The sequence below is a fragment of the Manis pentadactyla genome, chromosome 15 (assembly GCF_030020395.1).
Source record: "Manis pentadactyla isolate mManPen7 chromosome 15, mManPen7.hap1, whole genome shotgun sequence".
NCBI lineage: Eukaryota > Metazoa > Chordata > Mammalia > Pholidota > Manidae > Manis > Manis pentadactyla.
In genome coordinates this window covers 39,062,379-39,350,736 of record NC_080033.1, presented here as the reverse complement: position 1 = coordinate 39,350,736, position 288,358 = coordinate 39,062,379, and the positions used below count along the sequence as shown (strand labels likewise).

At 40.3% G+C, this 288,358-nt stretch overlaps 1 protein-coding gene across 2 annotated transcripts; it reads left to right on the top strand.

The window, feature by feature from the left end:
- The first annotated feature begins 177,829 nt into the window (after positions 1-177,829).
- On the top strand, positions 177,830-277,570 carry TOX3 (TOX high mobility group box family member 3). 2 transcript variants are annotated; one of them, XM_036881045.2, is made up of 7 exons: positions 177,830-178,371; positions 248,824-248,889; positions 252,878-253,126; positions 265,484-265,753; positions 269,751-269,978; positions 271,668-271,748; positions 275,624-277,570. In XM_036881045.2, the coding sequence occupies exons 1-7, from the start codon at positions 178,285-178,287 to the stop codon at positions 276,359-276,361; spliced, it is 1,719 nt and encodes a 572-aa protein (XP_036736940.1). In that variant the 5' UTR covers positions 177,830-178,284; the 3' UTR covers positions 276,362-277,570. The 2 variants fall into 2 exon arrangements, with proteins under 2 accessions (XP_036736940.1, XP_036736939.1); XM_036881044.2 differs by having other exon boundaries at positions 252,875-253,126.
- The last annotated feature ends 10,788 nt before the right edge of the window (positions 277,571-288,358 follow it).

Here is a 288,358-nt window from a genome sequence, read left to right as displayed (position 1 = left end):
GATGCTAACTGCAAGTGATGTCCTAGGCCACCCACCCTTCTGAATGACTGGTTTAAACCTGGGGGTTTCAACAACATTCCTTAGGTTCAATAATTCACCAAAATGACTCAAACTCAGAAAAGCAATACTTGCAATTACAGTTTTATTACGAGGGATGAACACAGGGTAAGGTGTGGAAGGGAGCATAAAGGCCTTCCATGCCCTCTCCTTGGAGACTCAAAGGTGCATCAGCCTCCTGAAACATCCATATTTCACCAACTAGGGTGCTTCATCAAACTTTGGTGGCCAGAGTTTTTATTGGTGTTTCATTATGTAGTCATGCTTCATAAATCACTCCCCACATGATTAAACTCAATCTCCAGCCCTTTTCTGCTCCCTGAAAGTCCAAAGTTCCAGGTTGGCACAAAGTTCCAAGCCTCTATTCATGTGATTGGTCTTTATGGTGACTATCTAGAGACCTACTATGAGTTACCTCATTAGCATAACAAGGCATTCCTCTCACTCGGGAAATCCCAAGGGTTTTAGGAGCTCAATGCTAGAAACCTGGCACAAAGACTGGACAGATTCTTTGTTATGCCAGAAAGTGATTTTCCTACCATTGCCTACCATACCTCTCCTTCATCCTCACCTCTTGAGCCCTTCAAAGTTCATCTCAGATGCTGTATTTCCCATCTTTAAACTGTTACAGGGATTGTTTCTTTGCATGTAACTGTACCTTCATTTACCACAAATTCCAATCATTGTTACAAGTTTTCTTTCTCTAACTGGGTTGCAAATTACTCATGAATGCAAACTGCTTATTTATTTAAAACATCTCATTGATATAAATATAGCAGGAGCTCCAGAAATATTTACCTAGTTGAAGTCAATATTAGAGATGAAATCACCTTGTAATAAACTTTCCTTAGAATTAGGAAACTAAATCATTTGTGATGTTACTTAAGACAATCCCTCCATGAAACCATCTTTTAAAGTGTCGGGGGAGGGGCATAGTAAAATGGCAGTAGACTATATTTTTTTCAGACTCGATTCATTACCCTGCCACTTAAGGTATCATTTCCAGGTCTTAGGGGAATTCTGGGGAACCTAGGGGAGATCTGTAACTCTTCCATCAAATTCTCAGGAGCTAAAGGAGTTTGTTGTGATTGCAAGACTCTCTGAAAAACTGTATCTGATGCCAAAGGAAGACTCCAGAATTGTGAATCCCTGCATAACACACCTATATCAAACTGCATGGGGACAGGAAGTGTTTCTATATCTTGTTGGGCTTGCAGACTCTTGTCACAACTCACAGGATCCCAGGAATGGCTGTGATCTCTTCAGAGCAGATAATCAGGATTATAGGTAAAAGTATTAGGAAGAGACATCACTGTGTATCTACGATCTCTGCAAGTCATTTAGATGTTTCCATTTTCTGTTTTCTGGGGAAAAGTAAAGCCCTCCTCCCTAGCATAGTAGATTCCTAATGATCATTGCCCTTAATTCTCTTCAACTTTCACAATCTCTTTCCCAGATTGTGTACTTTCTACCTACTTAAATATTCTGTTTTCAAAAACGACAAACCCTAGACTAATAGTGTTCCATTCAAATGAAAGATTAAAACTAAATTAATTTCCTCCTCCCCCCAACAGTTGGAAAGAACATCAGAACTTTACATGTGCCTCGTGGGAAACAAGGCTTTGCCACCAGATCTTCTTGGGCCCTGCAGTCCGTCACCATGTCTTCCAGCACACGGAAACTGTTGATTTTCTTTCCAAGTGAAAATGTCAGGAAATTCTGGTGCTGAAACTGCAGTCACCCGATCAGGACTGGCCATGATTTCTCAAGTTTTGAGCTCCTTCCCTCCTTTCTCCTTCTGGCAGTTCTTGAAAGTTCCTCTCAAGCCCTCTCCTTTGTTTCTTTCCAAGTCTATTTATCATTTTTACTGAAGGGTGTTTGCTCTATATGCTGTGATGGGGTCCAGAATGTCTAATTGACAAATTATGTTGCACCTCTGGTGGCTTTAAGTCATCATTTAAAATAAATAAGATCATAATTATCAGTTTTCATTTACCCATTTATTAAGTAACAATGTTCACACTGAGCAGTTTGATTTTGTGTTATAATAAGGCAATCTCTACATGATGACAGATGGTGTTTCATTTTGCCGACACTGTGCTAAAGTGCTTTGAGTTGTGATGTGTTTGATTTTATTAGAGATCAGATTTAACACATGCATGCTACATAACTGCAATCGCATTCCCATTTCTCATCTGTAGGAGAAAATGAAACTGTGATGAAATGTAATATACTCACCCTCAGGCAGAACTAGTGGGACTGGGAATTGCAACATAATAAATCTAATAGATATTACACTATAGGACCCTAGAAATTTACTGTTATTATGTTCAGGGAAAGAACTCGGTTTTGTAAAACTCGCTTTTATTTCACTGGCATCAGTGCAATTTCACATTATTTAACTGTTGTGTCCCAGTAGCAGAGATGGTATTTGTACTGTTGCCCCCCAAGGAACACAGAGTCCAGGAACCCAGAAGAGAAAGCTAGCAGAGAGCAAACAGCCAAAAAATTGCATTTACCAAATGCAAATTACGATGGCATGTCATTAACAATGGATTGTTGGGATTGTCAAATTAAGCCACATTTAGCCATGTTGTCAGTGTGGGCACCCACTGCAGGAAGACACATCCATGAGAGCTTTGACTATGATATTGAGCTCCTAGAATCTCAGCCTTCCCCACCGCCACCCCCCTGGGTGGCACTGAGTGGGGGGAAGATCTAAGTTAATTACACACCTAGTTATTGATGTGACTGTCAGGAGAGCTTTCCCCTAATAAGGACATTGGCAAGTAAAATTTCAAAGGTAGAGGCAGCTTTCAGTGCTCATGACAAGGTGAAACCCTGTGACTCTTCATGGCTTGCTGAAGGTTGGTGTCATGGAATCTTGACTCTGCTCCTCTTCCAACAGCCTCCCAGGCAGTCTCCCTGCCTCTAGCCTCTACATGCTGTTGCTCATCATAGGTGCCTCTTCCCACATTTCTCCACTTCAGTGACTGTTTTCCCCAGGGTGTTTCTGTGCTCAAAAGCCTCAGAGACTCTCCACGGTATGCCATTCACACCCCTCTTCAGTCAGGTCACATCTCATAATTCTTGAGAATAAATCTCTTATTCCAGTGAAGTTTGTGTCTTAATATTTCCTTAGACACGACAAGTTCATTTCCTTCCTTCATTCTGGTGTAAGGTTCTTTGGGTTGCAAATGACAGAAGCCCAACTTAAATTTGTTTAGGCAGAATGGGTAAGTTTCTCAGCTCACAAGTGGAGGAAGGCAGGGGTGGCTAAATACCTGGTACAGGTGGAACCAGAGCCAATTATTTCTCAGATGGTCTCAGTGTTGTCTCTACTACAGATGTGAATATTGACATGTTCTATTACTGCAGAACTATGTCCTTTTTGGGCTAGGGGATACCAGAGGGGAGGAATGGAAACTCAGTTAGTCTTCCTGGTTCCAGATTCAAAATTTTCAGGGAGGTGATCAATCTGGTTTGTGTCAGATTAAGTCTCTGGCATAGTAATGGTAGCCAAGACGTTCGGCCCTGTCATTGGCCCAATTTGGTTTAGGATAAGTCCTTCCCACAATAATTCTGGCCAAGAAGGTGGGATCTGTAATATGATTAGAACAGGGGCATGGAGCAGAGCCAGGAAAGGAGAGGTATTGCTTTTCTGGGCAGTCAAAATAATAAATGTCCTCCACAGCACCTGTTTATGAGGTTGCCACCCATGTTCTTCCTCCCCTCCTGCCCCAGTCTGAACCATCTGCCTTATAGAGTAAAAGGTCAGGGCTAGGGAGATAAAGCTAATACTTGAGTGCCTATAAAACATGGATGTTATCTAACTGAATCCCCATGATTGTCCTGTAAACACGGTATTCTGAACCGCATTTTACAGATGAGCTTAGGAAAACTGTTTACCCTGCTCAGGTCATTTAGCTAGGAAGTGGCTGAGTCAAATTTCAAAACCAGCTCTGTGGGACTCTGTTTATGGTTCTGAGGAAGGGATTCAGTTCTCTTGAGCTGTGTTAGAACAGAAAATTTAAAATATACCTGGATAACTTATTTATATGACCCCAAACACATGATTGACTGAAAGCATGCTACATTTCATTTCCCTCAATTTTGTATTTACACTGCTTAAGAGCAGCAGATAGGCTGTTAGGCTAATTCTCCAGTGATATTTCCTTGGGAAGGGACTATTTCTTACCATGTCTCATTCCTTCAACAAATATTTATTGATACCTGCCTAGTTGATCCGTTCATTACCTTCCACATCATTCTCTTTTTATGGTGGATTCTGTTTTCCCACCAGTCACATTCATGTACACAACCTCAGTGTGACTCAAACTGGCCATCTCACTATTTTCTCACTTTTCCTGCCTCCTCACTTTCCATAAGGGGGTGCCCTTCTGCATACAATGTCCCTCCCCCTTTCTGTTATTTAAATCTTGCTTATTCTTCAAGGCTTGATGCAAATTCCATTTCCCTTCTGACCTTAAATGCCCTCCCCCAGCCTGCTCTACCTCACAGAGATGTCTGCTGTGAGAATTACGTGAGAGGCAGTTGATGAAGCTAGGAAGTGTTCGGCAGAGCACCAGCTGAATCAGGGTGCACGTGGGGGTGTGTGAATGTGCCTACACTACTTACAGTGCACACCGATGCATCTTTCAGGTGCTCAGCCTGACTAGGTTTCCCTCTCCAAACTGACACATCCCCTTTCAGTAAATGGTACCACCACCCACCCAGCTGCCCAGGCCAAAAACAAATGAGTCATCCTGTATTGCACACACCCCATAGTCTCATCAGAGCACCCATCATCAAATCATATCGGCTTCTCCAACATCCCTGGGGAGAGCTGCCCTGGCTCAGGCCACCCCCAAGGCTCACCTGAATATCTACAAAGCCTTTTCAATGTGTTCCTTGTTTTCACTCTTTACTCTTCAAAGTTCTTTGCCCATCCGGCAGCCCAAGTGGGGGAGATCTAAGTCAGATCTAAATTCAACTAACCTTGAATTAGTTATCTATTGCTGCTGAACAAATTACTCCGAAATGTAGCAGTTTAAGATAAAAAACTAGCCCTCATGACTCACAGAGTCATTTCTGAGCATCAGGAATTCGAGAGAAGCTTAGCTAAGTGGTTCTGATCCAAAGTCTCTTGAGAGGTTGCAGTCAGGGTGTCCACTGGGGCTGCCCGGGCAGCTGGGTGGATGGTTGTCCCATTTACCAAAAGGAGATGTATCAGTTTGGAGAGAAAAATCTAGTCTCCACTAGACACAAAATAAAGATTGTGTTGAGTGAGAGAGTGAGACACCTTAACCAGAAGCAGTTTTTTTCTGTGACTTACAGGATACAAATAAAAACTGTCTCGGTTTCAATAAAAACACCTTCAGTCAGTACCTTGGAACTGGCTTCCTTCTCCTCAATTAAGTGGAAGACAATTAAATTAGAGTCCAGCTTCGAGGAGTTCATTATGCCTCATTGAAAATGATAAATGACTCTTGGTGACCTCGTCACCTCGCCGACTTGGTCCCACCTCGTTTTTCAAAAAGCTAATGAAACTGATGGATTTCTCACTCCGCAGAGGCGGGGCCAGCAGAAACAGTGCACAGCACTGAGAGCCGGGAAGGAGGCAGAGAGAAAAGAGGAGAGAAAACCCACACTTGACATTTTGACAATCGGCAAAAGTGACTTTGAAGTGCAGACTTGAAAAAAATAAAAAGCCATCTACATATTGATTTCCTATCTGTTTCATTGCTTTAGTCTACCCTTGATTAAATGGTGCATGGCACACCCCACCAAGGGCTGTGTGTGTGTGTGTGTGTGTGTGTGTGTGTGTGTGTGTGTGTGTGTGTGTGTGTGCTGGGGGACAGGCTTACCCTTTCTCTTTGGAAAGAAAGGCAGACTGGGAAAGGGAAGGCAAGTGATAACAAGGAGTGCTTGGGGCCTGGGCGTTGACAAAGACATACATTTGTACTTATGTGCTCCTCAAACTACCCTGAGCCAGGGTAAGGACTTGAATTACTCCCCCTGTTGGGCTACAGGGGACAAAGCGGGCTCTGGAACCTGGAGGCAGCGGGAGCAAAGGGCTGAGAGCGGGAGCTTTGGGGCGGGGCTTGAGTCCCGCTTCCCCGCTTTCTAGTTGTGTGGCTTTAAGCAAGTTACTTAGCCTTTCTGAGCCTCAGTTTTTTCATCTCTAAAATGGGAATGATCTATTACTCAGGCTAGTTATGACAAAAAAAGTGCAGTCATGGCCGTTAGACACTTGGTTCCTGTCAGTTACAGGCAAGCACACAGGAGGCAGGTGTTTTTGCTATAGTTTTATTCTGACCCCCAAGTTTATATTTTTTCCACTGCATCACTCCTCACACTATTGAGTAAACAAATTGGACTGTTGAAGAACTGTTTCTAACACATGATTTAGGACAGGGTTTGGCAAACTTTTATGGCAAAAGCATAGAGAGTATATATTTTAGCCTTTGTGGGCCATATGGTCTTTGTCAGAACTACTCACCTCTGCTATAGGCAATGTATAAATGAATATGCATGACTGTGTTTCAATAAAACTTTATTTACAAAAACAGATGGCACTGGATTTGGTCTCCCGATCCCCAATTAAGGAGATGGAGCTGGGTAACTGTAATTTCAGGCTTCCTTGGTATAATAATACCATTCGAATTGCTGACATCTGTTTAAATTGTATCTATAATTTCCCAAGTATTTTAAGGAACAGCTTTCATTTATCTTCGCAGAAACCCTGTACAATAGTAATAACACTTAATGTTTACTGAGTGCTTCCTATACACTGAACGCTGTGTTAAGCACTTTGCAGACATCATTGGAGGCAGCAGAAGTTAAAGTGCATAGATCCAGATGGTTGGGAGTGGAATCCTAGCTGGGTGATCTTGGGCAAGTCATTTAACCACCCTGTGTCTATGTTTTCTCATCTTGAATGCCTTTAAATTTATAAAGCTCTTAGAAGGACACCTGGAATATACTAAGTGCTCCGAAAATGTTAACTAACTCAGCCTTCACAACAACCTGGGAGAGAGTTACCATTATTTTGGTGAGGAAATCAAGGCACTGGATGGGGAAGTACATTTCTTAAGATCATCAAGGGGTTGTTTAGCCAGGGTTGGAACAAGGTCTGTGTGACTCCAAAGCCTTTGTTCTATTAAGACTGTACATCACTGCCTCCCAAGGGATGGTCATTACCCCCACTCTCCAGAAGAGGAGATGGATGGTCAGAGAGGAAGTGTTTACCTAAGTATGGGTGGCCAGTAAGCAAAAGTGCCAAGACTCAAATCCTAATCTTTGACTCCTAGTCTGGGACTGGCTCTGTGACCAAAACTCTGTGTCCTCTTTTAGGGATCACGGACTGTTCCAAGTCTAAAAATAACCAGCACAGTGATCTCTGCTAGAAAGCTCGAAAGCCAGAGTCTGGCAGTGAATTCAGGAGGAGGAGGAGAGGAGAGGAAGGCAGAGGCAGGCGGGGGAGACGTAAAGTGTCTGCAGTTGATGATGGACTTGCTGCACCCCTTCGGTGGCTGGCACTCCCTCCATTAACCTGAGCTTGAAGAAAGAAGGTGGCAATCCAAGGACAATAATTAACAATAATCAACAACATCCAGTGTCTATCAGATGTCTTAAGTTCCAGCCACTGTGCTTCATGATTTTCATGGTCATTTTATTTAATTCTCCCTGCAAGTCTACAAGCAAGGTCCTACATTTTCCCAGCCACAGGTGTGGGAAAGCTGAAGCTCTGAGGGAGGCTCTGTCCCTGAAGTGTCACACAGCGAGTACCCGGCAGAGCCAGGATTTGAGCCTGGATCAGTCTGAGTGCGAAGCTTGTGCTCTAAATCTTTCACTGTCAGTGCTGTGTCAAATCCCAATGCCATGGTCACACAGAGGCCTGGGGCACCCGAGTGCCTTTGCTCCTGTCCTCCCCTCTCTGTTAGCCTTCCCCCATCTTCTTATGGGGAGAGCCTCTTGTGAGTGTGAGCCATGTGTAATATTGGTGAATCCCTCTGTGGAGGACTTTCTAAGAAATATCTTCTTACCTAGAACCGTATCTTCTTGCCTTCCATCTGCCAAGCAAATGCAAAGAGCCTTCATTATCAAAATGTGATAGAAACTTCACCAGCCATCTTGAACTAGAGTATGAACTAAATTGCCTGGGCCTAGGGTAGGGCCTAATGCTATAAGGCAGCTCAATAGAACTGTTTAAATATAGAATGAAAATCTTAGGATAAGCACTAACATTTCTTGGGTTTTGGCAATATACCAGGTGCTGCTGGAGGCTTCATTCATTAAGCTTCCCAAAACCGCAGACAGGAGTTGTTTTTGAGGGTGTAGAACAGCCCAATGTCATTCAAGTGGTGAGGGGAAAAGCCAGGATTTGAGGAGAGCCATTCCCAAGACCACAGTTTCCACAATGCCACTTGGTGCGATGACCATTATCTTGACAATAAGAGGCAGCAGACAGTGGGATGTGTAGATGGCTGAATAGGAAGTCAAGAGGCTGGTCCTTAGCCTAGCTCAGTCTCCTTTTCTGAGACCTCAGACAAGTCCCTGTTCTGCTCTGGTCTTAGCTTCCCCATCTGAAAGGAAATGGTTGAATTGGACTGCTGTTCCCCAGGGTATGGGGTGTGGGCATCCAAGGGGGCTTTAAGAGGCCAGAGCATTAATTGACATCAACTAACTAACAGAAAAAGAGAATCCTCTTTTACATTTTATTTCAGTTCTCATTAACTTAAGAAAAACATCTCAGTTTGATTGACTGATTCATTCATTGAACAAATGCTTATTGAGAATGCCTAGTACATACCAAGCACATTCTAGGCACTGGGAGTGAGCAGTGATCCAGCCGGAGCAGGACCCTCTTGTCACAGGGCACATGTTCTGGAGGTGCAGGAAGGTCAGACAAGAAACAAATGAATCAATGATGGTGTAATGGCAGGAGTTACGATAATTTTAAAAAGGGAGGTGCAAATAAAGCTATTATTCTGTGTCCTCTCGGCACAGTGGCACATTTGATGGCCCTCATTCAAGGTTGGTGGGGTGAAGGAATTCACAACTGGAAGCAAGGAGATGGGTCAACTGAGAGACCCAGATGGTGGGTGCTGGCGTCAGACCCAGTGGGTGCTGAAGTCACCAAGCATGGAAGAGCCGCCTGCAACCGAGAAGGGTGCTGGGTGCAGGTGCAGGCGGGCTATGGATCTGCGAATGATGTAAGGAGGGTCAGCTGACAGTGCTGTCTGATAGCATGAACTTCATTTCACCATGACCCTTGGAGGAGGGAGAATTGGAATATAAGAGGCAGGAGAGAAGTGAGAGTGCTCCCTTCAGGTCTTGAGTGTGCATAGTGTTAGAAGGAAAACCCCACGTGACAGCCAGAGCTGGGGGGGAACTGGGGTTCTCTGGCATGGTGAGCACAGACACTACCACCCAGATGTGCTCCGTGGGCAACCTCCAGCCTGACTTCTCTAGGGCTGGGGGAGCCACTTCACCTAACCCAAAGGTGCCAAAGTGCCCTCAGCTCTGCCTGCCCTACTCCCGCCCATGTCTTTCACAGGAACTGATCCCGAATACACAGCCTGAGGGCCAAACCCCATTGAGAGAGAGAGAGAGAGAGAGAGAAGCTCTGAGCAGGAGTTGGCATTAAGCTACTCTTTGGTTTTATATTGTGTTTATTATTGTTATTGTTAATTTAGTTACCTCCTTTTGGCAAATGAGCCTAGGCTTCTATTTATGATTGATAAGAGTTTCTCTTTAAAAGTATGTTTATTTAAGTTTTAAAAAGTGTTAATAAAAACTGCAAAGATTTGGAAAGTTGTATTTAATCACTGAAATTCAGTTAATATTGGCCTGGTAATTTGTCAGGACCCTTCCAGCCCTGACATTCTGTTTAACAAATGTCAGAAGCCAGATGTTCAAAAGAACCAGTCATGGGGCTCTCTCCTCCAAACCACTGCCTCATCACCTCCCCTGGCTGCCCCCTCCACCTGCAGACAGATGGAGCGGGAGCATGTGTAAACACGCACACACACACACACACACACACACACACACACACACACACACACACTGCTTGGCATATGCTAGTTGTTTCTGCCATTGGAGGCATAGGGAAAGAGACAGTGTCAATGGATCACCTCAGTGCCCTGAATTAACCAGGAGCCCCACCAGCCCTCATTTTCTCCGTCAGCCACACTGTACACTTACGGCCCAGCACCCAGGTGAGGAGGTGCCCACGCACTGGCTGAGCCCTCTGGTTGTTTGGCTGGTGCCTGGCACCTTCCTTCACACCTCCTACTTCCCCCCTGCTCCAAACTGCTGGACGACTAGCAACTGCAACAGAATCATCTGCTGCCTTGGGAGAGGCACCGTCTACATTCCTCAAATGGCAGCCGTGCCGACAGCACCCTCCAGAGTCGCCTGCTCCTCTTCTGGGTGCGCATCGCTGGTCCAGGGCTGTTGATGCTGAACACTGTGAGCGTAACCAGAGATATCCAAAACTCTTCCGTTCTGGCCTTCTCAGTCAAACCTCTTGCTTGCCGTCAGAGGTATTGATGAGCCACAGGTAAAAACATTGGTTTTACAATTCCTTAGACTGCCCCACAGGGATGACTTGGCATCTACTTATTGTCCTTGACTTGAAGGATTTCCATGACCCAGAGAAAGCTGATATGCTCTTCAGTTTATCTCATGTAATTCTCACGACGACATTAGGGAGAAGGGAATAGGCCTGCTGTCATCATATGGATGAGGAAACTGAGGTTTGGTAAGAAGGTGGCTTGATCATAGCCACATAACTGGTGTATTTGCAATTCAAACCCAATATTAACTCCAGGACCAAGATATTATTCTGTGTCCTCTCGGCACAGTGGCACATTTGGTGGTCCTCGTTCAATATTTACCCCCATGAGCACTCTTATGCTTCTCAGACCACTTGCTCTGATTTTTGGCTCAGAAGTGTGGCACTGTCCTAATATCCAAAGTGAGTAATTCACAAGTGTTGTCTTGTGCCTCTTCCAGAGGTCCCTGGCCTGGCCTAGAGAACCTTCTTCCCCTGAGGAGAGCTTTCCTGTAACTGAGTTCATGATTAGGAATGGAGAGTAATTTTCTAGCTGTTTCATGTTCTATGTCTTACAGAAAAGTTCTGCTGTGGAATTTCTATTTTTATAGTTAGATTCTAGAAAGAGGTGGTTTCAGCTTGATCTAAAAACACATGCAGTCTGTTTTCTGTCTAAATGTCAAAACCTTAACCTCTGACATTGAGGTACCCCCCCCCCCACAAAATGTCTCTGATCCTTTGACCTGTAAAAGCTCACTGCTTTCAGATTACAGCATTCAGGCTGCCAGTGCTTGCCTGTGACTTCGTATGAAGTATTTATACCCACAGTCATCACTGGGGTTCCTCTGCCCAAGGCGATGCTATTGCCTGGCCATTTTGAATATACCTAGAACAACTTACCTTTTAACTCAAGTATGATCATATTTTTCCTGTGACGGGAAGGCAGAATTGAATGCTTAAATTAACCCACATCCCTGTCACCAACATCTATTTTTAGTTGTTGGGGGGCAAATGTACTGTTTGGGACTCATTTTCATCTAGAAAATGAAGAGTGGCTTATATCGCTTTAACACCATCTCTCAAAAATATTCCTGACGCATGTCTGGTGGAATAGGACAGCTAGTAGAAAGGATTGTCTTGGGGGAATGGGCCCCACAGAGAAGTTCATCCCATTCAGAGATGTCTCCGGCCATGGTGGAGAAGATTTGGAAGAGGGAGAAGAAAGCAGATTGGGAAAGGGGGTCAGAGACCAGTCTGCTCCCTTCAGGACTTCCGTTCCTGGGACATGGACTGGTGGCCCAGGAAACATCCCACAGGATGGACCCAGCCTCGGCAGAAGGGGGTTCACGCACACCAGGAGCAGATGAAAGCTGTGTTTGATTCTGGAGCATGCCTGTGCTGCTGGCCCAGGCGGCATTATTCATTTAGTGCTGTTCCATACTTCACAGCAAAAGCACAGCAGGCTTATAATGCTTGAGTTTTTAAACATTCAGAAGGCTGTGATGCTATAAATAAGCTTCCTGTGTCAGAGATTAAATCAACCAAGATGCCTGCCATGCCAACTTTATTTCTGAAACAACGTGTTTTCAACAGAAATCAAAATACATGTTAATCCTTTCCTTCTGACAGGCTAATACGAGACTTGAAAACCACAGTGGAGTGTTACTGAGAGGATGGTAAGTAGCAGAAGCTGTGTCTCTGTGGCTTGTCTGTTGGAGAAGACTGCAGCCGTTCCTCGTTTTGGAGGTCTTCTGCCTGAACTTGCGGCACGGCATTGCAGAATCAGGACGAGGCGAGGCTGTTGTGTTTTGGAGACAGCAGCACAGAGGCTCTGTCTCTGAGATGACTAATAATGGCTTGGCAAACAGCTGTCCAATCCAAATCCATTCCTCTTTCTTTTGGTAACAACACCCCAATTTTCTCTGGAAATCATCCTTTACCCACTTTTAATCTATGTGGTTCTGTGTGGGTGATTTCATCCCCAGCTCCAGAGAAGGGATCAGGGCTAACCTATCAGAGCTGTCCATCTCCTTGGCCGAAGAAATTGGTTCAGAGGTGGGCCAGTGACCAAGGTGGGCCAACTGGAGTAAATCTTGGCTGGATCTGTTGGGAAAGAGGAACTCATTTTTTGCTGGGGTTACTAGCTTGGGCCTGCTGAGCTTCACCGTTGTCACCTGATCACCTGAGATTGAAGCCAACCCAGAATAAAGCAGAGAAAAGAGATGGAGAAAGATTGCTGACAATAAGATTTGAGCACCTGGATACTGTCCTGCTTGAAATCAGATGCCTTCTGGACTGGCTTATGTGAACAAGTTCTATTCTTTTCCTTCAAGAGTGAGTTGGATTTCCATCACTTGAAATAGAAACAGTCCTGAGTAATTCAGTGCTCCAGCAGATAAGTTCAGCCAAACAGGTCAATTCAGGGATAAAATGTGTTTATGGATTTATCAACCTGTTAGACGAATCTTGTTAGACAGGATTTAGTCTACCTTAGTGAGACTGACTGCTTTGGCAGCCCAGGGCAATCTCAGCTCCAGTGGAAGGGAGTGGCCATAGGGCCCCCAGCAGGGATGAAGGGTGGTCCTGAGAAACGGAATATGGAGGGTGGTACTAAGGACTGTTGCCAGGGACTGCTCTCTGGTGACAGCTTGTTTAGAACCCCTGCCTCTAGGAATGGTAGGCTTCAGCCAGGGATCCTTAGCCTTCAGAGTATGACCGTCAAGATGGGATATGATAGTACACCTTCTCCTTAGAAAGATTCACCTGTGCTCTTTCTCACAAACTTTTCCAAGTAATTTTGGGTGGCTTACAGAATCACAGAAACCTGTTATGGGGCCCTGGGAATTCCAGATCACATTTTAAGAATCTGTCCAGTTGATTTATCTTTTACATTTTACAAGATCTCTTGTGAATGACACATATGTGCTGGTTGAGATATTGAGGACTTGTCTCAGGCATTGCACTTAACATAGAGTGTTTATTTATGACTTATGGAGTATTTACAATGACCTATGGAGTAGATGCTATTACTACTCTGATTTTACAAATGGACAATCTGAAATACAGGAAGTTCTGTAATTTGCTCAGTGTCATAAAGCTTATAAGTGAGCAAAATCCAAACTTCAATGTTGAAGACACAGAGGCCACATTCTGAATCATTTCATTGACTTTATGAATTACTCCAGTGGTCACAATACATACCAGCCCATAATCATTTGATTCCTAACATCTAACTGAAATGCATGACACAGTTTGAGTTCATTGCTTCATGGAGGCGATACGGGGTTACATCAGTTCTATCCCCAAACTGGACAAGTGACTTGTGGTAAATTACTTAGTGTCTGAGACAGGGCCTTTAGGTGGGGAGTGTTTTTGGTACATTGTAATATTTTGTTTCCATTTTGCTTATTTTAAAGCAATTTTGGAGAATTATGAAGGGGAGACATGCTTATAAAAACTCAGCACAGCACTAAACAACAGTGTGTAGGCACAGCATGAAAATTCTCCTCAGCAGCCCCTCTCCCACCATCACACTCCCCAGAGTTAATCGGGTTTCAAGTTGGGTGTGTATTTTCTCAACCCTTTTCTGTGGATTTACAGTCTTCCCACAACACATGTACAGAGTTGATTTTTAAACAAAAAATCGAATCATATCTTGGCACCTTTCCACATCAGTGATATGTATAGATCTACTTTAGTGTTTCTGATGTGCTATATTTAATCCATAGATACGGACATATTTTGCTTCATCATCCCCTGACTGATGGCCCTTCAGTTGCTTCCATTTTTAAAATTATTATTTTAAATCCTGCTGCAGTGAATATTCTTGTCCATATATCTTTGCTCACATGACTGGGTATTTATATAAAACAGATCCCTAGAAGTAGAATTGTAGGGTCAAACATGCTTCCATATTTTAAATTAAATACATGAGAGACTGTTTTGGGCATTTTTGAAGGGACTGTGGTGAAATATCCTAGAGCTTGCTGGGTTTAGTTCCTTTTTCCTGTGCTTAGGATCATCTGGGCGTGGGGACAACATGCCTTCCTGCCTGCTCTGGCTGCCATGCTCCCGCCGGAGCCTCCCTTATATTTGAGAGCTCATCTGGGTCCTGTCTTCCCTTGAGCAGCTGGGGCGTATGCGTATTGGGGCAGAGCTGGAGCCAGCTTCCCAAGCTGTGCACATCTTCCTTCTGAACACATGCTGCCCACCTGCAGACTCAGCTGGAGCTTGGGAGCGGCTGCCCAACCAGACAGTGACTGGTGGCACCCTCGGCAGTGCCCGTGGCCCAAATCTGAAACATCCTTCCGCCACTGTCTGCAGAGAGTGCAAGCGGGCCCACTAGAGTGGCTGCTTAAGACGCTGATGCTGGAGACTTACAGCCTGTGACAAAACCTCATTAATGGTTCATTCCTCTAACAAATGTTTTTTGAGGATGAGCCAAGCACTGTGATTGGACTAGGGATAAAATAGATCACCAAACATGCCTACGTTCCCTTCTCATGGTGACTCTAACAACATGACAGAGAAGTATACTTTCTTCTTGAAATTTTGGATGTATGTCTTGGAAACGCATTGAGTGAAAGGTGTGTTTGAAAAGGTGTTTTAGAAGCCAGAACTAATCAACCCAAGATGGAGTGGAGATATACTTTCCTTAAAAAGATCAAATAACACTCCACACTGCATAGTAAATCAACAGGGTATTGGGATAGGAAATTAAATCAAATGCTATTAATCACTTTGCCTCCATCTCCCCCTTCCTCCCTCCCAGTGAGCTGTTTCCTCTATCCCTGTTGAGGGACCCCTTGGACCACTTCTCCCGGCACAGCTGGTTGGACCAGGACTGAGCCCCTGACTCAGGCTCAGCCAATCAGATTCTCTTCTGGCAAGTTGGACTTGTAGCCACAGGACTCGGGTCAGGCTTTTTTGGAGCAGCTTAATCGGAAAACATTTAAAAGATGAAAGCTTGTCCCAACTCACGTGCTCATGGAACGGAGAAAGTGACACTGCAGAGAAAGAGAGAAGACAAGTTGAAGTAAAGAAACAGAGAACAATGAAGTCCCAGGAAGAGACAGAAAGCTGGAAGGGGAAGCTCCCGTATGTCAGAATTCCCTGCTGAGATCAAAAGCATTTCCTGTCCTCGGATGTCCTGAACTTTCTCTGAATCATTCCAACAAATTCTCGTTTTTTTCCTTCCCTTTTTACAGTTTTACTAAGAAATAAAATGTATTGTCTTACATCACCATGTACATTTACACAGCATGATGGTTTGTTTTACATATATAATGAAATTACCGCAATAGTTTCGGCTAACACCACCTTCTCACATGGATACAATAAAAAGAAAAGAAGGAAAAATGTTCTCCTTAGTAAATCTAAGGATTTACTCTCTTCACAACATTCCTCTGTATCATAAAGCAGTGCTAGCTATAGTCATGTTGTATATTACATCCCTAGTATTTATTTATCTTACAACTGGAAATTTGTACCTTTTGACCCCTTCCTCCAATTTTCCTCCCCTTACCCTCTGTCTCTGTTTGATCTCTTTTTCTTCGTTTGATATTTTTTTAAGATTATACATATGAGATTGGACAGTATTTTTCTTTGCCTGACTTATTTCACTAAGCATAATGTCTTCAGGATCCATCCATGTTGTCAGAAATGGTAGAGTTTCCTCATTTTTAATGGCTGAATAATATTCCAGTGTGTGTGTGTGTCTATACATACATATATACCAAAACTTCTTTATCCATTCATCCATCAATGGACACTAGGTTGTTTCAAGGTCTTGGCTATATAATGCTGCAATGAGCATAGGGGTATAGATGTCTTTTCGAGTTAATGTTTTCATTTCCTTTGGACCTATTCCCAGAAGTGGAATTTCTGGATCATACGGTGGTCCTATTTCTAATTTTTTGAGGAACCTCCATACTGTTTTCCAAAGTAGCTGCACCAATTTACAATCCTACTGACAGTGCTCAAGTGTCCCCTCTTCTCCACATCCATGCCAGCATTTATTATCTCTTGTCTTTTTGATGATGGCCATTCTAACAAAGCATGAGGTGATATTTCACTGTGATTTTAATTTACATTTCCCTAACCTGTTTTTTCTTGAGTTCACCTGATGGTTTCTCTTTCTGGTAATCATCACCACCACTTCCCTTTTGGCTAAAACAATATGTGTTCTCCTTTGTACTATTGAGAAAGAGGGTGGTAGGGAAGTTTCTTTTCATTCTGTTCCTGAAGGCTAAACAGATACATTCTTGAGAGGTATATTCCATTTGACTCTGCCATTTCTCGGATGGCCTGGTTATTTTGGAAATATGCTGAACTTCATCCTCAGGAACTCCCTAAGGAAGGCTCAGCTTGGAGGACTCATGAATCCATTTGTTCATCAATTAGGGAGCCCTGGAAGCAGACGCTCTGTGGGCAGGACACTGCACTTCTCTCTGCAGGGGGAAAAGGGGAGACGTGGCCCACTCCCTGGAGAAGCTTCCCCAGAAAAGTGGGCTCTCCTGCAGGCCAATGAACACACAACTTGGACATGGCAGTTGAAATCAGAATTATAATTTTAATCCAAGGTTAGAAACTCAAAGTCAGTGAGAAAGTAAGGAAATTCCCAGAGTTTCTGATCACTGGGTAGTCGAGGAGTGAGGGTCAATGGACTGTCTGTAAAAAATACCTCCTTTCAATGACTAGGAAAACCTAGAATGATGAAAGCCAATTCATATTTTTGCTTCAAGCACACACACATAAGCATATGCAAACCACATTGGAAAAAACTTATTATTGGATCACTGGTATGAAGCCTATGCCCATCCATTATGGGAAAACCAGAGGAACCTGTGTGAAGAAGAGAGGGTTCTGTGGCTGGGTGAGTTAACAGTCCGGCTCAGCATCCCCATGAGAATCTCTGCCACGATGAATCTTCCCTTTCCCCAGAAGCTTTGAACTTAATAATCTTGATAGAGGAATATTGTATGTGAAAGACACATTAAAGGATGGTAAGTCATCTTCTCTCTTCTCCGAGCCCCTGCTGCTTTGCTCCGAGTCACCTGTGCATTGCTATCCATGCCAGCTGACAAAAAGCTCTATCCACTCCCCATGAGGGCCCAACGTGGAGAACTATGCTCCCTCTGTTCCCACTGCTTCTGGATCTCCTTTGTGGATTTTCTCACTCAAACTGGCATTTTGCATACAGTGCCGAGCAGCGGGGAATGCAGACTGGCACTAGGAGCAAATCTGGTTTCTTTCTTTGTCTTCCCTCCCCCACCTCCCCACCCCCTTCCCTTCGACAGCCGCCTTCAGCTGTGTATAAATTAAGCACATTCTTGTGCTTTTGCAGGTCACATCTGGGATATTCTGGACATCTCTGGTATAAACTCTGAATTTATGAAACCAGTAATTGGCTGCTCCCAGCGTATAATGCCTGACATTGTCACTGTTTGCTTAGAGTTTTGGTATCTGATGTTCTTAATGTTAAGGTCAATTTTATTGATACTGAACTCAGTGCCCTCATTTCTTTCCCCATTGCATTTTTTTGAGGCACACACAGAGAGGGTAACTAATCTTAATATCTTGTGTTCACAATTCTATTTAGCATGAAATCAGTAACTGACATATTAATTATAATAATCTGTTAAATATACTTTACCTACATGTTAATTATGGGAGACCATTCTCATTTATTTCTCTGGGTAGCCTATTAATTCAACCCAGATGGTACAGCTTTGTGAGACGGTAACACTGAGCATTTGCAGAATAAATCATGTTGCCAAGATACAGCAGCAGAAATGTTATCACATCTGAATAAGCTTTAGTATGATATACCCAGGAAAGAAAACTTACCTATTACTCACAGACGGGAGGTTAGTTAAAAACAGGATCAGTATATCAAATGTTTAAAAAAAATTGGAGGGACATAGAATGTTTTCCTCCAAAAGAGTGGATTCTTTATTTAAGCCCAGTGCCACATAAATAATTCCAAAAGGGGGAAATGGAATCCTGACAGAGGGAGTTCCCCATAACTTGGGGGGAGGGAGGAAAGGCAGCTGGGCTTTCTGATGTCAAGGCTGGGGGTGTCTGGGGAAGTGCTGAAACTCCTCTTCCCTCTTCCTCCATTTCCTTGCCTCCCTTTAGTTTCTTCCTGGATTCTGACTTCTGACAGGTAGGACTCAGTCTCCGTCTCTCTTAAGGGCTCTCCAGTTTGGACCCGATTTACACTGGGGAGGCCGATCCATCTCTAATTGGGGATGATTTCAATGAGGAAGCTTGGAATCAGTCAATGGGATGCCAATGTCACCTTCTTTCTGGGGAACATCTAGCTCCTTCGGCCAGACGTCCTTTTGATTTAGCAGTGTGGCTCAATGATTTCATTGGTGCTCACTCATTATATGTTTCCAAGAACTATGTTAGTTCTTGGGAGCTAGTGAAGAACAAAAGTCATGTGGGCTCTGCCTTCACAGAACCTATGATGTGGGGGAAGGCAATTAAACAGTTACAGTGTTACTAGGGTCATGCTATGAGGACAGTGGCTATCAGAACATGGAGCGTTTTGTGCTCTGGGGGAGCACAGACCCAGGCAGGGGAGGCTCAGAAAGACTCCCCAGAAAAGTGATTTTTATCCCTGGCCTCTGAAGGGTGAGCAGGAGGTTGTCAGGTGGAGGACTGAAGAGTGATCCAGGTGGAAGGAATAGCATCTATAAATAGTGCATCACATAACTCACGGAATGGAATGAAGTTGGTGCAAGTGGAACGTCAATTTAGGGTGTCAAGGGGAGTAATGGGGACTTTCAAGAGATGTAACTGGGATAAGTGTGCAGGGACCAGAGGGTGAGGGTCCCTGTAAACCCCATGAAAAAGTTTAGCTTTCATCCTGAAGACAGCAGGGGCCATGGAAGGGTTTGTGCATGAGGTGACAGGGTCAGGCTTCCATTTTTTGGAATTTCATTCCGGCTTCACCAAGGAGGGCAGCTGGTAGGCTGCAACTGCTGTTGGAGCGAGAGATGGTTATGTCCTGGACCAGAGGAAGGACAGGGTTTTTTTCACCATTTTCTCCCTGTCAGCCCAGCTTATGATTATGTCCCTTCTCTTTCTCAAAGCCTTTCCTGACCTTGTGAGCTCTCACCAAGCTCTCCTTTCTTTAAGATTTAATAGCAATGTTTTACCAATTGTTTCATATTTGAAAACAAGCAGAGACTTTGTTTCTCTCTCCCATTAACGTGGGCACATTATCCATCTCTGCCGCCATGGAAGCAGGTGCCTTCTGACCTCCCCTTGCCCCTGGTTTCTCCTCCGCTGACATATGGCTTAGTAGTTCTCCTACATTTGTGGTAGTAATGCAGTAAGCAGCCTCCATGTGGCTCATAGTAACTTCTGCATTGGACAGACTTGGTGCTCATGATGCCTGTGGCTACTTTTGATCCTTATTAATCTAAAACCAGTTTTCCCATCATTCTCTCTGATGACCCCTGCTTCTCTCTCAGAACACCGACCACAATATGCAGTTGGAGACTAATTTGATTTGGTTGCTTATTTGTGCTTTTCTCTGTACCCCTTTCCCACCTCCCCACTAGACTTTAAGTCCCATCAGGGTGAAGACTATGCCTAGTTCTCCTCACTGTATTCTGAGCATGTAGCCCAGGGCCTGGTACATAGAAGTTGTGCAATAGATAAACTTTTCTTGAATGACTGTATTATTTTTCTAAATTAAAGACCCTTTGAGTCTTGGAGGAGTGCTTGGGTCTCAGAACATGTTTCAGGTACATGCTTTTAAACTTAGAGGAAGATATGAAAATGAAAAGAGGTGCAGAAGTGGGAACTGTGAGTCAAAAAATGTGGCAGTGCCCAGAGAAGAGCCTTCTGTAGCAATGATTAGAATGTATGTAAATGACTTGGGCAGAGAATGAATTGGTCAGGCCCACTGGAGAGAGATTTACCCCGGGGACTGGGGACTATAGGCCCAGAAATGTTGAGCATTCAAATAACTCTAATAAGCAGATGCGTTTCAGAAAGATGTGGTTATTTCAGAACTGGCTTTAAGTTTTACATCTTACTTCCTTTTGTTTTCTAAGAAAGAACCAACCTTCCCTCCGTTCTTCCTTTCCACCTACCAATTTTCACTGGTTTGTACATTCATCCAACAAATGTTCTGGAGTGACATAAACATCCTAAGCTCTGGATTGTACTGGAAAGCAACTATTAGAAAAGTGAGTGGCGTAGCCCTAAGATACCAAGAGTAAAGTCCACTTCTGCTTTGAAAGGGTGGGAGAGGCCTCAGCAGAAAGGTTTCCAGCTGAAAAACTCTGTTTATCCAGGTCTGACTCTCCCTGCCCTCCCCACCTCGCCCCCCCCAATCCTGCTTCTCTTTCAAAAGAGATATTGAGAAAGGATTGGGGGCTGACACATCTGCTAAACCCTCTGAAATCACAGCTGAGCCCCACTCGCTGGATTGAACATCAACCAGAATTCCACATCCACTACATGGTTAAGAGGAACTTCTAGCTGGGGAATATAAAATTGTAAATGGCACAGATAACGTCAGTCTGAGTTACTGTTTTCAGAATGACACAGATGTTAGGATAAGGGAGCATAAATGGAAATTAAAGAGAAACAAATTCAGAACAGATGTCAGGAAGCATTTTTTTCATGCGGAGAATCACAAACGTGTGGAATGGCCTACCAGGCTTGATTGTTAAGGCAAAGACACAGGGGACATTCGCAAACTGATCAGATGGCATCATGGGGGAATTAAGCAGTAAAAGAGGAAATGAGCGTGCATACGGCGACTGGCTTTCAGCTAATCCTCACCAGTGTCCGTGTTCTTATGTTCCTGGCACTTGCTTACTTACCTTGGATAAACACACATAATTTCTTTGCTTTTAGTTTTCACAGATTGCACCAGCCTCAAAATAGTTATTTTCACATCATAAAGATGACATTGGCAGAGCTGGAGAGGGAAAGAGAGAGACCTTCTTTCCTGCAGTTATGTTTTTGGAAGGAGGGTGTTGTCATTCCTGAATTGTGCATGGAAAATGAATGTTTAAGATGTATATATCTGTTTAACAGCAAAGAGCAGGATGTGATCATAAACCAGCCAGCCCTTTGTACTGTCTCGTGTTGTAATTCCCACTAAGTAAGTACATGACCACCAAGGGGTCCACTGGAGAAGTTTTCCAAGGCTTTCTCTGCTTTTGACCCCCCAGCTAACGGCCTCCTGGTGCCCAAGTCCTTTTATAAATATTATATGTGGGAGAAAAGGAAGTTACGCTGGTTAGCTTTCAACAACTACTTACTGCAAAGGATCTGAACCAAGGAGGGGCAACAGGAACTGCGCAGCTCAGCTCCTTGACCACTTGTCTTTCTTTCGTTGTGCCTTCAGAGCAGCCCGAGAGAGACTGTAACCAGGTGCCCCTTTAAAGGGCTATCACTTGGGGGATATAGCTTATGATAATAGGGAAGGAGAGAGAGGATAGCAATGACTTTATGCCCCAAGGGAAGGTAGTTGAGGATAAAAAGAGGAGGAAAACCTCATTAATCTGGACCTTGCTAATTTAGAATGTATGAATAATTCAGACCCTCTGGCTGGGCTGAAGTTTACCTTTGTACTAGATATGGAAAAAAGGGTTTGCTAAGCAAATTAATGGTGTAAACAAGATTCAGGGTAGGGAATATATAACCTATTTAAGAGAACAAATTGTTTTCACATACTTAGTAGAACCATCTGCATAGGAACAATGAACAGGTCAATTATAAGTAATCCTGGCCTATTCATTAATCTTGGTCTGCTGGGTATCCATACTTAGAAAATTTGGTCAGCATTAGAAGGGTGAAATGGAAAAATGGGGAGTTTTTAAATGTTCGTCTTTGAGGCATCTGGTTGATTTACATTATCTTTCTTTTCATAATGTACTTCCAATTTTGAGACTTTGAAGACCTCTTGACAAACCTTTCTTGGACCCTGTCTTCCCCTTTGACTCTAAGCCTTTGGAGTTGAGATGACAGAAAGAGCAACTTATAGAACAGAGTCCTGGGTTGTGCTGGCACCAGGGCAAGTAAGGAAAGCTTGGTTTCACCAATTCATGGTTACTTAGCAAGAATGAGATGCTGCAGGTTTGAAGTCTAGATTCTAGTCTTTTCTATGCTAATAATACCCAGTGAACTAGGGCAAACAGTTTATTCTCTTGGGCTTCAGTATCCACATGTATAAAATGGGATAAGACTAATGCTATCTAAAGACTCTTTCAACTCAACCATTCCATCATCATTCTTTATCTTCCCTGAGACCACTTCTCATCAGAAAACAACATACAGTAATCCTTATTTTTTTGATGATCAAATGATACAGCAAATAAAATGCAGAGTATAATGTGGGCAAAAATAAGTAATAAGGAGAAATTGTTATCATGTCACTGCTGCTGTCATATCTAAGAATGAACTCTATAACCTTCTGTTGGGATATCCTGACTATCTGTTCTCTTTCCTCATCCATGAGCGTAATAACATTTTCCCATCAGGTAATACTGCAGCTACCGTCAGCCGTGGCCCTCCCCCCAGCCTCTTTAGCCACTAAAGTGCAGCATCAAATGCCTGGTTCAGAGGCAGGAGCATCCCCATTGACTCTTCTTTGGCAAATCAATGAGCAGTGAATTGAAACAGTGGAGAAGGAAGTAGACAGCTTTCCCTCAACCAAAGATCGTGACGCCACTGTCCCAGCCATTCCCAAACATTCTCAGTCGTGCTGACTTTAATTCTAAAGCTGGAGGTGGACGTGGAGCAGCCAACCGGCCTAAGTTTCGCTTTAGACTTCAGTTGATACCAGTCACTGACTCATAAAGAAAATTAATCAATTAAATATTGATTTTATGTAACATTCCCATGTAAGCGATTCTCAAATAAAGTTTGATCATTGGACATTTGTAATTTTTGCCACCTAAACAAATCATTACCCAGCCCTTTTCATATATAGACTCGGAGACCCAAGCCATGCTGGGCTCCCTCGTTGGTGGGTGGCTGCAGACACTTACTTCCTTAAACATGCTTTGTCCCATAAATCTCAGGAGGAGAAGAGCTTCAGAGAATTGCTAAATCACATGTAGATCTCATTGGTACATCCTTTGTATAGATCGGAGGCTTTCTATAGTGAACGAGAGAAGGCTGGGGGAAAAATACGGTGGGTGCCATGAGTAGCTTTGGTGGGATGAGGGTTTTTAATCAGAGTCTGCAGTCCTACTGTGTGTTCTGGACAGCAGGACTCTGCCTTGTAGGGACTGCTTGGGTGACTTTTATTTAGATGAACTCGTCAGCCTTAGAAAGGGAGCTTCTACAGAATCACAAATTTTGGTTGAGAGAAAGTTTTGGTGAGATCATTTGACATCCTTGAAAACAAATCCAGATTGATGCAGAGCCCTGTGCAACGGGCTGTGCAGCACTGGCAGCTTCTGTCAAGTGTCAGCAAGCCTCACTTTATTTCTTTTTATTGACTGCTTGCCATGAACTCCATCCTGTGAAAAAGTGATGTAAGCTTTGCAAAAAAACCCTAAAAACAAAAAACTTAGCCCTCCTATCTTTCCAGGGGTGCACACACTCTTGGTGAGGGGCAAGGCCTAGGGACCAAAGATTGCAAAATGGTAGATGTGGCCTAAGAAGCCAAGTGTACAGTATACAGTGCCTGACCAGAAACAAGTAAATACATAAAGTAAAAACTGAATTTTGATTTTATTGCCAACATTTAGAAATTGGGATGCCTCACTTGAAAACTGGGCATTCAGACTTCTCTTGAAAAATATCAGGTGGCTTTGAAACATGGATCCCACGTGCCTTCATGGCAATAATCAGCTGGACCTGAGTAGTGGCTCCTGCCTTTTCTTGAGAAATGTACTCTCCAGCTCATCACAGTCCCCATCACTCATAACCCAGCCTTACCTGTCTTGCTCTAGTAGGCATTCATATTTACAACCCTTGGAATAGTCGCATAAGACAAGCACACAAACAAAAATGTGAGACAGAATGAGATGCCACAAATGAATGGTACAGATAAAGACTGTGAGTGCAATGGCAAGATGCCTGAGGACTATGTGACTTGGTTACCTGGAGATCCTGGTTTCTCATGATTGGTTTGGAAGATGTTTTGAACAATGACTAATAATTAAGAACTGAAATTTTCAAATGCCTGGAAAAAATAAGTGAGAGAAGAATTGATCCTATCCCTTTAATAATGTTGCTCTCTGTGGCTCACATTCCCATATACTTTTGTAAGAGGGAAGGAATGGCATTGTAGCTATGACTAATTCAGTCAAGATGCTCCTAGGAAATGTGTTACCACATGGATGACTTCCATGATTCAGTACAGAAGGAGAGGCTGAGGCCTTGGAGTAATTAGTATCAGTGTGGCCTGGAGGGCTGGCCCCTGTGTAGTTAGTGCACAGACACCTGTGTTGTTTTCTAATGGTTTGAGTAGGAAGTCAAGTAGAAGATGGTCAGCAGGGTGATATATCACCAGAAGGACAAGTCAGAGGAGGACTGAGAGAGAATTGTTACATTTGGCAATTAAGATGACCGTCAAGGTGAATGTCTGTTTTTGTTTGTTTTCTTGACTGTGCAACGGTCATTGTCTTTTTTGGAAACAATACAATGTCTTTCCCGCTTAATTCACGTGGCTCAGGTGGGCTAATGCCACACCGTGGTACCAGGGGTGGGCACGTAGCTCAGACTTGACATATGAGAATTTTCATGTCTGCTTCCCTGATTGTTTTAAGGATGGGCATGGGACCCAAGCTGGGACATCAATTATCAGCCTTGGGAATTTTGCTGGTACTACCAGGAAAGAAGTACTCCTTCCTGGGGTTATGCATCTGGTAGGATGGCAGCTGAAGGGTACAGGAAGCCATTCTTGCAGTCACTTTAGGAGGTTCTGCCCGAGACTAAAGCCAATAGATAAAAAAAGAGGGATGGAGTCCTGCTCATGCTGCCTGGCTCCAGCCATGCCTGAACTGTGTGATTCTGTCTAGTTCTAGATCCTGTTTCTGTACTTTGGCCCTACTCCTTTGCATTAGGATGGCTGGACATCACATTGCCCTGCTGGGAGAGGGCTTTGTCTCTGCTGAATCAGGAAAATGCTTACTCTTCTGTCTAGCTGTTGCACTTTGAAGCTCAATATATGTGCCTCAGTTTCCTCCTGCTACACTAACTCCTGGGCTGCTTCTTACGTTGCCTATGAACTTCAAACCCCTGAACCTGTAAGATCCCTTAGCTCACAAGATGTGTCTCCTCTTTCCTTCACTTACGGCTATAGGGGAAGGAACAATAGGGGGCAATAGGCAAACACTGCCCTTCCAGTGGAAATAGCAATTGCTGGTCCAGAAGCACTTTATAGCACTTTAGAAGCCCACTATCTTTTTTTGCTACAACAAACAAAAGGAGCAATGGGAAGAGAAATAAAGGGTTGTGGAGTCAGACAGGGCAGTATCAGAGTGCCCTTTTTGCCATTTAGAACTCTTTAAGACAAGTTACTGAACTCTGAACCTCAGTTTTCTAATCTGTAATGTGGGAGTAATGACAACTACTCCATAAGGTTGTTATGAGGATTAAAGCATTAAATGAGATGATGTGTGAAGCCCTCAGTACATAAGTGGAGCCCAGTAAAGGGTGGCTTGTGATGATCATTTATTGGATGAGGTATTGAGAGGCAGTACAGCACTGTGGTTAATAGTACAGCTTCTGGAGTCAGACCACCTGGGTTCTCCTTCCATCTTCACTTCTTACACAGCATCTTTATGACTCAGTTTACCCATCTACAAATGGGAATAATAGTAATAATAAAGTTTACTTTTAAGGTTATTATGTGAAGCACCTAGTGTCAGGTACCTAGCAAGCAGTCAGTAGTCTCCATTTATTATAAGTACAGGTCTCATTTAATGGTGTACTAATGTCTTTAAAAATATGAAGCAGATCATTTCTAAATATCTTTTTTTTCTATACAACAAAATTATCTTTAGTAATGATGTTACTACAATAATTTTTAAATTTGTCCTTCAGCTTTAAAATAAACAGTAAGCAATTTTCAAAGAATAAATTTCAATTTTAAAGATAGTCTAAATCAGGAAACTATTTCATATATGACCTAAACTTTGCTTTAACCAAACAAAAAAATTGCATCTAGTCATTTGTACTGTTTCACTATTTTGAACACAAACCAAAGCTATTTGTTACATAGAATGATAGAACTGAAGTAACTCAAATTCCTCATCTTTATATTCACTATTGCTGTTTATTTTAAATCTACCATATAAATATAGGAATATGTCACTCTCCAGGGGTTAGAGATGCATTATGCTGGAAGCAAGCTCGAGCAATTCGGAACCTTTACAGAAGTATACTCTTGAGATGTATCCTGTGGCTGAGTCCTAGTGCAAAGTGGGCCCACTGCATATCTGGAGTGGTCTGAATTACCTCATGTGTAGAATGCAATACTACTTATTAAGGCATAAGTAATAAAAATATGTGCTAATTTGAAGCTAGATATGTATTGTTAAAACATAACAGATAACACAGCATTTAGACAGACTAAGGAAATCTTTTTTACTATGAAACATTGATGAAAGAAGTTGAAGACAACACAAAGAAATGGATCCATGTTTATGGATTGTAAGAATTAATATAATTAACCTGTCAAGAATACCCAAACTGATCTACAGATTCAATGCAAATCCCTATCAGAATAACAAAGGCATTTTTCAAAGACAAAGAAAAAAACAGTCCTAAAATTCACACAGAATGATAAAAGTCCCTAAATAGCCAAAACAATCTTGAACAAAAAGAAGAAAACTGGAGGCATCACACTACCTGATTTCAAAATATGCCTTAAAACTAATAGTAATCAAGAGTATGGTACCAGCATGAAAATAGACATGTATACCAATGGACAGGAAGAGAGCCTGGAAATAAACCACTTATTTAGCCAAGGACGCACAATGGAGAAAGGACAATTTCTTCTTCAATAAATGGTGTTGGGAAATTTGGTTATTCACATGCAGAAGAATGAAACTGGACCCTTATCTCACTCTCCATACGAAAATGAACTCAAAATGGATTAAAGACTTAAATATAAGACCTGAAACTGTAAAGACTTAAATGTAATGCTTTAAAAATACTAGAAGAAAACAGGGAACATCTTCTTGACATTGTTTTGGGTAATGAACTTTTTTGGCTATGATCCTCAAAGCACAAGCAACAAAAGCCAAAATAGACAAATGGGATACCATCAACAGAGTGAAGAGACAACCTATGAAATGGACTTGAATAGACATTTCACAAAAGCAGACATAACAAATGCCCAACAGGTATATGAAAAGGAGCTCAATATCACTAATCATCAGGGAAATGCAAAGCACAATGAGCTATAACCTCATACTTGTTAGAATGGCTGTTATCAAAAAGATAAAAAAGTACTAGTGAGGATGTAAAGGAAAGAGAAACTAGGTGCACTCTTGTTGGGAATGTAAACAGATGCAGCCAATATGGAAAACAGAATGGAGGTTTCCTAAAAAGTAAAAAATAGAACTGCCATATAATCCAAGCTTCCCACTTCTGGGTATATATTCAAAGGAAATAAAAGCAAGATACCAAAGAGCTATCTATACTGCCATGAGCATTGCAGCATTATTCATAATAACCAAGAGGTAGAAACAACTTAAATGTCCATCAGTGAATGAAGATAAAGAAAATGTGGTATTACATACAATGGAATATTATGCAGCCTTAAAAAAGAAAGGAACTCTGCCACTTTTGATAACATGGATGGACCTGAAAGACATTATGCTAAGTAAATAAGCCAGGCACAAAAAAGTCAAATATTGCATGATTTCATTTATATGTGGAATCACAGAAGCAGAGAGTAGAATGGTGGCTACCAGGGGCTAGACTGTGGGGGAGGAGGATGGGGAGGTATTTGTCAAAGGGTACAAAGTTGTACCTATGTAGGATAGGTAAGTCTAGAAATCTAATGTACACCATGATGACTATAGTTGATAATACTGTACTGAATACTGGAAAAATGCTAAGAGCAGATTTCAGGTGCTCTCATCACCCGAAGGAAGTGGAAATTATGTGAGGATATGACATGTTAATTAACTTGATTGCAATAATCATTTCATTATGTAGATGTACATCAAATCATTACATCATCTAACTTAAGTAAAAAAAAATATATAAAAATTGGAAAGAAAGGAATGAAGTACTTATGCTATAATATGGATGAACCTCGAATATATTGTGTTAAGTAAAATAAGCCAGACACAAAGGGCTATGTATTTTATGACTCCATTTGTATGAAATGTCCAGAATTGGTAAATCTGTAGGGACGGAAAGCGGATTAGTAGTTGCCTTGCATTGGGCATACTGAGAGGGTAATAGCTTAAGAACGCAGGGTTTTTTTCTGGGAAAATGATGAAAATGTTCTAAAATTCATTGTAGTGATAGTTGCCCAACTCTACGAATATACTAAAAACCATTGAATTCACACACTTTCAGTGAGTGAATTGTGTGGTATGTGAATAAAGCTGTTATAAAAAAAAAGGAAAGAAAACAAAAGAATTTCAGGGAGGAGTATTTATTATTGACACTGTTCAAATTGCTGGCACATGGTGATACTGGAAAGAAAACCAAGTTTTAATCCATCTTATTACTGTTTTTAAAAATCTCTACAATGAATCTTGTATCTCTCTGGTGCCTAGAGTATAACAGACACCTGACAAATATTTACTGGATTAATTAATAAAAGATGGCAAGTGCCTTGATCAGGGGAACACCTGCCTCTAGGAGGGGCACCTAACCTAATCTGGGAGAAAGAGGACAAAGAAAGCACCCCAGGCAAGTGACATTTAAGATGAGCTTGAATGGTGTGTAAGAGTTTGTTAGGCAAAAAGAGTGAGGAAAAGTCCTTTGACAGAACGAACATATGTTCAAAGGCCTGGAGGCAGCAGAAGAAAGAGGATTCTAATTTGCTCACAAAGATCCGGCGCGGAGGGGGAAGGATGACGGGAGGGAGGGAGAGAGGGAGCGAGAGAGAAGGCAGGAGGAGGAGGCAGTGGCGAGGGCCAGATCAAAATGTGCTGTGTAGGTTTGTTTCAGAATTTTGACATTATCCTTAGGGAATTCAGAACAAGTATTAGGTATCATAGAGACTGTTGTGGGGTGGGAGGTCAGATTTCATTTTGAAAGGATCATTTCGACTGCAAGGTGGAAGATCATTAAAGAGAGACAAAGCAGGTAGTTTGGTCACCAGCTAAGGGTTTGTTGGGGTCAACCAACCAAGAGATAATGGTAACCTAGGAAAATATAATGGCAGTTATCTGACATTAGAAGGTGGCTTGAGAGATGTTTAGGAAATAGAATTGATGTGGCCTGAGGGACTTGTAGAAATCAAAGATGGCTCCCAGGTGTCTGGCTCCAGCCATGGATGGACCGGGGTGCCATGGACTGATAAGGAGCACAGGAGAGTTCATCTGTGTGGGTCTGAGATGTCTGTGACACATCCAGGTAGAGGTGTTTAGAAGAACTAGGTGTGGCATCTCAGGTGGCGAGTCAGATTTGGGAATTAGGCACACACATACATTGAACAGTACCTGATGCCAGGAGACTGGAAGGAACTGACCAGGGAGAGTAAGTAGACTGAGAAAATAGGCAAGACAGACCCTACAGAGCAAAGCCTTATTGGGATGGGTATATTGCATGGAGAGGAATGGGAACACCAAGGGCAAACTTTTCCCCACTTTTTTCTAAGGGTGCCCATCTCTAGTATGGACAAGCACTGGGGATTCTTTTTAGTAAGTGAAATTTTTAGTTGCTTCCTTGTTTAGAGGGATTCACAAGTCTCTTCTTGAAGGCTTGCTGTAGCTATGTAAGCATAAGGTAAATCCCTGGAGCAAATACTGCAGGATTTCTTTTCACCTGACAAAGACTGCCCATCCCAGAGAACTCACAGTAGGAAAGGAGGTAGGTGTTTGACATAGGGGACATTGAGCTTTCTGGGGGAAAGACGCATACTCTAGAAAACCTCATAGACACAATTCTCTTTCAGATGCAATGTTACTAGAACCTGCCTAATAGACTGGGATAATACAACATGAGGTCCATATGCCAGCACAAAGTCACCACGAAGCAAGGTCATCTATGGTCTTGGTGCTTTGCTCACACAAAACATCCTGCACAGTATGGCTCCAGGTAGGTATGGGATTGCACAGGACTGGTGCTCAAGAGCGACCCTGTTACCTGACTCTCCAGCACTTCCAAATAAATAGAAGCCTTTAGAGAACAACACTGAACTCCCTACTAATATAGATAGATGACTGATTAAGAAATTCTTAGCAAAGGAAAGAGATTACTGTATTCAAATCAGCCGATAAAAAGGTCATCAAACATGAAGACTTTGTTCAGGCTCACTACCCCAATACTCCACTTCCCCCTGCAACCCCAGTTTTCCCTGCTCTGAAACGGAAGTCTGGGAAAAATTTTACTGGCCAGTGCAAGGAACACTTGCATGTAGCTGGAAGTAAACGGCAAGTTGCCTTTACTTCCCAATGATTCTGACTGCATTTTAGAGTAGTTTTCTCTCTTAATATGTGATCCTTGAAAATTTTATAAGGATCATCAGGCTGCATAGATCTCTACACAGACTATGTTTCTGCATATTGTATAGAAGCATAAGATGGTGGTTGAAAAGAGCTGTCTTAGAGATGTGGATTGCACAGTGTCCATTACTGTGCCGTCTCCCTTTTTATAAGCCTCCTTAAGCAATTGAAAATAACTTTCTGGTCTGACATTTTCCCATTTCTCCATGTAATGAAACATGATCATATAATTCTGACTACATTATGGGACTATATGATGGCAAAAGGATATTTAATTAGGAACACAAGGAAGCAATATTAATTCATATTATTTGTTAATAAACTCACAGATAATTATTTACAATATTTTTTAAAAAGAAATGTTTTTCATGATTTAGGGAAGATAGGAGTAATACAACAGTTAAATTTAATGAATTTCCTTCTTTCCTTTGGATGTCTGTCATTTGAACATTCTCACTTATTTCTATTAAAAATTTTAAAAGTGTTCCTTAATTGCCTTTTTTCAGTAGTTATTATATTCAAGATTTCTATTACTTTTTAAATGTCCCATTTTATTTCCTTCATTTTTCTCATTAAAGAGACTGGCTCAGAAAAATGAATTCAATTCAGTAGCCAACAATTGCTCATCTATTGAAGATTCTACTAATAAATTGTAGGTTGGTTCTTGTCGCACCCTTGAGACTCCAGTGAGGATCTTGAAAAACCAAGATTGATTGGGAAAAAAAATTATTTTCTATTGTAGTTTCTTTGAGAAGATTGAAGACCTTAAAGAACACCTTTAGAAACTGTGACATGATGCAATTAGTGCAGTAACCTTAGATTAACTTTAATTATTTATATATTTAGACCCTGTCTGTCTTGGTTGACAGCCATTTGAAGCAACTCAAAAGAATGTAAGAAGTAAAATATAATAGAAAAGAAATCAGGGATTTGAAATACAAATGGACTAGGGGATAAGAACTGGGAGAAATTAAAATGCATAAACTATATTAACATAATATAGTTACCAAAAGTGGGGTAAGTCAAGGAGTTAGTTTTTTCTGTCCATTTGTTTTCCTCCACAGGACTTTTGTTGACTACTGGCACAAAACTCTGGTTGGGGACTTGACTGGGAAGAATAGTATGTAGAAAGTAAACATTCTGCTAAAGAAACAGACATCAGTGGCCACCAAACAGTTTCCTACCCTCAAGATAATTGAAATCAGAGGTGGACTAAAACGAACTTAGTTAACAACCCAGTCAACACTCATCTTAATTTCTGATTGAATCCAGGTGATTAGCCTTTCAAACAACTTCTCTGACAATGGGAAGTTAATACCAACTTACAATCTCACACTTCTTTTATATGAGGTCTAACATATAATAAAAATGTGACACATGAGAAGGAGCGGGAAAATGTGATCCATAATCAAGAGAAAAGATAGCCAATAGAAACACATGCAGCCATCTAACTCTCATACATTGTCGATGGGAATGTAAACTGGGGCAATTCTGGAAAACACTGTGGTACATTTTTATTTAGTTAAATACACATTTACTTACTGTAAGATATAGGAATTCCACTCTCAGGTATTTATCTAAGAGAAAAAATATGTCTTAAGAGAGATCCCAAATGTTCATAGCAGCAAAACTTATATATTTTAAATAATCCAAAATATTCTACAGTTGAAAGGATAAAAAATTCCTCAGCCTTCAGGAAAATATTTCCACTTTAAAGGACAAAACTACAAGAAGGAGGAAAGAACTCTTAAAAAGGCACATATATGAGTATATGTAAAAGATTATTGACAGCCTAAAACAACAATAACACTCTTATGGTGCCTATAATGTACAAGTAAAATAAAGAAACCACAATAACATAAGGGATAAGTGTGGTAAATCAATGATAAGAGTATAATTTTAAGGTTAAAAAAGTTGGTGTTGATATTCCTGGAAGCCAAAGCTAAAAGTGAAACATTACTATTTCCAAAATAATTTTTCCCACAGAAAATCCATTTTCATTCCTCAGAAGAAAAAACTTTCTTGTGAAGCCTTAAGTAAAATTTGAATTTGCTGTTTATAGAGTAGACACTGAATATAGTGGATGATTTACTCAAAAACCTCCCTATAATAAATGAAGGAGTGGGTTTGTTTAGAAGTTTCTTAAAGCATCTCACCATATAAGCCAAGGGTGTCATCTCAGAGCACGGCTGGGTGAAGGCTGTAATATCGGTGGGTGGTACAATGTGATTTATAAGTCAACCTGAAATTCTTATCTGACTGAGCAGATCGTTCCTCTCAACCCTTAATCTCACATTAATATCTTGAAATGGCATTCATGAACACACTTGAAAAATACTTAGGTCCTGACATATCAATAATTACCTTAAATGTAAATGAATCTAAATACAGCAATTAAAAGGCAGAGATTGACAGAATGGATTAAAAACCACCATCCAACAGATGCTGTCCATAAAACATTCATTTAAAATAGTTAGAACTAGTAAAAATATGAAACAACAAAAACCTGTGAAATGAATACTTTGCACAAGTCAAAAAACAACCCAATGTATTGGTTAACTAAGTTGCTTATTGAAAGCAAAGATTTGAAACAAAAATAAAAATGAAAAAAACGTAAGTACTGGCTAGTATTGAAATTACTGTTCCTTTCTTAGCCATAGTTTGGAAGAAATTCTCATCTTTTTTCCTACCCATATGACTCACAAACCTCAGTATATTCAACCCACATCAGCTCTGCAACTGGTCCAGTTAAGTTATTAAGACAGAGGTTTGACAATGTGTTTTGAACAGAAAACTAACTCCCTTCTTCTTACAAACATAATTATCATTGAAACAAGTCTTAAATAATCTAGAGAAAGAGAAATTATATTTTTGAACCAAGAGGAGAAAAACTAAAGTTAACTAGAGCGTAGGCCTACCAGTATACAGTGAAATCCTTTTATCATTGCTACAGAAAAAAATGTTTGCATCAACAACTTTTATTATTTTTACTTACCTTCTCTTTTGATGCTGAAGATAATTATTTCAGGCATTATATTTCTCTTCCCTCTTCCAGGAATTTTTGAGCCGTAGAAGGATTTGTATCACTAAGGATAAAGTCACTCACAGAATATTCAATCAATGTGTTACTTAGGAATATAAATAGAAGTTTGCGTAATCAAGAAGCTCCCATTATCTTAATCCTAAAAACTGATAAAATAGCACAAAGAAAATAAGTCTCAATTTGGAATATAGATACTATATCCTGAATAATATAATAGCAAATATAATATCTCAGGCTCAAATCAAAGGGAAAGAAAATCTCTTAGTGTGAATTGCTACATGTATATAATCACTTACTTTCCCATGCAAGTTGATGAAAGGAGTCCTACAAGTTAGAGTTGCCAGAACATTTTATTTCATTTTAAAAAATAAAACAAAACAAAATAAGGAACACTTTGGTGGTAATTAGATGTTCTGAATAATGGAATATAATCCAGCCTGTTACTGCTTTTCTGGTTTTATATTGCTGCAGTAAATTATGGGCAACTTTCTGATGAGATTCTTGATTTACATTAAAAAAAGACATTAGCTTTATTATTTATTAATTCTAACAGATTTCTTCTATAAACACTCCATAAATATTAACATATTTGATGGAGTGTAAAGATCTGATGAAAAAGCGCCATGTCTGATGTATGGTGGCGATTTGACAACATTCTCCTTTTATGCTGCTTGTACTTCATGGCAAAATGTACGAGTAATTAACAGCTCATGTCAGTGGAGGAAAAAGATACAGTATTAAATGCAGTGGGTTTTAGATTCTTCTACCAGGAGTAAATGTATCATAATGTCCAGAAGTTTATGGTCTTAATTTTTTGAAGTTCTAAACTCAAATGTACAAAAAAGGTTAACTTGCTGCTAGAAATTATTTTCAAGAGGATCAAAGTTTTTATTATTAAACTAGACAAATGACCAGCACCACATAGTCATGCTTTCCCTCTTACAAGGTATTTTGAAACTGAGATAGAGTTGGGGCTCCTGTCTTCAGGGGATTTCCACAATACACAAGCATTAATTAAATGCTCATTGTGGTGGTGGGCTGCATGAGAGAGAAAGGAGAAAAATGAGAGAATGAGAAAGAGAGAGAAAGGAGAGAGAGGCTGAAAAAATACAAGTCCGTCTCTCCCTCAAGCAGAGTAGTAGAGTAGAAAGATGGATGCAGAAACCCTTTAGGGTAGGGAATGCTAGTCTTAATGTCTTTTAGTAATGGACCTTATTTCTATATTTAGTTCAGAATTTTAAAAAGAAAGTCTAACAAGTTAAAATTCTAGACCATGGTGACTTCCTCTTCAAAGGAGTGTGCCTCCACCCCCAATTTCAATATGCAAATGAAAGGTAAGTAACCAGAAGCCCATTTGTGTTTTCTCCATGAACAAGAAGAATGTGGATGAGTGTGCATGTATTTAAAATTATAGTTTTAAATTATTTCTTGAGTGTCATCTATGTGCCTAGCACTGTGCTAAAGCCTTACATATTATTTTGCTTATCATTTACCCCAAACCTGTGAAGTAGGGGCCTTCATTATCTCCATTTTTTATATATGAGGGGTTAAAAGCCTAGGAACAGATCATGAATAAAACTGAATTGCATGTTGAGAAAGTTATTCCCTTTTAAATTGTTTCATTCCTTATGATTTCAACAAAGAGAGTCTCAGGAGTTAGTGTGTTGGCACCTCTGTAACATTTGTTAATCAAGTCCTTTCTCTTTCTCACTTTCCACAAAGGTGGAACAAGCCTCAGATCAGGGCCCCTGGAAAGCAATGGTTTGTAGCTAAATCGTAACAACACTTTTGTTTTAATTCTACTATTTATGTATATTTTCTATTTATGGTCAGTGATACTACTACTCCACAGATAGTAGTACCCCAAATAGCCTTTTGAAATTAGCTAGAAAAATAGTGAATGCATAACGGCAACAATTTTGAAGGTGGTGAGCAGAAGACCAAGTTTGGGAGCTAGTGCAGAATCCACTGCTGCTTGAGCCCTTGAGGAAGGCCCGTGAGCCTTTAGAATCAATTTGTGTCTGAGGCACATGCTTTTTAGAGATTTTTAAGCACAGTAGTAGGATTGGGATTTGCAATACTTGGAATGAGTGATGGCTCTGAAATTTAATGTCCCTGAACATGTACACCTAAAGTGATCAAACCAATATGAATACTAGGAGCTTTTGTGATTTTTAGTTTAGAAAAAAAGGGAAATGTAAAAGAATCGGAAAAGTCATTAAAACTTTAGACACCCTTGATTTAGGCAAGACAGTTCTGAACTTCTGGGTTTTTTTTAATAACAAATATTTATTGCTTATTTTTATATGTCAGTCATTTTGCTCAATGTCTTAAATGTACTATTTCACTTATTCCTGCAACAATCTCATAATATAGGACCATGGTTTTCTCAGTTTTAAGAAATTATAGTAGGTTATCATAGATTAAGTAACTTGATCAATGTAATGAACTTCAATTTTTGACTCTTATGTAATACCTAATATCAACAAAAGTGACAGCTCTTTTCACTGAATGCCCACTCTGCCCCAGACACTGTGCTAAGCATTCTATGAATATTCTCCCCAATTTTTTAACAACTAGACAAAGGTAAATATTATTAACTAGTAATGGATGAGGAAAATGGTTCAGAGAAGTTAAGTAACTTATATGGTTTATAAGTCGCAGCCTGGGATTTGATTCTAAGCTTCTCTGACTGTATATGGTTTTTACCTCATTACTCTTTGTTCCTTTTCTCTCTTCTAATTTCTAAGGAAAATAAGAGAAGGAAACAAATCTAAACTTTTATTTTTACCCTCATATTCACCATTTCTGGTGCTATTCCTTCCTTCCTATAGTTCTGAGTTTCTATGTGGGTCAATCCATTTAGTCTGAGGAAATTCCATTAGGATTTATTGTAATGCAGGTTGTTGCTGACAGAGTCTCGACTTTTGTTTATTGATGGTGTCTTTGTTACATCCTAATAGCTAAAAGATATATTTTGCTGGATATAAAATCCTGGTTTGCCAACATATCTTTCAGCACTGAAAAGATATTACCTTATTGTCTTCTGGTTTCCTCTGTTTTTCATAAGTTGGCTAACATTCATATCATTGTTTTTCTATATATAAAATGTGTCATTTTTCTCTACCTATTTTAGGATTTTCATTTTTCATGTTCAGGAGTTTGAATATAATGTGCCTGGTTATGGTTTTTCTGCATTTATCCTGTGTATTGTTTGTTGAACTTCAATCTGTTTTTCATTAAATTTAGGAAATTTTCATTCTGAGACTCCTCTATTTCTGGTATAGCAATCACACAAGTGTCACATCACAATGCTTACTATTGTCCCTTAGGTCACTGAGGCTCTGTTAATTTTTTCAATTTTTAAAATATGTGATCTTATTATTGGATGATTGTTATTGTCTTGTCTTAAAGGTCAGTAACTATTTTCTGCTCTTTCTATTGTACAGCTCATCAAGTTAATTTTCCATTTCAGATATTACACTTTTTAGTTACAGAATTTCCATTTAGTTCTTTCTGTAGCTTCTGTTTTCCCCTGAGATTTACTATCTGTTTACTCAGAAGAACATATTTTTATTTGTCTTTGAATACATTTATAATAGCTGCTTTAAAGTTCTTGACTGTTATTCCAACATCTGAGTCATCTCAGCGCCTATTTCTATGGATGGGTTTCTTCTTGATTATGAGTCATATTTTGCTGTTTCTTTTCATATCTAATAAACTTTTATTGTATACTGGGCATGGTAGGTGACATGTTTTAGTGGATCTGAGTTAGGTCTTCCTTGAAAGAATGGTGAGTTTTTTCCTGAGAATTAACTTGCTGTGTGACTTTGAATATACCCATTCCACCTTGAGTATGTCTCCATGGCTTAGTAATTCTTTTCTGTTCGGCCTTGTAGACTCTTTCCCTGTTTAGTAGAGTCCAGCTTTTAACCAAGCACACACAGGGTTTCTCTTACACACTTCTGGAGACTCCATTTGTGAAGCAGCTTCCACTTCAGGACTCTGCTCTGCAAATTCCAGCTCCTTCATCGGTGTCAAACGTTAGTCTCCGTCTCCTCACCTCAGCAGGTCCGTCCTGTTTTTCTGGGGCTTCACCTTCCTGTGTCATGGTCAGGAAACTTTCCCCCATGTAAAGAGTACAGTAAACACGGGCTCACCTCATATATAAGCTCTTATTTCCCACATTCCTGTACTGTCTTTTTGCCAATGTTTGAAAATAGTTGTCTTGCATGTTTTATTAATTTTACAGAAATTTATGGTGGTTGTTACTCCATCTTGGATAAAAACAGAAGTCACTTTCCTTTGTCTCTGCTATTTCTCCCCTGCCCCTCTTAGTTTCCCCTTCCATTGAAAAAGTGACCATAGATCTTATGTGTAATCTTTTCTACTTTATAAGACACATGGCACCATTTCCATCTTCTAATGCTCCTACTGATGGCATTCATATTAGTCTGATTTTTAAAAATCATTAATCAACAAAACAAATGAAGTTATCTTGTATGGGCCAATCATTGTAATGAATGGTGGAGATACCAAGATACGTAATAGTCTCTGCCTTCAAAGAGTGAGGTATAGAGTTAATTAAGATAGGGTAAGATAATTGCTATCACAAAAGCAGGAAAAATATGTGATCGGTGAAACTAACTGATGTGGGAACAGAATTAGAGACCTTCATACATAAGGGAGTGTTAGAAAACAGTCTTGAAGAAGTATCAGGGGGTTAACAGGGAATAGGGAAGGTATCGTATGCAAAGAATAGCATGTGCAAAAGCATGAAAGCATAAAAAAGCATGTTGTGCTTGAGGAGCCACAATTAGTCACCAAAACTAATATCTTGTGTGGAAGGTGGGAGGCCATTAGATTGAGGAGGAAGACTTAGCCTCGTCTTAGAAGACCGTTATGCAAAGCTTTCAGTCCAATCATATAAATGTGAAGACTCACTTCCTTCTCCTCTAATGGTATCTTTTGGATTAAACAGGTTTTATATATCTACATATCCCATGCTGGATTCTTTAAAATGTCTGCTGATCTTACCTCAGTATAAAAACTTACCCGGTGTAAATTGTATATCCACATGGAAAAAATGTATTTTGATCTTTACCTCACACCGTATAAGAAATTAACTCCATGTAGACTGTAGACCTAAGTATGAGATGCAACACAATAATGCTCTCAGAGGCAAACAGGAGAAAATATCTATGGCCTTGTAGTAGGCAAAGATTTTTTTTAAACAGGATGCAAAAATTGCTAGTCATAAAAGAAAAACAGTTGATAAATTGGAGAATATTAAGATTGAGAACTTTCACATGGAAAGACACAGTAAAGGGAAAAGGCAACCCTCAAAACATTTTGTATATCTATGAAAGACTCATACCAAACAGATACTTAAAACTCCTATGAATCAGTATGGAAGAAAAAGAGAACTGAGTAGAAAAACGAGCAAAACAATTGAACAGAAAATTCACAAAGGAAGGTATCCAAATGACCAATAACCATAGGAAAAAGCGATATGTTTCACTAGTCATCCAGAATGAAGATGAAAACTACAGTGCAATACCACATACACACTAGGCAGAGGGGCTAAAATGGAAAAGACAAAAAATACCAACAGTCTGTAAAGACTGTTAGAGTGTAAATTGATACAATGACTTTAGCAAACTTTTCAGCTAACTATAAAACCTGAACTTAAATATATCCTACAACACAGCAGTTCTGCTCCTGGGCATATACTCATGAGAAATTTATATATGTGATCACCAAAGTTAAGGTGATCTTTGATTGTAGAGGAGCCCAATGTGTAATACCCATAAAGTGGGAACTGCCCAAATGCCCACCAATAGCAGCATAGATAAACAGTGATATAGTCACACAATGAGGTACTGTGTATGAAATCTGAATAACACACAAGCATATGCAATAAATCTCACAAACATAATAATTAAAAGAGGCACACACAAAAGTACATATTGCATAATCCATTTCAATAGAATTTAAAATGGGCAAAATTTATCTATGCTATTGAAGTAAAGATAGTTGTTACCTTTAGGGAGTGACTAGGAAGAAGCATAGGAGCTTCTGTAATGTTGTTAATGGTCTTTTATTTATTTGTTTGTTTATTAAAGTATTATTGATACACACTCTTAGGAAGGTTTCACATGAAAAAACAATGTGGTTACTACATTCACCCATGTTATCATGTCCCCCCCATACACCATTGCAGTCACTGCCCAAGAGTATAGTAAGATGCCACACAGTCACTATTTGCCTTCTCTGTGCTACACTGTCCTCCCCATGATCCCCCCCACACCATGTGTGCCAATCATAATACCCCTCAATCCCCTTCTCCCTCCCTACCAACTTGCCCTCCCAAACCCTCCCCTTTGGTAACCGCTATTCCCTTCTTGGAGTCTGTGAGTCTGTTGCTGTTTTGTTACTTCAGTTTTGCTTCATTGTTAGACTCCACAAATGAGGGAAATCATTTGGTACTTGTCTTTCTCTGCCTGGCACCTTTCACTGAGCACAATATCCTCCATCCCCATCCATGTTGTTGCAAATGGTAGGATTTGTTTCTTTCTTATGGCTGAATAGTATTCCATTGTGTATATGTACCACCTCTTCTTTATCCATTCATCTACTGATGGACACTTAGGTTGCTTCCATATCTTGGCTATTGTAAATAGTGCTGCAATAAACATAAGGGCACATATGTCTTTTTGAATCTGAGAAATCATATTCTTTGGGTAAATTCCTAGGAGTGGAATTCCCAGGTCAAATGGTATTTCTATTTTTAGTTTTTTGAGGAACCTCCAAATTGCTTTTCACAATTGTTGAACTAGCTTACATTCCCACCAGCAGAGTAGGAGGGTTCCCCTTTCTCCACATCCTCACTAGCATTTGTTGCTCTTAGTCTTTTCAATACTGGCAATCCTTACTGGTGTGAGTTGATATCTCATTGTGGTTTTTATTTGCATTTCCCTGATCATTAGTGATGTGGAGCACCTTTTCATGTGCCTGTTGGCCATCTGAATTTTCTTCTTTGGAGAATTGTCTGTTTATATCCTCCACCCATTTTTTTTTTTTAAATAATTATTTTTTATTGAAGGGTAGTTGACACACAGTATTACATTACATGAGTTTCAAGTGTACAACACAGTGGTAGAACATTTATATACATAATTCTAGGTTCCAGCTATCACCCTACCAGGCTGTTACAATATCTTGACTATATTCCTTATGCTATACATTACATCCCGGTTTTTATTTTACCATTGGAAGTCTGTCCTTTTTTTTTTTTTTTTTTTTTTTGTGAGGGCATCTCTCATATTTATTGATCAAATGGTTGTTAACGACAATAAAATTCTGCATAGGGGAGTCAATGCTCAATGCACAATCATTAATCCACCCCAAGCCTAATTTTTGTCAGTCTCCAATCTTCTGAGGCATAACAAACAAGTTTTTACATGTAGAACAAATTCTTACATAATGAATAACTTACATAGTGAACAGTACAAGGGCAGTCATCACAGAAACTTTCGGTTTTGCTCATGCATTATGAACTCTAAACAGTCAGTTCAAATATGAATATTCATTTGGTTTTTATACTTGATTTATATGTGGATACCACATTTCTCTCTTTATTATTATTATTTTTAATAAAATGCTGAAGTGGTAGGTAGATACAAGATAAAGGTAGAAAACATAGTTTAGTGTTGTAAGAGAGCACATGTAGATGATCAGGTGTGTGCCTGTAGACTATGTGTTAATCCAAGCTAGACCAGGGCAATAAAACATCCACGTATGCAGAACATTTCTCTCAGAACAGGGGGCTGAGGTTCTAAGCCTCACCTCTGTTGATCCCCAATTTCTCACCTGATGGCCCCCCTGCGACTGTGCCTGTCTTAGGTTGTTCCTCCCTTGAGGAATCTTACCCGTCTCTGGCTAACCAGTCATCTTCCAGGGCCATACAGGGAAATGTGAAGTTGGTAAGTGAGAGAGAAGCCTTATTGTTTGAAAAATTTAGCTTTTTACTTCTTTGCATATTTATGCCCTGTGGCTTCTATGCCCAGCATTTGTCTTGAGGTATCTTTACCACTTGGAAGAATTATGATACTCGGTAAATTTGATATGAGGCACGAATTCTATTTAAGGGTTGTAATTAGGAAGGAAGAAGAAAAGCTATAGAAGTAGCAGGTGGAAGAAAACATGGGAAGATTGATTATTTCTTTGATATATCTTCTTGTAGAGTAACTTCAGCATGTACAGGTTTTAAGCTACTACTTAAATTGCACACACACATTAACATAATAGGAGTATAGTTACATAACCAAAGCATATCTGTAATTACCAGCCATCTGCAGTGAAACCAAGAAAACCAGTTAGGCACCTTAGGCATTTGTGAAAACTTATCTATGATATGGTGGATATTGTCCAACTGAACTTGAACAGTCTGAGAGAAATCAGACAAATTAAAACAACCCATTCCTGGGGACTGTTCACATGCCATATGTTCTTTTAACAGTAAATAGTTTGTAGTTGTAAGACTTTGGAGTGCTACAATTTGCACTTCTCCAAATTCTTGATTGAGTTCCAACAGTATAGATCCAGTCCAATTTTGTTGTTTTACTGTATGCACAGGCCAGCTTAGATATCTCCTTCCTCATTCCCATGGCAAGTCCAGGAACTGGTGGGATGAGTGCATCTACAGCTGTAGCAGCGCGTGGATCTTTGTTGGGGTTTTTTGATGATCATCTTCTGGCATGAGTCTTCCAGAGAGTGCAGATGTTGGAAGTTCTTTTTCATATCGTATCTTAGTTCATTTTCGGGGTAGCCCAATTAGGCTTTGATCCTCTGTATAAACACAAACAGACCCTTTGCCTACACTTTTATATGCCCTTTATACCCTTGTGTAGAACTCGTTGGAGGTTACCACACAAGAACTGCCCTTTTTTTTTTTCTATCACTAATCTACACTTACATGACGAATATTATGTTTACTAGGCTCTCCCCTATAAACCCCTTTACAGTCACTGTCCATCAGCATAGCAAAATGTTGTAGAATCACTACTTGCCTTCTCTGTGTTGTACAGCCCTCCCTTTTCTCCTACCCCCCCATGCATGCTGATCTTAATACCCCCCTACTTCTCCCCCCCTTATCCCTCCCTACCCACCCATCCTCCCCAGTCCCTTTCCCTTTGGTACCTGTTAGTCCATTCTTGAGTTCTGTGATTCTGCTGCTGTTTTGTTCCTTCAGTTTTTCCTTTGTTCTTATATTCCACAGATAAGTGAAATCATTTGGTATTTCTCTTTCTCCGCTTGGCTTGTTTCACTGAGCATAATACCCTCCAGCTCCATCCATGTTGCTGCAAATGATTGGATTTGCCCTTTTCTTATGGCTGAGTAGTATTCCATTGTGTATATGTACCACATCTTCTTTATCCATTCATCTATTGATGGACATTTAGGTTGCTTCCAATTCTTGGCTATTGTAAATAGTGCTGCAATAAACATAGGGGTGCATCTGTCTTTCTCAAACTTGATTGCTGTGTTCTTAGGGTAAATTCCTAGGAGTGGAATTCCTGGGTCAAATGGTAAGTCTGTTTTGAGCATTTTGATGTACCTCCATACTGCTTTCCACAATGGCTGAACTAACTTACATTCCCACCAGCAGTGTAGGAGGGTTCCCCTTTCTCCACAGCCTCGCCAACATTTGTTGTTGTTTGTCTTTTGGATGGCAGCCATCCTTACTGGTGTGAGGTGATACCTCATTGTAGTTTTAATTTGCATTTCTCTGATAATTAGCGATGTGGAGCATCTTTTCATGTGCCTGTTGGCCATCTGTATTTCTTTTTTGGAGAACTGTCTCTTCAGTTCCTCTGCCCATTTTTTAATTGGGTTATTTGTTTTTTGTTTGTTGAGGCGTGAGAGCTCCTTATATATTCTGGACGTCAAGCCTTTATCGGATGTGTCATTTTCAAATATATTCTCCCATACTGTAGTGATCCTTCTTGTTCTATTGATGGTGTCTTTTGCTGTACAGAAGCTTTTCAGCTTAATATAGTCCCACTTACTCATTTTTGCTGTTGTTTTCCTTGCCCGGGGAGATATGTTCAAGAAGAGGTCACTCATGTTTATGTCTAAGAGGTTTTCGCCTATGTTTTCTTCCAAGAGTTTAATGGTTTCATGGCTTACATTCAGGTCTTTGATCCATTTTGAGTTTACTTTTGTATATGGGGTTAGACAATGGTCCAGTTTCATTCTCCTACATGTAGCTGTCCAGTTTTGCCAGCACCACCTGTTGAAGAGACTGTCATTTTGCCATTGTATGTCCATGGCTCCTTTATCAAATATTAATTGACCATATATGTCTGGGTTAATGTCTGGATTCTCTAGTCTGTTCCATTGGTCTGTGGCTCTGCTCTTGTGCCAGTACCAAATTGTCTTGATTACTATGGCTTTATAGTAGAGCTTGAAGTTGGGGAGTGAGATCCCCCCTACTTTATTCTTCTTTCTCAGGATTGCTTTGGCTATTCGGGGTCTTTGGTGTTTCCATATGAATTTTTGAATTATTTGTTCCAGTTCATTGAAGAATGTTGCTGGTAGTTTCATAGGGATTGCATCAAATCTGTATATTGCTTTGGGCAGGATGGCCATTTTAACGATATTAATTCTTCTTAGCCACGAGCATGGGATGAGTTTCCATCTGTTAGTGTCCCCTTTAATTTCTCTTAAGAGTGACTTGTAGTTTTCAGAGTATAAGTCTTTCACTTCTTTGTTTAGGTTTATTCCTAGGTATTTTATTTTTTTTGATGCAATTGTGAATGGAGTTGTTTTCCTGATTTCTCTTTCTGTTGGTTCATTGTTAGTATATAGGAAAGCCACAGATTTCTGTGTGTTGATTTTGTATCCTGCAACTTTGCTGTATTCCGATATCAGTTCTAGTAGTTTTGGGGTGGAGTCTTTAGGGTTTTTTATGTACAGTATCATGTCATCTGCAAATAGTGACAGTTTAACTTCTTCTTTACCAATCTGGATTCCTTGTATTTCTTTATTTTGTCTGATTGCCGTAGCTAGGACCTCCAGTACTATGTTAAATAACAGTGGAGAGAGTGGGCATCCCTGTCTAGTTCCCGATCTCAGCGGAAATGCTTTCAGCTTCTCGCTGTTCAATATAATGTTGGCTGTGGGTTTATCATAGATGGCCTTTATTATGTTGAGGTACTTGCCCTCTATTCCCATTTTGCTGAGAGTTTTTAACATGAATGGATGTTGAACTTTGTCAAATGCTTTTTCAGCATCTATGGAGATGATCATGTGGTTTTTGTCTTTCTTTTTGTTGATGTGGTGGATGATGTTGATGGACTTTCGAATGTTGTACCATCCTTGCATCCCTGGGATGAATCCCACTTGTTCATGGTGTATGATCCTTTTGATGTATTTTTGAATTCGGTTTGCTAATATTTTGTTGAGTATTTTTGCATCTACGTTCATCAGGGATATTGGTCTGTAGTTTTCTTTTTTGGTGGGGTCTTTGCCTGGTTTTGGTATTAGGGTGATGTTAGCTTCATAGAATGAGTTTGGGAGTATCCCCTCCTCCTCTATTTTTTGGAAAACTTTAAGGAGAATGGGTATTATGTCTTCCCTGTATGTCTGATAAAATTCCGAGGTAAATCCATCTGGCCCGGGGGTTTTGTTCTTTGGTAGTTTTTTGATTACCTCTTCAATTTCGTTGCTGGTAATTGGTCTGTTTAGATTTTCTGTTTCTTCCTGGGTCAATCTTGGAAGGTTATATTTTTCTAGGAAGTTGTCCATTTCTCCTAGGTTTCCCAGCTTGTTAGCATATAGGTTTTCATAGTATTCTCCAATAATTCTTTGCATTTCCATGGGGTCCGTCGTGATTTTTCCTTTCTCGTTTCTGATACTGTTGATTTGTGTTGACTCTCTTTTCTTCTTAATAAGTCTGGCTAGAGGCTTATCTATTTTGTTTATTTTCTCGAAGAACCAGCTCTTGGTTTCATTGATTTTTGCTATTGTTTTATTCTTCTCAATTTTATTTATTTCTTCTCTGATCTTTATTATGTCCCTCCTTCTGCTGACCTTAGGCCTCATCTGTTCTTCTTTTTCCAATTTCGATAATTGTGACATTAGACCATTCATTTGGGATTGCTCTTCCTTTTTTAAATATGCTTGGATTGCTATATACTTTCCTCTTAAGACTGCTTTTGCTGTGTCCCACAGAAGTTGGGGCTTAGTGTTGTTGTTGTCATTTGTTTCCATATATTGCTGGATCTCCATTTTGATTTGGTCATTGATCCATTGATTATTTAGGAGCGTGTTGTTAAGCCTCCATGTGTTTGTGAGCCTCTTTGCTTTCTTTGTACAGTTTATTTCTAGTTTTATGCCTTTGTGGTCTGAAAAGTTGGTTGGTAGGATTTCAATCTTTTGGAATTTTCTGAGGCTCTTTTTGTGGCCTAGTATGTGGTCTATTCTGGAGAATGTTCCATGTGCACTTGAGAAGAATGTATATCCCGCTGCTTTTGGATGTAGAGTTCTATAGATGTCTATTAGGTCCATCTGCTCTACTGTGTTGTTCAGTGCTTCCGTGTCCTTACTTATTTTCTGCCCAGTGGATCTATCCTTTGGGGTGAGTGGTGTGTTGAAGTCTCCTAGAATGAATGCATTGCAGTCTATATCCCCCTTTAGTTCTGTTAGTATTTGTTTCACATATGCTGGTCCTCCTGTGTTGGGTGCATATATATTTAGAATTGTTATATCCTCTTGATGGACTGAGCCCTTTATCATTATGTAATGTCCTTCTTTATCTTTTGTTACTTTCTTTATTTTGAAGTCTACTTGTCTGATACTAGTATTGCAACACCTGCTTTTTTCTCTCTGTTGTTTGCTTGAAATATGTTTTTCCATCCCTTGACTTTATGTCTGTGCATGTCTTTGGGTTTGAGGTGAGTCTCTTGTAAGCAGCATATGGATGGGTCTTGCTTTTTTATCCATTTTATTACTCTATGTCTTTCGTTTGGTGCATTCAGTCCATTTACATTTAGGGTGATTATTGAAAGGTATGTACTTATTGCCATTGCAGGCTTTAAGTTTGTGGTTACCAAAGGTTCAAGGTTAGCTTCTTTACTATCTTACTGTATAACTTAACTCGCTTATTGAGCTGTTATAAACATGGTCTGATGATTCTTTATTTCTCTCCCTTCTTGTTCCTGCTCCTCCTTTCTTCATATGTTGGGTGTTTTGTTCTGTGCTCTTTTTAGGAGTGCTCCCATCTAGAGCAGCCCCTGTAAGATGTCCTGTAGAGGTTGTTTGTGGGAGGCAAATTCCCTCAGCTTTTGTTTGTCTGGGAATTGTTTAATCCCACCGTCATATTTGAATGATAGTCGTGCTGGATAGAGTATCCTTGGTTCAAGGCCCTTCTGTTTCATTGTATTCAATATATCATGCCATTCTCTTCTGGCCTGTAGGGTTTCTGTCGAGAAGTCTGATGTTAGCCTGATGGGTATTCCTTTATAGGTGACCTTTTTCTCTCTAGCTGCCTTTAACACTCTTTCCTTGTCCTTGATCTTTGCCATTTTAATTATTATGTGTCTTGGTGTTGCCCTTCTTGGATCCTTTCTGTTGGGGGTTCTGTGTATTTCCGTGGTCTGTTTGATTACTTCCTCCCCCAGTGTGGGGAAGTTTTCAGCAATTATTTCTTCTAAGATACTTTCCATCTCTTTGCCTCTCTCTTCTTCTTCTGGGACCCCTATAATACGGATATTGTTCCTTTTAGATTGGTCACACAGTTCTCTTAATATTGTTTCATTCCTGGAGATCCTTTTGTCTCTCTCTATGTCAGCTTCTATGCGTTCCTGTTCTCTGATTTCAATTCCATCAATGGCCTCTTGCATTCTATCCATTCTGCTTATAAACCCTTCCAGAGTTTGTTTCATTTCTGCGATCTCCTTTCTGGCATCTGTGATCTCTTTCCGGACTTCATCCCATTTTTCTTGCGTATTTCTCTGCATCTCTGTCAGCATGTTTATGATTCTTATTTTGAATTCTTTGTCAGGAAGACTGGTTAGGTCTGTCTCCTTCTCTGGTGTTGTCTCTGTGATCTTTGTCTGCCTGTAGCTTTGCCTTTTCATGGTGATAGGAATAGTCTGCAGAACTGGGACCAGTGACGGCTGGAAGGACTTCCTTTCTTGTTGGTTTGTGGCCCTCCTCTCCTGGGAGAACAGCGACCTCTAGTGGCTCGTGCTGGGCATCTGCGGGAGACAGGGTTTCTGCTTCCTGCCCGGCTGCTGTGGAGTTAATCTCCGCTGTTGCTGTGGGCGTGGCCTGGCTCGGGCAGCTACTCCAAAATGGTGGAGTCGCGTTGGAGCAGGAGCTGCTGGGAGGCTATTTTTCTCCGTAAGGGGCCTCCCTGCTCCCTGCAGCCCAGGGGTTAGGGTGCCCAGAGATCCCGGATTCCCTACCTCTGGATTAAGTGACCCGCCCTGCCCCTTTAAGACTTCCAAAAAGCACCCGCCAAAACAAAACACCGACCACAAAAAAAAACAAGAAAAAAAATTTTTTTAATTTAAAAAAAAAAAAAATTTTTTTAATTAAAAAAAAAAAGGTGGTCGTTCATTTTTCTTTATTCTCCGGTGCCAGCCTCAGGCCTCTGCTCACTGGTCTTTCTGCCCTGTTTCCCTAGTATTGGGGTCCCTGTCCCTTTAAGACTTCCAAAAAGCGCTCGCCAAAACAAAACAGCAAAAAAGCAAAAAAAAAATGGTCGCGCGCTTTTCTTATGCCCTCTGTCGCCCAGCCTCCAGTGCCTGCTCACTGTTCTTGCTGCCCTGTTTTCCTAGTATCGAGCACCCTGCACTCTGGCCTGGATGGCTGGGGCTGGGTGTTCGGCAGTCCGGGGCTCCGTCTCCCTCCCGCTCTGCCTGCTCTTCTCCCGCCAGGAGCTGGGGGGAGGGGCGCTCGGCTCCCGCGGGGCCGGGGCTTGTATCTCACCCCCTTTGCGAGGCGCTGGGTTCTCTCAGGTGCGGATGTGGTCTTGATAATGTCCTGTGTCCTCTGGTCTTTATTCTAGGAAGGGTTGTCTTTGTTATATTTTCATAGATATATGTTGTTTTGGGAGGAGATTTCCGCTGCTCTACTCACGCCGCCATCTTCCGCCCCTCTACTCCACCCATTTTTTAAATCAGGTTATTTGCTTTTTGGGTGTTGAGGTGTGTGAGTTCTTTATATATTTTGGATGTTAACCCCTTGTCAGATATGTCATTTACAAATATGTTCTCCCACACTGTAGGATGCCATTTTGTTGTGTTGATGGTGCCCTTTGCTGTACAGAAGCTTTTTAGTTTGATGTAGTCCCATGTGTTCATTTTTGCTTTTGTTTCCCTTGCTCAAGGAGATGAGTTCAGGAAGAAGTTACTAATGTTTATATTCAGGAGATTTTTGCCTATGTTGGCTTCTAAGAGTTTTATGGTTTCATGACATACATTCAGCCTTTGATCCATTTCGAGTTTACTTTTGTGTATGGGGATAGACAATAATCCAGTTTCATTGTCTTGCATGTAGCTGTCCAGTTTTGCCAACACCAGTTGTTGAGGAGGCTGTCATTTCCCCATTTTATGTCCATGGCTCCTTTATTGTATATTAATTGATCATATATTCTTGGGTTTATATCTGGGCTCTCTAGTCTGTTCCATTGGTCTATGGGTCTGTTCTTGTGCCAGTACCAAATTGTCTTGATTATTGAGGCTTTGCAGTAGAGCTTGAAGTTGGGGAGTGTAATCTTTATTTATATATTCTTTATTCTCCATTCTCAGGATTGCTTTGGCTATTCAGGGTTTATTGTGGTTCTATATGAATTTTAGAACTATTTGCTCTAGTTCATTGAAGAATGCTGTTGGTATTCTGATAAGGATTGCATTGAATTTGTAGATTGCTTTAGGCAGGATGGCCATTTTGGCAATATTAATTCTTCCTATCCATGAGCATGGGATGTGTTTGCATTGATTGGTATCTTCTTTAATTTCTCTCATGAGTGTCTTGTAGTTTTCAGAGTATAGGTCTTTTGCTTTCTTGGTTAGGTGTATTCCTAGGTATTTTATTCTTTTTAATGCAATTATGAATGGAATTGTTTTCCTCATTTCTCTTTCTGCTAGCTCATCATTAGTGTACAGAAATGCAACAGATTTCTGTGTATTAATTTTGTATCCTGCAACTTTGCTGAATTCAGATATTAGACCTAGTGTTTTGGAGTGGATTATTTAGGGTTCTTTATGTACAATGTCATGTCATCTGCAAACAGTGACAGTTTTCCTTCTTTACCAATCTGGTTGCCTTTTATTTCTTTGTTGTTTGATAACCAAGGCAAGGATCTCCAGAACTATGCTGAATAAAAGTGGGAGGAGTGGGCATCCTTGTCTTGTCTCCCATCTTAGGGGAAATGCTTTTAGCTTCTTGTTGTTAAGTATGATGTTTGCTGTGGGTTTGTCATATATGGCCTTTATTATGTTGAAGTACTTGCCCTCTATACCCATTTATTTGAGAGTTTTTATCATGAATGGATGGTGAATTTTGCCAAATGCTTTTTCAGCATCTGTGGAGATGATCATGTGGTTTTTGTCTTTGTTTTTGTTAATGTAGTGGATGATGTTGATGGATTTTTGAATGTTGTACTGTCCTTGCATCCCTGGAATGAATCCTACTTGATTGTGATGGCTGATCTTTTTGATGTATTTTTGAATTCGGTTTGTTAATATTTTGTTGAGTATTTGCATCTATGTTCATCAGGGATATTGGTCTGTAATTTTCTTTTTTTGTGGTGTCTTTGCTGGTTTTGGTACCAGGGTGATGCTGGCTTCCTAGAATGAGTTTGGAAGTATCCCCTCCTCTTCTACTTTTTGGAAAACTTTAAGGGGAATGGGTATTAGGTCTTCACTAAACAATAAAATTCAGCAGTGAAGACATCTGGTCCAGGGATTTTGTTCTTAGGTAGTTTTTTGATTACCAGTTCAATTTCATTGCTGGTAATTGGTCTGTTCAGATTTTCTGTTTCTTTCTGGGTCAGCCTTGGAAGGTTGTATTTTTCTAGAAAGTTGTCCCTTTCTTCTAGGTTATCCAGTTTGTTAGCATGTAATTTTTCATAGAGTTCTCTAATAATTCTTTGTATTTCTGTGGTGTCCATAGTGATTTTTCCTTTCTCATTTCTGATTCTGTTGATGTGAGTAGACTCTCTTTCTTTCTTGATAAGCCTGGTTAGGGTTTATCTATTTTGTTTATTTCCTCAAAGAACCATCTCCTGCTTTCATTGGTTCTTTCTATTCTTTTATTCTTCTCAATTTTATTTATTTCAGCTCTAATCTTTATTATGTCCCTCCCTCTACTGACTTTGGGCCTTATTTGTTGTTCTTTTTTTAGTTTCATTAATTGTGAGTTTAGACTGTTCATATGGGATTGTTCTTCTTTCCTGAGGCAAGCCTGTATTGCAATATACTTCCCTCTTAGCATTGCCTTTGCTGCGTCCCACAGATATTGCAGTGTTGAATTATTATTGTCATCTGTCTCCATATATTGCTTGATCTCTGTTTTTATTTGATCATTAATCCATTGGTTATTTAGGAGCATGTTGTTAAGCCTCCATGTGTTTGTGGGCTTTTTCATTTTCATTGCATAATTTATTTCTAGTTTCACACCTTTGTGGTCTGAGAAGCTGGTTGGTACAATTTCAATCTTTTTGAATTTACTGAGGCTCTTTTAGTGGCCTAGTATATGATCTATTCTTGAAAATGTTCCATGTGTACTTAAGAAGAATGTGTATCCTGCTGCTTTTGGGTGTAGAGTTCTGTAGATGTCTGATAGATCCATCTGTTCTAATGTATTATTCAATGCCTCTGTCTCCTTACTTATTTTCTGTCTGGTTGATCTGTCCTTTGGAGTGAGTGGTGTGTTGAAATCTCTGAGAATGAATGCATTGCATTCTATTTCCCATTTTAATTCTGTTAGTATTTGTTTCACATATGTAGGTGCTCCTGTGTTGGGTGCATAGATATTTATAATGGTTATATCCTCTTGTTGGATTGACCCATATATCATTATGTAATGTCCTTCTTTGTCACTTGTGACTTTCTTTGTTTTAAAATCTATTTTGTCTGAGAGGCAGAGCCAAGATGGCAGCGTGAGTAGGGGGGTGGGAATCTCCTCACAAAAACATATATATTTTAGAAAATACAACAAATACAACTATCCCTAAAAGAGAGACCAGAAGACACGGGACAACAGCCAGACTACATCCACACCTGCGAGAACCCAGTGCCTGGTGAAAGGGGTTAAGATACAAGCCACAGCCCGTCGGGACCCGAGAGCCCCTCACCCCAGCTCACGGCGGGAGGAGAGGAGTCGGAGCGGGGAGGGAGTGGGAGCCCAGGACTGCTAAACACCCAGCCCTAGCCATTTGCACCAGAGCACAGACACACAGTGCATGCGTGGGGTGCTGGAAACTAGGGAAGCAGGACAGTAAGACCTGTGAGTGGATCCTGCAGCTGGTGCCTCTGGGACAAAGAAAAGCGAGTGCTTTTTGAAAGTCTTAAAGGGACAGGGACCCCACTGCTGGATGGAAGCATTCCAGGTAACAGTCCAACAGCTGGAAATTCCAGGGAACTCCAGGTGCACTAACTCCCTGGGCAACAGCTCTGAGACCCCTCACGGAGATAAACAGCCAAACACCCCCCATCCATTACCCCTCCGGGGCCCCGCCATAGCAGAGCAGCAGCCTGAGGCTGGCCACGCCCACAGCAAGGGAGCTTCCTCCATACCGGCCGGGCAAGATAAAGATCCACTCTACATGCAATTGTCCAACACAAGCCACTAGGGGTCGCAGTTGTCCCAGTAAAGAAAGGCCAGGAACAAGTGGAAAAAGTCTAGGCTCTCCCAGCTGACAGATGAGTCAATAGCATACCACTGCACCTATCAACATGAAAAGGCAAAAAAATTTGATCCAGACAAGACTAACCCAGACATCTTCGACATCTTCTACATCTTCCCCTGAGAAGGAACCTGGGGAGATAGATTTAACCAGTCTTCCTGAAAAAGAATTCAAAACAAAAGTCATAACCATGCTGATGACTTGCAGAGAAATATGCAAGAACTAAGGAGGGAGAATACAGAAATAAAACAATCTCTGGAAGGACTTCAAAGCAGAATGGACGAGATGCAAGAGACCATTAATGGACTAGAAAACAGAGAAAGGGAACGCAGAGAAGTTGATGCAGAGAGAGATAAAAGGATCTCCAAGAATGAAAGAATATTAAGAGAACTGTGTGACCAATTTAAACGGAACAATATTTGCATTATAGGGGTACCAGAAGAAGAAGAGAGAGAAAAAGGGATAGAAAGTATCTTTGAAGAAATAATTGCTGAAAACTTCCCCAAACTAGGGGAGGAAATGGCCTCTCAGACCACAGAGGTACACAGAACTCCCATGACAAGGGATCCAAGGAGGGCAACACCAAGACACATAATAATTAAAATGGCAAAGATCAAAGACAAGGACAGAGTATTAAAGGCAGCCAGAGAGAAAAAAAAGGTCACCTACAAAGGAAACCCATCAGGCTATCATCAGACTTCTCAACAGAAACCTTACAGGCCAGAAGAGAATGGCATGATATACTTATTGCGATGAAACAGAAGGGCCTCGAACCAAGAATACTGTATCCAGCACGATTATCATTTAAATATGAAGGAGGGATTAAACAATTCCCAGACAAGCAAAAGTTGAGGGAATTTGCCTCCCACAAACCACCTCTACAGGACATCTTACAGGGGCTGCTCTAGATGGGAGCACTCCTAAAAAGAGCACAGAACAAAACACCCAACATATGAAGAAAGGAGGAGCAGGAATAAGAAGGGAGAGAAATAAAGAATCATCAGACCATGTTTATAACAGCTCAATAAGCGAGTTAAGTTATACAGTAAGATAGTAAAGAAGCTAACCTTGAACCTTTGGTAACCACAAACTTAAAGCCTGCAATGGCAATAAGTACATACCTTTCAATAATCACCCTAAATGTAAATGGACTGAATGCACCAAACGAAAGACATAGAGTAATAAAATGGATAAAAAAGCAAGACCCATCCATATGCTGCTTACAAGAGACTCACCTCAAACCCAAAGACATGCACAGACATAAAGTCAAGGGATGGAAAAAGATATTTCATGCAAACAACAGAGAGAAAAAAGCAGGTGTTGCAATACTAGTATCAGACAAATAGACTTCAAAATAAAGAAAGTAACAAAAGATAAAGAAGGACATTACATAATGATAAAGGGCTCAGTCCATCAAGAGGATATAACCATTATAAATATATATGCACCCAATACAGGAGCACCAACATATGTGAAACAAATACTAACAGAATTAAAGGAGGAAATAGAATGCAATGCATTCCTTTTGGGAGACTTCAACACACCATTCACTCCAAAGCACAGATCCAGCAGACAGAAAATAAGTAAGGACACAGAGGCACTGAACAACACACTAGAACAGATGGACCTAATAGACATCTATAGAACTCTACATCCAAAAGCAACAGGATACACATTCTTCTCAAGTGCACATGGAACATTCTGCAGAATAGACCACATACTAGACCACAAAAAGAGCCTCAGTAAATTCCAAAAGACTGAAATCCTACCAACCAACTTTTCAGACCACAAAGGCATAAAACTAGAAATAAATTGTACAAAGAAAGCAAAAAGGCTCACAAACACATGGAGGCTTAACAACAAGCTCCTAAATAATCAATGGATCAATGACCAAATTAAAATGGAGATACAGCTATATATGGAAACAAATGACAACAACAACACTAAGCCCCAACTTCTGTGGGACACAGCAAAAGCAGTCTTAAGAGGAAAGTATATAGCAATCCAGGCATATTTAAAGGAAGAACAATCCCAAACGAATGGTCTAATGTCACAATTATCGAAATTGGAAAAAGAAGAACAGATGAGGCCTAAGGTCAGCAGAAGGAGGGACATAATAAAGATCAGAGGAGAAATAAATAAAATTGAGAAGAATAAAACAATAACAATAGCAAAAATCAATGAAACCCAGCGCTGGTTCTTCGAGAAAATAAACAAAATAGATAAGCCTGTAGCCAGACTTACTAAGAGGAACAGAGAGTCAATACACATCAACAGAATCAGAACTGAGAAAGGAAAAATCACGACAGACCCCACAGAAATACAAAGAATTATTAGAGAATACTATAAAAACCTATATGCTAACAAGCTGGGAAACCTAGGAGAAATGGACAACTTCCTAGAAAAATACAACCTTCTAAGACTGACCCAGAAAGAAACAGAAAATCTAAACAGACCAATTACCAGCAGTGAAATTGAAGCGGTAATAAAAAAACTACCAAAGAACAAAACCCCTGGGCCAGATGGATTTACTTCAGAATTTTATCAGACATACAGAGAAGATATAATACCCATTCCCCTTAAAGTTTTCCAAAAAACAGAAGAGGAGGGAATACTCCCAAACTCATTCTATGAAGCCAACATCACCCTAATACCAAAACCAGGCAAAGACCCCACCAATAAAGAAAACTACAGACCAATATCCCTGATGAACGTAGATGCAAAAATACTCAACAAAATATTAGCAAACCGAATTAAAAAATACATCAAAAGGATTGTACACCATGACCAAGTGGGATTCATCCCAGGGATGCAAGGATGGTACAATATTCGAAAATCCATAAACATCATCCACCACATCAACAAAAAGAAGGACAAAAACCAACATCCATTCATGATAAAAACTCTCAACAAAATGGGTATAGAGGGCAATTACCTCAACATAGTAAAGGCCATATATGATAAACCCACAGCCAACATCTTACTGAACAGTGAGAAGCTGAAAGCTTTTCCTCTGCAATCGGGAACAAGACAGGGATGCCCACTCTCCCCACTGTTATTTAACATATTACTGGAGGTCCTAGCCACGGCAATTAGACAAAACAAAGAAATACAAGGAATGCAGATTGGTAAAGAAGAAGTTAAACTGTCACTATTTGCAGATGACATGATATTGTACATAAAAAACCCTGAAGACTCCACTCCAAAACTACTAGAGCTAATATTGGAATTCAGCAAAGTTGGAGGATACAAAATTAACACACAGAAATCTGTGGCTTTCCTATACACTAACAATAAACTAATAGAAATAGTAATCAGGAAGACAATTCCATTCACAATAGCATCAAAAAGAATAAAATACCTAGGAATAAACCTAACCAAGGAAGTGAAAGACCTATACTCTGAAAACTATAAGACACTCTTAAGAGAAATTAAAGAGGTCACTAACAAATGGAAACTCATCCCATGCTCCTGGCTAGGAAGAATTAATATCATCAAAATGGCCATCCTGCCCAAAGCAATATACAGAGTCGATGCAATCCCTATCAAATTACCAACAGCATTCTTCAATGAACTGGAAAAAATAGTTCTTAAATTCATATGGAAACACCAAAGACCCCGAATAGCTAAAGCAATCCTGAGAAGGAAGAATAAAGTGGGGGGGATCTCACTCCCCAACTTCAAGCTCTACTACAAAGCCACAGTAATCAAGACAATTTGGTACTGGCACAAGAACAGAGCCACAGACCAATGGAACAGAATAGAGACTCCAAGCATTAACCCAAACATATATGGTCAACTAATATTCGATAAAGGGGCCATGGACATACAATGGGGAAATGACAGTCTCTTCAACAGATGGTGCTGGCAAAACTGGACAGCTACATGTAAGAGAATGAAACTGGATCACTGTCTAACCCCATACACAAAAGTAAACTCAAAATGGATCAAAGACTTGAATGTAAGTCATGAAACCATAAAACTCTTAGAAAAAAACATAGGCAAAAATCTCTTAGACATAAACATGAGTGACCTCTTCTTGAACATATCTCCCCAGGCAAGGGAAACAAAAGCAAAAATGAACAAATGGGACTATATCAAGATGAAAAGCTTCTGTAAAGCAAAGGACACCATCAATAGAACAAAAAGGTATCCTACAGTATGGGAGAATATATTCATATATGACAGATCTGACAAAGGGTTGACATCCAAAATATATAAAGAGCTCACACACCTCAACAAACAAAAAGCAAATAATCCAATTTAAAAAATGGGCAGAGGAGCTGAATAGACAGTTCTCTAAAGAAGAAATTCAGATGGCCAACAGACACATGAAAAGATGCTCCACATCGCTTGTCATCAGAGAAATGCAAATTAAAACCACAATGAGATGTCATCTCACACCAGTAAGGATGGCTACCATCCAAAAGACAAACAACAACAAATGTTGATGAGGTTGTGGAGAAAGGGGAACCCTCCTACTCTGCTGGTGGGAATGTAAATTAGTTCAACCATTGTGGAAAGCAGTATGGAGGTCCTCAAAATGCTCAAAATAGAAATACCATTTGACCCAGGAATTCCACTTCTAGGAATTTACCCTAAGAATGCAGCACTCCAGTTTGAAAAAGACAGATGCACCCCTATATTTATCACTGCACTATTTACAATAGCCAAGATATGGAAGCAACCTAAATGTCCATCAGTAGATGAATGGATAAAGAAGATGTGGTACATAAACACAATGGAATATTACTCAGCTGTAAGAAAAAAACAGATCCTACCATTTGCAACAACATGGATGGAGCTAGAGGGTATTATGCTCAGTGAAATAAGCCAGGCAGAGAAAGACAAGTACCAAATGATTTCACTCATATGTGGAGTATAAGAACAAAAGAAAACTGAAGGAACAAAACAGCAGCAGAATCACAGAACCCAAGAATGGACTAACAGTTACCAAAGGGAAAGGGACTTGGGAGGACTGGTGGGAAGGGAGGGATAAGGGTGGTAAAAAAGAAAGGGGACATTATGATTAACGTGTATAGTGTGTGGGGGGCACGGGGAGGGCTGTGCAACACAGAGCAGAGAAGTAGTGATTTTGCAGCATCTTACTATGTTGGTGGACAGTGTCTGTGAACGGGTATGTGAGGGCAACTTGGTGAGGGGGGGGAGCCTAGTGAACATAATGTCCTTCATGTAATTGTAGATTAATGATACCAAAATAAAATTTAAAAAATATAATAATAAAAAAATCTATTTTATCTGATACAAGTACTGAAACACCTGCCTTTGTTCTCCCTATTAGTTACATGAAGTATCTTTTCCATCTCTTCACTTTTATTCTGTGTGTGTGTTTGGATTTGAAGTGAGTCTCTTGTAGGCAGCATATAGTTGGGTCTTGTTTTTTTTTTCCATTCTGTGACTCTCTGTCTTTTTATTGGTGCATTCAGACCATTTACATTTAGGGTGATTATAGATAGATATGTACTTAATTCCATTGCAGGCTTTAGAATCATGGTTATCAAAGGTTCAATGGTAACTTCCTTATTATCTAAGTGTCTAACTTAACTCACTTAATATGCTATTACAAATACAATCTTTATGTTCATTTTTCCCCCTCCTTTTCTTCCTCCTCCATTCTTAATATATTAGGTATCATATTCTGTACTCTTTGTCTATCCCTTTGTATTATATAACCTTAAGAATATTTCTACCTATAGTAGTCCCTCCAACATACACTTTAGAGATGGTTTGTGGGAGCTAAATTCTCGCAGCTTTTTCTTATCTAGAAATTTTTAAATCACTCCTTCAAATTTAAATGATAATCTTGCCAGATAAAATATTCTTGGTTTGAGGCCCTTCTGATTCATTGCTTTAAATATATCATGTCACTCCCTTCTAGCTTGTAAGGTTTCTGCTGAGAAGTTTGATGATAGCCTGATGGGCTTTCCTTTGTATGTGATTTTATTTCTCTCTCTGGCTGCTTTTAATAGTCTGTCCTTATCCTTGATCTTTGCCATTTTAATTAATATATGCCTTGGTGTTGTCCTCCTTAGGTCCCTTGTGTAGAGAGATCTGTGCATCTCCATGGCCTGAAAGACTATCTCCTTCCCCAGATTGGGGACGTTTTCAGCAATCACTCCCTCAAAGACACTTTCTATCTCTTTCTCTCTCTCTTCTTCTGGTGCCCCGATAATACAAATATTGTTCCATTTGGATTGGTCACACAGTTCTCTCAATATTGTTTCATTCCTAGAGCTCATTTTTTTCTACTTGTGCCTCAGCTTCTTTGTATTCCTCTTCTCTAAGTTCTATTTCATTTATCGTTTCCTCCTCTGTATCTATTCTGCTTTTAATACTCCCCATTGCATTCTTCAATGATTGGATCTCCATCCTAAATTCATTCCTGAATATTTTTCTGTACCTCCAGTAGCATGTTTATGATTTTTATTTTGAAATCTCTTTCAGGAAGATTTACTAGTTCAGGCTCACTCAACCCTTTTTCTGGTGTTGAGATTTTGCTTTGAACCAGGTTCTTTTGACATTTCATATTTGTATGTGGCGCTCTCTAGTGCCTGGAAGCTCTACTCTCTGGAGCTGCTCAGACCCTGGAGCAATGTCAGGGGTTGCAGAGGAGTGGTGCTACTGCCTGGGGGGAGGAAAGAGCTGTTTCCTACTTCCTAGCTTCTATGCCTGTTGCCACTGCCAGAACCAGTCAGTGGAACACACAGGTGTAAGCCTCTGTGCTTTGCATTTGTAGCTGCTGTAGGCAGGGCTTCCCTCTGGCAGGCCTGATGCCAGGGCAGGGACTGCTGGTTTGTGAGCCAGGTTAGCCAGGCTAGCCAGGAAAAAGGCACAGCAGGCTGAGTATCACAGTGTGGGTCCTTGTAGCTGTGTAGCTAGCCAGGTGGATGGAGCACCTGAAGATTGTGAAACTTCCCAACCTGCTGGGTAGAGTGCACCCAGACAATTTTGTTTACCTGTCCTTTCTCCTGAGCAGTAAGCTGTGTGCAATCCTTGCCCCTTTAGCAGCCTTCTTGCTGTTAGGAAGTCTCTCAGACTTCCCTACCATGTCAGCCGGATATGGATCACTGTTTTCCACAAGCAGCTAGAATCTCAGTTTCTCCAGGTATTTCACCTGTCTTAGCTTTCCAACCCCACTAATCACCAGAGCACCATGCAATGTAGGTTCATGCTTCCAGAGCAGATTTCCAGGGCTAGGTGTTCAGCAGTCCCAGGCCTCCATTCCCTCCCTGCTCTGTTTCTCTTCCTCCTGTCAGTGAGCTGAGGTGGGGGAAGGGCTTGGATCCCACCGGGTCATGGTTTTGGTACATTACCCTGTTCCACAAGGTCTGTTCTTTCCTCCAGGTGTATGCTGTCTGGCATAGCCTTCTTTCCTGTTGTTCTTTCAGAATTAGTTCTATTAATTATATTTTCATATTATATGTGGTTTTAGGAGGAGGTCTCTGTCTCACCTCTCACGCCGCCATCTTTAATCTATCTCTGATGCTTTTTGTTGTTACTGGTCTTTTAAAAAATGTAGGTGCTGGTTACACACTGTGTTCAGTTTGTGATAATTTATTGAGCCATATGTGATTTAGCTATATATGCACATAAATCATATCTATATATCTACATATCTTTATTACACATAAATTTTAAAATTAGTTGGTGGCAGAGCTGGAAAAGATTAGTTCCTTTCTTACTTTCAATTGAATTGAGCTGAATGAGGATTTTATGGTTATGATTGCTCTTCTATCTTGAGTGATTTATCCAGTTTATGTTTTCTATAGCCCCTGAAAGTGCCATTTTAAGGACCAGAGTGGCTTTCAGTGGGTTTGGCATCTGTCCCAGCTTCTCTCTTCAAGTAGAAGGTGTAATCTGAATTGCTAGCAAACATACCTCAGAAACCAAACTGTTCTTTGGCTGAGACTGATCAGCTTTAAAGACAATCAGCTCCTCACAGGGTTTACCAGTTACACACAGACTAGACGGCTGCCACATGGTGGGGATCTGGCTCACACTGACTTTCTCTTACTGTTTCCCACAATAAGGATCCAATGACTTTAGAGAAGCACCACAGAAAAGTCACCTCTAGCTACTGGCTCTCCCCATTTTCTATAAGCTCTGGAGTCCAAGTGTTCATCTTCCATACCTGCCACTATTAAGTCATGTGGCTCCTAGTCACTTCATCTCTTTGGGGTTGTGTTTCCTCATCTTTTAAGGCTCGGCTGTTATGCTTCCCCCTCCACAAAGTCTACCCTAAACAGCTACCCAAATGTAGCCTCTTTCTATGTGCTCCCATTTTACTTTGCACAAATATCCATTTCAGTCCTTATTAATACTGTATGCAAATTGATGTCTGTAGGTCCATGTTCTCCTAAGCTGTGAGCCTTTGGAGGGTTGGACTAGAATCTTTTTGGTTTATGTCCCTATAACCTTGGCCTTCACCTCAGTGTACACAAAATGCATGGGTTTTGTATGAATTGATTTGTATGATTATTTGGTCGATGTCTCTCTCTTTAACCAGACTATAAGCTTCATGAGGACAGGGACTTGCTTTTGCTCACCACTGTATCCTTATGTCTAAATACTGCCTAACACATAGTAGGTTCTTAGTAAATGTTTGCTGGCTAAATGAATGAGCCTGAAATGAAATTGATCAGATCAGATCATCTTTGGGTTCCGGACCAGTTCTAGAATTCTTTGATAACTCAATTTTACTAAATTTAGTTTCTTCAAGAAATACACAAGCATACTTAATACATAGCTATGCATCAGCTCAAAGCAATGCAAATTTAAGTAGGTTTATATGGACATCATATAGGATGTTATATATTATTTAGTTGTGCAATTATCTGTTTAATGCTTTTCCCTTCATAAGATTGAAGGCATCAGGGGCATGGAACTTGATTATGTTTTTCTTAACTGGTATTCTCCAGCACCCAGACAGTGCCTGATACTGAGAACGTGCTCTTTAATGATTTGTTAAATGAATGTAGGTCCATGTTCCCCTAAGTTGTGAGCCTTTGGAGGGTTGAACTAGTCTTTTTGGTTTATGTCCCTATAGCCTTGGCTTGCACCTCAGTGCACACAAAATGCATGGATTTCTATTTATTTGTATGATTATTTGATTTCTCTTCCTTTTGGTCTACAAATGTGTCACCCTGATGTTATTGGTAGGAGCAGTACTGTTACCTAAGGGAGTAACTAAGCCTTGAAAAGGAAAGATGCTTGCTTTTCATTCTGTACTGTCAGCTTTTCATTCTGTACTGTCAGCTTTTCTTAAAGTTTATTTTTTTGCCTGTAACTATCATCAAATATGTTTGGTTAATGTCTCATTCTACCCTTTCCTCTGGGAGATTTACTGCACATGTTAGCATTCTAAAGGCTCTGAGAAGTCCTGCACAAGGGCATTTCTCAAGCTCTTTAATTCAATGAACTTTTCATTATCCAATACCTATTAAAATCCTGAAGAATAGTATTCCACAGTCTGCGTGAGGGGTAAAGGGAGGAAGTGGGCTGGGAATGGTGGGAGAGACATAGAAACTATAGCAACTGGTGTCATTTTGCTCTTATGTGGAGCTGGAAGATGAAGCCAACACAACCAAAACTCAAGTCAGAAGAGAGAGAAACTGAGTTCCCATGACTCAGTTCTCTCTTCCCAGCTGCTCAGTCAGTCCAGTAGGAAAGTTTGAGAAGCATATCCTAAGACAGTGTTTTTCAAACTGTGAGTCGTAACCCAGTAGTGAGTGGTAAAAATAAATTTGATGGGTCACCACCAGCATTAAAAAAATAATAGAAAAGGATAATTGGGTTGCAATGAAATGTATTTGCTATTGGGAGGGTCAAAAAATGTTTTAAAGCCACCACTAGAAAGTGATACATTTTGCTAACTTTTTCCTGTATATAAAAGTTAATTTTAAAAATCCTGAAGTGATTAAAAAATAATTTATAATGACTGACATTGGTCACATCTGATGATTAACAGGAGAGATAATAAATAACATATTTTCCACTAAAAAAAGACAAAAGGAACCAGGATGCACCTGTGGCCAACCTGACCCTTCATCTTTTCATTGGGTTTGCTTATTAATTTCCTTTTTGCTTAAGCAGATAGGAGCTATGTTTTCTCAGTTGAAACCAAAAGAAATCTAACAAAAGCATTAGCAAAAGAGGTGCTCCAACTCATTTGGGATTTATGATTCCCTAACTACTTAGCTTAGCAATGCATTCAGTTCACTGCCATCAAAAGAAAAGTGGAAGAAATTAAAGAAATAATTTGGAAAGGTGCATCCCACTTCAGAACGCAAGCACTACCTCTGGTGGAGGTATACAGGCTGACTCTTCCTTTGGGTCTACAAATGATGTTATTCGGTCACTGCTGATGTTATTGGTAGGAACAGTACTGTCACCTAAGAACAACCAAACTGAAACCTAATCCACACTTGCGTACAAGCACATACCTGTTCCTGTATTTGGGCAACCTATCAGGAAAGGCTGAGAGATTGAAAGGATGCCTCTTACATGTGTGCACAAAGCCTGTGTGTGACTTGTGGCCAAGTGACTTTAGTCCCGAAGAAGTGCAATAGTTTGTCCTGGGATCTACTGCTGGAAGGCATGGCTGCTGTTATAGACTGAATCTGTCCACACAGACCAAGTGGCTGACCCTTGAACCACTCCTTGGAAATAGTCACATGTCAACCTGGTCACTGTGCTGAGAGTCTTCCAAGAGCTTCTGTAGGTCTCTGTATTTAATCCGCCCTCAAGCTCCACACACTGGGGTAGATTCTTGCAGAGAGGGTAGCGGACAGTCTTTTCTGCCCATGAGCAGCATGGGGCGATCTCTCAAAGAGGATGCTGGGTTCAGGAGTGCCCGCAGGTCTGAAAGAAGGGGATTCTGGAGGAAAGACAAATACAGAAAACTCTGGGTGACATTTCCCTCCCTCTTGTCTGTGTAAGAGAGTAGGGGATGAAGAAATCTATTTTCCCCAGATTTCCCATGGAAGACTTTAGATCACCAGAGGCTCAAGACAAAGATGCAACATAGGAAAAAGTAAAGGGCATGTTGAAATAATTGGCAGGGAGTCTACAAAATCAAATAATATTTCCATACGGTCCTTCTCCAAGTCTAAGTAATAACCTGGTTGGGCCTGAGTGCAGAGGCTCAACTTGTTCTATGGTTGTTTTATTATGTATTTTTACTGGGTATTTTTCTCTCTACCTTGTTGATAAGAGGGTACCTAACTGTTTATGAGTCCTGTTCAAGGGTGATGTTTTTTACTTCCTGCCTGGAATTCTAAGTGAATGGGGGTGAAGGCAAATAGGGCAGAGGAAGCAGGTCACAATATGGGCTGGGGGGCAGGGAAGGAGTTTCTCTGGCCCTTCGGAGCCAGTCCTGAGCATGTACATTGCTTCATGCCATCAGGCTGCCAAACCACTTCAGTGGCTGCTCACTGCCTCGGGCTCTCGGCTGAGGCCTCACCATGGCCTGCATGGTCCCATGGGTTCCTGGCCTGCCTCTCTGTCTCTGGCCACATGGTTCAGTTATGTGCTCTCCTCCGCACCCCCACCCCCTGCCTCCTCCTGGCACACCTGTTTTTTTTCCCAATTTTTCAGAGTAGTCATGATTCTATCTGGCTCAAGGCTGTACATGCACATGCTGCTCCCTTTACCTGGAGTATTCCCTTTGACCCCTTCAGACTGGATGAGTTTCCCACTACACAATCTTGTAAATCCCTACATTTTTCCTTCATATTCCTTAGCCTCAATTTGGGTTTCCCCAAAAGTAGAACCAAGACCAGGATTTGGGAGGGGATCCCAGCACACTTGGTGAGGACATGGCACAGGGAGGCAGGGAATGGAGGTGAGGCAAATCATGTGTTAAGGGGTGAGTTAAGGCTATGGATAATTGACCCAATTCCCTTAGTTACACTCTGAAAGTCTAGCATGAGGGCCAGTAAACTGTAGGCCCAGGGCCACCTGCTTATTTTTGTAAATAAAGTTATATTGGAACACGGCCATGCTCATTTGTTTATGTGTTTTCTAGAGCACAGTAGTTGTGACAGAAACCATATGGCCTGCAAAACCTAAAATATTTATTTGAGAAAAAGTTTGCTGAACTTTGCTCTAGAACACACCTCAGAATTGCCCTAATCAAGGGGCAAGGAAACTGGGACATTTATTTACAAACTCCCTTTTCTCATTGGCTTCAAGTTGTTCCTGGAGGTATCATATTCCCCAGAAGAAGCCCTCAGGGGCAGAGACATCATCATGGGGAGGAGGAAGCCGTCCGCTGGCCTGGGAACTGTGTAGGGCTTGCTGTCTGCCCAAGTTGCAGGCGTTCTCCAGGTGGGGACAGGGGATGTGGGCACGTCATGCATAGCATCTACTCTGGTTCTTACCAATCATAGTTGATTAATTAGTTAATTAACTGTGTCATTCTTTGTTTAGTGTCTGTCTCCCCTGCTTCACTCTAAGCACCATGACAGCAAGGACCATGGGATCTCATTTATGTCACATTTCCAGGGCCTGGTACCACGGCGGGCATATAACAGCTGGTCAAAAATGTCTGCTGACTGAATGATGAATGAATAAATGGTAATAGACATAGAAACTGAGACTCAGAGAGGTTATGTATCTTGTCTAAGGTGAAAGAGATTTGTGCCTAGGCCTTCTACAACCCAGAACGTTTCCTTTCCACAAGACAAAATATAGTGTATTGTCCAATGTCTATGGACAATGAGCAAGGGAGGAAGAGGATAATGAGGAATTAAGTCATTATGGAGGAAGTGGGTCAAGTAGAATAAATGAGCTTTTGCAGAAAGGAAAATGCTAAGAGATCCCTGGAGTAGAATTTCCAGACAGGCAGGACTGAAGATGGGAAATGGCAGAAGTAACCACACAGAGTGGGCTGGACAGAGCGCTACATCAGCAGGGTCCTGGGGTGAGTAATTTCGCACAAGCAGAAAATGGTGCACAAGGTTGGAATAGGGGAGGGAGAGCCTCGTCATGGTGGGCCTGGCCTTATCTGAAAAATAAAAGCTTTATTTTAGAAAGGTGACTCCCCTAGCTTATTTTTCCAGCAGATCTGGAATACTGTTACAATGTCCCACTCGCACAGGTGTGTACAGAGATACGGCAGGGAGGGACTCAGACCCCTCAGCAAACTCATGCATCTTGACAATGCTAATGACTAATTTACATGTGATTCTATAAATGGAAACATGAGTTCTATAAGGGGAATGTTAAGCAAACTTTGATAAATAATACCTTACATTTATTGAGTGCTCATCCCACTACCTCTTTCCCAGTGTGCCATAACGGTAATAGGTGATACTTAATCTAGCACTTACTATGTTCCAGGCACTGTCTAAATTGTTTATAGAAATTAAATTGTATTTGCAAGAACTTTATGAGGTAGATAATACTAGTACTGTGATTTTACTAATAATTAAGTCACAGAGAGACTGATATTTGCCCAAGGTCACACAGCTTGTAAACAGTGGAGCTAGAATTCAAATCTGGAGAGCATGAGGGTGGAATCCATGCATCTGACCACCATAGACTGCTGTAGCACACTGCCTTGGAGGACAGGGAGAAATCATACCCAGGGGCATTGGTTTGAGTTGTCTGTTTGTGTCTTTCAGTATCTCTGGGAGTCTTAAATCCAGAACTCTGGTTATGAATTTCCTTGGGGAAGATTTTACCTGGCACGGCATTTTCCTGCCAACAGAACAGTGGTTGAATGGTAACCCGAGTTCACTAGTATTCGGAGCAAAGTAACTGGGGATAGAATTTTTCAAAAGTCAATGTTATCTTCCTGGAAGCAATATGCGTTGGCCCAATTCCTGTCCTTTTTCAGTCTCCACTGTCACTGATGTCCCAGTTCCATGGATATTTTTAGGAAGTCCCTCTTTCAGTTCAGATTACTCCAAAATGACTTCAAAAGAGCCCAGGATTTAAGCGCAAGTAGTTCATTTGTAAGGTGCTGAGGACACCAGGAGGGTAGTAGAGAAGAGGTACAGGGAAGGGAAGGCAGCCAATAAAATGTGCATTATCAGATCAGCTACCGAAGTGGCAGCTGGAACTTAGCCGCAAGAGGAACACGTGGCCTCAGAATTATCTCATGCAAGGGGTGAGGGAGCCGGGATGTGTATACATCAACATTCAAGAACCAGAGGTTGAGGGCTTCTTCTAGGCGGGTAGTTCCCTAGCACTTTGGTACAGCCTTCTACGGACCTGGAGGACATTGTGTTAAGTGGAATACTCTAGGCTCAGAAGGACGAATGCTGCATGATCTCACCCATATATAGAATCTGGAAAAGTTGAACTCATAGAAGCAGAAACTAGAATGATGGTTATCAGTGACTGGGTAGAGAGGGAAAGGAGGAGATGCTGGCCAAAGTTATAAACTTTCAGTTATAAAGTGAGTAAGTCCCGAGTACCTAATGTACAGCATGGTGACTATAGTTAAAGAACTGTATGTAAACTTGAAAGTTGTGAAGAGGGTGAATCCTAAGCGTTCTCACAACAAACACAAACACAAAGGTACATATGTGAGGTGATGGATATGTTAATTAGCTTGATTGTGGTAATCATTTCATAGCGTCTATATATATTGAATCATCATGTTGTACACCTTAAATAAATACAATTTTTATTGTCAGTTTATACCTCAGTAGAGCTGGGGAAAGCCAGCCCTTAGGTGCAGAGACCCAGCACTGGCAGTTGGCAGTCAGCCAGGAAATAGCTGCTTGCAGGCAGGTATGGCCAGGGCTCGTGGTGTTCTGTAGCTGGGGCTGGAGAGCAGCAGTATTTGGGTGGTTTAGAGATGGAAAGACCTAGGTTTTATCTAGGTTCTTCCACTTACACCATGACCTTGGACAAGTTCTTTCATTCCTCTGACCCTCAGGCTCCTCTTCTATACACTGGAGATGCACAGAGTTCCCACTGGCCAGGGTCATTGTGAATGCTGAGCCATATGACACACATATGCCCACAGCACTGGGCCTGACTAAAAAAATGCAACGTCCTAGTACTTCATGATTTTTATTGTTATTACCTAAAGCGGCATGTCCAAGCAGAGGGAAAGAGACCTGGGAAGAAAACACCGGTCTCTGTGGTGCTTAGAGCAACTCAACATGCTGCAATTTAGAGCTGTCAAAAGAACTAAAACTGCATGAGGCTTCCATGAGCATTTTCTTCCTTTTCCTCCCCCAAAAGGTCAAACATATGCTTCGAGTGGGACATTTCCTTCAATCACTTTCAAAATAACAAATTTGCCAGAACATTTTTATTAACCTTGAAACTTGTCCAATCTGCCAAGGAATAATAGGCTACAGTGATATGTATGATAATAAAGTCCCAAACAAACCTGGCCAACAAGTGACACATGGACTCTCTCTTTGCACATAATTAAATGTTTCTTTAAATGCCAAGTGTGATGAGCACGCAGAGCTGGTCCTCCCGAGGGGGAGCATTCATGTGGCACACTGCCAAAGGAGGACACACTGCTTTACCTCAATAAAGAGTTAACAGCAGCATTTACATCTATAATCATGGCTCCTGGCTGTGAGGCCTTCAGGTGTGGACCAGCATGTGCTGGAAAGATGGGTCCAGGAGCTGAAGGTGCAGACTAGAAGGGCTCCTGCAGGGAGAAATTCCCCAGATGAAAGATTTTATGTCCCCAACTGATCAGGTGCGAGAGGGTGGTACTTGCATGCAGAAGGCTGCTAGGGAACGTTCTTAGGAGACTTCCCTACAAGGAAGTAGGAAGGCAGGATCGGTGGAGGAGCGGGCCTTCTGTATAGTTACAGCCGAAGCCTCTGCCGACCCCTTGGGGGAGCTGTGGAGCTGGGTGGCGCTCCAGACGTTTCCCTAATTGAGGGAAGGCAGCATAAACCAATCTTTTAAAAACCTTTTTTTTTTCTATTTTGTCATTGTGAATGTGTAATCGCCAAAGTAGGAGGATAGAACTTATTTTATTTAACAGCTTTTAGCTTGATTTATAACTTGTAAATATCCAGACATATGGTATGTGGGCTTCTATTTGTAGTCCTGCTCTGAGCCCTACAAATGTTGGAGGCAGCCTCATGGAAGGTATTCAGTCTCAGAAGCTTCCAATTCACATAGGTGGATACTGGCGTGGAGTTAGTCCAAGCAAAGAAAGAAGATTCTGCCATTTTCTGGCTACGTGGCTTTCCTGCCATCAGTAGACACTGTAATTATTACCTCTCTTTTCCAGATAGGGACATTGAGGAACAGGGAGCTTTATTCTCTTGTTCAAGGAGACATGGCTGGTTAGGGGTAGGGCCAGAATGGAAACTAACAACTGAACTTAAAGCCTGAACACTACATGGTTCTGTGTGCAAAGCCAAGCAGGAATTTGGTGAACCCAGTAGAGGTTTGCACTGGGCCCTCCTTTCTGCTTGCTGAAATTCTCTTCGGATGTTAAGGCCTGTGCAAATGTCACCTCCTCCATGAAGCTGTCTCTGATTATCCTCAAGTGCATTTCTTTCTTCACTTTGCATAAGTTTTTCTCATACATAAGCTTATAAGCACTGATTAATGTTAAATTGTCTCTATATGGATCTTATCTCCCGGACTAGAATATAAGTTCTCTGATGCCATGGGTGTCTATCATATTTATCTCTGTATTCATTTATATTAGTTCTCTCTTGTTATGTAACAAAGTCCCACAAGATTAGCAGCTTAAAACAATACAAAGTAATTATCTCACAGCTTCCATGGTTCAAAGTCTGGGCTCAGGTTTCCCTTGAAGGCCTACTGGTTGTTGGCTGACTTCATTTCCTTGCATATGTAGGTCTGAGGTCCCATTTTCCAGCAAGCTGTCAGCTGGGAACTGCTCTCAGCCTCAAGTCTGCCCATAGTTCCTTGCCACATGCCCTCCCAAGCAGTTCCTAACATGGCTGTTTGTTTCTTGCCAGCCAGCTGGATCCATCTCTCTTATTTCCTTTCCTGTCACCAGCTGAAGAAAACTCTGCTTTAAACCACTCACATGATGAGGTCAGGCACAAGGATAATCTCCCTTTTGCAATATAATGCAATAATCAGAGGTGTGATAGAATCATATCCACAGGTTCAACCCACACTCAAAGGGGAGCAGGTAATACAAAAGTGAGGATCATCGGGGATCACAGGATTCTCCTGCTATACCCTTCTACCAGCTACAATATATCCTGTGAATGTAGTGAATGATTCCTCATTTAGTTTCTCATTCATTTTCCTGTTTCACTGCATTTGGCAAGGGAACACAGAACTCAGGATCCCTGCATGCCTTCAGTCTGGGAGACCAAAGAAAGAGGGCAGAAGTGATTTTGGTCACTCTTATTCCTCTAATTCAATATTCCTAAAAATAACTTACTGCCGAGGGAATACAGATTATTTTAAATGGTACATGGGCATGATAATAAATAATACTGAAGCACATGGTGAGAAATGCATTCCCTTTTCAATTCTTTTTCAATACCTCTTATTAAATTAAGGAGAAAGTCTCCATTTAGTGCCAATATATCCCTAACACCTCCTACACTTGTGAATCTCCCTTTTTAACAAAGAGGCTCAGGCACAGAGACTTGAAGATGCAACAGTATCAAGCTACCACTTACCATTTTTGTTTGTATCACTGCCAATTTTTAGGTCCTTTTTAAATGGTTAAATTATACTAGCTTTCGCTTATAGTACTGTTCAAAGGTTTCTTTATTAAACTTTTATTTAAGAAAAAAGTCAATGGCAAATGAAATGAAATTACTATGTAAGTAAGAGTAGAGGTGGTTCATGGATCTGGCAAAAGTCGTCAGTGTAGGATGTTCTAATCCAGGTATAAGCTGGCTGCACTATCTGGGCTGGGGTTGAACCTGCATGTGGAAGTTAAAGACAGGCTCAGCTGCTGACACACTGACAAGAGTGTAAGAGAGGCCTTGTGAATGGTTTGGGCATCAGGAGCCTGGCTTTTTGTCCTGGTTTAGCCGTTTACCAACTGTGTGGCTTTGAGCATTCACGTCCCTTTCTGGACTTGCAGAAATTACTTGTAAAGTGAGGAGTTTGGGCTTGCACATCTCTAGTGTTCCTTTTAATCCTGACTTTCTATGATTCTGTGAATGAGGAAGGCATTTACAGACCTCCTCAAAAATTTTGAAACACATTTTAATATGTTGCCGTGAAGAAAAGATCTCCCTAGCTGATCACAACAGGGCTTCTCAACTGCTGCCCTGTTGCCTTTCAAGGCAGGATAACCCCCTGTTGCGGGGTCTGTCCTGTGACCCCCTGTTGTGGGGACTGTCCCATGATGCCCCAATGTGGGGACTGTCCTGTGACCCCTGTTGTGGGCCTCCTGTGTACGGCAAGTTGTTTGGCAGCACCCCTGAACTCTACCCACTAGAGGCTAGGAGCAGTCCCCATTTGTAACAACCAAAAGTGTCCCCAGACATTGCTGATTGTCCCCCCATTAGGTAAAGTTGCCCTGGTTGGGAATCACTGATTTAAGGAAAATTCCTCTGTTTTGGGGTGACACCTGTTTCTTAGTTCTAATAACAAAATATTCCTCAAACTACCCAGCAGTAATTTTAGGCTGCAAGTTGCCTTCCATGGAGCAATAGGAGACACTAGGTCACCAGATTAATTGATTGATTCATCAATTAATTCACTCATTAATCATTTACTGAGCATGTTCATCCTGAACCATAGGCATACAATGATGAACAAGAATTTTCAGTTGGCCACCACTGATTTATGCATCATTTCTTTAAAAACATATTAAATAAGCTATTATTTAAACATCTATTCTTCACTTAATGAATATTTCTTTCACATGTAGTTTTGCCAGCACTCTGCTAAAGCAGTCTGCTGGGCGTTATTCGGCACTCCAAGGTGACTGTGATGAATGAACTTGAATAGGATGGATGCAAGCTACCTCAGGAAGACTCCAATTTAGTGAGGACAGTGAGACATATACCTAACTGAGTCTATTGGAAGACATGAAGCGGGAGAGATTCCCTCTGGCTGGGGAGATTACACAAATCCTCATGAATGCATCTGAACTGGATGATTAAAAAGCAATTTTTATTGAGGAGAACTACATACCCATTTTAGAGATGGGAAAACTCCTTCAGAAGGCTGAGGAAGATGCCTCAGGTTACTTAGCTAGTGGAATGCAGTAGGTGGAGAGAAGGTGGGAGATGGGACTTGAATCTAGGCACAAATATCTGGCAACAAAGCCCCAGGGACTTGCCGACTTTCCCGGCCAGGTCCAAAAGGCACTGTGACATTTCTCAGAGGGAGACGGAAATTACGGAAGTGTGAGGGAATAGCAGGAGCTAAACCCCTGCAGATGCTGCAGCTGAGATGGAGACAGAGGAAAGGAAGGCAGTGACCATAGCAGGAAAGCTGAGCACGATGTGAAAGAAGAAAAATTTGGTGGCCACATTCAAACTGAGCCACGCGGATCATGGCATTCTCTCATTTCAGTTCTTTAGAACTCTGAATCTCTACAGAGCGAGTCATCAGAAAGGCTGTCTCTTAATGAAACCTCTTTCATTCTTATTTTCACTCCTGGTTTTTCTCCTAAAATTTTCTTGCAAAACAAATCCAAACCTCAAAGATTTCACTCATTACCAGAGACAGAAATCTCTGCAGGCTTTTTTTTTCATTTGAACTAGTTTCCCTATTGAGTGAGCTGTATTACTACAGAGATCATTTTACACATCCTACTAAGGAGCAGGGGAACATTTTCAGTATGTGCTGTACATAACATCAGCATATGTTCCTGCTATGTGCTTTAATCTCTATTTGTTGCCCCCTCCCCCTGTGATTTGCTCATAAATAATACAAAATCTGAGAGCAAATGGAGGAATTTTATCTTGTTCCATCAAAGAATTTCTGTTGGAGTAGGGAGGCAGGATATATATATATATATATATATATATATATATATATATATATTGCTAATGATCTTGAAATATCTTGAAAGACTACTTGTGTCTAGCCACAGATGCTTTAATGTTCAAAAATCATTACTCAAGAATTCTATTAGAATGTGGGTTTTGAAAATGTAATAAGGTAGAACATTTAGAGTAGGTGATACTATAGCTGCATTATTACAAATTGGCATCCTATCAGTCTTTGAGAATTAAGCCTTTGGGAAACTCATTGCATTTACCTCTATGAGCTCCAAATAACAGTAAGTACCAAAGCTGATGGAGATTTCTTTTAGAAAAAAAACAAAGCAATTGATCAAAGTGGGTGCGTTTGTATCTCTACTAGATTATAGGCTCACTGAGGTCAGGGAGAGGGGCTTTGTATCTTTAGTGGCATAAGCAAAGGCTTGCATAACGGAGTGCTTGAGTTGATTTGTATGGTTTGTGCAACCATACAATTGCAGGAAATTTACAAGCCAATTGAAAACCCTAGGTGGCTTGCAACTGGCCATATTGGAAATATTTGCTCCAAAGCACAACAAATCAGGTTTTGTTGTTGTTTGAGTGCTGGTTTTCTGCGTATAACACAGTATCCAGGAAATGCCTACTCATCTAGAACTTGGGAGCCTCTATTTTGGGAAAATAACAACAACAAAAAACCAATCCTATAAACTATGGCTTTATGACCAATTGAGTTGAAATATTTTCCTGTGTTGCCTGGAATTCATTCTGGACTCCATCTCCTCAATAAAGTTATTTCATAGTATGTGTGAAGATGCTAGGGTAGAACATGATCCTAATTTTCCAAGCATAAATAGACCCTTATCATGTGGACCATGGTTATACAAAGCAAATGTTTCCAACTTTATTGTGTGGTATACTACTTAAATTTATACTCTGACACTTAACACAGTAGAATTAATGCTCTCATATCCATTTTGGCACCCTACAGTATACAAGGCACTTTGCTAAGGGAACAAGGGGCACTCAAAGTGACTAAGAGCTAGTTCAGGCTGTCTAATATTCCTCTTCTGACAGGAGAAGGAGAGGATTATATGAGAGAGTGGCCACTGTGTCTTACTACTATAATGTGTGGAGCTAGTATCCATAGGAGGTGCTATGTCAGAGCCAGGGTTACCCACTCAACTAGAGCTAGAACAAAAGACATGAGACAAGGTATAAGGTCAAGGAAGGTATGGATCAAGGAAAGCCCACTCAAGAGGAGTACCAGGAGGGATGGTGGGAAACTGGGTATTTAGAGGTGAAGTCTGGGCAGTGAGAAAATTCTGGAACTGAACTGTAAGTACAGGAATTGTTTTCCCAGTTCTGATGACAGTGGGCATGGGTGTGCCAAGACCATGGAAAGAGACTTAACAGAGGTTGTAATCACAAGGAGTTTGCAGATGGCTTGAGGAGTCATGGAACATGCGGGAAAAGGGAGCTCATGATGAAGTCAGAAAAAGCAAGTGTTAAATGGCGAGGACTGAAGTTCAGCACGTCTCTGGGTGGAAGGGTGATCATGACTGTCTTCAAGGATGAGGTTGGATTTCAAATGATCCTCAAAAGATGGGTAGAAAGAGGGGGGCTTTTGGGGTGGGGGCAAATAGCTTGAGCAAGCGTGGGTGAGGGAATGCTCTACATGATGTTGTCAGGTGAAGATAGCCTGACTAGAGTACAAGACTTACTATGGCCCCATTTGAATAGTTAGAAGTTTTGGTTAGTAGGGTCACCAAAATGTTGGTTTTTATTAAGGATTAAAATGCAATAACATTTTTAATGTTAAAAGAATACAAAAACGTGTACTTGAAAACTGGATTGAATAATCCAGTTTTTTCTTAAGTTTTTATGTTAAGCACTTCACGGTGATTGTCATTCTTTTGTGCATTGAACACATTTCTAGGGCTAAGTTAAGAGATGGGAGGCTATCAAGAGAAACCATCCATGGTTTTTGGCTTCAAAGGGTAAGCCAGAAAGGACTAATGTATGTGTAATGATAACACAATGAAAATCATGAATGCTCTTAAGAGAGATATGGATAAAGAACTGTGGATATGATGAGAAGGAAGAGATTATCTGTGATTGGCAGTAATCAGGGAGACTTCATGGAGAATGGGGAGGATTTAGAGCATCCACTCAGCTTAAAATCATCCCCAAAGACAGACTTTCCTCTGAAACCTTAGAATATAAAATGGGTCTTTTTTTTGAAGCATTCTAGACTGGACCATGGAGAAAAAAACAGAAGATGAAACATTACGGGTTTTCTAGCAAAGAGTTGTGTATAGAGGTTACTACCCCCATCTTACCTCCCTACAGATAGCCTCATTTTGGTTGCATTCATTAATTAAATGTTTCCTGAATGCCTTCTTTCTTTGTGTCAGCTGCTATTCCAGTAAATGGGGATAAAGTAGTTAATAAGGTAGACCACTGCCTTAGCCCTCATGAAGCACATGTTCTGTGAGAAGACAGACATCAATCAAGTGCCCACATGAATACTTAGCACAGTGTCAAATTGTGCTAAGTGCTAAGAAAGAAAAGGAACTCTGAGAACATGGAGCTGTGACATCTGACCGGATCTGAGGGCTCAGGAAGCCTACACAGATGAGTAACTGCAAGAGGTAGATGACTCGGAATTTACTAAGTCAAAATGGAAGTGGGCAGAGCTTTCAGGCAGAGGGAAGAGCAAGCACCCAGGCAGTGAAATCAGGTCAGTGTAGCAGAACACAGAGAAGGAGAGAGAAAGAGGGATAAGAAAAGGAAGGTCCTGAATCATACAGTTTCTTATAGGAATTTAAGCTTTATCCTAATGACTCTTGGAAGTTTCTGACCACTTTTAAACAGAAGAGTAATGTGGTAAGTTATAATTTGAAAGATTCTTCTGGGTGCCCAGTAGAGAACGGACAGAGTAGGGGCGCAAATGGCAGCAGGCCTTTCATTACAGAAACATTCAACAAACTAGAAATAAGAGGGAGCTTCCTCAGTCTGATACAGGGCATCTAAAACCCCCACATCTAGCATAATACTTGGTGTAAGATTGAATGGTTTTGATCTAAGATCAGAAAAAAGACAGATGTTTGTTTTAACCACTTGTATTCAGCATTGTACTAGCTGTAGCCAGACAATTAGGCAAGAAAAAGAAATAAAAGGCATCCATATTGGAAAGAAAGAGGTAAAGCTATTTCTATTGGAAGATGACATGATCTTACATAAAGAAATTCTAAAAATCCACAATAAGCTGTTAGATTAATAAGCAAGTTCAGGAAGATTTTAGGGTACAAGTTCATGATTCAAAAATCAGTTGCATTTCTATAAACTAGCAATGAATAATCTGAAAATAAAATGAAGAAAACAATCCAATTTGCAATAGTACCAAAAGAATGAAACACTTAAGAATAAATTAAACACAATAAACAGAAAAGTTGTACACTAGAAACTATAAAACATTATTGAAAAAAGTTAAAGATGACCTAAATAAATGGAAAGACACGCCATATTCATGGGTCGGAAGACTTAATGTTTTTCAGTTGACAATATTCTCCAAAAAGATCTACTAATTCAATGAAATACCTATCGATTTTCCAGCTGCCTTTTTTGCAAAAATTGACAAGCTGATTCTAAAATTCAAATGGAAATGCCAGGGACCCAGAATAGCCAAACAATCCTGAAAAAGAAAAAGTCAGAGTACGTACACTTCCAGATTTCAAAATTTATTTCAAAACTACATTAATCAAGACAGTATAATACTAACACATGCACAAACACATAGATCATTGGAATAGAATTGAGAGTCCAAAAATAAACCTTTACATTATAGCTAATTAATTTTCTATAAGGGTGCCAAAATCAATCAATAGCCAAAGAATAGTCTTCATCAAATAGTCTTCAAACAAAGAATAGCCTTTGCTCAATTTAAGAAATTCGTAGAGGATCTGAACATACATTTCCCCAAAGGAGATACACAAATAGCTACTAAGCCTGTGAAAAGATGTTCAACGTCATTAATCATTAGGAAAGTGCAAAGCAAAATCACAAGATACCACTTCACACACACTAAGATGGCTAAAATTAAAAAGACAGACAATAACAAGTATTGGTAAGGATGTAGAGAAATTGGGACCCTTGTGCATTACTGGAGGGATTTTAAAATGGTGAGACACAATGGAAAACAGTTTGAGAGTTCTTCAGAGAGTTAAAAACAGAATTACCGTATGACCCAGCAATTCTACTCTTAGGTATCTAACCAAAAGAAATAAAAATGTGTCCATATAAAACCTGAACATAAGTATTCATAGCAGCTTTATTCAAAATAGCCAAAATGTTCATCAAACAGCATGACCCAAATGTTCACCAATTGAAGAATGGATAAACAGAATGTGGTGTATGCATACATTGCTTGTAATAGCCAGGCATGATGTACTGATACATTCTACATCATGAATGATCCTTGAAGACACTATGCAAGTGAAAGAAACCAGACACAAAAACACCACAAATTGTATGATTCCATTTATATGAATGTCCGGCATAGGCAAACCCATACAGACAGAAATTAGATAAATAGTTGCCAGTGGTTGGAAGGAGGTTAGAATAGGAGCGACTGATAATAGGTATGGGTTTCTTTTTGGGGTGCTGAAGATATTCTGGAATTATTTAGGATGATGGTTGCACAACTTCATGAATATGCTAAAAACTATGGAATTATACTTTAGAATGGTGAATCTTATGGCATATGAATTATATATTAATAAAACTGTTTTTACATTTTTACAAAACAGCAGCAGAAACCAGTCCAATGTAATAGCCCTGGTGAGAGATGATGGTGGCATAGAAAAGGGAGTGACTGTGGAGATGAAAAAAAGTGAACAGATTTGAGACACATGATGGAAGGCCACTTGTAGGAGCCCCCATTCATTGGGACTGTCACATCACCCTGTCCCAACCCAGCTCAAGCCCTAGCCAGTGGATCAGAAGTGATGAGGGAGGAGTGGGTTTCATTCTGGGGGTTATTTTTCTTCAACATTTTTCCCTGACACAGCCAGTCACTGAGTATATCCTGATATGAAGCTCATACAAAGCTGTTGTGGTAGCATCTAAACTTGATCCCTAGCAGTGTTGCTTTATTTAAGGCAATCTGGACATTGATTCAATAGCAGGAAGGTCAGGGCTTAATTAATACCCTTCTCCATCAACCAGCTGAAATGCCACCTCCCTCCTTTGGGTCCTTATTTCACTGAACCCAACAAAAGTTAACACAACTCATCAGTCAGCTTACATTAGCGGTGCCCACCGACTGAGGCTCTGCTCCTCCGCAAGCAGTGAGTAGCGAACATTGTGTCATTTAATCTTCAAAACAGCACATCACATCAATATTGTTATCATTCCCACTTTATAGGTGAGCACCCAGAAGTGTAGAGAGTTTACCTAACCTGCTAAAGATCTTCTAACCAGTTAAGAGGTAGAGCTGGAATTTTTATCCAGGTCTGCCTATTTGCTAAGTTTATTCTTCTACCCATTACAGTTATGCAAGACCATCTACATAATTCATAGCATCCAGTGCAAAATGAAAATCTGGGACCTCCTGCTAAAAAATTATTAAGAATTTCAAGAAGAAGATAGAGCATTAAACAAAAACCAAGGACCCCCTAGTGCAGGGCCTTGTTTAACTACATATGTCACACCCCTAGGAACCAGCCCTGCATCTAATTTCTCCAATTTGCTTGATGACAAGAATTACCTTGAGGAGTACAGAGATTTTACAGATTCCTATGTTCCTCCCCCAGAGAAACCAATACAGGCGGCTGGGATGGAGCTCTGGAATCTATATTTTTAACAGGTGCTTTAGTCGATTCTTACTGCTAAGTAAATTGGGGAAATCGCAATGTGCTGTGTCTCCTGGCTTTATTGGAGGACCTGTTCTGTGCTTGACACTGTGTGTGCGTGCTGGGGTAAGGGAAGAGGGCACAGAAGATGGTTGTAAGGGAAGTCAAATGTATGTATTGTGCAGGGTTCCCATCTTCCAAACTTGCCCCCTCCGACTCTTCTGAATTCAGGAATGGGGCTCCTTTATTTCCCTGAGTTGGAACTGCCTGAATTTTAAAGCACTGCACAATTTATTCAGAGGAAGTCTTTCAAGAAGGAGTGGGAGCTAGGCCGCGGGATTCTAATCTTGAATATTCAGGGAAAGCAGCATGTCCTATTCAACACGGCTGATCAATAATGAGTGCATTCACACTCTAAATGTGTGCATTATGTACAGATACAAAATATACAATGCCCCCAAAACAGGGAAAGACATTTCTGATTGAATTTTTTTGTTTGGGTTTATAAAAATAACTTGTGGTGCATCAATTACTCTCCATTTCCATGGATACAGGCAATACTTTATTATGTAACTCTACAGCTGTGCCGGTTTTTAATATAAAACCCAGATTTTTTCATCTATTTCTCTTTCATAGTTACTGAACTGAGATAATAACATCTTTTACCTATGAATGTATTCAATTCCTTTTTTTCCCACCATCATCCTGCAAACTATTTATTGATTAGAATTTCATTTTGTGGCTTTTGTAATAAAATGTCCAGTAAATGTTACCATTGCAGGCAGTGGAAGGATGGAGTGGGAGAAGGTCATTCTTTATGTATATTGTGTGTAAATACGTATATATGAAGAATGCAGTGTCTGTGTGTACTTCCAGATCTAACAAGTGGACGCCTGGGCATTTTACTTATTTCCAATTTGCTCTAGGGAAATTTTCAAATGACTATCAAATGTTGAGAAAACATTCCTCTACTTTTCTTTTTTTAAACAAAAGATCCCATATGCTTGTTTCTGGGAGCAAAACTTTATCTCTATACCTTTACAATTTATAATTTTGGGCCATTGTTTTAACTCCCTGGCGATGCTTGAAGTTGATTTATATCTAGTAGTTTTTTCCAGGTGTCCCTGAATAGAAATGGCCTCCCTTTGTTCTAATGGGGTGTATGGGGGGGTGTTGAAGCAAAGTGGTAGGAAAGGGAAAGGAAGAAAGCATGTGGTATGAAAATCTAGGACAGGCTGAAAAGGAACCAGTCTAAGGGAATGGACCCAGATTGGCTTTGAGGGGCTACTGGGAGGGTGTTGACTCCGGCAGATTTTTAGCCATTTGGAGTTCTTCAACTACCAATTTAAAATTTTTGGGTAACCAGGGTTAATTTAGGAATCTACAATGGGCCTAAACTAACCGTTCCCTAAAATTTTATGTGAAAAATTGCATGTATTTGAGTGGATGCATTTTTGGAGGAAATGATGTGTTAAGGGTAGATTTGGAGGTGGCTGCCTGGCTTACTGAACAATTCCTGGGAAGGTCACTTTCCTTTGGTCACAAAGCCAGCAAAGAGGGTGGAGCATAGTTAAGCCAATCATCACCACACTGCTCACAGGGATTGACCTAGGAGGCGAGTCCCTGACCCAAACTGGACCAATTAGAGTCCTTCCCTGGGAAGTGTCCAACTCAACTGGGAGAAAAGAGCTCACTTCCCTCTCTGGGTGGTGGTGTGAAGATTCAGCCATGCTCTCTGCCATGTGCCATGTGTCCATCTTCAATAGGGGGGAATAAAGCTATTAGTCAGTAAAAGTCAGAGGTGAAGGTAAGAACCAGAGAGAGCATAAAAGCATGCTGCTAGCACCCCACTGATGGGTTATCCCCTGGGCCAGGTTCATTCACGCCCCTTCTAAATTTGGATATTTGAGTTAATTAATAGCTCTTCTTGGCAATATGCTAACTCCACTGGGTACCTATCCCCTACAGCAGAAAAAAGTCTTGAAAGGACAGAATCCATAGTTTTCATCAGATTTGTAGGACCCCAAATGGGGTGAGAGCACCCTGTAAGGCCTCCTTTCCCTAGGAGCATCTGAAATCATCCATACCTCCGGGAGCAGGGTTTGGGAGGTGCTAAGCAAACCCTGGTGTGAATGGGAAGGAGTTGATTAGATGCTTTTCCTATTGAAAAGAAGATCCTGGGAATGAATGTAGGGGACCCCAGGGACTGGCCTATTTCAGAATTTTGCTTTGAACACACAGGGGTGGTGGCTGACTTTCTGTAAGCATTTATTAAACACCACTAAATGCCCAGCTATGAAAAATGGATATCCAAAATTTCCATGGCAGCCTCCACCCTAATCAGAGTTGGAATGTCAAAACGAAGCCCATTAGTGGTCTCTGGTCTAGGTTCTTGAATGGTTGGTGTTAGAGTTACAGTCTGGGGATCAATTTCCCAACTAACCATCAGGGAGGGATAAACATATAATGATATGTTTCCAAACTTTGAAAAGGACAAAATGGTGTAATGTCAGGCAAACATAAACAGGAGTTTAGGGGTTAGGAGAAAAAGATTGTCATTTTATCCACTGAAACATCTTTGATACCATAAGTAACAGAGTGTCAAGGTTAGCCACAAATAACTAATTATTTCTCTCCAAGCATCACAGGCTGTGAGTCTAGAACTGAGCAGTTTGACGAGTCAAAGCAGGACACAGTGTAAGTCATTATTATTTTTTGCTCCTGGGAATTTAAGGATGCGAGAATAAAGGACAACCTAATGTAGAGGGAAATAAAATAAGCAAACGAAAAATTCACTTATAAACCAAGTCTTGAGTAGTTGTTGGCAAGAGCATTTGCATTACTATTGGTTTGTCTCCCCAGAAGCAGTAACCATATGCAAAACCATAACTCGTAACTCCATCAAGTACTGATTACATAGTACAAGAGGCCTCAAGGCAGGGGCCTGACGATTTAGTGATCAAACTTCAGAGACCCACAAAGACTGCACTGCCTGAGGCTCTCCCTATCTTGCTAGAGGCTTTACAGAGTACCCTGGACAGAACCAATTTCCTGATTTCCTAAAGACTCCCTCCAAGGCTTGGGTTCAGTATTTTTGGGGTGCCTGTGCACAGGGGTCACACCCCTGCCTGGGTTATGGCTGGCTAAGTCAGAATTGGATTCCTCAATCAAGTTGGGCCAGAAGGATTTTCTTTCCCCATGTTTAGAATTAAATTACTGGGTCTCTAGTAGGTGTCGTTGGACCAGGCAGACCATTTAGATGTGAGGGATAAGCATTCAAGGTGGTTGGGAAGGGCCGCTTGCAGGCAGGGCTCTTCTGGAAAGAGGGGTGTTGGTGAGGGTTGGCTTTTCTTTCTTAATATTAAGTCCTTTCAGCTGAATTGGGCTTCTGTTCTCTGCAAGCAACTCTATCCAAACTGCTCCCCCAAATCTGGGATGTGTACCTCCAGGGTGCACAAGTTGATATTTAGGTGGCAGAAGAGAAGATTTTATGTGACACACTGTTACAGCCTTTTAAAACATAACCGTCATTTTCCACCATGAGAAAGAAATTCTGTCTGATTTTCTCAGATTGGTGCTTTTGTTTAATACCTAAGACTTGCTGACTTCCTATCTTAACAGAGAGGATAGGATTTAGGTTAAGAGCATTCAGTGACCAACGTTACCTTGCTTGAATTTAAGAATGTTAGTTTGCACTCAGTTTTTGGTTGCCTTCTTTTATGGTAGATGGTCTGAAGTTTTCCATTGCTCTCATGTCAACCCACAGAAGCCATGACAGATATTAAAAGAATTGTTGTTTGAAGCCACTAAATTTAGGGGTGATTGTTACATGGCCATGGATAATGAGAACAGAATCCATGCCAGATGACTCAGTAGAGGGCAGTTCATGTAGAGAGCTGGTTTGAAAAATTTTGGAAGCTCTTAAAGGGAAGGTAAGTGATGGTGAAGCCCCCCAGAGTTAACAGTGGCAGGAAGTCCCTTCTGCTCATAGAACTGGAGGGACAAAGAGAGCAGGAGGTGTCACATGTGTCCGGGAACCAGGGCCACCTGGCAGGAGCTGGAGCCATGGCAGACACTTTTGGTGGGAGATGGAAATTTAGTACTGCTAGACAGACTCCAAAGGAGAGAGGGGTATAAATACTTGGTATAAATTATAAATACTTTAGCTTCTCCTCTTCCCTCATTCCAATCTTCTATTGGGGCTTCTCATGAGACTCTATTAGAAGCCTATTGCTAAGGAAGTCTGGCACCGTAATTTGCAGGAGTCAGTCCCCTGGATACAGAAGAGGACAGAGAAAGGTCAGGCATCTAACGAAAAACGGATCCAAGAGCAAGTGACCGGCACACAAGGTCACATGACACAAATCAAGGCAAAGCACTTCCAAGGAACCACTGTGGACACTTGGCCCAGAACGGAATCGAATTCATGAAGGTGCACGGAGTTTCACAGATTGCCCTTCAGTCAGTTCATATGGCCCCTGCTCTATAGCCATCCCTGGTCCTGGAGGTCTGATGTCATCCTTTCCTCAGGATGTACTAGGAACAATCAGGACCCTTTCAGTTGCAAGTGGCTCACTTTTTTAAATGTCTAGGATGTAAAGGCTTCAGGCACAGATGGGTGCAGTTGTTCAACCACGTCATCAAGTAACTGTCTCTGTCCATCTCCCCACTCTGAACTTCTGACTTTATTCTGAAGCAGTCACTTTTCTTGTAGGGGCAACATGATTACCAGCAGCTCTAGGCTTCTGTCCATTGGCTGGTCAGTCACCAGTGAAAACTGAGGACTTCTTTCCAATAGTTCTAGCCCAATCATCTGAACTTGGCTCCCTGTCCATCCCTGGAGGCAGGGCATAAAATGAGGTGGTGCAGAGGTCAGCCACCCCTGAAAGAGGGCAATTTGCTTAAAGAAAATAAAGGTGCTTGTCCCAAGAGGAGGGGATGCTGGGCAGATACAAACAATGGGTGTCGCCTCTAACCTTTCTAGTGTATCTATTTACCTGTCTTGTTCCTATACCCCTGTGGTCCTGACTAATCAGGAAAATTCTATGCTTTATTCATCCCTCTATTCCAATAATGTCTGGCATAGTACCTGGGACCAAGTAAGCGTTCAGTAAATGTTTGTGGAATTGAATTGAGGTGTAAGTACTTGCATTATCCACTTATTTCTAGAGCACAATGGGAATTTTCCATTCCCTCATTGGAGGCTGACTGGATTTCTTGTACTTTATGGTGGATGATGGGCAGAGGGGCCCAAATGCAGTCCTACTCCCACTCCTGAATCTTTTCTCCACTGCTAGGTCTCTTGGGGATCCTGGCCAGCCCAGCTAAAGCTCATCTCCATTTGTTACAAATTAGAAAACCAGCATTTTCCCTTCAGTTGGCCTGAGGCACAATCTTTCTCTTCCAATTTGAATTGCATATAAGTACCTTTTCTTCCTGTTGGATGTTTAAGGACAATCTGACACTTCAGTTGTTTTTGCTTGTATTTCAGATTTAAAAGAGAAAACACATTTTAGAGTCCTGTTGGGTATTCTAGCCCCTTTTATAAAGGACTGTCAGCATCACACTGTAAAACCAAGTTCTTCAATTACTCCACACAAATTAACCTCAGATTCAGTCTTTGTGCAAGGCCACCATGTAAGCCTGGAGTCTTTAGTCACTGGCCTCCAAATCATCCTCCGTCTAAATAGAACCATTATGGAGCCTGTTTATAACAGTGCCATAAAAAATGAAGAGCTGTCAAGAATTCCTTATAACGATGTTGGAAACTGTATTCACAAAGATTTTTTAATGACTGGATGCTGTTTTTAAAGGCAATGGAATACTTTTAAGGAATATAATGTAATAAATCAATCACAGTCCCTCTGACTTGACTCAACTGTGTTCATATTTATTGCAGCTTATGGAAAACTACACTGTTAATTTTTTCCTACCACCTCCCCACCCATATACCTGCAAAACTCAAGGATACATCTATGTCAGGCATATTTATATTTTAAGAGACCTATGTTTGCTTTTAGTTTTGTTTACCAAAGCCAATCTTCCAAGTATCTTTTGGAACATCAGCTATTTTAAATTTTAGTTTCACTGTTTGTTCTTTTGTGGGCATAATATCAGCTAGGGTTCCTTGATTGTAGGCAACAGAAATTGACTCCAACTAACTGAAGAAGGGGAAATTTATTGGAAGGATGTCAGGAGATCACAGAATTGTTGAGAACCTTAAGTTCGAACAAGAATGGACAGGAACCAGGGCAACTCTGGAGAGCTGGGAAATAGGGCTTATAGGAAGTCTCTTGTAGCATAAGAGTATGTCCAGAATGATGCTATCATTTCCAACCATGAAAATACCTCTCCCTGTATCACTCTCTCCCAGGACAGAGTAGCTGATTAGTTGAGCTTGTTTTATCTCTACTCCCTGACTATACTGAGGAGGGGAGAGAAAAGATAGTCTCTTCAGCTTCATAGTGGGAAACAGGCACCTGATTTTTATGCCAGCCAGGTGACATACAGTGGGAGAAATGATTTCCCAAAAGGAAATAAATGAGCTGCTCAAAAATGATATTGATTAAGGTAATGCCAATTGCTATAACAGATAATATCCCTAATTCTATTTATTGGCTTAATACCATACAAGTTTATTTCTTCCTTACATAATAGTCCACTTTGGTTGTTCCTAATTTTTTTTTCTATTATAAGCTATATTATTGAGGTATGATTGGCATTTTAAAAACTGTGCGTATGTAATATAAACAGTGAGTTTGGGTGAAGTATATACCCATGAAAACATCACTACCATAAGCATCTAAACATATCTGTCATATCCCAAAGTTTCCTTCCACCTTTATTATTACTATTAGTAAGAACACAAAATACAATCTACTCTTTTAGTAACTTTCAAGTATACAGTGCAGTAAGTTAACTATAGGCACTATGCTGCATAGATCTCCAGAAGTTATCTTGCATAACTGAAACTTTTCAGCCTTTGACCATCACTTCTCCATTTCCCCTTCTCCCAGTCTATGGTAACTACCATTATCTCTCTGCTTCTATTAGTTCAACTGTTTTAGATTCCACATATAAGTGAGATCAAGCAATATTTTTCTCTTTCTGTTTCTGGCTTATTCACTACCATAATATCCTCCAGTTCTATACATATTGTTGCAAATGATAGGTTTTCCTTTTTGATGGCTGAATAGTATTCTGTTGTATGTCTATACCACCTTTTCTTTATCCAGTCATCACTGATGGACTTCTAGGTTTTTTCCAACTCTTAGTTATTATGAATAATGTTGCAGCGACCATGGGAGTTCATGTCAATATCTCTTTGACATTTTGATTTTAATTCCTTGGATAAATACCCAGAAGTGAGATTGTTTATTATATTGTAGTTCCATTTTAAACTTTTGAGGAACTACCACACTGTTTCCAAAATGGCTATACCAACTTATATATCCAACAGTGTACCCAGGTTCCCTTTTCTCACATACTTCCCAGTGATTCCTAACTCTGTTTTTTTTTTTTTAATAATAGTCATTCTAACATGTGAGGTAACATCTTATTGTGGTTTTGATTTGTGTTTCCTTGATGATCAGTGATGTAAATCACTTTTTCATATCTGTTGGCCATTTAAATGTCTTCTTTGGAGAAGTGTCTGTTCAGATCCTTCCTTTACCTATTTTTAAATCAGGTTATTTGCTTTTTTATGCTATTGACTTATATGAGTTCCCTATATATTGTGGATATTAGCCCTTTATTAGATTTTGGCAAATATTTTCTTCCTTTCTATAGTTTTACTTTTCATTTTGTTGATTGTTTCTTTGTTGTATAGAAGTTTTTTAGTTTGATGCAGTTCCACTTGTTTATTTTTGCTTTTGTTGTCTGTGCTTTTGGTGTTATATCAAAAAAAATAATTGTCAAGACCAATGCTAAGGAGCTTTCTCTCAAAGTTTTCTCCTAGAAGTTTTATGGTTTCAGGTCTAATAATTAAGCCTTCAATCCATTTTTAATTGATTTTTATGTATAATGTAAAATAAGGATCCACTTTCAATCTTTTGCATATGGACATCCAATTTTTTCAATACCATTTGTGGAAGAGATGATCTTTTCCCCATTTTGCATTCTCAGCACTCTCATTGAAGATTAGTTGACTAATGGGTATGTTTGTGGGCTATTTAGTGTTTCCATTGGTCTATATGTCTATTTTTATGCCAATGCCATACTGTTTTGATCACTACATCTTTGTAATATAATTTGAAATCAAGAGATGTGATGCTTCTAGCTTTGTTCATCTTGCTCAAGATCGCTGTGATTATTTGGGGTCTTTTGTGATTCTATATGAAGGTTAGCATTCTTTTTTTCTATTTCTGTGAAAAATGCCATTGGAATTTTGATTGGAATTGCAGTGAATCTATAGATTGCTTTGGAAATTATGGATATTTTAACAATATTAATTCCTACAACCCAAGAACCTGAAACATCTTTCCATTTATTTGTGTCTTCTTCAGTTTTATTCATCAGTGTTTTAGAAGTTTCAGTATAGAGGTCTTTTGTCTCCTTTTAAAAACTTATTCCTAAATATTTTGTTATTTCTTGTGATATTATAATGGGATTGTTTCCTTACTTTTTTGGATGGTTCACTATTATAGTATGGAAACGCAACTGATTTTTGTTTGTTGATTTTATATTCTGAAACTTTACTGAATTTTTTTATTAGTTCTAGCAGTTTTTTGGCAGAATTTTTAGGGTTTTCTATATATAGAATTATGTCATCTGTGAAGACAATTTTACCCACCATTTTCATTTGGATGCCTTTCATTTCTTTTTCATGATAATGGTGAGTGGGCATCCATGTCTTACTCCTGATCTGAGAGGAAAACTTTCAGCTTTTCTTCATTGAATATGGTGTTGGCTCTGGGCTTGTCACTGCCTTTATTATGTTGAAAACATTTTTTTCTATACCGAATATGTTGAAAGTCTTTATAATGAAAGGATGTTGAATTTTTCAAATACTTCTTCTGTCTCCTTTGAGATGATCAAATGACTTTTTTTGATCAAATGATTTTTATCCTTCATTTCATTCTTTCTTCCTCTCTTGCTATCTTCCTTTATAATTTGAGGACTTTTTGTTTGTAGTTGAATACTTAGATTTTTTCTTTCATGTATGTACAATACATTTTTTTGTATGTGATTAGCATAAGGTTTAAATAACATGTTTGGTTATAACTGTCTATTTAAATTGATAACAACCTAACTTCAATTATATACATACACTCTACACTTCTATTTGCACCAATTTTATGTTATTGATTGCATAATTTACATTTTTTATATTGTGTATCCATTAACAAACTACTGTAGCTATACTTATATTTAATAATTTTATCTTTTAACTTTTATATGTGAGTTAAACCTGATTTACACATTATCATTATATTATTAGGCTGTTTTGAACTTGACAATATATTTATACATATTTATTTTAAATAAGTTTCATGCTTTCAAATGTCTTCATGTTGTCAATTAGCACCCTTTCATTTCAACTTGAAGAACTCCCTTTAGCATTTCTTGTAAAGACTGTCTGGTGGTGATGAACTCCCTCGGTTTTTTTTTGCATGGAAAAATATTTATCTCTTCATTTCTGGAGGACAGCTTTTTCAGGTACTTTTCCAGGACAGCTTTTCCAGGTATAGTGTTCTTGGTTGGCAGTTTTTTTTCTTTCAACACTTGGAATATATTATCTCACTCCTTCCTTGTCTGCAAGGTTTCTGCTGAGAAATCCATTGATAGTCATATAGAATGAGAAGAAAAATTGTTTTCTTGATTTCATTTGTTACCTATCTGTTCTCTTGTAGCTCAGGGAGTCTTTAAGATGATTTTTGGAATTCTGTGTCAGGTAATTCATAAATCTCCATTTCTTTGAGGCTAAGAATAGAAGCTGTATTTTGTTCCTTTTGTGCTGACATATTCTTAATAGTCCTTGAAATCTTGCATTGCTGTCTCCACATTTGAAGAAGCAGCCACTTCCTCTAAATCTTCACTGACTGGCTTGAGGAGAGAAAGACCAGTCAACCTAGCTGGAGATTCTGGGGGTCTCTCAGACCATTTTTATGGGTGTGCCTGCTCTCTTCTTATTTTTGTGTCTTGAGGTATAGGGAAGTCTTAGTATACATGCTGTCTCTCATTTCCTCAAAGCCAGACTAAGTGCTGAAAGCCTCCTATTTATTTTTCTAGGGTAGTGCCCTGAATTTTTCAAGGTCATGTGTTTTCTCCCAATCCAGCAGGGGCAAACTGGCTGCTGATATCTGTGTTCTGTCAATAGGAGTTTGTATGTACACATTATTCAGGGGAGTGTGGCCACAGGAGAGTGGGTGGTGAGAAGGGCTGGGGGTATGCATGGACTACCTAGGGGAGTCCAAAACTCAGGAGTCCTGTAAGATTCATGGGTAGAGCTCTTGGTAAAGTCCATTATCTAGTTAGTAGGGTCTACAGCCAGTTGAGATCTACATGCTGGTTGCTGTGAATCCCCACATCTTTTCTCTGATCCTAGTTGCCCTCAGACTGTTCAGACAGGCCTAACCTCCTAGTGTTATGGGTGGGGAGAAACACAAATGGCCCTCTTGGGCAGTGTTCTGCAAAGCTGGGAAGCCAGGCACTCACTTTACTCTTATTTTCCCTAGTGGGAGAAATTGTGGACCAGGAGGGTTTCTTTTGACCCTGAGCCATGTCTCCTTGGGGAAAGGGTGACACAGGTAAAGTGAAACTATTCTTAACCTCTTTAATGTGTCTAGTAGATTTTTTGCTCTGTTCAGGTGTTGGAACCTCTTAGCTATACTACCAGGCTCCCATGAAGGGGTTCTTTTCCAGAGATGATTGTTGAAATCAATATTTCTGTTGGAGTATGAGAGTTGGAATCTCCTATTCAGCCATCTCATTGATATGCTATGGTTGTTCCTAATTGGGAGACTCACTTCTAAGGTGTAATCCAGGGATCTAGGTTCCTTCCTGTTTTATAGTCCTGTATCTTCAATATGTGGTTACCAAAATCCCTCTGTAGGTCTTCCATATTCCAGGGGAAAAAGTATGGAAGCTTGCCTCTGCCCTTTTTAATGGGCTACGTCTGGAAGTAGGGAATATCATTTTTGCTCCATTGGCTAGAACTCAGTCATGTGGTCTCACTGAATTTCCAAGGAGGTTGGGAAACATAATCCCTGGGCAATTGTTTCCCAGCAGTGCTCCACACTACTAAAAGTAGGTATAAACCTTTGGAGGATAGAAAGAAGCCTTTGTCACAGCAGAGGAAACAAGGAATAGATAGACAGCCCCATCCAATGGAAACAGAGCCACTACTGAGTTTAGACAGGTGTTGGATTTCTTTAATTTGAACACAAGTGATCTTAGGAGTGAGAGTTTTTCTGGTTTTGCCACCATACCTTTCTCCCAACAACTGGTTTCGGATCTGGATTTTCCTGGTGAGACTAGAAAGTTGCTGTTATTCCAGTTTTGCTCCTGGGAAATTTGAGGATTAGGAAAATAAAGGCTTGCATCTGGCTCTTTTGACTCCTAAGAAAAATGCTCCTTTCACTACACAGCCAGTATTCATAGTATTTTGACATCTTGTTGCTACCTTGAGCAAAACAGGAAGTTCCACACTAACATTGGGACCAAATCTAAACCTTATTCTCCACTCTAATGCAAAAGATACTGTGTACTTGTCATCGTAAAGTAAAACAAACTTTCCTCATTTTCCATTCTACTTAGCCCTCATTTAACCTAGATCCCCAACTCTCTGCTGTTTCACAAGTTTATTTTTTTCCCCAGAGATGAAAATGTCTTACAACAACCCCAAGCATTTTAAAATAAAGATCTTAGTTTTTATGCAATCACTGTCTCATTTCCACAAAAGAGCATTTCACAAAAAAGAAAAATAAATGCACATTTCAAAATGTGAGTTAAAGAAAAGGGAAGAAAAACACCAAAACAACAACATAAATCTGCCAGGGAAAAGATGCAATATAATGTTAAATTGCTTAAAGAATCATTTTCCAGTGTCACTGAGGTAAGTGATAGTGACTGGCCAGGAATATTTTGACAATTTCAAAAGCATGTGTGTGAATATAATGTAATATAACATAATATAAAAATACATGCAATTTTAACCAATGTAGTATATTGGTTAGGATGGTAGGCTAATAAGAGAGTAAACACAAGTTTACTATCTTAATTTCTTGCTTCTCTACCACAGATTTTAAGCATTAAATCCACATTAAATACACTATTAAGCAAAATATTAAACTGGAGATATAATTCTGATCAATGCTATGTCATTTCAGGGTGACATGGAGATGGTCATTCATCCTGTGGCTACAGTGTATGAACATGGTATGTGCACTGGGTGTTGGGTTGAAAGAGCTGAGTTCAAGCCCAGGCTTTGCTTGTGGGCACAGATCTTCACATCTTTTGCTGACCACCTCTAGTGAATTTTTCAGGTTATTGTATTTTTTTAGCTCCCTGATTTCTTTTTGGTACTTTCAAATATGTTTTATTTCTTTGTTGAAATATTTACTTTGCTCATGTATTGTTCTCCTGGCCTTGGTGAGCAACTCTATAGTGGATATTTTGAATTCTCTGTCAGGTAAATCAGGTAAATAACTGTTTCACTAGGGTCCATTACTCGGAATTTATCTTGTTCCATTGTTTGGAACATATTTTCCTGTTGCTTCATTTTCTTTGACTCTCTGTGTTGGTGTCTAGACAAAAAAACCACCTTACCCAATCTCCATGGACTGACCTCATACAGGGGAAGACCTGTACCAATAAGCCTGGCCAGAGATTCAGGAAGCTTCTCTAACCTTTGTGCTGGTCAACCTGCTTTCTTTGCTTGTAGCCTCCCCCAGCCATCCAGAGTCTGTAAGTCCTGCCAGCTCTCTGAGACAAGTGAGGCTGAAGCTGGTTCCTCAAGCAACCCCTAGGAAAGTGGAGTTGGATTCTCTTTTCAACTCTTTTCCTCATCAGGGAGAAGTTGCTGTCTGGGGTTTTTCACCTATTTACATTATGCAGAACTTGGGGGAGGCTGTGGTGGTGAACTGTGTGTTCGACGGAACTGCCATCTCTGTTCTTACTGGCTGCCAGATGGCTTGAGTACGGCGGGGCTCTGCCGGCATTCTGAGACAGGCTTGAATGAAGCTAGTCTTCTTGGTAGTCCCTGGGAAAGTTGAAATGTTAAGGTGTGTTCCACCACCTTCCTTCCCCGGGAAGAGGCTGGGAGCTTGGGGGTTTTCTCCCAATCTTAGGGCATTGTGCTAGAGGCAGGAATTATGGCAGGAAGGTGTCTGGACTATCCCTACTGGTTCCAGTATGGGTAGTTTTGCACTCATCCAAGGTGCAAGAGTTTCTCAACTAACTTCTGAGTTTCTCACAAAGGGAACTTGTCTGTGAATTGTTGGCTTGCTGTGTTTATAAGGGGAAGGAGAGTCTAGGGCTCCTTATTCCACCATCTTGCTAATGTCATCTTTCCTTCCATAATGAAGGGGTTAGAGGAGATGGTTTTGGTAATCCCTTCCAGTTATAGTAAACTATGGAAAAGCAAGTATATTATCCTTCTCCCAAAAGATAATTTGCCACATAAGTCTAATTGCATCTTTCCTCATTTCCTCTTGCCATGAGTTTTCATATTCACTCAAAATGGCAGGTAGACCTTCACTGTCACCAGTGCAGGAACAAATTGGTGCACCCTGTTAGACTTGCCTGGTCCTGACTACCCCTCTGCGTCCCAGAACCTCATCACAGAGTGGGGTTCCCAGCATTACCTCTTATGATTTCTCACCCTACAAAAGAAGAGATAGACACAAAGGATCTGCTTGGATCCACGGAACTTCAGCATGTGATGGGGTCTTTGGCATTGCTTGTTCAGACTGTCACTTTGGAGAAGAGAAAATGGCGATGCTCAGCTGCCACCGCCGTCACCTCAGCCTCCACCACCATCACTTCATCCCTTGAAACTTTGGTTGCCTCGGCCTCCCCTGGGAATGAAGCTGCCTTTCAGCAGGACCTCCACTATGCTCACTCCAGCAGCTCCACTGCCCGGGTCTAGCCAGACTGTATTAATGATGCTGATCAGCTGATCCTGCATCATCTGGGTGGGCCCCGTGTAATCACAAGGGTCTTTAAGAATGGAAGTGGGGGGACAGCAGTGACCCAGAGAGACAGTGCTGTGAGAAGCAGCCAGTTCCACTCGCTGGCTTTGGAGATGGAAGAAGAAGGCCCAGAGTCTAGGAATGCAAGCAGCCACTGGAAACTGGGAAAGGCAAGGAAACCAGGAAGGCCACGACACTCTAGACTGTCCAGAGGAATGCAGCCTCGTGGACACCTTGCTTTTAGCTCAGGTAGATCCATTTCAGATATCTGATCTCCAGAACTCTTGAAGAATAGACTTATGTTGCTTTAAGCCACTAAGGGTGTGGTAGGTTGTTACAGGAGCAAGAGGAAACTAATACAAAGATGTTGTGTGCAAAGCCCCGGCACATATTGGTTACTTGAGTAGTCGGTAGCAGAGAATGAATGAATGGTAGTATTTCCCGCTAGACTCTCTGCAACATGATGGTCATGTTTCTTCTCTTACATTTCACTCAGCACCTAGCAGAGTGCTGGGTACACACCAACCCTCAAACAGGCTCTAGACTTATACTGAATTTTACATTTAGGTATCGATGGATGCCAGCCAGAAGGATGGGAAAGAGACTTGTGGATAGAAGAGGAGCCAGGAGTGTAAAAGCAAATTGACTTCTTCCTGAAGTGTGGCTATGGTGAATGCAGGCTACTCCCAAATACCCAGGAGGCAGAAGCCAGGCTTTAATGCCACTCTGCTCTGAGGCTTCAGGTGAAGAGGCTGGGGAAGATAGGAGAACCCTTAACTCACCTCCCAGACACAGAAGAGGCCAGTTTCTCTGGGTGAGAGATACTGTTCATCGGGGGAAAACGTCATTGTGAGCAAGCCTGCTTCCGTTTACCAGCAGCAGGCCATCAGGCTGCATTCAGCCAGCACATCCGAAGAGTCAGGCCCCGGACAGGTGGAGACAGTGGAGGCCATTGCAGAGCAGGAGTCTGCAAAGTTTCTTCGTGCATTTGGACCCTCCCAGATACAAGCTCCAAAGAAGAGAGTCTTGGTTATCGGGTACTGCTGATTGGTTGATCAGTATGATGCAGCTGTGTATCATTGAATGTCTTCCTTCACCTCAGAAAAAGGAAAAAATTGGTTTTAGTTCTGAATACACGCAGTGAGAAACCCAGAGATCACTTTCTCTTTCTTTCTAGCTCTCTCTCACTCTCTTAAATAAGGAGAAGGGCTGTATTTTTCCATGGATTAAGTCCAACACAGAGCAAACTGTCACTGTGAAAACAATAGAATTTATCTCCACTGATATAGCTTGACACTGGGACAAGTGCCTGAATTGTTGCCATAGCAATAAATGTGTCGGACTTATGCATGCGTTTTCTGCTATAGGATTTTGATTAATGGCATTGACTAAATGGTGTGAAGGGGGAGACCATGCAGAAGGCCCCAGGAGAGAGAGTCAGGATGCTCAGGGTTTGCCACGGCCTGCTACAGAGGGATGGCCAGTGGGGTTGGCTAGAAACCAGCAAAACAGAGTAGAATCTCTTCTATGGAACAGCATCTGCATACCAGCAATGCCTCATGTGACGGGCTGGTAGGTGGAAGGGAGGGTGCAAGATATCAAGGCCAGGCCTCCATCAGGGTCAGAGAGCTAATGACATCTCACTTCTACAGGGGCTTCCTGTGTGCCTGTACATTAGGATTTTATGTTTCAATTTATTTAATCCTTATTAGAACCCTATGAGGCAGTTAATATTATTATTTTCCTGTGAAAGAAACTGAGGCACAGGAAAGTTAATTAACTTACAAAAAGTGCACAGCTAGTAGCAGAATCAGGATTCAACCAAAGCTGTCTGGCTGTGGAGGCTGGGCTTAACCATAGCTCTATGCTTTGCTCCTGCCCTCCTGATCTTCCTGTCAATGCTGCCAATGAGTGTGTGTGTGTGTGTGTGTGTGTGTGTGAGAGAGAGAGAGAGAGAGAAAGAGAGAGAGAGAGAGAGAGAGAGAGAGAGAGAGAGAGAGAGAGAGAGATGGCTCAGTGAAAGATATCCCCACATCTGAAAAATCAATGCCAAGTCCTCAGAGCTCTCTGAGGGGAAGTGGTATATCTTCCTTGATACTAAAACATTGTAGCCTCTTGTAAAGTGTTGGAGCCTGCCATGGCCTACCTGCAATCTATACTGAGCATGTCATATTCACCAGGAGACAGAGTGGCAGGATGGTCAGAGTGAGGTCTGGGAGCCAGAAAGAATTGGCTCCTGAGTTGCTGCTGTCAGTGTGACCTTGTCCTGCTCATTTGATCCCTCCAGGCCTCCATTTACTCATCTGTGAAATGGGTGTAATACTAGTATCACCTTGCCTGTAGTTGGGTTAAATGGGATGATGTATCATACATAATAACTGAGCATAGTGATTGGACACTCACTCAAATAAGTTCTCAAATTAAGTTAGTTGTTCAAAAGACTCACTTTTACTAATTTTTCAGGTGTTCAAAAGACCCTTCAGTTTTCAGACTGGGCCTTTTCTTTAGTTCAGGCACATTTTCTGTCATTTACTTTGATTTTGGCTTTTGTTTCTCGTTTCTTTTTTGCTATTCCTTGCATATGTAAACTGGATCTCCTGAGTATGTCCTACCATCTTTCTTCTGTCCTCTTTTAATTCTTAAGCCCTATTCTCCTGTGTGACAAGGATGCATTTATCAATTTTGTCTTCTACTTCATTTATTTGCTATTTTTCTTCAGTATCCATTCTATTGTTCATATCTCTGCAATGGTTCCTACTTTTAGATCATTTCTTTTTGACTACTTAGTCTAATTTCACAGATGCAATGTTAAGTTAAACATCTTTGAAATCACTACTTAGAACTCTTTTAACATTTTTTTCCAATTTTTCATGACAAATCTGTATGAGAAAGGCTGCTTCTCCAAGGTGCTCCTGTTCTTCTGGGCCACAGTTTTACTGGTCTGATTTCATTTATTCATTCACCCACTGAAAAGACATTTTTTGTCTGTTATACACCCACATCATTCATCATGTCTGATGGTCATAAGTTCTCTAAAAGAAGGAATAGCAGGGTAAGGAAACCGAGAGTGACAAGGGAACCTATTGCATGTGCATGATTAGGGAAGGCCTCTCTACAAATGCAATATTTGAGCAGAGTCCTGAAGAAAGTAAGGGAGCAAGAAATGTGGATATCTGGGGGAAGAACATTCTAGGCACAGGGAGCAGATAGTGCAAAGGCCTTGCTCCATTTGCAGGAGCAAACCCATTTGTTGTGGAAGACAGCTCAAGTGAGGAGTTCCAGGGAGGTGGCTATTATGCGGGTACCTCTTTCTGCTTCATGGCTTGCCTACCCCATAGCATAATTTTTATAGAGTTTTCTTTAGCTCCCCCAAATAAGGGTGTTTTTTCCCTAGGAGAGGGGATTTTGAGTTGGTTCATGATACCTCCTTCAGTAAGGTACTATTTGCACTCTAGCAGAAGTCCTTTGAATTTTGAGAGGTATATGGTACCTATCCTAGTTTCAGGAACTGCTGCTGGTATACTGATGGCTTGAGAAGAGACCTGTGGCCTTCCTCCCTTTCAGGAGACCGGGAATGGAAAAAACACAGCGCAAGTGTCCTGGTCCCACTGCAGATAGCACTTGTCATGGTGCTCTTTCTTTCTTTTTTTTTTTTTAAATTTTGTATTAAGGTATGATTGATATACACTCTTATGAAGGTTTCACATGAAAAACAATGTGGTTACTACATTTACCCACATTATCAAGTCCCCACCCATACCCCAGTGCAGTCACTGTCCATCAGTGCAGCAACATGGTGCTCTTTCTTGCTGAGACTACATGTCACTTCGGAATTGTGCTCAATGCTCCCAGTTAGTCATGGCTGGCATTCAACATGAAACCCTTCAACCATCCTTGATGATGGTTTCTGACAGTATGCATATAAATTGGATTTTTATTTTACGTCAAACCATATGAACTTGCTAATAGTAACTTTTTTACGTAACCTCAAAAATGGCAATTTCATATGATTCAATCTAATACATTGACCTAAATACAACTGTTCAATGGACTTTTGCTGGGATATCTTTAAGCATAACGTTACACCTGAATATACACCCTACTTTTTACATACTGGATTTTCTTAAAGTGGTACCCACCTGTGTTCATTAACATCTTAACATACCTACCATGGCACCACCTCCATTTCTAGCCATTGTCTAATTCTTTTTCCACCTTCTGGGGTGATGAGGTAGCTGAATCTAAAATAAGGGGCCCCCAAAAGATGTGCCAATAGGTCATAACTTTTCCCTCTAACTTCCATGTAGCAGTGTGTGTTGTTCTCATTCATTCACCCTCCCTGCTCTAAGAGATTTACACTTTCCCCACACATTGTCATGTGACTAGCACTGCTTCTCTGCAGGAGAAGTGTACTTCCTGTCCCCTTGACATTAGGCTTAGTCATGTGACTGCTATGACCAGTGGAATGTGATGTATGATACTCTGGGCAGAAGCATTAAAATACATTGCATGTTTCATTTATAGTGCTCTTCTATTTCTGCCATGAGACCATGACCTCAGGTTGTAGAGGGCACAAGGTACAGAAGTGTACAGCCTCAACTTCCCTGAAAAGGAAAGCCAGCAACATCTGAGGCGAATGAGATATAAACCTTTGTAAGCCACTGAAATGTTGGGGATTATTTGTTACTCTAGCTATACGTAGCCAAAGCTAATTAATACACTTTGTCAGCATTAGATTCCATGTTAAGAAATAACTTTCCCAGGGACTTGCTATATGAGTAAGTGTTATGTATCTGTAGAAGTCTCTGGAGAGTGTTTCAGTTTATATACACTGTTGATATCAAAGGTGTGGAGGGTGTGAGACCACCCAGCCTTTCTTGATGTAACGCACACATAACATATGATCAACATGCCAGAGACCTTTAAGAAACGTGTCCAAACCACATGATCACAGATGCTTCGTGGGAAAGAAAGAGATTCAGACTTCAAATAAATTTGGAAACGGTGGGTTGAATGGAGTTAAACAGTTGCTTTCCAGCAAGACTTCTCCGAGATGTTAACATGCTAAAGTACCCTGTGACTCTCCAAGGAAAGGGGCTATATATAGAATTCATTGTTTTCCAGAATTAATCATGGACCTCTTTTTTTTTTTTTTTCATGGAGCACTTGATGAGCTGAATATCCTCTAAAAAATATCAGCAAATGCTGCCTCTGGTGGCAGCAGAATTTGGATATTTCTTCCGTATTTCCCACCCCTTGCAGCCATCTATCTTTCTCGCTGATCATCTTCTCCTTTGCTTTTGTCTTCTGTTCTCTTTCGCCACCTGCTCTTCTATCGTCACTGTCACTCTACATTTGCTTTGTTTCTCCACCCTCCTTTCCTCCTCGTCCTCTCTCTTCTCCCACGCCCTTCCAGACTCTGCCCTCACCTGTTCACTCTCCTCCCCCTTGTACTCTCCCTCTCTCTGGCTTTTCAAAAAGCCACTGAGTTTCCTTTGACGGACTGACCCACGGGACCGTCCTGCCTGATTGTCGAGTATCATTCCTGAAAAGGAAGGCCAGTAATGGCAGTGCCCCTCTTCCCAGGTGTGGTGTTAATTTTAAAAGTGATGGGCTTTAACACCACATCAGCCTCCTTAAGGAGAGATCCTTTGTTCTAGACTCAGACAAAGCAGCACAGTCAGCCTTAAAAGAAAAAAAAAAAGCTGTTTCATTTTATATTGGAAAAATACAATGTGACATCTGGAGAATAAATTGTTCAGTCAGCCAGAAATATGCCTCGTAAAAATTGCTTAGGTTTCTGTAACAAGATTATTTACTGCGAGTGTTCACCTATAATACAGCACACTTTTGAAATGGACCTTTTATGAAACACATCAAGAACTGTAGAAATGTATTCAGTGCATTAATCTACAACACTGAAAACTTTACCACACTTTTAGAGCAGATTTCAAAACTCAGACCATCTAATGAGATAGAAAAAAGTTATTCTTGTCCTATATTCATTCCAGTCATGTTCTGTACAGAGCCCTTGGGATATTTAACATAATGCAATAGTTTTTCAACATATACACACACAATCACACACATTGTTACGCACTCTCACGCCCAAACAAAATATATGACTGCTCAGACCAGTATTCAGTTAAGAATGCACAAGGCCCATATTTCAACAGCCTGTGTGCAAGGCAAAGGATGGCTATTTTAGATAGCAGAACATTATAAATATTTAAAGATCTTGATTTAATCCAAATGAGAGATCGCTCAGGTGCTGTCAGTTACTTTCCATAACTCCTTCTTTTCTGATCAGGGGGTGACAGTTTGGATAGCAATCTCCTGGCAATTTGAGGAACGGCCTCAGTTAGAATCTGGCAGCTGGGATTGGGCCTGAGGTGGCTGAAGCAGGTGGATTGTGGAGAAGTGGGTCAGGTGGGGGAGGCAGGCAAAAGTATGCCTTATGACTGCCTGCTTCACTGACCTTTCTTGGCTACTCTGGCTACGAAAACGGGTTCTTCCTTCTGGGCACCTCAGGCTTTGGTGGTCCCTGCCCTTCTGCCTCAAGGTCAACTCAGAATTCTCTCTAGTGCCAAAGATCGACACGTTTCTCAGCATCCCTTCCCACCCTCTCGGCATCACCTCACAGCCACGTTTGCGGCAGAGCTGGTGGCAGTTGCGCAGCATCTTTATCTTGCAGGACGGGGCTCTGGAAGACTTGGCAAGCTCTGTGCTCTCAGGGCTTCTCCAGTCAGAGACTGAAGCTCGTGAGAGGGCCTGGCCGTTGTTAACGCAGAGCCCGGGCCGTCCTCCCACTGCTCCCCGTTCACTGTGCTGAGCTCCGCTGGCCCTCATCAGCCCTCCTGCTCGGGTGCGAACTGAGGAATGAAATTTTTTACTGCCTCTGCTAAGCCTTCTTGGACTTTATTAAAAATGGGCTCTGGCATTTCCCCCCTTCTTTTTTTTTTTTACATCTCACACTCTGGGAAGCTACCAGCCTCCTTGAGAAACTTTCTTTCACAGATTCCATTCTTTTCATGAACATTGTCTTTATTTTTCATGGTCCCACCCAAAACCCTTGTCTGTCCTGAGCCTTCCATGAATGACCCTTTGGCTCACACCGGTATGTCCCTCTTCATCTGCCTTGCCTTCCCTGTATGTCAGAGGGAGGCGAGGGGGATGGGAAATCTAGTGCACCAAGGCTACGCAGAGCCCGGGTTCTAGCCCATCCCACCTATGTGCCCGTCATGTACGCCTCGGGCAAGTGCCTTAACACTTTTGAGCCTTAATTTCCTCACTTATCAAATGGAAATGTTACTCACATTGTATGTCTCATAAAAAAGTAGTTAATATTCAGTGAACTAATTAAGTGAAAACACTACATAAATTGAAAATCCTAGAACACAGATAGATTATCAATAATATTGAACTTCTTGTCTTATGTTTGCTTCCATTTTCCCACAGTGGCTAGAAAATTGTTGAGTGCATAAGTAGGAAACCATCAAATATTTGTTAAATAGAATGTTTATCTGTTCTTCTTGTTCCAGGGTGTCCCTTCTGGTTCTAGCTTCTGGAAGGTCTACTATAAAACACAGGATGAAAAGATTTGAGAGCCCTGTCCTTTTCACAAGGATTCAGAAAGCTGAATTTGGATTCTCCCCTACAGTTTTCCAGGTAGTTACATGCCTGCACTGAGGGAAATCGGTAAATATCTGAAGTCCTGGTGGGAGCCCACTGGATTTGGCTTGCTGCTTGGTATCTCTCTACATATAAACTTTTCCCTGAATTCTGAAGATGGCAGTGGATATTATTGTGGATAAGGAGGGCCCTCTTTTCCTTCATTGAATTAGTGCCCTTTGGTGGGAGGTTGGTTTTCCTGAAGCTCAGAGCCTCTCAGATGCTTGAAGATTCCACCTTCAGGAAGAGGCCTGAAGGAAATGTGTGTTATTTGTGGTTATAGTTTGGTTACTAAGTAAGTGAGTAAAGACCAGGTGAATCCTTTCAGTCAGCTTCTCTTTCTGGGAGTTCTAGAATCTCTATTTCATTGTGGTAGAAAAGTAGCAGTGTGGACTGCTCCCAATAGGGAAAACAGCAACAAGATTGGTAGCCCCCAGGAGAGATCCTGAGCTCTGCACCCTGGATGAAACAGCCCTGTCTCTCTCCCCTTGTTCCAGTGATTAGACACACATCTAAACGTCAGCCTGAGGTGTGGGAAGCTGCAGGCTCCAAACTGAGGCCCCATCCATGGAAATCACTCTCTTCCCCTTCAAATGGTGTCTAGAGTGGTTTGAGAAAATCATATGTCAACATGGACCTCATTCATTGGTGAAAATTTCCCTTTAAAGAACATTTAAAAGACATCTGTTGAAAGGCTTATGGGTTCAAGATTTTGTGTGGAAAACTGGAAGAAATGGAGACAAGTAAGACTGATTGTCTTCTCGATGATACTGGGGAAGACAGAGCTGTACAGATACAATAGAGGCATAAGGCTGATTGTTGTATGTGCTGTGGTATGTGTGCAAGTATTCACTGAAGAGCAGGGAAGAAGATATTTATGAAGACTGAGGGAATAAAGAAAACTACTTAGAGATGGAAGAAATTAGATTCAGTAAGGACTATCCACAGCGATCAAACTAGTTTCTCCAGCCACCACACTTTAGCCATGGCTCAGCACCAGATTGATCCAAGAGGAGTTTAAGGAGTATTTGACATGCCATGTTGGAGAAAAGGTCCTAGAGATAAGATTGTGTTCAAGCTTTTTAGATTTGGGGACTGGGTTTAGCAATATTGGCACCTGAGATTTTCCTCACCCCTTCCTGTGTATCTTCTTGGTCTTTATGGGTTTTGGTGGCCACTAGCAAGTGGGGGCTCTGATCTAGGTATTTTTTAAATGATTTGAGTTTCAAGTAGCATTTAGCCAACTCAAGAGAACTCAAGCAAAAAATGAATTTGCTAAAAAATATAAATGTCTCATGGAACCTGAGGGGAGGAATATAGCTGGGCCAGAGAACAGAATTGTTATCAGAAACTGGATCAGAAATTGAATCAGAAAGCTGCTAGGATCCAGGTAGTACTCCTTCTCTTTTATTTTTGCTTCTCTCTGAGTATCTTTTTCATTCTTCTTTTTATATACCTGTTTTTACTGCTTCTTGGTCCACATTAAAAAAAGACGGCTGCCCCAGGTGTCCATATTTTTCATGCATCCATCATACACAAAACATCTGTTTATCTGAATTCCTATTTCACCTTCCAGGTAAAGACAATCAGTTTAAACTAACTTGAGCCGCTATCTCCCTTTGGTTCATTTAAGCTTCTAACACCCATTCCAATGGGGGAGGGGTTTCCTAACACATGCAGGGAATTCTCCAACATCAGCTGAATATCCTACAATTCAACTAAATTCTGATACTATCTACCTTATCAGACCTACAGGTTAAGAGCTCAATTCCACAGAACTGACTCACTTCAGACACCAGTCTCAAACCCAGGTTGTTATTCGTGTTTCTGATTGACTGGCTATAAACTGGAGGTTTCAACAGCTTCTTTCTTGGGTTATAGGTTAAGGGCTCAGTCCTACAAGACTGTTATGACCCTTCTAATGCCAATTGCAAGTCCAGGTTGTCACCCGTGCTTCTGACCAAAAAGCTATAAATTAGAGGTTTCCACAACCCCCTATTTGGGTTCAATTAATTTGCAAGAGGGGCTCACAGAACTCAGAGAAATATTTTATGTATTAGGTTACTGGTTTATTATAAAAGGATGTAAAAATTCCACTCCTAGGAACTTACCCTAAGAATGCAGGATCCCAGTTTCAAAAAGACATATGCACCCCTATGTTTATCACAGCACTATTTGTAATAGCCAAGAAATGGAAGCCACCTAAGTGTTCATCAGTAGATGAATGGATAAAGAAGATGTGGTACATATACACAATGGAATATTATTCAGCCATAAGAAGAAAACAAATCTTAACATTTGCAACAACATGGATGGAGCTAGAAGGTATTATGCTCAGTGAAATAAGCCAGGCAGAGAAAGACAAATACCAAATGATTTCACTCATCTGTGGAGTAAAAGAACAAAACAGAAACTGAAGGAACAAAATAGCAGCAGAATCACAGAACCCAAGAATGGATAACAGTTCCCAAAGGGAAAGGGATTAGGGAGTGTGGGTGGGCAGGGAGGGATAAGGGCATTAAGGGGCATTATGATTAACACACATAATGTGGATGGGGGGCACGGGGAGGGCTGTACAACACAGAGAAGACAAGTAGTGACTCTACAGCATCTTACTACACTGATGGACAGTGACTGTAATGGGGTATGTGGTGGGGACTTGATAATGGGGGGAATCTAGTAAGCACAGCGTTGCTCGTGTGATTGTATACTAATGATACCAAAAAAAAATCCGAAAAAAAAGGGATATAACTTAGGAACACCCAGATGGAAGAGATGTATAGGGCCAGGGAACTTCCATGCCCTCTCCAGGCACAACACTCTCACTGAGCCCTGTTCTTTGGAGTTTTATGGAGGTTCCATTACATAGGCATGATTGATTAAATCACTGACCATAGAGGACTGAACTCAATCTGCTGCCTTTCTCCCCTCCCCTGAGGTCAAGGGTGGGACTGAAAATTCTGACCCTCTACTCACAGGATTGGCTCTCCTGGCAACCCACCCTCAGGTGCATTCCAAAAGCCATCTCATTAACATAACAAGAGACACCTTTGTCACTCCCATCACAGGAAATTCCAAAGTTTTAGCTCTGTGGCAAAAACGCAAGGAAGACCAAATACAGAGTTATTTTTACAATATCACATCAATCAACTTTGTCTATAGGATGGATCAGAGGGTATAAATACAGCTGCCAATGTGCCATCCCTGTGGTACAAAGGTTCTTAAAAAGGGGGAAGACTGCTTGGAGACTGGGCAGATCACACCCTCTGCCCTCCACCTCCCATCTGTGAAAAATATGCCATCTCTCCTTTTCTGAGTGCTTATGCTGCAGGAGAATCACAAATAGCCAGTTGAGGGAAAGCTCATGCGCAGGAAGAATTAAGAAAGTAGAAAAAAGAGCATTACTGATTTTTAAATGCCATCCTTCAAAAAACCAGTGACAGGAACATAATCTTCATGAACTCAATCTTTGACCTTATCAATGTTGTGTTTCTGAATGTCCCTACAGTGCATACAAGTCTATTTTGGTCTCAATAACTTTATTTTCTACAGATGTATCATTCTGTCTTACAGGTGTGTATATGATGTCTCCAAACAAGAAGGGTTCAGGAAGGCCCTAGGAAATTCAAATTCTTTGGTATTAAACAGAAGGCCCTTTAAATTCTGACTCCTGCTACTTCTTCAGGCTCAACTGTTACCACTCCCGATCTTGCAATTTATGTTGCAGACATTTATAACTGCTTATAATTCCTGAAACAATGCACAGTGTTTGTGACTCCATGCCTCTGAACATCCTGTTCCCTCTTTTCTTTCTATCACCTGTTCATATCACAGATTCCTTCTCACCTACTAAAAATGGGCTTACAAATATCTCCCTCTGGGAAGTTCTCCCTGAGAATTACACACACACACACACACACACACACACACACACACACACACCCCACCAGAATGGGATTATGAGGTGGCCTAACCCAACACAAAGTGGCACTCTGAGGTTGTACACATAGCACTAATTCAAATCTTCCCCTTTTTCTTCATTCATAGATTATTCACATATAGTAGCCATAACTCCAAGCTCCCTGAGGATGGCTCCATTTTATTTATCTTCATGTCTTTTCCCCTGCAAATACATATCTTTGCACAAAAAGTAGTAAAGTTCTTTAAGCACAAGAACTCTGCTATCAGATGGATCTACCTGGGTTCAAACCTTGGCTCTCCCAATCCTTAGCTATAACCCTGGGCAAGTTATCTTACTCTCCAAGTTTTGGTTTAACACACCTAAAAAATGGGAATAATCATAAGATATACCTGTAAGGATTTAATGAGAATATATGCAACATAGGAAGCCTTTAAAAATGTTGGATATTATTGTACAAAAATCTTCTGAACAGAATTTCTCTTTTGTGCGATGACTTGGAAGGAACTCTATTTCAACAATAAAAAAATCTGTGTACTTGGGGTATCTTTACTAAGAACAATGATGAACCTTTGTTCTCTGGATACGCCAAAGTGGTATTAAGCCCTGGTTATCAGACGGTTACCATAAGGTTCTGGTTAATAAATTCAGTTTCATCTCCTGCATGCTGTTTAGCTTTGATTCAATTTCCCCTTTCCTAGATGGGGAAGATTGGAAATACAAGCTGGTCTTTGATTTTGGGCTTAGGAATTCTCTTCAACAGCCACAAAACTGTTGGGATGAAACGTCTTTCCAGAGCATCTCATCCCCCTCCCTGCTTGCCAGCCAAGCCTCTGTCCAGTTTATCCCAGAAAAGTGTTCATTTCAGGACAACAGAGGAGCTTTTGTAAAGTTCTAGAACTTAACCAGAATTCCAGGGGGAATAACCTCTTACTCTGCAAGAGAAAAAAGAGATTAGGGGACAAAAACCAAAAGAAAAGAAAGAAATCTCCCTACCACCACCATTACCCCCCTTCCCTCCCTCACACACACACACACACACACACACACACACACACACACATATGCACACACTGCTCTATGAGCTATAGATAGGAGTTTTGGATTTGTAAGAAGATGCACCTATTTTTCTAAGTCTGCTGGTGACAGTCCTTCTTTCTAGATCTTACTGGAGGCTGTTTTCTAAGTGTACCCACATCCTAAAGACACAAGGACAAGGCTTGGAGCCTTCTGTGTACTTCTTCCCGCCTTCTCCCCACCAGCCCCCCGTGTGCTTGCTCATGGCTTCTCCTCTTTCATCTCGTTTCTGTCGGGATTTTTCCCCTCTACCTCTCTTCTCTCCTGCACCTCGTTTCCTCTGTCCCTCCTCCTACCTCTTTCTCCTCCTGTGACTGAAAGAGCATTTTCGTTCATACTGGTCATTTTCTGTTCTGGACTCTGGGAGACGAGACATGGTTCCAGCTCCACAAAACCAACCCAGGACTGTGGTCATGATGTGTGGGTACAGCTTTTGTGGGCAGGCACATGCCCAGAGGGATTTTGTCACTGGAACACAGCCCCGCAGCCTCTCACCCCATGCCATAGAATGCAGACAATGTTGTTCCATCCAGAAAAGCCTGCATTTCCAGAGCCACTGATTTTGGCCCCAAGCTCTTTATTTTTAAACCGTTTCTTGTCGGATTCTGCAAAAATCTGTCTCTGAAACACATACACATGGAAGATAAAAAGAAATGGTCTGGTCACCATGCACTGATTGACTGGCCTGGGAACACAATAAATGATCTCTGATATGCTGCAAATAGCTGTTTTAAATCTGCTGCCACTTACTTAAATAGTAGCATTAGAATTACACAGAAACCAAACCTGCCAAAACCTCCTAGGTTTAGGGCCAAAGGGATTTTGGTGAAAATGAGATAGGGGATAACTGGGTACAGAAAAGAGTTTGTGTTTTTCTTTTTTCTTTTTTGGGAGGGGGTTGGGTCTGAAGCCATGCCTGTCAGAGAATTTACTCAGGAGGATGGCCATCCTGCGGCAGCATCAATTTAGTTACAAGATCAAAATCTCTTGACTCACAGGAGACAGTGTTAAAAGGTTGGGAACAGCTACAGATCTGTTAAAATCATGCTTTTGTAGCAAAATCAGATTCTGAATTGCTTTACAGGCTCTTCGTTTATAAAGTCCTTTTCAAGCTGGCAGTTTTTGGTCCAAGCAGTGAGGATGTTTAGGGAGCTATTGAACTAAGGCACTGACTTCAGCCAACCTTCCTCCTCTGCCCCCACCCCAGCTCCCAGCCCTGACCTAAGTCAGGCCCAGCTGCTTGAAGGACAAGAATCAAAAATAAAGTCCCAGCCCAGGACTGGTTTTCCAGGTGTTTGTGGAATGGTAGGTTGTAGGACTGGGAAGTCACTGCCTGATGCTGTTTTGCTAATATTAATTACAAATGAGTTAACAACAGCTACTGAGCACTTACTATGTGGAAGGCATGTGGACAGGGGTTGGCAAACTATGTCCTACTGACCATGTCCAATCAGCCAATTCTTTTTGTATAGCCTGTGGGCTCAGAATGGTTTTGACATTTGTTTAATGGTTAAAGAAGTCAAAAGGAGAATATATCATGACTCATGAAAATTACATGAAAATCGGGTCACAATGTCCAGAAGTAAAGTTTTATTGGCAAACAGCCATGTCCACTGATTTACATGGTATCTATGGCTACTTTGGGGCTGCAATGGCTAAGTTAAGCAGTTGCAACAGAAATTATATGACCCACAAAGCCTAAAACATTTACTATCTGGCTACAGAAAAAAGTTTGTGGACCCCTATTCATGTCCATCAAGGCATTCTTCCAGCATTCTTCTAAAGTAGGGGTAGGGACTAAGATTATCCTGATTTTTGCAGGTGGAGAGATAATGTGGGTACAGAGAAGTCATGTACCTAAGCCCTTTGTGTGATTTTTCTTCTTTGAAAGTCACTTTTGATGAGATTTCTTTTAAAAGGAGGCACTTCCTTAGGTGCTAGGAGTAGTGAGGAGTAGCCGGGGGCAGTCAATGGCCCTGGAGAGTTTCAGTCTAAATTGCATGTAGTTGCTTTAATTCTTTGAAGTCATAAAACACTTCTCTTTCATTTATTTATTTAACAAACACATACACAACACTCAATATGTGGCAGGTGCTATGCTCAGTGCTTGATAATTAACTCATTTAATTCTCTACGTCACCTTATGGAGTAAATACGACGACTACCTCCCTTTTGTAAATAGGGAAACTGAGGTACACATGAGGGTTTAGTGGCGAATTCCCCATGAATTAGTCAGTGGGAGACAGGGTTTGGACAGGATTAAACCTGGTTGGGTACCCTTCCTCTGCACCAGCACACCAGGTTGTTTTTGCCCTCCCGACCTCCTTACAGCAATCTTGTGAGAAGTGTGCCAGTCCCACTTAACAGATATGGAGACTGAGGACCTAAGGGGCCAAGTGACCCAAGAATGAACACGTATTTCATTGCAAAGTCACTTGTGCTCATCTTCGCCTGCCTACTTCACTTCACACCACACTTTTCTTGCTCTTTGCCTTTTAAGCCAGCCTGATTTTCTTTGGGGTCAATCTCAGAGTTCTTACCCATGACATTCGCTCTGCTGGCAGTACTCTTTCTCTTGCTCTTCATGCACTTGGCTCTTTTTCATCTCTCAGATGGGGTGATCTTAGCGAAAAACAGGTCCTGCTTCTCCTGCAAATAGATCGCCAAATAACAGTGTTTATTTCTCTCCTTGTGAAAGTGTGTGTGGGTATTAAAGGCCAATAGGCAGTTCCATAATCATGAAGGGTCAGCCCCTTCTTCAACATGGCTTCTGTTTCAGAGTCTGAAAATGTTACTCTGGCTCCTGCCATTACATCTGACTTCCAGTCAGTCAGAAGGAGGAAGAGAAAGTAGAACAACCTGCTTCTTTTGCTTTTATTCCATTGGCCAGGATTGAGTCAATGGAACGTAACTACATCCATTAGGATGGCTACATCTAGCTGCAAAGGAGTTTAGGAAAACTAATATTTTTTCTAAAGGCTTTTTAATGCCCAGCCAAAAAATCAGAGAGTTCTGGTGAGTGAGAAAGGAATAATGAGTGTGAAAAGACAACTGCCTTAGAATTGTGTACTTTTCCTTCATTGCACTTTCCCAATTTATAGTAAGATCTTTGTGTGATTATTATTAATGTCTCACTCAGCAGGCTAACACTAAGACATTTTCTGACCTTTTCTGCTATATCCCCAGTGCTTGGAAGAGAGCTGGCACATTGTAGCTGCTCAGTAAGCATTTTTTAATGGATGCTAAGCAGAGTCAGGGATGGAACTCAGGATGCCAAGCTTTTAGCCTGTTTCACCAGCTTTAAGCCAGGGCACCTTATCTTTTGTAAACTATAAGACAAGAGAATTCCAGGCACTTCTTCCTGACCCCTTGATAAAGTTGTATTGTCTAATCAGGAATTGCCCACTTGGTGAGAGAGACATCCAGTGCGATTGTGATACAATCAGCAACACACTCATAGGTCAACAGCAATGGTCTGATTTGGTTGTAAGAGGGCAGGTTTCCCATGTGCAACCCTCTGCCCAAGTTATGCTTAGAAGTTTCATTTCATGAACCCCAAACAAAATGAGTCCATTATTTGGACACAATTAGTACCAATTCTCATACTCTTGAGTGAGATCTTGATTAGCCAAGGTCATTTTATAGCTTTCTCACCAAGGAATATCTTTTGTAGCCACTTTAATTTTTAATTATGCAGAATGCTATGTAGAGATATCATTTGTCAGTTGCCTACTATGTGTTGGAACACCCAGTCCCTTGAACACACGATCCATCAAAACACTCAACTGCTACGAGAGATTGCCAGTATAACCAGTGGAAGAAACAATGTTCTGTGTCCACCACACCATTGCTTTGCTCTCTTAAGCTCACAGAAAGGCTACATTTCTTATCTCCTCTTTGATGCAGGGTTGGGGGGATGTAACCAGATTTGGTGGAATGTGGGCAGTAAGGACATATACCACCTCCAGGACTGGCTCCTTCTTTTCCTTATCTTCCCCTTCCGTGGTGCAGTGGCCATGTGTGAAGGTGGTCAAGCTGTAATATGGAAGAAGCCTCTACCCCTTAATCCCTGAGGCTTTATATATGAGACATCTCAGACGCACCTCTTCAGATTCTCCAGTGTCTCACCTGAACATAATTTCAGCCACTGCTGTGGCTACTAGTTCTCTGCACATTCAAGCCTGCAACTCTTACATATACCAGAACTTCCTTGTGGACGGTGAACATATGGATAACTCAGGGGTATGGGGGTGTGGAAGCCCCACAGGGGAAGACTTTTGTTTGTTTACTTTTTCCAGTTTTATTGAGAAATAATTATCATGTATCACTGTATAAGTTTAAGGCATACAACATGATGGTTTGATTTACATATACTGTGAAATGATTATGGCAATGGATTCAGCTAACATCCATCAACTCATACAGATGAGAAAGAAGAAAAGAAAAATATGTTTCTTTGTGATGAGAACTCTTAGGATTTCCTCTCTTAACAACGTTCCTATAATCATACAGCAGTGTTAGCTATAGTCATCATGCTCTCCATTACATCCCTAATACTTATTCATTTTATAACTGGAAATTTGTAGCTTTTGACCTGCTTCCTCAAATCAGTTTTCCCTCCTCTTACCCTCCCCCTCTGGTAACCATACATCTGATCTCTTTGTCTATGAATTTGTTTTTTAGATTCTACATATTAAGTGAGATAGTACAGTATTTATTTTTGTCTGACTTTATTTTACTTAGCAAAATGCCTTTGACTTCAAGGTCCATCCATGTTGTTGCAAATGATAAGAGTTCCTCATTTTTTTATGGCTAAAAGAAATATATACATATATACACATACATATCAGAACTTCTTTAACCATTCATCCATTGATGGACCTGTCCATTGATGGTTTCCATGTCTTGGTTCTTGTAAATAATGATGCTATGAATATGGGGGTACAGACAATTTTTCAAGTTAGTGTTTGCATTTCTTTTCAATACATTCCCAGAAGTGGAATTATAATCGTGTGGAAGTTGTTTTTTTAATTTTTTGAGCAATTCTCCTGCTGTTTCCCGTAGTGTGTGTATCAACTTATATTTCCGCCAACAGGGCACAAGGGTTCCCTTTTCTCCATATCCTCACCAGTGCTTGTTATCTCTTCTCTTTTTGATCATAGCCATTTTCACAGGTGTGAAGTGATATCTCATTGTGGTTTTAATTTCCATTTCCCTAATGATCAGTGATGGTGAGCATGTTTGCATGTACGTGCTGGCCATCTTTGTCTTTAGAGAAATGTCTATTCAGGTCCTTGGAGCAAACTTTTGATCCATGGGGATGGGAACCAGTAGGTAAATGTTTCACCCATATTCTGTTAGCTGCAGTCATAGGCCCATTCCACGCACTTTCTCAGAGTCTGTGGGACCACATGCCCTGTTGCCCTCAGCGACCAACAGTTCAGTAAGGAATCCTTGTATTGACTCTCCCTTGTAACCGCCTTCAGACTTCTTGCTCTCACCCTTTTTGCCTGGAATCAGGCTCCCTAATAAAGTGCTTACCTATAAGCCTTTCCTCAGGCTCTATCTTCTCTGGGACCCCTTTTAAGACACTCTACTGGATGGAGAGCTTTCTGGGAGAGCCACCCAACCCAACCAGGGACATCAATGTTGAATTTTGTGTGAGCAAGAAATAAATTGTGATTCTATTAAGCTATTGAAACTAGGTCTGTTTATAACAGTAGCTAATGTTAATCACCCTCACTAATATATTTCTCTCCTTTTACAGATAAGGAAACTGAGTTAAAGGAAGAAAAAGAATTTTCTCCTGCTCACAGTTTGTGTTAGAGCTCGGGTTCTATTCAAGGTCCACATAATGCTGTGATTTCAGGAAAATTACAATTTTCATGAGACATTTGCAGGCTTTTTGCAAAATGGTATCTTTTAGAGGAGTATTTCTGCATCTTTCTTCCCCTCCCCCATCTCATTCAGTCTCATGTGTTACAATAGTATCAACAGGCATATGTGCCTGGCTGGGCTGAGCCTGTAGAGGTATAATGTAGTTAACCTCCTCCTTTTCAATTAGCAACTGTTGATACCACGCCTACTTGTTTATTTATTTATTTTATGGATAGGGGTAGGGAGAGAACTTTCTTTGAGACTGTGGAAATAAGTGGATGAGACTTTGAAGAGGTCTCACTTCCTAATTTGCCCTCTTAGGATTATTTAATCAAGCAGTCATCACTTATTACATATATAAAAAAAGTTTTTATGTGGCACATTAAAAAAAATAGCAAAAAGAAGGCAAAATCACCTATAAGATCGGAAATTAGATAAATTATCCAAAATGAGATGGAAAGAAATCCTACCCACAACGAGTTCCCAGACTCAACCACTGTCAGGCTCCCTCACCAAGAATAGCCATTTTAAAAGTTTGGGGCAAAGCTTTTCTTATATGGATCAGTCTGTCATCTATCACCTGTCTATCAGTCATCTGATCAACCATCTACCATTTATCTATCTTTCCACCTATCTATTCATATATATAACTTTGATCATTTTGAATATAGACACAGTTTAACAAACAAGAGTGCTCTTCAAAATGGCTTTAATCTTTTTCTCTTAATTCTATATTGCAAAAATGTTCCTTCAGCATATATTTATTAATTTATTCAATAAATATTTACTGATCAACTACTACATGCTAAGTGTCGCTTTAGGCTTAGGGACACAGTGGTGGACAGCACAATTAATCTAACTGATCTAATTAATCATGTAATAAAAAATTTGCCTTATGATGTAACGTTCCATTTCATAGAAGAAATAAATGTTACTTAAGCAGTTACCCATAGATAGGCATTTTAGATTGTTTCTATTTTATTTGTTGTTACAAAAAATACTGGTGCTGCCTTTACCATGAATGAATCCCACACAAACAATCTGCACAATCTTTTTCCAGTCCGGGTCCCATTAACCTAAAAATCTCAGGCAAGTACGGTGGTTAAAATGAATAAACATCAGTTACCAAAGGTGCAGTTCTGTGAATAAGTCATGTAGCACAATGTAAAGTGGGATAACACGTTGTAAATTAATGTTGTTAAAATGAATACTTGATAGTAATCCCAAGAACGGCTATTTACCATCAGCTCTTGAAGCGACAGGAGCAGCGTGGAAGCCAAAACAATTTGCATCACACGAAAACACTCAGGTTTGCCACTGCTGATGAATTACCAAACGCTTCTGCTGTTCTCCACGTGCAGTGCTGTTTAATGTTTAGCTAAAAAGCAATGGGGCAGGGATGTGCGCTGTGTACCTTGCAAATGGGGACTGATAGGGGCCAGTGGTGATGCACGAAGCAAAGCAAAGGAGATCTATTTTGGTAGCCATGCCTCTCCCTCGGCTAACACACCTGGCTGTTATCCTCTCTTCATTTGGGTTGGACCATTTCATCCTGGAGCTGGGTGAAAAAAGACATCGGCACCCACCTGCTCTCTCTTCCAGCTTCATACTCCTGGTCTGGCTCCTCTGATGAGCTGCCTCCATTTTTATGTGTGGGGGTTTCTGTATGCCTAATCAGACACCTGGGGAATGGTACTTTGCATTAGTGCACATTTCGAGTAAAAATTATATGTGTCTTTAAAAAAAAAATATCCAGCCCATAGCCTCAGGGTCCTCACACTCACCTTGAATGTTTTGGGTGCCACTTAGAAAATAACATTTACTATTGTTGACCTTCTCTCCTTCATCAAAATATAACATCCTCCTGTACTATAACCTTGGAGTCCTAATACTAGGTACATGGTTTAACTTTATGTACAAGCACATTTATCTTAGGAGAAGTCAACTAGAAAGGAGTCAACAAAAAGGAGGAGGAAAGTAAAAATTGGGGGGGGTGCAGATGAGTTCACCCACACTTCCACATCGTAAGAAGCTGAGAAGAGGAACGAGAGCCCCGTGGCTCGGTGCCTGCGGGCCCCTCGGTGCCAGGCACAGCTCTCTATAACGCAAGGGTCAGGCTTAAAGATGTACAGTTTCCAGAGAATATGGCCTTGGACTTCTTAAGGAATTGTGAGGAAAATAATTTGCTTTTCCTTAATACACAGAATTTATACTGTACTGTAATGGGGGAAATCCAATAATAAGTTAATACATTTAAACTCATTCTTTTAAACCTAACTTTCAGAAGATTTTGTACCTTCTGGGAGTTGTACCAGGAAGGACAAATGATTCTTCTTTCTGGTGCTCCTTCACCCTCACACCACTATAAAAAAATTTCGTGTAGTCTAGTCATATAGCCCATTGCTTGATTTTCATTTGGCCAGGATTTCTCAAGCCTGAGTAATATACAGACTCTTTTTCGAGGAAAACAATCATCATAGAGCTCAATGAGAATATGAGTTACTTTTATTAAAATGTTAATGTATGTAAGTGTAAAATCAGATATAAACTCCTTATGCTTATTATTTTAATTAATTATGAAATTAAAAAATTAGAAATGAAATAGATCCAATAAAATTCAAGTTAAAACTATTAAATAAATATGACAGAGCATGTACTTTGGCTGAAATGGAATCCTCTGTTTGAACATGACTGCCGTACTTTGGCCATTGGTACAGGCTTTCCTGGGGCAGACAACCTAGGTGACCAATGATACTCTTGTATCTCTTCTCTTATCACTGGGCATGAACTTATCATCACATATGAATTTATGCATCAGATCCTTTTCTACTTTCTGCAGAGAATAAAGGTAGTAGTACTTGGAGCCTGCATAATGGTCAATAAAAAATGCACAGCTCTTTTCTGAAATAGTGGGCTGACCTTGATTAAAAGGTATTCATCTCAAGTGAACCACAATATGCTTCTTTGATTTCTTTTTGTTTGTCTTTGAAATTGCATGTGACAATAACCATTCTTTTGGAGAGAATAATGTATGTGAACCCTCAGGAACTGTGGACTCTAGATTGAGCACAGTGTTCTACACAAATTCTCCTAATGATCTTTTGATTTCCCTGCAAGTCACCTCCCTTTGCCCTATGAACCATCAGAGCACGGTCAGTTTAAGGGACCCAGGTGGGCAATCAGGAGACCTGGGTTCGAGTTCTGGTCACAGCCTTAACTAGCTCTGACTCTGGCCAAGTCTCTTCTATGGTCTTTCCATCTCTACCAGCCCAAGATAAGCCACCATCATCTCCTGTCCAACTGGAATGGGCTCCCAACTTGCCAACCTACTTCCACTCTTGGCTCCATGCACCATCAATTCTTCACCCTGTAGCAGAGGATGATCTTCAATTAATCATGTCACTTCCTTGTTTAATGTCCTTCCACTGGGATTCCAATTTTACTTAAAATAAAATCCATGACCTACTGAGCTATATGTGATCCAGTCCATTCATTCCTCAAGCTCCATCCCACCTAACTTCCTCTCACTCCTTGTGATCCATCCTCAGAATTTCATTTAAATTCTTCAAATTACCCCAACTCTTCTCTAAATGAGGCTTTTGAGCAGACTTCTTCTCTACTTGGAACTGTCTCATTGCTTCCACCAACCAGCTCTTCTCTCTCTGATTTCTTATTATCCTTTAGATCTCAGTTTAAATCACTGTTTTTTTCAGCTAGACCTTCTCTGATTATCCTACATAGATTAAATTTTCCCTAAACATTGTTTTCTTTCTCCATATTTTATTAAGCTTTATCACACCACCATTTAGTCGTGTGATGTGGGTATGCTTTCCCTTGTGGGTCTGTCTTCCCTCACTAGAAGGGCAGAGACCCTGCCCTGTTTACCATGCTATCCCCCACACCTAGGACAATGTTGGCAGAGAGCAGATATTCAATTACTTCATTACTATTTGTGAAGGGATGAAAGCCCTCCATTGGGCTCATTTTCTGGGCTTCATTTTCCTTAATTATAAAGTGTTGCTAATAACATCTGCTTTATTTGAGGTCACTCACTTAATACAGAAAAGCAGATTGTGTGTGAGCTAGGGAACCAGGGGCACAGAGTGTCTCGAAAAGCTCAAGGGGTCTTGAGGAGGATCAAAGGCTGGAGGCTTGGTGTCAGAAGCTGGGTAGAGGGTGTGTGGAGTGGGGCTGAGTCCCAGGAGAGCTCTGCTCATCAGGCCCTAATATCCTAGAGCCGCGGGTGTCTCCTTCCCTGCACGTGACGACCCAGCTGCCTTTGGGTGGGAACAGCGCACACTTTGGGCGTTCTCGCTAAATGGTCATGGTTGCACACTTAGGGGACTCAAGTCTTTCTACTGTCTGCCCACGTTGCCTCTTATTTAACATAGCTTCTTGTAAATCCTCTTCCCATTTTCGTTCTGGAGATCCTAATGGAGAAAATTTAACGTGGTTCATCAGTCTATTCATTCAGTGAGCACATGATGAGCAACTGCTATGTGTCGAGCACTGTTCTGGGTGCTTCTAAGTGACTGATAATTTTGTTTCTGCTGCCTCTGAGATGACAGGGTTCTGACCCTAACATAGGGTTGGGGCTTGGTGTGCTAGCTGATTTTCTGAAGCATATCTCCCCTACAGAGCTCTGTAACATGACGACCACACAGTGAGATGAGGAGGATGCTGGAGCAGGACATGAGAACCTCGCCTTCTTGCCTCATCCTATGTGAATAGTGTGACATTGAGTGGGTCTCTCTACTCTTCTGTACAAAGGACTTCCTATAATGTAAAATGGGGCTAGAAGTGTCTGCTCCACGCACTTTATTGGGTTCTTTACAGACTTGAAAAAAAGATAGTGAATATAAAGGAGCTTAGATGATGGCCAAAGCAAAATGAAAATGTAATTAAACTGCAAAATAATAGACAAAGGTGAAGATCGGAAACAAATGTCGATTACATCTTTACTGTTTGTCTGAGGTTGTGCTGGACACAATGTACAATACCCAAACCCTCGGAAAAAAAATTTACAAAGAGGAGACTGGAGCCAACAATATTTAGGTCACTTTTCAAGACTGTGCAGATAGTAAGCAATGAGGTCAGTTTTCAAATCACATCTGGGTGACTTTTAAGGCCAGTGTTCTCACTGCTCCAGGCAGTCCAAAATGACTGAAGACTGTGCACCATTGTGGAGGGTCATTCTTCTGCTTAAATGCCTCCATGTTTGTGGTTCAATTTCTCTGAGGTCCTGACGCTAAGGACAGGTAGGATGGACCCAAGGTCAGAGCATTTCTGTACTGCTAACTTTAGATCTTTTGTCCTCCTTCAATCCAACTGGAAGTGCACTCTAGACATTGTGGATTTGTCCGCAATGGGGAAATGTCTTGAAAAAATCAGTTTCTCCTTTCAGACAATCCAGGTTCCTTCAGGTCATTGTTGTGGGCTGTCAGCCTCATAATTCCAGGAATGCCTCCCTCTCTGCTGGAAACTCCATCACACTGACAACTGCTTTCTGAAGTCTGAGAACAGCCCCCCATTCCATTGGTAATGCAATAATGGGGTCATGGCTGCATTGAGAGAGATGAAGCCTGAAGCAATCTGATAGCAGCTAACACCCCAAAACCCCCTAGTTTCATCTGTATTCATTCTCCCCTGGTGCCGTGGATGGCTCCTGCAGACTCGAGTTTATCTCAGCCTCAAAGCTAATAGAGTTAAACCAGCTGGTCAATTTAAACAGGAGCAGAACCAGTGAGATGTTACTGTATTCTGAGATGGTGCTAATAAACTTTAATAGATTTCAGCTAACAATTTGGTATAAATTAGACATTGCACTGCTGCTGAGGTAATAACTTTTGGCACTAAATAACAGAAAATCAAGCTCTGTGATGTGCTTCAAAGGTACCTTCATTGAGCCTCTGAGATTCTGGCAGATTTCACTATTGATTACTGCTTACTCTTCCCCAAGCTTTAAGAAAACAGCAAACTGCTCTAAATACACCTCCAAAGAAGCCCAGTCTTTTTCTCCCACTGGCTCAATAGCTCATTTATGTGACATGGACTTTGGAATCAAAATGGGGAGCAAGGTTCCTGGGGGGCCCCTAATGGATGAATCAGAAGCCAAAAGGTTGGATGATCCTCTTAAGGGCATGAAAACACTTGTTCATACTTTTCTGGAATCTTCCAGAATGTTCAACAGCTGAATTCATTTCAATTTGATTCTATTTAACAATAGAATCTGTCATTAGCAAGCCCTGTGATTAGCTTGGGTTAGATACCAGAGTCAACTGGATGTGTAGCAAGTGGCCTGGACATGGCACTAGAACTTGTTCAGGTCCTGGCTATGGGGTTAATTATCCATGTGATCTTGGGAAAGTCATTTTACTTTCCTAAATTCAGCTCCCTCACCTACCTGCCTAAAAGGGTTATTGTGAGGTGGAAGGAAATGTGAGAATCCCTGTAGAAGTGTGTTGTAGGCAAGTGTGTCCCAGGCAATCCCTGGGAAGTGTGACATGAGTTGTGAAATTCAATAGGCCACACAACATTGTGCTGAGGTTCTGAAGTTACTGATACCATCATGAGCTTTTGGAAATGGCCTGAATATTCTTTGTTACAGAAATATGGGTCCCTGCCCCCGGGTCCTGGGACTCCCTCTGCCCTCTCCGTACACAGGTACCTGTGGGACCTTCATAGACTCGGAACCATGCTCAGGGTAAGCACTATAACTTCTGTGTAAGTCTTCACAGGGGTCAGGAGTTTCTTCAAGAACAGAATTCTGCATAGGGTCATCGTTATTCAGCATTTACCATATTTCATTGCAACTAAGACACACTTTTTTTCACAGTTTAACATCTCTAGACTGTCATTGTGAAGTCAGAGCTTAATTAGCACATCTTTTTCTTTCTTGGTAGCACACAGTAATGATGCATTTTACAGTGGGGTCATCCTAGGTGTGATGGAGTATGGAACTGCATGCCTGCTGCGAGCCAGGCTCTCTTCTAGGTACTGCAGCAAGTGGGGCCATGAAAGCACGTTTCCTCCCTCATGGTGCTCACGTCCGGCACAGTGGAGTGGGACACGCCGAAGAGGCAGCTATTCAACAGGAGAATTTTCATATGATATTGTGTTTTGGATCACTCAACAGGGAAAAATGATGAAGAATGCCAAAGGGCTTGGGCTGTTATCGTGAAGACAGTCCAGGAAGGCCTCTCCAAGGAGGTGAAGCTGAGTGTGGGAAAGGCGGTTACATGGTAAGGTCTGGGACAAGAGCTTTCCAGGGTATGCGAGCAAGCCAGATGGAGCTTGGGAATGAGGTTAGGAGGACATTATTGGCATAGTCCTTCCAGGCATAAAAATTATCTCAATATGTGCAAATTAAATACTCATATATGTTCCCACAAACCTTGTCTCGCTATCCTTCCTTCATTTGATTTTAACCAAGCCTCTATCTTTACCTGCATCCACAGCTGCATTTGTTTCCCAGAGCTGCTGTAACAAAATATCACAAACTTGGATGGCTTAAAACAAGAGATATTTATTCTCTCTGCAGTTCTAGAGGCTAGACGTATGGAAACAAGGAGTTGGCAGGGCCATGCTTTCTCTGAAGGATCTAGGTGAGAACACACTCCATGTCTTCATCTTAGCTTCTGTGTTTGCCAGCGATCTTTGGCATTCCTTGACTTACAGACACATTACTCTAATCTCTGTGTCCATGACCACATGACCTTCTACCTGTGTGTCTGTGGTGTCTCTTCTCCTCTTCTTACGAAGACATCAGTCATACTGGGTCAGGGCCCACCCTAATCAGTATGACCTCATCCTAACTTGATTAACTTGATCTGCAAAGACCCTATTTCCAAATAAGGTCATGGTCACAGGTACTGGGGGTCAGTATGTCACAATATTTTTGGGTGAACACAATTCTACTCATAACAGAAACACTGATGACGCATCTCAGGAAGATGTCTGAATGGAGATCTAATGCTACTTTGATAGTGTGGTGATCAAAACCTCTTACCCCAAAAAGATATTCTACATCTTGCCTACTAAAGACAAAAGCCATGATCCCTTTTCACTGTGAAAGACTCAAATACTTGCCTTCCCTGTGGATATTTGATTTCTCTGTTGGCCTTAGTGATTTTGATGTTAAGGTAGAAACTTTATTTTGGTGGAAGCAGGTTACCATCATTGTCTCTAAGTCTAATCATTGATTGTAAAATGAATATTACTACCTTTGGAGTACATGAGTGGCAGCAATATCAAGTTGAGAAGCTTTAAATAACTTAGTAACTGGTTGTCATCAGTAGCATTGATGTAAAAATCGGTACTTAATTTCCCAGTATATTCCCTTTACTGTCTATTGCCACCTTTGAACATCATCAAATAGTAGCTAACATTTATTCAGTGCTCACCATGTGTTAGGCATTATGCCACACAGGTTAAATGTATTGTGAACCCATTTAATTCTTGCAATAACTGCCTGAGGTCAGTACTGTTACCATCCTCACTTTATTTAGGGGACACAGAGGCCAGGGGCTCACACAGAGTCGTAAGTGTGGTGAGTGCTAGAGGTAAGATTCACATCTGGAAGGCTTGGCCCTAAAGTCCATGGTTATAACCTCTCTTCCTACTTCTCTCCAAAAGCCCTCTCATTTAATTTACACCAAAAAAAGGGGAAGTGGTGTTACCAAGGTCACAAACTAGGAAATACTAGAATGGGGAAAAGGACCCAGATTCTTCTGATTCCCAGTAGAGTGCTTGATCTTCCCCTTGCTTTGGGAAGCCTTTGTCAACACTCAGAGCCTTATGAAATCTTTCAGTTTTGTATCTGGCCCTCATCCCCAAGAGAAGTCCATCAGAAGATCTAGTTGGCAAAGGCTTGTCCAGTGGTGCTAGCCTTGCTCAGTGGACATCAGCCCCTGTGAAGCCCAGACATTACCCAGGAGCACCCAGGGCACTGTGAGCACAGAGGTGTCCTTCTATCTAAAATTGTTTTCATGGACCTGTGTCATGCCACAGAGCTAGGTCTGCTCTGTCCCAGCTGACCACTGGGTGACCAAGACTAGAACTGGAAAAATGTTGCTGGGCTACTTTTCTGAAATTGAAAGACTAGATTCTGAATGGGAAATAAGTTTCATCTCCTGAGCCACATCCTCTCAAAGGTACTGGTTGCCTAAGATGTTGTCTCCTAAAGGATTTTGAGTCTGGGCTCCTTGGTTCTAGTCTGGGGAAGGGATTTGGGTGGCCAGGGGTCAGGGATGGGAGGGAGATTTGTTAAGTGTATACCTTTCTATTTTGTACCCTGTGAACGTACCAGTAATATAAAAGGTCTGAAGCATTACCTTGGGTTCATGAGAAAAGTATTAAATATGTTGTAATTAGTTATTGGGGGGCTCCTATAGACACAGGATAAGGCAGTGTCTGCACATGGGCTATGTGTTACTTATCTCTGGATACTAGGCATGATATTCATAATATACCTCATGAAGACAGAGCATCTTATTTCTCAGAGAGAAGGTTCCAGGGTAGGTGTCAATGTTTTTCACATTTCCTTTTTCCTCCAAGCTCAACATGGCAACATGAATGACTTAAAATGGGTTTTCACAACTTCTCAGCTATAAGAGGGAGAAATATAGACAAACCCATGGGAATCTTCTTTGTGTCTAACCCCACTCTCTCCTGTTGTCTTCATTGAATATAGGAGTTGGCATCATTTTTTGCTCCCACTGTGCTCCCTGGAGTCACCCCTTCCTCCCTCTTGGAAGAATTAGATAGTAGTTGTGCTTCTTCATGTTTGGGACCTCAGCCTCTAGCAGAGTTTTAGATATTTCGGAGCACAGGTGAGGTGACTCAGGATGAGCCCGTTTTTATGCTCCTGCCTGGGAAAACTGCCCTTGACAAACACATTTGTTGCTCATACATTATCTGTTGGCTATCTACCCACATGCCCATCTGTTGAGATGGCAGTGTGCCTGATCCCAGGCCCCAGAGCCAGCTCCAGTAAACCCAGGTGTCAGCCACCAGTGAGTCACCCTGCAGGGGACTTCACCCTCTGAGGACCCTTCCCATCACCTCCCCTTAAGAGTAATAAGCCCTCCAGCATGCTTCTGCCTTTCTCATCTGGTTCCTGGCAAGAGGCACCACCGCCCCACTTTGGAGATCCCAGCTTGGGATGAGAAAGGCTTGCTCTTCAGACGATGAGACCCAGTGTAAGCTGAGACTTTGTTTGGGGAAGGGAAGAGGTGGCAAAATTGAGACGTGTGCATGAGTTGGGTGGGATCCTGCTGCCTGCACTGCACAGAGAGGAACATAATGTAAAGTAATTGGAACCACGTCCCTTCCACTGAATCTCATATGTGTGTGTGTGTGCGGCAGTGGGGGAGGACTATATTCACCATCAGTGATACATCAAATGTCTTTATTCCCCTTCCTTGTTTTAAAGTGGGTTTGAAGGGACAGATAAAATGCCAAGGGTCTGTGCAGCCTGCTAATAAGGGCACATTCCCATCTCTTGTGATACACTTAGGCCCCAAAAGGCACCTGGTAGGGAGGAAGAAGTTGATCAACTATAGGTGGTGGTTGGCATGATGTCAGGAATACAGAAGACACTCAAACAAAGCTATTGAATAAGTGAATAAGTAATAGAGATTCCTTTCCCAGACAAGGTGCATGAATGAAATGTGACAATGTATTTGTTTACACTGAGTTTTGAGCACCTTCTATATGCCAGGTACCATTCTAGGCTACTGGGAGGTAGTACCAAGCAAGACAGACAATATCCCTTCTCCCACAAAGCTTATCTTCCATTAGGGAACAGACAGAAACAAATGCACAGTGAAAAGTGCAAAGCTCAATAACTTTTGATCCCTTTCTTTTATTTTGCTCCTATGGAAAAATGGAGGAGACATGTACACTCATACATAGTAAGGTCCATTCACCTGTATTTCCAAAGAACCCTCCCCTCCATAGACAACATATTCATGTACATAAACATACATGCACACATACACACACCATCATCCTGGGCTTGGAATGCTCCATAAATACACCCATTATTTTTTCTTATAGATTTGCAAGATACAGACCCATGTGATCTGACTAGGGATCTATTCAAGGATCCAGAGAAATCTGTTTGTTTGGAGCCTTTTTCAGGTCAAATCCAAGTGTCTGGCATTTCTTTGCAGTTCCCAAATCTGGGTCTGACTCTGACTACATCTGGGAAAGGATCCTGGCCTCTGGGTCATATCCCCCTGTGTATCTAGAAAGTTAGAGATGGGTTATGGCTACTATAGAATCTGGGCATGTGAAAAATGGACATTGGAGAGATTCTTAAATAGGAAGTGGGTTGAGTTCCACTTCCTCTAAGGTCTCATCTGCCTTAGAGATTTTGTAATTTCTGGAACATTCCAGAGCTCTGATCTCCTTGTGCTTATTAGTTGCTCAGGTGTTGAAGGGTGGTAGGATCTATAGTTTGTGCATATGGTTGAAGCCATATCAGAGCAAGAATACCATCTACAGTTGAGGGATTGCACTCAGGGAGACTTAATATTCTGTAATATGAAGACTGAGTCTCCTCTCTAGCATATTTGGGCCACTCTGATATGTGTAATAACCACATTACTTATGAGCAGCCCATTATAGTGTTGCTATGGTGACCATTGCCAATTATCACAGCAGGATTAGGAAGACAATGTCTGCAAAGTTCTCCATGGCTGGTGAGTAAGTGCCCATGGGAGAGAAAGGAGAATCTGGGATGTGGTCTGTCTCCAGTGTGCTGAGATTGAAGCAGATCCTAAGCCCCAGGCAGTCTGCTGTGTAGATGGTGGCAGGGGCCATCTGCTCCATGAAGATAGGGATCTTATCTGTTTTGTCTATCACTATGTCATCAGCTCCTACAACAATGCTGGCACAAGGGAGGTACTCAATAGTATTGGATGAATGAATGAATGAATGGTTGTGGCTTTTCTCTTCCCTAAAATGAAGTAAATATGGCAGAGGTATAACTGGTGCTAGTACCCTTTGTGTAAAGAGGTTGGTAGTGTTGGTTGTGGTGATGGGGAGAGGATAGTTATTATTAGGCTAAGAAATAACACACTATTCTGGTTGCAAAATCCCAGCACAAATCATCAAATTGTGAAAGATAAAAAATAATAATCACCAGTGTGTTGAGACTGTTGATAATCAGATAACTTCCTGAATGTTTTGTAGAAGCATAATTTGATGTTACATCTCTGGAGAAGAATGTTGGTAATAAGTTTCAGAAAAATATAAAAAAATGCAACAGCTTAGCTGGGCCCAGCTAAGTTGGCATACATAAACTAGTTTAGGAGTTTATCCTAAGGAGAAATCTGAGAACGTGCATGGATGTTTACTACTAGGGTGTTCATCAGTGTCTTGTTTAACATAGAAACTTATTGGAAATAACTTAAACATTGAACAATAGGGGTTGTTTGAGTAAATTGTGGTCTTTCTTTATCCTGGAACATCATACTGCCATTTAAATGATGTTGGAGACATGCATTTATCAACACAGAAGCCTGTGTATTCATGAGAATGAGGTCAGGCTCCAGGTAACAGAGAAGAAAAAAGTGTTGCTATAACAAGAAAGGAGTTAGTTTCTTATGTGAAAGTTCAGGGCTAAGAGGGCGCTCCTCAGTCATTTAGAATTGTGCTTCCAGATTTCTGCTGTCAGGACTGGTAAAAACCCTTGGCACTGGGTGGCCATCAAAGAGCTTTCTTCCGCATTGGTCCTTCCTTGTAAAGATGCCCTCATTCTTCATAACAAAGTTTTGAGTTGTTCTTGTTTGTGTGACTTGTGCAAACTCAGGCAGTGCTTACAAAGACTCTAGACAAAGGGGTCGGAAATATGGGACCCCAGATAGTCATGATTCTGTCTCCTTGATTAAGCTGCTTTTTATTTTGTTGGCTCTTTCACTTCCATTATATTCTCAATTAATAAAATAGGGTTTGGAGAAACACTTTTTTTTTTTGCAAACTCTGATGCCACAATAGTAAATGAAAGACATATGTGAAGAGTAAATCAGGTTTATTTTACTATTTCCCAGCATGTCCTCATGTCTAATTGTGTTGGGTGATCTCTGAGACACCAAGAAGTGTTTGTAAAGATTTTCTTTACAAGTCCACATTTGCAGCCTTCTGTGAAAGTGATGCGCCATTTGCTCATTCGGATGGACCCTGTAGCAAGGAAAACATCACGCGTCTTACTGGAATACTCAATTCAATCAAATTAGATAGGAAAGCATCCTTTCAATACCAGCTTTGCAAGACTGTGGCCACAAGCCAAAATAACTGGCAAAGAATGTTGACTATTATTACTTCTGGAAGGCAGTAGATTTCTGGGAATCTGGGTAGAGTATGAGAATCTTAGGGGGTCCTAAAGGACCGAAGTCAGTGGAGAAACGGTGTCAGGTTAATAGCAGGCAGAACCATGATTATTGAGTATGAAGGGTTAAAATTAACCCTGGTCCTGATGGAGGCCACAGCCTCCATTACTTTATACATTTTTCTCAGTTTTACTAAAAATATAGTTAACATATAACATTTCCTTAGTTTAAGGTATACAATAATGATTATATATATATATATACACACACACACATATATATATCATAATGATTACCACAATAAATTTAGTTAATACCCATCACTTCACATAGTTACAAATTTTTCTTCTTGTGATGCACACTCTTAAGACCTACCCTCTTAGCTTACCTATTATCAGTAATGAGAGTGGTTTACTATATTAGGGGTCACTTGGTTGGAAGAAATGGCAACCACCTTGAGTAAACTTGTGTGCAAGGAAACATATGTACGAGAATCAGAGGTATCCTATAAACTCCAGAGTAAGAAGTATGGTCAGGGAACAAAAGAGCGTAAAGCCTTTAGGAATCTGGTAGGCCAGCTCTCTGATTGCTGGTGGGAGTACAAGGTGCAAAACAGCTGCTAAAAATAGCTGCCCTGGCCACCCTCCAAGTCCATGTAATCCTTCAGTTTCAACACCCAAAAGTTAACTGATACTGTTTCCTATGCCCCAATTCAAAATTTGAGAAAAAGGGAATGTCATTGGTCCAGCCTAGGTTATGTGTTCATCCATTGTCCAATCAGTTACAGCTGAGGTGGGAGGGCCATGTGGGGGTACGAAAGCAGAGCCTTGAGAAAAGGAAAAGGGCATATCCTCTAAGAAGGAATGTAGTGTAGGTAGAAATAGCTGAGAAAATGATGTATGTTTCTAATACATTTATCCAGAGGGAAAAGCAAAATTGTTGCTTTCAAAACCTAGAGGTAGGATCCTGGGAGACAGTCATGCTCTGTTTTTCCTTCCTGTGGCTTCTCCACTTACTTCTCTACTAGTTTTCTAATTATTACTAGCAGAGCAATCAATACAAGGTTATCAACTATAGGGGCACGTTAATTAAGGTGATCAAATTAATCAGGTAATTAACTGGTCTTCCCTGAGAAGGTGAGCCTGTTGAGGTACTAGTGACATTAGGTCATATCAAGTTTTACACAGGTTTTAGGAATCATGGTAACTGTGCATTGTGCCAGACCGAACCAAAAGTTCATCATCCTCATCAATGGGCACACAATTTCTCTGGTCTTACCTATGATAAGTCCATATTCCCAAGCCAGAGCTCCAAGAGCCTTGCTCTCATTCTCACTAGCCTCTGTTTCAGTGGCAGACATGGGCAGTTAATAACTCAATACTGATATTTTCCTTCTACCCAACAAACAAAACTCCAAACTATCCCTGGTGGTCCAGCTTAAAGTCTCCATTTCTCAGTCTCTCTTGTAGCTAGAAAGTAACCAGTGAGGTTGAGTGGAATGATTGAGTAGCTCTTCTGTGGTTTTTTGAAGGGACCCATCCAGTTGGAAAATATACCCTTCCTATTTCTATTACATTTTTCATTCTATAATTTCCATTTGGTTCTTTTTTTTTAACTTCTTTTCCTTTGCTGAAATTTTTTATTTTTTCACTTGTTTTTAGAGCATTTGTAGTTGATCATTGGAGCATCTTTATGATACCTGATGTAAAATCCTTGTCAGATAATTCCAACATCTGATTCATCTCAGTGCTAGTGTCTGTTGATTGTCTTTTCTTATTCAAGTTGTGATTTTCTTGGTTCTTGGTCTCATGGTTTGCAACTGTATCTTGGACTTTTTGTCTATTATTGAGAGGATACTCTAGGTTCTACTTAAATACTTTATTTTAGCAGACTTTTTAAGTTCTAGGATGCTTTTGTGGACTGGCAAGAGGTGGAGCTATGATACCAGGATGAACATGTCCAATGGAAGTTTAATTTTCAGAGCCTTTGTGGTATTACTTTGGTCTTCTTGGTATATCTGGTACTACTGGGGCTCCCGTGGGTCTCTAGTAGACTTGCTTGAGGGGACAGAGGGATTTCCCAGGCCAGCAGAAGGGTGGCAGTTTGTCAGGAAGAAGAATACCAAACTCCAGAGACAAAGGGGGTTCCTGAGCTGGGCAATTTGTTGGGTCTGGATATCTCTCAGTGGAGCTGGAAGGTTTCAAGCCCTACACAGAAGGAAAAATACTTGTTTATTAAGCACTCTCACCTGCTTATTTCTTGGGGCAAAAAGGTAGAAGAAACCTGGTACTGCTGATTGAAACCCACCATACCAACTTTAGACTAGTTTTGCTCTCTTTCTTACGTAAGAGGAAAAAAAAAAATTTCTACCATATTTCAACCACTGCTATTTGTGTTATCTGTGATATGTTACAGAACTTAATCTTAATTGACATAACATCAAAAGGAGGGAAGGATAGAACTGGTGAATTCCTAAAGTTGGCTAATCCCCACTGCTCCACACGGATCAGTTAGCCAACCCCATGTCCGTGACCTGTGCTATCTTCCTTGGCTACAGGCATCATCTCATCTCAATCACAGGATACCCTGAATGAAGTGAGAGAGCCACCTCTTTGAAAGAGCTTCGTGTCTGAATCCCAGCTCTATCACCTCCTAGCTTGGTGACTGTATTTCAGTTTCAACTATAAAACAGGGGTAAAAAAAAATGACTCAAGGTTGTTGTGAAGATTATAAACTATATTACACATAGGGCACATCATTCAATAGTTATTTGATCATCATCACCAACATTACCATCATCTACCCATAGCAAGCATTAAGAATAAAATTATAAGAAATGAGTTACATGAAGTACAGCATATAAATAATCAAAGCTAACATTTACAGAGTACTTCCTGTAAGCCAGGCACTAGTTATACACGTGTTCAATTATTTAACCTACACAAACCAACAAGGTGTTTATCATAACCAAAACCACCATTATCCTTTAGTAAGTGGAAGAGACTGGGGCTCAAAGGCTAAGAACTTTGAGTAACAAGAGGTGGAGGGGCAAGAGGCAGACCTGAGACATGATCCTGAGTCTGTCCAACTCCAGAGAAAAGCTTTTATCAAACAGAGTATAGAACAAGAAGAGATATCTCAGAGTTTGGAGTTTGAACAATGAATTCACTTCATTCATTCATTCAGCCATTCAGGGAGTATTCATTGAGCTTTTATTGTGTGCCAGTTCTCTGTTAGACTATTCATACAAAGATGGATAAAGCATGGCTATGCCCTCAAAGGGTGTCCCAGTGTTATTGTAGGAGATAGATTCATAAAGAAATATGTACCCTGTCAATTCTGAGTTGTGATGGGGTATGTGTGTGTGGGGTTCATTTGAAGCATGCAGCAAAAAGCAGTCAATTCTAAGAGAGTGAAGAAATGAGTCCTATAGTTCAGAAAGCTGCATTCTGTATTTCCTGAAGGGTCTATTTTCTAATAGAATGCTGAAGGATCTCTATTTTCCTGGTTTGCTTGTGGCAAAGAAGCAAGACAGCACTTACCAAATCATACTTGGAAAAGGACTTTTGTTAGTTGGGAATGAAATCAACTGTTCTCTGTCAGTTGAAAGCCAGAAAGTACTAGAAAGTGTTTCAGCAGACATGGCATTTCCCTTCCTAGAGGTCAGAGGAAATGCCAGGACAGGTTAAGCTTTGCTTTTCTTTTTGTTACGTCTTCCCTGACACCTCATTTGCTTATTCTACTCACAGCTTCCATCAGTAGGTGCCCGCTGGTTGTATTAATGAGGGAGAGTCCGTGTGTCGAGAGAGAAAGAAATCAAATAAGAAAACCAGAAGCTGAGCTGAGATTGAAATTCACCATTGGTCATTTATTTTTCTCAAAAGCAAAACAAGTTAAAAACTTCTGCTTTTTGGAAGACACTATGAAGGAAATGTAAAGAAAAGCTGCAGGCTGGGAGAAAATGTTGTGATACATGCTGACAAGCACTTGTATATAAATATACAAAGATCTCATAAAATTCAACAATAAAAGACAAATTACCCAATAAAAAGATGGATGAAAGATTTCAACAGATGGTTCACAAAACAAAATATGCAAATGGCCAGTAAGCACATGGAAAGATGTTCACATTCTTCATCATCAGGGAATTATAAATTAAAACTACCATGACACATCAATATATATTTACTAGAATGGCTAAAATTAAAAAGACTAAACCAAGTGTTGGAAAGGATGTAGAGCAACTAGAATTTTCATACATTGCTGGCAAGGTTGTAAAATGGTATTACCACTTTGGAAAATTGCTTGATAGTTTCTTATAAAGTTAAACATTCAATTCCCTTTTGATCCAACAATTCCACCCATGGATATTTACCCAAGACAAATGAGAACATGTGTCTGCAAAAAAGAGACTTGTACAAGAATTTCAAAGTAACTTTATTCATGACAGTCCAAAGCTAGAAATAACATAAATGTCTGATATCTGATGAATGGATAATCAAAATGCGGTATAGCCAAACAATGAAATACAATCCAGCAATGAAAAGGAATCATCAACTACTGGTCTACAGATACATACAAGAAGAATGAATCTCTAAAACATCAAGGCTAAATCTGAGCAAAGAAAGCCAACATATACACTGTACAATTCCATTATTACATAAAACTTAAAAAAAAAACCATAGTGACTGTACTAGTTTGCTAGGGCTGCCATAAAAATACCACTGGGTATTTGGTGGTTTAAGACTGGGTGGCCTAAACAACAGAAATTAATTTTCTCATGATGCTAGAGAGTAAAATACTGATACTAAGGAGTGGGCAGGGCTGGCATCTTCTGACGGCCTGTCTTTCTGACTTGTAGTTGGCTCTTGTCTTTGTGTCCTTGGATGGCCATCTCTCTATGCATGTCTGTGTCTGATCTCTTCTTCTTACAATGCCAACAGTCATATTGGAGCAGGGCCCCCCATATGACCTCATTTTACCTTGATCACATCTTTAAAGGCCCTCTCTCCCAATACAGTCTTGTCCTGAGGTCTTGGGGGTTAGGATTTCAACTTATGAATGCTGGGAGGAACGCAATTCAGCAATAACACTGACAGAAAGTTGGCTTGGAGCTAGAGGTAAGAAGGAACCTGCCGACAAAGGGGCATGAAGGAACTTTTCAGGAAAATAGAAATTATAAAGTAATTCTATACTTTACTTGTTTTGTATCATAATTCATTGGTGATATACATACAGTTATCAAAACTCATTGATAAGAATATTTAAAATGAGTGCATAAATATCTCTAAGCAAATGATTTAAAATAAAACCCCTTCACAAAGTTTTTAGAATTTTTGGTAATAAAAGTAATACTTGTTCATTATAGAACATTTAGATTATAAAACTAAGCAAAAACCAAACTCTACCTATGACTGTAACACTGTCATAATTTTGTTGTGTGTCATTAATATATATACATATTACATATTTGTACATATACATCTTTTAACTGTAAAATATAAAACATACTTTTTGCAATCCACTTTGCTCAGCATATAAACATAATTCACTGTCATTAAATTTTATTCTATTACTTCATTTTTGAATAATTTCATAAATTGTGGACCATCACTTAATTAGCTGGTTTCAATTGTTTGACATTTCGGCCATTTGTGATTTTTTTTTATCATAAGCACAACCATTTACTCTCCTAATTAGATATATGCACAAATTCCTAACAACTCTCTTCAGATGCATTCTAGAAGTAGAATTTTTGGGTGAAAGGTCACATTTTAAGGCTTTTTGATAGCTACAGTTGATATAAATATAATTGTTATATATGTCCCCTATAATTGGGGAAATCTGAACTGTAATCAAATGGGGAATTTAGAAACATGTTTGCCAATGGAGAGGAGGAAAATGGTGTCTCATTGCAGTTTCAGTTGGCATTTCTTTGACTGCTTCCACCAGAGCTGGAGCCGAGATGGATGACTTCTGACTCTCAAAGTCTCACTGCTCCAGGGTCAGCTGGCTGATGTTGGGCCTGAACAGATATTAAACAGATCCCTCGGCAAAGGGAGTTTCTGAAGCAGACCTTTCATTCAATGACAGCCCTGGCCAGTGGGTGGGAAAAATGCCTCAGTGCCCCACGATCTTGGTCCAACTTCAGGGAGTTAACAGTTGGGAAAGTGAGCTAATTCACAATAAAGGGACATGAGCTATTAAGGCCCACACCCATTCTGCTATCATCTCCTTCACAAGCTGGAAATCTATCAATACTCAGATCCAGTTACTGAGCTCCCATCTGGGGAATCAGTAGCATCAGCACCACCAAAAAAAAAAATGTCGATACCAAAGGAGAATCACTTTTTCTACCATCTCTTAAGGTGAAGGAAGAGTGAGACCAAATAAATGCATTTTAGTAATTATGGAAACACAAAGCACTTCCTGGTTGGTAGAGAGCAGATTTTTCCTTTCTGCAACATTCCTGAGCTCTAGCTCATGCCAAGTTGGGTGGGACTTTCCCAATGAGGGAGAAAGCCTGTCCATCCATCCTTCAGTCTAAAAGAAACCCTGGAGACCTGAGTGCTCCCTAAAGGCAGAGTCGTTGGTGCTGCTAAAAGAACAATGTTGTATATTGTGAACATGGGAACTGCTGAGGTCAGAACCACCCCAGGGACATGAAAATATATATTTATGTAAGAGGCAGTAAAATTTGTCTGCAATTAAGTTTTACCCAAACCCTCAAATCTGTTGTTTGGTTTTAAGCAGATGTTGAAAAGGTTTATCCTGGATTCTGTCCTTATTGATAGGATGTCTTTTGATCTGCAGCCAAATAAGAAATCTGGATGTTATTTTGGATTTGGAAATTTCCTTTAAATAAACATATTAGTTAAGTATGTAAATCTGCTTATCGTCACTTTGGGCATATTGCCAGAGTAGGAAACATCTGGGGCCTGGTGTCAGCCGACTTATTAATTCACACTTAGAGTATGTTTCACCCAGGTTATTGCTGAATAATGTTATCTTGATTGCCTCAGTCAGCTGTGTCTTGACAACAGTTCGTTACAAGTTTGAAGTTTAGATTTTGGCTCATGAGAAATTCACGGAGCAAGGCCTATTTGCATCTAGCGATTTGGGCTTCCAGTCCCATTCAGGACTGATTTTGGAAATTAATTGTTAACATTTTGGATTATGGATGGCAGAGATCTGTGTTGTTTATCTGAACCAGCCAGCCTGTAATTCCGGGAAGGGATTATATGACCTCCTCCTGATAAGCACTGAAGTGGGGTCATTAATACAACTTTCTGCCATAAAGCTCTTGCCACTTTATGGAAGTACCTCTCCCTCCAGTTAAAATGATACTCAATCGACTTCAACCTTTATGTCTAGAGGGAATCATTTTGTCCAGTGGGTTGGTAGATGATAAATGGCTGCAGCCTTGTATTCTCACTAATACAAGTAATAGAGCATATAAATCCAGGGAGTCCTGTGCTCCTCACACATTGCCAGGCCAGGGAATGAGTAGCAGGCAATGGATGTGTTTGGAGAGCACCCTAATGAATGAATTTAACGGAGAAAATACTTCTAGCCATTGGTTGACAGAGAGGCTGGAATTCATGTTCCAAGGCCCAGGAGAGGTGAACTGTGGGAAAGAGGAATTTCACAGAAGCTGTGTTTATGTGTGTCTTATGATTTGTCCTTACAAAACGTCCAAAAGACTTCTTTGGTATATTAGCTAGGGTAAGTAGCATTAGGTACTATACAAAGATGCCCAGTTTCAACAGCATAAGAGAATGAGATTGTATTTCTAGTTCACATTCCTGTGCAATGTGGGTCAGCAGAGGGTGCAGGGGGAGTGGAAACCATGCTCCACGTAGTCATTCATGGATCAGGCTCTTTCCACTTAGTGGCTCTGTCATCTCTAGGACTTTGGGGTCCTCCATCTGGCTGGAATACGAGAGAAATGAGAGAGCATGGAAGGGATTTTGTAAGCCAGGCCTGGAAGTAGTCATTGTCCAGAACCCATTTACATGGTTGCATCTAACTGTTAGGTAAGCTAGAAAATATAGTCAAGCTATAAACCCAGGAGGAAAACATCTGATGCTCACTTAGCCTTGCATTAAGCATTTAGGCTATAGTAAGAATAGCAACAAAAGGTAACATTTAATATGTACCAAGCTTTGAGCTAAATGCTTTGCATGCATTATCTCATTTAATGCTGTTATCTCCATTCAATTGATGAGCAAACTGAAGCTCAGGGGGCTGAAGTAATTTCCTCAGAGTCACATGACTAGTAAATGGTGCCGCTGAGACCTAAACCCCGAGTACTGCTGACTTCAGGTCATGTGACCTCGGTTCCTCTAGCTGGCCCATCCACGTTTTTAGATTCCTCTGGCTGATGTTGGCTCAACCCTGTCTCTACCTTTTCCCTCTCATCCTGGGCTGAAATAGTGCTTCCTTCCAATTGAGACCTAGAAATTTAGCATCCTGATTAAATCCCTTCTCATTTCCACAAATATATGGTAAATCCTAGTAGGGAAAGACAATGTTGGCTCTTCAGTCATAAACAATCAGTAGTCCCTGCTCTGGGATGAGAAATGGGAAAGGCTGGGACTACAAATGTTTTTGTCCCAAATATCACCTTACTTATTTTCCTCTTCACAGGCAGTTAAGTTTGAGAAACATTTAAATGACCCCACAGATCCTTAGTGATTCTAAAAATATGGACCATTTCTTTCTTTATTTCATCACACACTATGTTTTCTGGGTAAGAAACATCTTTTTCTATGACCTTTTATCTTCTGTTTACTCCCAATAATAGTCCTAGCAGTTGACCTTGAGAACCAACTTAATTTCTTCCCTTCCTCCCTTCCTCCCCATTCTTCTACCCCTCCCCCCTCCTCTTCCTCCTCTTTGCCTCCCTTTCATTTCATAAATATTTTCTAAGCACCTACTTGGTACTAGATCTCAGTTCTTCTAAATTTTCCCAGCCACATCTTCAGATACATACAATAGTAACAAAGAGAGTCAAAGTTTCTCCCTTTAAGGGGTTTATCTTTAGTTTTCCGCAGCAAATCAAAATTTTTAATTTCTATAAGAATGACATTCATCTGAAGATGGGTGAGAATCACAAAGTAGCTTTACAATGTGGGTGTGAGGAAATTCTCACTAAGCTTCCAGTAAAGGGATTTGTTCTCAGATACCAAGTATGTAGGACTCAAATCCAAAACATACCAAAAATATAAGTTTCTACATGGTTTGGAACATTTGGGACTCCTCTGCAATAACTGAACTCATGAATTTTAAATCCATGAACACCCAGAGTTTACTGCAAGGGTGACAAATACATGGCAGTAGGGCTATCTTTCCCCCATTTTAAGCTTATGGTTGACATTGTTAGTTGATTGCAGACCCTTTGCCGCTGAACTCAGATGCAACTTTGGAATCTTCTTCAAACTATGCTGTAGGCAGCCTCCACTAATCAATAGTATTGACATAGGAGACGAATACCTTTTTTCGGTATACCAACTCTTTCAATATGGACACACAAATGTATTTAACATGCTTGTGTCTAGATGACATTTTTTATGCATAAAGAAATATATTTTTGAATGAAGTGAAAAGTTATAATACAAAATTGCTAAGTGGTATAAAAGAAGAAGAGAGATTAAAAAAGGGATAAAAGGGGAGATAGCACATAGAGTAGATCTGGGTCATGACCGGGGCACCCTACTGGGGTTGCAGCATGAGTGTCTAATTGTAGGAAGCAGAAATGGTAGGTCACTCATTAAAGCACTGCACATGTCCTGATGGCCACACTGTTGAATGTGGAAAGGGCCAGCATAGAGATGAGAAATAAATGTGACCCAGCTTTAGGTCTCTTGCCATCATGAGGTTCATATTGCCAGGATGGAGAGACCAGTTTTCCTCCTCTCCATACCTCAATTCATTTGTATCTCTGTCTACGTGGCCTTCATGGAGAAGGGGAAGCAGTAAGTCACTGGCTGGCATGCCTCATGGACTTGGACAACAGAGCTCTGCCTGCCCTCCAGAGAGTGGCTGGAATGACAGAAGGAATTTCTGTTGGGGCAGGAGATGGAGTTTGCAGACAAAAAACTATTATCAAGGTGTTTTAGTGCCCTGATGACAGGGACTCCCAGGAGCCAGGGTAAAGATTCCAATGTTCATGTATGTTTGTTTGTGTGAACATTTAAGTTGTCATGGAGCTGGACACCCTGAATAATTTCAAGGGCACTTACTTGTCCTGTGAATGTGCTCAGTCAAGAACAGAGAAAAAAATCAGTGGTGTGCTAAGGTGGAAGTGGGGTGGAGGTGGGACTGGTCTACCCAGGGTGCAGGAAATGAAGAGTGCATAGTCTGTAAAGAATTAAAACCAATGGAAAATGGCTTAAAGTTGTTTTTATTTTTATTATCATCATAGTCCAGCAATTCTAAACCACTCTTCTCATCCCCAATGCTATGCCACTGAACAGCACATTTGGAGCCTGCAGGGACCATTACGGCAGTTCACTCCTACAGTCAAGATTTATTTCCTGCCCCCTTTCCCACATTGCCCCCTCCTGGTCTCATCCATTACCAGCTCTATGGGATGTGAAGATTCATGAGGCACAAAGTCCAAAGACTAAGAACGCATTTGTTGCCAAGACAAAATTTTATATTGAACAAGTATTTAATGGTTGTTTTATCTCCCAAGGCTGTGTTTGTTAATTTTTCTTTCATTCAAAAAGTATTTATTGAGCTCCTACTAAGTACCAGGCCTGATGCTGGATATGGGAGGGTACAACACAGCAGACAAGACAATGACACAGAGCCAGCATTCTAGAGAGACAGACAATAAGCAAGTAAACAAATGCATGAACAAGATGATTTTAATAGAGTATCTGAATGGATAAAAAATCAAGACCTAACCATATGCCTGTCTATAACAAACTCACTTTAGATTTAAGGATACATATAGGCTGAAAGTGAAAAGATGGAAAAAAGATACTTTATAATAAAAGTAACCAAAATAAGGAAGAGTGTCTATATTTATTATCAGACAAATAGACTCTAAGTCAAAAACTGTCACAGGAGCAAAAGAAGGATATTATATATTGATAAAGGATCAATTCATCAAAGGATATAATTATAAATATATATGCACCAAACATTACAGCATCTAAATATGTAAAACAAACATTGACAGAACTAAAAGGAGAAATAAACAGTAATAATAATTGGAGATTTTAATACCCCACTATCAATAATGGAGAAAATATCCAGACCAAAGATCAAGAAGAAAACAGAGGACTTAAACAACACTGTAGACCAAATGGACCTAATAGACACACAGAAAGCATTCTACCCAACAGCAGCAGAACATACATCTTGTCAAGCACACACAGACTTTCTCCAGGATAGGTCATGTGAAGTCACAAAACAAGTCTTAAGAAATTTAAGAAGATTGAAATCACACCAAGGATCTTTTTAACTACAATAAAATGAAAGTATAAATCAACAGCGGAAGAAAAATTGGAAAATTCACAATTATGTGGAAATTAAACAATATTCTCTTGAACAGTCACTGGGTCAAAGTAGAAATCAACAAGGAAATTAGAAAATATCTCAAGACAAAAATAAGTAAAAACACAACATACCAAACCCTATGGGATGCAGCGAAAGCAGTAGTAAGAGGGCACTTCATTGCAACAAAGGCTTACACTAAAAAAAGAAGAACGATCTCAAATAAACAACTTAACTTTACACTTCAAGGAGCTAGGAAAAGAACAAAGTGAGCCCCAAGTTTGCAGAAGGAAGAAAGTAAAATAATCAAGATGATTTTAGCTAGTGTGAAGTGAAATGAAGGGGAACATTCTAAAGTAATGAGGTAGAAAGTGATGGGTACGGGTGGGTCTGTACTGGTATGCTGGAGGAAATGAAATAGAAGAAAGCCTGAGCAGCTAGGGATAGTGGGGAACCTTTTTAAGAAAGAGGCTGAAGAGATGGGGGATGTCAATCACGTAGGGTCACAAGACCATGTTATGGAGTTTGCATATTGTAATACAAGAAAGGGAGTGAGTGACAGGAACTAAATGAAAGCTCTTCACTACTTTCCCTGTTATCCTCCTAATTTGTATCACTGCTTCTTTTGCTTTGTCACTTTTGTGACAGTTTCAACTGGCAGCTCCCTCACGTCCCACAGTTTCCCTATGTCTTCAGATTTCACCTGCCCCACCTCCACTCTGTTCATTTATTTGCCTTCTGAATATCTTCTTATTAGGCACCCAATTTCCTAGTATGGTATTCTCTCTAATCTGCAGACAACTGTTAATTGTCAGACACCACACTGGTTGTCTAGGCTGGCGATCAACCATATGGACCCATGTCTTCCTTTTCTCATAAATGACATTCATTTATTACCTTGGACTTTTCCTTGAGCCTTTTTGGGGAAAGAGATGAATCTAGGAGTGGGAAAGGGAAAGAAAGAAGAAAGGAAATATTAGGAGCTCTTGAGGCCTGGGAGAATTGAGAAAGAAAGGTAAATTTCAGCCAGTGATACCCTTGCCTGATCTCTGGGCTGAGAGAAGTTATCTCCATCCACTGAATGTATTTCTCTTTTCAGACTTCAATAAGGTCTTCTGCTTTCTGACCTTTGTCTGTGGACTTGAGGAAAAACAACCATTTAAGAACTTAAAATGTAAACTCACTTGGGGTGGAGAAAGTCTGGTTATCCTCTGATTAAAGAATAAAAATAATAATGTTTTCTGTTTCTTTCTCTCTCCACACACATAAACACACAGTATGTCAACAGTTGACATGGTTGACATAGGTCAGGTGGGTTCTATCTGTTATTTATTTATTTTTACCAGAGTGGAGTATGACTCTTAAGGAGTCCCTGCTTTAGGTTCTTTCTTTTTAAAAAAAAAAATTATAGGAATAATACTGCAAGTTATAGCAATGAATAGATGGAGTCCTACAGGAGAAGAAGGGCAGGTGAATATCTGGGCTTCTTGCCTACAAAGTGCACATGCCTTTTACTTTGGAAAGAAAAAATGACAATTTCAAGTGTCTATAGCAAGGAGAACATAATTGAACACTGGATTTTTCTGGATTCCCTTGAAGAAGATGGCTCAGTGTGGTTCCTTAGATATTAAAGATACCTTAAATACTCAAGCTTACCTGTTTCCACCTATTGTTATGGCCGGAGAAGCTCCTTATTCCTTCAAATCCCTATTGAGGAGTTAGGTAAACTAAACCACAAATCTCATAGACATGACTTTGGAGATTCAAGAGCAAATATATCCTTTGCTCTTCAACATGTAATTTGAGAACCTGCCAAATATTACACAATCATTAAGAATTTATTGATCACTCACTCACTTTTGGATCCAGACAGGATCCCTGACACTGCTGTCTGGTTGGGGAATGAACTATTGAATTAGGAATCTTATAATTTCTTATCAAGGTGACAGAAAACCCAATCCTAATGGATTAAAACAAAAAGATTAATTATAAATTATTGATTCATATAAGTGCAAAATCCAGGGGGGTAGTTGTGTGTATCAGTTAGTTATTGATGAATAATAGATCATGTTATTATATGATACACATATAGTAGCTAACAAACTATTTAGGTCAGAATCTTCAGGTCAGCAATGTAAGCTGGGATCAGTTGAATGGTTCTTCTGGTCTACACTGAGCAGCCTTATTCACCTGCATTTAGTTGTGGGTGGGCTAGGTAGCCCTGTTCCTGGCAGTTGGCTGGGGAGCGTGGCTCTCCCGCACATCATCTCTCATCCTCCAGCAGGTTAGCCCAGGATTTGCTGCATGGTGGCAGGATTCTGAGAGGGTGAAAGTGTACATGATTACTTCCAAATGCATTATACTGGCCAAAGCATGTCCCAAGACCAGTCCTTATTCAAGGGGCAGGAAAAATTCCCATCTCTTAAAGTTCTCAATGAGAAAATATATAAAGTTATATTGGAAACAGGGAAGTGTAAAAATTTATTTGTATGTTTCTCCAATCAATCTCATTAAGAGTTTTAGGCAAAGCTCTGCTGGGGCCTTGAACAATTTCATCATTCTACTCTGCTGGCTGCAGCAGTTCCAGACCCCCCATTCAAGTCTAGTGGGAAAGGACATCCCATCTAACCACTTACTGCATCTCAGTCTCATTGGCTAACTGGATCATGTGCAGATAATCCAATCTCTGAAGCCAAGGGGATTCCATACATTGATTGGCTCAGGCCTGGTCACATATTCCATCCTTGCACTAGGAATCGAGTCTCACTGGAGGTGTAAAGCCTTTGAGTATGGGAGTGATGGACCCTCAAGTGAAAATGGTGGCTCTTTCCAGAAGAAATAATGGCTGCTGCTGGTGATAATGATCATGGTAGAATGACAACAGACATCCATAACATACCTGTAACAGAACACAACACATTTGCTGAGGCTTCATTTGATGGTTGTATAGGATAATGCAGTAGTTTAGGAAAAAAGCAGTGCATTCACATTTGAGTCCAGATCTTCAGAAACCAGATCTTACAATTTGACCTGAATTATTTTCTCCTCAACAGTGGGCATAATTATGCATAATGAGGAACAGATGATCCTGAATGGAAGAAGAATTTCTTTTTCTTTGTAATAGAAATATCACCCTGATGGCAGTTTTGGCTTTTTTTGATCATCTTCTTCGTGTTGTGGGATCAATATACTTTCAAACACTTGTCCATTCACTGAGACATTATCTCCCCAAACTTCTTTGTCCCTGCTTATATTTGTCAACTTTGCAATCCTTTTATTACCAGCAAAAGCTTTGGGAAGCAACGAATAAAAGCAGGGATTATAAAAGGATTCTTATTAAAGCATGCTTTCTTTGAGGCACAGAGTACAATGCCCTCCATTCTCCCCTTGTGAAAAGATGTGTTTTCTTGTTTAATTAGAACAGACCTCCATTCCATTAGAAGAGGACACATAGGGCAGCAGGATTGAGACTCCAGGCCCCAAGAAAAAAAAATGTTTATTTACTTCAGCTCCAGCCAACTTTAAGAGCATTTTGGGACTTTGTGAAATATGCTATCATATTCAGGATGGATGAATGCATGTAAAGCACCACATCTCTGCACGTAGTAATTGATCATAGTCTCCATTTTGGGTGTTGACTTTGCTGTTGTTACTTTGCAATTAAAGCCCGTGTTGGAGACATGCAAAGCCAAGTGCATCAATTAAGGTCCTAGCGGGAAACAGATGGTACACTCAATTTGGATAATTCGAGAGGAGCTTAGTAAAGGGATTGTTTGAGAAAATGTGAGCAGGGTTAAAGGAAGCCACAAGGGACAGTGTTGTAGCCCAGAGTTGGCCCTGTGGGAAACTATCTCACTTAGTTCAGGGGTAAGTAAACTATGGTCCATGGGCCAAATCTGGCCCACTACCTGTTTATGAAAATAAAGCTTTATTGAAACACAGCTATGCCCAGTGTCTTGTCTGTGACCACTTTCACACTTCAAAGGCAGAGTTGAATAGTTGTATCAGAGACTGTACAGACTGGAACAATGAAATATTTACTTTCTGGCCCTTTACTGAAAATGTTTACATCAGGACTGGGACAAGGCATGGGCCTGAGAGTCAGTACTTCCTGAAATTTTGCACCTAGCCACCTCACTTTCCTCACCCTTGCTCAGCCTGGTTTGCTAATCCCTCATCTGGAGAGTAGCTCTATAACAGACAAAGCTACTTGACAGGAGCTGTAGCTTTCTGGAGAGGGCTGCGACCAACACACGGCAACTCTGCAGACACGGAGATTGGGAGCAAATGCCACAGCCTCCATTTCCTCCTGCCTTCCAAGCCCTCATATGGTGCAGGGACAGGGAGCCAGTTGATAGGTCCACAAGGATCAGCCTCCTGGGTAACAGAGTAGGATGGAGAAGGGTGGAGGGAGTATCTGTGGGGCAAACTGGAGGACAGGAAGAAAAGAGGTAGGTGAGAGAACTTGCTCCATATCCCAAGAGGCTCCAGCCACTATAGAATCACAGTCTGGGACAGGTAAGGATGATGGCCATTATTTTCCCAAAGAGACTGCATTATCAAGACATCAAATTATGTTGATATATATACACACAATAAACACAATTTTATTTTTAATTTATACCTCAATAAAGCAGGAAGGGAAAAAAAAGAAGAAACTGCATTAAAAATTGTAACCAAGGAAAGAAAGTTGCTTTCTTATTCAAAAAACACTTATTTTTACCTCCAGAAATAGGAAACTCATCTTAAATTCGAGTTAAGAAGAAGAATTTCTTTTTCTTTGTAATAGAAATATCACCCTGATGGCAGTTTTGGCTTCTTTTGATCATCTTCTTCGTGTTGTGGGATCAATATACTTTCAAACACTTGTCCATTCACGGAGACATTATCTCCCCAAACTTCTTTGTCCCTGCTTATATTTGTCAACTTTACAATCCTTTTATTACCAGCAAAAGTAAACCTTTCCTTCTCCATACGCACATCACAATTATTATTAAATGATGAGTCTGTGATTGTTTATTTAAAGTCTGTGTTCCTCATTGTAAGCTCTATGGTTCACTGATTTATCCCCACATCCAATCCAGTGCCTGGCATATAGCCGTCATTCAATAATATGTGTTGGATAAGTTAATTGAATGAACAATATGTGAAAGAGCTTGCCGTTAAAAATAGCACAGTTTGTCTATGGAATGAAGGGTAAATAGGCAAATGAGAAACACAAGAGCTAGGAATTTGAAAGCCCTTTTATCAGAATCAATTAGGATAATGAAATTAGAAATGATTAAAAAGAATACATACCTCAAATATTTAATTATATTTTAACCCCAAACACATATTATTTTCTCAAGCATTTGGGCCTCTCTTTTGAAATATGGTTACATCACATTGCAAAAATTCTAGATGATCTTCCTCACATAAACCACATTTATATTATGTTATCTATAAGTTTCAGTTTCATTTTCTTTAAAATGGAATACGAAATCGTAAGAGGCTAAAAGAATATTCTGAGGGCAGTTTCCATATAGATCTTCACAATTTTCCTCAATTTTTTGCAGATTTACCATCACTCTCTTTAGTGACTTCCCTTTATTGAATATTTCCAAATCTTTTGATCTGGTTTTCACAGAAATATCTCTGTTTCCTTTGTCACTCACATTGCATTAATGTACCTAACCGCAAATACAGCAGGAATAAGGGCTGCGAATGAACAAAACGGATTCCTAGTAAACACAGCGCTCAATTATGGAAGAGCAGGAGCAGAGCTGTACTGGAATGTAGTCTACTTTCCAAGAGCCTTCAACCATCTGGGGGCATGAGAAGTGTGTTTTGTAGTTGGGGGGGGGGGAGCTTTGGTTAATTTGGTTTGTTGATTAAATGGAAGTTATTTCAGAAAGATTCTACTGAATGTAAACTAGTGCTCAATATTTTTGAAGTCTTATGACAAAGGATGAGCCCTTCATCATAGATCTCTGCCATTCTATCCTGCAGACAGCCCAAAACAGTCATAAGAAACACAGACCAAGAAACTGGACCTACAGCTGCTTGTGGTTGCCTACAGTGAGGGTCACCATTCCAGATTTTGTCTGGTGTTCTGCCCCCAGCATAGACCCAGGGCAGCCATCTGCTGGCAACTACCTGCACCTGTTTTCCTTTGGTCTGAATTTTGCCCAGTAATCTGGCTTCCTCCTGAGGGGTGGGGACAGGGAAGGATGAACACAGAGCTGCGTGCACCAACATGGGGCTTGAGCTGGGGGACAGGTCAGGGAGCAGGGCTCTACTCCTGTCTCAGAGGAAATGTCCCGTGTCGAGGAAGGGTGGTCGTCAGGTAATCTGTGCCCCGAAACCAGCACTGCCACTTATAAGCTTGGTGGCCTTGGCAGGGCACTTAAACTACTGTGTCTTTGTTAAATTATCTATAAAATAAATGATAGTAATTATGTAATAAATAGTATCTGTGCCCTACCTCTCTTGTAGGAATGCTGTGAGTCTCAAGTGAAAAAAGAAATCAGTGCTGTGCAGTGAGGACAGTTGTGTTAAAAATTGTCCTTTCTCCCTCTTGTCCAGATCAACATCTGAAAGAGTCAAAATTGGCTCAGTTATGCTGCAGTAACAAATAGCCTCAAACTTCAGTGGCTCCAAAAAAAAGGTTTATTTTTTTCTCACATCATGTGTCCATCCCAGGCTGGCAGGGGTCCCCAGACAGCACACACATTCTTGTTGGGACACAGGCTGATGGCACAGCCACCCTCTTAAATATTTCTAGTTGTCATGGCAGAGATGAGAGAGGGAGCCTTGTAAGGTATCCACTGGCAATTAAATATTTGACCCGAAAATAAAACATGAAACTCCTGCTGGAAATTCATTAGCCAGAGCTGTCCATGTGGCCTCTGCCTTCTCCCACGGGGGGCAGGAAATACAAATGACCACAAACCTCAGAGTAAGAACTGGGGATGTTTGGTGAGCAGCCCTAATGACGACACCCCACCCTTTGCCTCATCTTGTCTCCTTCCCTCAGTCCCTTCCTTCTATCTTCCTCTATTTTCATTTTTAGAGAAAATATAGTACAGTGAAAGTATAAACTTTGAAGTCAAGCACAATCCCGTCTCTGTCACTTGCCAGCTATGTAGGGTATTTGGGGCATATAACATAAACTTCTTCTTAGTCAATTTATCTAAAAAAGATGTTCACTGTGAAGATTAAATGAAATAATCATGGAAAACCTCCAGGAACAAAGTAGACATTTAACAAATGCCTGTCCCTTTCCTCAGCTCATCAGTTTCTCCTTTCTCTTTCCTCTCCATTTTTCAAAATTCTCCTTGAAGGAAAGGTGAGGGTTTGGGGGTCAGGTGTGGGGCTAAAAAGAAAAATCATATGTGCTTTTACTGTATCCTCTACCTCCAGCTGTGCCTTCAGATGACATGGCAGTGGAAGCCAGAGTCAACCTTGATCACTCAAGGTCATCTCAAGATCACCTCAAAGTTTTGAGAGTTGCCAGAAAATACTTAGCCGATTAGTTGGTATCAGAGCTCCTGAAAATCATCTCCCTAAGAGGCTTGTCCGAGTCACTATTCTTTCCAGGAAAGGCACTGTGATATTCACCAGTGCCAGCATTTCTCCTCTTCTACATGCGTCTGAATCACCAGGGGATCTTGTAAAATTCAGATTCTGATTCTTCAGGTCTAGGGCAGGGCCAAGATTCTGTACTTTTGATAGACTTCTAGATGATGCAAAGCTGCTGGTCCCCAGCCCATACTTTGATAAGTGAAGTTCCAGGAAAAAGAAATGACAATTTGGGAGCTGTGGGTCTATGTAAGAATCCTGAATCTTCTACTGGCATATTTCAAAGCTTGGGTAAAACATTTTTCTATTCCAAAACTTCATTTCCTCGTCTGTAAAGTAGGCAACAATAACCATACTGGGTCATGGTGCTGTTGCAAGGCTTAAATGAGATCACACACTTGGAAAACTTTGTCGACTGAAAAACACTGTGAAGTGTGAGCTATTAGCATCTTCTTCAGGCTTACAGCACTAGGCTCTTCTCTCCACCAGAACAGGAACACTAAACGGAGACCACATACGTGTGTGCGTGGGCAGGGAGCTTGAGGGGAGGGCTGGGGGGTGACCCCAAAGCTAAGTAAAGTTGATATAAATGGTCAACGTAAAGGCATTTTAGCCAAATAGAACCTGTTAAACCAGGCCACAAGCAATGAGACCCTACTTCTTCTTAGGGGATGCAGTGATAAAGAAATTACATAGTTATTTGAGAGGAACATAAATAAAGATTAATAGGTTAATGAGTTATTTTCCTTTCATTACTACACTATTGTACTTTATTATAATTGCTTTGCTCTCATTTAATTAAATTTGAACTGGGGCCAACACAAGATAATTTGTTTTCCCTGTACTGAACAATGAGTATGCAGATTGGATGTACTGAAGCAGTAATCAGCCCTCTGTTTGCAACACTTTTCTACTCTGAGTAGACATTATAATTGATAATTTGATTGTTGCAGCGCTCTGTGCAATATATTTTAAAGCAACATTAACATAATGGAAATTATGTTGTGAGCTTAATCTCAGCTTTTCAGTGAGAGGCTATCTGGCTCCTCAGTGTAAACCAGCGAGGGTTTCACGGCAGATTTCTCTCTCTCTCTCTCTCTCTCTTCCTATTCCCTTTCTCTCTCCCTCTGCCTCTCTCCCTTCCTCTTTTCCCCTTTCCTGGCCTTGCATTCCCTCCCTTCTGTTTCCCATATGTTCTCCATCCCTCCTTCTCTTCCTTCCTTTTCCATCTTTCCTCTCCTTGCCTTCCTCCCTCCTTCTCTTTCTCTTTTGTTTCCCGCCCCCTTTCTGTTCTTTCCTGGTTCTGTAGCTCCAAAAAGAAGCCAGAAGGATGGCAGAGGAAGTGCTCACAATGATCACTCGGTGGGGTGGCTTCAATTCCTAATTTTGAGACCCTTTCACATCTGGAACATCCGGGAAAAGCATACAAGGGCCTTTCCTGCAAAGAATCAAAGGAGAAATTACTCAAGGTGGCCAGCATGACAGGCAGCACCATGCTTTTACCCTGTTGGTAAACATAATGGATTAACTCACAAGGTGGTTGTGCTCTCTCTGAGGGCATTTCTGCACAATTTGGCCAATTTGGCTTAAATTGTCAGGAGAAAAGCCACTGACATTGTCTTTGAAGCCCATTCTTCCCCTCTTGAAAAGATGGGACCTTTATTCTTGGAAACACATTCTGGAGATGAATGCTCTTTGGCCCAAGGATTTGCTGTCCCACAGGGGAAACTAAGTGTGAGAATCTGTTTAATGATCTCAGGCCAGAGGTCTTGGGCACAGGTGGGGGAACCTTGTGTCTAGGTGACTTCTGTTGAGTTTTCCTAACTCTGTAAATATTTGTTTCTGTGTTTGTTTTTGGAGGAAAAGCACCTGTGAGTGGTTGGAAGTGACCGAGTTTGTTTTAGAACGTCTAAGGAGGGGATTCTCAGTGTCCTTTGTCCTCCTCTAAATGTCGGGGCCCTGCTTTGTTGCCCAAATCCAGTTCCTTTGAAGAAAAGCCTGCTCTTGGTCTCTTTGCTCTTTCTAAGGTCTGGGCACTCACACTCTAGTCTTCTGTTATATTTCCAAATTATCCACCAAAGTGGAGGGGAAAAGCTGCACCACAGAGTGTGCAGAGCAGACAACTTTCCTTCAGAGCAGACTTTTTGCAGAAGGCAGATTTGTCTCCTTAATGCATTAGTTTCCCCAGTGAACACTTGAGTGCCAGTGCTGATTCTGAGAGTCTTTTTTTCTTTTCTCTTTCTATGTTTTTATTTTTCATGGAAAGTGAAGCTAGAACTTGACTCACTCACACACCTGTTACCAGTTCAGAAACAGTGCTTCTGTTTCACTTTCTGCCTCACCATCTCATTTGCTTAGGGAGCGTGTCCTCTTAGTTTCTCTCACTGGGAGATGGACTCCTCTCAGTAGGTGTACTGTTCTAGTTGCCTTTATTTTTTAACAAAAAAAGGGCCCAGAGACTTTTGTATTTTTACTTTTTACCCTTGGTTCACAAAAAAGATAAAGAGGGAAGAGAAAACTGCATTTTGCCTGGATGGGTGTCTTTCCTTTTGTTCACAGATGCTGTGCTTAAGTTGAACAGCCCGCAGTGTGATATGGTCCCAGCCTAGAGACACAATCCCAGCTTCTTGCATCAGTCCACCCAGGGCTCCCTGCCTCCAGGGACATTGCTAAGGAAGCCTGATCCCAAGCAAGGACCTGAGGGTGAATTCTTAGAGCACAAGTATCAGGTATGCAGACACACAGGAGTTCCCCACTGAGGGAAACCATGGCAAAGGGCCTCTCTCTAGGCCCCAGCCTTGGATTCCTGGCACCCACAGCCTCTACAGACATCGTAGCACTTTGGGATAGCCAGCCTGATTCCTCAGATTTACCTCTCATAATTTGGTTCCTAAGACAGTGATTCAAGAGCAATAAGCTATTTGGAGATGACCCCAGTAAACACCAGGAGGGGGAATGAGGGATCAGGACAGAGGAGGAAAGCAGACAAGAAATGATGTGTCATCCAGCCAGTGGGCAAAGGCTGCATCCTGTTGGGGGGGCTCTGGGAACTGATGCAGAACATGGACTGCAGAGTCAGTGCACTGAGGCACCAGGGAGCTGTGGTGTTTAGACAGCTGCGGCTCTTCCTAGGGGAGCATTAATTCTCGGGGATTTGTGCCCTGCTGAACACGTGGGCAGAGCAGGCTCTGGACACCAGAGGGGAGATGCAGAGGCTGGCCATTGAAAGGTGCCGCAAGGCCAAGGCCTGAGAAGATGTGGGTGGGCGTCAGCAGTCTCTGCCACAGCTTTGCTGTGAAGTATCTCGTGTGTCTAGGCAGTCTCTTCCTAGATTGTGCAGTAGCCGCTCCCACCCTTATCTGCAGTTTCATTCACACACAGTCCAGAAGCAGATGCTCCTCCTCCTGACGTTTGGTCAGAAGGTCAGCAGCAGCCTCACGCTGCCTCACAAGGCCTGCGTCCTCCACCTCACTTCATCTCATCACACAGATGAGAATTCTATCATCTCACAGCATCACCAGAAGGGGAAGAGTGAGCACAGAACAGTAAGATATTTTGAGAGAGACAGACTACATTCACGCAACTTTTATTACAGTATATTGTTAAAATGTTCTAATTTACCATTAGTTATTGTTTTTAATCTCTTATTATGCCTAATTTATGAATTAAACTTTGTCAGAGGTATGTAGTTATAGGAGAAAATACACTGCCTATGGGGTTCAGTATTATCCACAGTCTCAGGCATTCAGCGGGGGTCTTGGAACGTATCCCCGCAGATGACGGGGGACGACTATAAGCCCCATAATGACAATGGCTGAGCTCATGAACCAGTCTGTGCTCCTCAGTGCCCACCTGGACGCTAACATCATCATCCATTCAGCGTTCCTGGTGGAGGTAATGCTCTGCACAGAACAGGTCAGCTCTGTCTGTCTTCCCAACAGCCCCTTGGGGTAGGTCCTACTGTCACCTACGCCTTACAGATGGGGAAATGGGAGCTCAGGGAGTTAAGTAACTTGCTGAAGTGGAAGGGTCTGGATTTTCAAGCTCAGGCCATCTGGCACCACAGCCTACCATTTGCGGTGGTGTGCTGGGCCGCCTTTCACAGCTTTGTGGTTAGAACCTGAATCTGAAGCTCTAGAGAGCACCGCTCCCACAGCTGTCACGGTCACCTACCGACTGCTTCTCTCGTGTCTCATTCTGGGGTAGACACTTTCCATCCAGTATTTTGTTTTGATTTTCTTCTCATTGAGGCCAAGTAGTATGTATTATTACCCCCATCTTAGAGCTAAGGGCAGTGAGATTCAGAGAGGTTATATCACAGAGCTGGTGAGTGAAAGGGTCGGTAGAGACACCCGCATACCAGACAGCAAAGCCGTGACTTCAAGATGCTGTGCTTCCCACCTGGGCCTCTGCAGCAGGGAGTGAGCAAGTGATGAAGGAAATCAAGAAAGAAAGTTACATCCTCTGGATTGCCCCAGAGAGAGCAGGTGGGCCAAGGGTCAGGCAAGAAACCAGGTTCATGAAGGACATCCCAGACCCTTCCCCACCCCATTACCTATGTGAATGTGGCACAATTAGGTGAGGTGGTTATTGTTTTTAAGTAACCTTTGGTAATATCCAAAGTGCTTTATAATCTACTTCTCTTTCACCTGGTGCACCAGCAGGGATACTGGCGTGGACCCAACCTTGCCAGGCTTGGAGAAGCCATGCCTCCAACACACTTATGAAAACTTTTCCCTCAGTACCTAAGACGAATAACAGCACCACAATGACCCACAAGCTGGAGTCTGGGGGTTGCATGCATTCTTCTCCATGCATGGGGCAACAGCCAAGCCCTGCCCAGGGTGCATGGCCATTTTGGGGTGCCCACCTCTGTTCCTCTGAAAGGCATGCTGGGTACTCCCTAGCTGGTGCTAATCTTCCCGTTCTTCCTCTAGCTCCTAAGCCCCTTTTCTCCTTCATTTGTCTCTTGCTTCTTCCATTTCCTTTCTAGGAAAGGAAGCCCAGTGTGGTGAACAAGCACACCCAGGAAACCGGGAGGCCTGGCTGTGGCTTGCAAAGACTGCTGGACACCGCATCCACAGGAGGCAGCCCAGCTCAACCGCTCCCCAGCCAGCCAGCCTTCTTCTGTGTGCTGGACTTCAGTCCCCAAACTGTCACACAGGACAGTCATACTACATTACGGTTTACAGCCCTTTTGAAAAGACAACAGAATTTTTCCTACGCTGTTCACAATTATTTTTGAGCCTGCATTTTTTTAAATGGTAGTTTTCACATAAAAAAAAAAGTAAGATGATTGGCATTCCTTGAAAAATTGGATCTGGCCACACTGGAACTACAGTTCCCTCATGCCAACTGCCTATTCCCTCTTCTAGGTGGGGTGTGCATGACTCACTCAGAGCTCACACTCTGTTGTATACCCATCCTGTTTCTGGCTTCATAAGAGGCAAGGGAAAGATATAACCCCAAAGGGACCTCTGACATGCCCAAAGTGCATGTGGATAAGGAATTGACATGTCTGTGCTTTTACTGTGTGAGAAAAACTGAAAGCAAGACAGAACAAGAGGCCAGCAATAACCTGGAGAGACTGCAGACAGCAGCAGCAATGAAGGGTCCTGCATGCACAGATTCCAAGGTGTCTTCACCCATGGGAGCTCGTGGATCCTCTGACATGGAGCAGCACAGCCTCCAGGGGCTGCTTTGCTCATTGTAAGATGAGAAGCCAAAGGTGCAGGGAGGGGAAGTGACTCACCTCAAGTCACAAAGCTGCTGCAGTCAATGCCAGAGTTAAACTCGGGTCTGCTCCGTCCTGGCCCAGTGCTCCTCCCCGTCTGCTAGGAAGTCTCCCCATCTCAGTTTGTATTCTACCTTACATTTCCCCACCACCTTATCCACTTTGCTCCTCTAAGGACTTGGCAAGCTCGCCAGGCAGCTGCTCCTGAACATATTTCAATAGATGAGGAAACTGAGGCAGTGAAGTCAGAATAAAGGCATAAAGTATACAGTATAAAGGTAGAAAGGCAGAGTAAGCAGTTCTCTCTGTGGCATAACTGGAGGGATAATGGAAGGGATGTGTCTTGTTCTCTTTCCCTCTCTCTGTATTTATCTCCCTCTTGTCTCTCCTTTTCCCTCTCTCTCAGTTTGGATGGGGAGACCCTAATACACACACCCTCCTTTTTTTTAAGAGAGAAATAATGGGCAGAGAAAGTAGAGGTCCCAAAGTACCCAACACCCATCTTGCTCTCTTTACACATTTGGAAACATCAGTCCTGGATTCTTTTCTTTTTTGCTCCGCTTCCTTCCTGCCTTTCTTTATACTATGCAAACAAAGGATTATCTAACAGCACTTTAGATTTTCAAAATGCTACATGGTCTTCTCAGTTATCAAATACATAAAGGGAAGAATGGGATGATGAGCTCTCTTCCTAAGTTAGGATACAGAATCAGCAGTGGAACTAACACCTCCAGTTTCTCTCAGTGGCTGAGAAAGGAGGCTGAGAGCATTTCTCAGATCACTTGGGGTTGCAGTGTGAGCCTAGCTAACCTCTCAAAAGAATCGTTTCAGGTTCAGGAGTATCTACAATGTGCCAGGGAAACTGCTGGGTACTTTACAGACAAAATCTCACAAAATTTTCCTAGAAGGGCATATGGTTGCCTCCATTTCCTCACTGAGAAAACTGAGGCAGGCCCAAACTGCCCGAATGCTGCCCAAGGGCATCCCACAGGCCTGAATCTGACACCGAAGCTCTCATCCCCTCTACCACCTTGATTTCACAATAGAAAAAAAAATGTTCTTAATACCTCCCCTTCCCCAGTAATCCTGTGAGTCAGGGCCTTTCTCTAATCCACATATCCCACTGATCCCTCCTGGGTGTTTGGGGGTTCCTACAGGTCCTCTGGGATTGTCTGAAGGCTAGATAAACTTGGGCCAGTTTGCCATCAAAGAAGCTTCAACAATATAAAAGGAAAGCCAAAATCCTACCGATGAGCCAATCGCCCACTTGAGCGAGCTCTTGCTTCTCCATTCATCTTAGGCATGTCCCTTTGGAAAGGAATAAAGCAGGTTGAAACTGAGGAACAAACATTCAGGAAGCAAAAAGCCCATGCCACACCCCTGACACAGTGTCCTAGGGAGGAAAGAGTAAACATTAACCAGAAGGCAAACACGGAAACATCAGAGAGGCGGCGCGCATGGAGGCAAAAGCAAGTGAAACTTGGTAACAGTAGCTAAACCCATGGACTTGGAAATCAGCCAAAACCTGGGTTCAATTCCCTACTTTGATATTTGCTAGCATCATGGTATTGTTAAGTACCATTACTTAACTTTTTTTTAGCCTTAAGTTTCTGTATAAGTCTGGGATGATAATAATATATTCCTCTGAGCCTTGTTATATAGATTAAATCATATAATGTATAGAACATGCTTAGGAGAGTACCTCACGTTATATGGGCTAAACCCAATGGATAGCTCTTATTATATACAATTAACTGCAATTAACCTATTTTCAGCCTTTCACCTCTCAAATTTCATTGCTCCTATTTCAAGAAAAATGTCACATCGGGATTTCTATTCTGTTATTCTTTCTGAATCTCTAAAGCTGTGGCCACTACAGACTCAGGCTAAATCATCCACAATGTGAATCTGTGAGCCTTAACATTAAGGATGGTTCCTCTATGACAAGCAGGTGAGACCAGGCAAGCACCTAAGAAAGAGAGTGACGTGACCACTGTGCTCCACGTACGAAGGAAAGAAGGCAGACAGGAACCCAAGAGACTTTTAGAAATTTGTGGAGAATGGACTTTGGGGAGAATGCCAACTGTCCATTAACTCGAGTCCCAGTCCTGGGTTGGGGCATCCTGGCCAGCCAATACCACGCAGAAATGGGAACTGGCAGAGACTGGAAAACAATGGCCACAAGACTTAGGGAAAATAAGCCCCTGGTTCATAAGAGGCAGAATGAAAGCTGACACCAGTTCTTTCTGAAAAGAGAAAATGAGGGTATCTGATAGGATGGTGAGTGGCATCTGTGATGAATGCAGTGATTCTGGCCCAGTACAAAAGTCTACTGTGCCATTTTGGATATCTTATTATGAAAAGGTATCCATTAGTGAGGCCCAGTCAACACAGCTGATGTGATGGGGCACAAAGATACCTGCATATTTTAAAAGGGAAGTGATACCAGGCTGGTATCCTTCAGGAAAGGGGAGATAGAGAGGAGGAGATTCACAGAGTGACACAGCATTCCGAAGTGAAAACGAAATAAAAGTTCAAAAGGCTTATTGGAATTCACTGGTCTCTCTCCCTGTCTCCCTTCCACTTCCTCCTAACCCAAACGGCAGCACAGTCCAAAGGAGTTGTATAGTAACAAAGGCATTTGACATTTGGTATGGGCGCTCAAAAATATACTAAACATTGACCTAGGATCCAAACAGAGAAAAGAGAGAAAGAGAATGAAGCATTATGGGATTGAGGTGAGGAGTAACTCCAGCAACCATTCCAGTGATTTGGGAACAGCACCAAATAATTGGAGAAAAGAACAAAGGAAACTACGAAGTACTGAGCAACTGATGTGCTTCAGGCCTGGCACCTCCATTAACTGTGTGACGTTGGGCAAGCCCCTCAACTTCTCTAAGCCCCAAAAGCACTGCAAGCCCCTACCTCATTGTGTCTTTGCAAAGACCAAAAATAATGCTTATAAAATACCTAGAAAAGGGCCCAACGTGGGATGGGCGCCCATGAAAGGTTTGTTATTATTATTGTAGCTGCTCTCAGTGTCCATCTACACAGCATCCCTGGGACACAGTTCATGTGCTGCATGTAAGGAAATAAAGACTCAGAGAGGTTAAATAATTTGCCCAAGGTCACACAGACAGTAAATGTTGGGGACTGTATTTAATCTCTGGCTTCTCAGGCACATTCACGCCCCATCCTGCCTCATGATAAAGGAAAGATAAAATCCTACATACTAGCTATGCTTAATCTAGGCTTCCTTCATGGATGATACATTTTCGTAGGAACTTAAAACACTAGCATATATTTACATGGTCTCTACACCTATGAGGGCTCTGCAGGCCTCAGTAAAAACCTTACTTATATTTGGAGATCCAGGGAAATGAACATCCTTGGAAGTCAAAATGAATGGGGCATGGGGACTGCCTGCATTCCAAATGGATAAAAATAGCATTAAGACAATGCGTTGGAGACAGAAGGTTCAGTTATTTAGCAAGTGACTAGGGAGCATCTTGGAAGATTCATGAAGCTTCTGTGTACATGGACATGTTTCCCTCAGCAAGCATACTGTCATACATGGTCATCTATGTATACAAACTGCTCTTCTTATTTACCATTCCCCCTTCTTTCTTGCTTACAGTTCACAGCCTAGGTTTTGTTCATGGCAATATAGCCCCAACAACAGATCATGCGTGTCCAAAGGTCATCTGGACAACCCATTTTTCTTTGCCAGTAATAGTCAAGGATGGGTGTGTGGCCCATTTCTAGCCAATGAGATGTAAGGAAGTGTCAGCAGGAAACCTTTGGGTTCTCTTTTTCTGGCAATAGAGACATATGATAATATTCCTCCCATGTCTCCTTTGTTCCTGCTTGGTATGCTGGTGTGAGGATGTGATGCTTGGAACCACAGCAACTGTATTGCAACCATGAGGGAAGACATTGCTACCTTGAGAATGACAAAGCAGGGAGACACTTGTAGCCTAAGTCAGTGGTGACAGCATTAAACTGCTGTGTCAATCCTGAAGCCAGTTATTTCCATATACTTTGCCATGTCAGTTAACTAAGAGTTTTTATGCTTAAATCAACACTGAAACTTCTGTTACCAGGTCAATAATATGAGACCGTCTTTGGAAGGGACCTAGGCATATATCTTTTAAATATTGCCAAATCACCCTAAAAGGGTTAGGGTTGAGAACCATTTTCTTGTGAGAAGTGTTAGGGCTATTAAGAAGAGGAAGAGTCTTCTTTCTGGGTGGAGTATCACTGAAAACATTTTGGAGTAGGTAGCCTTTGGTTTGTCCTGGATGGGATGAGTAGTATCTGAACCTATGAGGATAAGAGAGAATGGTGTTTGATTGAACAAAGCCCTGAGAAGCTTAGGATGTGTATATGGAAGAGCAATTTGTCTGGACCACAGGGTATGAGAAGTGATGAGACTGGAGATATGGTTTGGGGCTGGACTGGGTGTTGGGTGGTGGTTTAATGCCATGCTAAGAAGTTAGTGCCTGACACTGAGCTAGTCACTATAGACAATGGAAAAGAACCTTAAGACCCAGCCTGAACCACTGAAATGCTTCCAAAGCATTTGGGAACACAAGGAATACTCATGCAAAACTCTCAGAGACACAAATAGGCCATATATAATCAAGCTGCTCAGGGCAGGGAACAGAGAAAAATAGCCTTAGGATGTCCAAGCTGGGAGAGAAGGGTGTGGGGTAGAACAGGACTGTGGAATTGTAGGATGTTCAATGTAGAAAGATACCAACTGGTTCAGTGTCTAAGTTTTCAGATGAGGCTGAACTCCATCTGTGATGCTCTTGGGAAAGGAGCCATTGGATTTTGGCTAACCTCTTCTGCGACAGGGATTTCAAGGATGCAAAATTTGCATCCATTTTTAGACAGTTTCAATGACTATTCATTTTTTCATTACATTGTACCACAATCAATCTTCTAACTTTAGCCCATTGACCCAAATTTTGCCCTACTGGTCTGGGGTGGGACCAGTTGAATTTATTAGTTCTAATACTTTATAATGTTAATATGTCTGCTTCTCTTCCCATGGCCTCATAGTGGATGAAGTGTATCTTCCTGACCCTGCGCTTTGGGCTGACTTGATTTGGGCAATTGCAATGTTGGTGGATGTGATGGCAGCAGAGGCTTTTAACATGTGTGACTATTTGGAAAAGACCTCTTGTGCCTCTTATGCCACTATGAGAAAAATATTCCCAGGGGTACCTACCAATTCTCTAAGAAAACGAAACATATGGAATAAAACTGAACCCAAACCACAACTTGGAGCCAAGCCCAGCCAAGCCTGTATCAGATCAAACTCCAGTAACCTGCAGATATGTGAGTTACTGGATGTGGTTTTAAGCATTAATGTGGCAAAAGCTGACTAGAACCTACAGCAAAGCACAGGTTTACTCCCTCTTACACCAGAATGCTCTTCAAACAGATGAAGGTCACTCATTATTCCCCCAAAATATTATCATTTTGTTCTCATTTATCCCCAGTGCTGATAACCATTCCTTGTGTGACATGCATTCCAAATCCCTCCCGAATGTAATTGCTCACTCTTTCACCCAGAGCTGAGCTCACAATACTCCAGATGTAATGTGCCCCTCACAGAATTAGGATCATCACTGCCCTTCAACTGAAAAGAATACTTTACTATTGCAGCCTGAAATTGCTTAAAAAAATTAAAAAGCAATCCATTGTTGGTCCATATTAATCTTTGGGTTAATTAATCCTCTGATCGTTTCTGACTCAATTGCTGTCAATCAGCTCCCTGACCCTGGACTTACACAGTTGACTTTTTTTGATGTTAAATACAGATTGTATTACTCTTGAATTGTGTATGGTTTTGACCTAACAACCTGGCCTGTCAGTACAATTTGAATCCTTATTCTGCCATCAAACATACCAACTATTCCTTCTCTATTAATGCCATCCATAGTGTGGTAAGTATGCCCCATTCAAATCATCAGAGAATAATATTGAGCACACCAGGGGTAAAGACGAGAACCTTACAGTTGTATCTCTAGAGACTTCCAGGTTGGATATGAGTATGGTTGATTGAAATCGGCAACAAATCCCTTTTTAGCTGTACCGCCATCCTGTCTGTTTTTTGACACGTTGTCCACAAGAATATTGAGTGACTTGGCCAGAAGCTTTTGCTTAGCTCAGTGTTTATCAGTGAAGTAGCTTTACCAAAAGTGGAAATTGGTTGGTAGAGTGCGATCTGCTCTTGGAGATTTGATAATGGATCTCGGTAGTCACCTCTTTCTCTTCTATGGGCTTATCACTATTGTTGAATGATTTCTATCATATAATTGTCACGAAGCAATATTGAAATAATGTCTCTAGGCTTGAGGACCTATCTTTAAAATTTTTAGTGAAATTTCTCATTGATGAAGTAGCATAATTTAGGACAATGCGTCTGATGTGTGGGACAATGTGTAAGATGATGTGTTTTATCAGCACACTTTCCCTGGGCTTGGCCCAGTCTCCCACACTGTCTCTTGGACCAGAGGTGTTTGTGTACCACCCCAAACCCATCCTGACTGGGCTAGCAGTCAGGCTGCCCCACTGTGGATACGCACTGTCCCCGCGATTATGAAGCCAAGTTACTGCAGCTTCTGGCCGTGTCATGGATGGAAGGGCACTCCACGGCGGCAGCTGCCGACTCCGCGGAGTATCAGGCACCTCCTCTCCTCACTTCCCCGTTACGTGATCCAGGACTTTCCTGTTGTCATTGAGGCGCAGGACACCATGACATCCACGAGGCACCTTTGTGTGCACAACGCACAAGTACGGAGGAGTGGGAGTCCCTTGGAAATCCCTCTTCCTCCCTCCTTGCGAAGGCTGGTGTGGAGATGAAGCAGCCTCCTATGGTCTCCGAAAAGACATCCGGTGAGCAGTTAGCTTGTCACAAAGTCGTACACTTCCCTGTAGGGCTTCTCTCTTTCCCTGCCCCATGGGCACAGAAGCGTTTGCCGCGTTTCGCTTTCCAGGTAGTGCCCCGCTTCTAGCTTCTATCCCCGTGGGGCTCACTTTCTCTACTCACTGAAGACTCCCTATCCCCCGCACGTGCTCTGGCTTCTCAGCTTGCATGTGAAACAGGCTGGCAGTGTTGGGGACCTGATTCCCCCAGAAACAGAGGATAAATATCTCAGATTCCTCCCTCTTGGGGTGGGACGACTCTGAAGCAAGTTCTACCCTGTCTCTAAGAGGTCCCAGCGGGATGCAGCCCCAGCTAACCAGCGCGAACCATCAGCCTAACCCTACTGACTTGCCTTCCCTTTCCAATCTCCCTTTACCACTCCTGTTTTGGTGCTTCTTGGGTGCTCTGCCTTCCAAGCAAATTATTTCCACTAAAATCCTTGACTCTGGACCTGCTTCTTGGAAAGCCCAACCTGAAGGACCGACTCTACCGGTACCATACTCTACAGACTCTTCTAAATGTTGCTTTCTCCCGTGAGAGTAAATCCTGGTGTTCATTTCACATCAGTAAACTTAGCCCTGCCTTCTTCTTAATGTGGCATCATTCTCCATGTAGGATCAGTTTTGTAATGATGGCTATGGAGGTAATCTTCCTTCTTTAACATAATCTAAAACTTAAAAAAACACTTTTATTTGCTCATGATTCTGAAATCTGAACTGGCCTCTGCTGAGCAATTCCTGTGGTCATTTCTGCAGATGGTTCAGCTGACAGGTGGATTTGGGGCTGCTCTCAGCTGGCACGCTGGGGCAGCTGCGTCTCTTGCTACCACTCCGTGTAGTCTCCAGGCCTCTCTCTTTCCCCATGAGCTCCTTGAGGTTGCTCGGCATGACCTCTCCAGCAGGGTAATTGGACTTCTATCTTCACCTTTGTTGAATTCTATTGGTTTGATCAGGTCATGGGTCAACCAAGATTCAAAGGTAAGGGACTTCACAAGGGTTCAGGCATAGGGAGATGTGGTTCATTGGGGGTCACCGATATGACAGACTACTATAAGGGCTTCAGGGGAAACTAACTAGTTAGGGGATCAGGGCTCTCAACAGATGTACATCCCCTTTTATTGGATTTGTGATATTTTGTTTGAGAATATGATTATACTTTTTAATAGTCACTGAAAATCACTGATTTACATCATAGAGTTACAAAAGGACTTAGATCATCCAACTCTTTCCCTTCATTTGACCAATGAGAGATCTGAACATTTAAAAGGCTAATGGTCAAAAGCATCACAACATTGCCCTAACTTGTGGTCCCGGTGTCAGCACCCCAATGCTTTATCCTGTTTCTTATCCTTTCCTGCTTCCCACGGATTTTCTACATGGGTTTCTATCTATTCAGTTCCTGGCTTAACAAACATTTATTGAGCACCTGCTATGTTCCAGGCACTGTTCCAGATGGTCCTTATTTCAGTAATGTAGTAATTCCAGCCTCACACATGTAAGTGGTATGCTTGGACCCTCTTGTAAGACCTGCTTGGGCTCATCTCCAGCTCCATGTTTGGTGACATCGTGTTGGTAGCTTGAAATCAGCCATGCCAGGAATATTTATAGCAGAAAAATTGACAAACACCACACATCAAGATTTTTTTCCCTCCAAAGGGTTGGTTGTTAAACATTTATCAGCACACCCTGAACTTAGTCTTAAATTGCATTCTCTTTCAGGCTAAGAGGGGTTCCTTTAGCACAGTCCATGCTGACCTTTAGGTGTCTCTGTATTATTATTCCTCTACTCACCCATTCAATTAATTTTTATTGGTTAACTACCATGTTATAGGACCTGCCTAAAGGAGGCAGTCTCTACTTTTTACCAGATAATTGTTTTCAAGCAAGAATGTGGGCCTGGTGTTATTAGATTTGATTTTTAGGAGAAGATGGTAACCCAGATTTTCATATAGAATTGCCCAAATTTTAAATGTGAGCAACAAATTAAGAAAATTTTAAACTAGTGCCTGAGCCAAACTACACACATGTTTCAGTTACATTTGTCATGGGGAGCACCAGTTTGTACCTTCTATTCTAATCCTACCAAAAGTGTGCGACGTCAAGGCCCTAGCCTCTCCACCTCTCCATCCCCACCTGTCTTGGTGCAGTTAAGTCGTCCAGAAATAATCCAGGAACACATGGGGTACTCCACCCTCAAACCTACGTCTTTCATGGTAAGTTTTACAGGTGTGTTTAAAATAACATCCTTTGCATAAAGGCCTCATGCAGATCCAAATGGTGCCCACTTCTCCAGCCCTGCAGGCCATCTCTGCCAGGCTGCACTGGTCCCCCTTCAGTTTCTTGAACAACCCCTGCTGCCTTCTGCCATAAGGTCTTTGAATTTTCTGTTCCCTCTTCCTGAAATATCATAGTTTCACCTCATTAAACTCAATACAAAGATTATTTTCTCAGGGAATCTCCATTCTTTTAGACCAGATTAAGTTCCTCTAATTTATCCACTGTTATTACCACATTTTACTTCTTTATAGTATTGTGGTGGCCACGAAAATGCACTTCTTGATCTTTTACTGAGGGCAGCATGATCAACTGGCAGTCCCAGGTGCTGCACTCTGAACCCACCTTCACCTCTCCACGAGGCCACACTTTCTATGGGTTGATCCCGTCCTGTGACAGAGCACAGCAGGAACACATGGTAGGTCTGTTCTTTAGAATGTGAAACCCTCCTGATGGGCAACTTTGACCTTGCCAGGACGTCTTTAGAACTACCTCTCTCCTTCACAGACCTACCCACTATCTGGTGACTCTCCCTGTCTGCTCCAGTCTCCTCCAGATTTTCACTCACAAATAAATCTTTTGCATGTTTAGTTCTGTCTTATGTCTGCTTCTTGGAGGATATAAACTAACACAAGCCGTGTATTATTGTGGTAAATTTATATTTGTATGTGCAATGATTTAACAAGTGCTTCCCTCCCTCCTAGACTAGACTTTGAGGGCAGAGGTCGGTTCAGACATATGTTTGTCTTTGGCTGACCATTAAATCCCCTCCACCCGCCAGCACCTCCCACAGGTCCTGGCACATAGTGGGTACTCAGGAAACACTTGCTGATTGAACAAATGAATGAAACAATTGAAAATACAATGAATTGGGAAAATGGAAGGTTTGGTGAAAGGTAATGTTTGCTTGTCCTAACCATAGGCTGTACTCATTTCAACATAAGAAACTGAAATTGAGCAATGTCCCCTGGAGAAGAAGGTAAATAAGTGGAAGACAAATTCAGCCAGTCCCAGCAAACCATGTGGTAATTTAGGGATTTAGAATTGGATTACATTTCAGTGTGCCTCTAGAAGGAAGCTCCGGTTTCTCCTTTCCTATGTCATAATTGGTAATGGAGAACACACTAAGAGTCAATACAAATACTGTCCAAGATTGACAACCTCAGTAGTAGTAAGTAAGTAAGTAATGAAAGCAGTTGACAAAGGAGTTTTGAGACCTGCCTAGCTTGCAATCTACAGTGACCTGGCTCTGCATTTTGGACAAGTCAGTTCTCTCTTTGGAAGTGACTTTGGATGTTCCCACCTGCACCTTGAGAGAGGTGGCCTGGGACTCTGAGGCCCATCTAGCTTGGACACCCTTGGATTGTAATCAGAGAGGACAGGAGTCAGGGGAGGAGGGACCTCTTCCATGTTTCTTACCGTGTTTCCAGGATCTACCACAGTGTCTGGTGCTTGGCAGGCTCACAGTAAATCTTGCTTGAATGAATTAATGAAAGCATGAATAGAGGAGAGCTCCTCTTTCCCCCAGGTACACAGTGTTTCAAGGCCCCAGTTTGCACTAGCAGTGAAAGCAGGAAGCTTCTGTTTACCTTTAAGGAGCGGCAGGGTGATGTGCCTGTGTAAACAGCCATTTACCCAGGTGTCAAGAGGAGCAACTGAGAGAGAACACACATTTATTCCTTCCCCCATGGTAATGATGCAGAAATCCTGGCTTATCTCTCTGCATTTTTCCAGGCAAGGCTGGAGTGGGAGCCTGTTGGGTTCTGACTGGTCTGGGGCCAACCCAGACTCCCACCCTTACTCTTTCCATGCCCATGTCACTGCCTCTGCAGTGACCCTTCAGGACAAATACCAACATCCAAAGTTACCTTACTATTGAAGTTTTTGCCTGCTTGTTGTCTGTATCTTTCCACTAGAATGAAAATGCCTTGAGAGTGGACTATTTGTCTAGTTCATTGCCCCATCCCCTTACCTGGTGGAGAGTCTTGTACTTGGTGGGGATTGCCTAATAACAGATGTAGATGGATTGATGGACCAGTGAGGTTTGCTCCAAGCCTGGTCCAGTGCAATTGCCAGACTGAAATTCCCACCATTAAAGTCAGCTCTTCAGGGGAAGTCAGCATTCGTGACTCAATCATGACATTATCACTTATATAGTCTTTGTCATATCTCATACTCATATACTTGATATATTTCTCTAATTCACTTCTTCAGTTTAATTTAAATAAATTTACTTAAAATGGACACTGTATGTCATGACTATAAATGGAAACCAATATCACTTCCCATAAATGCAAAGTAACCAAGATAAGAAATACAATAATCACAAGACAGCACCAAGGGGATGGTGGATGGAACTCTATTTCAACATATTTTTCCCTTTGTAGTACTAGGCACTTTACTGTATGCATTTATAAACCTTATTTTGGTATGCATTTACATGCTTATTTTGATATAAGGCCAATGGGCTTCACAATTCTTCTAAAGGAGCCTGTGGCATCTTGCTTAAGAACCTCAGAGAAGAGATACCAAAATACAGTCTGCCAATGTAGTTTATTCAATGAGACCTGTTTTTCCTGATGAAAAGAAAAATCCAGTAGTGTTAGGATAGTGTTAAAGAACATGTTAGCACCCACCTGAGACCTTCTACAACATAATCAGAAGGACTAAAAATAAATTGAAAAAGAGAAGGATTTTTAGATGTAATTTAGTGTCTGTGGGCCACATTAAGTCATCTCCAGTTCCTTGGATTAAGGGAGGGTCTTTAGAAATTTCAATTAAATTCCACTAAATTATTTAGTGTTAAATTGTAAATCCATTTATTTGGATTAATGTATCAGCTCATATCACTAAATACTTGTTGTATGACTATTATGTACAAAGGTCATGGGTTATTGGAGAAGAATGACTATGTAACCATGATATCAATATATATATGATAAAAGCTAATACCTCTCATGATAGATGGATCCCAAGATGCTGTGAGAATGGTGAGAAGATAACTTTGGCTAGTATTGGAAGGCAAGGCCAGGAAAGGATTCCTGGGGCAGTAATACGGGAGCTAAATTCTAAAGGATAGGCCCACATTTTATTTTTCAAAACTGCCTAGTCATGAGAATGAATGACCCATAGGATTTGTTAAAATGCAGATTCCTGGGCTCTATTTCAGACTATCTAGACCAGAATCTCCAGTAGAAGGACCTGAAAATCTTTTTTAGAAAAAGTATCCCAGGTGATTCTTATGATCAGGTAAGTTTGGAAACTATCATACTACAAAGTCAGCGGTTCTCAGACTTAATTGTATGTTGGAATACTACTATATATTTGTCATTACATAGATATTGGGATTATCCGATCAGATTCTCCAATTAAAATGGCATGGCTCCCACAAAAATTCTTGTGCTAGCTATATCTTGAGAATCACTGAGCTAGACTGGAGGTGCGTGGTGTGGAGGTTAGGGTGTGGATAATGAATGGTTTAGGCAGAAGGAAGACCATAAATGAATACGAGGTGTTGTAATATATGGGAATCTATAAGCAGCAGAGCACAAAGAGGGACCACATGAAGAGCCTGAATGTCATGGTAAGGAGCCTGGAATTTCTCCTACAAGTCATTGCTTCTTACTAATGTGTGTGTGCATGTGGTTGGAGAAGCACCCATCAGAATCATGGGTAGGATTTGTTGGGAAGAAGTATTAGAAGTGGGAAGTATATGAACTGGGAAGAGCACCAGGATATTTTTTTTCTGGCAACTTCCTCAGTTTTAGAGCTCACTTAAAAAAATTACTGAAGTATACTCTACTCACAGAAAAATGCACAAATGTAAGTATAGAGCTTGAAGTAACACAAAAATCAGTATACCCAAACACCACCCAAATGAAGGAAAGGATTGCTACCATCATCCAGAAATCCCACTTGTTCCCCTACTAATCACTACCCTTGCTTTATCCCCAAAGCTAACCACTATCTTCACTTCTAACATCATAGATTATCTTCTCTATTTTTCGAACTTAATATAAATGAAATCATACAGTACATACTTCTTTGAGTCTGGATTCTTTCATTCAACATTACGTTTGTGAAAGGAATCTGTGACGTTGCCCATAGAAGGAGTTTATATTTTCATTTTTGTATAGTATTTCATGAACAGAGAATACTTTGCCTATTTTAATGTCATTTCCAAATGTTGGCAATTATGAATAATGCTGCTGTAGACATCCTTGGATATATTTTTTGGTGCACATATGTACTCATTACGTTGAACATGTTTTTCTGAGTGGAATTCCTGGATCATGGTGCGTGTGCATGTTCAATTTTATATACACTGTCAAAGAGTTTTTAAAATTTTTATTGTTCACCAGTTTATAATTCTACCAGCAGTATGAGAATTTCAGTTTCTCTGTATCCTCACCTCATTTTTATTAACAATCTTTTTCATTTCAGCTATTCTGTTGGGTATGCAGTGTAAATCCTTGTAGCTTTATTTTGTATTTTCCCAACGACTAATAAGGCTGAACACTTTTCCATGTGTTTATTGTCCATTTGGATATCTTCTCTGTGAATTGCCTCTTTTTCCAGTATTTTTCTTATCTATTTGTAGGGGTTTATATATGTATTCTGAATATAACTCTTTCAGTATTTCGAGTTCTTTTCTCACTGTAATTCACTTTTCTACTCTCTTAATGATGTCTTTTAATGAAGGGTGAGTCTTTATTTTAACAAAATCCAAATCACCAATATTTTCCTTTGTAATTTTTATGGTGCCCTATTAAGAAATCTTAGTCTATCCCAAGATTATGAAGATATTTTCCTATATTGTATTCTGAAAACTCTATTGTTTTACCTTTCACATGCATATCTATAATCCACTTTGGGTATATAGGGTGAGGTATTAATGTTTCTCTATTTTCCCATATGGATTTTTAAATGTTTAGAAACTTTTCTGAAAAGACCATCCTTTCCCACTGCCCTACAGTGTCATCTTTTTCATAAAACTAGTGTTATATATGTCTGGGTCTCTGTCTGGACCCTGTATTATTTCCTTTATCCTTGATTCAATACCACACTGTCTTAATTACTGCAGCTTTATAATAAATCTTAGTCTCTGGTAGTATAACTCCTTTAATGTGTTCTTTTTCCAGATGGTCTTGCTATTCTTGGACATTTTCATTTTAACATAAATTTTGAGTCAACTTGTCAGTTTCTCCCCCCAAATCTACTGATATTTTGGTTGTATTTTACACTGGTATTGGTACTGCATAGAAATTTGGGAGGAGCTGATAAATGTACAGTACTGTGCCTTTGTTTTTTAAAGCTTTCTTTTCAAAATTTTAGGTTGGCAGTTATTTTCTTTCTCTACTTTGAATATATTATTCCATTGAATTATGAGTTCCATCATTTCATTTACAAGTTACCTGTAAATCTAATTATTACATCTTTAAAGGAAAAATGTTTTCTTCAAGATTTTTCCATTTGTCTTGGTTTTTAGTAGTTTTACTGTAATGTGCCAAGTATTAATTTCTTCTTGTTTGAAGTTAAAATACTTCTTGAATCTGTGGATTGAAGTTTTTTATTTGTTTTGAAAAACTTTTAGCTATTATTTCTTCATGTATTATTTCTACTCCATTTGCTCTTTCCTCTTTTGAGATTCCAATTCCCTATCTTTTTAGAAAAACCATGTTCATATGACTACTAGTCTCTTAACTGCATTAATCTATTTTTTCTATTCTCTTTGCTTTAGATCAGCTATTTTCTCCTCATATAGCTTTCAGTTGACTAATCTTCACTTCATCTGTGGCTAGTCTATTGTTAAACCCATATGATTTATTAATTTCAGTCATTTTATTTTTCAGTTACCAAGTTTTCATTTCTTTTTTATAGTTTTCTATTTTCTGCGGAAACTCTGTTTATTATAATCTAATTTTTAAGGTCTTAATCATAGTTATTTAAAAATCTATGTCTAATAAGTCCAATATCTGGGCACCCTCTAAGTATTCTTTCATTTATTTCTTCAGTCATGCTGTTTTTTCTCCTGAAATGACTGATAATTTAGAACTAGATACCAGTTGCAGTACTGAAAAAAAAATTAAGATCATAGAGAGTCTGGGTAACTTGGTTTTCAAACAAAGATTTGCTTTTACTTCGAGCAAACTGAGTAAAGACAAATCACCTAACTCAGTCAGGGGAATTTATTCAAAATTGGACTTCCCTCTGTGCAGGCTGCTTTATTTCTGGTTCACTCCCACTTCTAGGGTACAGCCTTTGTGATGCCAACTGAAAACCTGAGAGGCTTCTCATGGACCACGAGAGGATTGCTCAGCTTCTCTGCTCTCAGCCACTGCTTCTGAACTGGGCAGAGGCCCAGAGGGGGAAGCAGGCTGGGTGTTGAGCTCACCTCCTTGCACTTGCCTTTCTCAAGGATCTTAGCTCCTCAAGTCCTTGGAGCCTTGGTAGCTCTCTGATGCCTTCCAACCAAATCAATTCTACCTGTCCTTGGCTGATGGATTGGTGTGCAGCAAACAAATCTACCATTACCGCCTGTAGGTACACTGTTACACTGGAAAAGGAATATTTGTGTTAAAATGATTATGTGTGTGATCTTATATTCATTACAATAAAAATACTAATAATTTGTTGAAAGATGCCTAGAAATATAATCTGAAAAAGAGTCACCCATTGACGTTGGTTAGATATTATGTAGTATTTCGTTTTCTACACTGCATATTTCTGTATTGTTTGTACTTTAGCTTTCAGTGAGGATATATTCATATGTATGGGGAAAATAATAAGGTCATTTCAACAAATCAGAAGAATACAAATGGAATAATAGACAAGCAGCTAGAAAGTGATCTTGTCTTTGTGTCTGTTTCTTAATTTGGGAAAGCCATGCTTATAGAATATCTAGCTATATACAGAGAGATATAGTATCATGGTTTGACTCAGGCTGTATATTACAGCAGTTTCCTTTTATTAAGCCATAGTACGGAGGGGCCTCCTAGAACAGAGATTTTGCAGGTTGGTGACTTACCTGTGGAGACCCAAAATTATTTACTGGGTCTGTTATTGGCTTGATCTGCAAATAAAAGAGAAACCAAAATTATAGGAATCTTCCAGCTCTAGGAAAATATTTACTTTGCCAAGGTACTGTAGCATGCATCTAATTAAAAAGGGCTTCCTTCTTACAAAGAGAAGACACAGACCCATAGAATTCTACAGTTTATATAAGGGCTTAATTTGAAAACTCCAGCCCCTTGTTTTGGAGTGAATACTGAAATCTAAATTTGGAAGTGACTACTTATCTGAGCTAATTTTTATCATTAATTCTACCCAGGCTTCTAGACTTTTATGACCATTTTGAGTCTGAATTTTGTGTCAATCTATATTAATTCAACTCTTTCATCATTTTGTCAACTGAAAATTCAGTCAGCATGTTTACTATGTCCTATTCTAAGTTATTTATCAAATTGTTAGAAAAATAAAGAAATCAGAACCAAGGGCAGAATACAGTGAAACTTTACTAAAGGCTTCTCTGCAGGTTGTCAATAATAAATCAACACCTTGTATGTATGATCCTTCAATCTACTTCAGATGCACCTAACTACAGTGCAAACTTACCCGTATTTCGCTCATTCTACTGGAGCTGCCAAGTATCTCATTCCCATTCAAATCCCCTTGGTGGAGTGGACTTAGTCACAGACTATAAGAGTAGCTCTTATGTCTCTGGCCACATTAAACTGGAGCAATGGTGAACAAACTGGGCCGGTCAGATTGTCTATCTCAAGAGTGTGGTAAAGAGTTGATAAGAGAGCAGATCTTAAAAGTTCTCATCACAAGGAAAAAGTCCTAACATGTGAAGTGACGTATGTTAACTAAACTTATTGTGGTAATCATTTTACAACATATACACATATCAAATCATCATGTTGTACATTTGAAACTTATTCAATGTTATATGTCAATTATATCTCAATAAAACTGGGGGACAAAAGCCTGAAACCTGAGTCTGTTGGTTGTAGAGAGCCAGACAGGAGGTCACGTGACTTCGAGGCTGAGGCCAGCAATCCTGGGCACCCACGATGGGACTTGTAGAAGCAGAAGGGTGGAGGCTGATCTGTAGGGAAAAAGAAAGAACCGAAGTGTACATGCCGAGAGAAATAGAAATTTGAGACAAGAAAGAGGAAAAAGATGAAGAGAGGAGCTACTTGCTGGCTTCCCAGTTTCCATGAGGTCTAACTTGATAACCTGCATCTTGACTCTGTGAGTTTCTCTGTAGTTTTATCCCTTTTTAGCTTGAGTATGTGTTATAACTACTCCCCTCTCCCCCACCAAGTTGGTATATTGGAGCCCTAACCCTCTGTACCTTAGAATTTGAGTATACTTGGAGATAGGGCTTTTCAAGAGGTGACTGGGTTAAAATGAGGCCTTAGGGTGGGTCCCCACTAGGGTGGGTCCCCACCCAGTCTGACTGGTTTCCTTATAAAGGAAATCAGGACGTTCAAAGAGACACCAGGAGGGCATGAGCACAGAGCGCGGCCCTCTGCAAGCTGAGGGGAGTGGTCTCAGGAGAAACCAAACCTGTCAACACCTGGGGCTGTGGCTTCCAGCCTCCAGAACTGTGAGAAAACACATTTCTGTTGTTTAAGCCACCCAGTCTGTGGTATTTTGTATGACAGCCCCTGGCAAATTAATACAGCACATTTAAGTGGGTTTCAGTGCTTTCAGCTGCATGAAACACAACACTTAGACTTAATTAGATCAAAGGATAAGAATGTGTATTATTGCACATAACCAGAAGTCAGGAGGAAAAGAGCTCCAGGGTTGGTTAATTCAGTGACTCATGACATCGTCAAGGGTCTGTGTTCTTGGCACGTTTCCGTTTCACCATTCTCATCTCAGTGTGCCAGCTCTGATGGCAGGCTAGAGTTTTTCAGGTTGACAAGGTGGTTGCAATGTTTCTAGATATGACATTGTCCAGAATAAGAGATCATTGTATTATCATGAGCATTTCTTCTTAAGACCAAGGGAACCTTCTAGAAGGCCTCCTGCATTCTTTTGCTCATGTCTCATTGAGCAGGAATGCATCATAGCCAATGACTAAACTAATCATTGGCAGTGAAAATGGGGCCATCAAGATAGGGTCTACTCTGAATGAATGTGGCCCCATGGATGAGGGTGGAGCCTACATAAAATGGTTAAGCAAAAAGAAGGGGGAATGAATTTGGAGAAGGTGACCAACAGTGCCTTTCTGTTTCCATTTAAAACATTCCCTTAATACCAATTGTATTTACAAGATAATCATGGAAATTTTGGGCCAGTGTGTTGCTGAAATGGAGATATCTTCTTTAATATTGCTCCTCTAATCTATTAATCTAGTTAATATACACAAAAACAAATACAAGATAGGTATGGATTTTTATATTTGCATAATTCTGCATACTTTAAAATGTATGTATTTCCTCATTTGTTATAGATACATTTTATGAGTGAGAAACTTAGGTGAAGAAAGCTGAAAAGAACATACAGTACTCCTGGAACAGTGGAAAAATGACTAGGGATACATGACAGGGAGTAATGATATATTTGATTAGAGATATAAAGTAGTAATATCACAGGAATCCAGCTCAGATTACAAGGACCTTGAATGTCAGGGGGAGGAGTTTGAAATTGAATAAATATACAGTGAGATCTTAATCTGAGGAATGATATGATACAATGATATCTCAGGAATATTAATCTACCCAAACTTTCCAAAAATAGTTCCTAGGTGGTTGAACCAATTTTGGATTCATTCATTTTCCTTCAACCAATGTTTGTTGAGTATATACCATGTGGGAAACCTGTATTCAGCAACAGAGATAAGAGAGTGAGCAAGACAGATATGGTACTTCCCTTGTGTCATTAAAGTAAGGGAGATTTGTATTGATGAGGATAGTAGGCTACATAATGTTACAGTAACAAGTAAACACTGATATTTCATGGCTCAACGCCATAAAGACATATTTCTGCTGATGTAATTTTGTGAGGCTTAAATGGTCCTCCTCCATCTTCTACCTACGTGGCCTCCAAGGACATCACAGTAGGGCAAGGAGATACGGAGGATGCATATCAGCTCTTAATTGTCTAAGCCTGGGAGTGATGCATGTTTGCTCAGAGTCCATTGGACAGGCCACAGAACTGGTCACATGACCCCCTCGCCTAAAGGCAAGAAAAGCTGGGAAGTACATGGTGAGGGCAGGACAGGCAGCCCATGAACACCTGGTAAACAGTAATTGTCTCTGCCACAAGATTTGATAATAAATACCTAAGTAAAGACTTCTTTATTCACTGACAAAGTTGGACTCTGCAGAAAATGGTTATATAAACGTCATTTTAATGACAGCTTCTGCTTAAAGAGTATCATCTTAACCTTGCTATCAGACTGTGGGTATAAGGAGAGATAAAGAATAACAAGTCAATACTAAAACAAGTGACATGTTTATTCTTTGCCCTGTAGTGATGTAGTAGAAAGAAAAGATCTCAATTTGCACTGCATCTTTATACCTGCTACTTCTGTGTCCTTAAATGAGTCATTTAAGCTCTGTGAACTCACTTCTTCAATTTAAATAAAAGGGGGGGATAATACTACTACCTGAGAAGGATGTAGTAAGGATTGAAATTTCAAAACATCTGCAAATGTCTACATTGCACCTCAAATGGGTGCACAGCATAAACTCATTTAATGTTAAATGAGTTTGCTGTATATGAGTCAAAACAAATTTTAGATCAGAGCACCCAGGGATGTTTTTCATGTCATTCCCTGTATAACCTCTTACATCAAGTCTAACTCAGCTGCCTGGCCTTCAAAACTCCATTTCACTCTCATCCTGTCTCCTCCCCTGACATCTTCCCATCATCTTGTCTCACCAAGCTCTTCTCTTCAATATTCACTTAAAGCTCCAGCTAAATGATTTTACTCGTTGTCTGAGACTTTTGATAAGTCTCTCAAAAACATCTTCTATGTCACTGATCCCATTATTACAAAATATCAGGGGCCCCTCCCTGCAGGAGGGTCATATTTTTTGTCCCACTGGCACCAGGCTTGGCCACTGACTCACAGTGATCAGGGAGAAGTGGTTGGAAATGACGTGGGCTTCCTCTATCGCTTTTTCCTCTGCCACAAGACCAGACAGAAGCTTCTGTTTCAGTTTTGGTCCTGAAATGAAAATGTGGAGCTGGCTGGTGGTAGACAGAAATGTGGGTGAGAAATTATCCTTTGTGGTGGTAACCCACTGAGACATTAGGGGTTATTTATTACCACAGCATAATCTATCCAAGAAATGGTTGATAAAACCCCATCTCCCCAACACACATATGACACTTCTCTTTATTAACCTGTGTTGGAAACCTTCCTTCCCAGGACATGTTTTCATCCGCTTGCCTCCCCCAAATGCTTTCTACTTTCAAATACCTTCTCTATGAAGCTTCCCTGATTATCCTGATCATAAATGATCTCTCCCTTCTCTAAGCAACACGCTAGTATGTTACCTGTAATAATATCTGTAGATAAATGTTTGTTGACCTCTTTAGGTGGGAATGTTTCTCCATAGGACACTGATGCCAATATTTCACCATTATTGTAACACTTCCCTTGTGTCTTACAGTCTTCAGTGCAAACAGAATCATGGTTTTTCCAATTCTGGGAACTTAGCACCACATACCTGAAAGGCACAGCAAAAATTTGTTGAACAATAAATGACATGAGTATCCATTCTGGGTGCGATGGAGTAATCCCATTCTGTACCATCTCCTCACTGAGCTCAGCTGTAACACTTGGTACACCAAGCACACAGAACACATTTGGTGATGTTTCTAGGTTAAGAGAGCTCAGTCTTTCAGTAAGACAACAGCTGGCATGTGACTTTGAACTGCAGAACGGATTTCTTTTAACCAGCTAAATATGAAAACTTCCTGAAGCTCTTTTTCCTGGGACTGAGAATTGGCCAGGCCTACCGATATTAACCAGTAAGTTGGGTTTTTAATGGCTATAATTTTGTTGCAACTGATGTGGGAATGTGAGAGACCAACAGGGGTTTGTAGTGCTCTCTCCATGATTGCAACATACCCAGTGAAAAGTGGGGAGAGGCCCATGCCCCAGGAGATCAGAAGGAAAAGGATGGGCCATAATATTTGGGGTAGTGTTTGCATGGCAATTGCATGACTTGTGAAATTGGCTTTATTTTACAGTGAAAAGATATTTTGAGGAATAGTATAAAGTCTTTCTTAAAAAAACAAAACAAAACAGTAGTTATTTGCATCTGGGGAAAAAGAGGTGGTAGAAGAGGTCAGCCTTGGGGCCAGGCACACAAGTTACAGGGGTGTCACTTTTGACAAGCATTCCATGTCAAGATTTTCAGTGACACACCAGTTCCGAAAAGTCTTCCCCCACTGTGATCTTCATTTCCTGCCTGCCCTGGGTTTCTGGAGTGTGTGGGTTGGGGTAAGTGGAGGAAGGGAATGGCATGGCTAGCACACTGCACAACTCTAGGGGGCACCATTCACACCGCATTTTTGTAACAGGAAGAAGTTGTATTCTTCCTCCCCCTAGCAGGAGTGTATTCAACCACTCTTTAATTCCCAGAGCCTTAGGTCGCAACTTTTAATATCTTCCTTTTCTTTGACATGTTGTTGACACAAAACACACTGAGTAGATAAAACTGATTTTACCTGAGCATCTTAAAAAGAAAAGCTCTTTTGCTAACCAGACTTAACTTCCTTAAACACGCTTTTTAAAAGAAGTGCAAATCCTCTAATATAACTTGTAAAACATTTAATATTTTAGCTATATGGCTTTAATGACCATCCAAAAGTCAGACTGGCTGGACAATGGGAGCTGCCAGACTATTATTGATTGGCCACAAAGCCATGAGGTGGCTCTTTCTCCCAGGTCAAGAGGTCAAGCTCCATGGCATTAATTTTGCTGAGTTTCTTTGTTATAAATAACAAACAAGGTCATTTATTTTCATTTTCTTGTTTCTAATTGCATGCATCTATTCCCGGGGATGAACTCCATAAACAGGTGGCTGGAATGCTGGGGAGAAAGCATAAAACTGTTCCAGAAAAGAGGGCATGTCCCACTCTGGTGAGATGGTTTGAGGAGTTAGAGGTTTCGTCACTGCAGGGTACACACCTGCACTGTTACTCAGAAAGCAAACACTCATCTGTTTGGCACAAACACATTGTAAATTAGAGGAGATTATTTTGCTACTAGTCCTTGGCTGTTTCTGTGATTGATGCAATTGTTCCCCATTTCTTAAGACTCTTTATTAGATTCAGTTCTCTTCTTGGTTATTTTTACAATTTTAATTTTTCTAAAGTTATTAAAAATAACATGTCATTTAAATCAAGCCTAGAAGCACAGGTGTTTATCAAAGAAAGGATGCCATCAGAAGTTCCAACTCTGAGAGATATTGATGTGCAGTACTATAGAGATCTGTCATGGAAGGGTTTGCTTAATATCTGCCTAATGATTTTCTCTTCCTTAATGCCCCTAGAGTTAGTTGTACCTTGGTGAAGAATAACAAATGGAATGACCCCACCCCCACCCATCCCTAAGGGAGTCCTGGGTCCTTAGCTTTATTGTTCAGCCAGTGGTTTTTGTGGGCCACACTGCAGGACCCCTCCTGCTGGGAACCCTCTGAAGCTTCCTGATTTTCACTCCTGTATAAACCTCCTCCCCCATCACAACCTTTGTCTCTTTCAGGGGAAAAAAATCTTTTTCACTTGAGCAAAATAAAAACTACCCAGTACTTGTTTCTGGTGTGTAATTATAAACTTCATTTGTACATTCTGCCTGGCTTTGATGCTTATCTTGAAGAGTTCAGTGAAAATAAATTGTTTTTATGAAAGCAGAGAAACCATTTGATAAACACACTGTCTCTGAAAATTGTTCTTGCAAAAGAGGTCATTCTTTCATTTTAAAAGAAATAGAATATATTTCAGAAAACAGGCAGGACAACAGTTTAGGATTTCTGTGAATACAGGAAATTTTTTTTAAGGCAGGGTGTAAACACACTGAAAATTACACACCTCCTGATTGTGTTGAGTGTATTGGTTTTTAAAATAGCTTTATTGAAGAGCTACTTAGGTCACAAGCAAATGCTTGCTGCACTTCATATTCCTGGGAATGAGTTCTCAGCTCAGTACTTTTTTGCTACAAGGGTTTTGGAGGGGCTACCTTTCCATAATTATTATATATCTGTCAGAACCTATGGGTATATCTATTCTTAGTAAAAGTAATAGCCAACTGGGAAAATGATTAGTTTTCTAGAGCTATTCTTGCTTTAGAGACCAATATGGCCAAAATGGGCTGTAGTAATATGAATAATGTTAGAAGCAACCTCACATGTGTAACTGAATGTATATTTATTATCATGTATGAAACGTTTGCTTATTTTTTTCCCAATTTTACTCATGTTTCTGAATTTTTTGTCTTAAGTAAAAACATAAAAATACTTTACATTTCCAGGCCTGAAAAGTTTGGATTCACTGAAAACTGAAACTAAAAATGACAAAGTCTGAGATTTTTTTCATACTATAATTCATGTGTGGAATTCTCTTCTGGTGATTGGTTTAAAATCCTGCACTGGAGACATGTAATGAGGACCCCAAGGTCAGAATGCTTCCTGTATGCCATGTGTACATTCACTATAGTGAGTGTCTTGGTAGATTTGACTTTATTTTATCTGCATGTGATTTAGGCTATGAATGTGAAGTGTTGACTTTCTGACAGGAAACCCTCCTAAACTTCATGGAGATGAGTTATACAGATACTAAGAATCCATGCTGGAGAGAAATGCGATGCTTTATGACATGAAGCCAAATTCAGATGTAAAACCAAATATAAGACATTTTACCAATATAATACATTCGCTGTTACTATGGGAATAAATGAGAAGAAACGTGAGTAGCTCTGGCTTTGTTAATTACCATTTGGAGCTGCTGTTAATTTGGCTACATTACAAATTGCAAACAAGAATCATAATATTTGGATAGGACTTTTCATGACCAAAACTCAAGAAAAAATTAAATTGTTTATAATGTTCTACTAGTATTGTCATCTCCTCTGGGCAAGTAGAACACAGAGAGGTTAAATTACGGTCCACAGGTCCTTAAAAGCCAGGGGTCTCAGTAAGATCTCAGGTTATAAAACTCAGCAGGTCTAATTCAGTCCTCATGGAGACTTTCTTGCTTAATCTGGAGCCAGATAAAGTAAAGAAATAAAGTTTTCCAGTTCTGTCAAGATGTAAAATAGTTTTCCAATTATGTAAAGTTTGTGTATTTTCCCCCATGTTTTAGAGATTCATGGATGATACCAACTATTCAATTAGAAACTTCAAGCTAGTAAGGCTGACAGTTTCAACCGAAATCATATAAAAACCCTATAGGAATTTTCTTATGCCCAGAACCCGTATTTTGGCTGCGTAACTGATTCTTGTGTTGCTCTTCTAAATAACTGTTAGCACTGTGCAGCACAAATTCAAAGCATGTTTAAGATTTGTTCTTGGAGAAGTTTCTTCATATTCAAGGCTAACCTAGTACAAAGAAAACCTTTGTCTGTGGCATTTCAGAAACAAAACCACTGACAGCCTGAAAAAGGTGACACCCTTAAGATGACAAATAGCATGACAGTTAAATTCTTTAAAGCATCATTCTCAAATTTTTAATGGATTCGCTTCAAATCCACTGGAACCCTTAAATTAGATGGTATTCTGAATGCAATGTTAAGTTTAATCAGATCAGCTCTAAATGAAACAGCATAATTCTAGTCTTAATGTATACAAAGGATCTAAGCAGGGTGCAGATGGCTCCGCTACCCAACCTTTAGGTATTGTGTACTGTTATCCAGATCAGAGAAAGAGGTCTTGGATTCACTCTTCTCAAATCTTATCTTAACCAGGTTCCCTGGGAATGATATTCCAGTATTAAAATATGTCCTTTCTTCCATTAAAATATGCCCTTTTTTCTTTTCTTCCTTCCCACTTGCCTTTCGTAAATGAATATTTATTTATTGTAAACCACCTAAGTACTTCAAGTCCAAGGTTCCAAGGTTCTTTGGATACAGCAGTGATCCAGCTTGGCTCTTGAACAGTGTGTCCTGCTCCCTCCCTTAAGCTTTCTTTTACAAATACCGTGAATGTGCAGAGCCTGGCATTCCTAGCACTGTATATGAATTTTTTAGATTCTTCTCTTTTATTTTTATTAGATTGCCTTCTTTTAATATTAGCAGTAGATGGGTCATGACAGAGTATCCAGGGGATTGAATGGGACAGGGCATGTGTGCATGGGAATGTATGTGTGTGCGTGCATGCACACGTATGTGTGAAGAGGTATATCAAGGTCCAGGTCCTAGTTTCCTTTGAGGATTTCTAGGGGTGCCACTTTTGGGATCCTCTCTCGTTGACAAGTACCTCAAACAGCTGCTGGCACACAAAGACAGAGCAAGACCTTATGACTGGCAGTCTTCCCAAATGGCTGTTTCTGTTTCAGTGATTTTATTTCATTCTAAATGCCTCAACATACATGTATCTTCACTCATAAGTTTCTTTTTTCCCCTCTCTGTCATCAAGATGTACTCTCAGAACTTTCACTTAACCTCCCGAACCATCATCACAATAAATATTGACTGATGGATACTGTTTCCCTTTCAAAGGCATTTGCATCAGAACAGAGAGGGGGATTTTACGAGAAAAAGGCTTTTCCTAAACAGTGGCTAAACTGTTGCTTTGGATATGAGCGGGCATTCCTAACTCCTGGGAGTCTACCAGAAGGTTCTCACTTTAGTTATTAAAAGGCTTCCCAACTCAGAGCAACTCATCAGCTCACATGCAATTCCCATTCTCGCAGCTAGTGGGGCTTCCGCTGCGAATATTTGTATTCCTCATCCTCAAAGTCTGATTACAACTTCAGGTTTCGTCTCTTTGTAACTTTGATTATACTCTCCTTCATCCTCTGTAATCAAGCTCAGATTGCTCCAGATGTATGACAGAAGGTGAGGAATGTGAGCGTGCAGAGAAAAACTCTGCTTCCCAGCCTTTTGGGCCTCCTTTGAACAACTGTCTGGGAAAAAAAAGTAATTTCTTCTTTTGGTACCTCAGATCAGCAGGTTGCTCCTCTCCTGTGGCCAGATGCTGCACTACATACCCATTGTTAAACACTAATAGTCAAACTTAAAAGATGTTCTCTTGCAAGACAACAGGTGGCCACTGCAACTTCCAGCTCTGATTGGTGGAAAGGCCACAGGCGCCCAGTGGCCCAGAGAAAGGCCTCCACTTCTGTGTTTCAAGAACCTGCTCAATGGGGTGTTGTCCTGATAATATCTCAGCTCGCTGCCAATTTGTGCAACCCGCTGGGCCATTAGGGAGCGCCGCTGGGTTGTCAACGTTAAATGGAGACTCGGGAGAGGAGACCAAAGCATTTTCGGGAGGGGGGATTGGAGTCAACCCAGGGCCAATGTGAGCAGTCGTTCCGTTCCTGAATACACATCGCTCTTTCACGCAGTCTCCAAACACGCGTTTCTGCTAAGAGAGGAACAAGTACACAGACTTTCACCTAATTGAAGTTTATTTTTTCTGCTTGGTTCCAGAGAGATAATATTGAGTGAAGGTAGGTACACAGGTGTCACCAAGCAGGAGTGCCTACTTTGGAGAACGCAAGAAATGAAAATAAAAAACTGTGATGCTCGTCTAAAAAAGTTCAGGCCCTGGGCCAGCCAAGTGTGATCAAGGGGATGAAAGTGTTCGCGTCAGCTCAAGTATTTGCAAAATCTCCCTTCCGGTTAAAGTAGCTCATAGATAACCAAACTGGGGAGGGGGCGCAAATCTCTCAGCCTTTCCCTGACGTTCTCGTCTAGTATAAACTCTCTTGCCCTCACCAAGGCTGAGGGCCAAACTCTAAATAAACCCAAAGCAATAAAGACGAGGAGAGAGAGAAAAAGATGAAACTTAAAGAAAGAGAAATAAGGAGGGGGTGCGGGTGGTTGAGTGCAGTGCGAGGAAGTTAATCACCCAGAACCTTTTAGGAAAATAGGGACATTTTCTCTGAGAGAGCAGTCAATGATCCGCCTATATCCAGTTACTCAAATGCCATTCGAATACAAACAAGAGCCAAGAAAATACGAAGAGAACCGACACGAGGCTTAACCCGGGAAGCTTCAAGTCTGCCTACCTGGAAAGGTCAGGCCCCGACACCCCTTCTGGAAAAGACCACAGGTGTACATGGGTCCCGCTCCCGGCTACCGGGTGGCACTGGTGCGGCTTAGCTGCTCGGTTAGGTGCCTCCAAGCAGGGGACACTCGTGGGAAAGGCGGACTGGGGCAGACGGAACGGGGCACCCGTCCCACGAGGCAGGGTTGAGGGCAAGGAGAGGGAACCCATGGAAGGAGGCTCAAGGCGGCGGAGGCCGGCAGCCGGGGCCGGGGCCCGCGGGAAGCGGCGGTCGGAGAGGGGCTGGAGGGCCACACCGGGCGCGGGGCTGGCGCCGCGGCGGGGCCGGCCGAAGCGGCCGAGGCAAGCCGGGGAGCGAGGGGCGCTCCGAGGCAGCGGGGACAAAGAGGACCGGAGAGGGAAGGGGGGCGAGGTGGGAAGCAGAGGGGCCCGGAGAGGGGGAGGCCGAGGCCGAGGCGCGGCGCGGGGGACGGCGGGGCGGCGCGGGGCAGGGGCCGCGGCGGGGCGGGGTCGGTGCGCCCGGAGGCGGGCCGGGCCGGGGAGCGCACCGGCGGGGCGGGCGGCGCGCCAGCTGCCCGCGGTGGGAGGGGCGGAGCGGCGGCGGCGCGGGGAGGGGACCGGCGGCGGAGGCAGGAGGGGGAGAAAGAGGGGAGGGGCCGGGCCCCTTGTCTCCACGGCTCCTCTGCTCAGTCCGCCCGGGGAGGAGGAGGAGGAGCGGGGCCAGCCGCCGCCGCCGTCGTCCAGCCTCGCCCCGCGCACCTGAGCTCGCCGCGTCGCCCCGGGACCCCACGCCGCGCCCCGCGCCCCGGGCGCCCGGCCCGCGCCCAGCGCTGCCTCGGTGCCCCGGCGGGGCGCGTCCCCCGGGCCGCCTCCCGCTCTCCCGCGGCTCGCGTGGCCGCGCCTTTGTGTGCGGCGGTCGCAGCTCCCGGGCTCCTCGGCTCGGGTCGCGGCGCCCCTCCAGCCCCGAGTCGCGCGCGCCGCCCGCGGGCAACCCCGGCCGGGCGCCCCCGACGGTGGATCTAGCGGCTTCGAAGAGGCGGGCACCCGCCCCGGCGAATCCCAGCCCCGGCCCCCCGGCCCCGGGCCCGGCTCCGGCATGGATGTGAGGTTCTACCCCGCGGCGGCCGGGGACCCCGCCGGCCTGGACTTCGCGCAGTGCCTGGGGTACTACGGCTACAGCAAGGTGACCGGGCCGGGCCGGGGCTGGGGGCGGCGGGGCGGGGGCCACCTCCCCATCCTGGGCGCTCCCCGCACTCCAGCTCCCCGCCTGCTGCACTTTACTCTCCCCTCTCCACTCCTTCCCCTTTGCTCCTTCGTGTCTGTGCAACTCTTTGGCTCTACTCTTTCTGCCCTCTTTGCACCCCTTTTTTTGTGCCTTGCAGGCGCTCCCCTCTCCCCCAACTCTCTCCACCCCCTAGCCCGGTCGACTCTGCTTTGCTACCCCAAAGAAGCGAAGAGCAGCCTAAGGACTGAAAGAGGGTACTCCCGTGTGGTTCTTTGTTGTTATTAGTAAACACAATCGCAGCCCCCCTGAGTTTGTGGGGGCGACGCAGGAGTCCCTGGTCTCTTGGTGCGAAGACCTCGCCGCCCCCTCCCGGTGCATCTTACCTCCCCCACGCTTTAGAGACCTGGACCCGGGGACCGCTTAGGGAAGGAAAGCAACAAACTTTTGAGCGTGCCCTAGATTGGGGGGGGGGGCGCGAAGGGGTGGGACCCCCGCAGGTGGCCTTTGGTGCCCACTTGCTTGGGCGCTTTGGACCAAGGGACGGAGATGCCTGCCCCTACTTAGCGCAAGGGACTTAGCATTTTTCATTTTGGGGAGATCAGGGTTAGAGACCTCCACACCACGCCCTGGGTCACCTCCCCCACCTCCCCCGGCGCCAACTTCGAGGACCGAGCGTTTTAGGTGGGCAAAGGTGGATCTCAGAAGGGCAGCTGGCGCTGCTCCGAGCTGCGAGTCCGTACCGGAGCTGCAGTCCTTGGGCCGGGGCGGCCGGACTCCCGTTCTCTATCCCTCCTGAAGCCCCCAGGGCCAAGGTTTGGAACAAACATCGTCCCGAGGGCGATATTCAGAGAAAGAGCTGTTCTCTGGATGGCCTGTGCCTTTTGAATGTGGTTTTTCTTTCTCCTTCTCCTGCTCCTCCCTCCGCCCCCCTTTTTCTTTCAAATTGTAGTTTGTTTATGATTGCTTGGATAACAGAGGAGGAAATAAGGAGACTGCCGAAAGAAAGGTGCTATACAAAACTAATGAATAAATAACAGGAAGGGGAGGAATTGTGTCTAGAGAGGAACAGTTTGCTGTGCCCCGTGGCTGATGGAGGCTGGTGTTCCTGTCTATTTGTTTATACTTCGTTTCAACTCCAGGGCTGAAGTTTGTAAAAGACCATTAGGGTCTCTCTTCCTCACGCCCGTGTCATCATCGCCCAGCTCTGCGCCTGGCACAGAGGGGCCTCCCTTCTAGTACAGAAGGAGGGTACATGATACAGTGTGCTTGGACCCTTTGGTGGTGGGGGGCGTTCATGCTCGCAAAATTCCAAGAGTGATACATTAAACATTGAAAGAGAAGCGCGAAAAGGCTTGTCTCTGTAGCCAGAGTTAAGGTTTCGTTCCTGTCCTCTGATTTTGGATTTACTCAGATTATTAAATGCCTTAAGAAAGCCCCCCTTGTATGCTTAGTTAGGGACTTAGGCAGCCTAATTAAGTATGTAGTGTTTCTGAGAATCCACCTAATTGTTCCAGGGGAGTATTATTTATCTCCTAACAACTTAGCCTGTGTGTGCAAGCCTTGTATAACTGGGCAAGCTTTTATTTTTGGAAGCCATTACCTTGCCTAATGTAACTACTTTTTGCTCTGATTTAAGATCAGCAACCCTCGAATGACACCAAAATAGAAACCTTTTGTACTAATCCAGTCACTGCAATGCGTGGCAAATCTCTCTGTTCACTAGGATCCCAAGGGTACTTCAAGAGACCAGAGGAAATTGTGGGTGTTTTGTGTGTGTGTCTTTTTATTTTTTGAGAAAGCCTATTTTGACTCCATTTAAACTCAGAACATTCATTTTATGGAGGGTATAGAAAGCTTGAAAACAAGACATTTATTGAGATGCTTATTCAGCTTCAGGAGTGAGGATTCAAGTTGGTTTGCTGTCATATTTTCTTAATGCAGCTATTTGCCCGAAATAACTTGGTTTCTTTGTAATTGAGCAATTTGGTCATCATAAATGCTGTGTGTATCCAAATTATGAAAGTTATGAAAGTCAGACACAGTGCTTAATATTTGGTAGAAGTCAAATTTTAAGGGATGTTTGCATTTAATTCTTTGCAGATAAAAGGACAGTAATCTTTAAGTTGAGCCCCAGTAATTTATTTTCCTCCTCTTAATTTCAGAAGTGAAAAAAATTACAGGGAATTTTATTCCCTGTAATTTTTCTTTACAGGGAGAATGTAGTAGTAGAGGAAGTATTAACTTTCTGGGTATAAAACAGCAAGTGCTAATTAAAAGTTTATGGCATTTTGTTTCACAGCTAACTTGTGTGTCTGAAGAGGTTCTCTTCAGTATAGATTTATACTGAAAAAGTAAAAACTGGCAAGCAAAGACATGCATTTATTTTATTCAAAAATACCTGTAACTATTAATCTCTTAAGACCTAACTTCTGATGACATGTATTATTTTTCTGGATGGGAAATGATGGATTTCAAAGAAAGTATGTTTCTGCCCTTCCGTGTTTCAACGATTATCTGGGAAAGTTTAAAATAAATACAGAACCCTCTGCTCCAGGCTTAACAAGTGAAAAGTTAGCACTTATCTTTAAACTTGTTTACAAACCATGAATAATAGGGTTTCATTCATTTCTCCCTTTAACATATGACCAGAGTCCTTTGTATAAATTATATGCCTGTGTATTATCTTTACATTCTGTGACTTTGGGAATCTTTCTTAAATGCTCATGAAAGTGTACTCTGTCTATGGAGAATGGGTGAGTTTTGAGGGTTCAAAAGTCATTGCAAGTAGGAGAATAACTTCAAATAAAATATGGCTAGGATCATTAAAATCAGTTAATAATTCATGAACCAGCCACTGATGTATAAACTTACAGTCATCTCTATTTTCTAAGGGCTAATTTCCATTTTAATTCCAAGTGGAAAATCTACTATTTGAACATTGCTTTTTCAGATGTGGCTACCAAATTAACACCTATTTTTTTTTTAAAGAAAAAAAAGGGTTTATGTTTTTCAAGTGACTTAGTGACCCTTTGTTTATATGTTTGGAATTTTTCTTTCCCCGGGTTCCATTTGTCTTTTAAGCTGTTAGAAAATAATACACAACATATCAATTGGCATGAAGTTGTCAGAAGTCTGCTACCCCAACATTAACTCTAGTATTTAATGTCAGTGTGGGATGGAGAAATCACAGTGGGTTAAAAATGAACTTGAACTAAACTCTAGTTTCTAGATTTTTTCTGCATATTTTTAGGGTACTTTTACCCCCCCTCTTTCAAAATATGACTATTGACTTCTTACCCTATGTAGAATAGTCCTATGTTGCTTTTACTCATTCCCAAACCTTGCTTTCTAATTATTATACATGTTATTGATCACTCTCAACATGTGTGAAAGATTTCATTCTAACTTATTGGGCCTCTGCCTTGGCTAGCTTGATAAGTAAGAGGTCCTGAGGGCCATTTTGTCATTTGTCTCTCTTATTGGAGACTGTGGTTTAAATTGAGAGCCACAAGAGGGGTATTTGATTGAAACTCTTCTGCAGTAGAAACCTTGTACCAGTATGAGAACTAAGGAATTTATTTCTAGGGTGTGGCATATTGCGGGTGTTGACTTTTGAGAACAGGTTGAGAGATTTCCATGTCAGGTCTTCAGACAAGTTGTTGAAACTATACATTGTGAAAGATAAAAAAGATTTTTCTAAGGACCTGAAACCAGGCATCATAAACTCAAAATGGTTAGGGACAGCCTTTTAAGCTACATGAAGATAAGGTTTCTGGTCAAGGGGAGAATGTTTCCCACTGAAAGGGGTAGCCTTGCTCTGAGTTAGTACCTTGTTGCCTTGCCAACATTTGGGCCTAATATCTCTACATTTTGCAATTATTTTTTCAAGAGAGTGATAATCTGGGTTTTCATGTGAAATGTCCTGAATTTTAAGTGTTGGCAGCAAATTATCAAATTAACAAACACTTATATAATAATTTTATGGGATCCTCAAAATATGCTTGTGTGCTCACTCTTTGCAACTTTTGTATTAGACAAACTCATATGCAGGTGAAGATTCAAAATCATTTTTAAATAAGTCACTTACTGTTTGTGCGCAACTATGTGGACAGTTCCACTCCTTTGCCCAACTGTGTACAGAATATTGCTGAGTGTATGGAGGAAGTAGAATCTAACCACTTTCAGTGTAGTTCTCATCTGATAATTTGTATTCTGTCATTTATTAGTTTTATGGTTTAAAGTCAGTGGAATTGTCCTAGATTGGGGTTGGCAAACTGCAGACCATGGGTCACATCTGGTGTTCTTCCTATTCTTGAAAGGTCTGTGCATTAAGAATAGTTTTTACGTTTTTAAATGGTTGAGAGAAATCAAAAGAATAGTACTTCAAAACTGTGACGATTACTACGTGAAGTTCCTATTTGTGTCCATAAAGTTTTATTGGAACACGGCCCCTCTCATTTGTTTACATGTTTTCTACAGCTGCTTTCATGCTACTATAGCAGAGTTGAGTAGTTGTACCAGAGACTATATGGCTTGCAAAGCCTACAGCAAATCATCAGACCATTTGATGGTGCCACGATCTTCCTTTGCTCCAAGGCTGGGCAGTAGAAAGAAAACCTACTTAACAAGATAGAATAACTGGAGAGATGATTATCTCAGAGTTTACAAAAATGCTTCCAGAGCAGTGGGTTCTCAGCCCTGCTTTAGCTGTGGTCAGGTGGGCAGAGGCTTCTAAAACATACTCAAGCTCAGCCTTACCCTAGAGCAGTTCAATAAGAATCATTGTGGGTGGAACCCAGAAAACACTTTTCTTAAGAGCTCCCAGGTTATTTCAATGTGCAGTCATGGTTAAAGACTTTGTTTTAGTCTGAGGATCCTGCGTTGGAGTGAGCAACATTGAGGGGCAGTACAGTAGAACTGGTTGGGCAAAGAAGTTTGTGATTGCTATAAAGTAGACAAGCCTTACAGTAGATTGGTTGGTTCCAGGTTGGCATTCAGAACCTAAGCACTATTGATCTGGGCTCCGCACCACATATATCAGATTTTAAAATGGATCCATATCTTGTATTTAATGTAATCTGATATGATACCATATCTGAGTTTATGTTGATCAGTTGACTTATGTTTACATTTTGTAGGCATTTAATAAGCATCTATTAGTTTTAATTTTGAAGTGTGTGTGTGTGTGTGTGTGTGTGTGTGGTGTGTATGTGTGTTGTATGGCCAGTTAATTTTTTTCCCACATGTTAAACATTTTTGTAAGCCCATGAGAAGTTTGGATGGTTTAATCATGTCTTCAAGGACCCTCTTCTTTTTTATTCTGCCATCCTTGGAGTTTCAGCAGTCTCCTCATGGTCACAACTTTGCTGCTGTAGCTCTAGGCATCACAACTTCACATGAGAGCATACAAAATGGGAAGCAAGGTAGTGGTGGGGTAGAAATGATAGCAAAAGAGCACTTTCTCTATCTGTACTTCTCTTAGAGAGAAGAAATGGCTTGCTTGGAAATAGTCCTATTAGATTCCTTTATCTTATTCATTAGAAATGAATCACATGCCTGCCCTAGGCCAGTCATTGACAAAGAAGATGGAGATCGCTATGATGAGTTTAGACCAATCCCATGTCATCCCTCAGGGCTGGACACAATGTCATGTGAACGTAATTGAGCATAATTGATAGTATGCTCTGTTAGCAAGGAAGAAACTGCTGGAAAGGCCGTCATGTCTACTACTGAGCACATTTGAAGAATTTTGAGTGGTCCAGAGTGTGGTTTTTGTAGGTGTACCTTGTGAAGATGCATCTGACCTTTTGAGTAGGTTAGTGTAGGACCAGGAGGATGCCACTGCCCAGTCATGATAAAGATGTGAGAGGGATTTGAACTAAGGAGATGTGAATAAAGATGTGATGCAGAGATGGACACAGAGCAGAGCATCTCTGTAACTTAGGGAGAAAGTGGAGGCAGAGATGACTCAGGATGTTTGAGCTCAGGGCCTGGACAAACTGTAGGACCTTGAACAGAAGCAAAGAGGTTAGAGGAGAAGCTGGTTTAGAAGGAAAGATAGAGCTGCTATTGGATATTTTAGTGGAATATTCCCAGGGACATCAGGTGGGCACCATTTACATTATTGCACTGGAACTCAAGAGAGAGCTCAAGACTGAAAAACCAAAGTTGGAGTCTTCCTGTGTGTGGCCAAGCAATGGAAATGGAAGTGACTCTCTAAGAGTGGGAGACAGGAGTTACAAGGACACATCCTTGGTCTTGAGAGGTGGTTGGTGGTGTGTTTGCTAATTCAGCTTCTCAGTTAGTAAGGCACTATTTACAGAAGTAATGTGAGGGACTCAGAAATTTGGAAATCTTACTGTACCATTAAAACAATGTGTGTTTGTAAATGATATATCCTTTTTATCTTAATAGTTGTTTGGAAAGAAACATTCTTAAATGGTTGTTATTAAGAGGCAATGATGCAAAATTTGCAATAAAATAATTTAAAATCATATCAGCCATTTGCGAATTAAAGCATTTCATGTTTTTTCCTTTATGTAAGATGTGCAATTTCAAATTGGATTTTTGTGGCATGTTAATGATGTCATAAGTATCTTGGAGAATCTGTTTTGAGTGTGGTTAATAAGGAAGGACAGGATTTTTGCTAAGTAAGTATGCTTACAAATGCAATGTTTTTTGAAGGTGGATTAAGCTCTTTTTTTAAAAAAGCAAACCCTGGTTAAAATATAAGGAATAGAGGCTTTTATTCAAGGTCTGCATGAGCTTCTGACAGGTTTTATCTTCTCCCTTTGTAGTAGATCATTTTATTTTCTTTGTTTCCTTGGTTTGTATCCTTAATCCCATCCTCAGGGAGGCCATATTCTCTTAAATATGTTCCATGCTTGTGTAAAAAAAACACACACCAGCCATTGAAAAATGGCCCTTCTTGTATAACTAACATTCTGTCTTTAAACTTAATTTAATTTTACTTTGTTTATGAAAGAATAATTTGAGTGCCATGATAATCCATAAGTTAAACAAACTGGCTAGTATCAAGAAGTATTTGGATTTCACACTAAATACATATTTGAATGTTATAGACTCATTCTTTTGGAGGAGAGAGATTTTGAGCTGGGCCTTTCTGTTCCAAATGTTGCAAGTTTAATGTGCCCTTTTCTACATTAACGGAATTGTTTATATAGAAGAATTATATTAAATATGGTGATAGAATGAGTTTTAAAATATTTTTAATTGATGTAGAATAAGGAAGTGTACTGTATTGTAAAAATTTCCAGCAATTTCTGTAGCTACTTCATAATGAGCAAGGAGTTTTGATGTATTGTAGGATAATAAACGTTTTACACTTTCTTTTTAAAGTCTCCAGGTATAGGAAGTAGAAGTCCCAAATGCTGACCTGCCTAGAAAATGTTTATGAAATATGTATGATTGATTGGAAGTTGATTTTCTTGAAAAAAGGATAAGTTAAACCTAGAAATACTGAGCACTTTAAACACCTACTCAGTTGACGTGTTCTGCCACTCCTTTATGCCTCTGACTCTGATGAGAAACTCAATTCTTACTATATTTAGCTTTTACAAAAATTCTAATAAAAATGTTCAGTGGAGAAGTGGTTGAAAGTGTTGCATTTGTGAAAATTCCATTGATATCAAATGGGAAAAAGTCCTCAAACTGAATTAAATAGGAAATTAGTTGTAAGTTTTGTTTCTGGCACAGCTGGATCCAGAGTTTCAAGGGATGTTATCAGTATTAGTTAACTAATATCCTATATTAGTCCTGCTTTCATCTGTTTGGCTGCTTTATCCATCAGGCTATGCTCAGGTGGGGAGATGTGCGATAGCAGCTCTGAATCACATCCCCAGAGCTCAGTCTCCTCAGGACAGAGAGATTCTTTTTTTCCCACTTGTTTCAGCAGCTTCTCTGGGTTGAGTCTCATTGGACAGACTTGGGTCATATGCCCAAGCCCAGTAGTCACATACCCATTCAGGAGTCGGGTTCTTACTGTTATCCTATGGAAACCACATGGGCTGAGAATCAGCAACAGAGCAGTTCCTAAGAGGAAAAGCAAAGTGCTAATGTCACAATGAGGGAAAGTGGGGTAGGGAAAAAAAACCCCACTTACCTGCAAAATGAAGTGAAGCTTGATAATTTGGAAGATTTATGAGGAATTGAGTTGTCCATGCTTATTATTATTCTTTGTGGAAACCAGAAATGGCCTGTGCTTATTTAATGCAGATATAATGATTATTATTTATTAAGTGCCTATTAAGAATGCACTCCTTTATGGAAACCAGAAATAGCGGTACTTATTTAATGCAGATGCGGTGATTATTATTTATTAAGTACTTATTAGGAATGCACTTCTCGCTAGGGGCTGACATTAAATGTGGTCTGCCTTCACGAAATCGCTAGCTTGGTAGGGGAGCAGGTGTGTACACGTGAGTGTTCATAAAATACGCATTTGTGTCAGTATGTGTAGGTAAGGGAGATGTTTAGGCTGAAGCCAGTGATTGGTGAACGTGAAAGTGCTCCAGGCACAGACTGGATGAGGGGAAGATCTCTGTCAGGTGCTGTGGTCAGAGCTCATGGAGGCCATCAGGCTTGGAATGGACACATAGGAAAAAATGGGATTTCAGAGAAGAGAGAACAGGACAAGGAATTCCTGGCAGGGCTTTCTGCATGAGTGTAACTCTGTAGCAAAGGTCCTTAAAGGGACAATTACAGAGATGAGTTTGCATCTGTGGAGAAGTTCCCTGTGGTGGGAGATGTGTTGTTTGAGATACAGTTGTGGGGGCACTAGAACGTCTGGTGAGAGACCTGAGGCTTTATTTAATTAGTGCTAGTCGAGTAAAGTATGTGTGTAAGTGTAAGTGTATAGGTGCATTTGCATGTACAAAGTACATGTATTTACATAAGTGTATGTGTGTGTGCACGTCTGTGGAGGGGTGTGAGTGTGTGTATGTAGAGGATGACAGGTTGAGTGAGGTGGCTAATAGAGCAGCTCTTTTCAAGACAGTACCTGAAAATGTTTAAGGAAGAGATGAAAGAGGCACAAAGAGTGAGGGACAGAATGACAGGATGATGGATAAGGTGGTTGGTTGGTATTGGAATGAAGGTTGGTTGGTATTGGAATGAAGGTGGTAGATAAAGGGGAGTAGTGTTGACATGAAAGCATGTCAGCCTTTCTTAGAGATGAAATAGGGCAGAAAGAGAAGATGGTTGAAGATTGAGATATACAGTCCAATGGAAAAGATATGAGGGGACAGAGAGAGGAGAGGAGAGGAGGGAGGGAGGGAGGGAGATGAGAATGAGTATGAATGGGTCTGAGGTGGATGGACGAGCCCAAGATCTGCCCCTGCCTATTTCTACCTCATTTTGTACTGTGGCTGCCTCCCCCTTTGTGTGTCTTATACCACACCAGCCTTTTCCACTAGTTACCTTTGTCTGGAGCCCTCTCTTCCAAAGATCTTTTTCTCAGCATCAGTTCTCAGCTCAAGCGTCACCCTCCAGTGGAACCTGACCATTTAAAAATATCTAAATATCTGAAATACCCTGTCCCTCATTCCTCCAGTCACTATCTCCCTACCCTCTGTATTTATTCATAGCATGTATCCTATCCCTCTTTGAATTTTTTGTTTATTCATTTGTTTCTTGTTTGTCTCTTTGTACTAGAATGCAAGCTTCATGAAGGTGGGGACTTTTGATGCCCATTGTATGCCTAGCATCTGCTTGGCACATAACAGAACATGTGATAAGGAGTGAACTAGGGATAATAAAAATATTGTTGAGCAGAAGGTCTTGCTGTAGTTTAATTTTTGAATAAACATATGTTGGAACTCTCTGTGCCAGATACTTCTAGGCAATGGGAATGCAATGAAAAAGAGTTCATTCTCCTATTACCAAGGAGCTTGCCTATGGTTGTAATGAGCTCTGTTAGAAGTTTTTAAGTTTAAATTTTATTTTAAATATCCTCTATCAGTATTTCATGTTTCCACAGACATGGAGCAATGGATGGTCAGGAGAGTTGGTGGTAGATCTTGCCTGGGAATAGTAGAAGAACAGGGGTTGAGGGAAACAAGTGAAGGAGTTGAAATGACTGTTCTTAATCCAAGTATTCAGGCTGGTAAAGAAATTGGTCAAGGAAAGGGAGACTTTGATATAGGCAAAGAAGGCTGTGTTAGTTAGGACTCACCTGCAAGTAACAAAAAAATAACTCGAGTAGCAATGGCTTAAATGAAGTCTGGAGGTAAGTAATCCAAGGCTGTTACGGGGACTTTATATAGACGTCTGGGAGCCAGGCTACCTGCAGCTTTCATGTGACTTGTCTGCATGATTCAGGGCAGAGCTCCAGTCATCATCCATGGTCCAGCCAGGAGGAAGGTGGTCAAGGGAAAAGGGTGGTTTCCAGAAGCTGCCACAGGACACTTGCTTATTTCTCAGTGGCCAGAACTGCGACCCATGGCCGCTCCTGTGACTACAAGGTACCCAGGAAATGCAGTCTTCTTTTGTGACTGACCATGTGGCCAGCTAAACACTCAATTCCTGTGGTAGAAGGGGTGAGTAGATGGACAGAGACCACAAGTAATTTAGAAGGTGTGTGTGAGTGTCTGATGGGTGAGATCTGAGAAACTATTTGGGTAGCTTCATGTTTTGATTTTATGTACAAACTATAGCATTATAGTTTGATAACTTCATTCAGTGTTTTTGTTTTCATTTGCTCCTTAGAGGGTCCTCTTTTGGTGACATGCTGTGATAAGGTGTCTTTTCAGTCCTTTTTTTCAGTGTTGGGGTTTTATTTGGGGCATTTAAAATACCCAATGATTTATGCTTTTCTTTGTAGGAACTATGAATCCCTATGTCCTAATTTTAATTGACTACCTATATTTTAGGCCCCAATTTTTTTTCTTTTCAAAATACTTCTTGAACTTTTATGCTGTCATTTCTCAAGTCCTAACTGTTGGTAATAAAGTTTGGAGCACAAGTCAATCTTCACTCAACGTTTTTTGAGCTAGATTTTTTTAAACTGAAGCTTTTCCTTTTTGATCAAACCCAGCCTGACTGAATCCTTTTATCCCTGTGTCTACTGAATCCTCTTTCCCAGAAACTTACCATTTGTGCCCTTTTTCCTCACTTAATCCACTGGCCCATTTTGTTAACTCTTGACTCTTAAAAATATTATTGAAGTATAGAAATATAATGTTATGTTAGCTTCAGGTGTATAATATAATGATTCAACAATTACATACATCACAAAATGCTCACCATGGTAAGTGCAGTTACAATCCATCAGTCACCAAAACCCTTGACTCTTTATGCAGCCTCTACTCAGAAGACAAATGTCAGCTGTCCTGGGTACCACCCAGCCTTCTCTGTCCCCTTTCCTGTTGCTGTATTTGTTGTGTCAGCCTTCAGGCAGTCTCATTTCTCAGCTTTAAAGAGATAACTGAAAGTGGTGTCCATTTTCCTTACTGAAAATGAATGCTATTCGAGTATATGTGGGTCCTTGCTACAGAATCGTTTTGTTCGTCTTCTTATTCTCTTGGGCATTCTCCACAATGGGTAGCCCAGTCTTTTCAAATTCCCTTCCCACATTCTTAGAAGGGAACTCTGATCTTTCCCTTTATAAAGAATGTTGGTAGTATCTGCTATGAATCACTCATTTGTTGTGCTCACTTGTCTAGGAACTGAGCCTCTTCCCCAGACCAAGGTGAAAGCAGTTCTCTTCTGTGGGATCCTTCCAACCGTGGTGTCTTCTTCTGACTACTGAATATTCTTGGTCCTAGAGGCAGCTCCCCTCTTTCCTGTTTTGTTCTTCCTTTCTGCTTACAATGTGCCTGGATATCCTCTGACCTCCGCTACAGATTTTCCATTCTTTAGTTTGAGTGCTCACTTTACTTGTGACAACTTTTTGCTATAATTCCATCCACACTATGTTACACTTCATATTTTGTTTAACTTAATTTTTTCTTCTTAGAGTAATGTGAAATTAAGACTACCACAAATGAAAAACCCTATCACTTTCCATACAGAGAAGAAACTCCTAAAAAAAAACCAAAGGGATTAAATAGTATTGTTGATCTTACTGGAGACCTTGCTTTGCCTAAGGCTCTGCTCTCTGTTTATTGAAAAGGGAAATTTGCAAATGTGGGGGAGGTGTTGAGGAAGTGTTAGCTCCAAACCGAGACTTTGTCTTTGATTTTATCTGGGGGCTTGAAAAGGAATTCAAAACAGAATGACTTTCTCAAAATCTGATTAAATGCTTCTTCTTCCTTGTCTCTGTACCTCTTAAAGCATTGCTTCTCAAACTAGTCCGCTGGGGATTGGATAGAATGCAGATCGGCAGGTCTGGGCTGGGCCTGAGAGTTGGCATTGCTAACACATTTCCTGGAGATGTTGATGATCTTGGTTGTCAGACACCCTTGTAGTTGTGGAGTCCTGGAGAAAGGATCATCCCATTTACACTTTTGTCTGACTTTTGGACCCCCCTCTCTAACAAGTCCTGAAATAAATCTTTAGGGTTCCATGTCCTTCCCACCCAGGCCCTCCTTAACACCCTGTAGTCTACTTTTCTCCCTTACTGTCTTATTGAAACTATCTTTCTGCTTTTCTCCAGTGAGCTCTGCCTTGCCAGATCAGATTTCCTTCATTTATGCAATAATGTGGAGTGCCTACTTTAGGCCACGTACTGTTCTAAGTCCTGGGGTTTTTCCTGATGACTCCTTAAAATCTCCTATCCCTACTCCATCCATCTCCTCTAGGCTCCATGTCCCTATTGTATATTTGGAGGCTTCTGATGGATTTTGCTCTGTCACCTTTTCTGCTGTTTTCCCTCATCTTCCCAGGCATTGGGAATATCCTCCCAAAGCTTGACTTCTTGCTTGTCTGCCTCTGTATGTTTTCCACTTTGCATGTGGATCTTATTTTCTGTCTTTCATTGTTCCTGTCTGATGTTGTTTGTATCAGCTACCTATTATTGTGTGATAAATTAAACTTTGTGACTTAAAACAAAAAACATGTTTTGCTCATGATTGTGCAAGTCAGCAACTTAGGCTGGTTCCCATATGTGTTTGCAGCCAACCACGGGTTTGACTTTGCCTCTGGAGGTTGGGTGGCTTCAGCTGGGGCCCCTCATTTCTCTGCATCTAGTCTATTGCCTCTGGCAGGCTGAGAGCCCTTGGTGGTGGTGGGGCAGCATTCTGAGAAGTACAAAAGCCTTTGAGCCCCAGCTCAGAAATGCCATACTGTTCCTACCACCACATTCCGCTGCCTCTAGAAAGTCACAAGGCCAACCCAGATTCAAGCGGAGAGGAAATAGATTCCATTTCTTGAGGGACAGAGCTGCAAAATCACATTGTGAAAGGGTGTGGATACAGGGAGACGAGAAGAATTGTGGTCCTTTTTGCAATCTACTCCCAGGCCTCAACTCTTCATCTCCAGCTTGATTCTATATTTCTCACTTCCTTTATATAGGGCAGCCCACTACAGGATAGTACCACTGCCCTGTCTGCCATCAGTTCAAGTCCAACATAAGCCATATGACAATCTGCATCCCTTCCACTCCCAAGACTCCCATTCAAGTTTTCAACATTTCTCTCAGTGCTTCCATCATTTCTAGGTTAAAAAAAAATGATTTTGATTACTTGGCTTCTTTTGTTTTTTTTCAGTGCAACGGGGTTTCATATCATCTTTACTTTTCCTTCTAATGATCTTTTTTGCTTCTGTCTTCTTTCTCTCCACTGACAATATCCTGGCTCTATCCACAGGTTGATCACTGACTCTCTGTTCTCTAAATTTCTCTCATCTCCGGTCAAATCTATGTTCCACTTTTGATTTAATCTTCGTAAGGATATCAGTCTAAGCTCTCATTCTCCTTCTAAAAACACTTCCAATGGCTTTTCTTTATAGCAGTGCTTTCTTAGACTCGCCACTTTCATTTTGGCCATATCTACACCGCTAATATTATCATTTATTTAAATTTTTTTTATATTGACTCACTTTTCAGTTTATATTGCTATTGCATATGGCAACTTTGTATTGCTCATAATATAAAAATTATCCATACCATACATGCATAACTACTAAAATCTTAAAAATTTATTTATATACCAATTAAATTAATCAAGTATGCCTAAGAGATATGGGAGAATTGGTCTGCAGAATGTTCTCAACATTGCTATATGCTCCTCAATGACATTGAAGACCCTCCATGTCTAGTGTCAATGTTACCACATTAAGGAAAACAAAATTCGTTAGCATAAAGCTGGTGAATTTTCTTAGATTAGAGTTGTGCTCAGGATCATTGCAACAGTTACAGATCAGCTCCACCAAGTAGTATTTTGCATATTGCTAAGACATATTAGTTGTTTTGAAAATATTAATTGAAAAGAGCTACTTTCTCTGTCCTTAAAAGCCCCGTTGTTCATAATAAAATACTTTCTTGATGTTATAATAGCCTTGCTCAGTCTGCATTAATCATTTTTCAAATATCCTCTTCAATTCTGGCTTTGGCTTAACAGGTTTCTAATTACCAATAGTCTAAACTCATATACCACATATTCTCTTTTTTTATGGTTTGTGTCAATACTAGCTTCCTAGCAAACACTGTAGTTGTGATATGTACTGCTTTGGTCTTCTGAGCCTCTCCTCACACACACTTAGAAAATGCTGGCACTCAAGGATGTGCAAGGTGGAGTGTTGCCATTAGCATTCCCCTTTCTCCAAATTTCTTGAGACTGCCTGCTTATTTACAGAGGAACAAGGCAGAAACCAAGCACAGGAAACCCAAATCAAGTTAAAGAAATTTTGATGCTACTAAGAAGAGTAAGAACAGTGATAACAGAAGACAAGAAGAGTAACAGTGGAAAAGCGGGATCCAGAAGATCCCAAAGTTAAGGGAGAGAGCAAAACACATTATCCAGTGGTGGAAAGGAAAAAGAAAGGGTATATATTTTTTTAATGAGGACAATTCAACCCTAAGTTAACAGGCACTTTGGAGGACAGACAACACCTCATTGCTTGATTATACTCGCCAACTAAAATTTCCCATTGTAACAGAATCCTTATATTAGAATTCAACTTTCTGGGAAATCTTTTTCTAATGATGAATTTTGCCATAATACTTAATTGTTAACACAGAATTTTTGTCCTTTGGTTTCTTATCAGAAATTACAGTCTTGAAGTCTGCTTTTCAATCCTTACTAAAAGCTCTGTTGTAAGAATAATATATTTATAGAGAATGGCTTAAAGAAGATGCAGTGCTTCCATTCATTTAGGTAATTTAATGTGAGGCTTCTGCAAGGCTGAGAGCTGAATGCTCAGGATGACACATCATGGACCCCACTCCTTAGCTGGCTTTTACTGGGTCTCTGTGGTTCTTTGAATTGCGCACTCTTAGGGCGCCACTTTGCATTGAGGAGAGTCATGAAGAATAGTTGGATGAACTTCCTTGCCTTAGGCTCCATTTAGAGTATAGCCCATTACATATCAGAGTGTCCACTTTTATGATGATTTGCCAGAGAATCTTTTATATCAGTACAGGTTACTATGTCAGGAAAAGCTGAAAAAGATCACTTAGTTTTATGTTCTGGTTATCATTAATCTTGGCCTGCACTGCCAAGAAGCTTGGAGTCCAAGATCAAACCCATTTAGTAACTGTCCAGCACGATAGCATATACATTCCTGTATGCTGGCCATCTTAGCTGTATTATTTCTTAGTTTTATTTTTTGTTTGCCTCGATTCTTTGAAGTATTTACCCATCTTTTAAAGGTGACCCCAATTCTTTTGTGGAGAAAAGGTTTTGAAGAAATACTTAAAGTACTTATAAGGGCTATGAATATGTTTGTATAGTGTCAAGAATACATTGCATATCTCTCTGCAAGAGCGATTTCCCTTAAAAAATTTAAGTCTCTTCTTCTGTCAATGTTCTAAAACTAAGAAACAAACATATCTTTCCCCATCTTCTTATAAGGATGAATGTAATTCCCAATTTATAGCACTTGCTAGAATTTGTCTCATAGAATATTCTCTCCAGAATTATGGAATTATTGAAATGATGGAACTAGGGAAATTGGTACACTCTCTGAGAATTTAATGTTTGCACTCTCATCATTCAAAAAATACGAATTCCCAAAAGTTCACATCATGTCACAATCAGCATCTATCTTAATTGAGTAAGATGTGCTTTTAATTTTACTTGAAGACTATGCTAAGATTAACCTGGCACTGAGGGTCCGCTGGACTGACTGTCAAGTGTTGACCAGTCCCACACATGCATCCTGTGATCCATGAGTTGGCTCCCTAGTGATGGGAAATCTGCACTGACCCCGGGCACTTCCTTGGAGAAGGCACTGCTGTCTTGACTTGGGGAAGCCATCTGGGTCCTGCTTGAATTAAGAGAAGCAGTTAACCTCTTGTAAAACCAGCCACCCTTACAGATTGCTTAAAAATGACTCAGGCCAATGCAAATGTACTTTAGCATTGTCTTGGGGGTCGCTGTTTGTTTAATCAGCTTCCTGAAAAGTGGAAAACTTTATTTTGGTGACTTGGGAAAGCAGCCTGATCAGTCCTCCTTAGATCGCTGTTGGTTCTGTTGATCTAAGGTTAGGCCCAAGAGGTCTAATCGATTTCGATGACTTCACCTATCAAGCAGTTGGCAGGCTGGCAGGGTGTGAGGGGAGAGGCCAAGTTCGAACCAATTTCTACCACTTATTGGCTGTGTGAACTTCAGTATGTTCCTGAGCCTCTCAGTGTCCTCATCTCTAAAACAGGCATTTTACTCTTCTGGGTGCTGGATAAAAGGTGGGGAATGAAAGAGAAAATCCTGCTCCGTGACGCTTGCATCCTAATGAGCCCCACCTCCTACATAGCATTATTGTGTGTAGGTTAACCAGATAGAGAAGAAGAATAGTATTTTGATGTAGGGCTGTTGTAAATATTGGCAGTAACTCTCTGTGCTAAGGAGTTCATAATGTTAGCTATTGTTATGTTTCTAACATGTTATTACTATCCTAAGATCAGGTTAATTCTTAACATATGAATAAATTGATGAACATAGACTATGAGAGCAAAGTCTTGCCTCAGAATAGTCTGATATTTTAACAGATCTCCCTGGATGACTTTTCACATTGATAGGTGGGCCCTCTGTCCTTTGCTTAATGTATAACTTGAGTGGGATTTCTCAGCCTTGGCACTATTGATGTTTTGGGCCAGATAATTCTGCTTGGGAAACTTTCTGGTTTTGTCCATTTAGAAAGCGCTAATTGGGATGTGTTGCTCCTTTACTGCAAAGGACATCTATCTAAATATAGGACGGTGTTTCTCTAGGGCCTGATGTCACTCAAAGGACAGACGTCCATCACAGTGGTCCTCACAACCACTGAGGCCAGCGTCCATTCTGAGGAGTAGGTGGTCACCAGGGGAGGAGAGTCCTGGATCAGGGAAAGGAATCTACACCTGTCTTGGCAGCTGCCAACTCTTTTCTTCCTTTTTCCTTTTCATTCTCTCTGCTTAGAATTCTCTCTGGATGAGTAAAACTATCTTTTGAATTTACAAAGCTGTGTGATACAGTGGATTGAGAAGAGAAGGTCAGTGTTCATCAGAGGGAACAATTGTCCGTGCACTGGGCAGTTGGCTCAGGTAGGGCCTTACGTATGTCCCTAGGTGCCTGAACTCAGTCAGTCACAAAGCTATTGGGGTGAGTTGCTAAAACACCACCAGTGAATGGTTCTGTGCAATGATTATCGTAGAATAACAGGTAAGATCTAGATATCAAGGATTTTGAATTCTTATCCCATTTCTTCTTTTAATATGGGGGATACACTGAAGTTGATTGTTTTGTGTTTGGATGTTTCTAGTACAGCTGCCAGTTGTTTTTCTTTCGTAGTCTTGAGTCACATGGTCAGAAGTCTTCTTTATTCATCCCTCAAATATTTATGGAATGGCTACTGTGTATGCTGTGGTGTTGCATGGAAGTTTAAGAAAGTTTTGGTCTCCTAACCTGGCTTCCAGAGAGCAATGACCATTTCTATTTTTTTGATACTCTGTCCTTAGTACCCAGCACTCTGCCTGGTGTGTAGGAAAATCTCAGTATAACTAGTTGACAAGATTTCACACTAATATTCAGTGTCCCTTGCTTAAAGATTTCATAGGCTGATTACATATTTTTTGAACAACTGACAGGATGTCTTAAGGAATCTGTAGCAATGTGTTTAAAAGCACAAACTCCAGGGACATGCGCTTGGTGGTCCAGCATATCCCAAGCAATAAATCACAAAACCTACCTGGCTGATCCTTCCCAAAGCAGTTGTCACCATGTCCTTTCCTCTCTACCATGCCTGGAATTCCCAAAGGATAAGGGGGGAGCTACAGACAACAATGTCCCCTCTCTGGCTCTGATCAGAGTTTTATTGTCAGGAAATCCCCCTTTTCAGAGACTTCATTGTCTGCATCCTCTAACCAGCCCTCCCCCTGTCCCCCTTCTCCTGCCAGCCAATGATTTCAAGGCTTTATGGAAATGAAAAGTTGCTCTTCTTCACAAAAAAGATTGGAGAAGATAAAGTGATTAACACTTATTTTGTTCGGGAATCCATCCGAGCTACCATCCTTGAACACTCATTTGGCATGTTGGAAGGGTAATCTCTTTCAGAAACATTGGACAGAATTGACCAATTCATTATGTATGTAAGTCTGCTTAAGAATGTTTAATCAGTGAGCCCTCATCTCCTGGCTTCGTAATCTCATGCCTTGGCTATTCTGTTTGTTCTCTTTGAGTTTCTGCAACTCATTTCTCCCCTGATCATTGAATCTTTTCCTGAACATTCCAAGCTTGGTAGAATCTCAATGAATAGATTTATGGGGGGAAAAAATTCCATACACTTTTTGTTGGTTGTCGATGACTGGATTGTTCTGTGATAATTAAATTTGGGGAACTCCAAATTTAGGCAGAAAAGTATGAGAATAGTTAAGCCAATGGGAATGTTTGAAAATGTCCTAGGAACAGTGGGAAATTCTTATAAAATGTAACTGCTTTGGATAACATGGGCAGTTCCTGTAGAGCCAGCTCTGGAAGATCTAAATGAAAACAGATGAACATTTATATATTTATGGGAAGACCAGTATTTTTACTGTTTAAAGATAGGAACAAATAATTCAATTGTGTGTATCTTTCAGTGGGGTATATTAGGCATTTTTTTTCAGTTTTTCTTCCTTTTGGGTTTACCTGCCAGTTTGTATTATAGTCTTACTGCCATTATTACCCATAACAGGGAAGGAAGGTGTAGGCAAAGTACAAAAATATTGGAATGTTGGAAGGGTGTGTGTGTGAGAGTGTGTGTGTACACACACTGAAACACACGCATTCATGCACCTGCACTCCCTGGGACCCAGATGGACTTCTAAGTCGTAGAAAAGAGCAGAGACACAAGAAGAGACCCTTCCTTTGGGTTGCTGCCCATGTAGTTCATGTTCCCACTATCTCTGAGACCAAGGAAGCAATGAGATAAATTCAGAGTGCTTGATGGTAGCCACTGATTTGAAATTAGTGTTTGACTCTCTGGGTATAGCTGGTAAAGGTCCTAATGGCAGGATGCATGCTTCTTAGCAAGTGGCCAGATGCCCGAAGTAGAATTCGATTGATTTTATTTTTTATGTTCTGTACAGTCTTAGTAAATTAGGTAGGTACAGGGGATGCCACATAAGTTTTCTTTCTATTTCTTTTCCAGCAGAAGGGCTTCAGGGAAAAGGACAAAAGAAAGAGAAAAAGAAAAAACATCCCCCAGATGCATTCAGTGGATCATTACATTATAATAAATACACAGATAGCCCCACTCCCTCACCAGTAGCCTGGGAATGCATCAGGGAGATGCTTGGCCTTTTTTTTTACTGTATCTGGTTCAGTAATCAGGGGATTAGCACATTACATACAGTTTTGCAGTCAGATTCTGCAATTTTATTTTTAATAAACCAACCAAAAAATTCTGTTTTCCTTCAAGTATCTCACCTCTTAAGTGTTTGAAACCAGAAAAGAACAAGGTAGAATTTTTCTTCTGTAATTATCACTCCAGTTAAAGAAACTTTCCTGGAATTTTACCTCAACAGAAGGACTTCGGGGTAGGTGTGCCTGGAGGTGGAAATAGCATCATGCAAGGTGTGGAGTTATGAAAAGGCAGAAAATGGGGGTTCTCAGGGAGGCCATCCAGAGGGGAGGGTTGGAGTCAAATTTCAAGAGGTCCTGGCTGCTGTGCTTCAGAGTATGGGCTTTATCTTTTAGGCACTTTTTAGCTCAGCATGCTTCAAGTGTTGTGCTTAGATTTCTGTTTTGCTTAGATTTCTGTTTTGGAAGGTGGCTGGAACTGGTGTGCATGGCGGACTGGGGAGAGGAGAAGGGGGAATGGCCTGTTCTTGTCACAAGAGCTAAGTCCCTTTCGGCACCCGGAAGAGAAGAGCCTGGGAGCATTCATTTCCTTTATGTCTTGTTGAGTGAATGTCAAAGTCTTCTGAAATCTCATTAAGAGACTTTGTAATCATGTACACGTACCCGTGGTGATTTGAAATCATTTGCATTTACTGCTCCATACATGTAAATCATAGTAATTTTAGTAAGAAAATATCACAAACATCTGAAAAATTCATTTGAATTCATCTCTTAGAGTCTCTCTTTAATATATCCTTTTCTTTCAGGCAATCTAATGTTTTACCAGCTTAAAAAAATTCTCTGAAATAGACTACTTTTAGGCCCTATTGGATTCAGTGAGTTATTAAATTTCACATCTTCCAGGGTTTATTTTTTTTCTGATGCCATAGTTCAAGATAATGTTTTTTTAATACTACATGCAGAATTCCAGAGATTCATAATAGCTTATGACATCTTAATGTCCATAGTGACATTCTATGGTCATATCCAACTGTGATAAACAGCCCTGTCCTCTAAAAAGACGACAGTCACTAAGTAAAATGCAGGAAGATGCAAACAGTCCCTCCATCTTATGAATAATGTTACAGATCCTGAATGTTAATTTTGAAGACAACACATGCTTAAATTTAAAGTTTATGCTTCCAATTCATAGTCCTTTTATTCTTCCAGGAAAAAAAAATCAAGCAGCTATACTTTAAATGAATTTAATGAACTGCAAAGACTGACATTTTCACTATAAAAGTCACACTTCATTTAATGAGTAGTTAAATATTGATGCTATATTAAAATACAGGCAGAATAAAAATGGCACAATGGATTTCAAAATAGGAATTCAGCGTTCTTTTATGTTGAAAATTTCATGAACGGGGAAAAAAATGTATCGTTCACCAGAATGTCTTCATAAACAAATATTCCAGTGAAATAGCATCGTAGCCTGCAGTACATAAATCCCGGTAGATGAACTGAGGTAAGTCTTCTCATTGTCTGATTCTATGTCAGTCTTTGTTGCCTAAGGACCCCGTCGTGTTTAGCGCGGTTCCTGTCTTTAATGGAAAGGTTATGAAATTGTAGGAGTGAAGTCTAGTTTCCTTGAACTGACTTGGATATGAAGCAAAAGTAACTGTATGTTGATGACTATTCTAGAAAAATGAGCTAGGTCCTGTTACTCCTGTTACTTCTCTGCTCAGAGCTTTTCAGTGGCTCTGATTCATTCCCAGAGTCAAAGTCCACATGAAGGTTTGCACAGCCTTAGCTTGGTGGCAGCCGTATCTCTTTGACCTCATCTCCTGGGCATGGTTCCCACTGCGCCTGCCATGCACCTGCTCCTTGTTAGTACTGGACAACTCCAGGCACATCCCCACCTCAGGGCCTTCAGTTTACTTTCCTCTGCCCCAAAGCCTTGGCTTCAGATATTTTCATGTCTTGCTTCCTTATCTTCTCAAGGTCTTTTGTCAAATATCCCTTCCGCAGGGGGAGGCCTTTTATGGCCACCCTGTCTAAAATGGAATTCTTTTCACTTTCCGCTAGACTCTCCATCCACCTTCCCTACTTCATTTTTTCCCCAACGTATGTCTTGAAACATATGTTGCATTTATTTCATTCATGGCCTGTCTCCCTCATGTTAGACGTAACCTTGTGAGGACAGTCTGTCTCTTTTCTTCATTGCTTTATCACCATTGCCCAGAACTGTGCCTGCCATAGAAGAGGTGTCAATAAATATTTGTGGGATGCATGGGTGAAGGAGAGTGTTTTTTGAGGCAAAAGTGGGATTTGCAAGGGGAATGTTCCCCGTGGTAGTTGGAAACGGGGCCCAGAGTATCAGGAGAGACACCTGGAGTATAGACTGCCGTCTGCACCTACAGGGTGACCAACTCATTCTGGTTTCCCTGGGATTTCCCAGTTTTAGCATGAAGGACTCATGTCCCAAGAAACCCCCTTGGTCTTGGGCAGATTGGGATGGTCAGTCACCTGTGCATGGAGAACATACAGGAAGCTACTAGAGTTTGCAGGAGGACGGGACTTCCAAACCCATGGATCACAGACTCCAGCATGATGATACGTGGCTGCCGCTGACCTGCCTGTATATGTCTGGGGCCCTAGTGAACAAGGGAACACAGGGCTTCAAAGACAGTGGTTGCGACTCAACTGTGGCCAATGGTAGGTATAGGGAATTGTAAGCCAGGGTTGTCTGAGCCCCTAGTATTTTTAAAGGGACATAGAAATTTTGATTCTGTGACATTTTACAATTTCTGAATTTTGCCAACGAATTCAAAACTGTAAACATTACATATGGCCTGTGAGCTGTCATTTAGCTACCTCTACTGAAGCAGACTGGGCTTCCAATTAATTGAGAGACAAGGCCTTGAACCTTCATTTAAAGTGCTGAACAAAGAACATAGTTATTAAGTGTGTTTATTGTTTGCAGAAAAGAAGTACCATTATTAGCTATAGATAAAGGTTTTATGAAGCTTAAATGGAATACCATTAATGTTTGTGGAATATTTTCAGGAGCTATTCTAAGCACTGTATGTGTAGTAATAAACTTAATCCTCAACAACTCGGTAAGGAAGTACTACAAATGTCCCAGTTTACAGATGAGGAAATAGAGGTGTGACTAGATTAAATAACTCACTCAAGGTCGCACGCTAGGAGGTGATGGATCTGGGATTTAAACCCAACAAGCTGCTTCTGGGGTCTGTGTGCCTTCCCCCATGCCTCCCAAATTCTAATGAGCAGCACAGTCACCTGGAGGGCTTGTTAAAATCCAGATTTCTGGGTCCCACACCCAGAGTTTCTGATTCATTTGGTCTGGGGTGGGGCCCGAGGACTTGCGTCCCTAACAGGTTCTCCGGCTGCTGTATTGGGGCCCCAGTATGACTACACTGCTCTGAACCCAAGGCTTCTGAAGGGACCAGTGGCTGCCAGGGAGAATATACTGGTATCCCCTGGAGCCGTGTGCACCCCCTTGATCTCTGCTGTCATACTTGCTGATTCTGGTGATGGCAGCGTCTTCCACACAGGCAGCCACAAAGTCAAATGATATTTAACAGGCCTAAAATGGGTTTTATATAAAATAAAGCACCACCTGGATCCCTGTGGTCTTATACAACATAAACTTCTTTTCAGCTGAATACTGAAGACCTCTGTGTGCTTCCAGACATCTGACAGAGCAGGTAGGACCAGCCAGGGACACAGGAACCCCTGGGCTAACTCAGTACAGGACTAGAGGGAGCCAGGTGGTGGTGAGTGTCTGTCTCCAGTAGGACGTGATTTGATTTTCAGTTACAAGGGTATGTTATTAAACCACATGGGAATTACATGGGACGTGTTCCCTTCCATTTCCCTTTGAGTCTCTCTTACATTCTCAGCGAGGAGAATCTCAGTTTGTTGTCAACACCAGACACTACCACCTAACACTTGCTGATGTCTTTTTCCCAACAGAGATTGAGAGACAAGGAGAGGCAGAGGGAGAAAAGGGGGAGGGAAGGAGAGGAGGAGGAATAAGGGAGGGAGAAAGACAGAGAAAGAGAAGGAGGAAGGGAGAGAACACAGCACTTGGTTACAAAGCCCTCTGTAACTAGTAGTTTGCTAGAATGAAACAGATTATTTTGTTTTTATCATATTTCATTTGGTGATTGTGTTCTGTTTTGACCAAATATTGGTCTTCCACTTATGATGTCAAATTTCCTTTTATTATTGGGAAAAAAACCACAGTTGTTTTTATTTAAACGGATGAATTAAAGAGTAATAAAGGTTCATAATATCTTATCCATAATTACAAAATTCTAAAAGCTCTGAGAAACAAAGTTTTAAAAAAATGAGTTCATGACAACCATTTGCAGCAAAATCTGAACTGAATTCATGCAAGACTCTTTTTGTTTTGCATTTATCTTCCTTTGTGTGAATATTCAGACATTTTGCTGCAGAAATATTCATGTGTTTGTGGGGTGCAGCCCCACACCACTGGACATGTTGTGTAACAGGTGGAATATGCACCATGTTACTTTTCTAAATCTTAAAAACTCAAAACTGTAAAACACATCTGGCCCCAAGTTTTTGGATAAGGATGAATCCTGCTTATAGACCTGCTTTAAATAGCAAAATGCATAAATGTGATATACAAATAATTGCAATTTGGCAGATACTGATCTAGGGTGATGAATTGTAATTTGAGGTGAATACATTAACATGAATAGAACAAACATAACATCTAACGGAATTTCTCAGCTTCTGCTTGCTACAAACAGTTGGTAGTGGTTGCGTCTTTATTTGTTATAACTACATTTTGCATAAGATAAGGTGCTAGTCTTGGCACTAAGTCTGACCTTTTAAAATAAAAAGCCTTTCAGGGAAATTATAATATTGAAAGTCACATTCCTTTCATTGGAAAGCTGCAGAGCCAAGAACCAGGTTTTAAATGGGTTTAGAGATACTATCTCAGGATTTTAAAAAGTGTATTGATTACTCTTATGTATCTGATTTTTATGTTTGGATTTTATATACCAATACCTGATAAAACTGGGCATATCTGACATGCAGTATCCACATTTGCATTCCAGCTGCTGCTGGCCATTGGGCATTGTATTTGCAGGTCAATTTACCACTTCTTACTTGGGTGAAAAAATGGCTGATGGCCCATCTTTCCCTTTTTTCCTTTGTTCAGCTAGGATTCACTTCTTCACCCAACCCAGTCCAGCAAAGAGACAGAAGAGAAAGAAGTGGTAGAGCAGAAAGACTCAGATGCTTACAGAAGATACAGTGATGGGCAGTTGCCCAACTCAGGGGGCCCAGCTCACTGATGTAAAACCTTGCCTCCTTGATAACCACCTATTTGATAGTTAGACCTAGTCTTCTGCTAAGGTGAACTAATGGATCCTGGGGGGCTGCTTGACCATGTATATTATCAGTTTGTGTGATGAATGAACTAGCCCTTGTTCTAGTTTAAAGAAGATGAAAGTGACCTCCTTATTACAAGGTATAGATCTCAATATAACATGCATGAGCTAATAGATTTCATGGGTTTCAGACAATTTGCAGCCTCTGAAATATTTGTAGATAACTCAAGACAGTTCAGCCCATCATCTGTCAAGGACATTTAGTGCTAGAAAAGGTTGAGTTTTACAAGCCGCGAGTAATACTGTTTCCCTTTGATCTTGGCAATAGCTGTCTTGTAAGTGGACCTCACTGTGTGGAAGGATTTCCTGATAAGTTACACTTTGCCCTTCTGTACCCTCTTCCAACTTCTAAATCCAGGCTCCTTAGTCATCTTCCTTTGTGTTTATACTCAAGTGTGAATTTTGGTAGAAAAAAATTGAAATGATTTACTCAACCACAGAATATAAATGATGATTGAAATATGATTCAAATCAGAAACATCCTACCATGGAAGAGAATGTTTGGAAAAGCAGTTCATTGCTCATCATACTTAAATCTGTGAGAAGTGTATACAGTAAAGTAGTTGTTCTTTTTATTTATATTATCCAGATGATCATGAAGCCCCCAATTTTAAATTACTCTAAAGTAAGTACTCTTCATTTCTGTGCTATATAGTATTGCTAATATTGCATTATATCAAAGGACACATAGATATTTAAGAAATATGTTGCTGACAATTCTTGTAAATATTAGAATTCTGTGTGGGAATATTGATATTAAAGCTGTATTAGGACTGATGCCATTAGCAGCAATATAGAGAAAATGTTTTATTAAATACTAATTTTGTATGTTATTTAACAAGTAGCCGGCTTTGAACACATTAATCTCTCTTTTTAATTCAAGGTTGATGGTCTGGGTCTTACATATTGTATCCCTGAATAGGCCATTCAATAACTATGCAAAATATCTATTTCTCCCATGGGTATTTGTGCTTTGATATATTCTGATCCTTATTAAATTTAAACAGGATCAAATTTATACAGCTCTGGCAGAGATTTATTAAAATATACTGAATGGACAGCTTGTGGGAGCACAGTGCACTGTAATAACATATGCCTTTTACCAGAGAATAGTAATTATTGAGAATCAAATAAATCTGTAGGAGGTTAAGTATATATATGGAAAAGATATCAATTGCAGATCTTCAAAACTAGCCTGAAATATTATTTGAAGATAGGATACCATGCACAATAATGAGCCTCATCCTTTTAGACTCTAAATATTTAGCAATATTTGAAATGCAGGTTTTTGATGTTTTAAATTCCAAAAGTGTGTGTGGGGGGTGTTCAGCATTATCATAGGGTTATTACATGCTTTTAGCATACTCCATCTGTAGAAGCACCTGCTTTTTACTTTGCTGTACTTTTATTAAAAAAATTAAAAGCACATGTATTACATAGTTTGCAAAAAACCATTTTCTGGAAGCAGAAATCTGTGCCTCCTTTGGCTGGGGGTTTGAGAGAGGGATCACAGCTGAACTAAACAGGAATTCTTAAATATATTCTCAATAGTGTTTATTTTAAAAATATAATAATGTTTTGTTTTTAATTTAGTGTTTTCCTATATACTTTCAAAGTGGTCTGGGTGTGTTTAATCTGACTGAAAAGATTGCATTATTTCCAGTTTATTAGTTTTGTTGTTATGGTGGCACTGTGGAGGACAGTTAGGATTTTAAACAGTGAATTTGTAGGTAAGATACATGTAGCCTCTTTGTTAGTTCAGAGCTCCTGTGGCTCTAATATTTTATCCTTCGTAAATTATTTAATTCTTACATTTATCATTATTAGTGCTTTTTTCTTCTCTGTATTCATAGGCACTCTGGGGGTGCTGGCCAGGGCACTATCAAGAAGGGAACTATCAGTGTGGCAAGAGGAGGTTTGCCACTACATTCTTCTCCTTCCAGATTTTGAATTTCTTCCTCTGCCTGATTCTTTCTAGTATAGAGGCAGAAGCGGAGGTAGGCTGCCCTTCTCCCCTGGTCAAAATAATTATGAGTGTCAATGAGACTAGACTGAAGTGTCTGGAAACCAAGGGAATCTTTGAGTGGTGCTATTTAGAGGAAGTGAGTTAAGACACCCCTAGAAATTCCCCAATTCTGCCCTGAATTACACCGAATATTGGTAAGAGATAATGCTCTGTTTTATGGTGTCTAACTTAATTTTTGTACTTATTATTCCTTAACATAGAGAGTGTGTGTAGTTTGATAGGAGACACTGTCTACTTTATGCATTCTTTGTAGTATTATGTTGGGTCATAATTAATATTTGTGTGTACCTGATACTCTTGGCAGGTACTCCATAGAAATTGTTCTTAGGTGTCATGGTACATGTGGGTTTGTTTTATTGGCAGGTGCGGTGGAGGGTCAGATTTATTGAGATGTAATTTACACGCAATAAAATTTACCTATTTTAAGTGTACAGTTTGATAAATTTTGGTAAGTGTGATAGTTTTGGACAACCACCTCCTCGATAATAGGACATTTCCATCACCTCAAAAAATTTCATTATGCCCCTTTGCACAACTTACCCCTAGTCACTGATCTGCTCTCTGACTATGTGATATTTATGATACAATTTTATGTTCCAGGCAACCAAATTAAGCCAGTAAGTGTGTAAATGTTTAGCCTGTATTGGTAAGCCTTTATGGTTAGCATATATGTTTTATATTTTTAAATCTTTGATTACATTTTGGTAATGTTGAGTCATTATCAGAAAGTGGAAATGTCAGAAATTTGAGTAAAAAGTTTGTATCAGTTAAATAGTGAAAAAGAGTTTTAATGCCCCAAATTATTTGTGACTTAGGAAATGAGTGTTATTATCTCTACTGCCAACTTTTCTCTTTCATTGATATGTGAGATAGATTTTTATAAAAGCATATACATGATGCAACCAGGTCTCCTTGCAATTGCAAATTTTCATTTATAGATCTGTCTCTATATGGGGAAACATTGTAATTGTCTTTTATTGCACAGGGCTGTATAGACCTAGTTCCTGGAACTTGTAAAGTGATACAAAATACTAGCTGGGATGATTTTTAAAATCTAAATGTGTTAGTGTTAATCTTTGGGTGATTTTCTTAGGTATTATATCCATGACCATGTTATGTATCTGTGTGAAATGTGAAAGTTACTTTACATTTGAGGTCATCTGAAATACCAAGAGTTTGGACCAGGTGAACTCCTTTGAGTTCCTTTCCTTTTTTTTACAAATATATGTGTGTTGTATGTATGGAAGAGTGTGTATATGCAGATTCACATATACACATGAATTATAAATGAGAAAGAAAAGAGAAAAAAATAAAGTGTGCTGTTAATATTTTAGTTACTAGTTCAGAAGATTGATTATAAAGGTGATTAAAATATTTAAAAACATTCTAGAATGCACCAATGTGAACAATGAAGAAAATGGAAAGCTAAGTAGTGCATTTTGCTATAGGTATTCTTAATATCAAGAAGAAAGAAGCTAATGGGCAAAAAGAAAAAAAATCAATTTATGCTGGTCTTCTGTTTTACCTCTTCCAAATTTAGAGAGTAACATGATCACTAGCTTCATAAATGCCAAGCTCTTAAATCCTTTGCAGTAACAAGGGCATGTTTTAGTGTTGTCAGAACTTTTGTTTGCACCTGGTGTTGCACTTGATCACTGAATAATTGAGTGATAATGACTGTTATTTTTAAACTAAAGTATAATACCAGGGGAGGATAAGAAACACATAATGCCTAACTTCCCAAAGGGAGTAGGGAAAATATAAGTGTCAAACATGATAGTACTATTGAAAGTACATGTTGTCAGCTACGCAAACTCAGAACAGAAGTCAGGGAATGATTTATTCTGTAGCTCAAAAAATCACACTCTTTTTTGTATTTCATAAAGATGAAAAATCAAACAAAGAAAAGATAGAATTTGGACACTGGTGAATTAGGATTAGGAAACAGCCATATCTAGCCAAACACCATTCATTCAGGACCAAGGACAAGGCACAGGCATGCCTCTCCCCACTTAAAATTTTTTTTGGTAAATCGTAGTTCTGCTTATAAGTTATCCATTTGCTTCCTTTATTCGTTCAGCAATTACTTCATGAGGATCTACCATGTGACAAAACAAGACAGACCAGAACTCTGCTCTCATGGGACTTGTGTTCTCTTGTGTCCTTTTATAAAGTTAGCTCTTTTATAAAGTTATATACTCTTTCTCTTCTTTTGGGGCTTGTCTCCTGATTCAAGGTAATTCACATCTCCATATTCTTAGATTTTCAACCTACTGATCTTCTTCCCATATCCTCATCTGCCTACCGTCTTCACAGGCCTCTGTCTATTTCTGGCTCTACTGAACTTGCTGGAATTGTTGTTATGTCAGCTTTTACAACCACACTGAGAAAACTATACCTATTGTCCTTGTTTTTAAATGGCTGTTGCAAAGATGAATGAAGTATATTAAGAGTAGTTTAGTGGTTACTTGCCAGTTGGGATCTTGCTCAAAACAAGTCCTGTGGAGTTAAATTTGTAAGCATGAGCTCTTGATTTACTGCTAAAATGACACCCAGAAGCACAAGGAGAGACATACAATTTTTAATAAAAATATCTATTGATGTCCCAATATTTTGTAATTCATTAAATTTGTATACTTTGAGAGGCAATCTGTTATAGTGGGAAAACATGGATTTGGAGTGTAATAACCTCTGTTTAATTCCCACAATTGACATTTACTAATTTTGTGCCTTTGTTAACATTATTTAATATCTCTGAACCACGGTTTCTTCAGAAATAAGGAGATAGTAATACCTACCTCAGGTCCATTGTAAGGTTTAATGTATGTAAAACATCTAGAAAAACATATATAAATTCCCTGCCTTCCTTCTAAGTATTTTTAATGAAGCGAAGAGGTAGTGAATTTCTCCTTATTTTAAAAGTTTTTACATTTTAGATTTTTCAATCTGTGGTTGGCCTTTCCATCTCAATTCTAGGTCACTTTGCTTTTACTCGGTAGAGTTGGTTTCACAACCAGAGTGGAAGCAACACTGACAGATCATGTCCCTTTGTTTGGAAAGGAACTATCATTTATTGAGCCCTTATAGGATCCTAGGTACTCTGCTTGGAGCTTTGCATATATTATCCCATTTTAACTACAAGAGAAATAGTTTTCAGTGCATTTTCAATTTCTGTCTCATCTATGCTTCTGTAATTTTTATTCATGCCTTTACCCTTGCAACAATTCTAGTTATATAAATGTTTGTTAAGTATGGGCCTAGTTCTAGTTTCTGTACTTTAAATGTACAAAGAGGAAATGGTAAGTTATTGTCTTTGTGGTGTATATACCATTCATCTCCAGGTATCTAGAGCATTGTCTGTCAGATTGTTTGGAAGAAGGTCCTGCTAATAGTGATGGCTGTCAGTGGGCGTGAGTGAAAATGGAGAACCTCTCCTACAGTGTCTGTCCTTAATAGTATTCTCTGGGTAAGGCTGTGATTTATTCAGCCTTTCATATTGGTGTCTCCACCTCCTTTTTCTTAAGCTCCTAAAAGACTGCGTTGCTTTCTGTGTGCATTATAGCCATTCTTTCCTTTTGATCCACAGCTATTGTGCACAGTGTACACAGATATAATGTACATAGATAGTTTTTAGAATTGCAAAAAAGAAAGTTGGTCAATTTTGGGATATGAAGAATGGTTTATTTATTCCTTTTGCTGACCTTGCTTATACCATGTTCTTTAGTCCCCTCCTTCCCATCCAAGCTCAAGTCATAATACTCCCTGGCATACACTTTGCTTATGTCATCTTGGCCTTCCTGCCTACTTGCTTTCTCCCTCTTTCTTTCTCTCTCTCCTTCCCTCTTTCCTTCCCTTCCTCCCTCCCTTCTGCTAGTCTTTCTGCCCTTCCTTCTGTCCTGGCTCCCTTCCACCCTTCCACTTGCCAGGCACATTCCTAACTCAGGGCTTTAATGCTTGTTCTTCTGCAAGGAATGTTCTCCCCAGCCCTAGGAATGGCCTGCTCCTTCTCATTGTTTATGTCTCAGCTCAAAAAGTCACCTCCTCCAAGAAGACTTTCCTCTTCCCCCTCTCAAAAGTATCCTTACACCAAGTCAGTTTAAGTAACATAATCTGATTTTATTTTCTTCATCTGCATTTCTTATTGTCATCTGTGTTTCTCTGTTCCCACTAGCCAGGGGCAGGAAGCTTGTTCTCTTTTGTTTTTAGCTGCATCTTAAGAACATAGGATAGTACCTGGCTTGTAATAATAAATATGGCATTTGTTGCATAAATGGACATATTGAGCAGTAACTATGCTCTGGGTAAATATAAAACAGAGGATCATGATGGAATGTCCCTGGAGTAAAGTTCTGAGCTGCAGAGCCTTTGGGGCAGTGGCCACTTTGACAGGGGTGACCACGATCCATCAGCTTTGCAGTTTTTCCTTCAAAACCCTTCTTGGCACTTCAGCAACTTTTTCTGAGGGAAATTTTTATCCCTGTGATTGAGTTGAAAGAAAATCAGCTGGAGCCAATATTTCTGTGTCTTTTCCAGAATAAGCCCTGATTTCTGGAGTAGGGTAAAAAAATATCTTACTCTTTTCACGGTCAGACTATCTTAAAGATACACCACGAAATACAATCAAACAAATACAAATCATAGGGATTGTCACTTCACATTCAATATTTCACATTAGATCCTCTCAGTCACTCTGGGAGGGAGGTATGACTGGTATTAACAGTTTTTAATTTGGGAAATAGGAAAAGTGGTGCTTGAACCTGGAATATCTGATTCCAAGTCCACTTCTGCACTGTTTCCTCAGGAGTTCTTCTCCCGTAGGAGTTCTACGTATATCCAGTTTGGCATCACCTGTATTATTTGCTTTATAAGTATTCTTTTTTTTTTTTTTTTTTTTTTTTTTTTATAAGTATTCTTTGAAATTATAAAGTCTAACAGAAGTGAAACATGAGTTTACACTGAAGAATTTTTTAAAATGCATTATATTATTTAGTCATGGGAGTTGGACTCATAGTTCTCAAACTTCTTGAGACCTTAACAATCAGTCTTTTCATTGTTGCCTGGATCCTTTATGCTTTCTTGGGATAGTTTTTCCTTTTCTGTAACTGCGGGTTACTCAGAGTTCCCATATTCATTCTTTTGTACAAGAACAGATGGTGACCAATGCAGATCCCAACTTTATAAAGAAACACATGCTTAACAGGTGAAACAGAACATTCAAGCCTGTGAACACTTCACCACCTATTAAAATTTACTTTAAAATATCTTCTTATACTCACTCTTCTTTTGCATTATGAATACCTTTTTTTGGAACACTTTACATTAACTTTTCTTTTTTAACATCCTGAACTCAGAGCTTTTCATAAGATGCACTTGTCCTAATTAATTGCAATTCATGTTCTCGTGTTGATTCTCAGGTGGTCACAGCCAGACTTGTGGGTCTCCCTAAGCTGCCTCCTTGGACCTCTCACATCCCCCACAGGCAGTCTTGAAAGCACTTTGGTTTTCTGAGAACCACAAAAAGTTCCAGTGGATCTTGACTTTTCTCCTATTTTAGCATATAGAATCAGCTATTCTCCAAGGAGCTCAGATTCCTTTTAATAGAAAATAGTTTAAGAGTCTGAAATTTGGATGCTATTCTACTCAAGTGCTTCTGGATGGAAGAAAGGACTCCTCCATTAGGTCATTTTAGGGAGAGAGCTGAAAAGATAATTTTTTTGTTAAGGTCATGAGTTCAAATAGGCTATTTTCAATTTAAATCCAGCATTACTAAATCCATTTTTATTTTCTTCTCTTATAAATTTTTTACATATATTTCTGCTCAGTATACCTACTGTAGATTTTTAAGCCCCTTGTTCTAAGTATTTTATTCCCTTTCTCTTCTTTAATCTTTGTGTCTCATGGAGTACTTTGCTGAAATTGCTTTGTTGACACAAATATTTTGAGATTATCTATGCTTGTCATAAGAGAAAGGAGAAAGACAAGTAAAAAGGGATTTTGCATTTTATCTTGTAAGCATCATTTTTACTAAGGCTTGTATCTTTGGTTCTTTCTCTTGGAAATGCAGCAGATAAATTTGAGGTACAAGGGAAGAGGGTGGATTTCCAGGGGTTGGAAGAATATAGCTGAGTTTGTACATAGAAGCTCCTTCTTTACCAGTACCAGCAGCAAGTGTCTTTGGTTTTAAGGGGCAGGACTCGGGGGATCCTTTCAGATTGGTCTTACAAATTCCTTGACTCGCCATTATAACGCCAGCTTGGGGACCACTGCTGTGAATCTCAGACTTTGGACTTGCCAGTTTAAATTGAAAAACTAATTATATTAGTAGAACTGCTAATACCAATCATTACATTCACTTTATAATGAGACGGGTTGCTAAAAGTGTTTGTTTTTAACCAATACCTAACAGTTAATGTGTTTATACATAGTTAAGCAGTACATGTGTTTGTGTGCACACATACACACACAGGTTAGACCACACTTCATCGTTTGGGGGAATTGTGAGTGGGTGTGTGTGATTGGCAAGTGTGAAATTGAATTTAATATGAGATTCTCAGTCTTAGGTAAAATATTTGAAAGAACATTGATAGCGAAAAGCCTTTGGAAAAAATGGCTTATGTGTTTTGGGAGCAAGAGGTCTGAATGCTAAAATCTCATTTAAATGGCAAAACGCTTTTAGAGCTATACTAAAGAATTTGGCTTTAGTGGGAAAACTTTAATTTGCCTGTAACTTGAGGTACAAGTTATTAATTGCACCAAAGATAACATACTAATTAAAAGGTTCATGTATAGTTGTCAGAGGTTAACAGTGCACACTGACAGATTTGGAATAGAAACTAATTATGTTATGTTCTCTAAAAGGAGTATTTTTACCCGCTAATGTAAGATATCTTATTATAGTACTGCTTTTTCTTAGCTTGGAAACAAATCTCTTAGATGTTCTCTGTAATAAAACTGCAATGATAAGCATTCAAACTGATGCGGACGCTATATAAATAGCTTTACTTGTAACACTAACTTCAAGCATAGTTATAAAGATAATTCCAAATAAACATTTATTCATATTTACAGCTTAAAAGAAAGATAAACAAAGAGAAACTTTCCTGAATTTTATTATCCTGGGTTGAAAGAACATCACAACAACTAATATTTCTGGAAATACTCTAATGCTTCTTTTTGACTTACTTTATCAAAAGCATCATCTTTTGATTGCTGTTATGCTAGAGATTTGGGCTTATTCACTCTTTATTGCATTTTAAACTGCGGAATTGTTATATATGCAAATATATACGTGTGTGTGTATATATATATATATATATATAAAACTATTCATGTGAATTTAAATAATGAAATATATTTTACATACCAGAGTATAATTCATGGATGTGTTTAAAGAATAATAATAAAATGATCACCTCTTTACCCAACACCCAACTTAATTGAAAGTTATCAATAATTTTGAAGTCCCCTATGTGTCTTCCTTAAATGCAACTCCCTTCATCCCTACCCCCAGAGGTAGTCACTTTCTTGAGTTTTACATTTACCATTTCCTTGTTTTTGTTTACAGTTTTACCATGCATCTAGTTACCCTCAACAATATGCTGTTCAGTTTTGCATATTTCTTATCTCCTTAATAAATGAAATTACACTATATATTTTCCTTTCTCACTTGCCTTGTCTGCCTCAGTATTATTTTTGTGCTGTTCTTCGAAGTCAATGCATGTGGCTATCCTTTTGTTTTCTCTGCTGGAATATAATATTCCACTGTATGAATACACCAGTGGAATATTACTTAGTGGATGTTTGATTCGTTAGCAACATTTCACTATCATGAACAGTATCCCTGCAGACATCCTTGTATCTGTACCCCAATGTGACATTATGTGTTTGCTCAGGCAGAGACTCATGGGCATTAGGGTAGGGTAGGTGCTTGACTAGGTAATGTTGAACTGTTTTCCAGAGTGGTTGTATTGATTTCTACTCCCATCCAGAATGTATCTGTATTAGACATCTCCTCTACCTAAATCAGTCTTCATAATAATGTCTCCAGATAATTGTAAGAATAATTTGTTCTCAGTTAAGTCAAAAGGAAACTTTTCTTGTATAATGGAAACTTACAGGGGTTCTGCTATGATAGCAAATTTCTTTGCTTACTGTGCTTAGTCAAAAGCACTCAATATTTTTGATCAAATATTAAACATGTTCAGTAACAAATCTGAAACTCATCCATAATATTGTTATAGTTATGCAAACCCCATAGTTTAGTTGTATAAGAGTTGAGTCATCTAACTTCCTTTTACTCCTTCCTGGGCTTTCTTCTGCCACCTGACATGATTGGAAGTTGTTATTTTCCAATAGTATAACGTAGATGCCGAAAAGAAAAAAAGAAAATAGTATTATCTGTAGTAAAATGCAATTAAGATCATAGAGAGACTGTAAACATTATCTAACATATTTCATTTCTTAGAGTATGACCTCTGGACTTTAATTCTGGACTAACTGGTTATCTATTGCATTCCTTTGCTCCATTAACATGGAAATACTTGAGTATCTATCATGTCCCTTAAAAATAGTTTTTGACATAATATTTTCCTAAATATTTATTTGTTTATTTGCTTGTTTGTGGCTTATTTTGCTTATTAAAACATGTGTAAACAATTAAGCATACCTGTTGAAATGAAGGCTTCAGTGACTCCTTTAAGATTCATCTTCCTAAACTTTACCACAGAAGCACCCCAATGGCAAAGGCAGAGCGTTCATATTCTTAAGTCACTTAGCTTGCAGCAATTCTTTAAAGTCTTTTGTTTTATTTTTTTAATGGAGAGTTTCCATTCTTTTACACAGTGTCTCTGCATGTGCTGTAATACAAAAGTCACGACTCCTTCCCTTGCTCCAGTCTTTGAGTAAAATTGATTATCTGGGAAATTATCAACTTTGTTCTATAACTTTGAAAATTTTTCATATATATCTAGGTATTTTGTGTGCCCCAGTTAAAAAAGTGATAAGCACTACCACACATTTTAACATTAAATATGAACTCTGTGAGAAGTTTTCCACAGTTTAGCAGAATTTTGAGCCTCCCACAGTTTGATCTGAATTCTGCTCGAACTGTGGCTAACTCCAACCAGGAGTTCCAGCTACTTAAATCCATTTGCCTCCATGATAATCCCCCTTGAGAAATGGACACAAATGATACTCTGTTGCAAATCATAGTGCTTCTTATATGAAGTAGATCTTCAAGTATATTCTAAGGAGAGAGTTCTAACAAGGAGAATGTTCATCTTTTTCTGAATCTTTGAAGTTAAGATTGTAAGCGGTATCTTACCACTGGAGTCCTCCCCAACGAATTCCTCCCCCTGGACATCTTCTTGCCTGTATCTTGCCTGCCTCCAAAGAGTCCTACTTACTGACCAGTATGCTTGTGGTGAAGAGAATCTTATGGGAGGGGCTGGCCACCACGACCCTGTGGATATACCATTGTCTTGAAACCCCTTTGTTTAAAAGAAGGACCAAGAATTTATGAGACCCTTGAGTTGTACACTTCATATTATAAAGTCTCTAATTTGTATACAATCCAATCTGATATATGTTACATGGTGTGTGGGGTTGAGAGGACGGCACTGCTGGTGTTTTGAGTTCTTAACCTATGAGAAGTCGTTCACCTTGTTCTTTTCTCTTTCTTCATCTTGGACAAGGCTTTTTCTACTTGGGGGAAATGTTCCTTTTTTTTTTTAATTTTTTTTTTGGTATCATTAATCTACAATTACATGAAGTACATTATGTTTACTAGGCTCCCCCCTTCACCAAGTCCCCCCCACATACCCCTTCACAGTCACTGTCCATCAGCGTAGGAAGATGCTGTAAAATCACTACTTGTCTTCTCTGTGTTGCACAGCCCTCCCCGTGCCCCCCCCACACTATACATGCTAATCGTAATGCCCCCTTTCTTTTTCCCCACCGTTGTCCCTCCCTTCCCATCCATCCTCCCCAGTCCCTTTCCCTTTGGTAACTATTAGTCCATTCGTGGGTTCTGTGATTCTGCTGCTGTTTTGTTCCTTCAGTTTTCTTTTGTTCTTATACTCCACATATGAGTGAAATCATTTGGTACTTGTCTTTCTCCGCCTGGCTTATTTCACTGAGCATAATGTTCCTTTTTATCTTTCTATTTGTTCTTGACTTTTCTTAGCTAGACTTGGACACACAGGAAATGGAGCTTGAGCATGTTGTGTTTTTTAGGCGTGTGCCTAGTGAAATGTAAAACCAAGAGTCATTTGCACATTGTTTTTAAAAAAGTGTGAGAAGAGTTTAAATTACACTGCTCCCTAATTCTTAGATGTAGATAAAATAGCCTTAGCATTTGATAAGGAGACCTTTCTCCTATAATGAATGTAATTTTGACTAGGAGTGTCAATTCAGGGCAAAGTTAACAAAATTCATCTTTGAGGTTTCAAATAGATTTAGGTAAAAATTGAGCGCTTCCAAGAGATTCTTAATTCTTATTGCGACATAGCATTCTTCTGTTGAATGTGATTTTGACTGTTGTGCATTCTCCAAAAGGAACTTGGGGCTTATCCGTGAGGCCATTCTCTGGATGCCAGCAGTTTGTGATTTCTGTAGGCAAAGTCCAGTCATTGGCTTCATGAAAACCCAATCCAGTTACATTGTCTAGAAAAATCTGTAATCACTCCTATGTCCAAATTGTCTGTCAGTTCGTTTAACAATAGTTTGTAGACCTTGTCATTCAGAATTTTTGATAGCTAAAGAAACAAGAAATAAGTAATTGCTCTGAAAAAAGTGAATTAGCTAGATGATTACTGTTATTCAAATGAGAGATTAATAAAATCAGAACTATTGTTGGCATAAATTAATCATGTCCTAACTGCATTATGACTAAAATCAGACTGGCGAAATGGGAAGATTCAGGGAGACCCAGCCAAGCTTTTACTTTCCCACATGCTGCTCTTCTTACCTATCATCACTATCTTGCTTCTCTGAAAGTCTCTCCTTTTAGCACATCACCGGGGACTGCTGTCCCATCAGACTTCTTTCATCTCTGCTTTTCATTTCATCAGATCAAGTCCCTCCTCGCCTTTCTGGCTCTCACGCTAGATCCTTTACTTGTCTGTCCCGTCCCTAGAGTTCTTAAAGAACCTCCTTTATTCTGTCAGTGAAACAAACCACACCTCTTCCACCCTTAGACTGCCACCTGTGCTTTGAGATGTTGCCGCACGGGCGAGAGAGAATGTAGACATGCCTGTGCTCTCCAGCTGCTGTGTATTCGTGGGACCCTGTGTGCAACAGACACTTCTCATTCTCCTCATCTGAGAGTGTGAGGTTCTTAAGGGAACATACTGGGCCTTTTCATCCTTCCCCAACAACAGAAATTGTTGCACAACCAGGAATGGTTGGCGTATGCTGCCCTCATGTTCAGTTCTGCTGTAAGAAACTACTCAATCCCTATTATTTGTTAAATATCTAATCTCATGCTGTAGTGAATATGAAAGTGATGATTTTGTTGGAGAACAAATACTGGAATATGAGTACTTGATTTTAAAAGGAGCAGAAAAGCAGATTTTGGAGTGATCTGGTACATTTGTTCTTGGAGTAATGTTTTACCGTAATGAAACTGGTTAATGCCCAATATGTGTGTTGTTCCCATAAACACATCTCTGGTTCAAGTAATGTAAAGTAATGGCTCTTTTCATTTACTTTTATTTGTATTCTTTGGAAGTTGGAGAAAAATAAATCAGAATTTTCTCTAGAAAACCTTTCCATACAGTTGAAATATTAGCTATTATTTTCTTTTACCCTTCTCTTCTGTCAAACATTAGAAGATTCAAGCTATGCTTTAATTTGGAAACTAAGGTAAAGTTTTGCCATCTTTCACTTGCTCCCTCCTTTTATCCCTTTCATTTGCTCATTCACTAAATATGGGTATGTACCTACTTATGTTGGCATTGTGCTGGGTGTTTTTATAATATCATTAGAGATATGCTAGAAGAAAGTTGATAGCAATAGTTATGAGAGAGTGGGTGGTAGGGTTATGCTTTATACATGTTCGATTGTCTAGTCCTCATGGTGAATGACACTGTGAGGTCAGGACTCTTATCATCTTGATTTCACAGGTGAGGAAACCAACACATTGAGATGGTAGGTCACGTGTGTTGAATCACACAGCTGTCCTCCAACCCAGCCCTCTTTGACTTCGTAGCCCAAGCCTTGCTTTTCATTCTGTTTTTATACTTTCTGAATTTCTTTAATGAACAAACATAATTTTGATGGTAGAAAGATCTCAATGAAACAATCTTTAAAAATATTAAATAGATACAAATGCTAATTTAACCCAGGATCAGCAAACTATGGCCCATGGATTGGTTGCCTGTTTTCATAAACAAAATTTTATCAGAACACAGTTACACTCATTCATTTATCTTCTATTTTCTTGGTAAGCTAAGTAGTTGCCACAGAGACCAGATGGCCCACAGAGCCTGAAGTATTTACTATCTGGTCTTTTAATAAAACGTTTCCCAACCCCTGGTTTAAAGTATTGTGTGAAAATGCATTGTCATTGCTATTATTAGTATTAATATTATACTAGCAAGCCAGTGTGATACTTAACACAAGAAGCAATATTATTTAACAGAGTCTTAAAATTTTCAGAAACTGAGTTACTGAGGTTAGTCCTCATTAGGATGTCATGAAATTCTTGTTAGTTTCCAAAAATAAAAAACCTGATGATTTTAAGATACTTCCTCTTCTCTTACTTTTGTTGAAAGTTATATTTTAGAGATCTTTCTGGAGTCCTTCATTTTGACCACATTGTAACTAATTATTTGGTAGAACTTCCAAAGATTTCCTTAAAAACTTACTACTTTTTGTTAGACATGACAGCCTGGATCAATGGTAACTTTCCTTCTTTGCTGTTGAAATAGTTTCTCAAACCATTCTTTTTGTTGAGAACAGACTTTTATATTATGACTGAAAATTGTTTCCTTTTCTTGAAGACCCATTCTTGTAGGTTTGACTTGTATAGAGTGTACTGCTGCTTATCTTACTGGAAACTGACGTTCTGGCTACTGTGTAAGGGAAGACACTTCAGAAACGAGAATTAAACTTGAAGCATGGATGAGGATGGCTTTTTCCACCCTATTTTTTACTTTGAAGTCTTATTCCTAAGTGGCTATAGCTTTTATTTTAGTGTTCCTGGTACTGCACACGGCCTGGCAAATAGTAGGTGCTCAGGAAATGCTTACTTGTTTGTCTAATTGTGGGGTTGGAAGGAACATTCAGGAAAAAATGGAGTTGCAGTATCCCAGAGAACCATGCATTGATAAGCCACCTGGGAAGAGGGCTTCCCTTTCTCCCTTACAGACATGGTCAAGTTTAATTTGGTGGGTATTCAGATTACAGGAAACTGTGATATCCTCTTTCCTTTTTCCTTCCCTCAAGTAACTGCAGGATGGAGAAGAGTCCATGTTACCCCTGGAAGGAAGGCAGAGGGAACCTTAACTGGTGACGTGGTTGTTTCTTATAGATCCTTCTTGATAGGGAGGGTTGTCAAAAGGAATCTGTTTAAATTAGTGATTTATGGCAGTGGTTTCCCCAGTAGGTCCGCCTAGCTCACGAAGTGAACTTTTTGACTGGGGAAGAGCATGTTAGTAATTATCTCTATGTTTTCTGTCATTCTTTTTATTATAATTTTTGATGTGTTCTGATATATGCATATTATGTCAGAATGGTGGTAAGTGTGTATATAACTTATAAGTAAATAAAATGCCATATGTTGAGGGTAGAAGCCTCATGTTTTTAGAGAGAAAATACAAGTGGCACAAGAGTGTGGACTCAGGAACCCATTTGCCTGCATCATCTTGTAGTCTTGGCCAAGGTAAGGTCCTTAGTTGACTTGTCTGTAGAATGGGTATAGTGATGGTACCTGTCTCATAGGTTGTTGGGAGACATTCATGAGCTAACATATGGAAAGGGCTTTGAATCGTGCTTGGCACCCTGGTCAGTAACAGGAAAGTGTTACTGTTGTTATTTATAGGAACATCTTTAGTAGAGGCATGTAATAAAAAGTAATTGGAGGCCAATTATTTAGAATTTAAGATTTCAGAGTCAAATTATTCCTAGTTTGAATCCAGCCTTTCTTGCTGTGTGACTGTGGGCAAGTTATTTAACCTCTCTGAAATTAGAGTGGTGAATCTTAGTGTAAGTGGGGATAGTAATAATAATTTAAAAAAACACTTTTTTTTTTTACATTTTAGCATGTCTGTAGTTGGATCTTATCTGTCAATCAGTGGTGTCTTAGATTTTGAAATACCATATTTTCTGCCTCATAAGGTTGTTGGGAAAGATAAATTAGAATATTAATGGGAAGTGATTAGCGTAATGTCTAGCATCCAGGAGGTGCTCAATAAATATTAATTGTTGTTATTAAGACACATTGGTATGTAGGTTATTCTGAAAGGGGAGTGAGAAAGCATATTCTTCAGTGACAATAGTTGGAGGGTTTTGGAGACCAGGCCTTGGAATCAAGTAGGAGTATAGGTTTCAGCCTTCCTTTACAACTACTGGAAGTACTTCTCTGGTACCCAGCTTACGAAGTATTTTAAGGTTCTTCTGAAGTCTTTGTGAACCATCGTGTGTGATACCATTAGTTCATGTGATCAAGTGCTAAGTAGGTGGTATCATTATTGGTCAATCAGCAGGGTCTCTGTCAATTATAAGGTTGTGTCAGGAGTTGCTGAGGATGTACCTGTTTTATGTACTTAATCCTGGCTTTTTGTGGGAGTGCTGCCTTCTCCAATAACCAAGATGTGGAAGCACAAAAAAGGAATGTGCAGATAGAGAGAGGGTAAAATCTGGTGGGATGTGACTTCCTCTGCCAACTAAACATTAGTAAGTTGTTCTTTTAAATCTCTAAAATAGAGATCTAAAACCTCTTTTAGCTTGAGAAGAAAATCATGGTCAGCAAACCCTTTTCTAATCTAGAATGCCCTGTTTTTACAGAGACAGAAAGCTTCTGGCTTACATAAAAGTATCCTTTCTCACTTTAAATCAGAAGCAGAAATTTGCAGTTGTCACTTTGGAGCCAGTGACTCTTGTGTTTAGGTAAAAGACTGATGCTTGCCATGGGTTTCTGCTTGTTGCAGACCTCTTGTACACTCTCAGAAACCAACAGGAAACTGGCATGGAAAGGGTCTGGCATCCTTACCTCATACATGGGGTGGTGCTGGAGGTGGTCAGCAGCTTCCCTTCTGACTTCTACCCTTCCAGGCAGGTAGACGTTTGAAACCATAGGGAAGAACATATTTTCAGCTCAGTAGAACCATGAGTCCAGATGTGCACCCTCTGCCAGCTGAGAGTATCCTGAGGTGGCCCTTAGATCCTTCTAGATTGTAGGGGGAGATTGTCTAGAAATAATCACAATGAGGTGACTATTTATTTGGGGGTGGGGACAGGAGTAAAAGCTGTTCTTTGCCCAAATTTCTCAGGCAGTTTTCCGGATTTTTAAAATCAGTCTGGTCCTCAAAACCGGATTAGAGAAGTGATGGATTCTTCCTATAATTTACCTAGCATTCTCTCATTTATGGGTTTGTTTTTTAAATCAGAAAACCTTGCATTAATACTATACTGGAACACAGCTTTAGTTAATGTTATGAGTATTTGGAACACATGCCATGAAGAATGAGAGGAATACCTCTCAAATAATTCACAAAGAGTGGGCTTTGCATGTTGTTTGGAAGTAAATGCAGCCTGGCTTCATTTGAGCAGCTGTCTGCATCACTAAGACTGGTGTGGGAGCACCTAATTCCCTTCTTGCCTACTGGCTTTCTAATTTTTCCCCTGTGATCCTGTTATAAAACCTAATTTCCAGGGGGTCTTGTGAATCATATTAGTAGCTTTGTGTTATAATAGCAATTTTATATTGCATTGGTATTCATTTTCACTATTACAGAATAATCAAATCAGCACCTCTCTTATTATGCTGTTGAAATAGAAAATAATGGGACTGTAATGTAAAACTGCTAATGTGATGAAACTCGCTCATTGTGTTAGGGTAAGAATGGCCTCCTTTCTTGTTCCAGCTCACTTGAAACTGTGACTGAGGAAGGAAATGGAAGGCATTTCTACATCTGTGATAAGGCCCCGCGTATATCCTTGATTTAAATACGTAATTGTCTTTCACAGCTCAGAGGGGCTGGTTCGCACACGCGGAGGCCTTCCCCGCGGCTCGGGCGATGCGCTGGCGAGCGGGAAGCTGCATGGACCACCGTCATCCTGCGGTTTCCCTTTTAATCATGAGTAACATTTGATGTCTCTGCTTCCAGAGGAATTGTTTGCATCCTCTTTTCATGCTCATCGATGCTTTCCTCTGGCTTTTTTTTTTTTTAAACATGAAGAGCACATTTAGTCTACATTGTTAGAAAGTACAACAAGCCCCCAAAAGGTTCTCATTTGACAGGGATGTTGGGAGGCAGGTCAAGTGACTGCTTAATGAAGATGAATGAAGAAAATTGTTGGTACTGGGATCACGCGGGGGCACCCAGCCCAGGTTGTTGCAAGTGTGATGGAATCTCATCGCTTCATTTATCAGTGTCATATTTGGGCTAAAAGTGAGCAGTATTGTTCTCATTTCTCCCAGATGGATAGGTCAACTTTAATATTTATTGCTCTTGTAGAACATTTGTTTGATGTATTTCCATTAGCTAGGCAATAATAGAAAAGCAGTGGAGAGAAACATAAAACAGTTCCCTTCCTATTCAGTTGAAATACAGTGTACACTAATGTATAACTATGGATTGAAGTGCCATTGATTTCCCCCTTTTGGTTGATGACATGATTGTATATATTAAAGATTCCCATGAAAATAATGGGGAGGCAGCATGAATATAATACTTATTGAGAGCAGCTGGCAGGGTATAAATTGTGTTGTCTTATGATTTTCATGATTTGGTCATATAATTGGTAGATTTCTCTAGGCTATATATTAAATTCTTTGCCCAATATCGTATTTTAGAATTGGGAAAATGTGCAATAGATTGCATCATCCTCTGGGTTCTACTGGTGAATCCTGATAAAGCTACGATTTTCTTCACATTGTAGAGCAAATTGTTTTCAGTCGCTGAGTAATGTTGATTTTTTCTTTATATCTTTGTAGGAGAAAAATACCTTGTTATAAAAAGTATTTTCCCATATGTTTTGAATATATTAAAGATAAGGCCATAAACAGTCAAAAAGATTGGCTCTGCAAAGACATCTAGCTCCCGATTATTACCTGATGTTCACATTTTGCAGGAATCTGAACATTGAGATATTATTTTATACCGTGGATCAAACCTAGCTCTTTGTGAGGTAGGTGTTGTCTTAAGTGCAAGGCAAACATCCTAGCCATATGTTTCTATAATTTAAATTAATTTGGTACAGTCATACTGTTAATCTTTAGTGACTTGTTGATTGGCATTTTGCAGACATATTTCTGGAAGCCTCCCAATACCATTTTCTGCAGCCTTTCTGGCAGTAGCAAAGAGCAACATTTCCACAAATTGGAATCTTGTACAGCACTGGGAAGCGAGCCAAGATTTAAATTAGACAATAACCTCTGCTCTGTATATAGCTTCTATTCTTCAGCTGTAGGCAGAGTGATTTGTTTAATACAGTCAGCCCTGTAGCATATAATAGACTGATATATGAGTCACTCCTTGGCAATGTGTGTTTCTTAAATTTATATAGATTGAACAACTGGTTGGTAATGTACTTGGTTACAGTTGTACAAACAATAACTATTAGCAGGCCTGAAACAGGCCTGGAAAAGCTGCACTGGGCTGGTGTTTGTGAGGATCCTGAAGTATTGCCGAATTTCAGATGAATTCCCCTTTTGAGGCTAAGGGAGACTCTAGTTCATAAACATGAGTTTGTTTTTTTAGCAAAGTAGCAATAAAAGTTTTATAGTTTTCTGTTTCTCATTTTCTATTTGTTTAAAATGGAATTGGGGGACCAATTTGCTTCAAAAATTAAACTTAACGTCAGTCTATGTTTCTGGCAGGATACTTTGGTTGCAGAGTTTGTGTGTGTGTTTTTAAACATTTACTATTTCTTTTCAAAGAACATTGGTATAAATACATCTTTTCCATTTTTTTTCTCAGGTTAGATTGTTGCTGGTATTAACTGTTCATAGGTTGAAAGAGATCTTTCTGAACAACAAAGGCCTTTCTTTAAGGGAAAAGCTTGTGCTCCAAGTTCAGTTCATGTTTATTTAAAAGATTAAAATCATTAGACCAGATCTCACTTTTTTGTCCAAAAGAAAATTGATTTTGCTCCCCATAAAAGTGGGATCTGAAAGAGGATATTCAGGAATACGCAAATAGAGGCGATGTAGAAATCTGTTTGTGCAGCTGAACAAGGCAATTCGGTTTTTACTGCTGAACATTTACTTAACCTTGGTGTGAAAATTTCTGAACAGAATTGTCACCTGTCTTTGGGGAGTACTTCTTTTGTAAGGCAAAGGGGATTGTTTTGATCTGAAATGTTTTAATGCTTTTTTTTCAAACTGACACCAACTCTAGCATTTATAAAATAACGCACCCTGTAAATATTGAATGATACAAAGACATCTTTCATAACAGTTTATACTGTGTTGTGTGTGCTCCGTGGAAGCCAAGCAGTAGTTAGTGGCAAATGATATGCCAATCAAAAATTATTATTATGAGTGTAACCTGGTATAATGCACTATCTTATCTGGAAGTGTCAACTTGATCTAAGCCAACTCTTTGTCTTTTAAAGTTAAGCTCTTGTTTGCCCTCAGTTAATTCTGTCTCCCAAAGGCTCATTTGAATTGCATAAAGGATAATCTACTTGACAGTTTTATACATTTAAACAATCTTGATTATATGGTATTTTTACATGTTTTTTTAAGCTGCCGGTTACTACTTTATGTATGCTTTTAAGTCTTTGGTAAAGAATGAGAGAAACTCATAGGTAGAATTTGATGCTCTTTTGTGAACAACGTTTAGTAAAACTGGATATAGCACCTCTTTGCCCTGGCCCATGGCTCATGATGATAATAATTGATCATTGTTGATGAGGGGGGTGGCGGTTGTCTGCAAAGTTTCTAATGCCTTATTTCTACTGAGAACAAATGGAAGAAAATGTAATACTCACATTTCACTATGCTGAAATAGAGATTTACAATTTATCTTCTGCCTTCACCCCCTGATAATCTGGAGAATTTTTAGATGAATGTGGGGAAATTTCAGAATCAAGTGCCTTGCTACAAGAATTTGGAGATTTATGCCAGCTGTGCTCTAGAAGGGCATGGTGTGTATAAACACTGGTGTTCATGAAGAACACACCATCTGGCATCGGGCAGACTGGCTTCCAATCCTGTGTCCACCACGTGTGCCGTGGAAAGTGTGACTTTTGAACAAGATACTAAACTTCTCTGAGAATCAGCTGTATCTGCAGCCAGGGGAGACAATAATACTTCCCTCAAGGGGTTGTGATCAAAGTCACATATACTGAAATGCCAAGAAATCTTGCTGTTAACATGGCATACCGGTTAGATGTTTTAAAGCCAATAAGATTTAGAAAAGCTGGTCCAAAGCAGTAACTTTACTGCTGACTTTCCTTTCATTGGCAAATTATTTGACAATTATTAGTAGAAAGTTATATGGCTTTTCTCTGGATTGCTGTCAAATCTTCTCTCCAAATTCATGTCCAGTGAATTTTGAAGAGAAGTAAGGCATCAGAATTCCATTTTGAGGAGATGGGGAGATTTGCATTTCCAAAAGCGTTTTCTGAACTCTCAGCTCCTTTGAAGGCTGTGATGTCTGAAAGGTAAAGGGGCTTCCTTTGCATCTCTTTCAGCTGATGGACAGCAACAGTTTTGTGAGGTCAGCATCGGTATTATCTCTGTTCTAGAGTTGAGGAAATGGGAACTTAGAGGATTTAAGGAATTTATGAAGAACTTGCATAATCCCAGCTGGTGGGTGGAATTTGAAGCCATGTCTCCAGAATGCAAACCCATGTCCTTTTCCACCACAGCAGGCAGTGCTCCTATTTTCAGGAAAATCACTTCTTTATGGACGACTGTTAACCACCCCACCTGTGTGGTACTGAGGAGGGTGTTGTCATGAATGAGCCAAGTAAACCCCTTTGGCCAGTTGCCATACCCACTGGTGTATGATGCAGGTGAATGGTTTGTCACAGGAAGGCAAGAAAACTAAAAAAAAACCTCCTCTGTCCTCCAGTGTCATATAATCAGGTTGGCGAAATAACTTTGAATCAGATCTAAGAATACTGAATTAATATTTGTTGATGGGGGATTGAAGGGCTGGTATAACCATATGTAAGTGAATGTAATACAAGCAGTATGTAAGCGTTGAGAGAATGATTTTTGGTGGAACTTTCATTAGAGAAATCAATTTGATCAGAGATTTAAAGGACAAGAAAGACAGAATAATCTAAGTTTGGTTAGAACTGTTGATATTGCCTCAAAAGATACAAGAAGGAGAAATGAGTAAATGGGAGATGGTGGCCAAATAGACCCCAAATGTATAATGGGGTAAATTTAATAGAGGTCTATTCCTTGTTCACCTATACAGTTCAAGGTTGGTTGGCTTGGCAGTGAACCTAGGCTGGTAGAGGCTCTGCCATCTTTTAAGTGCCAACAACCACCTGGAATAGAGGGGAAATAGAAACTGCACTTGCTTCTCAACTGCTTTGGCCCCAAAGTGACACATACATCCCTTCCCTCTCACATTGCCGTGGCGAGAGCAGTGGGCAGAACTAGGTGCCTGGCCCCACCCAGTTGCAAGGGGTTTTAGAAACAGCCAGTAACTCTAGACCCTGGAAAGAGGAGCCTGACTTTTAGAAAATAAGTAGCTGTAGCTGCCACAAATGACAAGCAGACCTTGGGGAGTTGGAAGGAGAGATTATAAAATTATTCCTAAAATTGTGGGTGGAAGGGTTACAGGGGAGTTTTGGATTATCAGTCAGAAAATTTCTACTCTCCTAAGAGATAAAATTGAAGCCTTTCAATATTGGTGAAGATAAACGTTTAAGGAGTGGGTGCCCACGGGGAGAGATGTCAACATGGCAAAAACATCTGAGTATCGACGCTGAATATGAGGAGGGTGGCAATGTCACAAGAGCTGTCTGGGTGATCATGCACTAAAGGGGGGGAGTTTGGGAAGTAATTGCCACCTATCTTCCAAAGGGGGAGACTTTGTAGGAAAGGCGGGGTTTCAAAAGGTGGAAGCAAATTCGCTAGGTTCTGGATGAGAAGGCACGTTCTCTGAACAAGACACAGTTGTTAGAAGGTTCTGAGATAGGCTGGGATGAAAATAAAGAAGACAACGAAGAGCTCTTGTGAGGCAAAGAAGGGCTGAGAAGGACAAAAGAGAGTATTTAGGGTTGTCAAATATTTATGACCGATTTTCTCTCTTTATTCTTGCCAGTAAGTAATTCTCTTCAGATGATATTTGGTGTAAAAATGTGCTTTATTGCTTTTCATCACCCTGTAGTTTATTTATACATTTATTTTTTAACCTCTCCCAGGAACTCACCATTACTGCTTTTATTTTACAGTCCAATTTATGGATGTGCTGAACTTGAGTAAACACTGGGTCTCTCTCTTTTCCAAAGAGCTGGTTTCCAAGAGGAAAAGGGTGGATGAATGTGTGTTTGTGTCCAAGTTTAAGTATTTCTTAATGTTGCCTTGCATTTATTTCTCTCTTGCACGTTATTTTGCACAGTTGTTTGGAATACTGCTGCTGAGGTCCTATCCTTTTCCCTTTGCCCCAGTTATAAGCCACTGGTTTCAAACACCTATACCTTTAGTGGGTAGGAGTCCTTTGCAGGTGTGAGTGTTAACGAAGCAGAGGGAAGCTTGGTTCTGTCCTCTTGTTCTGTGTTCAGTGAAAGTACAAAGTACATGTTTGTCTCACTTGTAAGTATAAAGGGGAAAAACCCACCTGTTTTGCCTTCAGAAAGATTCTTTTGATCTGACTGTTCTCAGAACGAAAGATGGGGTGAACTTTTTCTTTCAGTTGGTTTCTGATCTACCTTGTGCCACTCATGAAAACAAAATGGGGAGTTGAAAGAGTCTACTCTTGAGGGAAAAAAAAAATGAAGATGCTTTTCATCATTCAGCAAATCACAAGCAAAGATAGGGCCTTTTATTTTTCTTGTCATATCTGATAACACCTGGTAATGTTCTGAGCCCTGACTCAACTGGGAAGGGGTAGAGTGACCTAATTTTGATTGGCCATCTGCCTTGGGTCCCAGATACAGTAAATGAAAATTCAGTTGCTCATGAATGTTCTATATAAAAGGGAAGTTAAGGATTTTTTTTTTGTAGTTTTAAAAGTAACTGGCAATAGCAGCTCCATTAAAGTTTTTCAAAGTATTGCCAAAGTAATTTGATAACAAAACCCATTGTATAGATCCATTTTGAGAAAAAGATCTAATTTATAAAGCCAGGAACAACGGAGGGAGTAGTATTTCACAGTCAGCCTTTGTCATGTCATGGGGGCCCATCAAAGCCTTCAGATGGAAGTCTGTCAAAAGCCGAACTTCCTCTTGCTCCTGGCAACGTGGCATACAGCCCTGAGCACCACTTGGCATGTGGCTCTGTGTGCCTTCCTTGGAGAGAGCCAAGAAACCTTCAGAGAAGTTATTATGGGACACTGAAATATGCTGATGTGTCATCTTTTGGTTTTTGATAGGAAACCCCGATCAAAGGGTTTTTGCTCTTCAGTTTCCACTCTCTGAGAATGGAGATCACACTGATCATGATCTCACAGGGTCATGTATTCATTTATGCAGGAAATATTTATTTAGTACCTACTCACACAATGTGTTCAATACTTAAAATAGTGAGCAAAAGGGATGTGATTCTGTTGTGACATTTACAGTCAGTGGGTGGGGCAAGTATGTCAGTCAAATAATTATGCAAATACATATAAATTGCAACACTGCAACTCAAACAATATCTGGCATGGCACATAGCACTCAGTCAATTTTTGCTCTTCTTATAAATATGACATAGGAAGTCCTACACTGGTAACACCTTGTCCCTACTCTTTTAACACACGTTTGAGAAGCTGCTATGAGTCTTTGGCTGTGCAGTAAGATGGGGTATGTCATGGAGGGACTTACAGCCTAATTAGGGAGAGGGATGAAGAAATCATATTCAGTGTGAAAGGCAGTCTGGGTATCTTGGCAGCAAGTCCTGTTACCACTGAACAGTAAGAGGAAAACAGAAGTGAAGGATCATGAGAGCAGAGGGGGTGAGGTGACAGCAGAGAAGAGGAAGGGAAGGGTGGGGAATGAGGCTGTATATGGATAGGGTGGCGTTCATTTCTGAATGGCCTTTTCCCTACCAAGGAAAGGAGTTTGTGGTCAGTAAACTGTGGGCAGCCTTTGAAGGATTTGAAGCCCCATAGGGACAGGCATGATCAGATTTCCATTTTGGAAGGCTAGCCTTACTGAGAATTGATTAAGTAAATCATGCTGTACCCATGCCTTAGCGTACTCTGTGCCTATTAAAAATCACATCTTAGATGGTAAAGGTGATGGAAATAGTTGTGGATATTCCATAACCATTTGAGGAGGGTATTAAATATACACTCTGATTCCAACTTTGTTTCAGAGATTTTATACATTGCAGTGAGGGGAAAAAGATGGGAAAGTATTATGTCAAAATACTGAATGGTCATACTGCGGTGGGGGTGATAAATGCTTTTCCTTTGAGTCATACTTTGCAGTATTGTCCCTTCTTTTTAACAGGGTGATAAAAAAAATGTTACTCAGAAGATAAATTGAAAGACCCTCCAGATGCAGTTGGAGGATGGATTAGAAGGAGAGAAACTGGAAACTGAGGGTTGTTTAGTATTGACAGTGCCCCTAGAAAGAGTGATGCGAAACGTGTGTGTGTAGTTGGTGAGGCTGAATGATTTTATGTGGAAGATGAGAGAGAGGATCAAAGGTAATGTTCCGGTTGGGAAATTTAACAAATAGTGTTGGTTACTTGAGGAGAACACATCTGAGACTGGTAATATAAGCTCTATCCAATTTTATTGGATTTGTTGAATTTGAGTTGTTAAGATGTCTATGGTGATACTTGGAAAGAGTTGGACAACTGTCCAAGCACAGATAATTTAGACCGGAGAGTGTTGGTGGTGGGTTGGTATGTTGGATGTGATGAATTATCAGAGCATGTGTTAAGGGAAAAATGAGAAATCTTCAGGGGGCTAAGAAAACTGGCTGAGAGTAACTGTTTCCAAATGACAATACTCTTTCAGAAAGGGAATGGTTGAAAATGTCAGAGGAGGAAAAGTGAGCACTGTTCCATGTGTCCATGCAATTTGGTAATTAGTAGTCCACAGTAGTCTTCATGAAAGCAGTTCATTAAGTAGAGGGAGACAGATTGCAGGAGGGTAGAAGTGAATGTAAGATTAAGGTGTGGAGATGGAAACTGGTTAGTGGGGAGCGGGTGGGAGTGATGTGAGAGGGGCTCAATGGTCTTTCTCCTTCCCTCCAACCCCCAAGGATGAACAAGATTTGAACATTTTTATAAGTTGGAGGAAACAGTTGAGAGGGAAAAGCTGATGAAACAAATGGGAGGTAAATGGACAGAGCCAAGTCTAGATGAAGGGAGGGATTCGGAGCAGAGGTGGGACACGTCTTCCTTGGTAAGGGAAGGAAAGGGATGATTTAAGGTGCTGGTTTGTAGGGTGACACTTGACGAATTCAACTGATGGCCCTTGTTTTTCTTGATAAGGGACAAAGTTCTTTAGTGGAGGAGTAGGTGAGGAAGGGGACGAGAGCTGGAGGGAGTGTGAGAGGGAGAGGGGACGGAGGTTCAGCCGAGCTGCTCTGGGAAGTGGATGGGAAGCGTTACCAGGGATGGCTGGGTGCTGGCAGAAGCAAGGCTGGGACTGAAACCTAATAATAGCAGACATCATGCCTATTGGGAGATGGCATATTTTTGGAAACCGTTTCTCAAAGGTTTATTAATCCTTTGTGTGTGTGTGTGTGTGTGTGTGTGTGTGTGTGTGTGTGCGTATGTATTCCATAATAAAGAAGGCTCAGTACACATTTCCCGAATAAACAACTTTTATATTTACAGGCCAGTTTTTTGGGATCTATTTCCTGGAACCCAAGTAATATCAACAATGTCAAGATTCGAACCCCTTTTCCTTGTTACATTTTATTTTTGTGACCTTTGTTTCTCTTCAGTTGGCATTTCCTCTGCTACTAGAAACAAAATGTTCTTGTGCGAATGAAAAATTAAATCCAAATTCATATTGTGTCCCTTCTAGGGATAAAGTACTGTACGTAGCTGGTCCTGCAAAAAGAGTCATAGGGGACAAGGTGGTCCTTGCTCCTTAACAAGCTTCCAGTGTGGCTGGTGGGATGCAGCATAGAAAGAATTTATTATTAGCAGCACAAGCTGAGTGCCATAAAAAAAGGTGGAGAGGAAGGGCTTTGAAGATTCCAAAGAAAGAGACAGCAACTCTGTTGGCCTCAGCTGAGAAGGGTTTGTGTGGAAGAGGAGGTATTTGCTTTGCTTCTTGAACACATGGAATTTCAACAGAAGGCGATTACTGGGGACGAGCGTGTTGGAGTAAGGGGTGGGAAGAAAGCATTTCAGATGGAGGGGATGGCCTGAAGTTGGGAAAATGTGGGAGGTGCTCTAGAAAGAAAATACATACCAGGAGGCTACATGCAGAGAACAGCCAGTGACTCGTTTTCAAGTTTGGGGACCCGGAAGTTTATCTTTTGCTTCCTTAAAAGAGCTCACAGGACCTCAGCTGAAAGGGGAAAGATTGAATGTGGGTGAATTTCATTCTTTGTAGATATCAGAATGGGCAAAAATTAACTTTTCCTGATGAATCATCTTGATTCTAAAAATTGCAGACTTGTAGGAAATCACATTACTCCATAGACGAAACTGTCAGTTTCAAAGTAACTCAATATCAACATTTATCAAAACCAAATCGCTTTGTGAGAAATGGTTTCAAATTTTATTAGAAATTTTCTCAGACTTATGGTTAATATTTCATGCATTATTAACTCAAACTACAAAACCTACTCTGATTATCTTGTTTTTAAAATATTGGGAAGTAATCCTTTTAATCCTGTATCTTCTAGTAAACGTCATTTTCTTCTGAACACATCTGGTTCATTCCTCATACTTAAAGGGTGTGGGTGAATAAAACTGGAGGTGTTTCTTCCTCAATACTGGGATGTTTAATTTTGAACTATCCCTATGTCAAAATTAAGTCTTGAAATGAAGTCAATCTGTAATACCTTTTAATATGTAATATTTCTTCACAGTGAAAGGGTATTGGGAATGCTCATTGGCGCCCCCCCACCCCATGCCACCACGCATGATGAAAGGGATGTCTTTTTCTTTTTCCCTTTTTTGTCATCTGTGACTCAGCTGTTCCAGTGGCCCTGAGCTAAGGGTGATGGGGAGGGATATGAGGTATCAGAGTGGGAATGGAGCAGCCCTGTCTTATTACTGCCAGAAACCAACAGTTTCTAGGACATACAGCTCTTACAGTTCATAGGCAAATGAGGTCTTTTCATTAATCCCAAAAGATGGCTTCTGCTTCATGGTGAGGAAATCTGTTTTGTCTATCTGCTCTAAGGAATATTCCTTTATAGACATTTTTGGACTCTCTACCTATTAAGGGATAATTTAGGTACTAAAGGTACTAATAATAATGCTTATAATTCTTCTCCCATAATAAATCAAGATCCCATATGATGGTGTTCACCACATTTTCTTTATATTTGTACTTGCTCCTTAGCCACAGCATTCCCTCTTGCTTGTCCATTTTCCTGGTCTCCTACTGAAACTGCAGTTGAGTGTTTGAGTTTCTTTTGGATATAGTTCCATGCTGCATGTCTGTCTTGTCTTCACAAATCCTTGAGGGCAGCTGCTCTGCCCCTCCCCTAATATTTCTGCTCTGTGCCTTCTGTGAATGGCAAAGTGTCTTGGTGTCACTAAAGCCAACAAATACCTTTCAGCCTCATCGTACTTCAAGCTTTTTGGTATTTAATGTGACTATCCCTTGTCTTCTCCCAATGTCAGGAATTCTGGTCTCCTAAGCTGCCCTTATACAACTCCTGCCACTCTTTCCCAGGTTCCTTTGCTGGATCAGCATCCCAGTCATTAAATATTGGAGTTCCTTAAGGTGCTACCCCAGGCCTCCTCTTGTCTCACTCTGTAGGTTCTCCCTTCCCCATATCATTCATGTTCGTGGCTTCATTGAACACCTGCACCCATGAGTCTCAAAAAGAGTCTCTATCCCAGACCTCTCCCATATAGTACAGGCATCGCTTGGCACACTGATCACAACAGCTTTAAAAGGCATCCATGATACAGCCCATCCCTGGAGACTTCATTCTTCTTGGCTTCCCCTTTTTCATTGAATGGCATTATCACCCATCCAATTAGACAAGCTCCAAGTGTAGTTATTTTCCTTGAAGTCCCCTTCTCATTCTCCCTTCCCAACTCATTATCAACTCCAGGGGAAAATCCTTGGTATCCAGCCACTTCTTAACTTTCCCCTTCTTCCCACCTCCAGCCCCCTGCTGTTGCCTCCTGAGTTCATGCTGCTCTCACCTCATCTGGTCTGTTGCAGTATTTTCCTACCTGGTCTACCAGCAGCCATTCTAATCCATTTTACACCCTAATCGTGGCATACTTCACAGGTGACGTTTCACCATCTATTTCTATAATCATTTGATTGCTGTCTTATTTCCCTGCTCAGGGCTATATGCTCCATGAAGGCAGGGTCCATCTTTTTTGGCTCATGTTGTATTTTCTCAGTACTTTAGCAAACTGCCTGGCACACAATTATTATCAGAACATATTTGTTTTAAGAATGAATAAGTAAATTAACAGTAAAAAATGATTATTGCTATTTTTTTATTTCAGTAATTTTTTTTTACTTATGTACTTTATGCTGATAGAGATTAAGCAAATCCTTCTCGAGCAGTTCCATATAAATATATATTTTTCTGACCACATAAATAGTAGGCACTAATTTTAGAAAGCATGGAAAGATAAAAGAAGAAAAATTACATCACCCTGTATGTAGTTTTGAATCATGGTTTTCTGTTACACTGTGACCATTTTCTTATGTCATTAAAACCACTTCAGAACTGTTTAAAATAAAGTCAATAAATTTGTGACATACAGCCTGTCTGGAATGTTTATATTTGATGCAATGAAACTCTTGGAAAGACCTTGTTTAACTAATGAAGTTTCTCTACACGCTTGGAGTTGGTAAGGTTTAATGAATGTTAGGCTCCATTTAAAATATATCACATTGTATTTAGTGTCAAAGATACCTTTTACTTCAGAACTGCTGCTACTTTGTAATACTCAGTATTATTATCTGGACCTTCCCTCATTCAGATTTCTCAAGAGCAGCCTAAGGATTCCTTGGTCAGTACTGGTGACAAAGCAACAGATGACCGCATGCAGCACCAGTTTTGTGTTCTGCTATTTGAAATTAAGTCTCCCCTCTTTGGTAAAGTTCCTTTTCTTGTATTAAAAACGGCCTTCACCAGCAGAGGAAGCAACTTTAAAAACTCCTGCCCAGGAATGGATGGGTAGGCATGTGAAGGTTTCCTTTTAGCTCTAGTTTTCAAAAGGCACTTGTGAGTTTCTAATTGTTAAGTGCCAGAATGAGATGAGTCTTGTTATTTTCTCAGCTCTTCTCTTCTGGTCAATACAAGGGTCAAAACTTTGGCTTAATATAACACATTTTCTGTTCACTCTGGAGGGCTTATTTTCCTGTGGAGAAACTGGGTCTTTTATGTCGAGAGTTTCCTTTCACTATGTACTTCTTTTTTTCCCTAGTTGTGCATTAGGATATTTTGCTTCACTTCTTTATAATCTTATAAAGGTCATCAATATGTGAAAGTGAAGCAGACTGGGCAATATGCATATTTTTTGAGGACATGGACTTTCTGTGAATGCTAATTTTTGGTATGGAGTATTTAGATAACACAGTGGAGAAGGGAGCGCTAATGGCCAGTGCCAGATGGGCATCCCTCGTGGAATCTGTTACTTAGCCCAAGGGTCCTATTATATGGGTTTGTTTTCAATATTAATTGTGATATGAAAGCAGCTGCAGTTATTTTTTAAAAAATACCTCTAACTTATTTTTACTATGGCCAAAGAAATGTACAGATTGGGTTAAGATGGATCTTCCTTTTTCCCTCAGTTATTAACCAGCACTGTAGAATGTGCAATAATCTTTCCTTGGTGTCATATATATTCTCCCACTAGTATTGATGAGAAAATAATCTTTCTAGGAATAAATGGAATCAGTATAGGTTGATAATATGTGCACCTAGTAAAAGAGTCACTGTAAGTAAGGTGCTAATAACATTTTACTTTAAAGCTAAGCAGTTTGTCTTTTTTTTTTAAGTTTCTAAGCAAAAATTTCCACCTCAAATAGGTCCCCTTTTAACTGTGGCCTATCAAGAAGATTAGTAATTTTTTAGGTAGTTTTGACATACTGTCTTTAGCTTACAGTGAAGCCTTGCTAATATCCTTTTGTTTTTGTTTTTTAATATTTTTACATCTGTTTTATCTCCTTTTTGGTCACATTTGCATTTACAACTTGATGTAATTTGCCTTCATAGAGTTGAATCACTCTTCTGGAAAAGAGTTTGTTTTTTGTTGAATTGAGTAAAATTCGATATATAATTTAAGAAGAGTTGCTTAAAAATTGCTATATAATCATATCTTTTTAAATATGCAAGGAAATGTTAAGGTAATCTTGAATGTATTAGTATACAACGACTGTTTGGAATTCCACAAATAAAATACCTCCCTTATTTAGGAATACTTAAATTTGTGATTATTTTATATCAAATGCTAAAAGTAAGCTTGAGCTATATGTCAGATTAACGTTGACATCTTGACTGAATTCTGTTATTTGTCTTCAAGATGAAAGCCAACAGTCCTTCTTTGAAAGAATTTTATTTTATGGTCATGTTTAAGAAACCATTAGCCTCATACTCAAAGTAATTAAAATATAGGTCTAGAAAGGGGGGGAAACCCTTGTTTTAAAATAAATCTAAGATGTAAAATCTTAACTTACAGATTTTGGAATAATTGGTTGGGAGGAATGTAGTTTCCTGTCCTCCTGCCCCATGACCTTATCAGAAGTGGAATTTAGAGTTTCATGTGAGCCCTTTCCTAGTAAAAGATTTTAGATAAGTAAACATAACTGGTAAGATACCCAAAACTAATGAAAGCTATATGACCACCCATCTGGTAAAAAGTTTCCCCTACAGAATTCAGGCAGTCATAAAATCACAGAAAAATATATGTAAAAAAGATATTCTTGCAGTATGAGCCAAAGCTCCCTGCTACTACACTGTAAAACACCAGCCCTCACATGTTTCAATAGCCAGAACCATACCAGAGTTTGTATATTTTTTATGATTTAAGTATCAACTTGTTCTTAAATTTCTGGAAATGATAGCTGTGAATTAATAGTCATTAATAGACCTCATGTATAATCCTGTTTGACTTCAATGATTACAGGTTATGTATGCTTGTGAACTTCTCCTCATTGACGATTTTTAGTGAAGTAAGCTTCCAGTATTTGGTTTATCAAATATGACTGAGACTGGAGAATAAACACATTCAGTCACTTAGAATTCTTTGGGAAGAATTTATAGGATCATTGCTCTTTTTAAAAATGTTGGCCTTAGAATAACATGTTAAATTATTACTATTTCTTGATTTATTCACAGCAGGGAAAAATAAAAAGGAGCAGAGTGTTTTTATAAATGGAGAACTTCAGAGCTGACAACCAACTAGTTGATACATGTTTGAAACACTTTTAAGAAAAACCTCGATGATAGTCAGTAATCTCGGAAGCAGCTATATCCAAAGTCAGCCTAGTACCCACTTGAAGAAAGAGTACTGATAGTATTTGAATAGTGTAGAATTAATGATCCTATACTATTTATTTTAAGGTATTCGGAATAGCTTTTGTTTATGTTTAAGGTATGGATTGATCCATGTCAGGGTTTCTTGGCCACGGTGCTGTGGACATTTTGAACAGGATGATTCTTTGTTGTGGCTGCTGCTCTGTGGATTATAGGGTGTTAGCAGCGTCCCTGGCTTTTACCCACCAAATGCTAGAAACATCCCCTAGTTATGACAACAAAAACTTATCTCCAGACATTATCAGATGTTCCCTGGCAGGCAAAATTGTCTCTGGTTGAGAATTACTGATGGATATACGTATATATGGATACCTCTTTGTATATATGGCTTTACCTGCATCTCTATATTAGCATATTTGTTTAGGCACCTGAACCTGATACACTTTAAGAGCATTAGATTTTATACTTCCGAGATCAAAGAATGGAAGACAGTAATAGGAAGTCATTGGTGTTCTGGTGGAATTTATATTAAATCAAATTAGAGGGATTGACTGCAATTAGAGAATGTGTGTTTTACCATTAGCTAGTAGAGTTTGGTTACTAAAGAAACATTGTAATTAGTTAAAATGTTTCCATTTAAACATACTGAGGAACATTTCACTTAATTTGTTGTTCCTTTTTTACATTTGGAGTTTCATATGGTTGTGCAAGAAATAAGGCCCAAGAGACCTACTAAGGGCATTCAGTATAAACATGGCTCATCATTAGCAGCCTCAAAGTCTGTTTTCAGCAGGAAGTCTCTAAGGCCCTCAGTCATTTGATTGCAGCATGAACTACAGAGTCTGGCACTAATAGGAAAATAGCTCAGATTTTATCTTATATGAATTTCCATTTCTATTTTATTTTAAGGCTCGGAGTACTTGGCTAACCATAACAATGGTTCACCTGAATTCATTCAGCTGCTTTCAATGTAGAACAAGTCATGTTCACAGAAAAGTAAATGGCTTGGTTACATATATCTTTAACTACACTGAGGCTGCCAATTGCAAGTACCCTGAGGTTGATCTGAGCACAGTTGAGTACCTACTGTGTGCCAGTCTATGGTGGTGCAGTGGCCAAAGAGGCACATACAGCCTCTGCCCTCCATGGAGACAGACACGGGAATAGATCATTTTCACTCTGTGTGGAGGGGTGCACAGGTTGCCTCCAAGCTTGTGGAAGGAGAATCTAGTTCAGCCAAGTGTCGGCAAGGTGATCTCAAGGAAAGCTCTTTCCAACCAAAGAGTTGCTTTCTCATCATTCTTAAAAATGATACCTACTGTGTACATCAGTAGATCTACTTACTATAAACAAATTCACATTAAATTGCCCATAATGGATGTGAGCCAAGTTGTTACTCCTCCCATGGATATTAGAACTTATCATGAGATACAACCCTTTTTTTTTTTTATTATGGTACCATTAATATACAATCACATGAGTGACACGAGATACAGCCTTTTCTAAACCCGGGTGATGTACTGCTAGTAATGAAAATTTGCTTGTGAATATCAGATCCTTTGGGGCCAGAGGAAGGGGTCTTTCTAGTTCTTACAGTGACATCAAAGAAAGTAGCCACCTTTTCCTTCCTGACTAGTGGTTGATCTTATCATTTCATTGATTTTCAAGGAACTAAAACAGACCAAGCACATCTATTTTACCAGATGCTGTCATTATATAAAAATGCCCACAGTTTGCCAAATAAAATAGAAGGGGCACAGAATAAACATTATTCTTTCCTTCTGAAAGTTGTACTCTGAATCTTATCTTCATCTTATTCTCAGCTGATCTTCCTTCTGCTTTGTGTTTAGCTAGTCCTCCACCTACAAACATGTGCAAGTCTCCTTTTACCCATACAGTGTGTTTGAGCTAAAGCTTTCCAAAGTTTGGTGGTACATGCTAGCTCCTGTTTTAACCTTCCCTGTCTCCTCTCTGCCAGTGCATGCATCCCCATTTCTTGGCCTGTTAGGGCCACTTTTATGACATTAGGCCTTTGCCCAAGAAACTTTCTCTACCAGACTCCTCTCATCTCACAGGCAAGCTCCTACACATCCTTCAAGACTGCACTCAAATAGCTCCTCTTATTTGGAACCTGCTGCTCCTTTCCAGGGGGAGTGCTTCACACATATCCCTCGGGTAGCAACTGTCACGTGTATCTACCTCTTCCATTAGAATTCTTCTTCGGTGGGAACTGAGTCTTATTCACATATTTTTACCCAGTACCTACCACCATGTCTTTTGTACTATAGACACTTAATAAATAATACATGAAATTTTTCAGTGACCCATTTATTTTTCCCACATTATCAAATTCCTACCTTCTCAGCCTCCTCACTCAAGTTTCTCACATTTACCAAGTACCCCTTCCATATAAGACCCTTTGCCAGGAGCTCTGGGGTATCTCATTTCTCCTTACACAGCCCAGTCCTGCAAAGTTTTGCCTTTTCCTCCTTAGAAATGAGAAAATAAGTTCAGAGAGGCAACACAAAACAGCTTACCTGGTGATACCCAGCTTGCAGATGGGAGAGCTGGGATTTGAACTTGGATCTCTCTGGTTCATTCTTTCATTCACACATTCAACAGATACTGTACCAAGCACCTACCTACCATTGGCCAGCTGTTGTCCTGGGTCCAGAGGAAACCACATTGAACCAGACGAATACCTTGTCCTCGTGGACTCCCCATTTTAGTGAGGCAAGAGACAGACAACTAAGTACAGTGAAGTCTAAATGCAATGACAAGTCCTCTGGAGGGAAACAAAGCAGGGAAATAGACAAAAGACTGAGGATAGGATGTGCATATCATTTTAGCTAAGCTGATCCAGGCAGGCCTTTCTGAGGAAGAGACCTACATAGAGTATGGGTTGGGGGAGAGAGGCTGCAATGGGCAGGGAGGACTGTGGGTGCAGCGGCCCTGAGTAGGGAGTGAGGAGCTGCCAGGGCACGTGCTGGAACTGAGCCAGCAAGAGCAACCCTCTTAGGAGGGAGTTGGGAGAAGCCACCAGGAGCCAAATCCTGTGGGAGCTTGTAGCCTATGGACGGGAGTTTGGATTTTACTCTAAATATCACTGGGAAGCCACTGGAGTTCTCTAAGTAGTAAAACTCTCTGTGATGTCACATAAGCCACAGCAGTTTGTAGACAGACATGCTTGGGCTGTTCTGGTTTCTGCAAGGCTCATTAACATGCTACCTTGGCCATCAGTACAGATAGAAGAGGTGGTTTTAGATGTACGAACCCATCCAATAGGATGAGGCAGAGCTATTCTTAGCCCTGAATGATAGATGGGGAAACTGAAGCACAGAAGGGCTGCATAGCATGTGCACTGTCACATGGCTAGCAAGCAGCCTAGCTGGGTTTTGAACTTGTCCTTAAGACCACTTAGGTAACTTGCCTTCCATCCTGCTAGTTTGGTGGGATTGGAGTTCAAAGCCAGTCAGTTTGGCCTGAGATGAAATGCTCTCTATTTCATTTTTGTTTTGCTGCCACTGCCCAGTCTGGACACCTGCAGCCTCCCTCCAGCCTTGGTGTTCTTACCTGGTTTTACTGCCAGTCTTCCCTAGTACTGACCTGTACACCCCAGACTACCATTATGCTCAGTAGGGGCTTCGCATCTCTCCATCTCCTCCCACCAACAAAATCCTTCACAGGCCTTCCTTTAGGCCATTTCAGAATATTTGGATTGGCCTTAATGGGCCCTCTGGCTGCCTACCACCTCTCCCTGCTTTCCTCCTCTTCTCTCAACACCTGGCACCTTCCCCACAGCCGCGTCGGTCTCTGCCTTGTGTGAACAAAGCCTGTGTGCACGTGGGTCTGCAGCTTTGCTCACTGCATCCCCTCTGCCTGGGGTGCCCCTTCCTCCTGCCTTCTCCTGCAGTTCCAGACTTGTTCCTCAGAATGGCCGTTCCCTGTTGATTCCTTCTCCTAACCTTGCAGGCCATTTGTCACCGTCACTCACTGACCTGGCCCTTAGGTTAAGTGTTTTTGCCCCATCCACCTAGCTGAGCTGTCATCCTTTAAAAGAAATGATGTATCTTCTACATCTGTGCTGCTTCTTGATGTCTCCAAATATATCCTATTAATCAGCATCTAGTAGATACTCCATTTAGTGTTGGTAAGATTTTGGGGAAGAACTGGGGAGATAAGCCAGAATTGTGCACAAAAGGTGTGGTCACTCAACAGCATGTGTGTTACCACTGGCTGCTCTGGTCTGTCTGTGTCTAAAGACAATTAGGGCCTTCTTTTCCCATTCTCTGAATATTGGTGGTGTTTGGTTGTAGGGCCAGTCCCAAAGATGGCTCCATTTGTGCTAAAAAGGAAACTTGATTTGAGAAGCTTAGTATTCTGTGCTCTACTTATATTTATTTTTCTGATATTAAAACGAGTGCGCTTGGGTTTAAGAGAGTTTTTTTTTCCTTGACACTTCTAACTCGTCCAGATGGTTATGCAATTCACAGACTCAAATTTGTCCAGATCATGAAAATCCAAAGGCCTCCCTGTTTGGGTAGAGTCCATATGTTTAGGCATTATTCCTTGTGTGGGTCCAGAACTTGTTGAAAAATCTAACAGTGGAACTTGTATTCCCTACTTGGTGCAACTTAGGATGTTCCCCTCCTTCTCCTGGTCATGAGGTTAGGAGGTCGATGTTCACTTCACAAGTGATTACATTTTCCTGTCAGCTGGGAAGGTGATAAGACATTGTAAATAATCGAGCTATACCTTTTATTGTTCATCATTTATATGCTGCATCAGCATTTCAGTAAGATCATCACCAGATGTACAGAAAGGCTTATTTTAAAAACAAACTTCCACCATGTTAGTCTAAAATGAATGAGGCTAGTGGTTTTCAAATATTTTAGAGTTCCCGAGAAGCTGGTTCAAGATACAAACTTTTAGTGTATCTGTACTTAGTGTATTTTTAGAGATTCTGACACAATAATTCTAGGGTAGAGGTCAGGTAATCTGCATTTTAACAGGTGTCTGATTATTCTGTGGCCCTTAACACCACACTTTGAGAAATTTTGACTAAGACTGTAAAGCAAAAAATTTTTTTTAAAAAGCAGAGTATTTTAAAATAGAAAAAAATGAACTGTCAAATTTAGCATTTTCTTGCCCCTTTGATGTTTGATTGTTGGCTTTCTCTTCTCTCAGCTTTTTGCCTGCAGCACAGATCTGTGTTGGTCCTGCAGCTTGTTTTTAGCCCCTCGGGGCACCCAGCACTCATCCTTAACACTCCAACCCACCTACCCAGGCCTCTGTATCTTTTTTACAAAAGGCTTAGTTCATTTTCCAGAAAAAAAGCATTTTTTTTTATTACAGTATTGCTAGCATTTAGAATATTAATTTTGTTGGAATATATAACTCTTCCTATTACCACTTTTTTCCCATAGGTGTGGTTTCTGGCAGGAACCCGTGGTGATGGGTGCTTGGTTTCCCCTTTTCACTTGAATTTCAAGTGCTTCTACTGAGCCCTGCTTGGCTTGGAGAGCAGTTCTGCCTACCCTCATTTCAACTCTAGAAGTGAATTCATTTGTTTGTTCATTCCATAGAGATTTATTGAACATCTACTATTCATCAAACACTCTTCTTGGCAATGGGACATCCATGTTAACAAGAGACCACATGTTCATATCCTCATTACATTTACAGTCTAGTCAGGGGGAGAAAGACAAATATGTTATGCTGAAAAGTGTTATGGAAAAAACCGAGTAGGGGAAGAGGAATAGTGAGTGTTGGAGGTGGAGGAGGGCTGCAAAGGTGGTAGTCAGAGAGGTGACATTTGAGAAAAGACTCAAAAGAAGGGGAGTGAACAAGCCTCCAAATGGGGATATTCGAAGGGATGACAATCCGGGCAGAGGAAATAACTAGTGCAAAGGCCTAGAGATGGGAATGTGTCTGGAGTATCGAAGGAACAGCAAGGAGGCCAGCAGGGCCAGAATAGGATGAGCAAAGGGGGAGAATGCTGGCCAGGGGTCGGAGAAGAAACGGGGGCCATTGTAAGGACTTGGGCTTCTTCCCTGAGTGAAGGAAACTTGGAAAGTTTGGAGCAGAGGAGTGAGGTGACTAGATATCCAAAGGATCTCTGGCTCTCTGCTGAGGACAGAGTGTGGCACGGAGCCTGGTGGAGCCAGCCGGACCTGCTGGGAGGCTAGCATGGTGACCCAGGAGGGAGTGGATGGCTTGGGCCTGGGTGAATGTCATGGAGGTGGTGACAAGTGGTCCACTCTGGGTATAGTTGGAAGATGAGCAGATGAATCAACCAAGTCTTTCGATGATTTGATGGGGGAAGGGAGAGAGAAAGAGTGGATGAAAGGGTGATTTTTTGGCCTGAGTCAACAGAACTGAGTCACTTCCCCATCAGCAGAGATGGCGAAGCCTGCGGGTGGAGCAGGTGGGGGGGAGAAGATGAGGAAAGCAGCTTGGCGGATATCATGGAGATGTCTACTGACATCCCAGTGGAAGTGCTGTGGGCAGTCGGATTTATGAGGCTGGTGCTCTGGAGATAATTACCTAGGAGTTTTTAGCTTATGGAAATATGGAAGAGTTTATTTTTTTCAAAAAGTCTTGCTTTGTATTTGAATCTGTTAATGTATGTGTGTATGCATATATATGTGTGTATATATTTAAGGATATGTGGGTACATAATTCTCTCTACATAATTGTATCTACGTTATTAGCAGAATTGTGTGTGTGTGCCTGTGTGTTTCTCCTGCTAGTTATACTCATAGTCCATTGTTTTCAGTTTTTTGTTTCCAGACTACTGTTGCATCTGTAATCTTTGGTATTAAGTGTCCTTATTCACTGAGTCATCTTTGTTTCCTGATGTGGTGCTCCAGACCCACCCCTGGTAGTCATCAGTGTTATTAGCATTTGCCATATTGGGCTTGTATTCACTCCTGGAATGGATCGCCGTTGCAGAGGAAACAGCCAGTGCAAAGAAAACCACTGAAAATGGTGGCAACTTAGCTCTGCTAAGCCCTTTTCTGAAGGGGAGTTAACAACCTTGGAGCGTGTGTGAGCTTTGCAGCGCAGCTTCTCCGTCACGTGACCATGCTTGGCACACTGGATCCGCGATGGCACAGTTCATTTGTGTAAGCAACCTGACAGATGTCCTTACCGAGGCGTCAAATTGGATGGCGTCTGCTAACAAACCTAATGAGAAAAAAGAAAGAGAATTCGAAGGATTACCTTTCTTTTTAAGGATTAAATTTGTGCCATTTAGCTGTTTGATACCCTGTAGTTGATACTGCTTCACTAGAAGCCTATGCAATTCTTCACATGGGTGTCAAAATAATTTCAGTGAAAATGATGTTGTGTGGCCTCATCAAGCTGAAGTATTCGTCTTGTGATTACAGACGGGTTTCTGTCTGTGCCTGCTCCACTTTCTTCCAAGCATTTTGCTTGACGAGCTAGACTTAGCCGTCTCCATTAATTTACTCTGGTACTTCACGTGGTTAGACAGGCCATGAACACAATGGTCTTTAATATATATTTTTTTACATCCTGCATTACTCCTTTTTAATTGATGCCCTTCCTAAATTGTATTTGCTGAAGCTATAATTACTCATCAAACAGCAAAAGCAAATCTACCTCCTAGTACAATGAAGATGTTCTTTTGCGGAATTATTAAGATACAGAAGTTCGACATGCAGAGTAATTTAGTTCTGTTTTATAATTATATCTTTGGGGATTGTATCTTTGGGGATCACATCTATTAGAGCCTATCAAAGTGGAAAGGACTGATCATCAGCAGTGCACCTCATCAATGGCCCTGCCTTGCAGAGACCATTTCCCCATATATAAGCTCTTTAAAGCAGTTGGAATTTCTTGTTTCTTTTATAATATTTTTCTGTGCTTCAGAGTAGTTAATTCTGCTTCATCTGATACTCATTTAGTTTATTTGCAATGTTTTGACTCTTGAAATTGCAAGGAACCTTATATGGTTGATTATGGGATCTTTGAGGGAACATTAGTAGGAAGTTACCATCTACCAAGTTTGGAAATACACCAAATTAAGGCGACTTAGAATGTATAATTGAAAAATTCTTGTTTAGGTGACTGGCAAAATGCATAAACTTTACCATGGAGCAAAGTTAGGACATTAGTTTTCTTATAAAAAAAAAGATTCAGGGAAAATAAAAGAATATTGTCAATAAAGGGTTTGTAACAAGGTTTCCCAAAGTGTGTTCAGGGTGTTGTGGGGGGAAACAGAAGCAGGTGTTCCATAGCAAATTTGAGGTGGTGGTGGAGGTGGTGGTGTTTACTGTCTCCCACTTAAAGAAAAATGTAATCTCTGTCCAAGTAGGGTCCTTGTCACCTTCTTCATCATTTTGTCTCTGGTGCATAGCAGTATATAGTAAGCACATAAACATTTGCTAACTGTATGAACTGCAGGACTTCTCAGAGCCTTTGACTTCGTAGTGGCCCTTGTGACTTGTCACATAGAGAGCAGTGGTCTACAGTCTTTCCTAAACTTACTGGACTGCTGAACCTTTTCCTTGAAGAGCATTTTTACTGCACTTAGTTTCCTTGAAAAACCCTCTGGGAAATTCTGGCTTTGGATAAGACGGGTGAAAATAAAGTTTTAAAACTGAATTGAACACTGACTGAAATATCCAAGTTTTTCTTGATATCAGAATGTGATACAGATTGTAAAGCAGAAGAGATGCCAGGCTTCCTTATTTGTGCCTATGATTTTGGGCAAGTTGACCCCTAGAAACCTCAGCCCACTAATCTATAAAATAAGGGTGATAATTGTATTTACCTAATTCGTTATTGGGAAAATGAATTACACTTAGTCCCACTTTGAAAAGTTAAATGAAATAATGTATGTAAAGCACTTCGTTAGGTAAGAACATTGCTATTATCATTATCACCATAAAAAGGTAAGTGATAAAATCGCGCCAGTTAGGATGGATGATCAACCTTTCTCCCTCCCTCCCTTCAACTAAAACTGGAGTGTTTTTCATAAAGCAGGCATTGTTAGTTGCAGGGGACACAGTGGTGAGCTCAGTAAAGACCTTTCCCTGTGGGCCTAGGGTTTTTTGTAGTACTTTGTGTTTACCAATGTCACTGTCTTTTAAAACATAAAGCAAATTTAATTGTACACAATTCAGTTAAAGGTGATTGTTCTGAAGGCATTATATTAGAGATCTGCCTCAGAGGATCACTTTTTCTCTCAGAATCAGATCTGACCTTACACAAAGTAAAGCAGGATTCATAGGTCACATTTGAAAGTAAAAGAAATAAAATGAAGCTAGCATTACTAGAGAAGGTAAACCACATGGCAAGTGAAATCCCCTTTATCCTGGTCAGTTTAACCAGCACTGGAGGTGGGCCAGATTTAGCCTGTAAAAATATACAATGCTCAATTAAATGAGAGTCACAGATAAAGAATAGTTTTATTAGTATATAAGTATGTCTCAGTGCATGGTACACACACTAAAAAAAAAAATTGTTTATTTGAAGTCACATTTAACTGGGCATTCTGTATTTTATCTAAATACGCTAACTACACAAAATGTGGGGCCCAGCCACCTGCACAGGAGTAAGACAATTGCCTGCACAGATCAACAGTTGAGGCCATCTTTGTAGAGGAGGCATTTTACTCCAAACTGAATAGAAACCTTTGCTTCTATTGGAAATGATTTATAACAGTTCCCGCCTGATTGCCAAGTGTTCCCAAATTAAAAGCCATTAATTAAGGCCTTATATAGATACAAAAGATATGCAAGGAGCGCGTTGTAATTCCAGCTCAGTACTTCAGGTGAGAGCTTTTCAAATTACGTGGACCACTGGAGCCACCTGCTTGACTAGACACAGCGCGGCCTGCACGTGGCTCATCGCGCATGGAGGAGCCCGCGTTGTTACTGATTTTTCTCATTTCTCCAGGGCAAATACTAATTAATGGATACAATTCACAGCTGATTAGCTGTAGTTTCTTCAGTAATTACATTCGCATACTAACTGTTCAGAAGAGGATTTCTAACCCACTTCTTATTTCACTCCAAGCTTAATTTGTTTTTTGAATTGTTTAGGCCCTTAGTTTAATAGCCATTTTATTTTTCTTTGTTGTTTTAGGTGCTATTAGATAATAAGTGAGTTTAATCTTAAAAAAATACTCTCCGATAATGAGCTGTTTTCCTTAAATGGATTTCCAATTTCCCAACAAAACCTACATTTAAATAACGTTAAAGTTGGGATGCAGCGCTGTCAGGTGGTTTGGGGAGACAGGACTGCTGCATCGGATACGTGTGTGACCCACGTTCTCATAAATATCTGAAAGAACATTGGGAGTGGAGGCAGAGATTTTAATTCTAGGATCATTAATTCATCAAAATTCCAAGACAGAAATCTGTACTTTTTCTTGCATGTATTTAACATTGAAGAAAAAAAAAATTTCTGCATTTGTGTGTGTGTGCATGCACACCTGCTTATGTGTGTTTTCTTCATTTTTAAATTATTTTTAAACCACTTTATTCAGGTGTGATGGACATATCAAAAATTTGTCCATCATATTTTATGTATATGACTTGATGAGTTCAGAGATACGTACATATTTGTGAAACCATCACCACGTAGTCTGATATCACATGCCTTCAGAGAAACCAGATAAAGCACTATCAATACATCTTTCAGAAATCCTTATAAAGATAGTCTGAGGGCTCATTGTATGCGTATTTATTTAGGTGTTGTTTTGCTGGGTGGGATTTTCCTTCTGGAGACTGTAACAGCACTCTGCAACCATTAGAGCCTTCCGTGTAAATCCCGTGTAGTTCTTGGATCCCTGAGATGATAGAGCGTGGCCTGGCAATCCCGCTTCCGTGCAAGAATCCTACAGGTTCAGAGGCAGGCGCTGAGAGCCCCCCCCCAGAAATAAGTGTTTGTGGGTTTACTGAGAGGAGGATTATGTGAGCCTGCCATGTCTATGTGTCTATATCTCTGTGTATTCTCTTTACTTCTCTCTGCCCCTCCCTCTCTCTTTCTCTCTCTGCCTCTCCTTGGGAAATACGGACCTTTTACTTTAAATGATTACTAGCCCTTTTTATGTTAGAGAATAGATATATGCATTTCACCCTCCAGAGACCAATCCTGTTATTTGATGCATTGAAGGAAGGAAATAATACACTTTATAAAAAGAGGGGCATTCTTTTACCATTTAAAAATCGTGAAAATAATATAGCTCCAGATAATTAGGCTCACAGAGCCTTTCCATATTACCACACTGATAACAGAATATTTAAAGCAACAAAATGTGCCTGCTTATACCATCTGAACCTGAAAAAACATCTCTGCCAAAATCCAAGTTTTACATTTTGATAACAGGTCTCTCCAAGTAAAGAGCTTATGTCTGAAATGCTGATACAGTCTTATTTGTGATGGAATGAATGGGCTTTTGTGTTAGGGAATTAAATAAAAATTGCTGTGTTCATAGGATCCTGCTTATTTTTTAAACCTCTTTGCACTTAATGTTACACTGAGAGATTAAGTTTCACTGTTTTCAACAGCTCTGATGGATATAGATACTGTTTTAAACTCTGTTTGGAGATTTAAAAAATATTTTTCAGGCTTATTATTTATTTATATTCATGCCACACCCCATTCAGTAGAAAATAGAATTTGAATTCTGGGAATTGAATTTTATTCCCTTTAATTCACATTTTAACCTACTCACACTTGTGACATCTGTTCTTGAAAAGTAAGCTATGAAATCCCACCATGTTTTAAAAATATGTCAAGGTGGTTTTCTTGGAAACTCTTTTCTTTCTAGCCTCTGACAAATGCCAGTTCAATATATAACACCCGCTAGTGACCAGTTGGCCAAATGTTTACAATTGTCTCCCTTTACTATTAGTCTTGATGAGAAACAACACTATTTTCTGGAATGATCAAGGTAGCTTAACTGTGTGCTTTAGTTTCTGAAGGGCCCAGCCGACAGTGTGCAGCATGGTGCTCTGCAACCTCTGTCACAGTTCACATTCAGTCTGAGTAAAACCCTTTTTATCTCATAATGGCGGCATTCTTTCCAAATCCTATCTGAGTATTAAGTAAATCACCAAAATTCTTTATTATGTTTCACATTAACATAAAACAATCTGTTTTCTTTCAGTTTGGAAATAACAGTAACTACATGAATATGGCTGAGGCAAACAATGCTTTCTTTGCAGCCAGTGAGGTAGGTGTCTGCCTTAATGTGTCTGTTCACGTTCTGTGTGTTATTTAGATTATTTAAAAGGCTTGAAGGGAAAAGCAAAGTACTGAATTTATCTCTCTCTTATGTGGCACAAGGTAATGGCTTTGGAGGAGAAACGAGAAAAATCTGTTGGAAAAGAAAATAACCTGACAAGTCTTTATCACTGTCCATAGGCTGTTATGAATGTTAGTAATTCACACACATCAAGTAATTTTCTTGATGAGAAGAAGTATATATGCAAACAAAAGTAAATACATAAGAAAGCATATCAAATCTATAAATTCAAATTGGTATCTAAGCAGATAAATGGTTATTTTGGTAACTAGGATGGAAGTGACTTTTAATAGAAAATATTCTAACTTTACATTGCTCTGGAGATAATTTCATGTAGTTACTCTGGTTTGGAAAATAACGTGGCAGAACAGTGTTAGAGTTTCTTGGGTCTTCGGTGGGAGGGATGTGAAATGGATGTTCTGGTTTTTGTTCGGTGTCCATAGCCTAGTCCAGTGCCTGGCACAAAGTAAGTCCCCAGATATTTATTGAATGAATGAATGAATGGGCATGCTCCAAGACATGGTCATAGCTAGGAAACCTGGGTGATGGACTCCAAAGGCAGCACCACGTGGGCTCTGGGTTGGTCTATAGTTGATGAGGGCAAATGAAACAAACACCTTGTTGCAGTTTTCACTGCATTCCCTACGTACTGACGTAGGGCTATTGTAGGTCTCATCAGCCTTCCCTCCGGATGCAACTTGATCTTGATTAGATCAAGAAAATGGTTTCCTAAAAATGGTAAGCTGTGTGAGATTTAAGATTTTAAAACAAGAACAAACAGAAGTGAAATTGTTCCAAATGGGATGTTGCCTCTTGTGGTTCCTGTAATAAGAAGTCTTCATTTTCCAAATACAGTCAAATATAGGGAACTGAAGTAGCTTGACCCCAGAGAATGAGAATCATAATGGCTTTGTAAATGATCTTGGTACAGGGAAGCAAGTGGTATGAGAGAAATTAACTTTGAGAAATTATTAGAAAAAAAATGGCGAATCAAGAATTAAGGGCGTTCGTAGATTAATCATTTTTATCGTGACCAGCATCTCTCTAACCAAGAAGACAGCCTAGATAAGGGAATATTGTTTGGCACTGGCTGCTGTGTTGTTTGTGATAATGAACACAAACCCCATCTGTAAGGACAACATGATGTTTCATTCTGTAGGATTTTTTCCCTACATTTGAATCAAACATTGATGAAAGCTCTACTGCCAGCAGCTGTTCAGAGACAATTTAATTCCAGCTGTGATAATTCACCGTGTCAGACATTGGCTGTTATATGTTGATACAACAGTTCTCCAGATTTGCATTTTTATCAAAAGGAACAAATGTTTTGAACATTTCAGTACAGATGGTATTTAACCATGTACATACTACTTTAACATGTTCAAGGTAAACACTGAAAAGTCAATATCTGTAAAAAGTAATCAACAAACTCTAAATGATGAATCTAATATTGGTCATATGGTGTAGTTGCAAAAGCCACTGTCTTTTTTGTTGATGCCATACATGGTTATTTTTATAATCTCAGACATCCCGTGTTTTGGGTTACTCTTTTCTCTAAGGAATGCTTAATTTTATATTTAATATATTACCTCTTTAAAAGTGGTTGAGGATATTAGCATTTTCTTGGTCATATTTTATAATATACGTTTATTGTATTGTTTTATTACATTATGGTACAGTAATATACTAATTTCTAACATAAAATTAATTTGTCTTTTAAAAAATTATACCACAGGGACATATTATGCATAAGACATCTCTCTCCATTCTTTAAAAAATAAAAATGGAAACCTCCTTAATTTTGACTGCCTAGCGAAAGACATGCTTTATGTTAGAGTTTAAGAAGTAATCTTAAGTAACGATTTCACTGTATATCTTTTCTTGAACAAAAAGTAAAGCCCAAGTAAATGTTAATTCACTACATTATAGCATGTACCTAATTTCCCATCACTGCATTAAAAGTAAATTTATTTCTTTCTTTAACATTTTAATGAGTGCAAACTAATTCAGGAAGACTTTAGGTTTGAATACTGTAAAGTCGAAATTATGCCTGAAACCAATTCCCTTCACATAGATATTGCCCTGTAGATAACACAACAGGGACTGGGATACTCTGAGTTTGAAATTCACACATTTGCTTTATGTTTTCTGTCTGTGTCATGATTACCCTGACCATTTTTAAAGTACTTTAAATATTTATTGAAATAATATTTCAAGTGTTAATTACAGTGGTAATGAAAACAGCCAAATGCCACATATCAAGAATGAGTGTTTATCCGTATTGTTAATGTGATATGTTAGATTTCATTAAGCAGTAATGGGGTAGCAAATGAGTCACAAATTACAGTTGCATCTGTTACTAGACCACATTAGTGCCAAAATAACAGCAAATGCAGCCATAGGGTTACGTTCATTAGCCAACCACATTTTTGTGGCCAATTCATCCCTTTGTGTTTGAGAACTCGGGGTACCACAGTCAGAAACTGACATCTTTTGGGGGTTGTTATTAGAATGACTATGTCAGAAAATTTAATTATTGCATTCCAGCTTTCAGATGTGTTATTACGCTCTAATGTTTTGCACATATCAAATTTAAGAACCTGAAAATGTTCAATTGTCCTGCCATGGACTCCTATAGTTTGTGACTTCTTTGTTTTTTGTGAGATAACAGCTGACAGGTTCTATAGGCAAGAAATGGCTCTTTTTTTCTTGAGTTTGTTTCTGTTTTCTCTCAAGTGGTTATTAAGTTACATCATCATTGATAGTTTGAAGAATGGTGATTTTCAGCTCTTAATTAGTTCTCTTAACCAATTATAGCAGATTTAAATGATCTTAACACCAGTTCATTCTTCAAAAAATACTATTAATAGTAAGTGAACAATAACTTTGACCCTTTATGCTAGGAATAAAAAATATGAATGGTCCCCTAACCCCTTCATCTTACCAAAAATAATATCCTAGACTTTGACCACCCGACCCCATAAAATCCAAGTTCTATTTTAAGAAAGATGGTTAGTGTAGTTGAGCAAGGCAGCCTGATTTACATCAAAAAGCCCTATTTTAAAACACTATCTGAGAATCTAAGCAGGGGTGAAGGAAACAGTGAATTATTTACTTAGGTCTTGAGACATAACACTTGTCTAAGTAACTGAGCAACATCAGGGAGCTAGTATGTCTATATCAATCTCTTTCTATGCTTGTTCTATAGATGGTCTTTAAAAGTTGAAGACTGCTAAAACTGTTCTGATAAATACATATTGAAATCTACATATAAAAAAAATCTCTCTTTTTAGTTAAATAAAAGCACCAGGACCTTTTAATATATGCTCTGATGATCCTTATATAAAATATATTACAAACAGTAACAATTTCCATAGAAGCTTTCATTGCACTTGGGAAAATACCAATAAGGAAATTAAAAAAGCAAACCACAAATTTAATATTACTTGTTTTAGATGTTGTGGCAGAAAGTAAATATGTGTAATGTTCACTTCTGGATTAATGTTGTGTGTGTGCGCCACAAAATCATCAGCATTTATGAAGCATGTGGATAATGTAAGCGGTCTGAGCTGTTTCACTAACATATCAATAAAGTGGCAATTTGTTATATAGCCAAATCTAATGTCGCTGATGCTCTAACAACAAAGACAGATGTTGCTAATTAAGTACGCATTAAAAAACTGTTAATACTGATACTCCATTAAAACCATATGATAATGAGACTTAAATCTTTAATCAGAATGATCAGCAAAACTTTATGTATGGAAATCTGTGTTTAAGATGTTTTCATTTGAGAAATAAATATTTGGCCTAACTATGTAGTGTTTTCATGAAGAATCTTTCACTTTCCCTCCGAGGGGAAATAAGATACATGAACAGAATGTGAAGAAATCACTGTTTTATTTCTTTTCAGCAGACATTCCATACGCCAAGCCTGGGGGATGAGGAGTTTGAAATTCCCCCTATCACACCTCCTCCGGAGTCAGACCCCGCCCTGAGCATGCCTGATGTTCTACCTTTTCAAGGCCTCAGCGATCCTTTGCCTTCCCAGGGAAGTGAATTCACACCCCAGTTTCCCCCTCAAAGTTTGGATCTTCCTTCGATTACCATCTCAAGAAATCTCGTGGAACAAGATGGCGTGCTCCATAGCAGTGGGTTGCATATGGTAGGCTCCACCTTTATTGCTTGAAAATGTTTTTTTTTTTTTAATTATTTGCACTTCTCATGGTAAAGATCTGAGACTCCATGTACTGAAACATGCCCCTGCCTATCCACGGGTGGACATGTGGATTGTCCGTCCCAGGGCCATTTAAGTGCAGGTCCTAGATCAAGCCTGGTTATACGACTAGAGGGTATTATTGGGTTGGTCGACAGTCACGTGAACGAGGACGACCCACTAAGATCCTTCTGATTTGAAATGATTTTTAAGAAGGCTGATTCATTGAAAGAAGCAGCTAATCTTCTCTTGCCTTTGGTTTAACACAGAGGTGTACCTAAGTTGAAAGTCTGCCCGAGAGAGATCTTAGAAATGGAAGCTCTTATCAGGGGTCCTAGGTCTTTTGCATTTGTTGGATTATAACATAATGTTCATGATACATGATTTTCTCCTACATTAAATAAAATATCAAACTGTGATATAGAAAAGGGAAAAAGAATAATTGCTTGTAACCAGCAGAGGAAAATATAGAGTGGGTTATTGTGTGAAATATACCTAATTGTGTTATTTATTGTTGTAAACATTGAATAAGGCATTCCAGAGAGCCAAGATTACTAATGCAATAATTTTAGTTCTATTTTTCTTAGTGTGCAATTATAGTCAGCACCAGAGTAAATCTGCTTAAGTATTTTAAACTCTTTTGCTGGGATTGTTTTTTTTTCTACCATAGAGTATAATGCATTTGTGTCTGTCTAGGTGAGGTACTAAGCGGACATTTTAAAACAAGATTAATAGTTTATAGGGCTTTTTCTTAACCCTGATAAAATGAAACAGATGTGTCAGTATAACAAAAAACAAATCCTATTGCTTGTTTACATATTTCTCTGCACATTAGGACCATGCCAGTGATGTTTATTGGTTTCATTGTAAATTCCCCAGATAACAGCAGATGACTGCAAAATATGTAGTGGATTAGTGGTGCAAAGATTCAGTGTGCTTTCTGAAATATAAGATTACTTTCCCAAAAAGGATTGCGGCAACATAATTTTCTTTGCTTGTGATCTTTTGTGTTTGAGCTGAACATCACAGTTCTTATTTTTACTTTTTTGTCAGAAAAGAATGCAGTGAACAGTCAGGAAATGGTCATTAAGTATTCATAAACGTTTCTTGCCATCACAAGTAATTATTTCCTGTGGACTTTCTTACATTTTTGTCCTTTTGACACTAGAATGGAGGGCTCTGTCCTCTGTTCTTCTACAGTCAGGCTTGCAATGTTGTGCCTGGAAAATAATAAAAATAAAAAGGGTGTTTAGTCACCAAGGGAGTTGGCCAGGGCTTACCATTATTCCTAGATGCTCCATGAGGCTCATTTAAGTTGCGGAAATAGTTAAAAGACCATATAATGCATGCTAAAATGTGTACTTTATTAAATTTGTAAATATTTATTAATAATATAAGAATCTGCCTTTAAATTAAACATCTGATGAATTACCTTGCCTTAAAGCTATAAAACTGTTATTGCTGCTATAAAAAAGTGTAAAGGAGGCATTTTGACTATGAAATTTCATTTCATGGTCAATTGAATTTACTATATTGGAAAGAACTAAAGATGGAATCATAAAATAATTATGATATTCACATACACTTAAAGAACAATGCTTTCACGGACTGGCCTTGGGAGAGAGGACTCAATTTTTAATGCTTCTTTTGTAATGGATTGCTAATCACTAAAGCAGCTGAATTATTTCATTGATTTTTAAAAGTATAAGTACTTTAGCTAAGTGCAGGCTGTTGTCATGGTATTTACATGGACCTCATCACATTTATCGGTGCCTTTCTGAAGTTTTGCTGAATCTGAATGGTATTTATTTTGGCTTGAAACAAACTAATCTTGTTGAAAATTCTAGTAGAATTTCACCTTGAAGAAATGTCGTGGGATTTTAAATCACAAATGTTGGAACAAATAAAATGTACTAGGACAGAATTATGATGAATACAATGTGTCGTCGGCTTTGTTCTATGTACTACCTGACATGTTCACCTATAAACTTGAATTCAGAATCGCCAGAGGCATGGTTAAAAATAGGCTATGTCAAGGTTCTTCTATATCTGCCTTCGGTTACCAAGTTGGCTGGCTACATCATAATGCTCCACAGCAGCTTCTTGGAGGTTTCCCTTAGGAAGGTCACCAGAAAAATCATAAATAATACTTTATACATCATGCATTCGGCCTCCTAGTGTGCATTGGGTATTTCATATCTTATGCAAGTAAGAAGTTTTATTATCCAAATGAATATGGCTGTCTGTTAGGGTTTGCTATGGTGAATTAAGGCTATCATCTAAGAAGAAAAGCCAGCTTGTTTATGTTGTATTGAACCAGCTTTTCAGAGCTCCGTTGGTTTTCCTTTAGAAAGACTGACAGTTCGTCACTTTACTGATTAGCCACATTTCGGTTGGCAACAAGCACAACATGTTTATCTTCCTTACATTTATGCCATTATATTTAAAAACAGAAAGCAGGAACAAAGGGGGGGGATTAAAAAGAGTCCAGTGATTAGCATTCATGTTTCAAAATATGCAAATAATGCTGTAGTAGTCAAAAATGAATTGTTGAAAAATTGAATGTCGATGCATTTGTGACTTCCAAGAACAACCTTGATTTGCCTCTTGTAGATTTTGTATATTTTAAAACAGGATGTGGTTGGTAAGGCAAAATCACCAGTATATTTTGGTTAAAAAATTATTTACCTCTAATCATTATTGTCAGTTCAGATGATCATCTGGAAATTACTTTATGGTTAATTCTAAAAATCTACAACATGTGCTCCAAAGGGTGTTTTTTTTTTTTTAACACCTCTCTATAATCTGCCCAGCCTGCTGAGTAGCATTGACATCAGTAGTACATCAATTTCAGAAAGTGGATTATTTTTACTAGACAGCTATTGTGACATATTGGGTCAGTCATAAATGAAAGATATTCATGCAAGCATGCAATACTTGTAATGAAGTCTCACTCTGACCTTCTGTATGATTGATTCTGTAATTTAGTTTTCTCAGGCAGTGCCTGAAATGAAATGAAATCATGTTGAACAAGTTTTGAATACCCACAGTGCACCAGGAGAAGAAAAATCTGCAGCCCTAGAGGCTTGAGAGAGAGCAGCTGAACGATTTATCTCTATGCTATTATAGCCTTTGCCAGCATTCAACATTTCTTTTTTTTTTCTTATTTGGCTTAAGTACTTAATTCTGCAGGTAGCTGTAAATGGGAAAATAAAATGCTGTTCAGATTTAAAATGACAGGACAGGAGTATGTGCAGGGGACTGATAAAATATCTTGAATAGAACTGACCTTTCATGTAGCTGAAAGTTACTGGGGGATTCATCCTCATAATTACCATATAGATTATTTTTATTTCTTTCCTGCAATGAAACATTTCAGAGAGCAGTAGTGCTGATTGAATGAAAATTGAACTTGTTAACATTCTTTTCAGCTTAGCCTGTTGTACATAACAGAAGGTTAGCTTTGATGAATTTCAAAATTCTCTTTGATATCCAAGAAACAGACAGTAAAATAATTGTCTCTAGTCTGATATTTTGTATGCCCCCCCCAAAAGAGAATTTATAAAACACACTGATGATTCACATACTTTTTCTTCATACATTGTGTTTCATGTTTAGAGGACTGACATTTTCTGTTTGATATTGCTTTGGATTTAATTGTGATGGCACATACTTACAGAAAATGCTGCACTGGTGCTCTAGTAATATCAAACATAGTATTAGAACATTGAAAAAAGATGGAAGTGAGGTAGTTTGAGTACGGTAGTCTCTGTATCTGTTGAGGAAAGAGAAAAGGAGATTTTAAAAAGTCCTATAGAAGATAAGCATGCAGAGAAGAAAATGATGAGCTTTTAAAATATTCCTAAGACTCTTAAGTCATAACCTAGACAGATAAAATTTTTGACCAGAACAATGGGGACGTATCAAAATAATACATCTAAAATTACCAGGCTTATTTTTGAAGGTTTTACTTTTCATGCAATCATTGGGTAAGGATCTAATTTTGAAGTTGAATTCTTTTTGTTTTCACAAGATGACTTACATGCCATTTTTATACTTTAAAAAATCTTACATTAAGAGAAATAGCAGACTTTCAATTAATACATTGTTTTAGCAATGTTGCTTAATGTGTTACAGATAAAACCGTTATTTCATGGGTCATTAATGTGTTTAATGCTTGGAACGTTCTATTAAAACAAGCCCTTATTATTGTTATGAACACGTTCATTCCCATTGTGAGCAGAGTCTGCAGGCCTAAATTCCACAGAATGATTATCATTTAGCCATTGGGGGAACCAACAATTTCTCATACAGATTGAATGATTACTCCAGTAATGTTTATTTTTGGTCAAGTTCTGGTCTAAAAGTACTTTTGTTATAAGTTAACTATAGAAAAGGCGAGATGTACAGAAGCAAAACACTTTGAATGGAATGGGATCTATCTTTTTAAAGTCCAAATTATAAAACTGAAACCATATTAATCTTTAGCAAATATTTACTGAGCACCTACTAAGTGCTACATATTGTTCTTGGTAATTAGAGACTGATTATACTATTTATAAAATTGTGTTCTTCATTACCAGTGTCTCTACCATGTAATGCAAAGATTCAGAGTCTGATTACTGCTGTAAAGATACATATTGTCCGAAGTCCATTTTAATTTAGCTGTTACTACACCTTGACAGTTGTCTGCCTGAAGTACCCAGGCCACACACATTTCTATGAGCTACCTTACTTTATAGAGTAAAGAGCCTTGTACCATGCATGCCTTAAAATAAATATACTTTATTCTTGGCCTATAAATACCAACTGACCCTGAACATATTTGTGTTGTTTTTAAGGTTGAGTTAACCTTGGGGTCATCTATTAAAGCAGGAGTGTGTTCCAAACTTCTGCTAAACCCAACTAGCTCATGTGAAGTGTGCCCCATGATTAACTGCTTGATTTATAACATTGGAGGAAAAGTGTTATTAGAAAGTTATGCTGTGATTTATTTCCCTGTATCTTGCTTTTAACTATATTATCTGTAGTTACCTATTATACTATGGTATTGCCAGTACTTCCCATTGGGTGAGGGACAGTAGAAACACCATTTTACATCCCTCAGAATCACGAATAAAACTGACACAGTAGCTCAAACATTTTTTAGAGGGATGAGAATCACTTTGTATACCATTGCTCCATTTCCTTTTACTCACAACAGTTGTTTCTCTTGAAATGGTCTCCATTGCTTGAAATGGCCCCCATTGCTTGTTTAGGTGTCCTGCCCCCTACCTAGTCCATCTTCTTTTCTGTTGTCATCCTTGGGCCTGGCACAGTGTCTGGCTAGAATACACTAGGCTCCCCCAAAATATTTTGTTTGTTGAATATATGAATGAATGAAAAGACAACAAAAGAATATTTATTTGTTATTAAGTGTGTACCTTGACTACTAAATAAAAATAGAGGGGAAGGGCTTAATGTATAAAGAATTATAAAAATGAAATTCCTCTTTAAAATTTTAATTCAGGACTGAATAAAATAAGCGTGGAGCTCTGACTCCTTGGTAAAAATAAGGGAATTACAAGACATATGAGTAAAATACCATTAAGTGTTTTATGATAAACTCTTGCAAATTTTATTTTGCTGAGAAACTATTAATTACCTTCTGGGAAGACTGTTTTTCACAAAATTTTCAGGTGTAGGTATGTTTGGTTATAAACCTGAGAGCAGTTATTAAGTAAAAATGACCTATTTTAGTGCAGACATTTTGATGAAGTTTAAGTTTGTGGTTTGTAGGTCTGTAATTATCATTGGCATGCATTTGGCATGACTGTTTGTTTCAAGGTCTATAAAGGTTAGGAATATACTACCTATGTGTAATGATTGATTGATGTTAATTTGGAAATAAAATTTTAACATTGCTAAAGGACATGACTAAATAATTGAGCATAAAATTACTGGCCTGACTTTCATATTGTAGTTCTCTGATATTCATTAATACAAAGCAATTTTTATTACTGATAATTGTTTAATTGCTCCATTTCTCAAGAAATATTGATTAAAAAGCCGACCCAGTGAAAATGTATTTAGTCACACTCTCTAATATATTTGAGTTATTTGCTTCTTAATTAGATGTTATCCTCTATTATGAAAACTTATCATTGGATTGTTACAGAGATTATGTGTTTGTAAATGTGGCTGGAAGGTGCATTAAACACATTTGCATATTAGATTTCAAACCTTCTATGATAAAATCTACCCAGGTGAAAGTAAAACCATTGTGGAGCAAAAATAAATAAAATAGAATAATAGTGTGTGATGTTTAAAATAAAATATTACTTTGAAAGCTTATGTCTTACATTTTCAAAAGAAACAAAAATGCAACATTAGAGGTTGTGTAATTATGTACTTCTAAATGTGTAGCACAAAGATAAATGTTAGGTGTCAGAGGGAAGGTGGACTAACAACTCATGCTCTGAGAGGACATCGTAGAGGAGCTGGCCCTGGTTCCAGGCCTGAACAAATGAGTAAAAAAGGTTTTAATATGCAGAGGAAGTAGTGTATTCTTGGCTAAGAAAGTAAGAGCAAACTGTTCATTCCCTACTCTACCCCCCGAAAAAGAACCCCACATATCTATATGATGTATAGATGTGGTGACACAATAGTGATTTACACAGTGAGGACAATTTTCACCTTTCAATTCTCTTTCAATCTTGATTAAGTCAAGGTGAACGTCCCAGTTTGGAACAAATAAGTCTTTGACACCTCTCTTTCATTCTTTTTTAAATAAGAGAAAACAGAACCCCAACCCAGAGCCTTAGGCAGGCCCCTGTATTTAGACTGACTATAACGGTGTCCTTTTCTTTTCTTGGTATATAGTTGGTATTCCATTGATCACAGGTGATCCGTTTTTAATTTATGCTACTGATCTAAAGTTTCCTTTTTAATAAAGAACTCTTCAGATTTTAACAGTTCACACAAATGACTAATGTTCAGTAATAAGGGTTTCAGGCAATTTAAGAAAATGAGAGACCTCAACTAGAAACATCCTTTCCTTGGTTTCCTGTAAAAAAAAAATATATGTATATAAGACAAAGAAGCTCTTTCATCAGGTGAAGAGAGAAGCAAGCCTCAGCTGAGCACTGCCCCCACCAAGACATCCACAAACCATTAAGGCTTTGTTGAGCCAAGCCTTTGTAGAATTGTGTGTATGGGCAAACAGAAGGCCGTGTGCTCCTCTTGGGAGTGTTTCATGAGGCTCATGGCCTGCCCATTCAGAATGACCTTCCCTGATTGCAAAGTTGGTCCTTGGGTACTCTTCAACACATAGGTTGAGGTGTTAGGTTTTACATTTGTATTTATATCATTTATATTTAAATCAAACTGCCCACAGTTCATTTAGATGGTTGCCCATGAGGTAGGATCAGCCATATTTATTGGAATGAATAACCCCAGTAGGTAGATACCAAGGCTTTAACCTTCCAGTGGCATCCGTGTATGCTGTGCATGCAGTCCGGAGACCCCTAGGATGCACTGTAAGCCCATCGTTTATGGCCGTTGCTGCTTCGCCAGCTACATGGCAGCCTGGCTTCTCTCGGTCCTGTAACACCGGCCTGCCTTTGCCATCTATGATGTGCCTCCTCATGCCCCTGGCCTTTGCACGTTTTCTTCTCTGCCTTGGGTGCTCTTCATGCTTTTCTGGCTTAATCAGCTTTTACTCTCTCTTCATCCCTCAGCTCATGGGTCATCTCCTCTGGGGAGCATCCCAATTCCCTCAGCTCCGCTGACCTCTCTGCCGCTGCAGCCCCACTGTGTTGCACTATTCACCCTCCTACCCTGCTCCTGTCTGTACCGGTGTCCTTTCCATATTTTAAGTATGCCACACTCTCTCCAACCCCGGGCTTTGCACATGCCGTTCTCTCTGCCTGGAACACGCTTTCTCTCCCCTGCTTTCCTGTTGGGCTCCTCATCATCATTTGGGCATCAGCTCAAACATCCTCTCACAATGACTTTTCCTGCTGAGCCGGTCACATGTGGCCAGCATTCCCGCAATGACTTAAAAAAATAAGCTATTTATTTTCTTCACAATGTGTATACAATTCGAATCTTGTTTATGCACATGGTTTTTAGTTTTCTGGACAGAACATAAGCTGTGGACACTCCCACCACACCCAAGAAGATGATTTCCATGATATTTGTCTAAGAAAGTAGTTCGTGAACAGGAGGGATTTTGCCCCCCCACCCCACCACTCCCCAAGGACATTTGCCAGTGTCTGGAGACGTTTGGGTTGTCACAACCTGGCTGGGGAGGGAAGGCTCCTGGCATCTTGTGAGTAGAAGCAGAGATGCTGCTAAGCATTCCACGATGCATAGGGTGCTCCTCCTCCAACAAAGAATTATCCAGACCAAAATGTCAGTATTACCAAGGTTAGGAAACTCCTACATAATATCATAAGAGGACAGAGTGAAACCAAGAAGAGAGAATGAGTTTTCCCCAAATGATGAACAGTTTAGGAAATGACACAAGTGAACCCTACATGTAAAATACAATTGTGTAAGTTGAAAACGCTACTAGCATTCAATTCTTACTGCCATAATAAATGGCTTATTAAGCCAGAATAATCATATGTGGAAATAATAGTGGCAGTCTCTTATAACCCACTAGTCACTTTGCCTTTCAGTGATCATTAGTAAATCTTACATGACTTAATTTTAAGAAGTGAGAGTTAATGATTTACAAAAATGCTTTAAATTTCTGAGGTCCGTATCCATGGTTATACATTTCTTTATCTTGCTATTACTAGGAAAAATTGTGAGCTATTTTTGAGGGATATATATGAATTACTCTTGCCTATACTTTGTCAGAGTAAATTTATCAGCTCATTCTAAATTATGTTTTACTAGAGTAATATTTTTAAAAATCACATGGTAATTTTCTAGTTTTCAAGGATATGAGCTTTGGTATATTGGTTTGTCAGGCCTGGCACATAGTCGGGCGTTCAATCTAAACTGAGATGACATCTTTCTCTTTTTAAGTGGGGATCCTAAGATCAAAGGAAGTGTCTTTGAAAAGTTACTTTTTATGGAAAATGATTGGAGCTGTTAAGGATTGCCAAGCTCCCCAAAGCAATTGTTAATAATTGGAGGCCCTAAAGGAATTTGAATTTCTAAAGAGACATTTTCACCATTAATCTTCTTATACTGTAATCCTCATGCATAGGAAGTTATCAGATAACCATGGGCCATGGTAAATGCTAGCACATTTTGATGCACTGATTATGTGGTTCAGAGGTTACTTGAAAATATTTTAGAGGTCCTTGGTGTACTGTCCTATGGAAGATTAAAAAGATGGGGTCAGCATGTTTTTGGATCTGAAAATTATGTAGGTGGCTGTAAGTTTTGGCAAGGCCTCAGCCCCACCCCCAGTGTTCTTCAGGAGTGATTTTAACTCCAGCCCCACTGCAGAAGAACCTTATTTTTTCCTTTTTTTTTAGTGAAATGTTATGAGTAATCCCAGTTTATAACAGATGAAAATAGAGTTTCTTTCATTAAAGGGAGATGATGGCAGTGGAGCCCCACTCCTCTGGAGCCCCATTCATCTCTCTCCATCAACACATGCCTTTGCCACTGTGGCAACATGGCTTCCTGCAGCACAGCTTTTCCATCAAGCAATTATTACTAGCTCTGTGGCCTGGTAATCCATTCTTATCTAAGAATGGGTATAGTAGTATCTAGATCAGAAAGTTATTTAGAGGACTGAATTGGAGAATGCATGTTAAGCTTATTAGCACAAATCCTGGCTTGTAGTAAACATACCGTAAACGTTCCTTACTAATACAGTGAGTGTTGGCTCTTTGTCAACAGGAACTTGCAGACAACCAGGTCCATAATAAAGGCATAAATTATAGGTGGAATTCAGAAATTGCTGATGAAGCCAAGAATGCTTCCTTCTTGGCCTTCTGTTTGGCCATGAGACCTGTCTGAAGTGCTGTAGGGATTTTAAGTATATCTCTACGGTGCTGATTTTCATGGACATTGAAACAAATGAAAACAAAGTAACTCCTCTGCTAGTGAGAAAGCTGGGTAAATCAGTTCACCAGATTTCATGGCCATGCCAGTTAACTAACCTATTATTTTACTGGCATAATGCTTAGTGTAAATGTAATTTAAATGGAAGTTGCTTGTAAATGGTTTAAAACATCTAGATTTAAACAAGTCTGAGAGGACTTTTAAAAAGCATTCTGAAGGATGTATATGGAGAATCAAATTAATAATAAAAATCCCTTAATTGCCAGTAGTTGGGGGGTGGAAGTGACATAAGCAATGGTGGCACTTCAAAAGAACATGGAAGAATGGACGAACAGCACAAATTTTGAGGACAAATGGGTAAATGTGTGGTCAGATGCTCCCCCCCAAAAAATTAGGACAAACTGATAGGGTGTTCCACTTCTATGACACAAGTCTGCAGAAGGACCTCTGCAAATAGAATGCAGTATTTTAGGAACAGTGGAAGAGAACATTGTCACCAAGGCAAGGAAGAGTGGGATTGTTATGATACATGACACCCTCCTCCAGGATTCCACAGCAAGTTAATAACTCAGAAATGAAGAAATTGGAAGTTTATATATTTAATATTAAACCCTAGCAATTAGCTACAGACTGTTTTAACTACTTGTATATCTTCTTTTCCATTGTTCTTGACCGAAGTGTTTTAGTTTTTTATTCGTTTTGTTTTGTGTTTTTGCAAATGGGAAATGTTAAGAGGCTCTCCTACTCACTGGTGCGATCCTACCCCTTATAATGTAACCGTTGTTGAGCTGAGATACGCTTTCTGTTGTTGGTAACAAAAAGAGGCTGTACTGTTTAATTATTTTGCAACTTGCTTTTTTACTATGTCTTAGATATCACTCTAGGTCAGTGGTCTCAACTGAGAGCAATTTTGCCCCCCAGGAGTCAATGTCTGGAGACATTTTTGATTGTCATGACTGGTGGGGTGAGGGGGTTTGCCACTGGCATCTAGTAGGAAGAGGCCAGGGTTGCTGTAATCATACAATGTGAAGAACAGCCTCCACAACAAAGAATGATCTGGTCCAAAATGTCCGTAGAGCCAAGATTGAGAAACCCTGCTCTAGGTCAAGACACATAAATGTAACTTATTATTTTGAAAATCTTCATAACAGTTTCTTGCATGGTAGATCATAATTTATTCAACTAGTTTCCTATTGATAGCTATGACTTCTTATTTAGTGGCACTTATGTATTTAATATTAAGAAGCCAAATGCTCCAATTTCATAATTTTTTAAGTCATTTGTTTCTTTAAAGAGCCAAAATAAGCCTTATCGGAAAGACTCAAGAGGAACCGTTAAGAATTCACAGGCTTGTGTATAAAATTAGATTCTGGGTCACTATGAGTCAAGAGAATTTGGTTTCAAATAAAATCACCGACTCATTCTAAATGACAGGTCTTTAAGTAAGTTGTTTGAAAAGCCTATCTTCATTTTTGATTCTTTGAAATCAAAAAACCAGCAACAACTCTAAAGTCTTTTATATGACTGCCAAAATCAAAGAAGGCTACTTTTGAAGTAATAGCTTTCAGAGAAGCTAATTCTGATTATTCTTACCTCCTCCTTCTATATGTTTTTTAAAAACCCATTAGTATGTTAAATCATGATAGGTTGAACAAAAAGTGATATCCAATCCTAAAGACTTTGAATGACTTCCAGATGCCATTGACAATGAAACTCCGAATTGGAATGACCCTCTGGTTAACCACAGAGGGTTTTCCAGCAAGGGTGCCCTGAAGCAAACAGATGTTTGCTCCCTGGTTCTTCAGCCCATCCTCTCTACATGCTGTGCACTCCTGGAACGATTAAATAAAGAATTGAGTTTCTTTCCCTTGCAGAACTGGGAAAAGGGTAATGGAACCAGAGTAGGTTTGTGAGAAGTATGGCAAACCAATTGTGAGCCTGAAAGGGTCGGACCTCTGCACCACGCCTGTCTTTTTCTCAGTTTCCTCAATAAGAAGTAAGAGTTGGCTGTTTATCTTTTCCTTTGCCAATAGTTTTTTTCATTTTTAAAAGTCACCAGTGACAGTTCTGTAGCAAAATAGACTAGGCTGGTTAGTTTGGGCTTTGTGCTTTTGACCTTTCAACTTTTTGGCATGAGTCCTTACAGTTAATAAATTAATAGGGACCATCATCGTGGGATAGGTCAGACCTGTCAAAAGGGCAATGGGTCAAAACCTTCTAAGGAACTGCTGACATCAGGAGTTCGTTGATATTTGGGAGAACTAAACAGTTTCCCCCGTGCTATTGCCTTTGCAGGATCAGAGCCACGCACAAGTTTCACAGTACCGTCAGGATCACTCTTTGATCATGCGGTCCATCGTCCACATGACCGATGCTGCTCGCTCCGCCATCATGCCTCCTGCCCAGCTCACCACTATCAACCAGTCTCAGCTCAGCGCCCAGTTGGGGTTGAATTTGGGAGGTGCCAGTATGCCCCACACTTCCCCTTCACCTCCAGCAAGCAAATCAGCAACCCCCTCTCCTTCCAGCTCCATCAATGAAGAGGATGCTGATGATTCCAACAGAGTAAGTTATCTGCCTTAGTATGTAACCTCCCAGAGAATTTGGGATCATCCCATGTGCATGCTTTGAATTTCATTCCTGGTATTAGCTTCTTTTTCTTCATGGATTTGGAATAGCATTTAAATTTATGACAGTTACATTTTTTTCTTCACTCTACTTATTTATTTTCTGTGTAAAGTGCACTCAACTGGATTGGGATGAAGGTGTAGGCATCAAACAAGTCATTTAACTTGTAGACCTGATTTTCCTAATCTGCAGAGGGGAAGGCTTGCACTAGATGTTGCAGGAACTGCTTTGGTTCTAAATTAATGTTCGTGTGGCGAAATTTCTTTCATTAGGTGGCTGAACTGTCACCACATCTGACAGCCTTGCACCTTGGATGATGGTTTATCACTTGATAAGTTTTAATCATTTAACATCTTTGCTTTTGTTATGGAAAATGTATGTTATTCAAATATACATAGTTTGCAATAAAAACTTAGTTGCAGGTATGACTTATCTGAATGCCTAGAAAAGGTTTGTTTCATTAAAGTCACTTATTCTGGTACACAGTTACTCACTCCTTAGTCATTAATTGTATGTTGTACACCTACTCTGTGCTTGGCATTTTACTTGGTTCTGGCAATAGAAAGATTTATAAGAGAATTACTGCCTATATGACTCCCCACTGGGGATGAATAGCAATGTTTAAAACTAGCTTCAGATGTGATTAGTGGTATAATTGATGTATCTGGTGTGCTGAGATTGTAATCGATTCTGCTTGAGAGAGTGATTTGAGGAAGAGTTTATTGAGAAGGTGATATTTGAATGAGGTCTAAGAGGATACATAAAAGTTTGTGAGGCAGAAGAGAGGTCGGCATTCTGGTAGAGGGAGCAGTGGAAGTACATGTCAATTTATAGGTATCGTGAACAGTGTGATATGGGGGAGGAAAGAAATAGGAGTCGAAGAAAGAAATGGCTGATTGTGGTAGCGTTTCTCCTGTTGGTAGTTGAGAGCTGATTAATTATTTGCATAGAGGAATGGCAAAGGCAACTTTATACTTCAGACAGAAAACATCAGCTCTGTATAGAATGCATTACAAAGGGAGGGACCAGAGAAAAGGAAATCAATTAGAAGACCCTTTTGTGATGAAGTTTTATTTCAGCAAAGAAAGGAGTGGATAGGAGGTACCAGGTTAGTGAGACACTTAGGAGGAAGAGCGATTATGGCTTGGTGATCCACTGGGATTTGAAGAAGTAAAAGATAAATTGGATTGTAGTTTGAAAGTCAGAATGAATATCAATAGAGAAGATCAACCCCAAAAGAGAGGAGTGTTATTTTTTCTCTGATGGGGAAGATGAGAGTTGGGCATGGTCTCAGCTGAATTTGAGGTGCTTATATTTAAGTCTAGAACTCAGTTCATTGGAGATAGAACCATAGATTTGGGAACCACCAGCACATAGATGTGAAGACATGGACGTGATTAGGATTTCTCAGTGTGTAAGGAGCCAGTCAAAGCCAGAACCCTTGAGCATCATTTATTTTTAAGTAGCAAATGAAAGAAGCAGAGCCAGAGAAGACTGAGCACTATGTGGAAGAGCAGAGGGAGATTCGAGTAGCATTGCAGGGATTTCAAGAAGGAGGGTTTGGTCCATACCCTGGTTTGAGCACCCCATTGGGCCCAGAGTGGGTAAAAGCACTCAGCCTCTGCTCACACTCACAAGAAGTTCAATGATGTGGGAAATAATGATTAAAGAAACCCAAGGGATTTGAATAAGGCACAGCTAAAGTAGAACTGGCCAGGACACAGCTCAAATGGATTCCTTCCCTAGCATTCACATTGCAACTGACCTCAGTCCCTACCTCTGTACCAAACTGAAATCATCATGTCTAAAGAGAACCTTTTCTGCGACTTCTGGCTTACTCCATTTTAAATGTGGGTCTAGGTTTTGTGTAAAGACTATCTTTTAAGCAACTTAGCTGAGAAAGGAAGAATGAAATTGTCATTGATGATGTCTTTTTTGAGTAAAGCTATGTCTCCACCTTTCCCAACCCTCTGGAGTCAACACACAGAAGTTTCTTTAGAATCTGAGCTTTTATTCAAACTGTGAGAACCTTCATTTCATGTTTATTGAAGGTTCTTTTATAAAGTAATCATGACTTCCTAGTTGTTGAAGGTAATCAGAGCAAGTTATGGTTATCCGAGAAAGACATCAAAGCGTGTCAACATTTTTACTATTTTACAGAGAATGAAATTGAATTCTTATTTGGAAAAAGCTACACTGAAAATTTCTTTTATCTCACCATTGGTCAGGGCATAGCTGGCACAACGAGTGCCACATTTTCTTCCAGAGAAAGAGTATAGTTGTTTGACTCAATTAGAAAAACCTGTGTATATGTGTTTTTTTTCTTGTGGCTAAAGTAGTATTTTTCTGTTAAGGAAAACTTGGCTCCAGTTGAAGTTCTAACTGAAAGACATCTGACTCCCTTGCAACTTCAGAATCATGAACTAGAATTAAGTAGGCCTCACTTATTCTGGGAATTCAGAAAAAAAGATGATGGGGCCTATTAAATTATTGAATTAATTGTGTGAGTTATGAAAGATGGCATCTTGGAGGAGATGCGGTTAACGCCATCTTAAGTATGCAAACTATTTGTATAAAGTAGATGTTGCCACTCAAGTAATGCACACAATAGGCCTGCCTAGCAGTAGACGGATGCTTTCCTAACACCTCAGGGGGTGTTAAGCTCTCAAAGACAAGTTTCTTCTCAGTTTCTTCCCTGAGAATTTTCATAATTGAATTAAGTTCCAAATGACTCTCATTCAGAAAGTAATGATACTCTTGGAAAATTTGAATTAGGATTCCAGACTCAAGGCCATTAAAAGCCAATCTGTTAGTAACTTGAATCTCTCTCTGCTGATCTTGCCCAAGGCTGGCTTTTAAAACAGATTTTGTCAAACAGTTCAGCATTTTTGATTGAGTTAACTGCAAAATATCTTCAATATAGTCATATTATATCTAGAGGGATAAAACAAGGTTGATAAATCCTTTCCCCTGCTCCTGATAAGTATGTGATCATTGAAATTAGATGATGGTAATAGTTGAATCTGGGGCTTAGTGGTATATAAATTTGAGGAGGTGTGCCCATATCATTTCTGTGGTTTTAATTCAGAGGTATTGTGAATACCTGTGAATATCACTAGAACAGTATTCTTCTAGGCAGAGTTATTTATCATATATATCTTCTTCTTAGTTTTCTTTCTAGCCTTATTGATTTTAAGTATCAACTATTGTGCATTTTTAATTTCATGAAGAGTATCAATTTCCATTTTATGTCCAATTTTAAAGGAGTTTTGACATTTTACATTTTTTTGTTATCCTACTCTTTAGAAAGTTATGATTATTTTATAAAAACTTACCCTTATTGTGCAAGCTTAGGGACTGTAGCTAATTTCCATTTGAGTTTCTGGTGACCCATTAGTAAAGTACAATTGTGATAAAATTAAAACACCAAGCCTCAAAAATATAAATTCATGTGGCATGAATTGCTACGTGAGTCATACATGTGGTATGTGACTGTGGCAGGGGACCTCATTTAAAATATCTGGATGTGGTCAACATCCTGAATATTATTTAGGTTTACTTCTAAAACTTCAGAAAATGTAAAATATTTTGTTTATGTGTACATGTGTACACAGCAGATATATATATATATATATATATATATAGCATCGCCTGGTTCAGAATGTTCTGTTTTTCATTACTCATAATTGCTATTTAGAGCATATGTTGTGAATGTATTGAAGATACTTCTGGGTCTCATTAATCAATGTTCTAAATGCTAATCTCTGCTGTCCAGTTAACTCTAAGCAAATTTACCCCTCCCCTGCTTTTGGTGGTGATTCATCTGTTGATGATGCTTAACAAAACCTTAACAGAACAACTGTGGACCTGAGTCAGTCTTGCTGCATTCTTTGCAAGTGCATTCTAGGCAATGAAGTTTCTTTCTGCTTTACAGGCCATTGGAGAGAAAAGAGCTGCTCCAGATTCTGGCAAGAAGCCCAAGACTCCAAAGAAAAAGAAAAAGAAAGATCCAAATGAGCCACAGAAGCCAGTGTCAGCATATGCCCTGTTTTTCAGAGACACACAGGCTGCAATTAAAGGTCAAAACCCCAACGCAACCTTTGGAGAGGTCTCCAAAATTGTAGCGTCGATGTGGGACAGTCTTGGAGAAGAACAAAAGCAGGTGAGGCGAAGGTCCATCATGGCTATATATTAAAAAGTTACCAGAGTATTCCATACACCTTATCTAAGTGAATACATTCACTCAATATGATTGCTTCTTATGAAAGTCTTTCTAAACTATGGAATTAAAAAACACCGATATAAAAATCCAGGAGGTACCGGATTAGTGAGACATTAGTAAGAGTCTCCAGTTGTACGGATTTCTCAGCGCCCTTAAGGGTATATGTTCAGAACCCATTCCCAGGAGAGTTGGAGGGAATCCAGGCAGCATCCTGCAAGCATAAACTTTTGATGATAATCTTTTCATTTTAAATAATATGGAATTTTTCCCCCTTTGTTCAAAAAGGGCTTGACAGAGGGATTAGTCCATCCTGCTTGCCTTTTCTTTGATCATCTTTCTGAAGCCTTGTTGCTATCCTGGTGGGTTCCCAAACTTTGAAGCTGCCTCTGCGTGTCTATTATTGTCACCGGGCATTTGAAATTTTATTCCAAGTTCATTTGAAAGCTCGGCCGTATATGAGAGGTATAGACAAATTAGCCATGCTGGTGGGAGCTACTTCTCTAGCGCCCACCCTCCTTGTTTCCCTTGCAGCTCTCCACATATAAATGGAGAGAATGGCTTCCTTGCAGGCCAGTCATGCCCCCTCTATCCCTTGCTCTTGGCATGAAACTCCAATGACCATTAGCAGGAGTTAACTTTACATATCCCCCGAGGAATAGAGCCCTATTAGTAATAAAATAAGATAATGGTTTCAGGAATGAACATCAGAAACCCGTGATTTTTTTTTTTTTTTACAAATATTGAGCTCATGCCTCCCTGCTAGCCATCATGGGACCCTACAACTGTACAATTTGCCTGTTTGTTTGTAGTGAGCTTCTTGTTGTATGTTCCTTATGTACGTCGTTGTATGAGCTTATCATTGTTGACTGGGTTTCTGTCCCAGAAATATAATCCTCAGGGACTGGCAAACTGCTGCATCTTTTAAATTCTGGGGAAAAAGACAGTTGGGATTTGGTTTAACACTCAGCCATCAGACTACTGTTAAGACAAGGAAGCTTAACTCATGCTTAATATATTGGGATTTTTTTTTGTTTTATGTAACTCATTGGCCCCACTAATGGAAATCTCCCATCTTTCACTACTTCGGACTTCTTCTTTTTTTTCTCCAAAAGAAAAACCAAGGTTGAAAGGCCTCCATCTTTTCTCTTCTGGCTTCATACATTCTGCCTGTTGTTGGTCTTCTAATCCTCTGATTTGGTACAGTTTAAGAAATGTGTGTCAGGGAAAGAAGACATTGTTGGAGAAACTCATTACTTTCTAGAATTTAAACCATTTGCAACACATTTTACCCTTTTTGTTACCTTATTTACTGCCTTAGCATGAAGCCCTTGGCCACTGCTCTCAAGAAATCTAGGCTGCAACCTGACATCTCTTATTTATAATAATAAACATCAAAATTGTGCTCCAGTGAGGGTGGCAGGGTTTTGTTTTGTTTTAATGTTTCCGTGAGTGTGTGTGTGTGTGTGTGTGTGTGTGTGTGTGTGTGTGTGTGTGTGTTTACATTTAAAAACCAAAGCCGTGGAGACCAATGTTGTGTGTGAATTAGGTTGTGACCTAATTTGTGCAGCAGTTATTTTCTGGCTGAGAATTTGTATGCTAAAGATGGTGCTAATTGTGGTCTTTTAATAGGTGTATAAAAGGAAAACGGAAGCTGCCAAAAAGGAGTACCTGAAGGCCCTGGCTGCCTACAGGGCCAGCCTCGTTTCTAAGGTAAACCCGAGCGGGGAGGCCAGGCTCTGAATGAGCTGCACTGTTGAAAAGAATCCTGGAGCATTGAATGCAGAAATGCAACTCCCTTTAGAATTGACAAGAAAAGCATCTTGAACAACTAATAAACTTATTTGTTTCCATTAGAGATTGCTGCAGTGATGGCATGAAAAAGATGAGTTAATTTAAGCTGCTGAATCTAAATTGTTTCTAAAGATTCTATGATCTCCGTATATGTGAAGCTATTTAGACAAATTTTAAATAGGCTCTTCTTGTGTCTTTTCATTAGGGATTGAGATCCATGTTAATGTCCTCTACTTGAACGGGGAGGTGTGCTTGTCAGGTGTTTTGGACATCATATCATAAGTTCTCCAGTGCTTACATTACTGTAATAGGGGATGACCCATTTTTGACCAAACTGTTCCACATCATATAAATAAGTAAACTTCATGATTTTTTAAAATAAAATTATGCTCCAAAAAGAGACATGTATATATGTATTAGACATAGAGTATACAGTGGACCCTGCCGTGTTATAAGATGGGTCAGAATCCCAAAGCCAGTGTCACTCTAGCTTATTATTACCTTGATCCAAAAGGGGCATGAACTATTACATTCTATTATTTTAACATTCAATTCACTTTGTCCTTAGCCTTAGTCAGGCTTTGGGAAAGATAATTTGAACTAGTGTTTCTGCTCTTGATGTTTTTCCTCTGGCAAGCAGATTCCAACTCCTTGTCATCCTTACTGCCTCAAGAACCACACAGAGCTTCAGGGCATGGAAGGTGTTGCAGGCAAAGCTGTTTTACAAGGGTTTGTCCCTTTTTTGTCTTCTTCCCCTGAGTTGTTCCTTCTTTATAGTAAAGTCAATTTTTGGCAGCTGCTCAGAATCAGATCAAGGGGTTCCTCCTGCCTTTGTTGACAGCTCTTAGGATGTTTCCCACTTCATTAGAAAGAGAAAACATTCATCAGGTCAATAGCAAGACCTTTCTTTGAGACTTTGGAAGACACGCTTAAGAAGATATACCGATTGGATTCTGGTCTCAGACTTGCACCCTGGCAGAAAACTACTGTATGTGTGCACTACAGATGTTAAGAATCGAGATAAAGTTGATGGCTAATTAGAGTGAAGTGCATAGAGTAACAATATGCATGTACTTCTTAAGTGGATCATTTATTCATTCATTTACCCAGAAGCAGGTATAGGTGATCTTTGTGCATTAGGGCATGAATAATTGACCACACATGGATTTAAGCCAAGAGCCAGCAACTCGAGTGGCATTCAAGGAACTAGCAGCCACGATTGGGCTCTTCAAGTCTATGATAGACTAGAAGGGATTTCTTAAAAGTTACTAGAATCAGAATGCAGAAGTATTTCTGAATGGAATTCAAAATGTAAATTTTGGAATGTGAAATTTAAAAAGAATAAATCTAAAATATTGTTTGGGATGAGGTTTTTTTGTTGTTTTTTGTTTGTTTGCTTTTTCACTAAGTAAGCGCAATTTGAGAGCATCCTAAGTTTATATTCAGAGAGTTGGCAGGCAACTAAAATAGTCCCTGAGGTAAAAGTGTAGAATGATTTCAACCTGAACCAAAAGTGTGAAGCAGCTGCTAATATGGTGATCTCACAGGAATGGTGCAATGTAATGAGTAGACCATATCTGAAGAATGGGATCTGTTTTGGACCCCAATGTAAAGAGGAATGGTGGCCAACAGAAGGTTCTCTAGAGGGTTGCCTCCATGATGGTGAAGACTGAAAATCAAATCATATTGAGATTATCAAAAGAATCAGACAGTTGAGGGTTTGAGGGCGTATGATCTTTGTCCTCAAATATAAGGACCATCATGTTAAGGAAGTATAGGTTTGATCCCTGTGCCGAAGATAGAAGAACTCACCCAAGGAGTAAGGTTACCAGGAGCAATATTTCAGCCTCAAATAATAAATGGAGTTGCATCATATGTGCATTTACCATATGAGTCTACATTCAGAGCCTGGGGCTCCTTCTCCTAGGATGTGACTCTGCCATCACTTTTCATCTTCACAGCAACCAACAAAATCAATAGAAACTTAATATTAAACAATAAAGGAGTAAACCTGGCAGGCAAGCTGGAACTCTTGACAATCATCCTCCCATTTCCATTCACCACCAGGGTAGTATCTTAAGGTGCAATGGTGTGATTGCCCAGTTGTCTAACTATAGACTTTCCTTATCATTTCTTCCTTAAGACTAGCTTGGTGATTTTTAAATATTAGAAAATGCAAGAATTATGTTCATGTTTATATCTATAAAACTGTGTGTTCTACTCTTTGGGTGATTTAATAGTTTTTAAAAGATAACTAGAAGTGTTTGCAGGCTTCTTTTTACCCTAAGACTTTAGAATGTGACGCTCCCATAGCATGCAGCCCCGCTGAGCTCTTGTACAAAACCAGAGAGCTGTCTGCTGATGGATGGCACTTCACAAGGATGACATGTGTTTAAACAGGAGCCATTAACAATGGTTTTTCCTATATTAACTCTCCATATAAAGCCACTTCTCAGATTCCTTCTGATTCCTCCTTCTCTGGAAACATTCAAAATCATTAGAGAGTATGGCTATCATCTTGATGCTGCCAAGGTCTCCTCATAGCACCCCTCCCAACAACCCCTAATTTTTTAAAAAGAGGAAACAAATAGCCTTTAAGAGGATTCATTCCAGTCATTGTTGCATTAGCAAGAGAACTTATTTTTGTGGAGATACAACTGTGTTTTCAGCACAAAGTATAATAGGTGGTCTCTCTCCATGCTGAACCCCAGATCAGTGGTTTATCTTACACAAGGTTTTTTTAGACACATGATTGTTGAATGTTGGCCCCTTATCTATGACTCCCGTGATAAATTGGAAATCTTTGAAAATATTTGGTGAACTAAAACATTTCTAAAGTTGTAAAGTACTTCAATTTAGTATTTCTAAGGAATTCAGTTACATTTTTCTTATATTCAAGTGAGCACTGTTATATGTAATCATGTGACTAGAAGGCTTTGACCTTTTCCAGTAGGAGTAGTTTTTTGGTTATAGTAGTTATTAATTAATTAATAAAAATAGCTAACAATTACTAAGTGCTTCTCGTGGGCCAGGTACTATTCTAAATGCTTAACAAATATGTGTTCATTTAATACTCACAACCTCTACACAAAAATCCCATTTTACAGATAAGGAAACTGAGGAATACATAGGTGAATTAAATGGCCCAAAGTCACAGAGTTGTTAAGTCGTAGAGCTAGACTTGAGTTCAAGCAGTCTATATTCTTTCAATATAGTCTTGGTGGGAGGTTAGTTCAGACTTAACTGCTGAGGAAATTGTTGTTCTTACATATGTGTATCGGTTACCTTTGGCTACAGCACTTCTGTAGTGCTGTAGCCACAATACCCAGTGTCTTTTATCCCAGAGGAAGCCAGTTAACTGGCTAGTTTCTTCAGATGGATGCCTGGCCTAGCAGCGTCAGCTGGTCTTGCTCATATGTCTGCAGGCAGTGTGGACCTTCAGGGGTTGGCTCATTTATGGCCATTGACTGGCTAGCAGTGACCTGGCTGTGGTGTGGGGTAGGTTCCAGGAGAGCATGGAAGCATGCAAAGCCTCTGGAGACCTCACTGTCCTCACATTCTTCTGAGCAGAGCAAAGGCACAAGGCCTGCTCAGATTTCAGGGGTGGAGAGTTTGACTCCATCTCCAGGAGGAACTAAAAGGCCATCTGACCCCATGTACAGGGAGGAGTGAATAATGGTAGTCATTTTTGTAATCACTTCGCAATGCTTGAGAACACTGGAGGGTTTTCAGTACTCGTGTATTTTGATGTGTTGAAATTTTCTGTCCCCCCCCGCACCCCCCCCCCCGCACAGGCTGCCGCTGAATCTGCAGAAGCGCAGACCATCCGCTCTGTGCAGCAGACCCTGGCATCCACCAACCTGACGTCTTCCCTCCTCCTAAGCCCTCCGCTGTCCCAACACGCAGCAGTGTCCGCCTCACCCCAGACCCTCCAGCAGCCACTCCCCAGGTCCATCGCTCCCAAGCCCCTCACCATGAGACTCCCCATGAGCCAGATTGTCACATCGGTCACCATCGCGGCCAACATGCCATCGAACGCTGGGGCCCCTCTGCTCAGCTCCATGGGGACGGCTATGGTTGGCTCAGCACCCCCCACCCAGGTGAGCCCCTCGGTGCAAACCCAGCAGCAGCAGATGCAGTTACAGCAGCAGCAACAGCAGCAGCAGCAGATGCAGCAGATGCAGCAGCAGCAGCTCCAGCAGCATCAGATGCATCAGCAGATTCAGCAGCAGATGCAGCAGCAGCATTTCCAGCACCACATGCAGCAGCACCTGCAGCAGCAGCAGCAGCTCCAGCAGCAAATCAACCAGCAGCAGCTGCAGCAGCAACTGCAGCAGCATCTACAGCTGCAGCAGCTGCAGCATCTGCAGCATCCGTCGCAGGCTTCGCCACGACAGTCCTCGCCCGCCACACCCCAGCTCACATCCCCCATCCCCGCCATTGCCAGCCCCCAGCCGGCGCCCCCGCAGCACCAGTCACAAATACAGCCTCAGACTCAGACTCAAGTATTGTCGCAGGTCAGTATTTTCTGAAGACGCGGAGCCGACGTCGGGTGCACCCGGCGCGGCGAGGTGGGAAGCTGGCGAGGCCAAGCCTGCAGGTGGTGGTGGCCACGCGGACGCGCGGACCCTGGGTCCTCTCAGTGCCTATCAGATAGGCAGTACCAACCGCAGCGCGGCCGGGCACGCTCCTCCGGCCGACTCTAAACCGCCCTGTTTTTAAGCAAGAAAAGCTGTGCTCTTTTCTGTGATGCCTTTTTTATTTATTCAGGCGATACCTACAATATGTGAATCACACCGTTTAATGAATCCGGGGACATCCTGGTCACCATAAACTGGCCTCTCTGAGTCACAGAAAACGGCCTTATTTCTCCGGAAGTGAAGAAACCCACACTTCGAGGCTATCTGAACTTCCGAAGCCCTAAAACTAAAAAGCACAGTTGTAATTACCTGGAACACGAAGATCCAGTTTCATACAAACGTTTGTATGACGAAAATAGTCGATGGCATTTTTTTGTCATGAAAAAAAAATGTAAATCACAGACTTTTGCCAAAGCTCTTATTTTTTTTCCTAAATCTCTCCAGAAAAAAAAAAAAAGAACAAGTGATTAGATCCAATTCTTGACTCATTTCCACTTTTTTAACCCAGGACTTCTCAAATCAAACCACAGTATATGTCGTAACAATAACTGTGACCACTGTTACCCCATTATATCCATTCCAATTAGAGGAAAGAATGTGAATACTATATTCTGTGTTTTGAGTGACAAGTTTCGAAAAATAAAAACACTGTATTTTTAAAAGGGAAATGCACTTAAATGAAAACGGTTATTACAAAAGTTAAGATTTAAAAAAAAGATGCAAGAGTTTTTATTATGTTGTAAAACTGGTAGAATATTTAAAAGGCACCCCACCTCTGAATAATCAATGTAAATATTTTCTTTCAAAGTTGTAAGTTTTCATATCATGTGTTGTAAAGTTTTCATAAATGAGGCTTTAACGTAAACACTGGTGACACAAACCATTCATTGCTATGTTGCTTATTGTGTTTTTATGCTGTTTTATACTTTTTTATGAGTTATGATAGCAGCTATTAAGTTGTTTGTATTTTGCTTAACTAAAACAAAAATGCTTTTATCTTGCTATAGAATAAACACATTTCAGTACAAACTGTGGACTGTATTTTGATGCCACAACCAGGAAACTGTTCACTTTTCAAATAAAATGATATGTCGAATTTCACATTTGGTTCCTTGAATTACGTACATGATGGGGAAATATGCCACAGACCAACTTTTATTTGAGCCCAGGCATCATCTTCCGTTTTCAGTTGGAAAAACAACGTTCATCGCTAAGAATTTGGATTGCGAAAGCCCCAAATCAGAGCCTCTTAAAAAATAAAACACCTTTGGAAATATTTTTGTAATTATCCTTTGTTAAGATGCAAGTGACAAGGTAACTATAGAGGAGAAAGCAATTGTCTTCTATTTAGGGCTAGAAGTAGCTGGCATTGTGTTGTTATTGCTATTAAAATGGATGGTGAGTGCTAATTCGTAAGCCAAAATAATTATTTCAGTGCCCATTTCTTCCCCCCTTTCCTTGCTCTGTAGTGGCTCTTCTTTGCGAACTGTGTGACCACTATCCCCAGTTGTCTTGCATGATTAATTACAGCATCTGTCCTGTCAGAAGCTATAATGAAGAGGTCTTGATAAAAATTGCAAATTACCACTGGCAACAGTCTTAAACTGCTTATGATAAAATGAAAATTAAAAACAGCAAGTGTCAACCCTGAGTGGAATTCTAATCTGGAAAAAATGAGGGTGTGAGTAGTACCATCCATAGCTGTTGTGTGCAAGACAGAAATAATGGAATATGGATTCTTCAAAGTTGTTGTTGTATTTCAAAGAATATTTACTGTATGTTGTGGGCTATGAATAATGAATTCAGCTTTCAATATTTCATAATCCTCTCCTACTCTGTATTATGTACAAATATTGAACAGCAAGAGATCCTAATTATAAATTTATAGATTTCTTGCTGCAGAAAAATTTATGTCTGAATTGAAGCTTTTCATAAGATGTATTAGTTGACAGGTATCAGTGTTCAAACATTCTTAGAATGATGCCTAATCACATCTACAAGGGGGCAATTGTATTCCACAAAGAAATGATCTGCTTACATCAGACCCATCAGAAGCAGAGATGATGGAAAAAGATTTTCTGTGAATTGAAACTAACATTACATAACAATAAGAACCATTTTATATTCTGTTGTGAAACCTTTAGACAAATGTCTTCAAAATTAATTGCTAAACTACATGTGACAGTAATTGTGTATTAGTTCTGTAATTGTCATTTTGAAAACCCATGAAGTATTATCGCTTGGAAAAAAATGTCACTAGTGATAAGACTTAATTGCAAGCGAAGTCTGTTTTCTACTGTTTGCAGTTAGAAGCAGGTGCTGTAACATCTATTAAATGATTTTATAAATCTTGGGTTTTTATCACATTTGATTAAATGCTGATGAGACACTGACGGTCAATTAAAAAAAATAGTTTGATTAATGCAGTTTAAAATATTAATCATCAAGCAACACTATATATTTAAAAAGTCAAAAAGGCTTGAGTCATGAAAGGAATTCTCCAACCTTGTTACCAAACTGTTTTTCTGAGGATTCCGGAAGGCGTATTATGAATCAACTTGTATTTCAATTTATGCAGGGTTTCTATCCCTGATCCTCAGTAGGTACTTGCTGTACTTATTGTTACAGGGCAGAAATAAATCAGGATAATGAAAAACAGGCATGAGGAACGTGGTATCTGATTAGTGGGTTGTCTAAATTGTCGAAGTACCTACCCTCTGAAGTGGCATACAGACATTAACGAGGCTGTCCGCACCCTCCGCCTGCATCATGCACACCTTTTCTCTCCCCTGCCATATGCACCTTATTTTATTACTCTGGCAAAACATGTTTTCTCTTTTTGCATTAACCTGTGGCTGCCTTACGATGAACGAACATAAGGAGTTTTCATTTTTAGCTGACACGGGGTCATTAGTTCCCAACTCAAAGAACAAAAGCTGAAATGCCTTTGTGCAGCAAATTTTCTGCAATCTATTACCACCTGATGGGGGTTTGAAGGCTTTATAGACAGATGGATTAATATCTCAAGTTTAAGTAGAAGTTCTCTGCTGTGTCCATTCAGGGGGCTTCAGATATCTGAATGGTTTCTTTCCCATTTCTCCCTTCGTGGAGCATTTTTCAGCACTGGACTTTAAACTAACCTTTCCTCCCCTGCCCAGCCCCCTTTGTTTGGCTTTTGTTTTGCAACAGCTGTTATTATCGTTTTTGGTCAGCTGTGATTGCTGGAGGCAAAATAGGACCAGATGGTGTTTTGCTATGCATGAATGGCGAGTTAGTGGAGTTGGGATTGAATAGGCCAAGTTTGAATGGTGTCTATGCACCACCTGCCTGCTGGGCTGTGGCATACACGTCACAGTGGCATGATCCGCTTCAAACTTACTAGACTCGGATGGGAAAGTGGGGAACTGGGATGGATTTCCCCCATATTTATTGATCTTCCATGCACTAACAGAATAATGCAGTGTACAGGCACTTAGAGTTAATTGGATATGACACAGCATGGGCATGTAATCTATCACTCTAGTATTCTGTTTTACTGTAAAGGTTTCATTGATCCCCCAACACACACACACATATACACACACACAGTGAGTAATAGCAGAAATTAAGGGCCTAAGTAGACATAAGGTGTTTTGTTTTTTTTTAAGTCTTTCTAAAATAGTAGACTTAAGAGTTTAAGCTTGAGGTTTGGGGAAAGGGAGGACATTTCACAATACTTGTGTCCATTAATAGTGCAAAGTAAAAAAAAGTCATGATTCTGATATGTGTAGAGGGCCCTCATATTTATAGGTTATCCATCAAATGTTGCATTTTTGTAAGAAATGTGCCTTACCAGGAAAGCCACACAGATACACAACCAGATTAGAATTTCTTTAGAAAATATTCTTTACTATATGAAATGTGTCTCCTCATCACTTCAAATATAGTTAGCTTTGCTGACGATCTGAAGATAAATATGTTCCCTGAATTTTAAAGTTGGTGAATGGGCTTAACTCATGTTATTGTGATCCTACAGGTGTGAGGGTTGTGTGCCAGAGTGTTACCGAGGAAAAGCTTAACCATCCAGGAAACGAGGAGTTAGACAGGTAGACAGCTCTATTTGCCTAAGGCCCTAATTGCTTAAATTTACTTCTGCTGCATGCAAAACACTGTGATAGGTCCCCAAGGAGATGCAAAAATAAACAAGGCCTTCTGTTTACTTTCTATATGTTTGAAATTTTCCATAATAAAAGTTCAAGAAATAAATTAACAAGCCATCCTTAACTTCAGGGGCTTTTATTTTGTATGCTGGTGGGGAAATAAAGCCATCAGCAGAATGATTAGTGTGCTGAAAAGAGACACAAAACAAATGTGTGTGGTGGTTGTGTTGTGTTGTGGGTTTTTTTTGTTTGTTTGTTTTTTGGCAATCTGAGAAAATCCAAATTTATTTAGAAAGGGAAGAGATTGCAATTGGTTAGAAAACGGCATGAAATCATTGGCATTTAAGATGTGCCTTGAAGCAGTTCAGCAGGCCAAGACGGAAGTTGTTTCCTGGTAGAAGTAGGAGACATCTCCAGACAAGGGGAGCAGCAGAAAAGCCATTTATGCTGGAAGCACAGGTACCATGAAAACTTCTGTAACAATATCGCAATTCTGGCGCACAGTGTTTTGGGGAGGTGAGCAGGAGAAAGTGCTAGAAAGAAAGTTAGGAGTTAGATTTGTAGAAAGCCTTGTATACTCAGATGGGGACTTGTGTTTAACTCCAGGACCACTGAAGGTACCAAGTAAAGAAGCCATCATAATCAGGATTGATTGAATGCATGAAAGGACTTTAACTTACTGTTGAGAAGGGAACATACCATTGCCACTACAAGCTGAAAGAAAAATAGAGCGAGATTCCCATCAGAGCATGTATCTCAATATTTTAATTATCCACGTACATACATAAAACTATCACTTCATGCTGTCCCTCACACCACTCCCATTTTCCTGGTGCAAGAACACACCATCGACAAAACCAAATGAAGTCATTTTTGGTGACAACCACAGAATAAGCCTTATCCTTACATAAGCATCAAGAGGGACATCGTTTTCTGTGTTTCTGCTGTGAAAAGAAAGCTATTTTCACCCCTGGTAAAAAGTACCTCTCAGTGCTTGAACTCAAATGTGATGAATGATGAAAAGAAGCTCTTGCTTTGTTGCTGAGTAAAACATCAGGCAGCGCTGGGAGGGATGTTGGTTCTGGTCTCAATTTAATTTCAAAGAAGAACCTTCCGTGAATGTGGATGTACACTTCTTAGCAAGGGAGTAATGCTCTTTTGTAGAACATATCATTATCTCTCACATTTGTATAGTGCTCTTTACTTTTTCAAAGCAGTTTTTTTGGTGGACTACCCCATTCAGTTCTCTCTCTAGATAGGGCAGGACTTAACTTCATGTAGCAAATGAGGAAACTGAGGCACAGAAAGGGTTGTGACTCATTCCAATAACTCCTTGCTTATAAGAAGACCAATCAGAACAGGAATAGAAAATTTCTCAGTTAAGTCTCCTGTTATTTCATTTACCTTCTAATATTCATGTAGGTGTAGCATGTATATTTGACATATATTTTTATCTATCACTTATTTGTATCTAAGATGTGTAGGTAAATATGTGTGTAAACAGGTGATATGGATAGATAACAGATAGCTAGGTAGATGACTGAAATCCATCACAGTGTCAAGGAGAATAATTAATCCATGTTTTCCTCATGGCTAGTCAGGCAGTAAACCAGAGTGAATGCCACCTAGCCATGTTCTCAACGGGGCAGAATGCCACATGGCACTTTCTTTCAGTATGAATACTTTCCAGTCTGATTGTTTTCTCTACCAAGGTCTCTTTGCAATTATTTTGTATTCAGGCAAACAGCTTTGACTTGTGGCGTTTGAGTGTTAGGGGTTGGAAGTGCTACAAAAGTGTCAAACATAATATTGCTCTACATGTTTTTTTTTAAAAAGGGTTTTAAGGAAGATTGGGAAGGGTGAACATCAGGTAGGTGTGCATTATTATGCAATATTTTAAGGAATCCAGTGAATCAATATTAAGCATGATTTCCCAGTATAGGGAATGCATCTCCTTAGGGATTGTGCTATAGGGACCCTGCATACCTCTTCATGAGTTACCACTCCCAGGCCACATCCCCTCTCTCCGTGGAGTGTGCTCTACCATGGACTGCCACTTGTTACAGGAAATACAGAGGTGAAGACCTCTCGTCCTTTGACCCCTGTCCACAAGATTTTATTATCATCTTAACTTCAAATGAATGGAGCTTTAAAGCTACCTGGCAGTCACTTGCTAAAACTGAATAGAAATGAATGACAATTCCAATACATTCATCCAAATCACCAGTCACGAACATTCTGGTGAAAGAATATTTTGGGGCTTTTATTTGCAAGGTGTTTGACTCATACAAAGCCATCAGAGTCGTGCTCATTTTGAGATCCAGGTTTGATGTTTATTCTCAGCTTTTTGGTCTACTTTTTCTCCCTGGTCAGTTTGCCTTGCATCCAAGGATATACTGTTACCAAGGAAGAATCTTTTGATAACATTTCTTGTGATATGCTATCCCTCTGACATGCAGCAAGAGCCTTAATTTTCAGTTTGTCACAATGAGCGAAAATGATGCCATGTTTTCAACCTGCCTTAATTGGTAATTTGCAAATGTGATACAAGATCTTAGTCCAGATCATTCAGGCCTGCTGTTCCACCCCTTCTGCTTATTCTTAATCCTCTCCTGTAATTGGTATTGAATATGTGGAATCCCAGGGGACAAATAATAACATTGGAGGAAATTACCTACATAGAGTCTGACCTCATGTGTGCTTTTTTTGGAGGCCAAATTAAGACATCCATCTCTGGATATTTGGACAGTTACCTGGATGGACTAGCACCATTTTTTCCATAATAACATTTTTAATAAATTGTGTCTAAATACTGGCATTCCTAGCATGGAACTTTTTAATAACGTTCAGAATATTTTGGCTGATGAATGTAAGTACAGCTACAGTTCCTTCCAAAGCAGAACCTAATTCCATAGGAAAAACGAACTATCCTTTTGCATGTAGAAAATAAAATCACTGCTTTCTATGCCCTTTGGAGGTAGGCATTTCTTATTAAAAAAAAAAGAATGTTTTCTCACAGCTTAAATCCTAAAATCTTGGTTAACAAGGAAATCAGAACTATTATCAGGGAAATTTTTCAAGATATAAATGTGCTAAAAAAGTGGCCATGATGTTTGCTTCTAGATCATCAAGAGCCCAGAAATGTGCCTCTTGGGCTCCATCAGCTTCTAGACACAAGCAAGCAGTCAAGGCAGAATGACTTTCTACAATGGGTGTAAATGATCTTTACTGAATTCCTATGAAGAAATTTCTGCTTGTTCGTAGGTTGTGCCTGAAATTTGTTTATGGCTGAAGAGCAACATTTTGTCTGTTGGGGACCAAATATGTACTCTGTTCATATTTTTAACAACATATGAAGGTCTGACTCTTGAGAAGGAAGGTTAGGTAATTGTGTGTTGAGGTTTACATTCTGGAACCAAACACTGTTCAGAGGTCCAAGTCATGTTTTTAAAGTTGTTCTTCCTTTTAACTGTTAAAACATTTTCCATACAAAGGGCCTCTTCAGGGGAAAAGCTTCATTTGGGGATTTTTGGAGAAGAAGCCTGGCACCCAAGGACTTGGATGGCCCTTCACCAAGGGAAATTCAGGAAGCACCACACATGGCCAACTTCAAGTTGTGAAAACTCCAGTGCACATACAGGAAATGAACGGAACTCTGCAGAGCAAATTCAGCATAGTCAGTGCTAAACAACAACTCTGCAGAAGCGTATCAGCAGTTTGGATATGTGGGCCATGATTCCTGCCATGAGCATCCGCTTGTAGGTAACAAGGCTCTAAGTCAAAGAAACAGAACACAGCCTGAGAAGATCATTGCATTCATGTGGTTTGTGGAGGCCCAGGCAACAGCCGTGAAACTGCTTGGCCCTAGAACTAATAAGCTGCATTTTGTAAGCCTGTGTTCTTAGAACAACTAAGAGTTTTATGTTTGATACAGATGGTGTTTATATAGAGTATATGAGCTCAGCGTGAGAAGTAGTCATAAAACAGACTGGGGTTTGGTATAATTATTCACAATTACTAGTGTATAATTGGATGCCATAACTATTATATAAAAAATATTTTAAGAGGTAGACTCTGCCCATACTTTCACAATAGTTTTTAACAATAAGAGACATATGCTATAAACATTGTAACATATGTTACGGTGTTTACAAACTTATACAAGGTTTGGCAAAGTTGCAAATGCAAAAGGCCAGGTTCTCTCTCTTGCATCCTCAGGAGCCCGGTTGGTCTCGGTCTTGCTCACTTAAGCACCAGTGTGCTCTCTAGCCACCCAGGGGACTTCAGGAGCCAACAGCTTTAGGCCACCCAAATGGGATGGCTGCAGATAACAATATTTGATCAGTTAAAACAAGAGAAAAAAGAAAAAAAGGCTCTGTTCAATGGAAAGTATCCAGTTCTTGAGCTTTTTCCAAGCAAGGGAAAGTTTTGTTATGCCACATGGTGGCAACTACCTCATCAGCACAATGCTTATTTTAATGTTTCTGGATGGAATTGGTGAATCTTTAGACATCAGTTTACTATATACATAAACTCTTATGTTTTCTAATAGGAAGAAAAGATGAGCCTATGTCCCTATCACCCCCAGCATGCTACAAAGCAACCAAAAAGAAAATTCATTAGAGTTTTAAGTGAAGCTTCATTTCCTTTTAATTGCATTTACAAAGCAGGTCTGTGTTCATGAGCATGGCTGCTCTTCTTGCAGGGAAGAGTAGAGCATGGGAAGTAAATTTCAGGGCAAGTGACCTCAGTGGTAGTCTTGTTTTCCAACATACGTGTAACAGGCATTGAAGTCAATGCAGCTTCCCCTTGCCCGTCCCTCCTACTCATGAGTGGTACCACTTGCTGGACTTCTGCCTGTGATTCTTGAGGGTAGTTGCTGCACTTTGATGACTGGAGTCCTTCTTACAGTAGTATCAGGGGGTTCCAATGTCCCTGTGCTGCCCTCAAGAAGTGAGAGGTATCTTCACCGTCTGGATATCTCTCTAATTTCTGTGATTCCTAATGGGGAAGAGTGAGTGCCAGGCTGGATGCCGTTACTCCTGTATGCCCACCACTTTCACCATAACAATGGTGTCCTTGAGTATTTATCTGCCATGTAACCACAAGCATGATGCCTTATGCCTTCACAACCGGGAAGACCAAGAGCTCCTTTATTATGTCAGAGGCCAATACTTAATATTCCAAGCCTGGATTGAAACAACGTGTGTTCGGTGTGGTTTCTAAAGGCACTACTTCCAGTTGTACTCCTTGGCCCTAGAGGAGGAAGGCAGTGAAGTATGGCTTTGGTGCCCTACTGTACTATGCCTGAGTGTGCAGCTCCAGCCTTTCAGAAATTCTCAACTGTCCTGTTTCCTACACCTGGAAGATGGCCAAGAATGCTCCTGACTCAGTGAGAGAAGCAGCACGCACAGAGAACGCCAGCATCAGGCCCTCCTGCAGAAGAGGAGATGAATGCTGACTGGTCCAAGTACAAGCACATGCATATGTATTTATGTACTGTTAAGCTTGACCAATGTGTCACAATTGTTTCTTTAGGACTGCATGGTAACCAAACCAGCCCGGCTCAATTCTATGACACAAGCAGCCCAAGGCGCTATTAATGAAAGAGAGCGATTATCCTTTCTGACATTAGCGTCAGAGCTTCGGATTTTCTTTCCAACACCTTAGCTCCCATTATAGCTCACTGTGAATCTATTACCGATTAAATATTCTCACCTTTTCATATTGACAAATTTTAGGGTTTTTCTCTAAGCTTTGTGAAATCGAGTGTCTATTTATTTGACTTATACTTTATCCCATCATCTCACTGGCTCACATGTAGACATCATTTTAATAATAATAATATTGGGTCATTCACTATGCATTTATTCAGCAAATATTTACATGGTACCTTCTCTCATGGAGTTATATTCTGATGGAGAACAGAGTTTTATTAATTCAAGTATTTGGATACCTACTAAAATACAATGGATAAAAATAAGTAGGGAAAGGGAGTAGGAAAGGTATGGAGGGGTGGGTAGAGGATGGACTGCCAGTTTGAATAGAGTAGTCAAGGAAAGCCTCACCAGGGGAGTGATAGTGGGTGTGGGAAGAGCTATGTGTCCATACGGGGGAAGAGCATCTAGGCAGAGAATGGCAAGTGCAAAGGCTCAAGGCAGTCAGTGTGTTTGCAACACTGCAAAGCAGCCAGTGGGCCTGGAGGGGAATGGGCTTCCATGGAAGGAAGCCGGTGAGATCCAAATGGGAAGCAGGATGGCAGGCTGGGTAAGGTGGTGGTTGTCAGTCATCACAGTGGATCATGATAACTGCTAATTTCTTTCCTCAGGTGTGATCATGATATTGTGGTTATGGTAAAAAGAAAAAGAGTCCTTAACTTTTCAAATTAGATGCTGAAATATTTATGGATAGAATGAGGTGATGTCTGGGACTTGCTCCAAAATAGTGCAAGATGGGGGAAGTGGATGGGATGTGGATGGAGCAGCCTTGGCCATGGGTTGACATGTGGGGCCTGACTATTGGGTACATGGAGGTCAAAGTGCTATTTTGTCTAATTTTTATGTAGGTTCAAAATTCTCTATAACATTAACATAAAAAAAGATTTACTTGGGGAACCTTTAAAAATAAATAACAGCTCCAGTAATTGGTGCAATTGGTTTTGGATGCAGCAGGCATTGCTTTTCCCTTGTTTAAGCTTCCCTAGGTTTTGTTCATTTCTTGTTAACACAAGAACCACTGATATAGGACCATTATTAGGACTTGGACTTATAATTACTCTGAATGACACAGTGAACTGGAATTTTGAACAGTAGAATGATACAATCTGACTTGTATTTGAAACAGATCATTCTAGCTGCTGAGCTCAGAATAAACTATAGAGGGGCAAGGGCAAAAGCAAGGACAGCCAGGCAATTATAGGCAAAGGTACAGGCAGTCTGGTGAGGGCTGTGACAGTGTCAGGCACATCGAAAGATAGGCTGAACATATATTTTCTCACTCCACCCAACCACTCCTGGGCAAAGAGGGACATTCCAAAGTAAGCTGAGATGATGAACTGCGAACAAGTAATGCTGCTTCTGGGATGGAATATAGTGGGAGAGAGCGAGATGACCCAGGGAAATTCCCACAGCAGGGGACAGTCACTTGTCCTTTAACACTTTAGACTTCCTTTACCTGAAGCAATTATGTTGCAGTTACTTGTCCAATCCTTGCCCTGTTTCTGATTTTTAATGAGCCGAGCAAGGCTAGGAAGGTTAGAAAGAAGAAATGCTTTCAGGGTCCAACATATGGGAACTTGACACCTCATAAACCTTCTTCTACTCACTTGTGAATGTATGGAAGGCTTTGGAAGTCCAGCCAATGCAATCAAACCAGTCTTTCAATAACAGTTCTGGCATTTTTTCCCCATATAATGGAATCTTGCAAGTAGAGGCAGAACATTCCTCACTCTCCTCCTGCCTGTATCTTCCAAATATTACTCTCAGGCATCTTCTTCAGTAAACTGTGTATAATCTAAAACTATATATCGAGTGTGCCTTCTGTAAGGCCCTGTATGGGACTTAGTAGGGACAAATTGCCCAAGTTGTAAGCCTTGCCTTTAGAATTGTCTTATATTCTGATTCCCCTCTTCTTGAGCCAACCATTGCACTTTAGCTAATAAACAAATAAGCACTTGATGGTGATCTAATTTGTGTAGGTCTCCACTGATCTTAAAGCTCATGGCCTACAGGGTGTGTGTCTTATACATGAA

What these genes read in the sequence shown, in the direction of transcription:
- TOX3 (XM_036881044.2), top strand. Translation starts at nt 178,285, where the DNA reads ATGGATGTGAGGTTCTACCCCGCGGCGGCCGGGGACCCCGCCGGCCTG. An exon ending in ATAGCAGTGGGTTGCATATG is followed by an intron (nt 253,127 to 265,483) that starts GTAGGCTCCACC and finishes TTGCCTTTGCAG; the next exon opens with GATCAGAGCCACGCACAAGT. An exon ending in TTGGAGAAGAACAAAAGCAG is followed by an intron (nt 269,979 to 271,667) that starts GTGAGGCGAAGG and finishes GTCTTTTAATAG; the next exon opens with GTGTATAAAAGGAAAACGGA.